The sequence below is a fragment of the Pan troglodytes genome, chromosome 12 (assembly GCF_028858775.2).
Source record: "Pan troglodytes isolate AG18354 chromosome 12, NHGRI_mPanTro3-v2.0_pri, whole genome shotgun sequence".
Taxonomy (NCBI): Eukaryota; Metazoa; Chordata; class Mammalia; order Primates; family Hominidae; genus Pan; species Pan troglodytes.
The window spans coordinates 104345965-104634322 of record NC_072410.2 but is presented as its reverse complement, the minus strand read 5'-3'; the positions used below and the strand labels follow the sequence as shown (position 1 = coordinate 104634322).

The following is a 288358-nucleotide window of genomic DNA, read 5'->3' as shown; positions in this document are numbered from 1 at the left end:
TCCCAAAGTGCTGGGATTACAGGCGTGAGCCACCACGCCCAGCCAGGTATCATGCTATTTTTTGATGTCTGCTATTAAGGAACTATTTCCAACTCAGTGTGAGGTGATGCTTGTCCCCTTCACTGCATTGCTCAATATTTTAAAAAAGAATTGGACTCATATCATTAATGTAAACCAGTGTCTCTGTTCTTTGCTCTAACCCTCACACTTCTCCGTTATGTATGACAATCCTTTTGTTACAGATAAGGAAAGGAGACTACAGTTTGACAAGTTTTCCCAGTGATATATCAGCCCAAGAGTAGTAGAAGAAGAATTTGGCCCTAAACTCCAGTTTTCCCAAGAAGCTCTATTGCGTCTCTTATAAAAATTCATCTTTTTTGTTTTGTTTTGTTTTAAGGAGATTGTCTGGCTTTCGGGTTTTGTTTTTTGTTTTTTGTTTTTTGTTTTAGAAGGAGTGTTGCTCTGTCGGAATGCAGTGGCGCAATCTTAACTCACTGCAACCTCTGCCTCCTGGGTTCAAGCGATTCTCCTGCCTCAGCCTCCCAAGTAGCTGGGACTACAGGCACATGCCACCACACCTGGCTAATTTTTTTTTTTTTTTCATTTTTAGTAGAGATGGGGTTTCACTGGATGTTAGCCAGGATGGTCTCCATCTCTTGACCTTGTGATCCACCCACTTCAGGCTCCCCAAGTGCTAGGATTACATCTGTTTCTTTTATTTGTAATTTTACTCTTCTTTCTTCTGATTTCTGAGTGTCCACTATCATAATTCAAAATTGACTTGTCCATAAGTGATAACACAGGACTCCAGTGTCTAGTCCAATTTTCTTTCTGTTTCCCATGCTGCTGATGGATTTAAAGTTCTCCTTTGAGTTTTAGCAAAGCTAAAGCTCTGAAGCATCCATCAAAGTGAAGGTTTACTTCATTCTCACTTTGTAAAATCCCTATGAACTAGTAAAACTAAGTTTTACTTCATTTTGACCTTGTAAAATTCTAGACACATAAATATATGAATCCATGGAAGGAAAGAGATGATCAAGGTTTTGTAGGTAGGTCATACTAAGCCCAAAGTGAAAGGAGCAAACAGATGCAAGGGAGTTTGACATTCTGCCAGAGCAAAGCCTATGGCATTGACACATACTATAGGCTTTCATTTCAGTATTGTATAATAAGCAATTACTGAAAGTAGCTATGTATTCATTAATAGTATTCATTTCTTCATTCATTTATACATTCTATAAACATTTTTTGAGTGCCAAACAAGTATCCAGTATTATTCTAGGCACAGGGGATATAGCAGTAACCTCCAAGGTTGAGATTCATATCTTTAAGGTATTAGCTGGTTAGTGATGAAAGACAGATAGTAAATAAGTGGACACATAAATAACATAATTCTTGGTAGTGATAAAAGCAATGAAGAAAATAAAACAGGTAATAAATTATGATTATTTGGGGGAGGGCTATGGTGGGTGACGTCTATCATGGCCCCTAATGCCCTATCTCAAGTCTGTATTTAAGGACTCAAGACCTTATGGGCTCTCCTAGCAACTTCTCATTAGTTGCTTCTCATCAATTGAAATTGGAAATTGGGAAAGATAATAGGATGTTACTTTCATGATCAGATTTTAAGAAATTTATAGCTTAGATCTTGGTAGCAGTCTCTCTATTGCTTTGATAAGTGAGCTGCCATGTTGGAGAGCTCAGTATGATAAGAAAATATGATGGCTCTTTAGCCAATAGCCAGTGAGGAACTCAGGACCTCAGTCCAACAACCCTCAAGGAGCAAATTCAGGCAGCAACTTGAGTGAGCACAGAAGCAGTTCCTTTCTGACTTGAACTTTCAGATGAAACCCAGCCCTGACCAAGCTGATCTGAGAGAAAACCTGAAACAGAGGTCTCAGTTAAGCCTACCTGGATTCTCGACTCACAGAAACTGAAATAATAAATATGTGTTGTTTTAAGCCTCTAAGTCTATCATAATATTGTCATGCAGTGGTCACATTTGTGTATCATGCATATATATCACATATATATGCTTAAAACTTACAGGAATCTCTTTTAAGTTGCTTATGACAGTGGAAGGCTTATTTGTTATCTATGTTGTACTGTTATATAACTGGGTTTTTAGCCTCTTTGTGACAAACATTGATCTCTATCTTCTGATATGGTTTGGATTTGCGTCTGCACCAAATCTTATGTCAAATTGTAATCCCCAGTGTTGGAGGTGGGGCCTGGTGATTGGATCATGGGGACAGATTTCTCATGAATGGTTTAGCACCATCCTCTTGGTACTGTCCTTTCGATAATGAGTGGGTTCTCATGAGATCTGGTTGTTTAACTGTGTGTGACACCTCCCTTGCATGCTCTCTCTTGCTCCTGCTCCTGTCATGTAAGATGCCTGCCCCCACTTTGCCTTCTGCCATGAGTAAAAGAGTAAAAGCTCCTCAAAGCCTTCCCAGAAGCAGATGCTGCCATGCTTCCTGTAAAGCTTACAGAACCATGAGCCAATTAATCCTCTTTTCTTGTGAATTATCCAATTATCCGCTTTTGAGTCTCTCTTCCCTCCTTCCTTCCTTCTTTCCTTCCTTCCTTCCTTCCTTCCTTCCTTCCTTTCTCTTTCTTTCTTTCTTTCTTTCTTTCTTTCTTTCTTTCTTTCTTTCTTTCTTTCTTTCTTTCTTTCTTTCTTTCTTTCTCTTTCTGAGTCTCTCTCTGTTGCCCAGGCTGGAGTGCAGTAGCACAATCTTGGCTCACTGTAACCTCCGCCTCCCAGGTTCCAGTGATTCTCCTGCCTCAGCCTCCTGAGTAACTGGGATTACAGGTACGCGCCAGCATGTCTGGCTAATTTTTTGTATCTTCAGTAGAGACAGGTTTTCACCATGTTGGTCAGGCTGGTCTCAGACTCCTGACCTCGTGATCTTCCCACCTCAGCCTCCCAAAGTGTTGGGATTACAGGCATGAGCCACCACGCCTGACCTCAGGTATTTCTTTATAGCAATGCAAGACTGGGCTAATACACCTTCTGAAGTGTCATTGGATTATTTGAATCCTTTATTTCAATATCAGTTATCTAATTTGTGCCAGGTTATGTGAGTTGCTAAAAGAATCAGCTTTAATGAGGTCTTTTTCACTTTCCACATATATCAACTTCTCTTTAAGATTTTACAGGCTTATTCATGGACTATTACAATTAATAATGTTTAAGTGTGCTAAGTGGTAATACCTTGTCAAACACCATTTTTCTTTGAGACATTAGGACTTATTGAGGTTCTTGGTCTAGAGAAAATTCCAGGCTTACAGAAATAGCAATAGTGCTAATGTATTAAAAAAATCATATTGAGTCTATTCTGTTAGAGCTCCATGGGAGTCTGCATGAAGATCTGTGCATGCAGCCTGTGCCTGACAGCTAGTGGTTGGGTTTTAGATGCCACCATCTCCTAGAATGAGCTCAACATAACATGCTGCCCAGTAGCTTCTGGAATCAGCTCTTAACAGAAAATCTTCAGTGGAACAGCTGGGCCTGCATCTGTTCCATGACTTAAGCAGAGATTCATCCACAGGCTGGCCTGCAGGAGAATGAACAACAACAAAAAACTTTCAGGAGGATGACAGGGAGAGTGAACAAGAGCCACACAACCATACATGTCCTGAGAGAAGTGAAGGATGGAGAGACCGGCCACTCAAATTGTTGGATCAGCACCCTGGGTATGACAGAGGATACCATATTAAAGAAAGACTAATTTCAAACAGGGAAAATTTTCTAAAAATATGTGATAGATAAAGGGACAATGTGCATAACGTATAAAATCTACCTACAGATCAATTAAAAAATGGCCAAATAGAAAATGGGCAAAAGACACGAACATATATTTTATATTTAAAAACACACAGCTCAACAACAGCATTATCAGAGGAATGAATATTTAAAAGATAATGTCTTGCTTACCAAATAGCAAAATTTAAAGGCTGGTAATACTAAATTTTAGTCAGTAGGTATAAGAGAAAATAGGTATTCTCTACACTGACAGTAAGAATATAATTGATTAAATTTTCCTACAGGGCAGTATACATTAAAATTAAAAACCACTATGTTCTTTGATTCAACAAATACATTTTAGGGCATTTTTCTTACCAAAATATTTGTAAAAGTTGACAAAGATATTTGTATAGTAATAATGGTCACTGCAATATAGATTTTTAGTAACAGAAAATTACCATCATTCCACACTTATTTAATATTGGTTACACAGATGAGCTTTACTGAATGTAGAGGGAGAACAGGCAAGGCAATGAAGAGGTCCCTCTTTAAAAGAGCATTCTGTTCTTGCTTCTCATTGTAATAATGCAGCCTCTGGTTTCCTGGTCCTGATGGGGATGTGTGAGCTTGACATTCATTTGGGATGTGGGGGCCCACTGTGAGTCTAGAGCGATGGTTCTCTGTGCTGGCTTCACTTTAGAGTATTAATGTCATATGGGTAAATCAGTTGTTGGGAGACTGGCTCTCACATCAAGGCAATGCAGGGGACAGACAGCAGATGGCTTCCCTCCAATCTCTACTCCTCCTGCTGTGTCAAGAGGCTCCTTTTTCAGGCTTGCCGCTGTCGTGCCCTCTTCCTGCTTCCATGCACACACACCAGCTCATGAAAGCCTTTGGTCTCTTAAGGTTTTTATATTGGTTTAGCAGATAAAAATTTCCCTCTCCTGTGTTGTTTTTCTGGAGTTGATACTGGAGGAAAGAACTAGCAGCCTATGCTTGTTCATCATCTTAGCAAGAATTACAAGTAGCCTTTATATTTTAAAAAATCAAATGAAACATATCAGAATTTTAAAATATTAATTTTCTTTTGTTTATTTGAGTTCATGATGTGGCTCTTTCTAAAAGTATTCTGAATTTAGTATTTTTTTCATATATTTATAGGGAACATATGTTTCTTTTAAAAAATATCAGGAAAGCTAGATCAATACATAATTAAGGAAAGGGTTTCCACAGCAGAGCTAGGAGATGACATATGAAGCTTTGTCATTTCCCCTGGGGAGTTGGCTGGAAGCAGCAGCTGCAGCTTTCTGAGCTCATCCCAAGGCAGGGTGACTGAGGGAGACTTTGCACATTGGGACCAACTCCACCTCCAAGAGTGAAGGGTCTGACGTGACTTGGCCAATGTAGAGCCAGCTCAGCAGTGGAGGTCACCGTGGGACTCTTTGAGGTCCCTTTGGGAAGGATGTTCTCTCTCTGGTTCTGGCTCTAATTCTGCAAGCACCTGTTTTTTTTTTCTTGTCCCAATGGGGACATGTGAGCCTTGGTATTTATTTGGAATTTTGGGGCCCACTGATGCTGCACAGCAATAGTTCTCAGAGTGGTTGGCTTCTCATTACAGTTACCTGGGTGCATATGTTGGTTCCTATGCCTCCCTCCTAATTGGTTTGGGGTTTAGCTTAAGCATTGCTTTTTGTTTTAAAGGTCCTCAGCTAGTGGAATGCCTCATCTCACAACACAACTTAAGCCAACCCTTGAGGCAGGAGGCACCTGCTATTATAGATATGGAAAATCATGCTTCCTTCCATCCTACTGCCATGTATAGAGCAACTAGGGTTACTCTCACACTCTCCAAATTCTTGCACCTCTCCAAAGGGGTCACATGCTGCCCATGTCCTTCATTACAAGCAGTCAAAGTCAAAAGGCTGATCCATCGGTGAACCCACTTGAGTGTGTTAACAGATGTATGTAAACCTCACAAGGTCAGAGCATTTTTGAAGAGACCCAGATCATTAATTAAGCATCTTCCAGGCGGACAACATTATCACAGAGGGAAATAAAGTAATTTATTTTGTATAGTTGTGTTGTCAACTTTTTAATCAGCATAAAAAATAATTAGACCAAATTCATAAATTGATTTGGCAGAAGCAAATGGTGTAGAAGACCAGAACAGAAATGCCAGGAGGCTTTAGTAGGGAAAAACAAACATGGAGTACAAAATAACCCACCCTCTAGGAAAGAAGTGACAACACTATTTTTTTTCTAACCATTTTCCAATGGTTCTGTTGGTAAAAGAAAACAGAATTCTAGTATTATGCTTCTAACATGTAGAATTCTGGTCTTAATCAAGACTTGCTATGTTTTTGAGCCTTTTTTCTCCCAAGTCACATTTAAACTAGGGATAAAGCAAACTAAGTATTTTCCCAAATCTGGTTCTATTTAACAACATATTCATGCAGCGTAGTGTTATTCCTGCAAAAGTGAAACTTAATTTGCATGTGAATTTAGGGTCCCAAGTTTTGCTGTGGACTGTTGTCTGCATTCTATGAAACTGGTACTTCCAAGCCTTCAGAAAGAAAAGACCTAGAGAATCAGGCTCCTCTGTGGGATATGGGGATGCTACCATGTGTTCAGGAGACCCAAGTTTAACACACACACACCAGAGTGTATAGGGTTTTTACTATTGACTTTAAAAGACTTGTTTGGGGTTAAGAGCTCAAGTGCAAGCAGTCACCCCGGATAAGATCAGTGGGCTCTAAAGATCTAGATGAAGCCTCCCCGACATTAACTAGCTAGAAAACAGATAAACACAATGAAGGTGGACTAGAAGGAGTTGAAGCATTGCTAAAACCAGTGCAGTTGAGTGACTCTTTCTAGCATTCCCCACCATCAGAGCTAAAAATAATTTTTATCATGACTGGAAAACCAGGCAGTGTTATCAGGTACTAAACCTCTTATTTCAGAACCCATTTAATCTCTTGGGCAGTGAAGTAGAAACAAAAAAAATAGCTTTACTATGGAATTGTGAATGAAAACTTACAGAACACACATACCTTCTGTTTTCCATAAATCCCTTAAGTGCCACTATAAAACCTCACCCTTTCCGGAAGCTGAGGCAAGAGAATGGCATGAACCCGTGAGGTGGAGCTTGCAGTGAGCCAAGATAATGACACTGTACCCCATCCTGGGCACAGAGCAAGACTCCGTCTAAATAAATAAATAAATAAATAAATAGAAAAGAAAAAAACCTCACTCTTTGTAGCTTCCCTGAGGCAGCCTGATTTTATCATTCAAAAACTGGAAACACTAGGACAGAAGGTCTATTAGATCTATGAACTTATCTGGGAGGTCTTAGCACAATGTCTAAAAATACCTGGAAGTTAATACTTTCAAAATAACCTGGCTGACAATTTGGCTATGGAAAAAAATATAAAGGACTTTGCGGTTTCTTTCCTGCTTTCCAACATTTCCCCATTGTTCCCTGCCACGCACTGCTGTGTTTGTTTATATCAGTACTGCATTATGGGTGACAATGCAGACTGAAAACAGACAGCTTATTTGAATTCCAACCTGCCACTTTCTTGCTGGGTAACTATAGACGGGTTACTTAAACACTCTGAACCTCACATTTAAATTATGTATGGGTAATAATAGTACCTACTTTATAGAATGTGGCTAGGATTAGATAAAAGGCCCTCTGGTTAATGCCTGACGCATAGCTAATGCTAAGTAAAAGTTAACCCTTGAAAGAGTGAAAAAGCTGTTCCAGATGAAAGAGTGAAAATTAATTCAGGCTGTTACTGGGGCTGGAAGGTCAGACATAGAAAAATCCAGCTAAAAAATTAACAAAAACCACTGTTCCTCCCCAGGTCAAACAGCAGCTGTAGAATTCATAATGACATCTTCTTTGAGTGGTTACAGCTTTCCTACCTATGACTCCCTGAGACCCATCTTGAAATTCCCTAATATTATTGGGGATATCCAATTGCTAGATGACTGTATTAGACTGTTTTCGCATTGCTCTAAAGGAATACCTGAGATTGGACAATTTATAGAGAAAAAAGTTTTAATTGGCTATCCGTTCTGCAGGCTATCCAGGATGCATGGTGCCAGCATCTGCTCATGGTAAAGGCCTCAGGAAGCATACAATCATGGTGGAAAATGAAAGGGGAGCAGGTGTGTCACATGGCGAAGGCAGGAGCAAGAGAAAGAGGAAGGCTCTTGTAAAAGAAAAGCACTGCCAGGCTTTTTTAAACAATCAGCTATTTTTTGAACTAATGGAGTAAGAACTCACTAATCACCAAGGGCGTGGTGCTAAACCACTCATGAGGGATCTGCCCCCACAATCCAATACCTCCCAGCAGGCCCCACCTTCAACACTGGAAGTCACATTTCAACATGAGATTTGGAGGTGACAAACATCCAAACAATATCATGTTACCTTTGCCTCATGACCTAATTCCTAGTCAATCTCTGTTTTTCTTAGTCCAGCCTCAGGATAAGCAACCAAGCCAGAATTAATTCCTGCTTCCTTTAGATCTCCCTTAAAGCCTTTCATCAGGATCTCAAACCTTAAAAAAGACATTTTCCTCCCCCCTCATGGTATCTGGATTGCCCTCCCTCACTGTTGAATCAATTAATCTGATCTGCCAGACTGCAGATTTGTGGCTGGTAGTCTCTGGCTGATAAGGTTTGGCACTATGGCTGTTGTTATTGTTGGAGTGACAGCAGTAATAGCAGGTGCAAGGTGTTCAGGGACCTAGAGATGCATTGCATATATTCTAGAGACATTTTATTCATTTATTACTTACTTAAGATAGATTTTGTATATGTGTGGGTAGGGTAGGGGGTCATAAATTTTTGTTAAATCTTTGAGTAAGAGCCCTGTTCTCTACTACAGGAGTCTCATTGGATGGCAATGAGAAAAGCCCATGTCACAGAAAACTTCAGGGAATCTTAGAAATCTGGGCATCCAAATACCAAGATGTAGGTCAACAGGACCTTTGTATGTGGATTTTTGGTGCCTTCTCCCCAAAAGTAACATTGACAGTTTACCCAAACAAATAAATGCTCCCATATTGATGGAAAAGTTTACATATCAATCTAAAGAGATAGGAAAGTAGTGTGGGGATGAAGAGGCAGTATACAATTCACTATTAGTGAGTCCTACCACCTTTTGAAGAAACACAGTATACTGCATTTTCTAGGTATAAGTGCCATAGTGCATTGGCAGAGAGAATGCAACGGGGTGCCCATTGGTTGGGGAAGGCTTTGGGAAGCAATTGGTCCTAAAATGATGTTTGAAACCTGGGCAGACTGGGAAGGGCATTCTCACCTGGAAAAAGAGTATGAAGGAAGAATGGTATGAGTCTGGCAAGGAACAATGCCTTCTCTCTAACCAGTGATTATCCATTATTGAATAGAATGGGGAAACATATCACATGAAGCTGGGCCAATTTTTAAAACTCACAGTGCCCATAGGAGGGAAAACAATAGTTCATCATTAGTGGTGAAGAAATTAGAAACTACTAATCCCTGCCAGGTTCTTGTGTGTGTTCACTGTACCATCAGCTTAGTGGTTCAGGGACAAAGCCAGATGTCAGATAAGTGAGTAAGATCCTGGGACATCAAAGATCTTGAGCATCCAGGCAAGCCCAGGCCTACTTTTATTTCTGCATCTACAATAGAGCTTCAGTGGAATTTTCTTTTATAATGAAAATGTTTTATATCAGTACTGTCTAATATGGTAGCTGTGTGGCTATTGAACAGTTAAGGTGTGGCTAATGTGACTAAGAAACAGAATTTTGACTTTAAATTTGACTAAAGCTATTTAGATTAATTCAAATTTAAATTTGTATGGCTAGTGGTTATCATATTGGACAACACCGAAAGAATTGATTGACTCCTGAATTCCATGGCAGAATGCTGGTTTGACATATTAACAGTGCTCCGCTCATTGATGGCAGTTTCCAGAAACAGGTCATCTTTATAAATCATGCTTACTCTTTTCTTTAGGAATTAAGGACAACACAAGCTACCAAGTTCAGAGCTCCTTAGAACTGAATGTTTCCAATTTCTAGTCTCTGGCTACACCTGAAGGGAATTCTTGGGTAAAGCAAATAAACAAACTAAAAACGAAAACCAAACAAATACACTTTAGAAATGGTGACCAAGTTGCTTAGATGTTATCAGTTGATACAGGTGATCATCTGGGGCACTTATTTCTGTTTTTAATTCTCAGGATCTAAATCCCTATTAGCAATGGAATGAGTTATAACATGTTTTATTTTCATGCTGTTCATTAATTTAGCCATGGAAATGATGTTTATTCATTAAAGTATTCAAGATATGTATATGAAGAATCGCAATCCCCTCACAAGCTTGACTAAGTTCTGATGTTCTGTTCTAAGGTTGGGAACACTTGCTTTTCCCACACTGTTGAGCTGCCTAGTTTTTGAGGGGAGTAAGTTGAATCAGGACCTATGTTTGGGGGACCATTCCAGGGTCCAGCCTGACACAGGTGTTAACAGAGGTCTTATGACTTGGTAAGCCAACAGTCGAGATTGGCCTGGTTTGGAACCCATCTTTCCACTTTCCTCTAAGAGTACAGGCTGATGTTTTGCAATCTTGCTCTTTTCTTTGTAAAGGTTAGACTGGATTTTAATTTTAACCTAATACACCTCAATAAAAGTATGATTAGGAGGCCCTATCATTTGATTTTCCACTAGGTCTAGTGTTTCAAGACAGGTTACAATATATTACCACTGGGATTGAAAATACTTGTTTCATACCTGCTGAATAACTTGCTTCTGATTGTATTTCTTCTGAAAAGCTCTTCTTTAGTAACTATAAATGATGCATTATGCAAAAAAACTGATCCATTATTAATCATAATCTATATCCCCTGAGAAGAACAAGGCAGAGTCTCAGCTTGCCAAATAAGGCAGTCAGCAGATGATACTCTTCAGGACTCAACAGAATTGATAACTGTAGGAAACCAAAAGATTTCCCAATTGCTAAGTGTATTTAAAAAGCTAAGAAATACCTTTGTTGTTAGCAAAAAAAAAAAAGATATTGGTAAACATTTCTGTTTTGTGTTCTAACAAAAGGGAGGCCATGTGAAAAACGGATTTGTATTTGTTTTATTTTTAAATCTATTCAGTGTTATGTGGTGTTTTAGTTCATTTTCACGCTATAAAGAACTACCTGTGAATGAGTAATTTATGAAGAGGTTTATTTGACTAACATTTCCACATGGCTAAGGAGGCCTCAGGAGACTTAAAATCATGGCAGATGGTGAAGGGGAAGCAGGCACCTTCACAAGGCAGCAGGAGAGAGGGGGGAGGGGAAAGAGAGAAACAGTGTGAGCAAGCATGAGGGGGGATGTGCCACACTCTAAAACTATCAGCTGTTGTGGCAACTCACTCACTATCATGAGAACCACATGGAGGAAACTGTCCCCATGATTCAGTCACCTCCCACCAGGTCACTCCCTCGACACATAGGGATTATAATTCGAGATGAGGTTTGGGTGGGGACACAGAGCCAAACCGTATCATGTGGAGAGCTAAGAAATAGATTAGAAAGGGTTTTCCCATAAGAGCCCATAATCCGCATGGATATGCAGCTTATGTCACAGCGCCTCATTTCACTTCCACATTTTGCTCTGTGACTTTCATCAAATTTTATCTTAATGAACATTTTTTTCCTGAATTAAATTTGCCAGAGCTGTAGTTCTACTTTTGTTATTTACTCAAAGTAAAAAATGTTGCAGCTTTTTCACTCCTGTTGTTTGGCAAGTAGGAGGGAGTATTACAGCTCTTTTACTCCCACCACTAGTAAGCTCCAGGTTCTTGTTCCATAACCAAGAAGAATAGGCCACGCAGACATTGGAGAGTGAGTAAGGCAGATTTGGATGTATTAGGCGACAGGAAAGCTCTCAGCAAGAAGAGGGGACTCGACAGAGGGTTGCTGACTGCAGGGCTTTTGGGGGGCTTCCAATGGGCTGGAAAGAGGGAGGAGTGTGCTGTCTGGTCTGCAGGCCAATTTGGAGAAAGTACCACTCAGAGAGGGACGTGATAGTAGAAAGAATCAGTTGGAGGCAGAGGTGAAGGCTTGGTCCAGGACCTTGGCCCAGGACCAGTCAGGGGCTGAAGTGAAGGCTTGGCCTGCCACAGTCAGGGGCTAGAGTGATGTTCCACTTTATGTAAACAAAGTCACGGAAAGATAGGTATATATCAAATAGGTGAAAGGTATCAGGAGGAAACGAGTCCAATGAGACAAAGGTGTGCCAAGGAGAGAGAAATGTGTCCAAAAGAGGAGTGGAATTTGTTCACCTGGGTTCACAGAGTAGGCATTTACCATTCAGGGACACAGGCTCTTTTTTTATCCGGGACCTGCAGCTTGATTTTCAGGCAGTTCTGGGTTTGGAGTTTTGCTGAGGACGCACCCTAACTCCCTGCCTGATGGATTTCTTTCTTCCTCCTCTCTCACAAGCTCTTGAGTTTTAAAAATAAACTATATTATTTTAAATGTATTAATTTTAACTTATTTTTATTTTTCACCTCTATTTTTCTTAGGACTTCACCTATGTAGTTATTTAACTTAGTGGTGGCAGTGGTCTTGATTACGACTTCTGAAGTTTAACATCTAGCCTCTTTCTTTCCATTTTCTTCCCTTCTCTCTTTCCCTCCTGATATGGTTTGGCTGTGTCCCCACTCATATCTCATCTTGAATTGTAACTCCCACAATTCCTACGTGTTGTGAGAGGAACCCAGTGAGAAATGATTGAATTATGGGGGCGATTCATTCCTGCACTGTTCTCATGATAGTGAATGAGTCTCCCAAGATCTGATGGTTTTAAAAAGAGGTGTTTCCCTGCACCAGCTCTGTTCTCTTGTCTGCTGCCATGTGAGACTGCCTTTCACCTTTCACCATGATTTTGAGGCCTTCCCAGCCACATGGAAATGTAAGTCCATTAAACTTCTTTATTTTGTAAATTGACAGTCCCATGTACGTCTTTATTAGCAGCATGAAAATGGACTAATACAATAAATTGGTACCAGTAGAGTGGGGCGCTGCTGAAAAGATATCCAAAAATGTGGAAGTGACTTTGGAAATGGATAACAGGCCAAGGTTGGAACAGACTGGAGGGCTCAGAAGACAGGAAAATGTGGGAAAGTTTGGAACTCCCTAGAGACTTGTTGAATGGCTTTGGCCAAAATCCTAATAATGATATGGACAATGAAATCCAGGCTGAGGCGGTCTCAGATGGAGATGAGGAACTTGTTGGGAACTGGAGCAAAGGTGACTCTTGTTATGTTTTAGCAAAGAGACTGGTGGCATTTTGCCCCTGTCCTAGAGATTTGTGGAACTTTGAAATTGAGAGAGATGATTTAGGGTATCTAACGGAAGAAATTTCTAAGCAGCAAAGCATTCAAGAGATGACTTGGGTGCTGTTAAAGGCATTCAATTTTATAAGGGAAGCAGAGCGTAAGAGTTTGAAAAATGTGCAGCCTGACATTGCAATAGAAAAGAAAATTCCATTTCCTGAGGAGAAATTCAAGCTGGCTGCAGATATTTACATAAGTAACAAGAAGCTGAATGTTATTCCCCAATACAATGGGGAAAATGTCTCCAGGGCATGTCAGAGGTCTTCATGGCAGCCCCTTTTATCACAGGCCCAAAGGCCTAAAAGGAAAAAGTGGTTTTGCCGAGGCCCAGGGTCCCTGTGCGGTGTGCAGCCTAGGGACTTGATGCTCTACGTCCCAGCTGCTCCAGGCCTGGCTGAAAGGGGCCGATGTAGAGCTCAGGCCATAGCTTCAGAGAGTGCAAGCACCAAGCCTGGGCAGCTTCCACATGGTGTTGAGCCTGCGAGTGCCCAAAAGTTAAGAATTGGGGCTTGGGAACCTCCCCCTAGATTTCAGAAGATGTATGAAATTTGCTGCAGGGTTGGGGCCCTCATGGAGAACCTCTGTTAGGGCAGTGTAGAAGGCAAATGTGGGGGCAGAGCCCCCACACAGAGTCCCAAATGGGACACCACCTAGTGGAGGTGTGAGAAGAGGGGCCACTGTCCTCCAGATCCCAGAGTGGTAGATCCACCAGCAGCTTGCACTGTGAGACTGGAAAAGCCACAGATACTCAATGCTAGCCAGTGAGGCAGCCAGGAGGGAGGCTGTACCCTGCAAAGCCACGGGGGTGGAGCTGCCCAAGACCATGGGAACCCACCTCTTGCATCAGTGTGACCTGGATGTGAGACATGGAGTCACAGGAGATGATTTTGGAGCTTTAAGATTTGACTGCCCTGCTGGGTATAAGACTTGCATGGGGCCTGTAGCCTCTTTGCTTTGGCCAATTTCTCCCATTTGGAATGGCTGTATTTACCCAATACCTGTACCCCCATTGTACCTGGGAAGTAATGAACTTGCTTTGATTTTACAGGATCATAGAAGGAAGGGACTTGCCTTGTCTTGGATGAGACTTTGGACTTTAGACTGGACTTCTGAGTTAATGCTGAAATGAGTTAAGACTTTAGGGGACTTTTGGGAAGGAATGATTGGTTTTGAAACGTGAGGACATGAAATTTGGGAGGGGCCAGAGTGGAATGATATGGTTTGGCTGTGTCCCCACCCAAATATTATTTTGAATTCTAACTCCCACAATTCCCATATGTCATGGGAGGAACCCAGTGGGAGGTGATTGAATTATGGAGACAGATCTTTCTGGCGCTGTTCTCATGATAGTGAATGAATCTCATGAGAGCTGATGGTTTTAGAAAGGGGAGTTTCCCTGCATAAGTTCTCTTCTCTTGTCTGCTGCCATGTGAGACTTGCCTTTCACCTTCTGCCATCATTGTGAGGCCTTCCCAGCCATATGGAACTCTAAGTTTATTAAACCTCTTTCTTTTGTAAATTGCCCACTCAGATATGTTTTTATCAGTTGTGTGAAAACAGACTAGTACACCTCCCTTCCTCTTCTCACTTCTCTCTTTCACTCTTTCTAATATGTTTGCTTCTGAGTATAGCTTAAGTTCCAGTCTATAAAATTAGAAAATTAGCATTCCTTTTGTTTTCTAAATTATTTTACACTGATTTTCCTCTTTTGCCTAATAATAATTTATAGGAATATTTTAGTATTCCTCAGCACTTGGACTTTTTATTTAAAATTTGTTTGACCACATTGTTAGAATGTATTCTCTACAATATCTGTCTTTCAGAGTTTATTGATAATTGAATTGCTTTGTTTTATTCCAGCTAGTGTTCAATCAATTTTTATAAATATTTCATGGACACTTGGATGCATATTTTTTGTAAAGCACAGCATCCAGTAGGTACCTATTGATTACATCTTATTATGTACTTCAAATTATTGATAGCCAAGGGATGGACTATGAGTAGCATGCAAAAATCTTCCTCAATATGTGTGGGGGAATTTTGATTAGTTTTTATCTTTTAAACTTAGGAAGGTACCTTATTTCAAAACTATGCTATTTCTCACATAGAAGCTTATGACTCATGTTTTAGTTGTGAACAGAGCTACTAATTAGTATTAACTAACTCTCTGCTCTATTGCTTAATATCTTAAATGTATTGAATGTTGTTTAATATTATCACTACTGTTGTGTTTATATTTGCTTTTGCCTATTTATACTTTTACTTTAGCTTTCTCTTATGAAGTGTATCTCGTAAGTAATGTGTATTTTTTAATTTGATGTAAGATATTTGATTTTTAAAATAGAGCTTAAACTATTTAAATTATTGTAATTGCTGACATGTTTGGTCTTGTTTCAATCATCTTGCCCTGGCTTTCTGATTTTTAGGTTTTTTTTGTAATTCTTGTTTTTCTTGATAATTTTTTGCTTTGTTCTTTTCACTTTAATGATTTGAATGACAGAATAGTATTTCAAACTCAAAAAATTTAGGCTGGATATGGTGGCTCACGCCTGTAATGCCAGCACTTTGGGAGGCTGAGGTGGGTGGGTTGCTTGAGCTCAGATGTTCAGGATCAGCCTGGGCAACATGGCAAAACCCTGTCTCTATTAATAAAAAAATTGTGATTTTTTTTTTTTACGTTTCTAAAATGTAATTGGATAAGCCATTTTTGATACTCAAGTTATTGATGAATCTGGAAAGTAACTAACTTTGTAACCAGGGAAATGAATGCCACTTTTACATTCTGCTCTGCTTCTCCCCTCTTTTTTTAATTGATTCCAGAATTTTATAATTTTGCATCCAGATATTGTTCATGAAAATTTTAAAAAGTAAAAATTTGTGACTTCATAATAAACACACTAAAACATACCACACACACCACATGTCACACTTTCCGTACACACATACAGGCAGTTTTTCATGTTAATATGGGACTGTAAAAAATTACTATCCACCTAAAACCCTACAAGATGATCTTATGATTCTTCCATGACCCTTTTTGGCAAGACATATATAACTCTCTCATTGTTAGCTATATAATGTACAGGGAAATGAAAGAAACAGTAGAACTAATATTTATTACACGATTTTTTTAAAAAAGGCTTTATTGATATATAATTCATATATTATAAAATTTAGCCTTTTAAAATGTATAATGGAGTGTTTTTTAGTATATTGAGAGAGCTGTGCGACTACCACCACGGCTTAACTTCAGAACATCTCTTCACTGCAGAAAGAAACCCCATTCCCAGTGGCAGTCACTCCTTATTCCTCCCTGACTCCAAAGGATGGCAACCACTAATCTAATTTTTCTCTATGTATTTTCTTATTATGAACACTTTATGTAAATGGAATCATACAGTATGTGATCTTTTGTAACTGACTTCTTTCACTTAGCATAAGTTTTCAGGGTTTATCCATATTGGAGCATATATCAGTATTTATTCCTTTTTGTGGCCAAATAATGTTCCATTGTATGGATATACCACATGTGGTTCATCTATTCATCAGTTGATGGACAAACTTTAAGCAACCAAATAATAAGTGACCAAATAAATAAATGGCTAAGTCTCTCCTCTAATAACCATGTTGATCTTATTTTTCCAAGTTCCAACACTAAATTCAGAAAAAAAATCAAAGATGTCTTTTACAACTGAACCATCTTCCATGTTTCCCAGAGAGCCCGTGGAAAACACAGAAACTTGTTGTTTTACCTTATAATTATGTTTGTTATATATGCTTCATGTTTTTAAGATGGCTCAACATTATGGAAATGCTGCAGGGTGAATGTCAAGTGAAAAAGTGAAGATTCTCTTTCCATATGTAATTGCTGGTTAATTTTGTTCAGATAAAAGTTAATTAATGTAAATATATTAGAGACTGTACCATTTTCAGGAAGAATCAAAAGGTCCTGGAGATTTGTCAAGCCATCCAGGGTTCATATATGTCTTCTCCCACAGGATAAATATTAATCAAATTCTTATGGAATAGTTGTGTATGGTATACTCTGAAAGATAATTTTACTCTCATTCTGATCCTTTTGGTTACTGTGCTATTTATTCTTATCATCAACTAGTTGTACTTTCCCATCATGCTTGTCTGAGGCTCTCTTATAAGCTATAGAATAGAAGTGAAATCTTCAGTTGTCCAAAGATGGACAGTTTTAGAGTCTTGTGGTAAGGACCATGTCAAATACTCTTAACTATTTATACTTCAAAGAATAGATGTGGATATAGGTTCAAAACTAACATTGCTTAGACAATTGTTCCAAGCACCAGGAGACATGCCGTATTCTCAGGCCTCTTTATAGTCTAAAGCAGATTACTTTATAAGAGCAGACTGCAAAGATCCAGCAAAACAAGAATTAATTACACAGAACTAAATTAATTTATGACAGCAAACAAATTGTGGTTATTTGTCCTGGAATATCATCAACATTGTTTTTAACATTCATATTTTAATGGGAATATGAGGAGGCCCTTTATCTTTCTTTTTGATTTATCTTGAACCCTGCATTGAGTAGACAACAGAAATAAAAACTTTAAAAAATAAAATTGTATTCTTCCTGATTACTAAGAATTCACAAACAAATAGTTTTACTGGGTCTCTTTACTTGTAAAATGGCAATATAGTAATTTTTGAAGGTTCAATAAAAACCTTATTTTACCATAGAGGCTATATCTGGCCAGTCATATTTGAAAATGAATCTAATTTGATTAGTTATGACAAACTCACCATTAAGAAATAAGTAAGACCAGCATCTTACCTACATCTCTATAGGACAAAAATCTATAATGTGAGCTATAATTTCATAATACTGTGGCCCTAATCAATCATGTATAAGAAGTGTGGGAGCAGGGCTCATGAAGTCCTTTCTGGAATCTCTCCTGGTGCCTGTTCTATGGCTGATAGCATTCCAGCCTTACAGGTAAAAAGGAAGGTCACTTCCTGGCAGGCCAAACATTGTAGATGATTTTGGGGACCTCAGGAAAAGAGGAATTCACCTACATTTGTAGGTGATGCAGGTGAAATAGGATAAAGATAAATTTTGGGGGTTTGGTTTCTTAGCCTCAGAATAGAAGTCGGAATAATAGAGGCTTTAAAAAGTCTACTGTTATCATTATGAAGCCTCCAGTCAGAAGTTAATCTTCTGTCCTTAGCAGTTACTCAACACATTATGATGCTGGATTTATGACATGGATACTAATGCGTTGCCACATTTTTTGTTGGTAAATTAATCAGGCCAAAACACAAGAAAGCTAGCCTTTTTGGGATCAACAAGAACCTTTAGAGATTATTTATAATCACTAGGGTTAAGAAAATTTATCCAAAACTTGGAAATAAGTGAAAAAGGTGACTGCATGTCCTTTCAAAATACTAGAGCATTGTTTAACAGACCTACCCAAGGACCGTTTCATCTTTTGGGGTATAATCATTTGTTTGACTTCTTACATATGATTGATTAGGGTCACAGTATCATGAAATTACAGCTCACATTGTGGATTTTTGTCCTACAGAGATGAAAACATTCCTGTGCATTAGAAAAGATAAACCCAAATGTTGAAGCTTTATTGTTCTGTCAATTATTAAGTACTTATATTTCTAACCCAGCAGTTATTGTCCAGCATTTATTTTTCAGAGATTCTATATATTCATTTTCTTGAATTCTCCTGTGAACCAGATTTATTATCTTGCCAAGTCCCTTATTAGTTAGTTGACATATGTTTATCCTATAATATTATGAATCATGTTTTTAGCTTTTTCAATATGACATTTTGACACTATTATGTCCATTTACCCTCATTACCACACAAAGTCTAAGAGTAAGGATCTTTTCCCTTCTTTTGCTCTCTACAAGGAAGATTCCTTTCAAGAGAAAGTGGTTTTTTTCAGATAAAGGAATACTTTCTCCTATTATGTTTTTTTCTTTTATATATTTTTAGTTTCCAATAAACCTATTACAAACTTTGATCTCAGTGTACTCTATTTGCTATTTATCCTCTCTTCTTTCATCATCATCATCTTTGCTCTTTGATCTGCATCTTGGACCAAAGACCTATAAAACTTTCCTTCCACATGTTTTCAACTTTAGGGAATGTAGATTCTGCTTTGCCCAATTTTCAAAAAAAATTTCAATTTTGTACATGTGCTTTCAGTTATTTTTAATCTAATTTTCCTTGGTCCCATTTTAACTCAACTTTCAGTTTAACAACTCAACCCCTTATGACTTTCTATCTATGTTTTATGGAAGTCATGTTTCCTTATATTCTATTGAGTCAAAGCCTATATTTTATGACATATTCTGTTTATTACGGAAAAGTTTTGTTTTTCTGAGGTTGAGTTTTCCTCTCCACTTTCAGGGTATTTCTCTCCTTATGTGGCAGAATGTGTGTGTGTGTACCCACATGCACGTGCGTGTGCGCTCTAAGTTGGCGATGATTCTTTGTTTTCTCATCTGTCAATGAGGAGAAATCTCTCAAGACCTGGTGTCTGTCAATTTAAAAAAGACATAGATTTCCCTTGACCTTCTCCATCCACTTGCATACTTATAGATCCCAGAATAGCTTTAAGTCTTGTGTCTGAATTACCGTACTAAGTCCCTAGCCAAGTTTTACTTTCTTACCGTTCCTCATTTTGTGCAGCCCTGATAGACTGCCGACATGACCTCGTTTCCTTACTTGAGTAAAGAATGTCCATCTCCAGGGCAACACTTTCCAAATCAGACTGTTCCTCAGAATCCCTTGAAGAACCTAAGAAGTAAGTAATTTCCCAGATCCCATCTCATCTTGACTGAATTTTAATCTCTGGAGGTAAGACTTGGATTGCATTTCTTAAAGGTTTCCCAAGTAATTGTGATGCAGCTGGTGAACAATACCATATTTAAGAATAACTGGGCCGAGCACGGGAGCTCACACCTGTAATCCCAGCACTTTGGGAGGCTGATGTGGGTGGATCACGAGGTCAGAAGATCGAGATCATCCTGGTTAACACGGTGAAACCCCGTCTCTACTAAAAATACAAAAATTAGCCGGGAGTGGTGGCAGGTGCCTGTAGTCCCAGCTACTTGGGAGGCTGAGGCAGGAGAATGGCGTGAACCCGGGAGGCAGAGGTTGCAGTGAGTGAGCTGAGATCGCGCCACTGCACTCCAGACTGGGTGACAGAGCGAGACTCAGTCTCAAAAGAATAACTAAATGTATCTGCGACAATTTATAGCTCTGATTTCACCTATAATCTTAGCTGTTCTTACATCCAGAGTTCACCTGTAGCACTCTATTAGCACTCTATTGGCCATGACCACACCTGATAATATTTCTTCTACCCCAAACATTGTTACACAGCAGAACTGCAATCTATAAGTGGATGTAGATGGTGATGGATTGAGAGGAGAAAGAATAAACCCTACTTATAAAAAAAGAATCTTCATAATAAGGGAATAGTTTCTTGATTTCCAGTTTTACATAGAGCTAGGCCAATGGAGTGGATTGGAATTATATTCACAGCTAATTCCTGGCTGGCATAATTCGGCTGTTTCAGAACATGGGTTTCTCTCAAACAGTTGTCTTATAGCTTCATTTAATGGACCTTCCCCCAAGGCACCAGAGTTTGCTGTCCTTTCCTAGATGGCAGCTGCCTGAGGGCAGCAACTATGTCTCCCCAACTCTGTATTCCCATCATCTCCATGGTGCCTGACACATAGCCGACTTTCACAAATATGTGCTAATGCCTGAATTAATGGTTTTGGTGATTGCTTACCTACACTCCTCAGTATTCAAAGTTATAACTTTGTCTATAATGTCTACAGAGTCTCACTCTGTTGCCCAGCCTGGAGTACAGTGGAGCAAACTCAGCTCACTGCAACCTCTGCCTCCCAAGTTCAAGTGATTTTTGTGCCTCAGCCTCCCAAGTAGCTGGGATTGCAGGCGGTGCACCACCATGCCTGGCTAATATTTGCATTTTTTAGTAGAGACAGGGTTTTGCCATATTGGCCATGACCAGGCTGGTCTTGGACTCCTAGGCTCAAGTGATCCGCCTGCCTCAGTCTCCCAAAGTGTGGAATTACAGGTGGAGCTACCGCACCCGGCCTACAATGGGCATTTTAATAGGAAAGTGGGAAAGGTGCTATATCAGGGCCTGTAACATGATAGACCACTTCCACCCATAAGCTCTGTTTTTAATTATCTCATCAGAAAAATGAGAACACTATCTTGGAATGTGTACTTGAGTGAGAGCAGATAGAGGAAGAAACATTCAGAAAACTGCATTTTTATATGCCTTAGAGATTGCATATTACCTTGTTTTAGTAACATATTAAATTTCAAACATCAGCAACATTGCTGTTTTTATAAACTTGATATTACAGCTTTTGTATTTATGCCATGTTATAAAGACACAAAAACGTAACACCAAATTGATTCTAACCTCCAACGTACTTTTTATGAAAATTTAAATTTGGATTAACAGCAAAGAGTGAGTTTTTTTTTCTTTAGGATCAGATTGAATAATTAGTTTAGTAATAAACTTAAAGCAGAAAAACAAAGAGAGCACTTTCCTTATGTTGGCAATTCAGTTTCCTCAAAACTGTTTTACTAAAAATTATGCCATTTATTTTAATTTTTTTAAAGAGTGAAGATTGCTGATTTAGAGTGAAAGTTATTGTTTGTTTTGTTTTTGGCCAATCTCTTCTCTTTATTAAGTGAGCTATTCAGAAGTTATTTTTTAAATAGAAATTTGTATGTCATCTAAATTTGAGTGCAAATTTGGTATGTAGAAATTCTGATTAAATTAGGGGCCAGGTGTGGTGGCTCACACCTATAATCCCAGCACTCTGGGAGGCTGAGGCATGAGGATTGCTTGAAGCCAGGAGTTCAGGACCAGCCTGAGCAACAAAGCAAGACTCCCATCTCTACAAAAATTTGAAAAAATCACTAAATAGACTGAGAATATAAAATACCTCTGCTCTTGATTTTATGAGCTATGTGACATTTGATGTTGTCATGCCTGTGTTTCATATATTGTCATGGGCCATGTTTGGATATCTGGAATTTTGTTGTTTTGCCTTTTGCCTTTAGTTTGGTAACTTTTGAGGACTGAATAGGGAAATGTGTAAATAATTTCAAAATGATTTTAAAGTATTGTGTTTTTCTCAGTCAATTGGAATTCATAAAGTATATCCTGTTAGAAATGGTGTAGATGATGTGTGGATTTCCAGGATGATGTACACAGATCTCTGTAGCCCACAGTATGTTACTGAACTTTTCTCATAGTTGGGGTATCCTAAGACCTAGGTCCTGGAGGTTGGAGCCATGTCGTATATATAGGCTTACAGTGTAGTAGGAGGCATAAATATGTAAGTGGAAGGAAGGAAGAATCCTCCTTCTTTTTCAGGTCTACTTTTCAGTAGAAAATGTGTAATTTTAACCTCTTCTCATTCCAACTATTTGAATTCTCACCCATTTCCTGGTGCACACAGAGTGCTATACCCTGTACTGTGCTATGCCGTGTCCCGGCTTGTCTCTTTACCTCCAACCACTTCATGCTTTCAAATTTCTATCTTCTCATCTTCCCAAATTAAAATTCTCATCTCTTCAGTATGGTCAACTCTTGTTGGATAGTAATAAGATGACTATTTCACCTTTATGTATTAAAACCAAATATGCTTTCAGAGGACTAACCATTTTTAAAAGAGAAGGTAATTACCATCAGTATATTTTTGTTGTAGCATAGGACAAGGTGACAAAAAGTAGATAAGGAAGGACTGATATGTCTGTGAATGGGGTGGCCAGGGGGTGCCCATTGAAGTAAATACCATATAGGTAAATTATATCTAGCAGGGAGGTCTGTAAGCATTAGCTCCATTTATGTTTGTTTTTAAGAATGGCAAAAGCAGAAAAGTATCATTAAGTCAGTCATTTGTGTACATGAGGAATTTATGTTCTCATATGCTAACTGTGCTATGCATGGTAAAGCCGGTCTACTGAGATGGAAGAGGCTGTAATGAAAGAGTCAGAAAAATGGAGCTGGGTGGGTCTGAAAAAGTGAAAAAATATCCAACTTTATTTTGAAAAATACATGCAACTGCCAAGGAAAATTTATGCACATTCCAAATTCTAACTGGATTTCAGCCAGATTATCTTAAGATATTGAGTCCCAATGGCTTTTTCTTTTGTGCTTATTAAAAAAATATTTACATTGAATTGTTACATTTTTTTTCAAGTAAGCCTATTCTGTGGCAGCTTCCAAATATGGCCAATCTGAAGATTAAAAACACAGCCTGTGGAACCTTAACTATCCATATACTGGCAGGTGAGGACACAAGTGTATCTTGTCAGGGTTAAAGTTAACATTGTGTGAAATTGTGGGAACTGGGGAATGACTTGCTCTCACAGTGAAGAATACCATAAAGGGTGTGTCTTATAGCTGTGGCTGGCAGGATGAACTGCACTGTCTTCCATCTAAGTCATCACCAATTTTATATCTAATAAGCTTTGTCTGAGATGGAAGACTGTGCAGGTGGAAACAAGACATGTATAGTCTAGGATGAACCCCACTCACAGGAGAACATTCCCTGCTTCCTTTGGTGCCCACTTCTTGCTGGAAGCCAGACTAACAGCACTCATCTGCCAGCCACAGCTATAAGGAGTGCCAAGATGAAGCCAAATGGATTAAGGCAGCAGGATTATTATCTGCAACTTCTGTCCCCAAGTTATGGGTGATTTGGTCGGAGTGTAGAATAAATACCCCAAATTTGGAAGACTAGGTGCGCTTTGCTTTCTGGAGCTGTCTGGTGCTGGCCAAGCATCTCTCTCTGTTCAGTTCATCTCAGAGTCTCCCCAACTGTGGTCTAAGTTGGACTTCACAGCATGGTAGTTTCAGGTCAATTGGATTTCTTACATGGAGGCTGAAGTCTTTCAAAATGATTATCCTATCTAGCAAGATGGAAGCTACATTGCCTTTTATGATCCAGCTTCACAAGTCACTCAGTATCATTTCTGGTGCATTTGACTGGTTATAAGCAAGGCATGAACACACTCATTGAAAGAAAGGAGTATGAAACTCTACCTGTTGATAGATGAGAAGGAAATATTCTAGGAAAATATACAGGGTTGGAGGTACTGTGGAAAATATTTTTGGAAGGTTACAATCTGCCACAGTCATCACCACGCCACTTGTGGCATGGTCAATCACCAGTCACCTCTGCCTCTGGCTGTGCTTGTTATGTTCTCTCCTCACAAGGAACTTGTCCTCTGAGATGCAGCTTTCACATGAGATCTAGAGATCATCCCTTATTATAACTATTTCAGGAACAGGGACTCAGATAAGTCTTTCCTAGTGTCCTAAAATCACACTAGGCTGCATTCTCCTAAATCCAAGCTAACATGCCTTCATGAACATGTATCTGGTGGCGCACATTGTGGCTTTTCTTCTCTGGAAGTGTGCCTGCATCTGTGGGCCTATGTGCAGAGTGGGGCAGGAGGACAGAGAAAAGCAGAAGGAAGAGAAAAAAAGCACAAGTATGACAAAGCAGAATTTGAGATCTCTCTCATCTTTTCTGAGCCTCCTGATGATGGTATTGGGCCTGTGGGTTTTGGAGAGACAGCTAGATTTGTTATCTAATTATCTAGTCACACGCCGGAATATTTAATTCCCTTTTTTAAATTCCAAAGCATTTAGTAGAGGGTTACTTAATTGTTCCTGGCTGATCTCAGCTGTGCTGCAGAGAATTAAACATTGACCAGAATTTCTTCTGGGGTAAAAGTTTAAAGGAGGGGGTCAGCACCCCTGGAGGCCAGCAGGGTAGTTGCAGCCACGATCTGTAGGACTCCTAGGGAGAAAGCGAGTCTCCTTCATTTGCTCAATTATTCAGTCCACAAATATTCATTAAGTGCCAACTACACTGCCAGATTCTTTTCTAGGACTGAGACAATAATGGAGAGCAACACAAAACAAAGAACCTGCCCTCATGGAGCTTCCATTTTAGTGAGTGTATTAGTCAGTGTTCCCTAGAGGGACAGCTAATATGATAGATGTATATATAAAGGCGAGTTTATTAAGGAGTATTGAGGCCAGGATCACAAGGTAAAGTCCCACAATGGGCCATCTGCCAGATGAGGAGCAAGGAAGCCAGTCCGAGTCCCAAAACCTCAAAAGCTGGGAAGCTGAGAGTGCAGGCTTCAGTCTGCGGTCGAAGACCTGAGAGCCCGTGCCAAATCGTTGGTGTTAAGTCCAAGAGTCCAAAAGCTGAAGAACTTGGCATCTGATGTTTGAGGGCAGGAAGCATCCAGCATGGGAGAAAGATGAAAGCCAGAAAACTTGGCAAGTCTAGTCCTTCCACGTTCTTCTGCCTGCTTCATTCTAGCCGCGCTGGCAGCTGCCCACCCAGATTGAGGGTGGGTCTGCCTCTTCCAGTCCACTGACTCAAATGTTAATCTCCTTTGGCAACATCCTCACAGACACACCCAGAAACAATACTTTGCATCCTTCAATCCAATCAAGTTGACACTCAATATTAACCATCACAGACAGACAAATAAACACATAGATACCTATACAGATGCACACTCTGGAGAAGAATAGTAGGTAATGCAATGCAGCATAATGAGGGTATTTAGACGGTGACTCTGAAGAGGTGACGTTTGAAGAGAGACTTGAATTAATGTAGTTTATTCAAGTCTAGATCCCCTGACTTCCTCATCATTTAAAAGAATTGTTTAAGTGAGTGCATGTTCTGGATTTTTCTTTCAGACTATAAATGTTTGTTATATGCAATGATTTTTCTCTGTGTGTGTGTGTGTGTGTGCGTGTGTGTGTGTGTGTGTGTCAGAGTCTCACTCTGTTGCCCAGGCTGGAGTGCAGTGGTACAATCACGACTTATGCAATCTCAATATTCTAGGCTCTAGCTATCCTCCCACCTCAAGCTCCCAAGTAGCTGGGACCACAGACATGCACCACCATGCCTGGCTAATTTTTAAAAATTTTTGTAGAGATAGGTTCCTGCTATTTTGCCCAAGTTGGTCTTAAACTCCTGGACTCAAGCGATCATCCTGTCTTGGCCTCCCAAAGTGTTGGGATTACAGGCATGAGTCACTGCACCCAGTGTAATTTGTGTGTTTTAAATACTGTAGTCACTTTCTTACATATTAACAGAGACTCAACAATAATTACCGGCCAGGAGTGGCGGCTCATGCTTCTAATCCAACTTGGTAGGCTGAAGTGGGAGGATTGCTTGGGCTCAGGAGTTCAAGATCAGCCTGGGCAACATAAAGAGGCCTCATGTCTACCAAAAAAAAAAAGAGAGAGAAAAAATTATTTGGGCATGGTGGTGCGTGCCTTTAGTCCTAGCTACTCTGGAGGGGAAGCAGGAAGATCGCTTGAGCTCAGAAGGTGGAGGCTGCAGTGAGCTGTGATTGCACCATTGTACTGCAGCCTGGATGATAGAGCAAGACTCTGCCTAAAAAATAATAATAATGAAAATTGTTGTTATAATTACTAATTCAATGATTAGTTCCCTTACTTTACAAGTGCAATTTTCTTACTACATTTATTTAACTCTGTATTCCTTTGGCCAGAAGGTGAATTAATTTTTTCCCAAGGATGATGAGTGATTTTTGTGGTACTGATTGGGCCTTAGCGGAAAGAGGCAGTATGATACTCAGAAAATAATGTGGTCACTCTAGTTTGTAATTTACTCTTCGTCTGCCACTTGCCAGCAGAGTAGTCTTGAAAAAGTCATTTAAATTCTTTTGGCACAATTTTTCTTATCTGTAAAATGGGGGATAATAGCTAATTTCTAAACATGTTGCTCAGTAATGTTCATCCTCTTCATCCTACTCCACAATCAGAAATTCCTATAGACAAACAGTTGCGTTTTTTATTAGTGACCTTAGTCCCTAAGGTCCAGGACAAGCTGGCATACCTAGTAAAGACTGAGTCATCCCACATCAACAAGGCATTGAGGAAACTTCATTGCTGGGATTGTTTTTATTTCTCATGTTTCAGTTTAACCTGTGACTCTCGACTTCTCCAACAGCTCATATGTAACCAAAAACTATAGCATGTGTTACACTAAGAAGCTAAGGGATTAGTCCGGGTTACTCAGTCTGTGGATAGTAGAGGTGCAACCAGAATCACCTCTTCGTGACTGTGCTGAACATTGTCTTGAGAGATTAAGTGACTTTGACCAAGTCTTAGGACCTAGACTTAATCAAAACGCTGAAGTCCAAAAATGGCCTCTAAAAAATGGTGTAAGTTACCAAGTGATTAATTTTTGCTTTTAAATATTTGGTCAGTACCAAAATAAATATCTCTGATTTCTTAAGAAGGAAGGAAAATTATTTGATGAAGAGAAGCATGAAAGATAAAATTTGTCACTGACAGATCATAGAGAATTCAGCCTTGGCCGGGCAAGGAGGTTCACGCATATAATCCTAACACATTGGCAGGCCAAGGCAGGCAGATCCCTTGAACTCAGGAGTTTGAGACCAGGCTGGGCAACATAGTGAGACCCCCACCTCAATAAAAATAAATAAATAAATAAATAAATAAATAAGAGAATTAAGCCTTGATGAAATCATTAGCCTTTTCTTTTATTTTCCACTTCTGAACATGATATAACTGATCTAACTGTGGAATGTAAAAAAATGAGTAGTCAAAAAGCGATACTCAAGCTTTTTAAATCTGATTTTAGACACCAGTCTTCCCATTAGTATTCAGAAAGCTATCGACAGTCTCATAGAGAGGAAACTCAATGTTAGTTAAGTCTAAAGGAGAAAGCAGTAAATAATCTCTGTATTTAAATATTGTCACATTAACTCATTTTTGATTGTGAGAACCACTTTTTGTCTTCTCAGACAATACAACCTTCTGGAATTGCACCTCCTGTGACACTCACAGTGGCTGGAGTCCTCCTGTGGGGAACGTCTGGGGGCTCCATTTCTGGGCCATTTCTCAGCTCACTGCCAAAGTGTCCATCTGGATATCTATTACTGCACATTACAACCTGCCTTGCCATCGTCAGTTAGGGATATTTTTTGGCTCTGAGAGATCTGTGGAGAAAAAAAATGCCTATATTTCTTTTGTTTTTGCTATAAAAATATAAATGCTCTGGTAGGCATTTTCTCCTGATGTATCAAAAGGCACTTCCATCCATCGATTTTCAGAATGCCCTTATTGCTACTTTTCTTCATGGTCTGGAGAGATTGAGTGACTTGACCAGTGTTTCACGGTGATTTAGAGGAAGAGTTAAGATTGAATCCTGAGTTCCCTTATTTTTTCCTCTAGTGTACTAAATTACTACTTTATGCAACCTTTAGGTTCAAATGCCTCCTTTTAGCTCCTAGCTCACCACTTCATTTCTTAAGAATGTCAGAAGTTACACTTTTCTTCTGGAAAAGTATTCATAAATGACATGAAAAATTCTAATTATTACCCTTGGAATACTTCACATTTGTGTGAATATTTTAAACTTTGTTTTCAAAGCTGTTAAATGCTCTCAGGGTATAAAGTAATTAAATAATTATTGAATTTCTTTTTTGCCTGCTTGGATACTACCAGTAATCTTTTTAATTTCAAAGTATGACAAATTTACTTGCACCTTGGTAGGTTTCTACAGTGCCATCATTCCACTGAGATGATCTGCTGTGTGACTTTTTCATATTGTCCCCTTGTGGGCATGCTGACACTGAGGTGTCTCAAAGGCTGATGTTGCTGATCCTGGTGTACTATGGTGTGCCTTCTTACATATGCACTACCTTATTTGAGGCAAGAGAGGAATGAAAATCTTGAAAGTTGTATCAGTATGCTCTGAAATAATTATTATAAGGCAATTGAGAAACATGTCATATCAGTTGTGTTTGAGTATTGTCTTAGGGTTCTTCTCCCCATTAAAAAAATAGAACCAATTAGATACACACACACACACACACACACACACACGAGGCATCTTCAAAGAGTTCATGGAAAATGCATGTTATATGTAAAAAAAAACTGCATGGATGTCAACATTTTTTGGACTGCAATAAATTATACTAACATGTTATGTCTAAATAGGATCTAGTTTAAGGCACTAAGAAGGTTAAAGTATCAGTTTGAAAAGAGTCCCTATTAGAGCAAAATGATTTCTGCTAAAATTGAAGCAAGAACAAACATCAGATTTATGGTGAAGAGGGCTGGAAGAATGGTGAAATTACTGATGCTTTACAAAAAGTTAAAGGGAACCATCCCTTCCCCCCACCAAAATCAGCAGTTTCCAAATGGATAACTCATTTTCAGAAGGGACGAGATGATGTTGAAGATGTACACTATCCACATCAATTTGAGATGAATTAATCTTATTAATGTCCTAATTGAGGAGGACTAATGATTAACAGCAGAAACAGTAGTCAGCATTATAACATCTCAATTGATTCAGCTTATACAATTCTGAATGAAAAATTAAAGTTGAGCAAACTTTCCACTTGATGAATGCCAAAACAATGCACCCAGATCAGTGGCAGACAAGAGCACAGCTTTCAATGGAAACTTCAGTCAAGTGGGACTGTTATGGGATCTTTGGGGTGTTGCTTTTCTGGCCAGAAACTTATGTGGCTGGTGGCACCTTTGCCCAAGGTCTTGTCCTGTGTCCAGGAATGAGGTATGTAGACAAGTGGAAGGTGAACAAGATGAAGAGAAGCTTTGCTGAGTGTTACAACAGCTCAGAGGAGAAACGCAGTGGGTAGCTCCTCTCTAGTCATCTCATCCAGTGTTGGGCTCTCAGCAGAGAGGAGGCCCTTGAGAGGATAGCTCCTCTCTGCAACTGGTCCTCCCGATGTCTCTCCAGCCCTCCTCCGCCCTGCTCCCGCTGAGCCCAGGGCTTTTATGGACCACAGAGGTGGGGTAGAAGTGCATGCTGATTGGTCCATGGGCAGCTGCCCCGGACCTGCTGATTGGTTCATTGGTCACCTGCTCCAGGGGCCTGAAGGTGGGGCTTCGCTGGGGACCCACCCCCTTTTGCCCAGGAGCCTGTTTGCCTCCTGCAGTCATCCATGGCATTCAGGCTGCTGACACCAAGGGACAACTTCAGGCCAGCACCCAGCTACCTTCAGCCCCCCCATCAGCTTCCCCTCCAGTGCTCGTTGGTGCCCAAAGTTTGGAGGGGGCTGAGGCGGCAAGGGGCCGGCATGTCAGCACTGCCCCAAGTGTGTCCCCACCCAGCCAAACTGTCATATCACCTGGGGTTGGCCGGAACTGCACTCCGAAATTGGAGTGAGTGCCAGGAGTTGGAAGAGGCCAGGCAGTTGGAGCAGGCACCTCTGAGCCTGCAAGGGCAGGGGCGCCTTCCCAGGTCCCGCAAGAGTGCGGGAATGCCTGGGTCTGCAGTTCCACTTTGGGCGACTTCATCTGCCAGGGGTGTGGGCGGGGCTCCTGCCTGCTCCGTGTAGCAAGAGGCCGGGATCTGGTCTGCGGCCACTGACCTGGGGGCTTGGGCGGCTGCAGTTTCACCTGGGGAGCTCCCACCCTGCCAGCTTGGAAAAGGCAGGACTCCTGCTTGTCCCTGGCTCCCGGGGGCTCAAGGGAGCACAGCACCCGGCCACGCCCCATCACAGCCTGGGGCTGGGGCTCGGGCTCCAGGTCCTTGCATCCAGGGCAGGGGCGACGTTGCGGTGAGCTTCCCCTGTGGCCCTGGTGTTCAGGGGTGGCCTGGAGCTCCCCCTTACCTGGTATGTGACCTAGCCCAGTCCCATTGTGGCGGCCCTCTGGGTGGCTGGCTAGGGGATGGGGGTGGTGCTCTCTGCCTCCTCCATATGCCCTCCCTGCAGTGGCCGGTGTGATGGCAGTGGCTGAACCAAACAACCCGCGGCTGCCATCGGGATAAAGATTCTAAAGGTTTTCTTTGAAAAACTGTAACAAGAAATGAAACATGGCTTTACCAGTACAATCCTGAAGATAAAGCATAATCAAAACAATAACCACCAAGGGGTGGAAGTGGTCCAGTCAAAGCAAAAATGGACCAGTCGTGAGCAAATGCTATGACAACAGTTTTTTTGGGGGATGCACAAGGCATTTTTGCTTGTTGACTTTATGGAGGGCCAAAGAACAAGAACATTGACTTATTATGATAGTGCTTTGACAAAGTTAGCCAAAGTTTTAATAGAAAAATGCACCAAAAAGCTTCACCAGAGTGGCAATGCTCCTGCTCATTTTTCTCATCAAATAAAGTCATTTTTGCAAGAGTTTCAACAGGAAATTATTAGACATCCACCTTACAGTTCTGATATGGCTCCTTCTGACTTCCTTTTGTTTCCTAATCTTAAGAAATCTGTAAAGAGAACCCATTTTTCTTGACTTAATAACGTGAAAAAGACATCATTTACGTGATTAAAATCCCAGGACCCTAAGTTCTTTAGGTATGGACTAAATGTCTGGTCATTGTTTATGAAAATATCTTGACCTTGATGAAGTTTATGTTGAGAAATAAAGTTCATATACTATTTTTACCTTTTAACCTCATTTTTCTACAAACTTTTTGAAGCCCCTTCATATCTAGATATATAAGAAGAGATTGTTTTATGGGAATTGACTCAGGTAATTATGAAGGCCAAGAAGTCCCAGGATATGCTGTCTGCAAGCTGGAGAACTGGGAAAGCCAGTGATGTAATTGGTTGGGTGTGGCTGGAGGGAGATGCTAGTATAAGTCCTGGAATCCCAAGGCTGGAGAACTTGGAATTCTGACACCCCAGGGCAGGAGAAGATAGGTGACCAAGCTCCAGAAGACAGGAGAGTCAATTTTCCTTTCCTCTGAATTTGCATTCTGTCTCAGCCCTCATGAATTGGATGATGCCTGCCCACACTGGTGACGGCAGATCTTCTTTACTCAGTCTAGTGATTCAATTGCTAATCTTTTCTGGAAACACTCTCACAGACATACTCAGATATAACATTTTATTAGGTATCCAGGTTTCTCTTAACCCAGCCAAGTTGGCAAAATTAACCATCACAAATATCAAGTCAACCAATCAATTGTTTTTGAGTGGAGTGCTTTAATGTCTTATTTGAACAGCCAGAGCATTCAATCTTTATTTATTAGAGCAACTACCAATTGATGCAGCAGAGTATAAGTTGTTCAAGTTTTAATCTGAGTCCTTATTTGAAATAACAATTTTAGATACTCAGGCATACTCAGCTTGGTTCCAGAGAGATAATAGAAGGTAGACGTTAGAGCAAAGACTGGATTAGATTCGTGTGTGTTTGTTTTTAACCTGCCTTTATAATCTCCCCACTAAAGGCGCCTTCTCCTTTTAAGGGCCACTTCATATTTGCAGCTTTAATTTTTTTATTCTCTCTGCCAATTATTGTTTTTTAATTGGTGTATTTAGATTATGTACATTTAAATTTACTAGGGCTTAAATAAGCTGTTTTGTTATTTGTTTTCTTTGGTGGTTTCTGTTTTATTTATCATTTATTCCTGTGAGATACTTGAATATTTTAAGGAATTTATTTTGATTTATTTAACATATCTTTTAGTACATTGCTTGGTATAATTTTTTAATGGTTGCTCTTGGTATTACTATATATACAGATATACATATATTTTTCTGTATGTCTTATTCGATTGATATCAACATTTTATCACTTTGAGTGTAGCATGAAAGTCTCACTTCCATTTGGGTCACTTTACCATCCTCACTACTGAAATGCCATTGTCTTGAGTATCAGATGGTGTTATGGACTGAATGCTTGTGTTTCCCTCCTAATTCGTATGTTGAAGCCCTAACACCCAGTATGGCTATACAGTTGACCCTTGAAGAACATGAGTTTGAACCACCTGGGTCCATTTACATGCAGATTTTTTTCAATAAATATTTTTAAAGGTTTTTGGGAGATTTTCAAAAATTTGAAAAAAAAGCAGATAAATCCCATAGCTTAAAACTATTAAAAATTTAAGAAAAAAATGTGTCATGAATGTATAAAATCTATATAGATAGTAGTATATTTTATTATTTATTACCATAAAGTACCCCAAGACAGCAAGACCAACTCCTCCTCTTTCTCTTCTTTCTCAGCCTACTCAATGTGAAGATGACAAAAATGAATACTTTTATAATTCACTTCCACTTAATAAATAGTAAATATATTTGCACTTTCTTATATTTTTCTTCGTAACATTTTGTTTTCTCTAGCTTACTTTACTGTAACACATATAGTATATAATGTATATAACATACAAAATACAAATTAATCAATCTTTATGTTACTGGTAAGGATTTGGGCCAGTAGTAGGTTCTTAGGAGTTAACTTTTTGGGGAGCCAAAAGTTATACATGGATTTTCAACTACACCAGAGTTCTGGAAGCCCAGATATTATTCAAAGGTCACCTCTATTTGGAGATAGTGTCTATAATTAAGTTTATAATTGAGGTCATCAGGGCAGGGCCTCAATCTAAAAGGCTTAATGTCTTTACAAAGAAAGACACCAATGAGTGCTTCCTCTTCCTCTGCAAGTACACACCTTTGAAAGACAAAATGAGGACAGAGGGAGAAGTTGGCCATTGGCAAGCCAGGAAGAGAGTCCTCACCAAAAAACTGAACCTTGCCAGAAACTTAATCTTGGATTTTCCAGTCATCAGAACTGTGAGAAAATAAATTCTGGTTGTTTAAGTCATCTAGTCTATGGTATTTTTTATGGTAGCCTGAGCTGATGAATACAGATTCATTACGATTTTTGTTTAATTCCTCAAATAAGATTGAGAAAACTCATCAAGAGAATAATCTATTGTGACTGGCAATGTATTAGTCCATTTTCACACTGCTATAAAGAACTTCCTGAGACTGAGTAATTTATGAAGAAGAGAGGTTTAATTGACAGTTTTACATGTCTCGGGGAGCCTCAGGAAACTTACAATCATGACATAAGGCTAAGGGGAAGCAAGGCACATCTCACAAGGTGGCAGGAGAGAGAGAGAGAGCAAGGGGGGAAATGCCACACTTTAAAACCATCAGATCTCATGAGAACTCACTTATTATCATGAGAACAGCAAGGGAGATATCTGCCTCCATAATCCAGTCACCTCCTACCAGGCCCTTCCTCTGACATGCAGGGATTACAATTTGAGATGAGATTTGGGTGGGGACACAGAGCCAAACCATATCAAGCAATATTTTGGTTATTTTCATTACTATTTTTTCTCGTTTCTCATATTTGACTATTTTGACACTCTAAGATTTCTCTTTTTTATCATTTTAGTTTAAAGAATTTTCTTTAGTCTTTCTGTAAGGGTACGTCTGTTAAGTGACAAATTATTTTACCTTTTCTTCATATGAGAAAGCATTTATTCTCCCTTCATTCTTGAAAAATAGTTTTGCCAGTTATAGAATTTACAGTTGGCAGTTTTTTTCTTTCAGTACTTGAAAAACATTGTGTCATTTCCTTCTGTCCTTCATTGTTTCAGATGAAAAATCTACTGTCATTCTGATTTGTATTTCTCTATAGATAATGCTTTACTTCCGTCTGGCTGCTTTCAAGCTAATGTCTTTGATTTGTGTTCAGAAATTTAACTACAATGTGTCTTAGCATGGATTTTTTAAAGGCTTATCTTACTTAAGTTCCTCTCAGCTTATTAAATTCTTAGATATATATCTTTCTTCAAATTTGGGAAGTTTTTAGCCTTTATTCCTTCCAATATAGGACCTCTAATAATAGGATATTGGATTTTTAGTTATTGCATGGATTAAACAGATCTGCATTAAAATTCTGTCTAAGCCATTTAGTAGCTAGATTGTCTGAGTGAAGTTAATCTCCTTTAGCTATATTTTATTTTATTTTTTTCAATGAAATGGAATATGATGCCAGCCTATATTGGACTTTTGTTGTTTTGATTAGCAACTCTCCCATCTCTGATCCTATATGCATAGGCACAAATCATTTTCTTTGAAAATGCCAATAATGTTACTATTTATTCATCTCTGACTCTTGATTAATTTGAATTTTCTGTAGGATAATTGCTGTTAATAGAGAAAAAAATCTCGATCCCTAGTGTAAACATGGGTCTTTCATGGTTTTTATTAAAGTAAGGCTAAAGCCACCAACAGTGACTGTGACAAGCAGGCCTGATGACAGTAATGCTAATTAATCTCCATATGCCTGAGCATCTGGTTTTAGGAAACTGAACAGAAAACACTCAGCGCTAGCTCAGCATCCTGGGTGTTCATTGATTGATGAATATTGAATATGTGCGTTAGTCGTCAGAATGTCCAAATGGAAGAGCACATTGAAGCCAGTGATCTGGCAGTGTTGACAAACCTATTCTTTGACCCTTCATTCACCCCGTTCTTCAGACCTCAGTTGAGACCCTGTTGATAGACTGCTGCAGGGTCTGACTTCAGCAGAGAAGAGAGAGAGAAGAAACTTCTCCCTTGTCTCTGCCTGAAGGATAGCAGGTAACATGGTTTGCGTGTTCCTTGCAGTCACTCATATTGTGGCTCTGGCTGACCCCTTTTACTATTTTCCCTGTCTGTGTGTTACTTTCCCTGTGCTAACCTATTCCAAGTACTCAGTGCTCTGTTCTCTACATCACAGCCCAGGAGAAGATTTTTCTCTTATTGAGTTAATATTATAATCTCTCTCCCAAGAGGATTTTCAACCTTGAATATTGGATCTCACTGGGAATAAACAGATCTGTGCCCTGGGGCCCTGAGATACTTGATGCTCTCAATTTCTGCCCTGAATTCCACCCCCATTCCCTGACAATATATGCCCAGGACTTATAAACATTTAATTACTTTTCCTCCTTTGGTTATCCTATAAAAAATGAAATTACACAAGATCTTTCAAAATACTTAAGTGACATTTTGTTATTACACACTTAGGGTGAATACATTTACATCAATTAGATAATTATCAGGATAATTGGCCCCCAATCTAGCAACATTTTATTTTTTATTTTTAAAGGCTAATGTTTATAGGGAGAAGGTATTTTTTTCAATCAAAATGGATTCTTCTGGGACAGCTTATGACGCTAGATTACAGACTGAAAATGTACTTACATCCTTCTGCAATGAGGACAGAAAAACTGAGATCTACAGAATTAAACAATAATTTTATTACACAAAATCTGTGCTTGAGTTATTGACACTCGATTTCCCTGATTACTCAGTTAATGAAGTCAGTGAATGCACTGTGCTTTGCAGTAGCATCAGCAGCAACTAAATTAGCATTTTAGGGAGATGTTTACGGGTATTGTTGATTTCAGGAAAAAGAGTTGACTGATATGGGTAGCTGCTTAGGGGGAATAGTTTGCACCCAAATAGGAATGAAACGTAAGACTCAGCAGCTGTTATACCATCTTCTTAGTACCTGGAATGTGGTGTGATGTTGTCACCTGCTTTTCTACCAGGGAAGTCTAAACTATAGTCACAGCATTCTATAGCAACATGGCAGCATTTATTCTCAGGAAGGTGTTTAGTCATTGGTCTCTCATATGTCCTACTAATCAGTTAAAAATATACAATAAAATGGCCAATAAAAATAACTTTCTTATTATGGAATAATTAAAAAAATTGAAATCACTTTGTATGCATTTCACAATTATTCCAGCTAATTTTGATATTGGGGAAAGCAAAAAACAAGGATAACAAATAGGGTCTCTTATTTTTAGAGGGCAAATGTCCCAGCTGCAGTCTTTCTGGAAGACATCTACTCTCTGCCTTTTTCTACATTTTAATGTGGCTGAACTACAATAGGAAGCAGACAGAAGCAAATTCCAATTATGAGTGTCCCCACATAGCTTGTGTGCCTTTGGGTAAATTATCTCGGGTAAGTTATTGAAGCACAATGTATCTTGGTTTCTCTTTCTTTAGAATGAGGATACATATACCTGCTTCATAAAGTCAAATCAAAAACATATGCAATCATTTGGTTGTGTTTTCAACATTCTAAAGTACCATATTTTATATGACAGTCTCAGAATTTATTAATTTACAAGAGGATGGAGAAGGCAGAAAAAGGACTTTATATAGATAAACTTTATAGATTGACTATAAAGATACTTCTGATTTAAAAAACATGAAAATGTGAAAGGAAAATCTTATGCCTTAGGTTTGAGAAAATACCATAGTGGATGCTAGAGAAATAACTACTTTCCTACTCCTTGAATATTCAGAGAGCAGACAGAACAGTCCAACAAATATTCAAGGAGACTGGAATTTCTTGATATTTATTTAGAAGATACTTTATTTGTAGTATGAGTATATAAAATCCAACATACACAGATCAAAGAATCCTAACATGGCCTTTATTTCTTATGTTAAGCTTACAAATAAAACGAGACAGCCCGCAGGTTCTGTTTTGTAACCCAGACTCAATCAGTTTTGTTTTTTGGGGAAATAGAGGATGCTGCAAAAATTATCTTTATTTGACTATAAAAAGAACATTTCTAGCACAACAAAAAATGGTAGACCCAGAATAATTGATTATGTATAATCATTGTGAAGCCTATTTCTATTTTTATCAAAGTGAGGCGTGAGGTTTTGGATGTGTTTATGTTGTTTTTGGTTTTGGCAGGAGAAGAGGAAGTTGGGAGAGTTTTGAGAGAATAGTGTTGCTCTATAATTGTAAAATTATTTTTTTTTCATAATATAGCAATGCTAATTTACTTCGCTCACACCCACTGATTACAGCCAAAGAGCTCAGCCTGGTCAGTGCTGTGGAGAGTGGATTTAGAAACATGGGAGATAGGTAGAAATTTGGGCCTTTTGGAGATAGAGAGATGGGAAAATTATATATTTATATGAATAAATACTTTATATATTATATATAATAAATACTAATATATTTATATATAAGTTATACAGAAACATACTGCTAGAAATATAGATACAATGGTAGATAGATATCAGACAATACAAAAGCCTTTTTTCTTGGGAAGCTGTATTAGTCTATTCTCACACTGCTGTTAAAGACATACCTGAGACTGGGTAATTTGCAAAGGAAAGAAGTTTAATTGACTTACAGTTCCACATGGCTGGGGAGGCCTCATAATCATGGCAGAAGGCAAAGGAAGAACAAAGTCACATCTTACATGGCAGCAGGCAAGAGGGCATGTGCAGGGGAGCTCCCCTTTATAAAACCATCATATCTCCTGAGACTTATTCACTATCCAAGAACAGCACAGGAAAGACTCACCCCCATGATTCAATTACCTCCCACTGGTCCCACCTGTGACATGTGGGGATTATGGGAGCTACAATTCAAGATGAGATTTGGGTAGGGACACAGCCAAACCCTATCGGAAGCCTAAAAACTTGACCCTGTAGGGGGTTACTTTTAACCCCACCCTCCAGAACTTATAGTATCTCTAAGATACTTTGACCTCTAGCCTGAGACTTGTTTTATTAATCCAAGCCACACTGAACATCTTGCCTGGTCTAGGCCCACCCCTTAACAAAGCTGTCACTGCTTTTGGACTCCTCTTTTGTAGTCAAGCTCTTATATCTTCAATTTCCGAGTTCCTGGAAGGCTAAAGTACAACTTTTTTTTTGAGATGGAGTCTCGCTCTGTCGCCCAGGCTGGAGTGCAATGGCGCTACCTCAGCTCACTGCAAGCTCCACCTCCTGGGTTCACACCATTCTTCTGCCTCAGCCTCCCAAGTAGCTGGGACTACAGCTACGCTACAATGTCCAGCTAATTTTTTGTATTTTTAGTAGAGACAGGGTTTCACCATGATAGCCAGGATGGTCTTGATCTCCTAACCTCGTGATCCGCCTGCCTTGGCCTCCCAAAGTGCTGGGATTACAGGTGTGAGCCACCGCACCCAGCCAAAGTACAACTTTTTAATACAAGATTTTAGTTCTCTTTCTCATTAACAAATAAGTGCAAATAGTAAAAACCTATTATTGTATTGAACACCTGCTATGTTCTAGGCAAGCAGTTTAGTTAATTACCTAATGCAGTTTTTGCCCCAGTTTTAGGAGAAAGTTATTATTGTCTTTCAATTAAGCACACTAAGATTAATTGAATAATGTAATAGCAATAGTGTTGTATCATGGACATTAGTTTTTTGTTGGTGAGGGCTGAGGGAGCTGGTCAGGGGAGATCACTTCAGATGATTTAGTTCACTGATTCATTTTTACAGAGCAAGAAAATAAGTCTCAGAAACAGCAAGTGATTTGACCACAGTCTTGCTGCAATGTGTGTTGGAGCTGGGAACAGAACTCAGGTCTTCTGACTACCAGTCTGTGGTCCTTTGTGTGAAATCAGCCTCCTTCAGGAAATAGAATGACAAGTTGGTTGTAGAGTGGCCAGCTGTAACTGCTAATATTCCAATAATGTTACTGAGACTCCCTGCAAGCTGGACCAAAAAAGGGAGAAAGGCTTTGGGGAGCTGTGCTTATCCTTCCTGGATTTAGAGAGCCCATCTTTGTCTTGGCACTTGGGCCCCTTCTCTCCTTTCAGGCCCCGCTGTTAGACAGAGGCCTGATTACATCTCCCAGAAATAAGCAATGATTAGCTCAGCTACAGGATAAGAAATAGGGCATTTGTGAAAGCACATTAAATAAAGGACATACAGAGCAAAGTTAAAAATTAGGAAAATACTTTCCTCTTCAGTGCCAGTCTCACCTCTTACCTCCCATGACCTAGCATCAGCTTAGCCCGCATTAATTTTAAAACCCCAAATAAGAAGGTGCAAGTGCTAGATTCCGGGCACAATGTCCTCAAACACTCTCACTCCCACCCATTCCCAAGGCACTCAGGGCTCTCTTCTATGCTGCCTTCTTGATAGGGTCTGCAGGGTCTGCTCTCTGTCCCTGTGCTCAGTCTGGTGTCTGCACTTACTCCCTTCTACAAAACCTTCTCGTTCATGGAGCATGCATGAAAACCCAAGTTTGTTTTTTTCTTTCTTTTCAGCTCTTTAGTCTTCCAAGATTAGAGGTGGGTTTACAAGGGACAGGGTGAGAGCTGTGAAGGTGGTAAGGTAGAGAAGTCAGGTGGGAGTTGTCATATAAGTGGAGGGAAACAAAACACTTTAATCTTATTTCCTCTGTGACTCCGTGGCCTAACCTGGGTGCATTCATTAGCACACTTCTAATTCACTGATACTCTCTTTGTGTTCAGTCTAGAGTTCATCCCATTTACTGAGTTGTCTTTACATACATATTTTTATTTCCCTAATTTATCTGTATGTTCTTGTTTTATTTCTGCCTTTCATTCTTTCATACTTCTTACTCTGTTTCAGTGGATATTCTAAACCTATTTATTTTATAGTATTACTTAGATTGTTCCACAAAATGTACTATCTCTGGAGTAATCAATGTTCCAATTGTTGATATTTGCCTATCTTTTATACATTTAAATTTTTTTACATTGTTTTAGAATTTTGATTTGTGAGCTAATTTTGGTAGGAATATATATATATATTCTCCTTTTTTTAGTGCTCAATTCTCACTTCCTAGCAATTTTACATTTGCTTCTACTGAGTCTTTAGTCCTGTAGTCCAGTCTGAGCTGCCATTTTAGTGACATAGAGGATATCACAGATGGTCATGTGTAAGAGGCTTGGTTCACTTCCTGATCACCAGGTAGCTTGCATAAAGGTATATCCTTGCCTGTAGTTGGCAGCAGTTTTCTCAGCCTCCTTCTGTGAGTGGGGAAGCCTCAGTGGAATCTCTGGTCTCAAGCAGTAGGGCTGGCTCATGTTCCCCTTCTGAGTGGAGCACCTGAGGGCATTCATGTTATAGAATTTTTTTAACCCATCCCAGACTCTGTGGCCTGGCCTAGCTCTCAGGTTATGTAAACCACAAAATTAACTTTTTACATAAAATAGAGATAATATCTACCTTCAGAATCACAATGAGTCAATGAAACATGTAAAGCAGCACATACAGAGTGGGACAAGTAGCAAACCCTCTACATAAGCTTGCTGTCATTGGGAGAAATTATCCAGAGGATTCCTTACTCCTTATTCAAAAGAGTAAGTGCATGGGAGATAAGATTAGCTGGCTTTTTTTGGTGACAAGATGTCACAACACATTTACCCACATGTAAATGGAGAAACCAACAGAAGTGGAATCTTCAGCATATAAAGTAAGAGAAAAAAATCAACTTTCTGTGTCACTCAAGATTCTCAGACCTCAGATTGGTAAAAAAGAAAAAACAAAAAAAGAAAGAAGATGTGCTCATTAAGTATATGGTAAAAACCAAGAGAAGATCTCTTTGCTAGAGTGATATACTGGTAGCCCAAGACCACCGTACATGCAACATTTTGACAGCCCTGACCAGTGTCTTCTGGTGGCCACTTTAGATACTGCAATGTAGCACAGAGATAATGTGAATGTAGTTTTATGGGCACAGGCAAATCACAGAAACAAAGAGATGTATAGCTAACACAGGAAATGAATTATATGGCCAACACACAGAAAGTGTTAGATTTTGTTCATGCAAGGGACAAATCTTAATTTTGCCAAAATTGTATTTTGATTCCTGGCTTTCCTATTACTCCACCTAAAATACTTCCTATTCAGTTCTATCCCAGCACTTTGGGAGGCTGAGGCAGGTGGATCACGAGGTAAGGAGTTAGAGACCATCCTGGCTAACACGGTGAAACCCCATCTCCACTAAAAATACAAAAAAAATTAGCTGGGCGTGGTGGCGGGCGCCTGTAGTCCCAGCTACTCGGGAGGCTGAGGCAGGAGAATGGTGTGAACTCGGGAGGCAGAGCTTGCAGTGAGCCGAGATCGCGCCACTGCACTCCAGCCTGGGAAGCTGAGCAAGACTCCCTCTCGAAAAAAAAAAATACTTTCTATTCAGTTCTAACACCAAACTTTGCTATGGCTATGTTCCTGGCCTGGAGCGTATTTTACTTTCTATTCCTCACTATAAAACGCTTTCTATTCTTAAAGGCCAGCTAAAGAAAATTTCTTTTGGGAACTCTTTCTCATTAATATCATCCATAAAGAACTGTCCTCCTCTGAGCTACTGGATGCAGGAGTCTGTTGGTGTTCTCCAGCTTGCAGAGTCTGATAATCTTGATATTAATGAAGTTTATGCTTCAAGTCCCCTCACATGCAGAGGTCCCTCTCCTGGTTCCAGGAGGGGTGCTAGCAATGAATTAATGTAGTTCTATTTTTGTAAAACGTATAAATATAAGAAACGTTGGCCGGGCACGGTGGCTCACACCTGTAATCCCAGCATTTTGGGATGCCAAGGTGGGCAGATCACCTGAGGTCAGGCGTTCGAGACCAACCTGGCCAACATGGTGAAACCCCATCTCTACTAAAAATACAATTAGTCTGGCATGGTGGCGGGTGCCTGTAACCCCAGTTACTCAGGAGGGTGAGACATGAGAATCGCTTGAACCTGGGAGGCAGAGGTTTCAATGAGTCGAGATTGCACCGCTGCACTCCATCCAGGGTAGCAGAGTGAGACTCTATCTCAAAAAAAAAAAAAAAAAAGAAAAGAAAAAGAAATCCTAGTGCCTCTATTATTTTCTGGCTACATGTGTTTTTATCACATCTTTGTGTAGAGTTTGTAAAATAATTTTACATGAGGAGAATAGCATATAATCCTCTCATTTTGTATGACTGAACAACATTTTTTTATTAGTTGATAACTGAATTGTATAAACCCAACTTCATATATACATGTATTTGCTGTTTGTAGGAATGCAATCAGGTAAAGCCATGAATTCTTTTCACTCTGACATCTCCTCTATCCTGGGTGGCATTGGAAGTGTTGGCTGAACGTCACCGGATTTTGGCTGATGAAAAGTTGGGGATATGTTTAGTTTGGATTTAGTGGGACATGTTTACATGGCTTACAGTATATTGGTGGTCATCCAGTGTAGCAACAGTTTCTAGAAACTCTCCCCCTAATCAGTATGCTGAGTTACTTAGTTTCCTGGCACACTAGGCAGAGCCAGGCTTGCATTGTGACATGAGCTTGTCTGGAGGTGCCCGACATTGGTAGACAATAAAGAAAATTGCAAATGATGAAACCAGAAGTGAGTCAGTGGAAAATTTTTCCTTTAACCAGATATATGAAATTTCAAGTAAAGTTATAAGTTTACTTTGATGCCTTAGTCAAATGGGAATTCTCTTCTGTCAAGAATGTTCCCAATAATGTAACATATACAATTATAAATGGAAGATAAGGGATGTGAAGGACCTCTTCAAGGAGAACTACAAACCACTGCTCAAGGAAATAAGAGAGGACACAAACAAATGGAAAAACATTCCATGCTCATAGATAGGAAGAATCAATATCGTGAAAATGGCCATACTGCCCAAAGTAATTTATAGATTCAATGCTATCCCAATCAAGCTACCATTGACTTTCTTCACAGAATTGGAAAAGACTACTTTATATTTCATATGAAACCAAAAAAAGAGCCCACATAGCCAAAACAATCCTAAGCAAAAAGAACAAAGCTGGAGGCATCACACTACCTGATTTCAGACTATACTACAAGGCTACAGTAACAAAAACAGCACGGTACTGGTACCAAAATAGATACATAGACCAATGGAACAGAACAGAGGCCTCAGAAATAATGCCATACATCTACAACCATCTGATCTTTGACAAACCTGACAAAAACAAGCAATGGGGAAAGGATTCCCTATTTAATAAATGGTGTTGGGAAAACTGGCTGGCCATATGCAGAAAGCTGAAACTGGATCCCTTCCTTACACCTTATACAAAAATTAACTCAACATGGATTAAAGACTTAAGACCTAAAACCATAAAATCCTTAGAGGAAAACTTGGGCAATATCATTCAGGACATAGGCATGGGCAAAGACTTCATGACTAAAATACCAAAAGCAATGGCAACAAAAGCCAAAATAGACCATTGGGATCTGATTAAACTAAAGAGCTTCTGCACAGCAAAAGAAACTATCAGAGTGAACAGGCAACCTACAGAATGTGAGAATATTTTTGCAATCTGTCCATCTGACAAAGGGCTAATATCCAGAATCTACAAAAAACTTAAATAGATTTACAAGAAAAAAACAACCCCATCAAAAAGTGGGCAAAGGATATGAACAGACAATTCTCAAAAGAAGATATTTATGCAGCCAACAAACATATGAAAGAAAGCTCATCATCACTGGTCATTAGAGAAATGCAAATCAAAGCCACAATGAGATACCATCTCATGCCAATGAGAATGGCGATCATTGAAAAGTCAGAAAACAACAGATGCTGGAGAGGATGTGGAGAAATAGGAACACTTTTACACTGTTTGTGGGAGTGTTACTTAGTTCAACCATTGTGGAAGACAGTGTGGCGATTCCTCAAGGATCTAGAACCAGAAATACCATTTGACCCAACAATCCCATTACTGGATATATACCCAAAGGATTATAAATCATGCTACTATAAAGACACATGCACAGATATGTTTATTGTGGCACTGTTCACAATAGCAAAGACTTGGAACCAATCCAAGTGCCCATCAATGATAGACTGGATAAAGAAAATGTGGCACATATTCACCATGGAATACTATGCAGCCATAAAAAAGGATGCATTCATGCCCTTTGCAGGGACGTGAATGAAGCTGGAAACCGTCATTCTCAGCAAACTAACACAAGGACAGAAAACCAAACACTGTATGTTCTCACTCATAAATGAGTTGAACGATGAGAACACATGGACACAGAGACGGGAACATCACACACTGGGGCCTGTTGTGAGGTGGGGGGCTAGGGGAGGGATAGCATTAGGAGAAATACTTAATGTAGATAACGGGTTGATGGGTGCAGCAAACCACCATGGCATGTGTATACCTATGTAACAAACCTGCACATTCTGCACATGTACCCCAGAACTTAAAGTATAATTTAAAAAATAATAAAAAAGGAAGATAAATTGCTTTTTTAATAGGAATTGTGTAAATTTATCAGAATATACTAGAATTTCTGTGTTTGTATGGCACAAACCTGTTGCCGTCCTACAAACAGCAAATACATGTATATATGAAGTTGTGTTTATACAATTCAGTTAACTAATTAAACAATTTTTGTTTAATCATACAAAATGAAAGAATTATATTCTATTCTCTTCATGTAAAATTATTTTACAAACTCTGCACAAAGCGGTGATAAAAACACATGTAGCCAGAAAATGCAAGGAAAAATATCATAGAGGCACTAGGCAGTTATTTAATAAAACTAGTTTGTTGACATTTCTGAATGGTATGATATTTATAGTATTTGTCAGTTCTTTTAAAATTCATAATTTGTTTTTCTTATCTCAAAAAATATTCATTCTTATATTTAGTTTTTTACTCTTATTTTTTAAAAGAATCCTCAAAATAGAATATGCTGCAGTCTCACATCACCTGGATTGGCCTCTGCCTGTCTAAGGTTTCAACCCCCCTTGTGGAGTGAGTTCCTGAATAACAGGGGTGATTCTTTGTGCTGTTTGTGAATCTGTTGTTTCCACCCAGTGCTGTACATAGCTCAGGTGTTCTTCCACTACTTGAGTAGTTATTAATAATATGCAAGAGAGCTCTCCTTCCATGTGGTACTTGGCACTGCTCTTGGAGTTAAATAGAATGATTCTGAAGGGTTTCTCTAGTTTTCAAGATTGATACCTGTTTATTTTAAGCAATGCTGCCTAATCCTGTCATGAGACTATGTCAATATTGACTAGTTTATTAAATAAGATTAGAAGATGCTCAAATCTTGAACTTATCTATACACAGTGCAGATTGATACCACTTCTCCCTCCACCCACAGAAAGAATCTTAGATAACTATATATATAAAATACTTTTCTGTAATCTTTATAATTGTAATATCTGAGGAAGTTTAACTCTTCAATATATTAGAATTGTTTTGAACAATTTATTGTGCTAAAGGAGTAATTTCATGAACTTCCTGTTACTGTGAATCTTTTGCTCAATATGTCTCTAAAATGGCTATCAGAGAGTAGTTATGTTAGGGTCTTTGAGGGAGGTTTGCTCAAAGTAAAATATTTTTCCATAGATAAACAATTCTGTTGAGCAAGAGATTGCCTTGCAAGAGTACAACAAATCTGCTTAGAAAAAAACTCTCTTTAATCTTCCGTTTGCGATATAATAGGTCCTTGGATTTAGTTAACAGTGGTTGAAGAAACATTGTTGGCAAAAGATATGTGCTCAGAAAGATCAAAACATTAATTTTCACTATGTTCTCTTGAGCACAGAAATTCACATACAATTGTGTTGCGTTTTGTGTTTTAATATCCTGATGTTCTTTTCGGGTCTTTTTTAAAACGTGTAATCTGTGCTGGAGCAAGTAATGTATGTGAGGTTTTCTAGACTAATATGCAAACAATGCCAAACATCCCAATTACCTTTGGGAGATCCCAAAACCTTGTCTTTCAAGACCTTGATCCTAGGGTTGCTGGGCTCAATGCTAGGGACTGCGCTGATGAGGACCTGGGTCAGAAAGCCCTAGAGAACACCAATGGGGCAGAAAAGCTGTTGCTGTCTTCTCCCATAGTGAATGGCAGGGGTCAGGGCTTTAACCTAGAGAAGATGTTAAAGAAAAAAGATTATTTATGACACTTGTTAAAACATTAAAGCAAGCTTTTTATTCAGGATTATCGCAATAGATATAGGGATTGCAGCAATGGAGTTTTGCAATAGGAGAGAGAGATTGGGGTCAACTCTGAATACAAGAAAAAATGAGAATTTATAGACAAGGAGCAGAGTGGGGTCAGTGCATGGAAAATTCTTAAGAAGAAACATCAGGGGTAAGAAGAGATTCTGGCTGAACTGACCAACAGGAGTCTTGCTAAAATTAAGTGATAAAAAGAAGGACACAGAAGTCCAAAAGTTAGGACTCAGTTGGAAAGAGGATTCAGAGAAGCCCAACTAAAATTTGGTCAAGGAGAGACTCCATCAGTGACACACCAACAATATTGCAATCAGCAATTCCAAGAGTTAAAGGGGAAAAGAGTATTTCAGAGTATCAGGTAGCAGTGTCAGAAGCTGGGATAGAACCTTCCCTCCATGTGGGCTAGGCTAGTCTTAGCATATCGGGAAGTTGAAGTTGTCAACGGTGTTCATTGAGGAGCTGTATGCAACCACTTCGACTGTGTTCAGAAGCTCAGTGAAGGTAGAAATGCTTTGAGGAGACTGAGAGGGAAAGACCAAATGCAGTTGTGGTTTATAATGTTCCTATCATTTAGAAAATTAAACATGTTGGGTTTCATGTTTCTCTTTCTCAGTGACTCCCAAAATGAAGATTTAATCTTCTCTACAAGAGTAGTGAGTTAAGCTTTGAGATATGGCCACGTGGTGCTGCTGATATCTGGGAAGCCTTTGTGCAGTTTGTGTTTGGGACTTTTAATTCCTGGGCCAGTAGAAGGACTTTTTTTTACTTGATATTTCTCATTTCTTTTGTCACACTGTGTACTTTTTGGCTTAGTGGCTTTATCTCTATCTCATCTTCTATTCTCTTGGATTTAGGAGAGGGAAATATTTATGCATTTCCACAACTGAGAGTGGAGGAGGGGAGAGGGGGAGAAAGAGAGAGAGAGGGAGAGAGAGAAAGATCCATCTGCTGCATATATTGGACCTTGTCATGGTGACCCATTGCCTTGTTAGCCTGTGATCCTAGGATTCCTTCCTCACTGTGGCCATTTCACAGTAGGACATTTTTCCTCTTATATGTAGCTCTTGCTCAACCTAATTTCCTTTCAGAAAACTGACCTTATTGGTATATTTAATTTTCAGATTGACACGTATACTAAAATAATACTTTTGTCAATAGTTGCCTAATGTGTATTCAACATTTTCTCCTTTTATAGATTATATTATCTGGATTCTTAAATCATTTGTATGAAATTACAAGTGTAGCAAGAGAGACGCAATAGCTTAGGTTCCATGTCTTTTTGAACTTTTCCTGACTTGAAATGCATAGATTTTAAGAACAAATGTTACTTATTAACAAATAAGTACAAATATATTATTAATTTTTAGTAAAACAGAGACTATGTGTGGGATTTACGATGCATTCGATTTACTGTGCAATTCTACAGACTATGATATAGTATTTCCAGAAGGCTGATACCTATCAAGGAGTTGGGATCTGACCACTGTGAAGCAGTCAGTCATTCTAAGGAGCTGCAGCCTTGTCAACGGTGGGAGACCAGTAATTCCCAGGCTTTAGATGAGCTACTGGTGTGTTTGGACTTATGCAAGAGTCCATGGTCACATAGGAAACTAGAGGGAGGTAAGAATAAGGCAGAGAGATGCTGGAAGGTGTTTCAGGTAGGCTCCTGGAGTTTATATTTCCAGCAGTTAAGTATAAATAATCTCACCACTGAAGATCTCACTTAACTCACACTCATTCTTTAAAAAATCTCTTAGGAAGACTATATAATCATAACTAAGCTACTCCTATAGAAATCTAGATCAGTACATTTAAAATGGGTCATTCATTCTGACTTTCTGGACTTAATGTCATTTTTCCTTTTAAAAAAGAATATGAACAAGAATTTTCTATTTCCTATCACTATCTGTTACCATAAGCTCATAGAGAAAATATATCTACAAATCATAGTTTCTAAAAATTTACTCTTCTTATCTCATGGGATGTAATTATGAGTGTGTGTATGTGTACATTTATAGATTCACATTATCTTTACTTTATGTGTGTTTCCTCCAGATAAGGAGCAAAGTAACCTTCTTAGTAGACATTATTATAAGCCCCAAATGTAGAGAAGAGTGACTTTGAGCTTCTAACCTAGCCAATGATCTTTAACCAGCATTGGTCAGTTTTGATCAATTTCTGTGTGGGTTAGATAAAAATTGATTCTTTTACAAGGCTTTGCTTTTCTCTTTTTAGTAGCAGACATTGGTCATTACAGACTGGACTTTAAGTTGGGTCCAATTCTGTACACCCAAGTCTGTGTGGTGACTCTGCTGAGGAACTCATGTGCCTGCAGATTTGGATTGTTAGCACATAAACATCTTGCTGTGATCTCTGCATAATGCTTTTGACCACATGCTTGTGAAAGAGATACAAGAACAACCAACATGTTTTTCCTATTCTCACACACAGTTAAACAATATTCAACACAACATCCCACTTCTGGTCAACAAAATGTGTATAGAGATTTCTTCCAATTCTCCAGTGGACACCCACTCAGTGTCTTATAATTTAATTATATTCTGGCACTGTCTACATGGACATAGTGTCAGATCCCACAGGCTAAAGGCTCAGCTCCACAAGGCTTTCACCCAATTCGGATGCCAAATGCAAGTAGTAGGTTGTCACCTATACTTCTGACTGACCAGCTATAAACTGGGGCTCCAATTGCCTTCTCCTTGGGTTCAATTAATTTGCTGGGAAAGCTCACAGAATTCACAGGGAAACACTTAGGTTTGTTTCCTAGTTTATTATATAGGACATTACAGTGTATACAGATGGTCATCCAGATGAAGAGATACACAGGGCAAGGTATGGGATGGGGTGTGCAAAGCTTCCATACCCTCTCTGGGTGCACCACTCTCCAGGAACTTCCACATGTTCAGCTATCTGGAAGCTCTCCAAATCTAGTTATTTAGGTTTTTATGAAGCATTCATTTCTTAGGCATGATGGAGTAAATCATTGGTCATTGGTGATTAATTTAAACCTCAGCTCCTTTCTCTTCCCTGGAGGCTGGAGAGTGGAGGTGGAAGTCTCAACTCCCAAATCATGCCTTGGTTTTTCTGACTATGAGCCCCATCCTGAAGCTACCAGCCATAAACCATCTCACTAGCATAAAAGAGGCACTCACACTTTAGAGATTTCAAGGGTTTTAGGGATCTGTGCCAGGAAACATGGAGAAGACCATACATACATGTACATACATACATATATCTTATTATAAATCACAGTGTCACTGTTTGCAATATGTTGTGTAACTCAAAAGCAAAAACAAATGAACAGCAATGGGAAAAAAATTCAGGACTGTTTTCTTAAGGAAAATAACTTTTACTCTTTGAATAAAATATTATATAGAAATAAAAAAATAAACTCTACAAACTTATAATACCTTGAACCCTGACCAATAACTTAAGAAACAAAAGAGGATAATTCATCTGTGCTTCAAAATGATTTATATGGTAGCTGCTAATTACCTTTAGTCTCTTTCTACTCTGATTATCAGCAACAGTACTGTGTGCTAGATTGCGATAACTATGTAATTCAGCATGAATAATAACTGTACTTTACATGGTGTGGAGGGGTGATAATCCTCCCTCAATTTTCCACTGAACTATTTGGTCATTTTCTTCTGAATTCTGCAGGGTAAAGGAATTATTTTTTTCTTACACCTACAACTTTCTGCTGTCACCTTAGCTGCACCATGGTATTAAAAAATTTAAATTACTCTGGTGAATATCCAATTGTGACCTTTCTTTTTATGGAAGATGTATTCTATTTCCAGTTTTGCTTGGGCTGAAGCAGCTTCTAATGCAAATGGTTAAATGTCTTATAAAATGTCACTAATAAACACACTGTCATTTGACATTACAGTAAGCTGTCTAATAAGAAATCATCTTTATGTTTCAACAAAAAAAGAACCTAGGTAAAATAACTAATTTCTTTTATTATCTTCTGATATTAGAGTAAAATGTGTGTGTTTGTGTGCCTGTGCATGGTGATTTATTGTTGTGAATTAAACTACTGTGTACATAGCCACTTTATTTTCAGATCAGGTAAGATGGTCATTATACTTAATCTTTGTTTTTATGCATATAGGCAAAAACAAGAAAAGTAGACATCAGGCAACAAAAGCTAGACGTCTTAATGTGAATAAATAAATGCTATATCAGAGTCCAGAGATTTCAATGTTAGCCCCATCCTGGCCTTTTGCTACTCATGTGACCTTGAACAAATCAATCTGAGCCATTATTTACTTGTCTATAATCTGGAGCTATAATTACCTATTCTATCTTATTGGGTTGTCATGTGAGATAATATTCTTGGCATTTGTGAAGTACTACACAAATATGAGGTAAAATTATTTTTAAAATTGAGCTAAATTATTTTTGGCTGAAAGGCAAGTCAATAGTCAAGTAACTGTTTATGTCAGAGTATCCCTTTTTCAGTGGAAAATTTATCAGTGAAATCTACCATAGGTGGATACTTTTATTAATCATTGCGTTTAAATAATAACACATAATTATTTGCTGACTTTGAGGCACATATTGTGCTGACTTTGAGGTTGCTGGTAATAAGTGATAGTATGAGCATCTATCATTGCCAGTAAAGTGCCAAGCACTGTGGCTGGGGCTTCACACATATTATTTCTGCTTCTTACCAAATCTCTGCAAACCACTGATACGAAGCATTAACAATGAGTCAATGACTTGTTCAGGCCCTAGAATTCTCCTACACAGGGTCAGGATTCATATTTGGCCAGGACATATACTGGGAATAATTTGGAACTCATATATTGTTATGAGGAATTGGAAGGCATCTTGGGGACCAGCAAGAAGCCCAGAGAGAGGAAGTGACTTGCCTATGGTCACACAGCCAGTTGATAAAGGTTCCAGGGGTACCCAGATCTTTTAACAAACTATCTTCTTATTTTCTTAGGTTCTTATTTCCTTTGCTTTAACAGAATCTTCCTGTATAGCAGCAGCTGTTTTTCTTACCAAAGTGAGAAATAAGTTGGCTCTAATCCTCATCTTCCATTGTTTGTGAATTCGGGGCCCTACACTAACATCTCTCCCAAAATACAAACGTTTTTAATTCCTAGAGGACCATGGAAGGTCCCTCATGGTCTTTTTGTGCTCTTGATAAGTATTTTGCTGACTAATTTTAAGCTGATCCTGCCCCCTCACAACTAGTTTAAGGCCAGTTGGCTGTGCTCCTGAAGAGTGGGCTTTGGTGAAAATCTCAAAGCCTTGAGATGGCAATGCAAGTCCGTAGAAAGCAGAATTCGATTTACACAAAACATTTTAGTACCCTCATATATATTAAACATACTGTTCTTACTCCAAAATGTTGTGCTTTTTACAACATTTCTACCATATGTAGAAAAGGAATGACATATAAGGACAGGATTCCTGTGTGTTACTTAAGAAATTATTCATATATGAGAAAAAATTAAGAATGTATGTAATTTTGTTTTGCTTTTGTGTCTGCCTCACCAGAATTACTACCCCCGATGTATATACCATTTTCTCAAACTATCATATTGAACAGTTTCTCCTGAAATGTGATTATAAAGATAAGTGTCTGTGTGACACACAACATAGAAATGTCGCAATTGGCGGTGGTCTATTCATAAATGTAAGCAGAGTGGAGTGTCATGCTTGGAATAGAAAAAAAGTTAATATGTAGGTCCTGGTCCTTCTACAATATAATTTATTGCTCAGATGTGCCCTTTTTCATTTAAAAGTGGAATTATTATAATTTGCACTTTGCTTCCATTATTGCCACTCGAGTGACTCATTATAATCTTTAATTAATTCTATTTATCTTTTCTTGAATAAAATAGTAAGATTTGAAAAATACTAATATATTAAAACATTATTGTTTTCATTCTATTTGGTGTTTTAGGTTTGGATAGGTATGTTGTATGTATGTATGTATATATGCATATGCGTCACCATATTACCATATATACCCATAATATATATTTTATATATATATAAGGATATATGTGTGTATAACAGTATACTATATGATACATGCTATAGTGTATATAGTATACTAATATATAATGTATGTATGTGTATACATATACACATATAATATATGCATATATAATATATAGTATGATATAATAGATAATGTATAATATATAATATAAAATGCATAGTATACTATATATTTATATATAGTACATAGTATGCATAGTATATATATACTATATATGTAGTACACTATAGTGTATATATAGTATACCATATATAGTATATATAGTATACATATATAGTATATATAGAGTATATATAGCATGTATAGTATATATAGTATACATACTATATATAGTATATATATACTCTATAGTATACTATAGAGTAGAGTATACTCTATAGTATACTATATATACTATATATGTATACTATAGATACACACTATATAGAGTATACTATAAATACTATATATACTGTATACTATATATAGCATATATAGTGTATATATAGTATACTATATATTATATATATTATATATACACTATTATATATTGTATATATAGTATACTATATATTATATATTGTATATAGTATATATAGTATACTATATAATATATAGTATATATAATATATGGTGTACTATATACTATATATAGTACACTATATAGTATATATCGTATACTATATATATACTATATATATAGTATACGATATATATACTATATAGTATAGTATACTATATATAGTGTATATATAGTATATTATATATAATATATAGTATAAATAGTATACATATATAGTATATACACAGTATATATAGTATATTATATATACTATATAGTATACATAGTATATGTATAGTATACTATATATAGTATACATGTATAGTATATGTATAGTATACTATATATAGTATACATGTATAGTATACTATATATACTATATAGTATATATATAGTATACTATATATAGCATACATGTATAGTATACTATATATACTATATATACTATATATACTATACATATACCATATATGTATACTATATATAGTATACATATATGGTATATGTATAGTATATATAGTATACTATAGTATACATATAGTATATATATAGTATATGTATACTATATATATATATGTATATATATATATATATATGTATATGTATATATATAGTATACATATAGTATATATATAGTATACATATATGGTATATGTATAGTATATATAGTATACTATAGTATACTATACATATACCATATATGTATACTATATATAGTATACATATATGGTATATGTATAGTATATATAGTATATATAGTATATATAGTATACTATACATGTATGCTATATATAGTATACTATATATACTTGTATAGTATACTAAATATAGTATATATAGTATACTATATATACTATATATACTGTGTATATACTATATATGTATACTATATATAGTATATATATACTATATATAGTATGTATATTATATATAGTATACTATACATACTATATATAGTATACTATACATATATACTATATATAGTATACATGTATACTATATATACTATATAGTATATATACTATACTATATATGTATACATATATAGTATACATAGTATACTATATTAGTATACATACATGGTATACATAGTATACTGTATGTATATACATATATGGTATACATAGTATACTGTATGTAGTATACATATATGGTATACATAGTATACTGTATGTGGTATACATATATGGTATACATAGTATACTGTATGTGGTATACATATATGGTATACATAGTATACTGTATGTGGTATACATATATGGTATACATAGTATACTGTATATATACTATATATGGTATATATAGTGTACTATATATACTGTATATATACTATATATGGTATATATGGTGTACTATATATACTGTATATATACTATATATGGTATATACAGTGTACTATATTTACTGTATATATACTATATATACTACAGTATGTATAGTATAGTATACTATATATACTACAGTATGTATAGTATAGTATACTATATATACTACAGTATGTATAGTATAGTATACTATATATACTACAGTATGTATAGTATAGTATACTATATATACTACAGTATGTATAGTATAGTATACTATATATACTACAGTATGTATAGTATAGTATACTATATATACTACATATAGTATAGTATACTATATATACTACATATAGTATAGTATACTATATATACTACATATAGTATAGTATACTATATATACTACATATAGTATAGTATACTATATATACTACATATAGTATACTATACTATATATACTACATATAGTATACTATACTATATATACTACATATAGTATACTATATATACTACATATAGTATACTATATATACTACATATAGTATAGTATACTATATATACTACATATAGTATAGTATACTATATATACTACATATAGTATAGTATACTATATATACTACATATAGTATAGTATACTATATATACTACATATAGTATAGTATACTATATATACTACATATAGTATAGTATACTATATATACTACATATAGTATAGTATACTATATATACTACATATAGTATAGTATACTATATATACTACATATGGTGTATATAGTGTATATATATACTATATAGTATATATACTATATATAGTATAGTATATGTATATATACACGTATACATCATATATGTATACTAATATATACTAATATATGTATAAATATATATGCATATATACACATAATATATTTGATATATAATGGATATATATTATATAATAATTGGTATATTTGTGTGTTTATATGTACACATAATATATACACATGCACACTTCAGTGTGTCAAAAGTAAAAAACTAAGCAGAGACTTCTTGCAAACACAGAGATTTTGAGACAAATATTCAAAGAGAAGAAAATATATATAACCAAGGTATCTGTTAACAATGAGAAATTATTTCAGTACCGATACTGTTAACCTAGAAAGAATAATAGAAAAACTGAAGAGTGTATTCTACTACCACAGAGAAATTATAGTGTTAAACAGGCAAATGTAGCTAAATCCAGAGAAGAGAAAAATGTATATTTTCCTGGGTCCTGATCTTTCTGCAATAGAATTTCTTGCTTAAATGTACATCCTTTCCATTTCATAAAATAAAATTGTCATAGTATTTATTGAGGAATTCAAATAGAAACACTTGGTGATTATAATAGTATCCTCTTCCTGAGCATATCAGAATCAAAAGGGCCAGAGAAGGCATGCATTCATTCTCCCTCTTTAGATGTAACCCCGCCCAACACATCCAGCATGTGGAATATATATGATTATGCAGAAGCACCTCCCTCCCTGTACTGATAGTTTCCTCCCTGGATGTCGAATTTACTCATTCAATCAACAGTGAGTTCCTAAAAAGGGAAAAATAAGAACCTGTCTCTGTCCTGGAGCCTGGCACAGTCCAGTGAGATGAAAGAAATAGAAACAGCTTATTAGTACGCTAGGCAATAAGCCTATAGCAGGAAAAACTAGAAAATTCCAGATGAAATCAGAGACAGAGTGATGGACTCTGAAGTATTGTGAGAAGATCGGACTAAAGAGTTGACATCTGAAATCAGTTTTGATACATTACAGGTACCTTATTAAATTCTCCTATTTTGCCTTCTCCATCTCTCACTCTCTTTTTCTTTTGCTCTGTAATACATGTGGTAAAATTATGTAGCCCTTTTAAAATGCTTCGTAGTCATAATTTTATTTTTAATCTTTCTGCATCTGCTTTGCTTATGTTCTTATCAATAATCTTATTAATAAATTTTGCCAAAGCTATCATATCTAGATGAACCTGTGAAGCATGAATTGAGCTAATGTGCCCCCAAAAGGCATAGCACAGGTTTACAGTAAGGTTATAGGACTCAGTGAACATAAATATTTTTGTAATAATAATAATAGATATTCAACAGTGTAACAGGCTGCTGTGGAGAGTAGTAAGTTCTCTATCTTCATAACAATTTGAGTAATGCTATACTTCTATTAATGTGGGATCATGTTATATTGACTTTAGGTTAATATAGCTACAAAGTTGTGGGTTGGGTCTATGAGAAAATCTTTACATATATTTACTTAATCATCTTGACCATTTTTATTCTCTCTTTGGACATAATTCTACAAGTCATGACTTTGATGATAATATTTCAGGACCAATGACAGTGATTTTCATCCATGGTAACATGGATGTTGATTTGGTACTAAATAGCAGCAACAACAAAAAGATTATCTGCAGAGATATTATATAATATGTCCAATTGATCAGTCTAAGTTTCAGAGTTGAGAAGGAGAAAGACTAACGTATATTAAGCAACCCACTGTACTATCTCATTCCATCCTCCCCCCCAAAATGTGTGGTAAATATTTTGTTCATACATATATGATATATGTGTGTATATATATGTGTGTATACATACAAGTGAACACACAGATAATACTTTTACAAGCTGTCGATTATATGTTTACGAGTGAGGAAGTGAAGGCTTAAAATAACTTTTTCATGGTCACATTATTAGTATTCAGTCCCACTTATGATTTCAAATCTCATTGCCTTTCTACTCATAGAAGATAAAATAAACAAAAAAAAGAGGAAAGGTTGTATCTGCATAGGCAAAAATAAGCATGCAATTTAACCAAATTGAAAAAGGAGAAATGTGCACTTTTATAGAGAATGGAGGAAAGACATTACTGAGAAAGTAACTTATTACCAGCTATATTTGGTTGTTTAAAAACACTTTGCCTTGTAATAAAAATTATATTTATACGTACATTGAATCTTTTTTTCTTTTTTTGAAGACAGGGTTTTACTCTGTCACCCAGGCTGGAGTGCAGTGGAATGATCATAGCCCACTGCAGTCTGAAACTCTGGGGCTAAAGTGATCCTTCTGCCTCAGCTTCCCAAGTAGCCGGGAGTACAGGTGCACACCATCACATTCAGCTAATTTTTTCAAAATATTTTGGAAAGATAGGGTCTTTTTATGTTGCCCAGGCTGATCTCAAACTCCTGGCCTTAAGCCATCTTCCCACATTGGCCTCCCAAAGTTCTGGGATTACAGGCTTGAGTCACCATGCCCAGCCTACACATTGAAACATTGAATCTTTATTTTCTCAAAATGAGCCTGACCCAGTTTGGGTTACCTCCTGAGGTCAAACAGTTATGAGCCAGGACAAGTGGAAGTCTGTCTGCTTCTGTCAATGTGTAATCAGCCTGCAGAAATTTCTGGAATGCTGGTGGCTGAGATGCCTTTGTTGTTACTCAAGGAGTGTCTTATCTGTAAGACTACTTTTCTAAAGGAAAGGGAAAATAATTCAACCTAAACTTTCTGAATTCACAAAGATTAAATGAGGACAATGTTGTGGGGTGAATGAAAAATGAGTACAATAGTAAAATAATATAAAGGGAACTAACTCTAGGGTAAGTCCATCAAAATAATTATGCACAGAAGCTCACGAAACAAATACAGGCTTTGTAGGAATAAACGCTGTTAGAACGCCTGAACAATACCTTTGAAATAGTTGCATAATCGTTGTAAGGAAATTAGGCGATGGCTTATGCATATTTCATGAAGCCTGTACGTCGCCCTGTCTAGGCATGTGCACACACTTACGAATGAACAGCAGCCAAAGCACTCACTTTTGCATTTAATAGCTGTGTAAATCTGATCTGCAAATGTATCCCCACACTTTCTCAATATGCTTTTCCCTAATTTTTTTTTTCCTGTAGAAAATTCTACTCATCCTTTAAAGCCTCAGACATAGCCTTGTTGGTAGCTGGTAATACATGGATTACTGATTTAAATAAAAACAGACTGAATTTTGCATGTTTCTAGTACTATTGATAAACACGTTTTGGATTATCCAATTTTATGAACTACAATAGGTCTTTTCTGTTGTAAAAGAACATCTCTTCTGAATGTAGAAAAAAAAAAAAGCTGCAGAGCCATCTGTTAAAGGTATACTGAACATGAACTCTATGTGAAGTAGTGACAAGAACACTAGCCTGATGGTTAGGAGATATTGGTCCTTATCCTAACTCATCATCGATTCCGTGTGCAACTTTTAACAGACATCTTTCCTGTTGTTTCTGTTTGTACGACCTAGTCAGGAAAGATACCTTGTTAAAAGTTGCACAGAGAGTGCAGCTTAACTTACAGAGTAAGTTGCTTACTATACAGCACATTTAGCTTCTTGCCTTTTCAGATAGACTGTGGTCAACAGGCATTGTTGTGCATCTTTTATGTCCAGTAACACTCAGCAGTGTGAGGTACCTAGAAGATACTAAGATATTTCACTTTAATTGATTTAAATTAATTGGATTTTATTGTTCTCCTGTGTGGACTAGAAAAAATCATCCTTGCTCTGCATACTGCACACTTTGATCTGTGGCAAATCATTGCATATGAGGTTATGTTAGGGGAAACAACACATAAGGCATTATGTAAACAGACAGGTCGGGGCCAGCATCTTCATCTCAAGAGAAGCAGATCTGACTTATATGGCCTAACATGTGAATTCAGTAAAGGGAAATAAATCCTTTGTAGGTTGAATAACAGCAACCAAAATACCAGCTCTAGAATCTGCATGTTGAAACCTCACTATGCTGCAGCATTTTTTTCTGCAGGAATATTGCATCTGAGCTTCTCATCTATTTTTCCGCCTTCATGTATGGGTGTCTCTGATTGATTCATAAATATGGAAAGTCGTTGTCCTTATTTAGAATCAGGACCATGTCATCTTTCCCTGTTATACAATGCTGTCTCACAGGGGCACAACACTTTCACCCACAGTGTTGCTGGAGCTTCACAAAAACGGTGATTCAAGTAAGGAGATTCTCCATATTTTTGGAAGACAAACTCAATAAAATGAATTGATTTGCCAATATCAAAAGGCTGCTTAGTATCAGAGCCAAGATAAAAATAAAGGATGCTTGATTCCCAGACCTCGTCATGGTTCTTTCCCACCATAGTACCTTGAACTTGAAAGGAAAAACTGGTTCATGTGACATAGATCCTTGAGATCAATTACAGCCCATCTCCAGTGTCCATGTTTGACTTCACATTAGTGACCTATAACTATTTAGTTACATTCTCAGTCTCCTGAGTTTCAGTTTGATGCCTTGGTTTACTTCCAGAAAAACCCACAAGGTAGATGATAAGCCATTAGGGAATTATGTTCTTACCACTCTAACAGCAGCTGTTCAACATGAGGCTATACCATCTCTCAGCAGGGACATTGACATATGATTACCACTCTAAAGACTTCCAAGGATCTTTTTTCTCAGGACCATCCTTACATTGGAATATTTGGCATTCTGTATCTTCTAGAAATGTAGATACATAAAATTTTTGTTAGGTTGGGATCTTTAAGAAAGCTATGTTTATAATATCTTCTTAGAGAGGGCTCCAGCCATTGTAGTCTCTATTCTGACAGCTCATCTTTTCGTATTTTCAAAAATCCCCAAATTATTTTGCTAGTATCAGCCATTAAATTTCTTTCCTGTCCATCCTCATAAAATAACAGATGTGATTAAGTCAATATTTTGGATACTTTAACATTATCTGATTCATCTTCAGACCAAGTGAAGCTTTATCCAGATGTTCATGACTTTGATCTAGAATGGATGGCAAGTATATTTATCAAGACATTCACTGTCTTCTAACCACCAGCTCTTGCATATAACCACGTCATGAATAAAAACTTTAAAAATCAAGTTATTGCCAGTCTAGAAATATGCAAAATATTTTGTTTCCTTACATTGATTATAGACTCTGGTTAATGTTTGATCTAGAATGAATAGGTGATATCTTGCATATCACTGGTTTTCCAGAATCTTTGAAATATATATTTTTATTTCTAAATAGACTTATTCAGAAACATACTTATACATTTAAAGAATGTATAAAATAAAACAATCTGCTTTGTAGCAGCCTTGGTTGCAACACTTTTGTGATAATATATGTAATAAATTTATTAAGGTAAGACTATTATTTTTCTTACTCCTTCCTATTTCTTTGTGTTATGTGCACAAAATGGATTCTGATGATTTTAACAAATAAATATGTACCACTAATATGTGTAAGCAAGTATTCTAGGTTCCTCATGAACAAGTATCAGTGCTATATAATTTATTTAATTGTATAGATAATTCAGTATGTAGATGTAATTATGACCAATGTTTATAATGTGTTGTGTGCTTCAGTTACTGTCATTTTACTTTAACCAACTACAAAATCTTAAAAAGTGTGAGTCAGAAGCTGAGTGCTAATTGGTATTCTAGGTTTTCAGAATGGCATAAGAGTAGAATAAATGTCATTGCCTACTTTTAAGGTACTTATCACCTATATAGGGTGAAAAACCAAGAACAGGTCAATGCCCTTTGGAGCTCCAGGCCTTACCTTGGGAGGAACATTAAGCACGGGGGATTTCATCTTTTAGGCCTCCATGACATTGTTCCTGGCACAGAAAATTCTCTTTATCATTTGCTGATAGACAGGGAAGGTTGAGGGACAGAACAGTCCCGTTCAAAAGCAGGGTCAGCTAAGAGGGAGGCCAATAATATGGCCTGGAGTTTTTGGCCACCAGCCTCCATCGATCCTTCTGGAAGGCCAAGACTATTGGCTATATTAAACTAATCTAAAACAAGCCCTATGATCCCAATTACATGTCCATGAAACATGAAACTATAATATGATATAATATATATTTTCTATATTTTTTCTATATATTTTCTATATTTTCTATAATATATAATTTCTCATTAAGCTTTTTGTCAGGAACACTCACACTAGTGTTTCCTTTTCTAAGTATTAGGGTTCCTTCCATGTCCAAGTCAGCCTCCCTATGCTCAGGCCTGGGAAGCCTCTCCTTCATTTCCATTGACTGCTCCAACTTCTTCTCTTCTCTATGAGAGGTTTTATAACTAAGATGAGCCTACAGAGTGAGATGTGATCCTCTACACATGTTCTTTCTTGCTGCCCTACATTATAAGCTTTGTAGGAGAACATATGGTAAAGGAATATAAACATGCAAAAGTGTGCTCCCAAGTTCTTACCAAGGACTTACCAATTTCTCTTGGTGTCTCTCTCCAGCCTGACTCCTTCTAAGAGGTTAAAGTTTGTTTTGATTCTCTTGAGGGTGGTATTGACTGCTCTCTTCCCCAAACCCTTGAGCCTCTTTCATCCTAATTTTGAGGAGTTTATGTGAATTATTTATGCCTTATTGTCCTTTTATATAAGCCTGAAGTTGATGTACAGACAGAACAATGTCTATGAACCTAATTTTATGAACGATAAAATCACAGGAGATGGACCTGGTTACTGAAAGGAAACAAAGCTATTTGTCTGAATATCATTTACGGAAAGTATTCTGGGTGCCAGAAACTGGTTTGGTGATAGCTGGATGAATAGGACAACGCCTTTGCTCTCTAAAAATTTTAGGTTTTTGGGAAATAAGTGAAAAGTAAATTACATGTTGGAAATAAGAAATTGAAGTGTTTTGGCCTGGAGAATAGAAGCCTGGGAGCAGAGGAGGGAAGGGAAGCATGGTAGCTGTCTTCAAATAATGGCTGAATAGTCTTAGACAAAGGAGCTAGGAATGGTGATTAATAGGAGCAGATAATTTTGATACTGCTTAATGTACTGAAGGCCTTTCTAATAATCAGAGCTGCTTGACTTTGAAATTAGCTCCAGTGAGATGTGATGAGCTTCATCTCTGCAGAAGAGGTGATCTCTCATTGAGACATTATGGGAATCTCAGGGGTGTTAGGGGGGCCCCAAGATGCTATTAATCTACTTAGGCTGTGTTTTGTATAACTTTCTGACCTGGGCTCTCAGAACTACAGGGACTGAGTGGGAAACTCTTGAGCCTCAAAGCTAATTTCTCACTTATGATTTCTATCCCAGTTTATTCACCTCGATGTCGGCCTTTCCAAAGTAGCATTTCTATTAAGCATTGTAAAAACATTTCCAGAAATGAATTTTCTTCTTAAATCTATTTTTCTAGCCTCCCTTTGGTGAAAAACCTTGTTTCTTTTGGTTCTTTAATATTCAGCCTTTGTTTTGACTCAGTGTATTTTGCAATGTTCTAATCATTATTTCTTTGCTACTGTTAAATTACCCCGAATCCCCAGACTTTGCTAGATAAAAGATTGATAAATATTTTTATTGGAATGCTATAGTCTCTAAACTTCAGTGACTTTGTAAAGTTTCATCAGAAGTGAGGCTTCTGAGTTTTTAGTAAATATAAATACTCATTCTCACTGCTGCTTAGAATTTCACTGATTACACTTTGGAACTGCATAATTGTGTAATTAATCTTGACAGCGTCAGAATGCATATTTTTAAAAGTAATTTCCTTAGGGAAATAATACATATCTCATTGTTTTTTACTGTAATTGATATTCATGGGCTCTTAGTTTATAGGTATAAAACCTGACAGACACGGCCAATATCAGTGCCATATATTATTAAAATGGATTAATTTTTCAAACACATCTTCCATTCAATTTCTCATTAAACGAGGCATTGTAAATTCTGCTGTCAAGGGATACAAATAACATGATTATGCAATACTTGCATTATTCAAATTTTTCTTGGCTAGGATGGTTATCTGCCATAAACACTGCATTCATTCTTCATGGAAGAGAATTTCAGGACACAGTTGTCAAACCTAATCAAGAACAAGCTGAAGCTCAAATCTTGAATATTCTCATTGCTTTCACAAGTAAAGAGCATGTGATCATTTATTTACAAATCGCATCCTGGGAGAAACCTAAAGAAAGAGTAAAATTTACTTTACCTGTAGTTTCTGAAGAAAAAAAAAAGTATGCCTCATTCAAGGACCACCATTTCTAACACAAATATGAACAGATGGATGGATGAATAAATGAATCATGATGGTTAAAGGAAGAGTGATACATACCAGCATTGACATGGGTAAATTGAAGTAAAAACACATATGTCTGTCAATAAGGGTATCTTATACTGTGCATTCACTCACAATCACATGGACACCAGTTTGCCACCTACACATAACGATGCTGCCCTGTGCGATGGCTTTCAATTTCTCAGTAATAAAAAGTTTAGTGGAAATCTTGAAGCATTAGGCCTATATGAATGCCAGGCACTGGGCTATATGAAGTTGAATAAGACAGGGTTATGCTGGTGAAGATCATCATGTCATTGGACAGGCACATAACTGAGCACAATAATTCGAACATGATGTTTTTGCAAGTGCCAGCAAAATACTATGTGCGCCCAAAGAAGACATCATCTCACACTGCAGGGGGTTAGAGGCTAGTAGGGGAAGCTTCTCAGAGGAGGAGAGATCTGAGTATTGGCTTGAAGGATAGCGAGGGCTATGCCTGTGGGAGGAAGGAAAAGAACTCAGAACTGAGAGACCAGCAGGTACAGAGGTAGAAGGTAGGACTGGGCCTGGCATTGGCAAGAATCACTATTAAGCTCCTCAGAGATGGAACAAAGGGTTGGTGGCAGTTGTAGGCCTACCCTGGTCCTATTCTGTGGGTAGTGGAGTGGGTCTGGAGGTTATGATGCAGGGAGGAAGCTAATCATACTGCTTTCTGGAAGGCCACTCTGAAGACAAGGTGGAGGGCAGATTGGAAGATAGCAGAGCTAGAGTGAAGAATTGTTTTTAGTACAGTGCCAGGAAAATGAAAAGAGAAAGTTTGATCTGAAAGATATATACAAGATTGAATTCAACAGGATATTGTGACTGACAGATTCAAGGCACAGAATGAGAGGAGTGGAGAATTAATTTTGAGCCCTGGGTAGATTATTAGGCCATTAATGCAAATCAGAAATTGAAGAGCGGTTGAGACATATTAGATGATGAGTTCAGTTTGGGGCATTCTGCATTTGACTTGCTTATGGCATTCAGGCACACATATAAGATTTGCGATATCTAGGAAGTAGGGTTTTTTTTTTTTAACTTTAATTTTTGGAGCATATTTAGGTTCATAGCAAAAATGAGCTGCAAGTACAGAGAGTTCTCATATATCCCCTGTACCCTCCTGATATGGTTTGGCTGTGTCCCCACACAAATCTCATCTTGAATTTTCACATGTTATGGGAGGGACCCAGTGGGAGGTGATTGAATCATGAGGGCAAGTCTTTCCTCTGCTGTTCTCATAATAGTGAATAAGTCTCACAAGATCTGATGGTTTTAAAAAGAGGAGTTCTCCTGCACAAGCTCATTCTCTCTTTGCCTGCCACCATCCACACAAGATGTGACTTGCTCCATCTTGCTTTCTCCCATGATTGTGAAGCCTCCTCAGCCACGTGAAACTGTGAGTCCAATTAAGCCTCTTTCTTTTGTAAATTGCCCAGTCTCCGGTATGTCTTTATCAGCAGCATGAAAACAGATTAATATACCTCCTTCTCACCCATACAGCCTCCCCAACTACCAACATCCCCCACAGTTGATGGACCTACATTGGCACATCATTGTCATCCAAAGTCCATAGTTTACATTATGGTTCACTCTTGGTGTTATACATCCTATGGGTTTCAACAAAGGTATAATGACATGCATCCACCATCATAGTATCATACTGAATCACTTCACGGCATAAGTAGTCCTCTGTGCTCTATGCATCCCTTTCTACCCCCAATCTCTGGCAACCACTAATCTTTTTATTGTTACAAGTTTTGCCTTCTCCAGAATGTTACAGAATCATAATCATACAGTATGTAGCCTTTTCAAGCTGGCTTCCTTTCCTTAATAATATGCATTTTAAGTTCCTCCATGTCTTCATGGCTTGATAGCTCATTTCTTTTCAGGGCTGGATAATGTTTCATTGTCTGGAGGTGCCACAGTTTATTTATCTATTCATCTACTGAAAGACATATTGGTTGCTTCCAAGTCTTGAAAATTGTGAATAAAGCTGCTGTCAACACCTGTGTGCAGTTTTTCTATGGATTTGTTTTCAACTCATTTGGATAAATACCAAGAAGCACAATTGCTTGATTATATGGTTGAAATGTGGTTAGTATTGTAAGAAACTGCCAAAGTGCTGTATCATTTTGCATTTCCAATAGCAATAAATGAGAGTTCCTGTTGCTTCACATTCTCACCAGCATTTGATGTCAGCGTTCTAAATACAGGCCATTCTAATTGGTGTGCTGTTGTATCTCATTGTTGCTTTAATTTACAATTATATGATGTGGAACATGTTTTCATATTCCTATTTTCCATCTGTGTCTTTATTGGTAAAGCATCTGTCACATCCTTAACCTATTTTCATTTTTTAATCAGATTTTTTGGTTTTCATTGTTGAGTTTTAAGAGTTGTTTGTATATTTTGGATAATAGTCCATTATCAGATAAGTATTTTGCAAATATTTTCTCCCAATCTGTGGCTTGTTTTTTTCATTGTCTTGAGCAAGCAGTTTTTTATATTTATAAAATGGAGAAAATAATTATAATTACTCACTGTGACTTATTTAAACTTTTAATTTTAAAATAATTTTAGATTTACAGAAGAGTTGTAAAGATAGGACAGAGTTCCTATACACTCTACTCAGCTTCATTTAATGTTACCATCTTATAAAACAAAGGTGCATTCATAAAATCGAATAAACAGTAGCATAACAATATTAACTAAATTATAAACCTTATTCAATATCATTAGTATTTATTTGATGTCATTAGTATTTCCACTAATGTCCTATTTCTCTTCCAGGATCCATTCAAGGCTACCATGTTGCGTTTAGTTATTATGTCTCTGCAGTCTACCCCAGTTTAATTGTTTCTTAGCCTTGTTTTTCATGACCTTATTACTTTTGAAGGGTGCTAGTTTAGTATTTTGTAGAATGCTTCTCAGTTGTGTTTGTCTGTTGCTTACTCATTATTTACTGGGGTTTATAGCTTTTGGAAAGAATACCACAGTGGTAAGGTACACTTCTCATCATATCATATCAAAGAATACATGATATCAACATGACTTATCACTGGAAATGGCAACTTTTCTTAGTTAAGGTGGTATCTACCAGATTTCTCGGTAACTGTAACTACAGTAACTGTAAAGTTACTATTTTTCCCTTTCTGTACTCTATTCATTACGTACAAGTCACTAAGTCCTGCTCCCACAAGGGAAAGGAAATGAGCTCTACTCATCATAATTTTTTGAGTCTCCAAAAAGTAAGGATCAGTACAGTTATTCATAATAACATTAGTAATAATAATTCTGCTTTTTTTTCTATGAACATCTAACAGAAGTTATTAGTCACTAAGAAGGAACCATAAAGAAGAAACATCATGAAGATTTCAGCAACTCAGCTCCAGATATACTTTTCTTTCGGTTACTTGAAGCTTCCCAGAGAAAAACATCCCTTAAGTATTTGGTGGTATTGTACAGACTGACCATCAATTAGGGGATGATATAGATTGAATATTTGTCCCCACCCATATCTCATGTTGAATTGTAATCCCCAGTACTGGAGCTGGGGCCTGGTGGGAGGTGTTTGGATCACATGGGCAGATCCTTCATGGGTTGATGCTGTTGTCCCAATAGTGAGTTCTTGTGAGATCTGGTCATTTAAAAGTTTGTGGCAACTCCTGCCCTGACTCTCTCTGTCTTGCTCCTGCTCTGCCATGTGAGACATCTGCACCTTCTTCACCTTCTAACATGATTAGAATCTTCCTGAGACCTCCCCAGGAGCAGATGCCACTATGCTTCCTGTAGAGCCTGCAGAACTGTGAGGCAATTAAACTTCTTTTCTTATAAATTACCCAGTCTCAAGTATTTCTTTAGAGCAGTGCAAGAATGGCCAAATATAAGGGACATTCTACAAAACAATGATTCTATACTCAGCAAGAAGACTCAATCCAAAGCTAGCCATCTGGGCTGTGCCAACTTTATTTCAAAATCACCAGAGGTTGAAATGTTGGCCAAGGGACTAAGCTGAATTATGTACCTGAAGCAGCACCTTAGCTGGGAGATGTGAAAACTCAATAATAAACAAATGGCAAACAAAACCAACTCTCTGGCGGAGGCTGCTTAGATTAGCTGAATTCTGAACTGAATGTTTATTCATTTCTACAACAGTACTATGTGTTCATAGAACAAATATTTATGAGCCATGGCACATGTTTAGACCAAGAATTGGGGTAATAAAAACTGAATTTCAAGTTGAATGTAAATACAACTATGCACAAGTTTCTGAACTGAATAATAAACATCCATATAGCTTTTAGGTACCATATGTGATTTATAGTATTTAAATATCTAAAATATCTTTTCTCTGTTTATAAGTGCTGATATTTTCTTCCTAGTCTCTTTTTCCCTTTCTTCTTTCACAATATTTGGCCTATTGTGACATGCTGGAATTCCCCTGAAGGAGCAGCCATACCTTTCCAAACAAACCCAGCCATGCTGTGTTCAGTGATAAGGGACAAATTTCACCCAAGAGTTCACTTGACCAAAGGACTAATCTGAATTATGTACCTGAAGCAGCACCTTAGCTGGGAGATATGAAAACTCAATAATAAACAAATGGCAAACAAAACCAACTCTCTGGCGGAGGCTGCGTAGATTCACTGAATTCTGATCTGAATGTTAATGGAAGACAATGGAAGACACAACAGGAAGAAGGCTTATGAAGCTGGAACCATGTTTGGGTACTCTTTGTATCTCCTGCTGGGCTCACGTTTCTTTGAGGACAAGAATAAGGAGTGATTTTTTTGGAGAGTCATGTGCCCAGTAAAGAATCTGGCTAAGCCATCCATTCTTTCCTCCCACAGCATCCATGGCTGGCAACTTCTATTATAAAAGTGAATGATCACATTTGAATTGAAAAGCCACAATCTGAAGGCAAATCCATCTTGGCTAGAATTCCTTGATTCTTGACTACGTAAAACAGCATATTGCTACTTACACCTTTTAAGTAAATAATAACAAATTCTTCCCTCCAAACACAAGAATTTGATCCTAATATGGCATGTGTTAATCTGACCAACACTTTTTTTTTTTGCAATAAATCTATCTTTAGAAGGAAGTGAATTTCTTTACTAAGGTCCACACTTTATCAAAGTCACTGCTCAGAGATAATTGTAGAATAGTACAAAGAATACAGGATTTGAAATTAAATGATTTGGTTCAGATACTAGCTCAATTTGAAAACTGCATGAAGATTAAAAATGATACAAAATAAGAGATGATATTTGACCTAGGCCTAGAAGGCTGAGTTGGTTTATCATCTGGGGAAGGGGAAGAGCACATGAAGGTGTGAAGCATGAAGATGCTGGTGTGTGCCTATGGAGGGAAGTGGTGGGAAGTAAAAAAAAAAAAAATTAGATTAAGCCTAGGTTTAAAAGTGACAGATGCAATGTTGAGAAGTTTAAGACAGCTGTAGGGCGTAGGAAAGCATTAGAGTTTCCTGAGTAGTTTTAAAAGGGTGATTTTGGGGGTGATGTGAGGTGCGATCAGAGGAGGTAAGACTAATGGCAGACAGATGTGTCTGAGGGATGTTTCAAGAGTCCACAGGAGGGAGGATATATGAGGGAATGTAAAGGAATACTGGATGGGATATTTGTGAAGTCAAATCTCCAGACCCTCCCATCACTTCATGGATGTAGCAGAAAGACAGCAGATTCCAGAGCAAGGGAAGATACAAGAGACAATGAAGAAGGACGGACAGGACTGGATGATGAAGTGGGTAGGAAGGAGAAGAGGAAAGATTCTAAGAAAACTTCCCTGTCTCCAATTGGGGTAATAAGAGTGTGGTGTAAGTGGAAAATGTGATTTGAAAACGGAAAAAGTTGCAGGTTTGGAGTGAACAATGAAAAACAAAAGCCAGTTGCAAACAGAGGGCTTGAAATCTTGCCATTTATAAGAGGGTTTGGAAGGCTGCTTCCCTTTTCTTTATTCCTCACCTGTGGGAGGGGTTGGTCCAAATGGTCTCCGGGGGCTTTCTGGGTTTAGCTATAGATCCCGTGTTTTTCAGCAAGGGTTCTGTAATCTTCCTGGCTCCCTGAGGCTCTCGGGGCTGTAAGAGCTTTCTGCTGCTGTTGGATGATCTCAGACTCAATTATGGGTTCCCACAAGTGTGCTTTGAGGCCAGAGATTTTCACACACTGGAAAAATGCTACATGAGAGGAAAACAACCTCCCACTTTGGGGAATGTAATGAGGAAACATGAATGTTTCCAGCTAACTGCTTTTTATGGGCTATGAATAAGTAAATACAGAGTGAAATGGGAGAGCAAACATGTGCTTCAATGGAGAAATATTTGTTTAGTGAGCTAATCGGTACTAGCCCAATTTATCCTTCAGAAGGGCAAAGCTTGGTGTGCTCAATGTGGGACCCGAGTCTGAGGCAGACCTGCTCTGGTCCAAATGGCATCACTGGTTCTTTCGTTCATTTGTGCTTTCATATATCAAACACTTATTTGGCATCCACATCATGCCAGACTTAGTGCTAGGCCCTAGGACACAGATATGCACAGCTTATAACTTTAAAGAACTCCCAGTTCACTGAGTGAAGGAGGCTTGCATGCAATTAATTACAATGTCATTTGGCAGATCTGAGATGAGAGATACATGTATGCACTTTATTTCCTTATCTCTTGTCTTACAGGCATTAGCATGTAAGAGTAATTGCACATTTCTATTCCATGGAGCTTTTCTGGGACTGGGAAACAATATAAAACATCTGAAGCATGTTGTGTACCTACAGTGTGTTTCTCTTTGCAACAATCCTGCCAATAATTGTTTTCATAGTTGAATAGCTAAGACAGAGTGAGGTTAGGTGATGTTCCTCAGATCACAATAGTAAGCATACAAACCTAGATAGAAGCAAATGTTTAGCTCCAGAGCACATGTATTTTTCTCCTTTATTGCATGGTTTGGAAATGTGATCTGAGAGCCCTGCAATACCCAGCCCCTGTAGCAGGTGTGGGTTCAGGACCCCAACATAGCTGAAGATCTGCTAAGATGTCTCCTGTTTACCCCTTGGCCTTTCCCATACCCTTTCATGTCCACATTGGTAGACCAGTCATCATAGCAATAGAAGTGCCATTCCTTGCAACCTGGTCCTAACTGGGTAGTATGCTGCTCTCAGGACTGTTTCAGAGTCCTTTAAGACTGAAGACAAGTATTTGAAGCAAATTTAACCTGAAGACATCACCGGGCAAATAGGATAGACACTCAGAATCAGCCTCCTGCTTTTGCTGACAATGCCTGTCAATCTGGGCCTTTGTGATGAAGCAGGGTATCTTTTCCTGTGCCCTAGTGTGAGATGCTTCCTTGGCTCAGGCTTACATAGTAACCACATATGGGAAAAGAGCCTGGATGTAGGATACCTCCAGAGTGAGACACTAAACTTAGCACAACTTGGAGATAAAGTCCCAACTCACGTGTGTGAGTTTTCTTCCTCCACTGCCAGAAGTATTCCTCCTCATCTTCCATGGCTTCTTATGGATTGGTGGCCTCATGTTTTCTTCTCCCTTCTCACAGACGCCTTTCCAGAGCATCTTGCAGCATGGTGTAGTGAAAAGAGCATAGGATTTTGAGGTGGATAGGTTTGGACTTGCAGTGTGACTCAGGCAAGAAGCTAAGTCTTTCTGAGATTCATTTCCTCACCTGTAAATGGGTCATAGCACCTATCTTGAGGAATATGGTGCAATTAAATAACATTCAGTTGGTAAATTGGCACCTTCTTGTGCTATTATAATTGGCCTGTAGTTGACAATTTTTTTCCAAGAGACCTTGCTATTTACTATGAATTAGTAAGCAATTGAATTCCCTTTCACATGATATATTAAGCTTTACTTTTCATCTTTGTAAGAAATGTTTTGTTCTCAGTTAGGGTTATTTTCATGACCATAGGAATGCCCCAGAAGTAATTGTTCAGGGGCAGAGTGACCTTCCTCTTGCTCCTGAAGGACACAGATACTCAAGGAAATGCATGGTTGTTCTTTCACCAAGTACCCCTCCAGTGAAACTCTTGACATCTGTCTCCTGAGTGGCCTAAGAACAGTGCTGGTTTTCTACCTTTCCTCAGGAGCAAGGACATTTCTTGCTTCTTGGCTCTCTCCTAATGGGCAGTACACATTGGACGGAGAGTTGGGGGATTAGAGAAGGCATCCTTTAAGGACTTCATCACAACCATGTAATGATTAAAGAGGAACATTGAGAAATTTGAAGGCAAATATACAAAGAACATTTAGTTGATTCACACAGCAAGCATTTCTTTGGAGCCTTTTAGTGCCAGACATCAAGCTAGAAACTAAGATAGAGAAACTAGTCAGACACAGTCCCTGCCCCAGAGAAGCTCATAGTCTTCTGTAAGAGGTAGATAAGTAAAAAGACATTTGCAAACTTTCTAGAAGGTGTTAGGGTAGAGTTAGGTACAGCATGACAGTGGGTGTGCAGGAGATGGCATTCTAACCCAGGCTTCCTTCAAAGACATAAAATCAACTGAGTGAGAGATGGTCAGGATGTCACAAGGGCATCCCGGTAATAGAATTAACCTGCTTTGCCAAGTCAATCCTAAGCCAAAAGAACAAAGCTGGAGGCATCAAGCTACCTGACTTCAAACTATACTACAAGGCTACAGTAACCGAAACAGCATGGTACTAGTACCAAAACAGAGATATAGACCAATGAAACAGAACAGAGCCCTCAGAAATAATATCACACATCTACAACTATCTGATCTTTGACAAACCTGACAAAAACAAGAAATGGGGAAAGGATTCCCTATTTAATAAATGGTGCTGGGAAAACTGGCTAGCCATATGTAGAAAGCTGAAACTGGATCCCTTCCTTACACCTTATGCAAAAATTAATTCAAGATGGATTAAAGACTTAAATGTTAGACCTAAAACCATAAAAACCCTAGAAGAAAACCTAGGCAATATCATTCAGGACATAGGCATGGGCAAGGACTTCATGTCTAAAACAGCAAAAGCAATGGCAACAAAAGCCAAAATTGACAAATGGGATCTAATTAAACTAAAGAGCTTCTGCACAGCAAAAGAAACTACCATCAGAGTGAACAGGCAACCTACAGAATGGGAGAAAATTTTTGCAATCTACTCATCTGACAAAGGGCTAATATCCAGAATCTACAATGAACTCAAATTTACAAGAAAAAAACAACCCCATCAACAAGTGGGCAAAGGATATGAACAGACACTTCTCAAAAGAAGACATTTATGCAGCCAACAGATACATGAAAAAATGCTCATCATCACTGGCCATCAAAGAAATGCAAATCAAAACCGCAATGAGATACCATCTCACACCAGTTAGAATGGCAATCATTAAAAAGTCAGGAAACAACAGGTGCTGGAGAGGATGTGGAGAAATAGGAACAGTTTTACACTGTTGGTGGGACTGTAAACTGGTTCAACCATTGTGGAAGACAGTGTGGCGATTCCTCAGGGATCTAGAACTAGAAATAGCATTTGACCCAGCAATCCCATTACTGGGTATAAACCCGAAGGATTATAAATCATGCTGCTATAAAGACACATGCACACGTATGTTTATTGCGGCACTATTCACAATAGCAAAGACTTGGAACCAAGCCAAATGTCTAACAATGATAGACTGGATTAAGAAAATGTGGCACATATACACCATGGAATACTATGCAGCCATAAAAAATGATGAGTTCATGTCCTTTGTAGGGACATGGATGAAGCTGGAAACCATCATTCTCAGCAAACTATCGCAAGGACAAAAAACCAAACACTGCATGTTCTCACTCATAGGTGGGAATTGAAGAATGAGAACACTTGGACACAGGAAGGGGGCCTGTTTTGGGGTTAGGGGAGGGGGGAGGGATAGCATTCGGAGATATACCTAATGTAAATGACGAGTTAATGGGTGCAGCACACCAGCATGGCACATGTATACATATGTAACAAACCTGCACATCGTGCACATGTACCCTAGAACTTAAAGTATAATAATAAATAAAAGAAAAATTCATAGAGGCAAGATGTATATAACTGTCTGGGGCTCAAGATCCATGTTAATGAGTGGCAAGAACTGAGATTGGAGAATGAGCGAGGCAAGATTTCACAGAATTGTATTTGCCATGATAGTGGTTCATTTATCCTGAATATAATAAGATGCTATTGGAGGTTTTTAATTAATTCATTTATTTCCTTCTTCATTCCTCCCTTTACCAATATTTGTTGAGCATGGGTCCTTCCTTTGAACCCCTACTCTGCATTTGACAAAGAGTAGAGGTTAGGAGGAAGAACCTGTATCCAAACCACTTGGGCTCAAATCCCTTTTCTGCTACCTGCAAGCTCTGCAACCAACAGAACAGTTTTTTAACCTCTCATTGCTCCAGTTTTCTCATTTGTAAATTGGACATAAGAATAGCACTCACATTAAAATATTGTAAGATTAATTTAAGATACTATATATAAAGCATTTAGAATAGTTCCAGACTTGTGAACATCCATACATTGTTAGCTATAAACCTTGTGTCTGACAGGTTCTGGTGACAAGCAGAAAAAGGCACCATCTCTGCCCACCACAAGCATGGAGTCCATGGAAGCTGGACTTTCTCCATGCTGTGAAAATGAACATACCCAATATTGTGGGTTGTGTGCCTTGAATGGGATACTGTGGAAGCACTCAGGAGAGACTTAGACTTGGGAGACCAGAAGGGGCTTTTGGAAAGAAGTGTTGTCTCAGCTTGAACCTAAGAAATGAGTAGAAATTAGCTAGACAAACGAAACAGAAAAAAGTCAAGAGCAAGTCACAGTAAATGTGCATTTCAAAATGCTTCCTCTGGCAGCAAGTGTAGGGTGGACCAGAAGGGGAGGAATCTACAGTCATGGAGGACCATTAAGAGGCTTTCTGTAAGAGTTGCCTACAGCTCACGGAGCAGGTGGGCCAGAGGTTGTTATCCCTTTTAGATAAAAGAGACAAATTCCAGTGGCTTCTCATGCTGTCTACCTGGTGACTGAGGCAGGGTTAGACTCTGCCTCTCCTCATTATTATCCCACCAGTTCTCAAATCCTCTAAAGGGATTTCATTCCTACATATCCTGTAGTTGACTCTCACAGACAATGTATGAGCATTGGTAATTTTGCACAGGAGGATCCTGCCGCTTGCATAACTTTCTCCGTATGAAGCATGTGGCTATGGTTACCATTTCACAGAACATCTCAGATGAACATACATACTGTGTACAAGTCCTAAAATCTCACAGCCAAAAATGAGAATAAGATCCATTTGTGGCCAAAGGACTATATCATTTTAGAAATGCACTTCTTATTGTTGCCTTTGAATATTCTTCTCACTAGCCAAGAAGTTTTCTGCTTGCCTTTCCCTAATGTCATTTTGGGTATTGAAGTTTTGATGGTTGGGTGGGGCAGACAATGAGGATGACATGACATAAGTGTTCAATAAAATCCAGCCAGGTTAGTGAGTTCCACTGCAAACATGTCCCTGGAGCTGGTAAGGCAATGCCACTCAGATACACACTGTCTACATGTTTACAAGTCTTTACAGAAATAGTAAATAGACCCCTAATCGCAGGACTCCTAATCTGGTTTCCTTTCCACCACAGTTTGTTGTAGCCTTTATGTACAAACTATCACAGGAGGACTCCTCCACTGTCAGCCCCTTGGAGGGTGGGTGTGACATTTCTGTGTCTTTCTTATTGTTAAGTGCAGCTGATATTCAGAACATCCTTGGTTAATTCGTTTAACGCAGAGAAACTGCAAAGATGAGGAAAACATATTTGTTTTGACTCATCAGGAAATGTTTATTTCCTTACATTTATGTTTCCCTTAAAGGTATGAGCTACTCAGGGGTAAAGTGAGTAAATTTAAATTTGCATTCCAATGTCTTAAACTATTTAATCGATTCTTCCAAGAACATTGAAATAATTTTTTTCCTTAATTCTGCTAGTTTGCTGTGGATTATAAATTGCTAATGCTCCTAAGAAATCAATAACCTCCCAAAGGAGATGGAAGTCAGGCTTTGAAATGTTACTACTAAAAAAAAATTTCCCACCAACATCTAGACAATAGGCCGGTGAAGTAGGTGAACTACCTGTGTCACTTTCACAGTGTGAGTACAAATTGTGGAAGAAGATGGAAAAAATTATACCTGAAAGCTCGGGCTGATGTGTTTTGTGTGTTGTGGCTCTTGCATAGGCCAATTTGCTATTGGACAGGTCGTTAGCAGAGTCATCAGTAAGAACTACCACATACCAGCTAGCTTTGGTTTTTAGAGTTATCAGAAGCAAGGGGTTGGGGTAGGAGAGGGTTTTGGCTAAGACTGCAGCCTCTCTTGTTAAAAATCCTGTGGTCGGCTGGGCTCAGTGTCTCACACCTGTAATCCCAGCACTTTGGGAGGCTGAGATGGGTGGATCACGAGGTCAGGAGATCGAGACCATCCTGGCTAACACGGTGAAACCACATTTCTACTAAAAATGCAAAAAATTAGCTGGGCATGGTGGCACGTGCCTGTAGTCCCACCTACTCGGGAGACTGAGGCAGAAGAATCACTTGAACCCAGGAGGCAGAAGTTGCAGTGAGCGGAGATCACGCCACTGCACCCAGCCTGGGTGACAGAGGGAGACTGTCTCAAAAAATAAAATACAATAAGAAACTTATGTGGTCAAAGCCCCGCCTAGCCACTTAATAGTTGGGACAACATATGTAATATATTTTCTCTCTGCCTCAGTTTACTCATCTGTGAAATTATGATAATAGCTATTATAGGGATTAATTGAAATAATGCATTTGAACACTTAAAACGTTTCTGGTACAAAGGACACACTTAATGAAATAAATCCTTGCTATTATAATCAAGTTTGCTTTAAATGTATAAACATAAGCTTAGTGTCAGTGTAAGAGTTACTGTAGCTCAGGCTTTTCATGTCATAAATGAGGAAATATTAATGTTGAGTGAGCAGTCTGCTGGTGTCCATTACAGAGCTAGTTTTATTTTGCAATATTTTATTCAGAATTTGAAAAAAAATAGAATAAAGGAAGAAAGAAGTTAATACGTGTCCATAATCTTTAAATTTAGTGAGTTTAAAAAACAAATTTAATTGCTTTTTAAATTTACCATCTGTTTTTCCATATAGGTGAGTTTTTTTTTTTTAATGAATTGTCATAATTTACTGTTTCGGAACTTCTTAAAAACGTGTTTTAATTAATTTTGCTGTATTTAAGGCCCTGGAGCAAGCTTTTTATGATGCTTCTATGGCACCATCTGCCAACTGGAAAAATGACCCTGCTCTGCACACAGACCTGTGTTCCTGTGGGCAGAGACCCCTCTGTCAGGTGAGATGTAACCTATGCCATTCTGGGGCACTGGGCAACATGCTGCCTGGTCAGGGACACCAGCTAACCACCCCTTTGTCAGCAATATATCAAAATCAACAGCTTTTACACCCTTGGGCTTGAATGACATTCATGTTGGGAACTGGCCTCCTTACCTATCAGCAATCAGTATGTGGCACTTCTGGCTTGAGGTCAGGAGATTCAGGCTTTTGAAAGTTACTATTTATATTGTATATTCCTCTCTATGTACAAATTTCCTGGTGTTTACATTGTTTGAGCTTTTGGAAACTCCTCTCGATTCTGTCTTGTAACTGTCAGCTATTAGTATTTCAAGTGGATGTGGGTATTTATCTTAGAAATTTTCCCAAGCTGGTGGTGGTGGGAGAACTAGGTACCCTGAAGAATAGAACAAAAAATGTTGGCCTGGGATTGAAGAGACAAACTTTAGTTTTCATCTTTGAACATTCTCTGTAAACGGGAATACAAACATGAATGTCAAATAGTCCTTGACTTAGGGAGTTCGCCACTTAGTGGGCAAGACAGGTGTGAAGATAAAAGCCATAATGGAGCCCAAGGTTCCATGGGAACCTGAAGGAGAACCCGACTCAGAGTGGAGGGAAACACAGGGAAGATTCCTGAGAGAGGAGAAGCCTGAGTTGAGCTCTGAAGGGAGAGTAGAAGTTTCTTGAGCAAACCGTAGGTGAGGAAGGCATAGAAGAAACAGTGTGATAAAAGGGAGAGAGAAAATAAAAGTAAAGTAGGAATATTAGAAAAGCTGTTTCTAAAGCCTGGAATATGTGCAGCCTGAGGAAAGATGAGGCCAGAGAATGAGGACCTTATTTGCCACCCCAGGAAGCTTAGGCTTTGTCTGGTAACTGAGATCTCTCAATCAGTTGTAAACAGAAGAGTGCCATGATTGCATTGCATTTCGGGAATATCTCTGGTATTGGTGTGGGAAATTGATTATAGAGTGACCATGATGGGCTAGGAAGGACATTTAAGATATTGTTCTCTTTGAGGCCTAAAGTTAAGCAGGAATGATAGGGATGAAGGATAATGACTCAGAATATTTAGTTGGTAGAATAAATGGGACTTGATCACCTATTTCATAAGAGGTGAGAGAGAAGGAAATGACCCAGAGGTCTCCCAGGGCCCGACATGCAACAAGGTGGATGGTGATTCTAGTTTCTGGATAGGAAACAGAAAGAGAACAAGAGGAGGAGGCGAGAAGAAGCAGAAGCGTGGGGAGGTGGTGGAGCAGGAAGAAGAGGAGGAAGAGGAGGGGAAGGAGTGAGTTTGGGGAAAAATGATGAGTTCAGTTTTAGACATGATGAATTAAATACATCTGAAAGGATTTCTAGCAGGCCTTTGGGGTATGAGAGAGCTATGGTAGAGATAAATATTTGCAAGTCATAGTTAGTGATAAATAAGTCATATGCATGAAATCACCCTGGGAGAGAGTATAGAGTGAGTGAGAAGAAAGATACCAATAAACCACAGCTACCCACAGTCAGGTGTCTAGGATGATGAAGTCCCTGGAAACTACTTATCACAGGAAATTTAAAAATGGCTGGGGCTGTTCAGCTTAAGAAGAGAAGAATCAAGTGATTATAAAAATATCTGACTGATTATAAGAAATGTATGAATACTTTCATGAAGTAAATAACAGGCTTATTTCACAGACCTAAAATGAAGCTGCTAGGTAAAAGTTGCAAAATTTGGTGGTGTACATAGGAAACTCTTTGATGTATTTGAAATGGTCAGCACTAATACCTTGTGCCATAGTGAACACTCCATTAATAGAAGTGCTTAAACAAAGGTGGAGGCTTATCTACTCAAGAAGAGATAGAGCAGTGGCTCCTAAACTTTGCTAAATCCAAACAACCTCAGGATTGTTGATAAAAAACACAAACTCCAAAGCACTACTCTACAGCTCTACAGCATTTGGACCAGGAATATTCAGGAATATACTATATATTTCCCCAGTGATATTTATATAGCCAGATTGGCACAGGTCATGGAACAGTTTTGGAAATCACTACTTAGAAAGTTTTAGATTTTGGATGTGTACCTGTAAATTGTGTGTGTATGTATATGTGTGTGTGTGTGTGTGCACACATATGTTTACATACGAGTGAGTCATGAAATAGAAATTATTCCAAGTTTTCTTCTAATCCTTCCAAAGGGAAACAATTTTATGCATCTAAGGTTTAAACCATGCTTCTTTTGTGTTCTCTCACAGTGCCAAATTGCCTTAGGTTGAGGAGTGGCATATCCTTACTACACCAAAGTGGGCACATCATACTGCTGAAGGCTGTTTGTGAGGATGACAAACTTCTTTGAGCAGTGTTTACATGTCTCAGAGCTTCTGCTCTGTCTCCTGTGGTTTACAGAGGATTAAAGATCTGTTCCACATAAACTGTCTCTACCCTGGAGGACCAGGTGGCACAAAAATGACCCTTCTGAAGCCATCACCTCTCAATCTGGTTTCTCTATCCAAGACCTTCTTATATCACAGCATCTTCTTTAACAAGATCATCTCTCATTACAGACCATTTTTTGGGCTCCTAAAGTAGTGTTTACTATACTCAGGATTCAGATCTTAGCCTGCATCTTCTCATTTAAAGCTCAGGCTCCTGCAGGGATCCATATTATCTTTTTTTTTTTTTCCTGCAGTATGTACAACACCTGGCAAGGAACTAAATGCAGAGTAACTGCTAAAAAATATTTATTTGCTGATTCTTAAAAGTTATTGTACCCAGGGAGATAACATTGAAACAGATTCCTTTCTCTTTTAAAATTGATAGAACTTACTATTACTCATTGATTTTGAAAACTTAAGGTAGTTTGCTTGCATTTCCAATAGGAGATTGGATCCAACAAAACAAATTGAAAACCACATATAAAAATGAGTCATCTATTTTTTATTGAATACACATTTTCACGTTAAACATCTTTAATAGTTAACATGCATTCCTGCTAGCTTTAGAAATCAAACATGGTTTATGGATTCAATTTAAAACCTTTCATTGAAAGGAAATCCATTTTTAATTTTTATTTTAATCATTTAAATATTTAAAGATGTTGCCTGTGTTCTCCAAATTTCTTTTAATCATACTGGGTAGGTCTACACAGGGGCTTTTGAGACAATGTGCAGTTTTATTAACAGGCTGTTGTAAAGCAAAAGCATTTTTCAACATGGGAAATGCATTTTTCAGCTTCTAGTTTTGCTTTTGAATTTAATAAAAGGTACAAATGAATCCTGCTTTGATGTGCTCATGAGGAGGCTCTGTTACTACTGGGTTGGACACAGAAGGATACAAATGCCTTAATATTTAGCATTCAGTGAAATCATGTTTCAGCTTCGTGCTTTGGCTCAACCCACCTCCGTTGTCTGGCATTTGCCATTCTCTCAAGCGATAAAATTAATCTGCAGTAATTCATTGGAGTATATCGGGCTCTGAAGATCTATCAGTGGATAGGATCTATCAAGTATCATTGCTTCCAGTCAGATGAGGGATCCAGGTTGACCTGGCATGGGCTTCAAACAGGCTTGTGTTCCAAATTCAGCTCTCCCATTTATTATTTATTTGTGACTTGAGTAGTTACTTCTTTGAGATTCCATTTCCTCATCTAAAATAAGGTTTACTCTGCAGAGTTGGTGTGTGGCTCAGAGATAATACATGTTTGGCTTATACAAGTTCCTTGGTAAAGTGTCACACTTGAAAAAGTCAATTTCTCCTGAGAATGAGAGCCCCAAAATAAGGAGATGCTGTGTGGACTGAAGGGAATCTCAGTTTATCCTTCATCTATTTCATGTCCTTGTTTTAATGTCTAAATGCCCATTATGTATGTAAGAGGACAGCTCTGTAGCCATCTCAGTTCTTAAAGTACAGATATTTGGGGATTCTGAAAGAGGAAGAGGCTGATTTGCCTGTGAACAATAAGTGAGATAACTGTACTCTGTACTATTAAAGTGGACTCACCTTCCCTTTCAAGAGCAGATTCGGACAGAGATATTCTGGGACACGGATGTTGCTGTGGCCCCTCTGCAGCCCCTAACTGGACTGGACATTGCACATGCTGTTTGCACACTCCAATCAGAAGACCAGTCTTACTTTTGTGATGAGGTAGAGATGAGATGTATAGGTAAATGGTGAAGTCAAGAGTGCTGGTAAAGGTCCTCTGTCACCGTTAACACTATCCTATCTCCTCTGCCTATCACCTTTAATATTGCCTTTTTACCTTTAAAAGGGAGAGCAGGGTTTTTCTTTCTTAGTTAGAAGCAAGGATGTAAATAATTTCATCCAGTTAAAAATTTAAATTCTACTCCAACTTCTCCTTTTTATGCCCATTGTTCTTCAAAGGAATAAGGTCATCATTCAGAAGACATGACTCCCAGCGTCTGTGACAGCATTTCTTCTGGTGCAACCCATCTTTAATAGCCTTCTGATTTTATAAATTGACCCAGTTTAGGGAATGAACCCTTATTACATGTCCACTATACCTGGCATTACATTAGGCATGATGCATTTCTGATCTCATTCAATATCCACCACAATCTTTTAAGAGAAGGGGCATAAACTTCATTTTTATATCAGAGAAAACTGAATCTATGAGTTTGCAAGAAGCATGACTAAGCTATGAAATGAGAGAAGGAAAAAGTTGACATTTAAAACCAAGTCTGTGGTTCCTTCCATTACATAACCCTGCCATTCGCTTTTAGGAAGAATTAAGGTACCCTGCATGTTCACTGCTTCACCCCAACTCTAGAGTGCTTGCACTTTCAAAACTTGGCCAAGTGACCCAAACATCTCAAAATGCATTTTTTAATTGTTGTGGTTTTTAAAGTGCTGAAGCATTGGTGTCATTATTATTATTTTTTTCCCAAGACAGAGTCTTGCTCCGTCGCCCAGGCTGGAGTGCAGTGGCATGATCTCGGCTCACTGCAACTTCTGCCTCCCAGGTTCAAGTGATTCTCCTGCCTCAGCCTCCCGAGTAGCTGGGATTACAGGCATACGCCACCAAGCCTGGCTAATTTTTGTGTTCTTAGAAGAGACGGGGTTTCACCATGTTGGCCATGCTGGTCTCGAACTCTTGACTTCGTGATCCACCTGCCTCAGCCTCCCAAAGTGCTGGGATTACAGGTGTGAGCCACTGCGCCCAGCCCTGGTGTCACTATTTTTGACCATAGGCACAGTCTGTATCTTTTATTTATCAATATCTATGGGAAGATTAGAAATATAGCATTAAGAAAAGAGATCTCAGAAGCATAGTGCAGTGGAAATATTCAGACTTTGGAATTAGACATGCATTGGTTCCAGTCATTATCTATTTGACCATGAGCATGTTGCTTGATCCACCTAAGTCTCAAGTTCTTCATATATAAAATGGGAGAAGTGGTAAATGTCTTACATGACTATTATAAGAATTAGACAAGATAATAAACATAACATCACAGAATCTGACACATAGAGACATGCTTTAAGTAACAGACCTTATATTAGGACTATTACCTTCTTGTTATCAACATAGTAGCTTTAAATATATGTATAATGTGTACAGATAAATAGTATTCAAATACAATTCAAATTGTTCCTATTTCATACTAGGCTGTAAGCACCTGGACACAGAGTCAAAGCTGTGTTGTCTGCCACTGTATTCTCAGCCCTTAGCAAGTACTCAGCATATAATAGGTCCTGAGTAAATATTGGATGAATTGTGGATGAACAGTAATTTATGACACCTAGGTTCACGACCTAGGACTTTATTAGGCACTCATCAATTTCACAATGTATAAAATATAAACCTGGGGCTAGAAAATCTACAAAGTTCTTAACATATAAGATGGAACATTTGAAAGTTGTTCAAATGAAACTCATGAGGTATTGTGAGCATCAACTAAGAACATTAAAGCCAAACAAGAGACAGAACATCACATACAACCAACTCTCTTTCCTTTGATTATCTATTTAATGGCAAGAGAAAACATAATGACTTTTCAAGAGTGAATTTGAGGTCATCAACTATATTAATTGAAAAAAAAAACCCCGTCCATCTGATGGATGTAAAATGAAATGTAGATAATGTATACTTCTGAAAGAAATGATCCAAGATGCTGAGAAAGGGTATTCTGACTTATTAGCCACCTTTGATGAGATGTGGAGAGGAAGAATGAGTTGGTCAGCATTACTGAACAGAGTGCAGACACGTGTTTGCCTGATAGGTCTGAGCTGAAGTTTTGCTGACTCAAGAGCAAACAAAGATGTACAAAATATTCATAGTTATTGTCCTACTATTACGTTTATGGTCCAGAATTTTCTTATTGATTGTACTTTTTAGATATCCTATGTACACATATCATCTTTACCTTATTATATATTATATTCTTTGAGATCGGGGATGATGTGAGCAGTTTTATGTATTCTTTACCGTTTTAGTGTAGTCACAATGAGACTGAAAACTTTAAAGCAGATATAATTATTTCCACCTTGTAGAATATTTCAGAGGTATGAATGACCCTGAAATGTAATCACTTACCTTGGTGCTCAGCAGTTCAGTGAATAAATTTACTGTTATTATTGTTGTTAGTATAATTATTGGCATGCCAACAGCATATTGAAGGTTTGCCCCCTTGATTTAGTCATCCCTCTTAAAGACCTTTTAATAGAATAGCAGAAATTAGGGAGGCATAAGTGGAGGAGAACCATAAAACAAATATTTCCACTGATGATGTTCTCATATTTTCTCCACTCCCTAGTATTTTAAGCCCTGGTGTGTTATGTCAGCGTCAAATAAATTGGCTAATTAAAAGCCCTTAATTTGCTTCCTCCTAAAGAAGGATTTTTCCCCTCTCTGATTTGAGTCACTGACATATTTGGGCCTTGATACTTCACTTCTTGATGAAGAAGATGTTTTCTAGTGCATGATGCTTCCCTTAAGCAGAAGTTTAAGTACTGCTCTCCCATCTTACCCTCCGCCCTCACTGGGAATGAGACTTAGCAATGTTCTGTTTCTGACCAGGATATGTTCTCTGGAATCTATTACTGGATTGCTTTTCCTCTGTGTATTTGAAACTTAGGTGTATATCAAAATAACTTTGCCATGAAAAGCAGCATATTTAGTACTTGTAACTCACTCTAATTCAACTTTACCTCAACTCTTTTGGAGAATATGATAATGCAATTTCATGGATCTTATTGCTTTAGAGTGTACATATTTAAGTACTTAGAACTATTTAAAAGAGATGCACATAAAAAGCGATAGATAAAAACATACCACACAATGACATTTTGTTGAAAAAAATTATAAGAAATTAGTTATGGGAAGAGAATCCTTTTTGATTTATTATTTTTTCTCCTCTTATTATAACTTGATGCTCAAGTTGCACAAATAATTTTGAGATATTTGTTTGACATGCAGGTGTTGTATCCATCACAAAATACTTCTTTCTTTCTTTCACTAGTGTTTTTGAAACCATGGCAACAGAGTATATTATTGCCTAGTCCAGACTGTCACAGGAGAATGCATTGCTCTTTTCATATAGTGAAATTCTGTTTAGGGAATGATGCAATCTCAAGAAAACCAATCTATGTTTCACCCAGACAGCCTTTGTGTTACAGCAGAGCACTCAGCTGTTGAATACTCCCCACCCTACATATTTTCCCTGCATATGCCTGGGGAGCAAGGACATTTCCAAATAACTCTTCCCTGGGGTGAGTGTCTGTAAATGGAAAGGCAAAAGAGGTAAAGGACATGTTGAGTACTAAGGTTTCCCCTTACAGAACTTAGAGTAAGAAACATGGCATAAAAATGATTCAGCTGAAGTTAATAACCTAAGGCATTGGTGCCTTTTGGAGTTAGAGTCCGTTTGGAGTAAGTCTGCTCCTGCCCTTCCACAATGTCACCCTCTGAATGATTTCAGTTTGTTCTTTTGGCACAGGCTCAAGCTTAACGTGCATCCAGGAAAACTCCACTGAAAAGTGGAATTTGAAGTTCTATGGACATTCAGGATGTTTGGTGTTTTTGAATTACTCATGGGATAATATCCTCCAGACCCTGATTATTGAATTTTTTAAAGGTCCATTTTCTGCTTTATAGAGAGTCTGGTATACATTTCCCAGGTTAAGATCTGGTAGAATTTTTTATGAACATCAAGGACATCTCATTACATAGAAAAACTAAAGGCAGTATTTGGACAGTTGTGGAAGCTCACAAGTTACTTGCTTGGCTCTCTTTCCTGGCTGCTTTAAGACCCCCTACTTCATACCTGCATACTTAGCCCACAGAAGGCTCTGCTACTAATACTATTCCCTGTGATAGCTACTGGTGGATGGGGGTGGGCGGAGTTCCAACTAACTTTGAAGTGAAATGTTTATTAATGTCACTATGATTTGCTTTTCCTGTTCCCAATGTTCCATCTCATCGCTGAGAATTCTAACCAAGTTTGTTTAGTTATAAGAAATAGTGATCTCCTTCAAACACCTCAAATTGTAAAAATAAAAGTGAATTATTCAAAACCAACAGTCATCAGAAACCACAGCAGCTTCAGCAGCCAGCTATTCTTCTGTGCTCCCTCAGGGCCGCCTGCTTTCTGTTTGTAATGGCATCTCTGCTGTCTGTGAACCTATTTCATTCTCTACTCTCTGCTGACTAGTGAGTGTCCTCTAGTTATTCATATTTTTTGCTTCCTTATAATTCCTCCCTGCAAGGGAGGCTTGCCTTGGTCTTAACTTTACCTCTGGGCATCCTTTCTGCTTCCGACACTACCAATAGCTAAATGCTTTTCAGCTATTTGCTTCTGTAAATTTCTGATAAAGGCCCTGTTACATTTTTGTGCAAGGCTGCAAGTTTCTATGTAGTTGCTAACTTTTCATCCTTGAATCAGGTGTCCATCCTTGATTCAATCATGGTTGGATGATGGAACGAAGGTCTTGTGATACTAGCCATGGTGATTCCGTCCATTTCTGTCACTTGGCAGGGATGTGGGTAGCCAGTTCCCTTAGAAAGACCAATATGTTGTCAGCAACAAGAAGCACACTGCGCCATTCAACACAGGTTCAAAATACCATTGTGAATTTGGCCTATTGGGTGCAACTTTCCTCATCTGTAAGTAGGCCAGTGACAGTATCTCAGGGCTTTTGTAAAGATTGCAGATGTAAGTGAGTAGCGCAACGTTTTCCATTTTCAATCAAGAATTCTATGATTAGTTGAAGTAGAAGTGTTATTAGTAATAATAGTTATATAATTTTAGTAGTAATAGTTGTAGTGATAAGAGTAGTATTTTAGTAGTAATAGTTATAGCATTTGTAATAGGAAGTAGTAGGAATAGTGGGAACAGCTAAAAAGAACGAGTTTAGTGGAGTTCTGGCCAGGAGGAGAAGCTGTGTCTTTTTGCTCTTGCTACGTTTCTACCTCAAAGGCCTGGCCAGAACTCCAGCTTTTCAGACCAGATCAGCAAGTGATGAAAATAGAGCTCAAGCAACATTAATAGGGGAGAGAGAATTGATGTGTTTGCTTTTATAATTGAAGAGTCAAGGCATAGTCTGGCTTCAGGTAGTGGGTCTAGAGGATGAACCAATGTCATAAGTATTCTGTAGAGACCTTTTATCTTTCGGCTAAACTTTCCTGTGGGTTGATTTTACTCTTAGGTAGACTTTCCAGACATAGCAGGAAAGATGGCCATTGGCATATATAGTTTTATCTTTTTAGCTATTCATCCTAGAGGAATAGTGCATACCTTCTACTCACCAGGCAAGCACAACACCTATAAAAGACTTCATTCTGGCTGGATGCTCTGACCATTCATGAATCTGTTACTATGGCCATGATCAGTGGGGATTGGGTACTCTTGCGTGATATGGGTTTCTAGGTCTGAAAGTGGGTTGTGGGAAGACTTAGTTCCACTTAAATCACATGGAGTTAAAAATGGAATTAAAATGGCTAGCAGATCCTCAATAGCAAGTGAAAAATAGGAGCAGAAAAAGAGCAGGTGTCTACCTCACATGACTTACAAGTTGCTGTAAGGTTTCCAGGAGGTGATGCATACAAATTGCTGTATCAAGTAGCTACCTTATAAGTAGATATACGATTAACAGTTATCCTTACATTTTTCTTCCATCACATTTCTTGCTGTTATGTCACATTTGGCCTCAGCCCCACTTTTTAAAAAAATCATATTCCTTGGTATAAATTAGATGACTACTTGGCATTGATTTTAAATATCAGATAACAGTGGGTTGAAGCCTTAAAGGTTTCTTTTTTTCAACCCAAAAACTCTGACCTGAGGCCTTGTTAAAGGCTGAGACATTGATCCATATTCTGAGTTACACAGCCCCAAGCCCCAAAGTCAACTCTAGCGTCTCTGTCTTGCCTGCTTCTGCCCGTCTGTCAAACAACTTCTTGAACATTTTCTTGTTTCTACCCCTACCCTATATATTTTATGCATTTCCTCCACGTGTTCCTATGGCTAATACCCAAGTTCAAGCCTTCATTGCTGCTGCTGCTTTTTTTTTTCATTTTTGTTGGTTTCTTTTTGAAAAAGGAGGTAAAATTTATGTAACTTAATCCACTTAAAGGAATACAATTCAGCGGCATTCAGTACATTCACAATGTTGTATAGTTATCATCTCTATCTACTTAAAAACATGGTCATCCCAAAAGGAAGCTCCATACCTATTAAGCAGCCACTCCCCTTACCTTCTTTCCCACAGCCCCAGGTAACAACTAATCCACCTTCTGTCTCTGTGGGTTTGTTTATTCCAGATATTTCATATAAATGGACTAATACAATCTGCGATTTGTGTGTTTGGCTTCTTTCACTTAGCATGCTGTTTTCAAGGTTCATCCATATAGTAGCTTGTATCAGTACTTCTTTCCTTTTTATGGATGAATTGTATGGATATAGCACATTTATAAAAATTCATTCATTCGTTGATTTTCCATTTTTTTAACCCTTACCTTGGCTATTGGTAGAGCCTCCTGTCAGGGTGTCTCTATTGCTTAACCACAAGGAACAATGTTCACTTTGTATTCTGGATGAATAGCGCTTCCTGGGGATGTCCAACACAGGGACTCTATTCCTACCAGAAGCTTTGTCACACCTTATCTCAAATGCATGGCAACTATGCTGTCTTTCTACCTTCCTAAATCTCATTTTTGATCATATCACCCCTTACTCTAAATCTGTTGATGATTTTCTATTACTTATTTGTCAATTACAATAATATTAATAGCTATAATCTATTCAAAGTTTGCACCATTTTTCATACTGTTTACATGAATACACATTTAATTATCATATATATGTATACATATTTTTCTCATTCTATAAGTGAGGAAACTGAGTCACAGTATAATTAAGAACTTTTTCAAGTTCACACAGAAGGAAAGTGTTGGAGCCACGATAGGAACTCTACCAGTAGCAAACAGATCCTAAAATGACTCCCAGTAATCTCTACCTCCTGGTGTTCATGCCTTTCCATAATCCTCTCTTCTTGAGTCCTGAATGTACCTGTGATTTGTTTCTAACCAGTAGAAAATGACAGAGGAAATATTAGGATGGGATGGGATGTCACTCTGGTGATTGCATTATGTTGTATGAGTCTGTATTTAGCAGGCTAGAGCTAGAGACTCCCCTTCCAATCTTGATGAAGTAATTGGTCATGTTGGAGAGGCACACATGGCAAAGAATTGTAGACAGCCTCTAGGACTTAAAGGTGGCCTCTACCCTCCAGTCAGCAAAAAGCCAGGACCCTTAGTCAGGGAGTTACAAGGAACTGAATTCTGCCAAACCCTTAAATGATTTGGGAAGCAGATACTTCCTCAGTCAAGCCTCTAGATGAGAATGCAGCTTGATGAATGTCATGATTACAACTTTGTTGTGGGACCCAGTTAAGTCATGCCCAGAGTCCAGATGCATGGAAAGTGTGTGATAATTAATGTATGTTTTAAGCTATTCAGTTTATGGCAATATATTACACAGCAATAGAAAATGAATGTAGATTCTGGTAGCTGAAAGTGGAATACTGCTGTAACAAATACATAAAAATAAGACATATTGAGGAATGTGAAAAAGATTAAAGCGTTTGAACAGACTGTTAGTAGAAATCTAGATTTGGAGGACACTGCTGATGAGGACTCAGAAAGAAATGAGGAACAAGTTATTGGAAACTGGAGAAAGAAGTATACTTGTTATGTAGTGACAGAAGCATAGCAAAATTGACTCCTGCAGTTAGACAGAAACAGGGTTTGTAAATGATGAGTCTGGATCTATAGCTATGGGGGATTTCTCATTTATTTATTAGAGACAAGGTCTTTCTCTGTCACCCAGGCTGAAGTGCAGTGATGTAAACCTGGCTCACTGTAACCTCAAACTGTTGTACTCAAGCAATCCTCCCACCTCAGCCTCCTGAGTAGTAGAGACTACAGGAGCATGCCCCCACACCTGGCTAATTTTTAAATGTTTTGTAGAGACAAGGATCTTGCTATGTTGCCTAGTCTGGTCTCGAACTTCTGACCTCAAGTGACCCTCCCACCTCAGGGTACCAAAGTGCTAAGATTACAGGCGTGAGCCACCATGCCCAGCTGCTAGGGCCACAGCTCTTCTCTCCTCCTGTTTGCCTGCAATGTGGTGAGCAGGGGGCATGTTTCAGCCCTGTTTGTGTTACAGTAGCTTTTTTAGTCTAGATTAACCTAATGTGGCAATAAAGCTCCTCTTCATCTTGCTCACCCTTCACTTGTTTGCATACCTTATTCTTCCTGGTCACAGGACAAGGACTCAGATGAAGAGGAGCTTTATTGAGCAATAGAACAACTCAGAGAAGACCAGCAGTGGGCAGCTCCTCTCCATAGCCAGGGTGTCCCGATGAGCGTTCAGCTCCTAGCAGAGAGGGTAGTTCCTCTCTGCAGGCAGGTCCTCCCAACAAGTGTTCAGTTCTCAGCAGAGAGAGCTCCTCTCTCCAGCTAGTTGTCTTATCATCTACAGCTCTCAGCAGAGAGGAGGCCCTAGAGTGGTTGGCTCCTCTTTGCAGGCAGGTCATTCCATCATCTCTGCAGCTCTCAGCAGAGAGGAGGCCCTAGAGTGTTTGGCTCCTCTCTACGGCTGGTCATCCCATCATCTCTCCATCCTCTGCTCTGCTCTGGCTGAGCCCAGGACTTCTGTGGGCCTCAGAGGGGAGGAAGTGCATGCCAATTGGTCCATGGGTGGCCATGGGCAGGCCAGAAAAGGCACCACAAGTCCCCAATCTGGTCCATGGGACTGGCAGCCCAGCTTCCATCCTTCAGGCCCTCCCTGGCTTGAATTGGGGCCTCAGAGGGGACCTGTCCCCTTCCACCTAGGAGCCCGTCTGCCTTCTGCCATCATTCATAGTGCCCAGGCTGCTCGTACCAAGGGACACCTTCAGGCCAGGGCCAAGCCGCCCTCACCCCCCTCCTTGGCTTCCCTCACCCTCGCATTTGTTGGTGCCCAAAGTCTGGAGGGGGCTGTGGCAGCAGGGCCCAAGCATGCACACACCCAGCCGGGCTGTGACAGCACCTGAGCTTGGCCCCAGCCCCACTCAGAGATGGAAGCAGGTGCTGAAAGTTGGGAGAGACCAGTCAGTGGGAGCAGGCACATCCTAGCTTGGGGGGGTCAGGGCTCCTGCCCACGCTACTGGCTGGTTTCCTGAAGTGGGTACAGCTCCTCAATCTTGGCCCCAGCTCCAAGCCCTGGGTCTGGGCCCTGTGCTCTGTGTGCAAGTGCAGCCCCACCTGGGGCCTAGCTCCACCTCAGGGCCCCTCTCTGCCCAACCACATTGCTCTCCTGGCAGGCTGCCCCCCTACCAGCAGGTGATGTGGCCTGTTCCCATTGCAGTGGCCCCAGGGGGCTGTGTGCCTCCTCCTCAAGCCCTCCCTGCAGTGGCCAGTGTGATGGCAGCAGCCTCTTGAGGCAGTGCCCAGCTGCCATCAGTACTGGTACAAAAACAGACACATAGATTAATGGAACAGAATAGAGAACCCAGAAACAGAGCCACACACCTACAATCATATGATCTTTGACAAAACTGACAAAAGCCAGCAATGGGGAAAGGATTCTCTTCAATAAATGGTGCTGGGATAACTGGCTAGCCATATGGAGAAGAATGAAACTGAGTCCCTTCCTTTCAACATACAAAAATTAACTCAAGATAGATTAAAGACTTAAATGTAAGACCTCAAACTGTAAAATTCCTAGAAGAAAAGCTAGACAATACCCTTCTTGACATTGACCTTGGCAAAGAATTTTTGGCTAAATCTCCAAAAGCAATTGCAACAAAAACAAAAATTGATAAGTGGGACCTAATTAAACTCAAGAGCTTCTGTGAAGCAAAATGAACTATCAACAGAGTGAACAGACAGCCTACAGATTGGGGGAAAATCTTCACAAACTGTGCATCTGACAATGGTGAAATATTCAGAATCTATAAGGAATATTTCCGTATTTTTAAAACTGAGTTGTTTGCTTTATTATTAGTGAATTTTCAAATTTTTTGAATAGAAGTCTTTCATCAGATAAACTCTTTGCAAATGTTTTCTCCCAACCTGTGGCTTGTCTATAATATTCTTAACAGCCTCCTTGCAAAAGCAGAAGTTTTTCATTTTGATGAAGCCAAAAAAATTGCAGATTTCTGGATTTGTCTCTTTGTGAAGCTCTATTTGTCTGGTCCTGTGTCCTGCAATTCTAGTTGACTTGGTCTCCCCTGGATCTTAGCTTTATTCTCTCTACTCAAGGAGTCTAATGGACTCTGCTTTGTTCCTCACTCCCTGCAGTGTGGCCTGGAAACTATCCTAACACAGTGTGCTGAGGAAGTGGTAGGGATTACTTCCCCTATTTCCCAAAAAATCAGTGTCCTTCGTTAGTTTAGGAACAATGTTCAGAAATTGGTTCACATGTGATTTTGGTCTTCAGATTGTTTCAGGCAAGAATGTGACTCCAGCCCATGTGGCTCCATCTTAATCAGAAGTAGTAGTTCTCAATCATAAAGTTCCTGAATGTAGGGAACAGGTCTTTCATATGTAGTAAAATACCTTGCATATGCTAAATATTTGTAGAGTAATTGAAATTTGCTTAAAAAGTGTAAACTAAAATAGTGTCACAGCTTCTTTGTGTATCCATAGCATCTTTCTCTTAAAAGTAGAGTACAATGAAATGAAAATTCAGGTTAGTTCAAATCCTGGACTACTAGGAATTTAGTTACTGACGCTTTGGCCATTCACCCTCAAGGCAGATCTTTATAGCTACAGAACATTTTACATTTTTTGTAATTAATGAATAAACATTATTATTTTACTGTACTAAAATCAATAACAAACTTAATAGCCTTTATGCAAAATTGTTTTAATGATAAGAAAATGGTTCTTAGATAAGTTAGAGTATTCTTTTCAACTTTCTTCTGTCAGTAGTTTTCTTTATCTAATTTATTAACTCTTCAGCACGAGAAATACAAGAGTTTCAATGTTTTTTCCTTTTTAAAATTCATAAAGATTCAACCATACTGACCTATTTAATAAATTGAATGACACATAGTTAACATCCTAAAAAGCATATTCTTAACCAATGTTTTATTATTGGGATAAAAGGCAGAAACTGTAACTCGGGTTTTTCTTTTTGTCATTTTATTTGAAGGATGGGATGCGTATAAGGCAATACTTAAACTACATGTTGTTTTTCAGTTAAGTTTGTGCAATAAATGGTATGTATTTCCATTACCTAACATAAGGTCTAGTATATAGTAGGTATACAAAATTGATAGTACTATTTATTATTATCAACATGATAATCATTATGAGTATTAGTGTCATTGGCTATACTGATGAGTTGTAGTGATTCTATTTAATTTTTAATATACATTTTGCCTTCATTTTGTGCCGTGGCAGGGCTGGCTACCAGGGCTTTAACTCCTAGAACTGTTCACCTCGTCTCTCAACACATAGCTCTCACACAAGCTGTTTTCTCTGTCTGAAAAACCTGTCTCCCTCTTCTGGTTACTCCTATTCCTCCTTCAGCTCTCAGATTAAGTGTTACTTCTAGAGGGTAACTTTTCAGAGCACCTAGTCTAAGTCATATTTCTTTACTTATACACTCAAGGAATTGTTTTGTTTAATCTTAATTTGGAAAAATAGATTCATTCATGGGACTATCTGGTTAATAGCTGTCTTCTCGACTTAACTGCAAGCTCCATGAGAGTACAAGTCTGGGTTTTGTGCACCACAGTGCTTAGCACATAGTAGGTCATCATTAAAGTATTTTCTGATATGCAAGAAATAAAGATGAAGGATAAAAAGATTTTTGATGTAATTCCACACCTCCCAAAAGCTACTCATGCACAAGAAGGCTTGTATTTGTCAGTTTTCTGTAGCTTCTGTAGAAGGACTTGGTGGGTAGGGCTTACTTCTCAGGGGAGCTTTGCAGTCAAGCATGGGGTGCATGTGCTGCCTCTCTTACATCTGGGTTCTTCTGTAAATCCTCCTTATTTGTGTTCTATGATATCTTTCATTTGTTTCCTTATACCTTCGCTACCAGTAGTATTTCTTCTCTCTTTGATGCTTACTGGGCTTGGATATTTGTTTGGATCAATGGGATGTTGGATGTCCAGCAAAACTGGTTTGCCTCATTTGGGACAAGGAAGCTACAGAAAATAACTGCCAAATACTAGCCTTCTTGTATTGCTCCCTGGCTGACACTGACTGTGTCTCAGTCTCCCTATTCACTGCCTCTCAGTTGCACTGTGCTGAGCACTAAAACCAACTCCCAGGCTCCCTTGCCTTTCATCTCTTCTAATTGAAGACCTTGGGTTTGTAATTAAAATTCCCTTCATGTACTCATGTTGTGATTACATAGCATAGACTGATATCTTTTAAAATAATATTGTGCATAATAAAGTGACATGCACATTTTGAAATCTGTTTTAACTCCATAGTATCATCATGATGGCAGTATTTTGTCACAATAGCACTTAGTAAGATTTTGCTCTTTTAAATCTCAGAAAATGTAGGCACTTTGAAATAGTTGCCCAATTTTTTACTAATCTCTTCCTTCTATTAGTTTGTTTGTCATATGGCTTATGTTGAAAACCCTGGAGAGCACATTCTAAACTCAATTCTTGCTTTTTATAAAAGGGTTAGGGTAGGAGATCTTTACTCTGATTGCATTTCATTTTTTATCATTTATTTTGGAGGAAATAGAGTAGAGCACAGGGTAAGACTTGAACAGCATTGGTAAGTACCAGAAGTTCAAACAATGTTCCTCAAATTGAAATGTGTCAGGCAATAGAAGCTAGTGAATTACTTGCACTTTATTTTGCTTGTGCACTATTTGTTTGAAGGATATTACTTTAACTCTTACTCTGAGTCAAACATGGTAGTGGATGATTAGAGTTTAAAAAGTTAATTCTACCTTTTCTTTTTAAAGCTCACAGCCTAGTTTGGGTGTGGTTAACATGAATTAAGGAGGTGTTTCAGAGTTATCAGTGAACTTTCTAAAGTGCTTTTGTATGCTTTTTAGGGGATGGGCTCTAAAGGGAAGAGAGAACGAGAGGAATTTGGCTTCTTTTATTACATACAAAGGAAATCTTCAACCCCTTCCTCCCCTCCCTGCCAAGGATTAAGAACTGTTGGTCTAAGATAATATAGACAATGCAAATAAAAAAACGAAGGAATCCTACGATAAGTTCTTAAAAGGTGGTTTGTACAAGATGTCCTTTGTGCAGAGAGGAAAGGGACCTTGAAACTTTCTGGGTGAGTCAGGGAAGACATCAGAAAGGAAGGGGAGCAAATCTATCTGTGCCACTTCGTGAAGGGAGCAGTCACCTCTCCCATCCCTGTCCTCTCTTCAGTCCATGGAGAGGAGAACTTCACAGAGATGACAGTTCCATCAGGGAAGATCTGAGGACTAATAGTTCACTCCTTTGCTGACTTACTAATGCTTCCCCATGGTAGAAACCTCTTATTCTTACTGGTTTCATGGTAAATGCCTGACACATACTGAAACATGCTTGCTTATAGGCAGAACAGCTTTGCTTCAAATGCAAAGGAAACAGGCTGAAACATGCCTCTTGATGATTCATGGGTTATTGCAGTAGGGCAGTGGGCTATCTTCTGTTTCCTGCCCCCATGCAGTGAGCACCCCTGGGCCAGAGCTCAGGGCCTGAAGTCAAAAGCAGAACAGAAGCCTGCTGTTCTCCTGTAGGTTTCATTCTGGTGGCAACTGGGTTCAAGAAGCAGGCTTTCCATGTTCCAGGTTGATGACTGGGTAAGTGTTCTTAACAGTGGAGGACTGAGCAGTGCACATTCCATATTTCACGTCCCACATGTGGGGATAGAGGGAGGAGGCCCAAAGCCTTCCCTTATTTAGTCATTACCATAGTTCCGTGGGTAAACCTGATAATTTTCTTTGGTCTTCATTTAGTTGTGTCTGTTCAACTGATTTTTGCCCAATGGGTAGAAGGTAGGGAGAGATGAGTGATTAGAATCCTAAGCATTGAATAGTTACTTGCTTACATAAAATTTATCACTTATTTCATTGTCCACAGTAAAAATTTATGACTTAAACCTAGTCCCTTGAGATCTGGGCTGTGCTTTCCCCCTCATCAACTGCTCACATCCTCTATTGAGATTCTTTCATGCACCTAATGTTTATGCTTTTATAATTTTGCTGACTTAGACCTCTCTGCTTGGAATATTTTCCATCGCTTATACTTGCCCCACAAAATCCTTTCTAAGATATGTCTGTGGAAATCTTTACAAAAGAAATATTATGTTTATGATAATAACTACTGCTATCCAAAAGGCATCTCTCCCATAAAGAGTTTTTCTGGCTTTCTGCCCACCCCACCAAGTCCAATGACCACTCCAACATTGGTGAATCCATTGCTCCAAGAGCAGACTTCCAATGCATCAATTGTGCACTTTACTGTACTCACCAATTTACACATCTGCCTTCTCCTTCTTCACTTTACAACTCTACTGTCCCACATAGTAATAGAACAAATACATTATTGAGAGAAAACCGCAAGGCTGGGTATGAATTTGCCATAAGAAAAAGAGGACAGTTTGGGTAAAATAGGAGTATGTATATGAGGGAGAATGATTTGTGTTCAGGAAATGACAGTGATATGTAGCAAATGAAGCTAGAGGTACACAGTGAAAATGTGTTATTAAAGACAAGATAGGTCAGGCTAAGAGGCGTGAAGTCTAATTTATCTTGTAGATGGTGAAGAGTAAATTTTAGGGTGATCAGAATAAGAATCTTATATATTAAAAAAACATGATGATGACAACGATGATGGTGATGATAGCTAAGATTTAGTATTCACTTACTAGGTGCTAAACTCTGTGCTAGATTTACTTGCATATCTTCTGTAATCTATCACTATCCCTATGTCCATATAAAACTAGTTTTTATAATCATCCACATTTTGAAAAGAAGAAAACAAGGTTTCGGAATATTAAGTAATTTTTTTAAACCACATAGCCAGTTAACAGCAGAACCATGGCTTAATGCAGTGTTTCACACTCCAAAAACTGATTACTTTAACCACTTCACTTTACAAAACAATGTGAGAAAAGATAAAGAACACATTTATTTGCATTCTGATAATCTCAATAACTTGGAACTTCCAGGCTGGCCATGTACGTTAACTGTCTTGATTTTATTTTTATTTTTTGTAAGAGAGTACAGATGAAAACTTCCATGAGATATGTGACAAACTTTCACAAAATCAAGGAAAACAATTATGTAATAAATGTTTATGCAAAGTTAATAAAAAAATTTTGATCATTCAGTGGTTAAGATATCAGAACTGGTTGTAAACAAATAAACAAGAGCAGATATTAGACTTTGTGTTTCCTTGCCTACTTGTGCAGCACAATTAGCCATAATTTGTAAAAATCAAAATATGGGGTCAGCATTCATTGTAGTAATAACAATATCTGGAAACTATCCAAATGTTCACCTAAATTAATTAAATAAGTCACAATATTACTGTTAAGCAGAATAATTTAAACCCATTAAAAGATTGCTATAAACCTATAAATGCTGACTTTTAAAAGTTGAGCATGTATTATTAAGTGAAAAAAGAAAATCATGCAATGCATGAAAACATGTTTATATTTTGTTATTTTATACAAAGTGTCAGGACAGTGGCTGCCTCTAGTGACACTACAGTTAGAGGCAGGAAATTACTCAGTTTGTTTTATACCATCCTGTACCACTTGATTTTTAAAAATAATAAAGTGTATTCTTTTTGTAATAACAGTTTAAAACTTTAGTTTTCCTCTAAGAGAAAAACAAGTTCCTTTGGCATTTTCTGCATTTTAAGACAAAGTATAGAAAGAGGCTGAGAGATCTCTTTAACATCCTGTCCAAGTGTTTCCAGATATTACTGGAGACAAAAGTAATATAAATATTTACAAGCAAAACTCTTATCTTCATGGAGAAAAAGACTACTTTTTGTATGACTCATTTTGAATTATCCAAAGCATAAGCTAAATGTGCAGGCCTTCCATATAACTCACAAAGACATTTTAAAAAGCCATGGGAATGTGTCTTTATTATGATTTTGGAAAAGTGGTATTATTGTGGGAAATCAGAGAATATTCTACAGTAGAAATTTAATTTAGTTTTTTTGAAGTAGTAATAAAGTTCTCTGAGAAACTTGGCAGATGGTTTCAAGTTTAAATTTCATATTGAATTTACTGATATATTGAGGTAGACATAAGATTCATACAAAATGAGAGAAACACTTTTCTTACATTTTTATGGCAATTCATTCTTGCAATTACTGAAGCAGAGTTTGTGAATACCCACTTTCTTCAATTAAAAAGAATTATCCTAAATTTGAACTTGGCTAATTAACTAAAACGTTGGAAGCTGTTTAGGAGGAAAATTTGACTCAGTGCTCTCAATTTCTGACATAGCACCTCCCCTGATTCTCAATTTATGACAATGCTGAAGAGATTCAGTTTTCTCAGACTTCAAATGGAACATATGGTGGTTCCTTTCAAGGATCAAATTAAAATTTCGTGCTCAATGATGACCCCAGAAAATGATGATGTTTAATTTTTGAATCACTCAATTTATTTTAAGAATATGAAAAAACATCACATTGCTTCTTGGCCACAATTGTTTAGTTATTTCTTGAGATTCATCTGACTTTCTGATATGGAGGAAGCATAAATTGATTCTGCAGTTTACCCATAATCTCCTACTATTGTCAGATGGCAGAAATTTCTGGAAGCTCAGAGAATAATGAAACAGTGAACACTTATTTAGTCTTCTTAAAAAAATGCTAAGATTTTTTTATTTTCTCATTAAATTCATACAACAAATCTACCAAATGCTGTTATCCTCAATGCACATTGTTGTAGACTCTATTTCCTTCTCCAAAGTGTGGCCAACAATTGGAACTTAAGGCATATCTGTTGAATGAATGAGTGTATGAATCAATGAGTGAATTTTTATTATAGCCTTTTGAGTAAAATAAAAGTATCATAACTTCTCTTATCTGATAGGCAAGAAAAGAGCAAAAGTTAAATAATCTGCCCAGAGGGATCCAGTGGTGATGGAGATGGAACTTGAGATCAGATCTCCACATTCTAAGGTTGGGCTCTTTCTGATGTAGCAATCATTCATTATTTATTCATTCTATCAATCACTTACTTATTTATATGCATAAATTGGGGGCCTTCTACCTATCAAGCATTATTCTAGAAGCTAAAGATACACAAAGGTTATAATGACAAAAACATCCCCCCATGATCTCAGCCACTCATGCTGTATTTATGACAGAGACACTTAGGCCTTGCAAATATTCCATATGCTCCCCTACATTCTCAACTTCCTTCATAATTTGGTGAGTGGCTCATGACTAGTTATGGCCAGTAGGCCAAGAGTGGAGGCGATGTGTGTCCAAGCCAAGGCAATTAAAAGCTGGTGCATGTTCTTCAACTGAGTTGTCTCCAACTCAGTCTTCACCTATGTAACAATGTCCATATTCAGGTATTGAGATAGCATGTCACAGGAATGGAAAGCCTTTATCACTATCTTTGATGAAGGAGAGTCCTCATTGACCCACAGTGGACTTGCATGAGCAAGTTCTAAGTCAATAATATTTAATAATTCATTTGTTAGTATAGTATAACCTAGATTATCTAATTAAACACACATATTTAAAAGTTTTCTATGTTTTCTTCAAAAAGTTATTTTCTTATTGTTGTACTTCTAGATAATGCTAGCAAAGGAATAACTTAGTAGACTTTTTGTTCTGTTCATTGGTTATTTTTAAAACTATTGCTTTATTTATAGGTGTACGCCTAACTAGGAGGTACTAAAAGACAATTTAAGAGAATTTAAGAAATGGGGAAGCAAAGGAAAAACAGAATAAATTGTACAGAATATGATGGAATATATGTTATCACAATAAAGATAAATGGACTATACTTAACCAGTTAAAAGACAGTGATTACCAATTAGTAATAAAAGAATTACCTATATGTTGTTTAAAAGAGACACATATAAAACATAAAAACAGAGAATGTAAAAAAAAGTTGTAAGAATGAATAAGCTAATAAAAATATATACTAGGACAATACTAACCCAACCAAACCATACCCATACAATTTCACTATTAATGGCATATAATAGATGGAACAGGTAAAAGTTTAATTAGGGCTATACAGTCATGAAACCTATAATGACATTTCAGTCAATGATAAACCACATATATAATGGTAGTTCATAACATTATAATGGAACCTATGTGGAGGTAGAATACACTGAAATTGATTATTCTGACCCTGTGGAGGCTTAGGCCAATGTATATGTTGATGTTCCAAATTTTCACAAAAAAGTTTAAAAAAAATAAAAAATTTAAAGTATAAAAAAGCCTATATGATAAGAATATAAACAAAAGTATTTTTGCAGCTTTACAATGTGTGTTTTAAGCTAAGTGTTATTACAAGAGTCAAAAAGCTAAAGAAATGAAAAGTTTATAAAGTAAAAATGTCACCATCAGCTAAGGTTAATTTTTTAATGAGGAATTGTTTCTAAACAAATTTAGTGTAGCTTAAGTAAGTGTGCAGTGTTTACAAAGTCTACAGTAGTGTACGGTAATGTCCTAGGGTCTTCACATTTACTCACCACTCACTCACTGACTTTACCCAGAACAACTTCCAACCACCAGCCCTGCCTGCTCTATTCATAGTAAGTGCCCTACAGATGTAGCATTTTTCATCTTTTATACCATATTTGTACTGTATCTTTTCTATGGTTAGATATATTTAGATACACAAATATCATCATGTTATAATTGCTTACAGTATTCAGTACAGTAATATGCTGTATAAGTTTGTAACCTAGAAGCAATAGGCTATAGCATATAGTTTGGGTATGTAGTGGGCTATACCACCTTGGCTTGTGTAAATGCACTCTATGATGTTCACACAATAAAAATCTCCAAAGGACACACTTCTCAGAATGTATCCTCATTGTTAAGTAACACATGACTCTAGATGATCCCAGCTTAATGTTAAAAGGAACAATTCACAAAAAATTTAAATTTTAAACCTGTAAAACACGCCACTATATCTAAAGAAATTTGATAAATTAACTACCATCATGGGAGATTTTTAACTCTTCTATCTAATAAAGCAGACAGAAAAATAGGAAGGATACAAACAAAATTTAAACCACAAGATTAATAAGCTGTACTCAACAGAGTTATCAAAATCTGTATTCTACAATTTGTAGAACATACATTCTTCTCAAGTCCACATGAGGATTAACAAAAATTGACCAGATTTTCATTCTCTAAGAAAAACGCAGCAAATTAATACAAATTAAGATCTATTACCATATTCTCTGAATGCGTCAGAGGCATGTGAACCAGAGCAACTCCATCTTAAACAGGAGCTGGGTAAAATGAGGCTCAGACCTGCTGGGCTTCATTCCCAGACAGTGAAGGCATTCTAAGTCACAGGATGAGATAGGAGGTCAGCATGAAATACGGGTCCAAAGGCCTGGCTGATAAAACAGGTTGCAGTAAAGAAACTGGTTAAAACCCGCCAAAACCAAGATGGCGATGAGAGTGACCTCTGGTTGTCCTCACTGCTGTACTCCCATCAGCGCCATGACAGTTTACAAATGCCATGGCAATGTCAAGAACTTACCCTATATGTTCTACAAAGGGGAGGCATGAATAATCCACCCCTTGTTTACCATGTCATCAAGAAATAACCATAAAAAAGGGCAACCAGCAGCCCTCGGGGCTGGTCTATGGAGTAGCCATTCTCTTATTCCTTTACTTTCTTAATAAACTTGCTTTCACTTTACTCTATGGACTTGCCCTGAATTCTTTCTTACATAAGATCCAAGAATCCTCTCTTGGGGTCTGGATTGGACTCCTTACTTGTAACAAATGCAATCACATTAAATTTTAAATATTCAACCAACAATTATTAATATTAAAAATTACGTAAACATCAAAACAGACTCTGAAATTATATGTAGGTCAAATAAGAAATCATAATGGCAATTAGAAAATGCTTAAGACAATGAAAATGAAAACACTAAATAGCTTGTAGGATACAACTAAAGCAGTATTTAGATGAAAATTTATAGCTATAAATGCTGATGTAAAAAAAGAATGGCTGAAAAGTAAATATTCAATTTAAAATTTTGAATAATAAAAATAGAGAAAACCTAAAAACAAAAAAATAGAACATAAAGGTGCAAAAATTAATAGAAAACAAAAAATGATGGAACAAACAACAAAGACAAAAGATATGTTTTAAGAAGACAAATAATAGGCAAAATGCTGGCAAGATTGGTTATGAAACAGAAAGCACAAATGAACAAAATTAGATTTAAAAAGGAGAATATAACCTTGGATAGAACAAAGATTTACTTTTGAAAAATTAGAGATTATTAACAACTTAATGCCATTAAATTTCTTTTTTAATTTCCAACTTTTTTTTATTATTAGTATACTTTAAGTTCTAGGGTACATGTGCACAACATGCAGGTTTGTTACATATGTATACATGCGTCATGTTGGTGTGCTGCACCATTAACTCGTCATTTACATTACATATATCTCCTAATGATGTCCCTTCCTGCTCCCCCCACCCCATGACAGGCCCCGGTGTGTGATGTTCCCCTTCCCGTGTCCAAGTGTTCTTATTGTTCAATTCCCACCTATGAGTGAGAACATGCAGTGTTTGGTTTTTTGTCCTTGCGATAGTTTGCTGAGAATGATGGTTTCCAGCTTCATCCATGTCCCTGCAAAGGACATGAACTCATCTTTTTTCATGACTGCATAGTATTCCATGGTGTATATGTGCCACATTTTCTTAATTTAATTTCCAACTTTTATTTTAAGTTTGGGGGCATATATGCAGGATGGGCAGTTTTGTTACATATGTAAACATGTAGTGCTATTAAAATTTCAAATCATAGGTGAAACAATTTTTTCAGAAAACTGTAACTTTAAACAAATTCAAAGGAAAATTGAAAATATGAATAAGCCTGTGTATATTAAGGTAAATTGCACTCACTATTACAAATACACAAACATTTCTATATCCAGATAAGAGAATTATATCAAACATTCGAGGGACAAAAAATACTTACCTTGCCTTGTACAGTTGTAGAAAATAGAGATAGATAAAATAGCTTCTATCTTATTTAAAATGATTGATATGATCTTGATTTTAAAACCAGAGAATGTACAAGGAAAGAAAATAATAGGCAGTGTTGCTTAAAGAGTAGCAACATAAAAATTTGAAAAAAAAATTAACCAACATTCAACAGCACATTGAAATATATCTTATGATTTATTCATATTTATCCTATGAGTACGAGAAAGGTTTATCATTAGACACACTATTAATGTAAATATAATTGACCAGTTTAATGAATTGAGAGATAAAACATAAATTATTTAAGAGATATAAAAGTCTATCACAATACAATATCAATAGTGCTTCTTAGGACTAAGGACAGGATGCTATGGAAGCACAGAGAGAACATGATATATCTAGTCTCCTAAGATTTAGAAAATATTTTCTAGAACAAGTAGTATTAATTCTGAGACTTAAAGGATTTTAATAAGATTTAGCTGGGCTTTAGGTTCTCAGGTTGCACTGGAGGCAAAAGGATGGCTTAAGGAATAGAGATGGAGGGAGATGTGGGAAGCAAAGGGCACCAAGTTTAAGGACAAAGTCTGAAAGGCAAAAGAAATTTTGATACATTAAACAAGTAGGTAAATACCAGAAATGGTTGAGCATGGTCAGAGATAGGAACAAAATGAAGTAAGTAATGAAAGATGAGGTTGGTAAACAGTAGAGACCAGAACAGAAGGGATCTTCCAAGCTATGTTAAGAAGTATAGATTTCACTCTTCCAGAAAAGAATTAAGGAATTAAGTAGTGTGTGTATGATCAAATCATTACTCTGACAGTGCAGACAGTGGATTACAAGCAGAGAAAATTACAGATGAGAAGATAAAGGCAGCAGCTATCATCCAGGTGAGGGATTAGGATGACATAAATATGGAAGTAATAGCAAGGATGGAGAGAATGAATATATCCCACTGACACTTGGAGGATGGTTGATGGCGTAGACCATGAGTGTGCAGAATGTCATTTGAAAGTGCTCTTGGGATCAATGTCTGAGGGGAAAGAGAAGGAAGCAGAACTATGGAGAGGGAGAAATGGGGCTGTAATGAAGACATAAGGCATTCACTGGGAGCTCTGGAACTAGGACGGTCTGGTAGAGTTGTCTAGAGTTGGGCCTTTAAATTCTCCAAGAACTACTCACTGGGCATGCGCTGTACTCTTGGATGAGGTAGTGCTCTAGGGTTGGGGAAATCCCGGAGAGGGCAGATGGCTGCAAGCTCTCAGCTGGCAGCATTCTTACCACTTGGAGAAATATGCGCTTAAGTCCTGAAGGGCAGTCTGGACAGTACAGACAGCAGAGTGTTTGCTGTTATTCAATATTGACAGTAAGGGAGTGGGAGCGGTGAAATGTAGCTTTAAATTTCTGGCTGAGGCATTTGGTGGATATTAATTCTATCCAGAGAGATAGGGGACATGGATGAAACTGTAAAGTTGGGTGAAGAAGGAACTGGCTCAGTTTAGGTCATGTGGAGTTTGATTCATACAGATGGAGATTCACACTGGCAGTTAAATTTGTAAAGCTTGATGTAAGTATAAAGATTTGCACTGTGCGTATGTGTATGTGTGTGTGTGCATGCATGAATTTGTAAGTGTCATTTAGAAAAGGGCAGTTGCTCACATATGGAATAATTTTGTATAAATTAGAAAAAGCCCTCCTCTAGGTAAATACTGGCCCTGGAGTACACATCCTGGCAAGCAGAACACAGACTGAATCTCTGCCAGCACTCTCTCTCTCTTGGCCTAGCACTTTCGGGCAGTGTACAGACTGCACAGCCTTACTCAGCGGCCATGACTTAAATGACAAGTGAAGTCATAGGAACGAAATACGTTGTCTAAAAAGATTAGTGAGGTGAGAAGGGATGTCTTCTGAAAGATGCCTAAGGAAAACCAATATTTAAGAAGCAAAAAAAAAAGCAGGTGTTGCCCACAAAAATATTTGGAAAGACCAGTTAGGGAGGTTGGGGAAAATGTGTTATTCATACTAAAATTTTAAAACCCTAATATTCAAGAAAGAGTTTGAACAGTGTCAAAAGCTGCAGAGAAGGCCAGTAAAATAAGACTGTGAGATGTTCCCACTGAATTTATCAATGTGATGCTAATAAAAACTGATTAAATACATTAGCGCTAAAACCCTTTTGATCACCATTTATTATTTGTGGATTAAGAATCCCTTAGGGACTTAACAGGCTAGCCTCAGAGTCATCAATATGAATATCACTTGTCAGGCACTGGCCATGTTGAAATGCACAGTCAAATAAAGATATATTAACATAGACTATGCAATTATCGGATGACTGAGTCTGAATAGTAGCTATCATTTATCTGGCTTTCTTTGTATGTTAGACACTCTACATAGCACCTTAATTAAGCCTCGAAATCACCCTATGAGTTAGATATCATTATACTGATTTTACAGATGAGAAATATGAGATTTCAGAGTTGTGAGTTACTTGTCAAAGATGCATAGTGATAAGTCAATGAATTAAGATTCTGCTCCACATCTGAATATTCCATGGCCCTTGTCTCTTCCTCTGTCATTGTGCCTGCAGAATCCTAAGATTGTGTTTAAAGCACACCTTACCCTATAATATTCAATTCCTGAATTCCTCAAGCAGTACTAGCAAATATCTGCAGGGGCTTTTTAATTTAATTTAATTTTTTAATTTTTTAAATTATATGGCCTCCTGCCATGGAAGCCTGAAGTGACCCCTGGCAGATGAATGCCACATTCCCCATCAATCCAAATGCAATATAAACACAACTCAGGCTTGTTTTACAATGCAGACCCTGCCAGGCAGTCTAAGTAGTGGTGTTTATTTTCACAACTGCAGTGATTATTGTCCTTAAATCAAGAATGTGTTATTGGTCTATATATCAAAGGTTGAATTTTAAATTACTGATCTACCAAGTTAGAAATCAAGAAGAACAAACAGCACCTTAAAATGCTGTAAATTTTTCACTACAACCAAATTCTTCATGAACACTCGACCTTAACTTTTCTCTCCAACCTATTATCTGTACTAGGGACAGGTCCTAAATTTATTAATATGATGTATGGGGAGACTATTTAAGTCTCCAGCTCCTGTTATCCTGGAGAAAGATTCTAGCATTGACCTATCAGACAATTACATGAGTAGATAAATGCCCTTTTATTCCTTAAACTAGTTCAAAACAGATAATTACTTTTTTCATTTTAAATGTGCATTCTTTTAAAAAGTCAGTTATTCTTATGTCACTGACTATTGTATATTTCAATAGTATTTCATAGTTTAGAATTATGCTTCTATATGCAATTATTTGTTTTAATATTTACCATAACCTTAACTATGTACTTTTCTTATATTTAAATTAAACATGGTTAGTCCCAAAAAACACAGAGAGTTCAATGAAGTAATATACCACAGTCACAGATTTCTTAAAGTTATTTAAATAAATCTTTTCCTAGGAAGACTGAATATTAAAAACTATCTTCTTGTATAGAAAAGGGTATACAAGATGCTACATTTTATATAAGAAACGATAAAATGTAAGTATAGTTATATGTATTTGATTATTTTGCAAAAGAAACACTGGAAAAAATAAGCCAGAAACCAATAAAAACCATTACTTTTGTGAGCAAAGTGGTGATGGTAGTGGTGGTATGGGAAAAAAAATGGATGGAGAGGTTAGGTTTGAAAAAAGGACATCTCAATGCATGCACCTTTTTGTATAATTTTTAGTTTTGAGCCACGTAAATGTTTTAAAATAAACATTTAATGATATAAATATCCCTCTAAGAACTGCTTTAGCTGCATGCCACAAATTTTGATATGTTTTTAAATTTCATTTATAATATTTAAAAATTTCCCTGTTAACTTCTTTTTGAACCTATGAATTATTTAGAATTGTCTTATTTAATTTCTAAATATTTTGGAATTTCCCAGCTATGTTTCTGTTTTTATTTCCAGTTTAATTTCATTGTGACTCAAGAAAATATATAGTCTCTATTCTTTTACACTTGTTGAATTGTTTTATGATTCAGATTAAGTCTTTCTTGGAGAAGATTTCATGCACGCTTGAGAAGAATGTATATTCTACTATTGTTGGATTGGAGTGTTCTATAAATATCAGTTAGGTCAAATTGATTGATAGTTTGTCTATAACCTTACTTTATTTCTACTTGTTCTATAAATTATTGAGAGAGCAAGTTTGAACTCTGATTTTAGAGATCTATACTTCTTTTTAAAATCAGTTTTTGAAGTTCAGCTATTAGAAGTATACACATTTAGGATTATGTCTTCTTGAAAAATTGACGCATTTGTGGTTATGTAATGAGTTTTTTATCTCTAATATTTCTTATTGTGGATTCTATGTTTTCTGAAATTAATAGAATTATACCAGCTTTCCTTTGATTAATATTTTCATGGCATATCTTTCTTCATTTGCAAAAGTAGTAGAGATAGGTGATTTAAAAATTAACAACTTAGGCTATTGAAATATAAATCACTCTTGTAACTCTGGAATCATCTGAAGTTTTCAGAATTAAACTGATTAGGAATGTTTTTAAGTATGTGAGCTTTTAAGAAGACTGCCATCCTCCTGGGTGTATATAATGTAAATGAACATGGGATGACAGATAACATTGATAAAATCGCCAGATTTGCTGGGACAGAGAAAGAGTGTCACAGAGAATGTACAGATATCTCATAAGCCTTCATTCAGAGAATCACTGTTCAGTCAGTGGTATTTGAAATCTACTGTGTGCCAGGCACCATTCTAAATGATGCAGATACAGCAGTGAATAACACAAACACAAATTCCTTTCCTCACGAAACTAGCAGTACATTCAAACAGGCTAGCCTCAGAGTAATCAGTATAAATACCACTTGTCAGGCACTGACCATGTTGAAATGCAAAGTCCAATAAAGATATATTAACAGAGACTATGCAATTGTTGGATGATTGGGTCTGAATAGTAGCTATCATTTATCTGGTTTCCTCTGTATGTTAGACAGTCTACATAGCACCATAATTAAATCTCAAAACCACCTATGAGGTAGCTATTATTATGCTGATTTCACAGATGAAAAATTTGAGATTTCAGAGTTGTTGAGTTACTTGTCAAAGATGGTAAGTGGATGAATTAAAATTCTGCTCCAAATCTCAGCACACCAAACACGACATTCAAACAGGAAGTCTAGCTATGTTGTGATGCAGGACTGGAGTCTTCACTCTTCTACTCTGTCTGGGTACCAGGTACCAGTCTTGATAGAGTCAATGGGGGCCATTCATAGGTAAGTGGATCCAATTAGGTTATTTAAATGGATTATTTGACTTGGGGCATTTGGATGCAACACCGGGATTTTTAGAGTCCTGCTTTGGAAAAGAAACTACAGTTCACAAAAATGTAACTATATGCCATACAAACTGTTGGTATATGGTGGAACTCTGATGTTAATTTTCAGTCCATCTTAGCTCGAGACCTTTAAGCTGCTCAGGTGATGGGTGCACCAAAATCTCACAAATCATCACTAAAGAACCTACTCATGTCACTGAACACCATATGTACCCCAATAACCTATGGAAAAATGATTTTTAATAAAAGAATCTTGCTGCGTGTGACTGCTATAATCCAGCTAAGGTTTATTTCTAGTGTCATCTGGTATTTGCTAATCTTCCTCATGCTGTTTTTGTTTTGCATCATTCTATATTAAGTTGTTTCCTGATTGCATGAGGGGCGTTATTACTGATTTTTAAAAACTTTAATCCTTCATCTGTAATAGCCCGAAGTTAATGTGTTAGATAAATGCTCCCTGTCAACTGTTTTTAAAGGAGGCTTTTATTCACTCCAATGTGCTCTGAAAAGATGTCTTCTGCTAGTTACTTTTATTTTATAAATATTAGCTTTGTCTTTTACTGACTGTTTTCCTTTTTCTTTTTAACTTTTAAGTTCAGGGGTAAAAGTGTGGGTTTGTTACGTAGGTAAACTTGTGTCTTGGGAATTGTACAGATTATTTCCTCACCCAGGTATTAAGCTTAGTACCCATTAGTTATTTTTCCTGATCCTCTCCCTCCTCCCACCATCCACCCTCTGAAAGGCCCCTGTGTGTGGAGTTCCCCTCTATGGGTTCATGTGTTCTCATCATTTAGCTTCTATTTATAAGTGAGAATATGTGGTATTTGGTTTTCTGTTTCTGTGTTAGTTTGCTAAGGTTAGTGGCCTCCAGCTCCATCCATTTTCCTGCAAAGGACATGATCATGTTCTTTTTTATGGCTGCATAGTATTCTATGGTATAAATGTACCACATTTTCTTTATTCATTACTGACTGCTCTTCACCCTACTGTCTCTTCTTAGTCTTTATTGCATATGTTTTCCTGTTTCCTCCTGATGACCTGTAAAAGTACTTACATCACATATGTTTTGGGTCTCATTGGGAGATAAACTGGTTTTGGAATAGATTTGTGTATGCATATATGCATTAGTGTTTTTCCCCATGCTTTTCATTTGCTTGTAGTGGGCAAATATATTAATATTTATGGGAAACAAAAGAGAGAAAAAACTCATTACAACCCCAGTCTCATCAAATTAAACTATTTTCACATTTCCATGTCCTCTTTCAGTCAGTGTTCTTTCTCCATGTCTATATTATTCTATCCTTCCTTTATTTTATTGAGCACTAGCTCTGTGCTGGGCACCAGGGTGCCACAGCTGAACATACTTGGTCTTGCCTTGATGAGCTCAAAGTCTATTATGAGAGACAAATAGTTAAACAAGCAATTTAAATACATTGTTTGTCAGGATACCTAAAACAGTCTTGATTGGCTAGGCATGGCTTTCAATATGATATAGTGTCTGTCTCAAGACCTGAAGGGGAAATAGACATTATTCCAGAAGAAGGGGTGAAAGAGGAGAGACCTCTATGAGGCTTAAATGACTCAGAATAATTGGTTTTTAAAATGTGTTTGTGGAGTCCAGATAAGGTGAAAGGAATGGTGCAGCACATAGTGAGAATGAAGCTCTCTAGGTAGGCCAGGTTTCTTGGGAGCATCTAAGATTTCTTTCTCTAGTGTTTTGTTTTGGTTTTTTCTTCACTGTTTAATAATTTTTTTAAATTATACTTTAAGTTCTGGGATATAGGTACAGAATGTGCATGTTTGTTACATAGGCACATATGTGCCATGGTGGTTTGCTGCACCCATCAACCCATCGTCTACATTAGGTATTTCTCCTGATGTGTTTTACACATTATTCTTGAATCTATTTCTAAATATTTTAATTTTTGCAACCAACAGAAAAAACTGGGATTTTTTCTGACATTTTCTGTTTTGCTGTTTATATAAAAGGCTGCCAATTCCTCTATATTAATTTTGTATCTGGTCAATTACTGAATTATTTTGTTTGTAGTAGTTTTCAATTGATTCTCTCAGAGTTTTAAGATACCTAATCATGATATCTGTAAATAAGAATAATTTTACCACCTCCTCTTCAATTTTTATATTTTTAATGTATTTATCTTGTCTGATCATGTTGGGTAAAACCCCTAGGACAATGTTAAATAATAATGAACAAATTAAATAGTAGTAAACATCCTTTGTTTCTGACTTTCTGCCTTCTCTCTTCCACCCCACAATATGAGTATCTTATCACCCCAGTGTTCACTTTTATACTATTAGCTATACTTAGACTCCAATTGCTTGATTCTTGGCTTACATTCTATTTTTATATTTTTTCCTATTCATCTATTAGTTAAATTAAGCTAGTCATCTAGGATTTTCTGGGATAACTAATGGAAATAATTCTCTGATGCGTTTCATGTTTAAAAACAGTTGTGTGGGGCAGGGCGCAGTGGCTCATGCCTGTAATCCCAGCAATTTGGGAGGCCGAGGCAGGTGAATCACTTGAGGTCAGGAGTTTGAGATCAGCCTGGCCAACATGGTGAAACCCTGTCTCTACTAAAAATACAAAAATTAGCTGGGTGTGGTGGTGCGTGCCTTCAGTCCCAGCTACTCGGGAGGCTAAGGCAGGAGAATCACTTGAACCCAGGAGGCGGAGGTTGCAGAGAGCCGAGATTGCGCCACTGCACTCCAGCCTAGAAGACGCAGCGACACTCTGTCTCAAAAAACAAAAACAAAAACAAAAACATTTGTATTTTGCTTTTATACTTGAATACAGTTTGGCTGGATATAACATTTTTATGTTGTACATCTTTTTCTTGAATATTTTAAACGTATTGCTTCTTCTAGTGATGAATGATGACTAATATTTTAAAGAGAAACTGATCTATATCACTAAAGAGAGAGAGAAAGATAAAAGAACAAAAGAGCCGTAAAAAACAGACAATAAGTCTTCAACATAGACCCTAAATGGTTATACAGGTTAGGACTTTACAATGCGTAACTAGACATATTTCCCTACATGGTTATACAGGTTAGGACTTTACAATGTGTAACTAGAGCCTCTTAAGAAGAAAACTCAAATGAATAAGCAGAACAGGTTTTTAAAATTACAGTTCAAAACATGTCAATGTCTAGAGATTTAAAAGATGTATAAGTTCAAGGAAAGACTGACTCAATAGTCAACACCAAGAAATATATATATATATATATATATATATACTTATGTATTTAAATTTATATTAAATTTTTCCTTCATTTATGTTTTTCACTCCTCCTTCTTGATGTGTGCAGCTCATGTTTTATCTCTTTTTGTTGTATCATTATCTATTCCCCAATGTGTACTTTGTTTTGTACATTTTTAAAATAGCTTCATTAAATTTTCTCTTTTTTAAAATTTGTGAATATTTATCAGTGTCTTTAACTACAGAAAATAATTTATACTAGATGATTAAAGCAAAAGGGGTTTGTTAAAGAGTATTTGGTAACTCACAAACTCTCCTAAGGAGCTAGTGAACTAGGCTTGAACACTACACATTGCCAGGGGCAATGCAGCTGGGACAATGCCCAAACACATATCCCCAGTGTCCTAGCAGGAATGGTTTGCTGCTATCACCCATACTCAGCACCCAGGGCAATGAAGACTATGAACTAGAATCTCCACTCCAGTGCCCCAGAACCAGTGCCCTCCATCCACGTGCTTGCCAGAAGACCAGCGCTCCATATGTGGATTCCACTGTTTCTTTTTTTTTCCAAATCTCAGGTGGTGATTTTCCTCAGTGGATCTTTGTCATAGGCAAAACGTGAGCTAGAAGTCTGAGAAATTATACTGTGTGGTTTCTCAGCCAGCTAGAAAAGCTAGAAGTGAATAAGAGTGAATACTGATTTAGCCAATTTATGATATCAGCCACATTCTAATAAAATGTTTGATCACAAATTTTATCTCTGTGGCTATATTTTTCTGGTGGATGTTTTCTATATATCATGTGCTTTCTCTGTTTCTTTCATCTTTTTGTTGTTTTATTTATCTATAGCACTTATTATGGTTCCATATCTATCTTAAGCAGTTGACTCTTTACTGGACCAGCTACTTGGACAACCTGCTTATGGTGAAGAAACAGAGAAGTACTCCAGGTTAACCAAAATTTTCTTAGGGCCCACTGTTTGTGAGTTCTTTTAGCTTTTATTTCCTTCCACTCGTTAGAGACAGGCATCTGTAGAACTCTTCAAAATGTAAAGTTCCTCTTTTACCTTGTGCCTCTTGTGTGATTTCTCGTTTAGTTCTACCACCTGTTTCTTGATGAAGCAGCACCAGCAGCACTCCCGTTGCTGGATTTGCACCTGGGGACCAGGCTATGCATCCCAGCAAAGTGTCCTGTGATGGCTCTTTCCAAGATGTGCTATCAAGGGTTTCACCTTTCTGCTTTCTCCCATAGCCCCGTTCAATACTCGATTGCTTTTGGCACAGTTTTGCCTATTTTGTTGTTATAACTATCTGCTAGTTCCATTAAATATGTGCTTTATGGCTTTCTTTTCATTCTCCATTTTTGATTTTATGTGACGTATGGAAAGTAAGGGAAAAGGCTGATTTTACACCAACATTTTCCAAACCTACTCCCTTCCTAACACACTTTCTTCCCTCTCCTCTGTGTCTTCACTTGCTGCTGGCTGCTGCTTCTCAGTCACTTTTGATAGATTTTATGTATTTTTCTAAACTCTAACTGCTGTGATAGTCCCGGATTCAGTCCTTGGAATTTTTCTTCATCTTTGTTCACATGGGGTTCTGGGGTTTGATATGTGCTGATAACTCCCAAATTTGCATCTGCTTTCTCAGCCTCTTCATTGAGCCCCCGATTCACACACCCATCTACCTATTCAACATTGTCAATTATTTATCATGTCCAAAGGTAAGCTGAACCCTACCCAACTTAGAGCAATTTTACCTTGTTGCTCAGGCTCAACCTTAGAATCATCCTTGAATCCTCTATCTTTTTTTCCCCATTCCATGTCAATGGTATTAGCCAATTTTGTCAGTTCCATCTTCAACATAGATCTGGAATTCTACCACTTCTCACTATTTCCACACATAAATGTAGTTTGTGTCAATCTAACATAATTTCTCCTTTGGCCACTATAATAATCTCCTCTGTGAGTTCCCTTTTTCAATTCTGCTCTGCTATGGTCTATTTTCCACACAGCAGGCAAAGCAATTCATTAACATACATCAAAATATATGATTTTTTTTGCTATAATGGCTTCCCATCACATGTAGAAAATAAATCCAAGCCACTGGCCTCTAATGCCCTTCACAACCTGTCATCTCTTTCGTTGAGTCATATTCTGCTACTCTCTACAGCTCATGCTGGCCTCCTTGCTATTGCTTAAAGAACCACACGTATTCCTGTCTCAGGTCTTTTGCACTTGCTGTTCCTTCAGCCTGGAGCACTTTTCTCCCAAGCATTAGCCTTGCTGTCTCCTCCACTTCCATCAATATCAAATTTATTATATTTATAGGGAACTTCTCTATCCATTCTATATAAACATGTACCCTGATCAGGCTCTAACCCTTAAATTACCTTTTTTTTTTTTCTAGTGCCTGCCAAAAAGTTGGGTTTCAGTACAATATTGAAACCATAAATGAATAAATATGCAGGCCTTGTGTTTCTTACCTATGAAATCTGATGATAGAGTGTTGTGCAGATCTTGGATTCTTTTTATCTTTATTTTAAAGAGTTGGCCACCTGGACCAAAAGCCTTTTTTGAATGCTAAGATATTTGGCTAAAAGTGTAGGACATTGGCAGTTGCCCTTTCTTTTGGCATCTGTGAATGGCTGCACCAGAATTAGAACCCAGTGATTTAGTGGCGCTTACATGTCTATCCACTGTTCCATCCTGCCGGCATCCTTGAAGCATCAACATCTCTTGCTTGGACTGTTTTAGTAGCATACCTTAACACCTTATGTCCATCTGGCCTCCTGAATCCCATCCTACACCCTGATATAGTGATCTAACATGCAAATCTTGTCATGTTCACCTTATTCCTTAAAACCCCAATTTAGAACTCATCCCATCAAGAAGAGAATCCAACCATAGCATAGAAAGCCTGAATTCCCGTGACCTGAGTTTCAAAATCTACCTCTCCTGCCAATCCCACTACACCTTTGGGGTGTTGACAACTTTACTAAACTTGGTACGTTTTGCCATGCATGCATACACTTTCCCTCTCATTCTTTCTTCTCAGGGGCCTCACATTTGATGTTCCTTCTGACTCTTTCTTTCTTTCCATTTGTATCCCACCCGCTCCTCCACTTATTATCTAAATCCCACCCTGCCTGGAAGACTTGGCTTAGACACTGTCCCTTCTAGGAAGCCTTCCCTGAATGTTCTTCTACTCCCACATACAGCACATATTGAAAGAGAGAAAGGGAGAGAGAGAAAGAGAGGGAAAAAACCACAATAAACAGAAAAATAAGGAATGGTAAGAGAAGAAAAGAGAGGAGGGAAAACTAGAAAGTAAAATGAAAAGTGGGAAAAGGAAACAGAATGAAGAAAAAAAGACAGGAAAAACTAAACATGGCTAGTGTGGTCTCAGAGACTGCCCCTGGATTTTATACAGCTTGAGAAATGACTCATCTCTGAGCAAGGAACCTTTGTGCCTGTGATGTCTTCCTAGGTTGTGAGCTCCGTGGAGACTGTGCCTTCCTCATTGACAACTCTATGGCAGCAGCGCTTGCGCACACTCAGCTATGTTAATATTTCCTGACTGAAAGGATAAGTAAACTACCATTGGAGGGATCAGAGAGAGGAAAGCATGACTTCTTTTGGGGAAGAAGCAGGGGATAGTTGTGAGAGGGTTTTTAGAGGAAGGGGCATTTTAGCTGAGACTTGAAATATTTGCAGGAGTTTGCTAAGTGTGCATGAGGAACATTTTTGAATGGAAAGGAGGATGTAATTATGATAAATGTTAGCATTTTATAGCACTACCATGGTACAGGTACTCTCCAAAGTACTTTTTGATGAATTCTCTGATTAAATCCTTACAATAAACCAGGAAGATATGCTTCATTACAGTTAGCATTTTGCAGATTAAGGAACAGAGGCAAGGAGAGGTTCCCTAATGTGCTCAAGGTCACAGAGCTAGGAAGTGGTGATGGAGACTTCTAACCCTGATGGCTGTCCCAGGGCCACACTTTATTTCATGTCTCTGTTATGCCTTTTCTGAGAGTGAAGCACTTTATGCAGAGTGCTGACCCAAAGGTGTGGTAGTGAATGGAAAGTTTGGGGTCTATTGTTGAGGAAATCAGACTTCTAACCTTAAATTTATTTTTAGGCCAGTGTTACTTCCACTCCTCTATGCTGCCTCCAGCATAAAAATAATATTTGGAAATTAAAGAAAAGACCCAAGCCAATAACGATTATATGAACAATGTGATTGATATTATTTATTCTAGCTAGATTAAAATGTTCCCTAGGGAAAAAAAAATCTACAAAGACAATATGAGCCATTATATAAAGATATGTAGAGCCATCCAGGTAGTAAAATTGATGCTATAAATTATTTCTGCCTCTGTGGAGAGGGTAAGTCTCCTTGTCAATTTAGCAAGTTTAGAAAACAATGGAATTACAGGGCTCATCGTATCAGATAAAATTCACCTGTTTCCAGAACTTCATGCCCCTCCCAACACCCTTCCTAAGTGCTTTCCTTTCAGGGGCCACCAAACCAAGCCTAAATTGGAGATCTTCAGGGAAATGTGTGGTAAAGAGAAGTAAAGCTACTTTCTCTAACTCTTATAGAACGCTTGATGTTAAACAAAAACAAAACAAAACCACAAAACACTGGAGGAATCTGACCTCAGTCACCAGCCTTTCCCTGGGATCATAACTGTCAAGTTCTTGAGGGGCCTGTGCACATTTATTTATCATTGTATAACCTGCTGCAACTGTCCCTGTATCCTCCATCCTAGTGGTCCATTTACCTTCATTTCCTTCACCAATTACCAACCCACCATATGCAAGCCTTTATTTTTTCCACTGAGGCATAATCTCAATGATTTCCCTAGGCCTCAGAATGCATATCTTATCTTCCTGCTCTGCCTCCCATGAGACGTGTGTTTGGAGATGCAGCACCAAGGTATCCATTCATTCACTGGGGCAAGGAAAAGGGCAAGGTCTTTCCAAGTGACAGACCTTGCTTCCAAGCCTGAATTTGCCCCAAACTTGTGCGGCCTTGGACAAGTTAACTCACTTCTCTGAGCCTCCGTTCTCCTATCTACAAAAAGGAGGTAGCAGTTTTTTCCCCTTCTACATGATTATTATAAAGATTAGATGAGGCTTCATTGATGCACCAACATGTGTAGACATGCAGTCTATATATATATATATATATATATTTTTTTTTTTTGGAGACAAAGTCTCACCCTGTGGCCCAGGCTGGAGTGCAGTGGCATGATCTCGGCTCACTGCAACCTTCATCTCCTGGGTTCAAGCAATTATCCTGTCTCAGCCTCCCAAGTAGCTGAGACTACAGGTGCATGCCACCACCCTCAGCTAATTTTTGTATTTTTAGTAGAGACGGAATTTCACCATATTGGTCAGGCTGGTCCCGAATTCCTGACCTCAGGTGACCCACCTGCCTTGGCCTCCCAAAGTGCTGGGATTACAGGCGTGAGCCATCATGCCCAGCCAACATGCAGTCGACATTGATTGTCTTCATTACTTTAAGATATGTGCGTCTTGCATTCACCTAACACATCCCGTAGTTAGTGTTGTTTTACTGAAGAAAAAGATAAAATAGGATATGGTGAAATTTTGTGCAAACCTGAGAAATTACTGCTATAACCTGGGTTCTTTCCTTGAGATTTATTCAAAGTATCCAAAAAGAAGAAAATACATACATTGGGAGGAACTTTATTATCCATCGATAAGGCAAAAAAGGCTTATACTCTTTGCCAGTAACTGCAACAATTATTCCCCAAATCATTAAGTTATATTGCTGAAAGTCACAGTGAAATGATCCTTAGCTCTGAAGCATAAAAATTCATAAAATTATCACAAAAATTAAAAGGAATCCTTCTTTTCTAGGAAAAAAACTCGTAACTACAAAGTGAGAATATTCCTATCTGGAAGGTATGGTTGTCCTTGCTGTGGGAAGAAAGTTTAATCAGTCTTACTTGGGTTGAAACCATTCAAGGGCACTCCTAGGTGGGTGGGTGATGAGGTGAGGTTGAGAATACAACAGATAAATGGCATCTTGCCCCAAACTCCATCTCCCTTGTCTTCTCTGAGACAGGGCCAACCCAGGTTACCAGGTGGTTGGGACAATGTTCTACTCTGGAATGCTTTTTTTCCCAGATTCAATACTACCTGCAGAGAAAGTCATACAAGAACTTCTGTGATGTTTGTATCCAGTGATGTTAGGACATTTCTGAAGTCCCAAGCATGGGTCAGGGCCATGAAAGCTATGTGGCTTGGCTTGTCATCGGTGTTCCTTAATTAGACAGATTTGCTAGAAGATTCTTTGGAGATGAGTTCTCTTGCCCATGCGGTGGGTTGTCTAATTCCAAGTTTAAGTTGGACCATTAATCAATCTATGGCTGGAGACTGTTGTCCATCTCTCTATCTTGTAATTCTTTTTTCATTCCTCTTTCTATACTCTGAGTTTTTCATACCTTAAAAGACAGCTTAGCAAGCAACCATCAAAATGATGAGTATGCAGTGGCTCTATTTAAGTTCACAAGCTATAATTGCAGATATAGGTGGATATGGGGGAGGTTTGGCCTTTAGGCTTAAATGCCTCAGAGGATGAGGGCAGTAGACTGACACCTCAGTAAGAGAGAAACATATTGCTCTTGGGCAGATGTAAGCTGTAATCTCAGAATTCTGAGTTACTTCTCTATCCTTTTCATTAAGTACTCGGGAAACCTGAAGACCACAGAAGCAAAGGAAATTGCTAGAGATCCCAGAGTTGGTGGTTGACGTAGCCACTGTTTATTATGTGCCTGCCATATTCATTTTCTGTAATGATCACAAAAATCCTATAGCATGTGGGTAATGGGCCCATTTTTGATAGAGGAAAACTGAGAGACTGTTGGTAAAGAGTACAAGCCCTATAGTCAAGCTGCCTGGCTTTGAATCCCAGCTCTGCTTCTTACTGGCTCTTTGATTTCTGGAATAGTGATTAAGCTCTCAATGTCTCAGTTACTTTTTATGTTTAGAGTCTGTGTACCTACATGTATTCCATAATGTCATGCTGTAATTCTCAAATATTTAATATTCTCAAATAAACAATAAAGTTTATTTGAAGAAAAATAAGTACAATAAAAAAATTAGCCCCCCACCTCCCTGCTTAGTGTTTTTAACACTGCACGAGAGGATGAAAAATGATCAATAAGGTTGGCTATTATCATTGCCCAGTGCCCACAGCCAGTTCGTTTGGGATTTGGGATTCACTTGCACTGGCCAACAGCCATGCTCTTACCTTCCTGCCAGCCTCCCTGAGATCCACCACATGGCCAGCACCTCCCGCTGCCCAAAGGCTGCACTCTCCTGTCTTCCAAACCATCTCAGCTAATGAGTAGTATAGAAAGTGAAGCTGTTGTCTGTTTTGTATTTTTCTCCATCCTCCCCCCTTTTTACAGGGGAGCGAGAGAGAATGTGGAGGTACTTGCGGAATAAGTTTGAGGAAGGTTTACAATGGGATATTTGGGAAGAGGAGTGACTTGAGAGTTCAGAAAACCAAAACTTTGAAAAGCAGTGTTACCTTTAGTGATTTCACCAGCACACATGATTGCATCCTCAGCCCTTCAAGTTCAATACTCCCAGAGTTGAACTGGCTTGGAGAGACTGACTCCCTAACAGATCTTATAAGAGACTAATATACAAAAGCAAAAATGACCATTTAGTGGCGTTTAGAAAAGTATGGTTGTTAGTTGTACAAGATGATTTTCTTTTTGGTTTATTTGTTTTGTTTTGTTTTGCTTTTGGTCCTGGCAAGGTTAAATTGCCCCTACTAATCAAGAGACATGAGAAATCAAATAAAAATCAGATGGTTACATGGAATGTATGAAACTAATTTTCTTATTTAACAAATATTTATTGAGACTTCTTTTTGCCATGCACTGTACAGTATTCTAAAGTTATAGCAGGAAAAGAAGTATAATAGTAATAATAACTATATGCAAAAGTATGAGTTTATATTCTCTGTACGTGATTTCTTATGTTATATATAAATAAGCACTCGGATAGTTATTCTCTGTCAGAAACTAAGTGTTTTGTGATCATTAGCTTTTTTGATTCTCATCACAGTTCTACGAACTCACTGCTGTCCTCATTCCTAGTTCTCAGATGGGGAACCTGGAGCATAGAGGGGGAAGCCACAGTTTCTTCATTTACAAGGATTACAGTCACCTTGCCAATGAGTCACCAAAGCAAGCAAGCAGTCCCATCTGATGTGCAAAAGGCAGACGTGAAGGCAGGTGCTGGAGCTGAGAGCACATAGAAGGGGCACCCAGCCCAGGAAAGCGATATTCACAGGAAGAATTAAGGACGGTGTAACAGATCACCTGAGAAGCAGGGAAGGTGAGTACACCATAAAGGAGGCAGGCCTTTGTGCAGTGTGGCAGGAGATTATATCCAGAGGGGAAAGCAGGTTGGAATAGATACTGCAGAGTGTGGCAGAGCCAGCCTATTAAGCCCTTTAACCACGTCAGGGTATTCAGATTGCATACTGAACATAATAGGAAACCTATCTGAAGGGATTTAGCAGGAAAGTAACAAGAAATTCATGATTTAGAACGATCTGTCTGGCTGTGGTGCATGGAATTATTGGAAGGGAGATGGGCGGGGGGTGGGCCTGGAAGTACAGACAGAAGTGAGGAAGCTGGTGCGGTGAGAAACACTGGTGGCGTGAAATATGGTGGGGGCAAAGGCGAAGGTAGAAGTGGATACATTTGAGGAATGTAGAAGGCAGAATTGATAAAAGATCAGATAAGTGAACTCATAATGTGGAAACTCAGGCAAATTATCAGGAAATGCAATAGCATCAAGCTCTGAAGTGGCCACCTCTGTGTTGGGGGTTTTCCTCCCCGGCAGAGTGGAGATGGCCACAACCATGTTATCTATCTCAAGTCCTTTCTCCTAAGGGCAGTCCCTGGGCGACCTTACTTTTGTTATGCTTTGGAGGCTTACCAGCACCTTCTGATAAAACGTTGGTACCTTTGGAAGTTTTACACCTGGGAGGTATTCTATTTTCTTAAGGTGGCCCTGCATGACTGTGCATGACCCATTGTGTATTGGTTTTGCAGTGTAAGTACCAGAGGTAATCATAATTTTCTCATTACCAAGCTCTTGGGGTCCGCCACATGCCAGTGTCTATGGCACATACTCTCTACATTGTCTTAGTTTCATGGACATCTTGAGGAGCCACAGAATCATCACTGTTCCATGACTATTGCTTGAAATGTCCCTCTGCAAATTACACCCCACCCATTGCCTTCGCAATAACCCTACAATAGGATAGATAAGTGTGGAAGTTGGACGGGGTGGGGGAAATCTAAAAAGTTAAATAATCCCGCTAATGATGTGAACAGTTAGTGGCAAGGGTCACATTTCAAAGCCCCTGCTCATTCCATCACAGTGTATTATGTTGCTTGGCTGAAATCTTTGGGCTGGTCTCCCAACACATCATTTGGTTGAAAGCTATGCACTTACTAAGCTCACATTTATGCATGTAAACATATATATGTATGAGTGTACACACACATATGCACATACTCATACTTGCTTATCTAAGTAAATTCTGTGAGAGCGAAGAACATATCTGAATCTATCTCAACCATTGTTGCTCCCTAACACTTAACACAAAGCCTGAAACTAATATTTTGTAATGAGTTATGATATGACAGATGACATCATCCACCTTCCTTACAGAGTTCAAGGTCAATTTTACATGAACGATAGATAGTCCCTATCCTAAAGGAAATCACATGACAAATGTATGAACAACCAGTGCCATGGCTGAGTCTATAGAAATGCTGATGCCACTTTTCTGGGACAGTCAGCTCTTCACGGAAACGCACATGTCTTCCCATCTCATCCCCCTTATGATGCCCAGCATGTGGTGGGCCTAAAATTGCTGTCCTGTGCATGCACCCATCTTTATTCATCTCCCTCTGCAAGTCCATAGACTCCTAGTCCTGACCTCCCTGCTCTGAATCACAATCTGATATGCTCCACACAACATTTTCATTTCTGTCTCCCTATTATGACAGGAAAAGGTTACAGGCCCTCAGCTGTCATTCATCCTGTGACAACGCGCTGCCAGGCTCCTGCCTGTCAGTCACCTCCCAAAGCCAGGGACATTTATCAGTCTGGATTCTTGAAAGGTTATGGAGACCAATAATAGGAAATGTCTGTTTGCTTTTTACCATAGTGAGAACTATGTCTGGTACAGTTAAAATTTGCAGCCATGACACAGCTCAGCTCACAGAAATCCTAAGGAATCTCAAGAAGTACTTTGAACTAGAAGAAGCTGAATGAAAGGGGGTCATTCCTATGGGTTCGGGGCCTATTGGGAGAGTCCCTGGATGAGGTTCATAGTCCTGAGTTCATGGTCACTTGGTCCTGTAAATGTCAGGGAGCGCGGACATAGCATCAGCCCACAGATCAGGGATCACTGGTTCTAGGCTGACATTCATTCACCTTCAGGTACATTCAGCAAGGTCCCTAACCCTTATTCTAATTCCATTTGTAAAATGAGGTGAAGAAGGGTGTGTTTGCAGGATGAGAGAGGCTGGTTAGTGGTTACAAATATACAGTTCGATAGCAGGAATAAGACCTAATTTTTGGTAGCAGAGTTGGGTGACTATAGTTAACAACAATGTATTTTATATTTCAAAATAGCTCAAATATTTGGAATTTAAAATGTTCCAAACACACGGAAATGATAAATGCACTCAGTGATAGATAGCCTAAATACCCTGACTTGGTCACTACACATTCTATGCATGTAACAAAATATTATATGTGAAACGGGAAAAGTTCCCTTATCCCCCTCACAGGGTGTGTGATGGGGGTGTGGCTCGCTTCTTTGGTGCCCCGCTGCTCAAACCTCTAAGGGGAGCATGCAGATGGGCAGGTTGTGAGGCATGTGGTCTCCGACCTCATGGCAGCATCTGGAAGTGAATGCTTGCAGTTCCCGGGGCGTGTGCACTTTTAGTTTTGCTGTCTGTGGGCAGCTTTGTTAATCAGCTCAGTTTAGACCCTCTGCCTTATCACAAGGACAGAGGGCTGTCCGTATCCCTGGGTTCTTGCCTTAGTGTACTGGAAAAATCGGATCACACGTGGGCTTGGAGAATGAGTTCAAGCTTTTATTGAGTGGTGGAAGTAGCTCTCAGCAGATGGATGGGAGCCAGAGGTGGGGTGGTCTTCCCCTGGAGTCGGGGTGGTCTTTCCCTGGAGTCGGGATGCTCAGCAGCGGCTCTTCTCCAACCGTCTTCATCCAAACTTTGCATTGTCCCACCATAGGTGGCCTGCCGGCATCTGCTGGTGACTGCCAGTGTCTCCTGGTGTTTGCCAGTGTGTTCTTCTGCCCCTCTGCTTCTCTTGACATCCAACCACTTATGTGTTCTTCCACTGGTCTGTTCTTCTTGATGTCCAGCTGCTCATGTCTGTGCCTGCTAGGGCCCCAGGATTTTCATAGGCATAGGATGGGGGTGTGGCAGGCCAGGGTGGTCATAGAAAATGCAACATTTGGGCACAAAAACAGCAGTGCCTGTCCAAACCTAGGTCTATGGGCACAGGCCCGGGGGTGGAGCCCTAGCGAGGGAGGGCACCTTTCTCTACTCAGCACTTCCCTGCCCCCCTTCCATATCACAGGTACCCCATCAGTATGTACAAATATTATGTTGCAATAAAAAAAAAAGGGGGTAACACTAGATCTCTAAAGCCCCAGCCAGGGATAACATTCTGCTTTTGATTTCAAAGAACTCACAGGCATGATAAAAAAGAAAGTAGTCCCCCTGTGGTGGGAGTATCAGACCCCGATGTGGTGAATGTGGGGAGGCCTAGAATACAGGTTTAGTTTCATATCAGGGCCTGCTTTAGGTACAAGCTCTGGATAAATGATTTAATCACACACAATTCTATGCACTAAAATATCTGGATAAAAGATTCTATTTCTCCACAGCCCAAATCTTGCAAGGGAATCAGATGAAAGCCATGTGTGATAGCCTGTCACCTAGAGAATGTGGAGGCAGCCATTGCCTTCAGTGCAAGCTGCCAGCAGGACAGATGAATTGCTGCTCTCCTGTCTGTGGTTCTGGGGAAAGTCAATAACTCATGCTCCCAAAGTAAAGGCCAGAGCAGGAGGAGGACGTGTGAAGCATTCATGAGCAGATCTATTAGATGCGTGTTATGAACTGAATGTTGGTGCCCACTTGAAATCCTTTTGTTGAAATTTTAACCCCTAGTGTAATGGTATTTGGAGGTATGGCTTTTAGGAGAAGGTTAAGTCATGAAGACAGAGCCCTCATGAATGGAATGAGTGCCCTTATATTATAACAAAAGACCCTGGAGAGCTCGGTCATGCCCTCCACCATGTGAGGATGCAGTGAAAAGATGTCCAGCTATGAACCAGGAAGTAGGCCCTCATCAGACACTGAATCTGCCAACCCATTGATCTAGGATTTCCCAGACTCTAGAACTGTGAGCAATAAATTTCTACTATTGTTAAGACACCCAGTCTCTGGTATTTTTGTTATAGCACCATGAATGGGCTAATGCACTATCTTTAATTTACAGCTACCTTCCAGTGGTAGTATACCACTTACCTTTTAGTATAAGACCTATGACATCATGCCTCCATTTCTCCCTTCTTGCTTTTTTATGCTATTAGTGTCATATGTTTTACTTATACATCGATCAAGTAAAAATTCCGAATTACTGTTATTCCTTATGCTTTAAGTGGTCAATTATCTTTTGAATATATTTAAGTAATAAGAAAAATAGTATTTATATTTATTCATGTAGTTATTTCTGGTACTTTTTACTCCTTTGTGCAGAACCAAATTTCCATTTGATATTATTTTCCTTCTGCTTGAAAGACTTAGTTTAATATTTATTATATTATATATATGCTGGTGATTAGTTCTTTCAGCCTTTGTGTTTTTGAAGGCTTTCTTTTGCCTCCGTTTTTGAAAGTATTTTCATTAGGTAAAGGAGTCTAGGTTTTTCTTTTTAGAATGTTAATGATGTTGTTCAACTGTCCTCTAATTTGCAATTTTTCCAACATGAAATCTGATGTCATATTTATTTTGCTTCTGTGAGATGGTTTTCTTTAAGCATCATTAAAGTTAGTTCCCTGGCTAGGGCTCTCACCTGGATTGGAGTTACAACTAGGATCTCAAGGTAGAACATGTTAATGATTATGCTAACCATGGGTTGAGAGGGCTGAAATCTGGCCATTCTACATCAGAAAGTAAAAGGTTTTAGTCTAGGTTCTGTACAGTTATGGTAGAAGAATTAGATTATTCAAAGAATTCCATTTGATTTTGTTAGAAATATCCACCTCATGTATTACCTTTTGCTAGATATTGGCTGCCTGTTTTCTATGGGCTGGAGGGGGTGTGTGTTGTGGAGGAGTGGGGCAGGAAAAGCCACATCACATTTTGTTCAACTGTCCAATATACTGACCTTCAGTTGCCCCTTCTGTCTTCTACTCAACTTTTAATTCCTGCCTCTGTCCTCCCCCAAGCAACACATATGCTGACTCTGAATGCAGTGCCTTTCTGAGGTCCTTTGGGTAGGTGGGCTTCTACTGCCCTGGCGGCTCTCGTGGTATATTATCTGCTGGACATATTCCTTCCATTTTATTTGTCACCTCATTTTATATCCAATTTTCTTTAGAATTCTTACAACTATATATAAATAACATTTCTATCCTCCAGTTCTTTCTCCTCATCACTATTGTTTTATTCCTTTTTGTTCTTTTATTTTACTTATTTTTTTTATTTCAGTGGGATCTCAGGAAAAAGGAGGCACACTCACTTGCCTTGTCTTTGACCTTAAGCTATCTCTGTAGCCTCTTTAAAATTTTTTCTTCTTCAAATAAGTAAACATGTTTCAAAGGAATTATAAGACAAGTCTAAGAATTCATAGTTTGCTGTTGATGGAATTTAGGCCAGATCCTTTGGCCACATCATTGGCCATCAGTGTGCAGCGTTATATAGGTTAGATCCATGCATTGCTCCTTCCATAACACTGCCCTGATCATTGAAGGTAGGGATAATTTCTGCTTCATCCCAATATCTCTGATTCTTGCAAGATGCCTGGCACAGGTTAACATCCTATTGATAAATTAATGAATCCTCATGGACTCAATGACCTCAGAGACTTGCTGCAGCAGTAAGGATCTGTGATCTGTCAATTCTACTTTAGAATTACATTAGTTCTGTTATAGAAAATATTGTCTGCCTTCTCAATCTGCCTCTATGGCAAACTGTTTCTGTGTTTGTTTAGCATGCCCACCTTAGAAAAATCTACTCCTAAAGCAGCATATTTCTCCAACTTTGGCTTTTTCCACAAATAATGGGCCTGTGCTTCTTAGTGGCTAACTTTCCATCTTTACAGTGAGATTTAGGGAGGCCAAAATGTAGATAAATTAATTGATTAATTACATAGGCAGAAAAGTCTCCACAATAGTCTGAATTTATTTCTGGGCACTAGAAATATAAAACAGTATAAGATATATTTTCTGTCCCAAAGGAGTTGTTAGTTGAGATACATAAAATGATTCTTACTAATATAAGTTCCTAAAAAATTAAACTTCAATTTGAATCAGAAAATTTAGAAGGCAAACAATATAGATAAGTAGTTCTCACAGATGACCAGTTCCCCTGGAATCATCAAAACCAACAAGAAACCTCATGCACACCTGACATCTATAGCTTCAGAAATGAGTCAGATTTGGCACCTGTTTTCGCCAGCTGCTTTCTCAGAATGGATTTCCAGAGTGCAGGCCAACTGAAGAAAAGGAGCTGAAAGACTCCAGAGTGGTTGATCAGTGACAATAGGTATTGCTGCCTTTGTTCAATATCTGCTTAACTTTTAAACTAAGGTGAAATAAGCATACCCATTTCTAAATTATCTTTCTTTTTTTTCACAGATTAGATTTTAAATGATGATGGAAGAACACTCAGCATATTCTGGATATTAGAGGTAAAGTTAAGCTATCTCTCTCTATCTCTATCTCTATCTCTCTCTATGTATCTAAAGGACCATAAATGCAATGCAGCAATGTGATAAGTAGGACCATAGGGTCCAAGGACCCCATGGAATTGCAGTTAGAAGAATCATATTTTACTACCCTATCCGTGTTGTTTAACAGGCAGGGAATAAATTTTCAGCTCACTCAGGGAAATTTTTCTCTTAGCTTTAATTTACCATAATGAATCAATTACAAGAAAGTATTTGTTAAGGCGGGCAGAAGAAAACTTTTGGAAGTGATAGATACGTTTACAGCATAGCTTGTGAAGATGGTTTCATGGTGTATACTTAATCTCCAAACTCATCAAGTTGTATACTTAAATAGGTATGGCTTTTTGTATGTCAATCATACCTCAACAAATTGTTTTTTTTTAAGAATGCATTATAATTGACCACACTAAACTGATTTCATTTTACCCTCCATATCTAATCAGTAAGTTTCTATACTTGTGGAAAAAAAGAACCTATTCCTCTGGAATGTGCTCTTAATTGCACTATGCTGAGGGTATTGCTACTGGTTGTGTGAAATATTGCATTACATAGAAGTGTACATTTTTTTATAATGAATTTCACAAACATTTGCATTTTAATATGCACAATGAATCTCAAATCTCTCTTGAGTCTGCTTAAAGACCATTTTTTTCTCACATTTCAGTCTCTTTGGAAATATCAATGTTACAGCAGTGATAACCTTGAAAAGGCTGCTGGTGGGTAATCATGTTGACTTAATTACAGAAAAAGGCAAATTACCCCAGAGGAACTCAGAGCTACAGACTTGAGAGGAACAAGAAGTGTCCTGAGTCCCACTTTGCTACATTGATGGGAGAGGAAAATAAGGAAATTGAAGAATTTGATTTCTTTTTTAAAAGAATTTTGGAAGGCTTTACTTTTTGTCCAGCAAGTGTGACAAAGTAATCATACACTTACAAAAATTCCACTGTCCAGCACATAGACATGAAATTGAAAGAAAACCTCAGCTATGCTGAAACTAGGAAAGTTCCCTAATCTTATACTACAATTTCTGAAAAATACCTGTCAGATGAGGTCTTACTTTATCTTTAACATCAAATTGAGACTGACCTGAAGGTAACAACGAACAACTCTCCTTAAACTCAAAATTGAAGTAAGTGTGAAGAAAAAATATTTCTACAGGCTACTACTAATATCTCTATGCTCCTATGCTTGCAGGTAACAAGCCTAGAGCTTAGGTAGACCACATAAAGGGCGGGGGGAAAAACAAAAAATAGTAATATGGAGTGCATTTCAACTTCTGTAGATGAGCAGAGACGGTCAGTGAGAGAAGAGATTAAATGACCATTCTTTACTATTGTTTTCTCTGTTCCAACTTCCAAACAGAACTGAGGAAATAAAGACATGAGTCAACTTCCCAGCAATGGGCCCATCCAGGGTAAACTAGACATCTATTCATCAGAGAGAAGAGGTGATGATGCATTGCTGCCCCCACTTCTCAACAAACTCGGCAACTGATTCATGGCTATGGGATGAAATCCAAAAACCTAGGGGATTCTCATTCTTGAAAGAATAAGGTATGTTCTGAAAACAGTAAAGATGTTCTTTTATTTACAGGGAAACTCAGTAACAGAATTCCCTGGTTCAGTATTTTCCATACACCAGTAATTCTCCCCTCAGCTTAAATTAACAGCCTCAGAGAAATAAAAGAATAGTGAATATCCAGCTTTTTACCCAGTGTCTAACGCAGGAGCCACTAATGACCTCTTGATTAAATAGGGAGGAATGTTAAGAGTATTCACCCTATTCTATTTTAGGGAAAATAACAGGCTGGTTGGTAACTGCTGCAGTCAAAGATAATTGAGCAAAAACACATCAGTATGTATTTAGAAAGGGACACAATAGTACCATGCAGTAATGCACTAACTGGGAACAGATGTACCTTCTGCCATAAACAACACATTTTGAAAATTGAGCTAGTCATTGACTTTTGATGGTTCCATTTATGATTATTTTTCAATTTTACGATAGTGCAAAAGTGATATGCGTTCAATGAAAACTGTATTTTTTGAATTTTGATCTTTTCCAGGCTAGATATATGCAATGTGACAGCCTCTCATGATGTAGGGCAGTGGCAGGCAGCAACAACTCCCAGTCAGCCATGTGATCACGAGGGCAAATGACTCCTGCTCTGCAGTGTACTGTCTTTCCATCTGATTTTGCTCAACTGTAAGCTGATGTAAGTTTTCTGAGCATGTTTTAGGAAGGCCAAGCTAAACTGTGATTATTTGTATCCACAGATCCAACCAACCACGGTTTCAAAATATTAGGGAAAAAATAAAAGAGAATAAAAACTACAGCAACAAAAAAATACAAATAAAACAATATCTTATAACAACCATTTTAACAGCCTTTGTATTGTATTAGGTATTGTAAGTCACTTAAGGATGAGTTGAAGTATACAGGAGGATGAACATAGGTTGTAGACAAATGCTGTCCCATTTTATATAAGGGACTTGGGTATTGGTGGATTTTGATATTTGCAGGAAATCCCAGAACCAAATCTCTACAGATACTGAGGAATTACTATATATTAAGTGAATTTTCAATGTATAATATTTTCAACTTTTGATGGCCTTTTCAGGACATAACCCCATGGTAAGTCAGAGCTTCTGTAGTCAAATTGCTAAAAACAGGTAGCAATAAGGAGAAAATATTAAAAGTTACTAGAAGAAAGACACATAAAGAGGAACAAAACTGAAAATAATCACAGTCCTCTCACCGGAAACTATAAAATCTAGAAGACAATAGAATAACATATTTCTGCTGAAAGAAAAAAAATATTTTCAACATAGAACTCAATACCTAGTGAATAATATTCTTCAAACATAATGGTGAAAAATTATTTTCAGGAAAGGAAAAGGTTAGCAAATTCAACTTTAGCAGATACTATGGAAATATATAAGAAAATTTTTAGGAAGAAGAAATATGATGTCAAAGGGAACTCTAATTTATATAAAAGAATAAAGAGTGCTAAAGATATTGAGTAGACTGATAAATATAAGAAATATTTTTCTCATTTAAAATTATTTAAAAGATAATTTCTTAAAAATAATAACAGTGTATTACAGGGTTTAAAATATATGTAAAAGTAAACTAAATGACAATAATAGCACGGAAGATAAGGAAAGGGGAAAATGGAACTATATTGTGGTAATGCTCTTACATGGTAAGTGAAGTGGTAAAATATTATAAGCTAGCATGTGATAAATTTTATATCAATACTGTAATCCCTAGAGCAATCACTAAATAATAAACAATAAGATATAGTTCATAAACCAAGACAGAGATATAATTGATTACAAAAATAATTTATTCAAAGAAGTCAGAAAAGGGGGAAAAGGAGCAAAGAAGACATGGTTTAAATTTTAAAAATTTATACATGATATATTTAAACCCAACCACATGGATAAGCACGTTAAATATAAATGGTCTGAACACTCCAATTAAATGACAGAGATTGTCAGATTGAATAGGAAAAGTATGACCTCTGATTTCAACTTCAGCATGTAAACACTTTGGAAGTCACCACTCTAGTCATCACAAGAAGAAGAAAAGCCAAGCAAACTAAAAATCCATGTCATTTCTGTGATCCATCAGAGGATTAAGATCATAGGGCAAACTACTACCCTGACATTTGGAGAGACTGGCACATATGAAGAACCACAGCCAAGATTAGCCCAAGAGTGGAAGGAACTGCACTCAGTAACTGGTAGGACCACCTAAACAATAATTTTCATGAATTGCTAAAGGTAGAGAGTATACTAGCTTGATACTTGAATGCTCCTAAAGAACCCAGTGTTAGGTGGTCCCCAACACCTAACAAGTGGTTGGGTGGTTGGGTGGTTGGTTTGCCACCAGAACACCCACCAGGTTCTCAAAGTGAGGATCAGAGAAATATCCCCTATGTTGCAGGCAGGAGGAGTGGGTAAAAATACATTCTGAAATACATCCAACAAAAAAGAAGCCATTTTGAAATATTATCAGAGAATTCTGTGTAACAATAGCCTGTCCTCTAGGGCAATATACTGCTTCACATCTTGGGGAAAGGCAATTAGACATTTTCCGACCTCTCTAGCCTTCTTATCTCATGCAAGGGAGGGAAAAAAAAGCCCAAGAAATGCTTCTAAAGCTCACAGCCTGGAAACTCAGGCCCACTAAAAAACTGAGATTTAATCATAAGAATATACAATGCTTCTCTTTCTCAGCAGCTTACCATAACATAAACAGGACTCCAGTATAATAAAAATGAATTACAACAGAGAACAGCAAGCCATGGACTGTATTTATGAAGAAGTTCTTAGGGAAACCCAAACAACAGAGGAGAAAAAAAACAAAATATACAAGGAAGCTGGAGGATACCAAAACCTCTGGAGCCTGAAACTACAACAAATAAATACATTGCAGCTCCTTGCCAAATTAACATAAAACCTTACACTAAAAACCTAATTAACCTCATTTCCTATTACCCAATATGTCATGCCCACTTTCAATTAAAAATTGCAAGGCATGCTGAAAGACAAGGAAAAACACAAGAAGAGGGAAAGCAAGCAGCAGACTTAGAGATGAGACAGCTTTTGGAATCATTATATAGGGAAATTATGATAACTATGTTTAATATGAGGGGACTTCAAAAAGCTCACAAAAAATGCATATTATGAGAAAACTATGCATGGATTCCAAAAATTGTCTGTACCAAAATAAACTCATAATGGCTTTTTACAACATGTCAGAACAGGATCTAGCCTGAGGCACTTGAAGAAGGATAAGAATCAGTTTGAAAGGAGCCCCTATCAGAGCAACATGAATTCTACTAAAATTGAAGCAAGAATAAACATCAAATCTATGGTGAAGCTTTGGTGGAAGAATGGTGAAGTCACTAGTGCTTTACAAAAAGTTTATGGGGACAATACTCCAAAGAAAACAGTTTACAAATGGACAACTCATTTTAAAAAGGGATGAGACAATGTTGAGGATGAAGCCCACAGCAGATCATCCACATCAATTTGAGAGGAAACAATTAATCTTATTCATACCCTAATTGAAGAGGCCCGACAATTAACAGCAGAAACAATAGCTGACACCATAGACATCTCAATTGGTTCAGCTTACACAATTGGGATTGAAAAATTAAAGTTCTGCAAGGTTTCTATTTGATGGTTGCCAAAACCACTGCACCCAAATTAGCTGCAGATAAGAGCAGAGCATTCAATGGATTTTTAAAAATGAGATCAAGATCCTGAAGCATTTTTTGATGAACTGTAACAGGAGAAGAAACATGGCTTTACCAGTATGATCTTGAAGACCAGGGACTATCAAAGCAATAGCTACCAAGAGGTAGAAATGGTCCAGTCAAAACAAAGGTGGGCCAGTCAAGAGCAGAGGTTGTGGCAACAATTTTTTGAGATACTAAAGACATTTTGCTTGCTTACTTTCTGGAGGGCCAAATAATGATAACATCTACTTATTATGAGAATGTTTTGAGAAAGTTAGCCAAAGCTTTAAGAAAAAAAAAAAAAAAGTTTGGGAAAGCTTCACCAGAGAGTCCTTCTCCACCATGACAATGCTACTGTCCGCAGTGCTACTCCACAGTAACAATGCTCATTCCTCTCATCAAATAAGGGCAGTTTTGCAAGGGTTTTGATGGGAAATTTGTAGGCACCCAGCTTATAGTTCTATTTGGCTCCTTCTGACATATTTTTGCTTCCTACTCTTAAAATACCTATAAAGGGCACCCATTTCTCTTCAATTAAAAAAGTAAATAGACTACATTGGCATGGTTAAATTCCCAGGGCCCTTAGTTTTTTAGTGATAGACTAAGTGGCTGGTATCATTGCTTACAAAAGTGTCTGGACCTTGATGGAGTTTATGTTAGAAAACAAAGCTTATATTTTTTATTTTTATTGTCGAATTCAAATTTTCCATAAACTTTTGAAGTCCCCTCATATGCTAAGGGCTTTAATGGAAAAGCAGACAATATGCAAGAACAGATGGTTAATCTAAGAAGCAAGATTGACACTTTAAGAAAGAATCAGAAGGAAATGCTAGAAATAAACACCGTAACAGAAGACTTTTAAAAATTTATTTGCTAGGCTAATCAGTAGGCTAGACATGGCTGAAGAAAGTCAGTGAGCTTGAAAAGATGTCAAACTGAAATGCAAAGAGAAAAAAGAAATGAAAAATGGAACAGAATGTCCAATAACTGTGGGATAATTACAAAAGATATCACATGAATATAATGGGAATACCAGAAAGAGAAAAAGAAACAGAAGAAATATTTGAGTTAATAATGCCCGAGAATTTTCCAAAATTAATGCCAGACACCCAACCCCTAATCTAGAAAGTTCACAGACCACCAAGCAAGATAAATGCTGAAAGATCTATAGCTAGGTATACCATATACAAATTACAGAAAACCAAAGACAGAGAAAATCATGAAAGTGGCCATAAAATAAAAACACCTTATTTAAAAGAAACAAGGATACAAATCGCATAAGACTTCTATTCAAGAAGCATTCAAGGACGAAAAATGTGGAGTGAAAATTTTTTTTTTTTTTTTTTTTTTGAGACAGAGTCTTGGACTGTTGCCCAGGTTGGAGTGCGGCGGCGCGATCTCGGCTCACTGCAACCTCTGCCTCCTGGGTTCACGCCATTCTCCTGCCTCAGCCTCCCAAGTAGCTAGGACTACAGGCGCCTGCCACCACGCCCGGCTCATGTTTTTGTATTTTTTAGTAGAGACAGGGTTTCACCGTGTTAGCCAGGATGGTCTCGATCTCCTGGCCTTCTGATCTGCCCACCTTGGCCTCCCAAAGGGCTGGGATTGCAGGCGTGAGCCACCGCGCCCGGCCTGGAGTGAAATATTTAAAGTGTGACAATAACCCACCAAGCTACAATTATTATCCATAGAAATTATCCTTCAAAAGTAAAGGAAAAATAAAGACTTTCTCAGACAAACAGCAGCTGAGAGAATTTGTGAGCAATAGACTTGCCTTGAAAGGAATGTTAAAAGAAGTTCTTCAGAAAGAAGGGAAATTATGGAAGTTAGAAACCTGGGTCCACATAAAGAATAAAAAAAAATCAGAGAAGGAATAAATGAAGGTAAAATAAAATATTTTATTTTCCTTACTCTTAATTAATGTAACAGATAATTCCTTAGAGTATTAATAGCTAGCAATGTGTTGCATCATTATAGCATATGAATACATGAGAAAAATGACAGCAAGGGTATTGGGGATGAAAGAGAGACACTAAGAATACTCTGTTACAAGGCACTGGCACTACCCAGGAAGTACTATAGTGATGCTTGTAATGGACTAAGATTGGTTGTGAGCGTATCCTGGAAACTCTAGGGCAAACATGGAAGAAACAACTTAGGGCTCTACCCATCGCAAAGCTACTATACCAGTCCTGGAGAGTTTATGTTTATGTGAAGGAGAAATTAATTTCTATTTTATTTAAGCCTTATTTTTTTTGATCATGACAAGAACATTTAAGATGAGATTTACTCTATTAACAAATGTTTATGTGCACAATGCCATGTTGTTAATTGTAGGCACAATATTGTGAGCAGAGCTCTAGAATTTATTTATCTTGTGTAAGTGAAACTACATACATTGAAGGGCAGGGGCCTTTTTTTAAAGTTGTTTTGTTTTGTCGTATACAGCCAAATAAAATGAATACTAATAATAAATAATAAAAACTGGCTTATGAATATATAGAAAAACTGCAGGGTTTTATAACTATTAAAAAATTAAATCAGCGCTTAAGGTCTTCCTACAAGGATCAAACAGGGTGCAAATGAATAAACAGGTTAATTCTACAAAGCTTTGATAGAAGAAAGAATTGCAGTCCCACAGCAACAATTTTAGGATGTGTAACACAGAACACTCCCTAACGCTGAGATCAGGATAGCTTTGATAGAAACGTCTGAAAAGAACAGTATAAGGAAAGAAAGTGCCAGGCCACTTCTAAAGATAGAGGAAAATCCAAAACAAACTCTTGGCAAACTGAATTGGACAATGTATAACAAATTGATAATTAATACTTTATGATAAGCTGTCTTTATTCCAAGAATGTTAGGTTGGTTCAAAATAGAAAATCTTTTCATGTGATTTGCCATGTGTATTGGTTTTCCATTACTGATGTAATAAATCCTGAAAATTTATCATATTATAGTTCTGAAGCTCAGAAGTCAGATGGAGGCCTCACTGCACTAAAATGAGGGTGCCAACGAGGCTGAATTCTTTTCTGGAGGCTGCAGTGGACAATTTGTTTCCTTGGTCATTTGGATTGTTGGCAAAATCCAGTACCCTGTGGTTGTAGCACCGAGGTCTCTGTTCTCTTACTGGCCATAAACTGTGTGCTGATTGCAGCTTTGGGAGGGCATGGCATTCCTTGGCTCAAGGTTTCCTTTCTCCTTCTTCCCAGCCAACAATGGTGGGTTAGTCCAATACTGCATCTCTCTGACCCACTCTTTCCCCTCCTCTTCCATTTTTAAGGATCATGTAATTAGACGGGGCTCACCTCTATCACCCAGGATGATATCCCCACCTCAACATCTTTAAACGATCCCTTTTGCAGAGTTCCTTTTGCCATGTGGGCTAACAAACTCACAGGTGCCAGGGATGAGATCATGGACGATGTGCCTACTGCATCACACTAAGAGACAGAGGGAAGAAAACTGTGGAATCATCACAATGAATTTTAAAGTAATATTTGAAGACATTAAAATTTTTATAATTATTAATGTCTCTTACGAATGGATAAATGATGTATTTTAAAGAATTCCTTCAGAAAATATCATGCTCAATGATAAAATACTAAAAGTATTCCCCCAAAGGTATGAGGAAAGACAAGGATACCAGCTATCCACTCTTATTTTAACCATTTTCTGGTTGTTCTAGCCAATAAACTAGTATAAGACAAAATAGGAGTACGAGGTTTGGAAAGGAGAAAGTAAACTCTCATTAATTTCAAGTAATATAATTGTTTTCACAGAAAAGCCAAAAACACCTATAAAAATTACTTAAATTAATAATTTATATTATTATTTTTCTAATATTAATAAAAGACAATTGTATTTTATACACCAGCCATAGTTTTAAAACATGCAGTTTCAATAAAATACATAGTTTGCAAGTGAAGTAAGGAAATACAAGGTATTCAAATCTGTGAAAATATGTGCAAAGCAAATATGGGAAAGTTATAAAATATTTTTCAAATACTTTTTTAAAAATGCTAAATAAGCTGGGAGACATATGTTTATGAATAGGAACACTTTCCTTCTTTCCTGAGGTCATTTGGAGCCATGACTGTGATTTGTCACATTTGCTTCCTAGCGGCGTTTGTCCAATCAGTTGGGCAGGAGCACAAATGGACTGAATGGGAGGAGGATGGAAAGCTGATGGAGCTGCAGCCTCACCTCAAATTCCTTTCACTCCTGGGTTCAGAGATTTCAGATGAGGCCCTGAGGTTATTGGATATCTTGGGTTTGACTTACCCTTGTGCTTTCGGGTTTATTCCAGGATACAATATACTTAATATATGCAAATTTTGTTTTTTACTAATTCTGTGTAATCTTCACTCCAGAGTGATAATTTAATTAACTTTAGTCTTCAGTAACAAAGTTCTTTGAAATTATTTGCCATGAGAATGAAAATCCCTGTCAAAGAAATCTCTGTTGTCAGAATATAGGCTTTGCTGCCCTCTGCTGTTGGATAGGGGTAACTCTTCACCGAAGAAGACTGGAGCCAGGAGACCCTCAAAGGGAGGCAAAGGCCGAGGATGAGGAGTCAGGAGGAGAATGGCTCTGATTCTGGACACTGGCATAGGTGATACAGCCATGCACATCTCTTCCATGGAATTAGGAGGAATTTCTGCAAACCTTCAAGGACTTCATGGATGTTTGATAAGAAATTTTGCAAAAGAATATATTTCCAACTAGAAAGTGCAACATGATTTTAAAATATGTAATACCAGTATGCTTATGGATAGTTGTGTTTTTTCTGTATCACAAACTACCAGATGCTCCATCCATTTCTCTTTGGTCCACATCTTAGATCCACCGCTGACATCAACTGGATTGATTGGATTATCTGGAGATCGTTATGAAACAAAGAGTAGCATATAGATGGTTTATGGGTGATTACTCTCAGAAGATGCACCTATGAAGAAGTTACACAGACAGAATTGTGCAGAAAGAGAAGCTGAACAACAACAAAGTTAGAGCTGCTGCCTCAGCCAGTCTCATGGGGAGCTCTGGAGCTGAGATGGCCTTTTGGAATTGTCCCAAATTAAGGGAGACTGGGCCTTTGTGTCCCTGCATTGGCCAATTGTTGGCCATGGGCGAGCTCCTGTGAGGTGTACAACCTTGGACAAACCAGTTCCCTAAAGTCAAGTGCAATTTTCTGTCAGGGTCACATTATAAATTAGCAGCTGATATTTCCAGACGCTGAGACCAGGCTATGTTGGCCCTGAAGTGGGGATCTGGACTGTGTAACACAGTATCTATTCAGTGAGTCTTGTTAGGAAACTATGGAATCTAAAAATTAATGAAATCGCTAGTTGAAGGGTGTCTACATTCCAGTGTTAGGTTTCATTTGGTGTTACTTGAGCTGAGCTTGGAGAAATGGAAGTCTTTGCACAAGAGGATGCATTAGAGAAGGTCAGACATATGCTGTAAATGATGTAAAGGGTTAGAGGAAGAACATTACAGAAGTCTCTGCAACAGCAATATTCTGAATAAACAGGTAACTATTGTGAAGAGGAACAGGAAGGCGTAAGGTTGGTAAGATTCAGCCAAATCAAAGATATAAAATAAGTTTTAGAGATTGTTCATAGCTGACTAGAGACCACCGCCTCATCTCACCACAGTATGACTAGTATTAGGCAAGTTACTCAATCTCTGAGAGCTTCAGTTTGCTCATCAGTGTCAACAGAGAATAATAATAGTACCTTCCTCAGACAGTTTCAGTGAAAATTCGAGACCTACATGAAGCTGGAACCCCAAAGGCTACAACCTTAGTGTTAGGGATGAACAGCAAGTAAATCTTACGTGTTTGTGTGTGTGTGTGTGTGTGTGCAGGCACGTGCACACCTGTGCATGTTATATGTGCACATATTTACATATGCATATCTACATCTATGTAATGTCCATCCGTATCTGTATATCGGTGGTTTTCAATTGGGAGTGATTTTTCTTCCATGGAGATATTTGGCAATGTCTTGAGACATATTTGGTTGTCGTGGAGTGGGAGTGTTGCTGGCATCCAGTGGGTGGAGACCACAGAGGATGCTGCTAAATACCCTGTGGTCTTGACAGGACAGTCCCTGTCAAGAAAAAAAATGACCTGACCCAAAATGTCAGTAGGGCTAATGTTGAGAGATTCTGATCTATCTCTATATCATCTGTCTATTTTTCACATCAGGAGCCTCTAACCCCCAGGTCATGGACCAGTACCAGTGCGTGGCCTGTTAGGAACCAGGCTGCACAGCAGGAGGTAAGCTGCAGGCGAGGGAGGGAAGCATAATCTGTATTTACAGCCACTCCCCATCGTTCACATGACCGCCTAGAGCTCCGCCTCCTGTCAGATCAGTGGAGGCATTAGTTTCTCAGGAGCCTGAACCCTATTGCAAACTGCACATGAGAGGGATCTAGGTTACGTGCTCCTTATGAGAATCTAACTAATAATGCCTGATGATCTGAGGTGGAACAGTTTCATCCAGAAACCACTCACCCCCCAATCTGTGGAAAAACTGTCTTCCACAAAACCAGTCCCTGGTGCCGAAAAGGGTGGGGACCACTGTTTTACATCATAGCTCATTTGTCACTGTGTATAACCCAGAGTAAAAAAAAAAAAAAAAAAAAACTTTAATTATTATTCTGATGATTCCAGGGAACAGAAGACATTTCCAGGTTCCTACTGCAATATCTATTCCCTAGTTCTTCCTTATTAACAGAGCCCATTTTTCATAATGCAGCATGTCCGGCTCATTTCTCAGTTTTCTTGCACCAAGGGTGGTCATGTTGCACAATTCTGGTGAATGAACTGTCAGTTGAAGTCTTCTAGAAAAGCTAATATTTTCCTGACAAAAAGGAAGATACTAAAATAATACACTTTGTTTTCTTTCCATTGTCATTTCCATGCCTTCCTGCCTGCAATGCCGAAAAGACTGTTAGAGGTATAGCAGCCACCTAAAAATCATGCAGGTAAAAGCCAAACATAGGACCAGTAGAGCAGAAAGAGAAAAAGGAACCATGTGGGGTGGGCGGGAGGTCGGGGGTGGATTCTGTTTCCTGCAATATTATGCACTAGGTATCCCGAAGGCATCACCCCAAGAAGAAATGACTTTTAAAAATCCATGTAATATGTTGGAAACAAAGATTTCTTCCTTTAGCTCATTCTGCAAGAAAGTAACGATTCCTTAGAAACCCAAAAAGAAGTGAGATAAGTGAATGCTGATCCTAGCTTTTATTTCAGGGAAGCTGTCAAGCCCTGTTGCCTTTAAACTTCCATTTTTATGGTTGCATGTGGTTCATAAAATAGGAAATAAACCCAAAGTCCGTTCAAGGTGGTGAGTCAACTAGGAATTGCCCACATGAAGTTGAGACCCCAAATAAACACATTTTTTTTGTGGTAAACAAAAACAAACCTACAGCACCGAAAAAGATGGCAAGAAAACACACATATTTCAATGTTAGCATTGCAGGAAAAAAGGTTTAACCTAAGAATTTATAATCATAAACCATTTCTCACAATCAGATAATTTGCATTAAAGTTAGCCTTGATTGATAGTGTTCCAGGAAACTGGAAGAAACAAACAGAAATTCTCTCTGGAAAAATGCAGCTTCAACCTAAGCCTTAAAGTATTCCCAAAGATGAAGTTATAAAGAATGTGAACTCATGGTGAAAATAAAATAATTTACCATGAATAACAGCCAGCAGCCACAGATAATAGTGTTAGATCCACAAGAATTCCAGAAGCCTGTTTACATTTGTTTAACAAAAATCTTTGGAACTAGATATGGTTCAAAATTCAAATCTTTTTGGGATTACAGAAATGTAATAGAGTTTATTTATGGTAGTTCCAGAAGAGCTTGCATGGGGTCTGTAGCAATACTACATAATGAAAAACATCAGAGCAGAATATACAAAGTGGTTAGAAACACAGCCTTTAAACAGCCTAGGGCAATGCAGCTAGAATTTTGCTCATGAACAGATATTGTCTACCCTCCTGATGAAAATGAAATTGTATTTTCAGAACTTTTTAATGGAAGAATCTCACATAAAGGATTGTGAAACTGAATTGGAATATCCAATGCAGGATGTAAAATAAGTATATTTAATATGTTTTGGTAATAAAAAAGACTTGAAAATATGAGCAAGTAACAAGAGAATATTAAAGCAAATTTGTAAAATAACCAAGTAGAACATCTAGAAAAAATATAGATGAAACTTAAAATATAATAGATTAAACCGGAAGATTAGTCAAGGCTAGTCAAAGAAAAAACTAGTAAACTGGTTTTACTCAGGAGGAAGGTCAGCTAATTAATTAAGAGTTTGTTAATTATGCATATGAAATTATCTAAAAATAGCTACAAAAACATAACTACTAAATTAGCTTAGGGAGTAAAAGTATAATTAGAAAAAGCACAAACTAAATACAAAAGAAGGAAAAAATGCTTTCCAAACAAAACTGAAAACGTCAAAGAACAATATTAATTACCACAAATGTAAATGGATCTTACTTTCATTAAAAGAAAATGACTTTCAGCCTGTATTTTGAAAACCTCAACTCTGTGCTGTTTAAATAAAATACCCCTGAAATATAAGGACAGAGAAAGGTTTAAATTAAAAATTTAAAAAAATGAATGTACTAAACAATATTAACCTAAGTAAAACTGGTGATCCTATATTAATATCGGGCAACTGGGAACTTCAGCTTTTGGCTATGAGGGAATGCCTGGTTCCAGACTTTCCCTCCACTGCAAACAACCAGACAACTGAGCTTTTAAATATATAAAATAACTACATTCACACATTAGACAACCGGCAGAATAAAACTGGGACCACAGAGACAAGGGAAATCGGCAAAGTAAGCCCTGATGGCGCCGCCTTTCTGTATGGAGGCACTTTCTGGGCAGCAGCACAAGGTGAGAATGATTACAGGAGCACGGCGGACTCGCTCAGATGACGAGACACGTATTTGAAGTCTGGGAGGCTGAGTTGGTGGTAATTTCCAGGGCAGAATACAGGACAGAAGGAAGCTATGCAGAGAAAGAAGTCCAGATATCTGCAAAGGGGCTTCCTTGAGTTTTTGCTAAACATTAAGCTATAAACACATAGGTTCACACTTCATGAGGATAGGCAAAGAAGGAATACCAAGTTGTAAGCTGAGTAAGTTACTCCACACAGAACTGCTGGTAAATGTTCAAGGTGCCACCTCTCAGTAACTGATAGAACAAGTAGACAAAAAATTGATGAGGTTCTCAAACACCTGAAGATCAGTATCAAACAGTCTTTATCAACATTCAGAGGGTGATGAACCAACAATAAGATACACGTTCTTTTTGAGAACATATAAAACAATTATGAGAACGATCATATGCGAGTAACTATAAATTTTAAATGGTTAAAATCAAAGGGAGTATTTTCTATGACTTCAATGGAACCTAATTAGAAACCAGTAACAAGATATCCAGAAAATCCCCAAATATTATTTTAAAAAGCACAATATACTTTTAAACAATCTATGGATCAAAATGAAAATTATAAGGGAAACTAGAAACTTTTGATTTGAATACTAATGAAAACACACATATCAAAATTTGTGGGATAGAAAAAATGGTGTCTAGAGGAAATTTGTACCATTAAATATTCACATTAGAAAAAAAAGAAAGGTCTATAATCATTGATCTAAACTTCTACCTTAAGAAGCCAGTAACAGATGAGTAAATTAAACCCAAAATAATTAAAAAGAAATAAATGATACAGATTATAGGAAAATCAATGCAATCGAGTACAGAAATTTAATAGAGAAAAAAACAATGAAACCAAAACCTGGGCTGATCAGGAAAAAAGAGAGAAGATAGAAATTACCAATATTAGGAATAAAAGAGCATGACTACAGACCCTAAAGAGATTACTCAGATAACCAGACAATAGTATGAGCAAATACATTGTGTCACAAACAAATTTGCCAACTTAGATGAATTTGACGAATTCCTTAAAAGATACACATTTTAGAAACTGGTATAAGGATAAATAGAAAATTTGATTCACTTTATACCTATTAAAAAACTTAATCTATAAATGTTCTCCTGCGGATGAATATTTTGTTTCAGTTTTTGTAATAAATATTCAATGAATCTTTTTGTGCAACATCGGTGCAGTTTGGCAAGTTATCTCTGAACATTCTAGAATTGTCAAGGTGATTAACATTGCACATATTGATATATACTATCAAATGCTCCTCTAGAAAGCTGTACCAACTTACACTCCCACCAACACCTATTGGAAGAGGCAATTTCCAATGTTTTAAATTTTTCCCAGCAGATGATAAAGTATGTCTTTTGTGTTTAATTACATATCTTGGATTCATAGTGAGACTTAACATTTTTATTATATGTATCATATATTTACTTTTTATCATAATTCTTTTTAGTATAGACTGAGTTGTCTACTTTTCTTTTGGGTGTTATTTTCTGAAAGGTCTTTGATTAGGAATATAACTCTTTTTTCATATATGCTGCAATTATTTTTTTAAAAATTATTATTTAAATGTCAACCTCACAGGTGTGTGTGTGTGTGTGTGTATGTATGTGTGTATGCTACCATGCAAAAGTTAAAAAAATATGTAGACAAGTTTATCAGCCTTTTTATTTATGATTCTGGTTTTCCTAATTTTGAGTCACTTTTGAAAAATGCCAGATTCTTGGACAAAAATCAGGCCTGTCTTCCATATGTGCCGATAGTGTTATAGTATTTATTTTTATGTGTCTACTTTCATCTGATAACTTTCAGTTATTTTTCAAATCAGTTTTATTTAATCTCAGTGTGGTAGATAAAAGGCCCAATTTTTCTTGTTAACAACTTCTTTTTTGTGCTTACCTCTTCTTTGATACCTAGATAAACAAGAGAGAAAAAAAAAAAACTTAAAAACTGGGTCCTTGATCCCTCCCAAACTGATTCTGTGGTCTTTTTAGGCAATATTTTTTGAGTACTGCTTATTATGTGTTAGTCCATATGTTAAGCATCATACTGGTGTAAGCATGAATGAGACATTTTCCCAAGCAATTACCTTATACTAGGAAGGTGTGCTGTGTTCTGTTCTGTTCTCTATGTGGGGAGCGAGGCTCCAGCTCCAATGTGTCACTTCCTGCAGGAAGCCAAATCTAAGACTCTAATACCCACTGCTTGTGTTTATTACTCTATTATTTCTTAAGATAACCTTTTGCAATTGTCTGTATCCCCCATGAGGCTACAAGAGTATAGAAAGCTTGTGTAATTTACGATTATATCTCCTGTACCTCATGAGCTCCTTCCACACAATTGGCCTCAGTATGTGTTGAATGAATTAATGAATAAGTAGGTGCAGAGCCTCCGGCTGATTCACAGATGGATGAAGGATCAGCTTCTCCACAAATGCACAAACAACTGTGACGGTTGAATCACATCCGCCCCCACCAACTTCATCTGTGGAAGCCCTAACGCGGTACCTCAGAATGTGACTATATTTGTACACAGAGCCTTTAACAAGGTGATTCAGTGAAAATGAGGCCAATAGAATCCCTAATCCATATGCCTGGTATCCTTATAAGAGGACATTTGGACACACAGGGAAAGGACCAGGTGAGGACACAGCAAGCCGGCAGCCAGGCCTTAATCTTAAACCCTCAGACTCCAGAATTATGAGAATATCAACTTCTGTTGTTTAAGCCACCCAACCTGTGGTGTTGTGTTATGGCAACCCTAGCAAACTAACACCCAAACCCAGCTGAGATCAGCCCAGCCTCAGCCTTCTGTCCCATGAGTAAATAAAGGCAGATCATTGTAGGCCAGTAAAGTTCTGTGGCTGTTATCCCACATTGTTGTGGCCACAATTAGCTGATAGCTACTTTATCTCTAGGAGCCTCAGCTTTCTTAACTATAAAGTGGGTCTTTTATGCGTGTTCTATTGGGTTTGGGGGAATATATTTAAGAAGCCATTAAGTAAGCCATGTTTTGCTTAACACTTGGCACACAATAAGCATGAATATATTCTTATTATGGCAATGTTCTTTTTCCTAATATTAATCATATTCTGCCCAGTGTTTTCCTGAATTTTATGTTAGGGTTAGTCCCCACTCAGAACAGTTGACTCCTTCATAGTCTTCCTATTTCCTCCAGCCAACCACTGGAAAGCCATAAAGAGTAGACTTTGCTTGGATTGGAAAAGAAAATGTGATACATATGCACCATGGAATACTATGCAGCCATAAAGAAGAATGAAATAATGTCCATTGCAGCCACATGGATGCAGCTGGAGGCCACTATTGTAAGCGAATGAATGCAGGAACAGTAAACCAAATACCACGTGTTTTCACTTATAACTGCGAGCTAGCCACTGAGTACTCATGGACATAAAGATAGCAGCAATAGAAACTGGAGGGAGTGGGAAGGAGGGGGCAAAGGTCAAAAAACTATTGGGTACTAAGTACCTGGGTGACAGGAATTCATACCTCAAATCTTAGCATCATGCAGTATACCCAGGTAACCTGCAGGTGCACCCCTTTAACCTAAAATAAAATTTAAAAAGAAATAAGAGTAAAGAGTAGAATTAGCCATAGCAACAATAGCAGCAGTAGTGGTAATAAAGTGACAATTGTTCTAAAGAAAGTCTCAGAACAAATAGGGAGATGGGAGGAGGGAAATATCTCAGGATGAAGCCTTAGGGAATAATGACAGTTTTGTGGACCAGGAAGCATTTTAGTTGAACTTTGATGAATGATTAGAAGTTTGGGAAATTAAGAGGGTTCAAGTAGACAGGGTGGTGGGTGTCAGTGAAGTGGGAAGCAGTGATTGGCTCCTTTGGGCTGGAGTTCTTGGAGTAAGTGCTGATAGTTTTGGGAAGATTTATCTGGAAGTGTAGCCCAGGGTCATACTGCAGAGGCGATGAGTTTCAGAGAAACACAATTCTCCTCTTCTATTTCCTGTAGGATCCCAGGGTACGGCTGCAAAAGGAGTCTCAGAAGATGACTTACTGAAATCAAGGTACTTTCTTAGTCATTGTGATAGTTAAATGTAGGTGTCAGCTTGACTGTATTCAGGGACACCTAGCTAGCTGGTAGAGCTTTATTTCTGAGTGTGTCTCTGAGGATGTTTCTAGGAGAGACTGGCATTTGCATCAATGGACTGAATAAGGGAGAGCCATCCTCACCTAATGTGGGGGCACCATTCACTCCACTGAGGGCTCCGATGGAAAAAAAAAAAAAAAAAGGCAACGTAATGGTGAATTTGTTCTCTCTCTCTTCCAGAGCTTGGATGCCCTTCTCCTTCTGCCCTTGGATGTCAGAATTCCAGTTCCTCTGGCTTTTGGACTGTAGGACTCACACCAGCATTCCCTGTCCCTACCACCTCCACCACCCACCAGCTTTCAGGCCTTTGGCCTGAGACTGAGAGTTACACCATCGGCTTCCTTGGTTCTGAGGCCTTCATATCCGGACTGAACCATGCAACTGCCTTTCCTGGTTCTCCAGCTTGCAGTCGGCCTGTTGTGACACCTCTCAGCCTTCCTTACAAAGTGAGCCAATCTCCTTAATTAATCATTTCTCCTCTCTCTCTGTCTCTTTCTAGCTTATTGGTTCTATCTCTCTGAAAAACCTTGACTGATTCAGTCATCTTCCTAAAAGAGTTCAGCATTTAATAAAATCCCTCTAACCCACAGGCCTAGTCCTCTCTAGGCTGGTTGCATTAAGGGATAGAAAGTCTGGAGAAGACTTTCCAATCCGGTTTTGGGGGCGAGTCAATTGCATGCGTGAAACTGAAGTTAGCAGGAGAGGGCGCTGTACCCAAAGCTTCAGGGTCTGCAGATGCTCAGAAAGAGCTGTCCGCCTGGTCCAGGCACAGGAGAGAAGAACCAGTGTCCTGGATGAGGGGACCCGGAAGTCTGGAAAGCAGCCAGTATACCTTGGGAAGGGTGGGCGGGAGGCGCAAAGGCAGTCCAGCAAGCACAGAGGGACTGTTGAGGAATAACAGGGTGGGGCAGTTACTGGGGGTAGGAGGTGAGGGAGAATTGTTTGTGACCCACATTGCACAGTCACCTTAGAGTTTTCCAGAAGTGAGTCCTGAGAGGAGGCACATGCAATGACCAGCCATAGCCACTAGGGGGAAGCATTTGCTTGTGAAACCAACGACCTAACCGACCAGTAGCCGACTCAGATTCCTGTCACTATACCCTTGAACTATCCCAAGAAGTGGGGATTGACATTTTCTAATGAATTATAAACTAAGAGACACTACTGCTGACTCTCCCCAGGCTAGGATTCTAGTTTAGCCGCAGGATGACCACAACAGACAAACCTCGCATGCTATTTGCCCATGAGTGGTCACACCCTGGTGATTTGAGGTGCATCCCGTGCACGGTCTCAGAGGTCAAGGTCTCTGAGTCGTCTTCTTTACTTATTGGAGAAGGGACTGTCTTCCTCCTTTTCATCCCTTGGGGCAGCAACATCCAGTTGCTGTTTGAGAAATCTGAAAGGAGACAGACATAGGCCCAACTACTATTGGGACAGCTGTTTTTGTTTGTTTGTTTTTTGTTGTTTGTTTGTTTTGGATAGCTGTTTAATGAATCTCAGTGACAAACTTCAACTCTTCGATTTAGTCCATATCTTGGCTCTTAGGGAGTAGGGTTCACATTTCAGCTTTGCTATTTACTAGCTACATGAACTTGGATCCATCTCTTAACTCTCAGGCCTTTGGTGTACTCATTTAAAATATAATCACAGAGCTGCTGTAAAGGTTAAATTAGAACCATATATGTAAAGCATCAGCACATAAAAAGAGCTCCAATGTGAGTACCCTTTATTCTTTGAATGATTTTCTTAACCAATCAGCCTTCCCTTAACAGGCCCAGCCTGTTGCTGTTGCTTCCAGTTATCGAAAGGATTATTAGGTGCTTGTGCACATTTCAAGTTTCCTTGTGGATGAAGATCCCATAATTTTCATTAGAGTATCACCTCTCAAACTTCAGACATTTTGATACCAACTTTATAGTTGTTGCTATGTCTGCTATCCATTTGCACTATTATTTATTAAATATTTTTTAAATCAACTCTTTTTTAAAAAACTTAATTTTAAGAGGAAACTTTATGTCATTTTTATAACTGGAAAACTAGTATCACATGCAATAAATAAAAAGGTTAACATAAAAATAACCATTAAAAGAAACCAAGTGATTAAATAGTGCATTACATAAATAATAGATACACCAATCAATATATTAAAATATTCCTGAGGATCTGCAGTAAGCTGTACCAGCCCTAGGTAATTTTAATAAGTCATTTAATACACAGATACAATGATTAGTGCATTTCAATAATCATAACAAGCCACAAACATATTTAGAGTTGTAAATAAATAAATAAATTCAAATAAAATATATATCTACTGTTCTTTGATAACTGATTTCATCTTTTGTATATGCCCCTCTCTGGTCAATTCTGTTCATTTGCATAATTAAAGCTGCCTCTTCAAATGACTCTCTTTCTGGTCAATAATCCAAATAAACTCTCAGCTTTTGGGTGTTTTCTTTCTTCCTCTGTTTTTCTCCAAGCTGGTAGCTGAGTTTATGGCAGAGGGCTGTGTCTTTGTGATTTTGTGTTGATGGCTATGGGAGCAGGGTATCTGTGAGGTGTGATATCAACCCTCTGCTCTTCCTGATTGTAAAGTAGTTGCTCGGCTGGAGTCTGGGTCCACACTGCTTGGCTCAAGCCTCAAAGGCCTGACCCTGGCCTTTGCTCTGATCCCATACCTTTGCTGGCACACCAGCCCTTTCTTGATATGTCTATGTTCCTTCTTCAGAACATCCAGTGCTTGATCACTCTGCTCTCCTTTCTCCCTTTTTTGCCCAATAATCACCACAAAGGGCAGGTTCTCACCTCTTCTTCTTCTAGGCCAATCAGTCTTCCTTATGTAAAACCCTACATTGGTTGGATGCAGTGGTTCACACCTATAATCCCAGCACTTTGGGAGGCCAAGGTGGGCAGATCACTTGAGGATCAGGTGTTTGAGACCAGCGTGGCCAACACAGCGAAACCCTGTCTCTACTAAAAATACAAAACTAACCAGATGTGGTTGCATGCACCTGTAGCCCCAGCTACTTGGGAGGCTGAGGCAGGACAATTGCTTGAACCCAGAGGCGGAGGTTGCAATGAGCCAAGATTGGGCCACTGTACTACTGCCCGCATGACAAAGTGAGACCCTGTCTTAAAAACAACAAAAACAAAAAACAAAACAAAACAAACAAAAAACTCTATATTTAAGTCACCCAGGCCATGTTAAAGATGGGGTTTGCCATTAAATTATAGTTTTGAGATAGAATCAGAAGTTACCTTTTCCTTTCACTTCACATTTTTGCTATAATGGTTATAAATATCTTTGAGGCAAATGGAGATCCTTGGCAGATTGAAGGTTGATCAGTTCAAGAAACTGTTACCCAAGTGAGATTGGAGAAAAGACCACTTTTATTAATTATACATCAAGAGCTGTCCAACTTTTAAGGAGCATATCTCAAAGATCCAAATAGAAGAATATACTAAATTATATGCACATTAAGACTTACATGTGTTGCTGGGTTTCTTTTGTTGTTGTTTTTACTTGTCTTGTGTGTTTGGGGTGATTCAGGACACTGGACGTTCATCAACATATTAAAAGGCGTAGAACTTTTTCTGCTTATCCTGTGACACACGACTGTAAAAGATCTTTGCAAAGAGTTTTGAAAATGGGTAAATGAAGAAACAAACCTATGATCATGAGAGAAGAACCAGAAGATTTCAATACTCAGCCACGAATCAGCAGAACTGTACAGAAGCAGGGGAGCTTCTCTCTGGAGGCCCCACTTCATGTCAGTCAGACTTGTAGGAAGGGACTTTATTTCATGTAGTTATATGGGAAAGATTTGGTTTTCAATCCATCTTAATTTAATCAAAAAAGGGCCTTTTAGGAAAAGCCATAACTCAGTTTGTGCTAAAACCAACTAAATAGTTGAATCTGAGTAGAAAATAGAAGCCATATAGAATGTGTTACCCTAAATCAAAATTCATTCTTCATCTGAAGCCTGCAGGTTGTAAATCAGGAATTAAACTCATGTCAGTAAATCCAAGCAAATGCACACAAACCTGAGAGTTAGCACATCTGAAACAGAAGCTTGAAAGGCAAACCTGCATAAATCAAATCTGTAAATCAAAGTGGGAAACAATGATTTTTCTTGTCCTACAGAGCAGGAGAAACGAACTCTCTAAACCCCTGTATGCAGATAAAAAGTTCTGGTTTTTATATAGCTTGATGTATTTATATATGGAGGAAGCACAGCCTGAAATTAAGCAAGAAGAATGAAATATTGTAATGACCACTCCAGAGCAGCAGCCCAGCAAGTAATTCCACAGTCAAGTCATTAACAAGCACTTTGAGAAAATATGCCTTTAGCATTCAGCTGTTCTTTGCCAAGAGATGGCAGGGGGTGAAATGTTCTCAGAATCCCTAAAAGGTGTTTGTCAAAGAAGCTGCCCAGTGGTCAAGAAGGGAAAGGGCTCCTGCAGATTTGGCATGAAGCTACTATTCCTGACAGGTTTGACCGTCCACATCTTAAGAGTGATCTAAGTATTTGCTGTGCTCTGTATAGATCCCTACCTAGCTCAGGGACTCTGCAGTCTCAAGGAGGTTCTGGTGCCTTGGAATGTTAATGTCATATTTATAATGTAATTTTCTCTCATTTTAGAAATTTTCTTAAATCTAATTTACTGCCCAGGGTTTCCACAATCCCCTTATTAAGGGAGCCAGATGCTCAGATCACTGTAGTTTATTGATTAAATGTTAAAAAAAAAACTATGTGCACAGAGAACTCTGTTTTGGTAAAAGGGCAGTGGAATAAGCCAATAACATTGCATAATTTATTTGCTTTAATTAAATTGACATTAAAGAAAAGTCTTACTATTTTCATGTAATACATGTTTGGAAGCTGGGTCCCCACCAGTGCTTCCCATGTTGCATTTAATTTCTGATTTTGAGCTGATCTATGCACACAAGTGTTTCTAACTTAAAATAAGAAACCATGTGTAACAGAGTATGAGTGAACACATAAACCACAGAGAGCATCTCTGTGGACACAGTTTGCTTATATAACTATGAAAAGGAGAGAGTTGAACATGGGCCTCTTGCTTACCCATCACAGACAAAAATCCTTTGCAGTACATGAAAACCAACTGCAGCTTGTTAATGATTCTTCTTTGTGAAGTGGCTTGTTTTGAAGCAAAGTATTCATCAAGTGCTGCAGGAACCTGCCCCAATTGCTACACTTAACACCCCTCCTAGAGACCTCTAAGTTACCTAGAGTATATGAAGAAAATGTTTGTTTAATTCAATAATTTAGTCAAAAAATATTTAATGAATACCTTCTGGTGACAGCCACTTTTCCAGGAGCTGGAGATATACCAATGGAAAAAAACTGGACAATTTTAACACCAGATCAACTTGATTTCCTGACTGAATCATTTTGGGCTAAATATCTTCTTCCTATGCAGATCAATAAATGTGATCATCACATAACAGAACTAAAGACAAAATCCACATGATCATCTCAATAGATACAAAAAAGGATTTCGATAAAATTCAATCTCTTCATGTTAAATACTCTCAACAAACTAGTGTTGAAGGAACAAACCTCAAAATAATAAGAACTATTTATGACAAATCCACAGCCAACACCATATGGAATGGGCAAAAGCTGGAAACATTCCCCTTGAAAATCAGCACAAGACAAGGATGCCATCTCTTACCACTCCTATTCCACATAGTATTGGAAATCCTGGCCAGATCAATCAGGATAGGGAAAGAAAGAAAATGCATCCAAATAGGAACAGAGGAAGTCAAACTGTCTCTGTTTGCAGATAACATGATTCTGTATCTAGAAAATACTATAGCCACAGCCCCAAAGCTCCTTAAGCGGAGAAGCAACTTCAGCAAGGTTTCAGGATACAAAATCAACATACAAAAGTCACCACCGTTCCTATATACCAACAACTGCCAAGCTGAGAGCCAAATTAGGAACACAAACCCATTCACAATTGCCACAAAAAGAACAAAATACCTAGGAATACAGCTAACTAGGGAGGTGAAAGATCTTTACAATGAGAATTATAAACCACTGCTCAAAGAAATCAGAGATGATACAAACACAAATGGAAAAACATTCCATGCTTATAGATAGGACGAATCAATATCGTTAAAATGGCCATACTGCCCAAAGCAACTTATAGATTCAATGCTATTCCTATCAAACTACCAGTGATATTCTTCACAGAATTAGAAAAAAGCTACTTCAAAATTCATATGAAACAAAAAAGAGCCCAAATAACCCAGGCAATCCTAAGCAAAAATAACAAAGTAGGAGGCATTATGCTACCCAATTTCAAACTATACTACAGGGCTATAGTAACCAAAGCAGCATGGTACTGGTACAAAAACAAACACATAAACCAATGGAACAGAATAGAGATCCCAAAAATAAAGCCACACAACTACACCAATCTGATCTTAGATGAAACTGACAAAAACAAGCAACGGGGAAAGGACTCCCTATTGAATAAATGGTGCTGGGTTAACTGGCTAGCCATGTGCAGAAGACTGAAACTGGACCTCTTCCTTACACCATATACAACATCAACTCAAGAAGGATTAAAGACTTAAACGTAAAACCAAAAGCTACAAAAACCCTGGAAGACTAGGCAATATCATTGTAGACATAGGACCTAGCAAAGATTTCATGGCAAAGATGCCAAAAGCAATTGCAACAAAAGCAAAAATTGACAAATGGAGATCTAATTAAACTAAAGAGTTTCTGCACAGCAAAAGAAGCTAACAAAAGAGTAAACAGAAAACCTACAGAATGGGAGAAAATTTTCACAAACTATGCATCTGACAAAGGTCTAGTATCCAGTATCTATAAGGAAATTAAACAAATTTACAAGGGAAATAACAACCCCATCAAAAAGTGGGCAAAGGACATGAACAGACACTTCTCAAAAGAAGACATATATGTGGCCAAAAATCATATGAATAAAAGCTCAACATCACTGATCGTTAGAGAAATACAAATCAAAACCACAATGAGATATCATCTCACATCAGTCAGAATGATTATTATTAAAAAGTCAAAAAATAACAAGCTGGAGAGGCTGTGCAGAAAACAGAACACTTACACACTGTTGGTGGAATTGCAAATTAGTTCAACCATTCTGGAAAGCAGTGTTTTGATTCCTTAAAGAGCTAAAAACAGAACTACCATTCAACTCAGCATTCTTATTACTGGGTATATACCCAGATAATATAAAACATTCTACTATAAAGATGCATGCATGCATATGTTCATTGCGGCACTATTCACAATAGCAAAGATATGGGATCAACCTAAATGCCCATCAATGACAGATTGGATAAAGCAAGCATGGTTCATATACACCATGGAATATGATGCAGTCATAAAAAAGAATGAGATCATGTCTTTGCAGAAACGTGGATGGTACTAGAGGCCGTTATTCTTAGCAAACTAATGCAGGAACAGAAAACCAAATACTGCATGTTCTCATAAGTGGGAGGTAAATGATGAGGACACATGGACACATAGAGGGGAACAACAGACACTGGTGCCTACCAGAAGATGAAGGGTGGGAGGAGAGAAAGGAGAAGAAAAAAAATAACTATTAGATACTAGGCTTAGTGTTTGGGTGACAAAATAATCTGTACATCAAACCTCCATTACACAAGTTTACCTATATAACAAAACCTGCACATGTACCCCTCCCTGAACCTAAAAGTTAAAAAAAAAATCTTCTTAATAATACTCCACCTTGTAGAAGAGTTAAGTAATTCTTATTGTGCCTCTTGGGACATCTTATCCCCAAACTCCAACAGGTCCCTTTATTTGGTGACAGGGGGAAGACTCTTTATAATTCAGAAAAAAATTAAAATGCACAAATTTCATATACTAGGATAATAACTATGGAAAATAACATGCAGACAAGTGCTTGGGAAAAAATTTTTGAAGTAAAAGTGTTAGGATAGGGCAGTGATTTTCAAAGTGTAAGCAGCAGCATCCTCATTGCCTGGAGACTCTTTAGAAATACAAATTATCAGGCCCCATCTCAGAAATGCTGAGTCCAAAACTGGAGTGGCGGGTGCACACCAGTGCTTTAACAAGTCTCCAGGTGATTCAGATTCACCCTGGAGTTTGAAAGCTGCTGTTGTGAAGAAATGCTGAAAATTCTTTAACTTTTTAAAATTATATACTTATAAGTTGAGGTTTTTAAACAATGCTTGCACAGTTACAGACATAAAAAAAGACGCCTCTATTATTTAAGGAAGATCTATACAGGCAAAATAGAATTGGTGGCAAAGCCAGTAATCTGAGATGTTTTTGGCTTAGAAAGTTGCTCTTTGTGCATCAGAAATGCCTGACTCAGGGAGTTATTGATCAGCATTGAACTAGGAGTTCAGACACAGGTGTTCCTATATCACGTTCTTGGGGCTGGTAAAACATAGTCTCATCTTAGGCTGATCAAGGCTCAAACCATGAAACCTGGTCCTCTGCCAGCTTGCTGATGGAATTAGAGAGAACCACTGAAAGAATCAATCAGCTAATGAGATTTTATACAACAACTTCCATGTGCTGGGCACCCGGCCTGGTGCGGTTGGCTGGGAGGGGATGGATAGGATACGGTTCCTCTGACCCAGAAGTCACAGACAATTTAAGACTTTCATCTATGAAAAAAAGCACTCTGCACCCCAGGCTTTGTGCAGCTGGTGCAGGGTGACCCCTCAAAGGACACATCACAGTGGCCTGGGGCAGTCAGAGACAGCTTCCCAGAGAAGGTCTCATAGTTCGGCAAGGGGTTGGTAGGAATAAACCATTTGAATATGGTGTGAACGTAGAAAAATCCATGGCATGTTTGGGAGATAGAGTTCTGCCTGCACAATTTAGTAGTGGGAGAGAAGGCTGGAATTGTCTAAGCCAGATGGAAGTGAATATTAGATCATAGCCCAAGCACAAGAAAGAATCATTGTAGATTTTTTCACAGGGGCATGGTAAGATGAAGATGGAGGTTTAAGATGTCAAGTTAAAAATAATTGTCTTCATTTTCCTCCTATGCCACACTAGGTTAATCTAGACTTCCTAAAGCAGTCATGAGTCACTAAGGCTGTGAAATGGGTCCATTTGTCAGGAAAGAGGGAAGGTGACAACAGCTAAGAAAACGTGGAACTGCAGGCATCCCAGCCAGAACCTGGCCCCAGAGTGAAAATGCACACGTGTGCTGCTTGAGGATGAAAAATGCTTTCCTTGGCCCATCCATCATCATCATCAGCCTCGGAGACAGTTCCCCTGTCCAGGAAACATTTCTCTTGAAGGGAGAGGCTGGGCCCTGGGGAGGCTGTGGTGCCCAGCCCTAGCCTCTGGGTGATGGATGGTCCTGGGCTTCCCTAGGACGAGTGTGCAGAATGGCTGGAGGAGCGGAGGGCAGAGAGTCTTTGCTTCTCAGCCAGCAGCAGAGAAATGCAGGCACAGCCTCCAAATCACAATGAACATGTTTGCCTCATTCCACTGGGAGCTTCTGGAAGGTGGAATCAGCTTCCTAACCTTGTTAACGGTACTGTCTACAAGCCCAGCACACATTTGGCTCTTGGTTAATGTTTGTTGGATGAATGTATGAGTCTAATAGTTGGAACACAGAATGATCCCCCCTCTCCACCCCTGTGCTTAAACCGGAAACTTTAAGAGCCAGAAGTGTCCTCAGACATCATCTAGTCCAAACATTTATGCGAAGATGGGGAAACTATCAGAGAATGCATACAGTCCCCAGCAAACTAGTGAAATTGCAAATTAGTATCATATAAGTAATACCTCGTTTTCTATAACACCGGGACTTCTAAAAGACTTTTGTTTTTAAACTGAGGCGCCAGTAAGAATTGCCTCTTCCAGATCTCTGTGTAAATTATCACCTTATCAGTGAGGCCTTCTATGACTGTGCTATTTAAATAACACAGCCCTCCTATACTCCTAACTCCTGCCTCTCAACATGGCATTTCTTAGTTCCCTTCCTGATCTGCCCTCCTCCATTTTTCTCCATAGCACTTATCACTCTTATATTCTGAATATTTTCTGTGTTCACCCTTCTATTGTCTGCTCTAGACTCCAAGAATGTGAGCTCCATGAGGGCAGAGGTTTTGGCCATTTTTATCACTGTTCTGTCTCACTTACAACATGCCTGGTATATAGCTGGCATTCCATACACATTTACTGAGTGAATGAAGTAAGTAAATTAATTTTCCAGAATGCAAACCATCCCCTGAGAATCATGGTTAATGACGGTTTATTTATTTAATGTGGTGATTGTACCATTACATTGATTCCTAGAGGCTCTGGCTAAGAGCCCTAACCTGCAGGGTGTTCTCATGATAATGAGAGAGTTCTCGTGAGACCTGGTGGTTTAAAAGTGTGTAACACCCTTCCTCTTCACCCTCTTCCTCCTTCTCCAGCCATGTAGGACATGTCTGCTTCCTCTTCACCTTCTGCCATGATTGTAAGTTTCCTGAGGCCCCCCAGCGATGCTTCCGGTACAGTCTGTGTAACTGTGAGTCAATTAAACCTCTTTTCTTTATAAATTATGCAGTCTCAGATAGTTCCTTATAGCAATGTGAGAATGGACTAATACAGTCTTGTGTATTCTTCTGAATTATGATTCTAATGAGTGCTGAGTATCGCACTTTAAAAATATATCACATTTATTTAATCATGTCATTGCACGTTGTTAGGTGTATATGTTGATTTCAGGGATTTTTTGCTAATAAAAATAAGAGTGCCCTTTTATGTACTCTTTGTGTACACCTCTGGTTTATTATTTGGGCTTAAATAATACAAGTGTAGCAAAGGATATGAATGTTATTAAGCTTTCAAAAATTCACAACATCCTCTCCAACTTTCCTTGAAGAAATTATAAAACAAGGTTTTCATGGAGTGCCTTTAATTGCTGGTTCCTGTGTTTATTGGCTCTTTAAGGTCCTTGCAGGAACCCCTCTTACTACTGTCCCTTCAGGATTTGCAGATGCTCTTTCTCCTGTGCCTGGGTTGGAATGGATGAGAGGATAAGTTAGAATACAGACAAGGAACACAAAGTTTCAAGAAAAAGTTATTAGAAAATCTAAAACTACAGGGATTTAAATAAAAGAGAAGGATGTTTCCCTTTCATGTAAAAACTTGAAAATAAAAAGGAGGCATTGCCATTCTGTAAATGTGGCTTCTAAGATTGCCTTAACTGCTACAAAATTGTAGATAGTAGAAAGGGCTAGAGAACCCAGGATAGAAATCCTTGAGAAGATGATTTGAAAGTTGTACACATTGTTTCTGCTTTCTTTTCACTGGCCTGAAATTAATTCATGGCTGCATCTGGAAACAAGGAAAAATTATCAAGTCCTATTAATCAGATGTACTGAGTATGGTTATATCTCAAATCTGTCCACTTACCTCTATTTCTAATGCCATTTCTCCCTTCACGCCCTCTTATCTCTTGCTTAGATCAGAATAACTACTTTCTAGTTGGCCCCCTCATTGTCAATCTTATCTTCCTCCAATCCATCCTCCACAAATATAGGCAGAGTAATACTGTTGAAATATAGACCTGGTCACATCTCTTCTGCTTTAAATTTTAAATGGCAGACTGCTGACTTCACAGAAAAGAAATTCAAAATGCCAAACACCTTCTTTTGACATTCAAGGCTTTTCTTTTTGACCCTAACTCTCCAGCCTTATATTGCTCAAATGTCTGGGATGCAGCCAGGGTGCACATGTTTGGTCTTTTAAGGTGGAAGAAATGGAAACTAAAAGCTAAGTCTTAGCCAACTTCCCTGGGACATGAAGCAAGACAACACATGTGTTTTCGATCACTCTGACAAAGTTCAGCATTTGTCCTCTCTTGACATAAATGTGGAATCTACCCATTTTGAGACCTATGGTTGCCCAGGGCTTCCAGAAGCCTAGCTTTTTATTGTTTAGGCCTTTTTGGAATTTTAGAGATTACCTATTAGGAGACATGCCTCCCATCAGAGTTCATTGCTGAGACCAGGATGTAGACCTGACCTGTCCCATGAGGCACTTTCACAGAAAATGGAAAAGGGTTTGTGTGTATTGTTGTTTTACATGCAGGGCTCTGGTATTATTTCAAATAAAGAGGATTCTAATGGCATCAACTGGAAAGAGCCTTCATACTGCCAGCAAATGATTCTGAGTAAACAACTATTCCTCTTTAGGCCTCAGTTTCCTCATCTGTAAAATGAGGTTATGGGGCTGAGTTGATCTCAGAGGTCCATTCTAGCACAAAAAGAAGTTCGTTGGCTCATTCAATACTTATTTCTGAGTCCCCACTATGTGCTCAGAACTGTTCTATGTGTTGAAGATTCATAGTTGTAAAAAGATGGACAAAAAACCTAGGTGAGAGTTGGGTGGTCAGATAAACATAAATACGGGCAAATAACATGAGGCTGCCATGTAGAGAACTGTTAGAGGATGGTGTGATCAACACAATGGGCTGTCTTTGAGTGACATTTGGCTAAGAGGTAGCCCTGTCAAGGTCCAGGCATGTGGAAAAACCACGAGGAACACTGAGCTTTGTGTGTTTCATGAAATGAAAGAGACTTAGAGTATGAGGTAAGGTTACAAGTAGTCCTAAAGGAGGAAAGAAGTTGGTCCAGGGCCAGATGAAGTAGGATATTTACACCAGGGTACGAGATTGATCCTAAGTGCTATCAAATGTCTCTAAAGAACTTTACGGTTGGGACAGACAACGCTTATTTAAGTTTTGAAAATATCACTCTTGGAATTGTATGGAGTATGGATTATGAGGAAGTGGAAGTAGATGGGGGTGCTATTTAGGAGGTTATTACAGTGGTCCAGGAGAGAGATGGAGGGACATGAATTAGAATGGCATCTTTGGATGGAGAAAGTAATGAACAAATATGGAACCTGCTCATGGAATGTTTGCACAGATGAGTAAAAGAATGGTCAAGGATACCAATTAGATATGGAGGAGTCATTTACTGAGATAATAAGGACTGGGTTTAAGAGAATGAATAAAGAGTTCTTTCTTTTTTAACATGCAAATTTTGAGATACCCATTACACCTCTAAGTACAAAAGTCAAGTAGGCAATTGAGAGATTTCATTGCTGGAGAGGTAAGTGTAGAAGCCATCAGCAAAGGGATAGTTTTGCAAACTGCTGACTGGATGAGATTACCTAGAATTTATATACAACTATAGGCTCTATATAATCACCAAAACTCAAATAGAGAAGAGAACCAGTCAGTTAGCATTGGGTATTCTTTCATTTTAAGATTTGGTGGAGGAGAATAATTCAGCAAAGGTCACTGACAAGGAGCAAGGTATGGGGTGGGGGCAAAATCAGCAAAGAGTGGCTTTACGAAATTAAGAACAGAAAAAAGAGTTTCAAAAATTTATGTATTCTGAATGCTTCTGAGAGGTCAAGGCAAAAACTAAAGAAGCTGTTGGATTTGACAGCTCAGAGGGCATTGATGATTGAAAAACGCAGCTTCAGTGGTATGGCAAGACAGGATCCCAGTTAGAAGAGATGAAGGACAGAAAGTGAGGTGAGAAGGAATGAGGAGAAAGAAGTTAAGAAAATCTTTCAAGAATGACAGCAGATATGAGGTGTTAGCCCCATGGGGATTTGAAGACAAAAGACAGTTTTTTTTTTTTGTTTTTGAAGATGGAGATATTATAGTGTGATTGTAGGATGATGGAAATGATGCTGTAGAGAAAGAAAAGTTGATGGTGCAGGAAAAAGATTAATTACAGGACTGTCAAGTAGTCAATGGAGATGAGATCCAGTGCACAAGTCAGGGTGTTGCCCTCAGACAGAGACAAGCACACTTCATCCCAGGTGACGGGATGAAGACAGGGAGTATGGGCACTGATATAGGAGGTTGGGTGGTTTGGACTGTGGGAAGATAAATGAGTTCTGCTGTAATAACTTTCATATTTTAATAAATCAGGAAACAAGTCATTAGCTGTGGAGAAGTAGATGGGAAAGCAGGGCTACTAGAGGAAGAGAGTCAAGGAGAGCCTATTTCAGAAACTGGCAGATGAAAGGGATTGATCATCTCTTCTCATTGTTTATTTATAAATAAAATCAACAATGTATTCAGGATCTAAAAACCTGCCTTGTCGTTTTCATATATTACATCTAATTATCCAGTCACAATCCAAAAAGGAAGATGTTACCTTCACTTCAGCAGGATCAAATAACAGCCAGATCTTATCTCTTTTCAAGGTCCCTGCTTTTCTGAAGCCTCATTATCAAGTGAGAATGCTGGTGAGAGTTATCAATTCACTTCAGCAGGCATTTCCAAACACCTATTATGTGCACAGCCTACCTCTATTCCTCCTGTGACTTCCACTTCTCCTATCACTAATTACTCTTGAAGACTCTAAGCTCCAGAAACAAAGCAGCCACTACAACACAGTTCCTCCTTTCAAATAGTTCAACTTAAATGAACAGGCAGACGTGTGTGCTATAATCATAATGAGCTCCAGGAATGGTGGACAGAGCCTTCAGGGAGAATCAGTGGGAGTGGCCAGAGGAAAATACTGCAAAGCTCTAAGTCCTATGGATGCTTGGGCCTCACTAACTTTCTGCTAACTTTGTAGCCCATATGTAGAGGCTCAGCACCAACCTTCCCTGGTCTTCCCCACTGATGTTCTTACCCCACCCTTTAGGGAGAGACTTTCCTGAAAGCTAATTCAATCAACATACTCCCCTGCCAAAGACCTTCCAATACAATTTCAAACCCAAATTCTTTAACTGATTATGACATTCAAGGCCCTGTATGGGATTTCACCCCTTCCCATCTGTCTCTTCTATTTACTTTATCTTCACACCTTTTCTCTCATCTGTTGCCCCCACCATCACCCCTTCCCACATACTAAAACCTCCAACCAGGACTACTTGTAATTTTTGCATCCCACCAATTTTCTCTAGCTTTGGGTCATTTCCTTATATTGATCCTCTACCTGGAAGACTCTTTCCTTCCAATTTCCACATAGCTACATTTTCTTTGTTCTTCAGGACACAGTTCAGGTGCTACATTTTCCTGGGAAGTCTTTTCTTGCTGATACCACCCCTTTCCCCCTCTCCTTTCTCTTTTCTCCACCACTGAGAAAAGGACTAATTCTTTTCTCCATCTAAATCTTAACCCACTATATTCAAATTATTTGTATGTCCATCTCTTCCACTGTATTCACAATTGCTTGATGCCAGTTATGTATTGTATCAGTTACCTGGTGTGGTACCCAGCATGTAGTAGGAGCTCAGTATATGCGTGAAGAATAAAGAATAAGTGAACAAATAAATAAATTAATTAATGATTATAGTTCTTCCAAAATAGCTCTGTGTTCGGAGCCTCCATGTCTTTGAATATGCTAGTCCATCTAATAAAGTCCTCTTTTCCCTTCTCCACCTTTTTCCAAGTTCACCTGGCAAACTCCTGTACTTCTTGAGACCCGAAAAATTTGTGTTACACCAAAACAAAGCCTGCTCAAAAAAAAAAAAAAAAAAAAACAGGTCTCTTAAAAAAATATTGCCTTATTATAAACTAATTATCCCTGGATCGTTTGGTTTGGGATCCTTGGAGAAACCTGGCTTTGTTAAAAGTGGTTTTGGACACTGAGTTTCAGTCCTTTTGGGCTACTGTTGCAGAAGTTTAGATGTGCATTCCAGAAGGTCAAGGATCTTTTAAGTGTCAGTACATACTTCCCTCCCCCAAACCAATCGCTCCCTTGAGAATATTCTATTTTACAAAGCATTTTTTTAAAGCAAACCTACACTTCTGGACCAATTCATCTGCAATTTGCTATACTTCATAGGGCTCAAAGCCCCCACATGCCTAAACTACTAGGAAAGATTTCTGGACACGTCAATAAAAGTATCCTAATGAACAACAGCTGTAAAGAACATGTCTTTAAATAAATTGATTCCAAATTTTCCTGAATGTTTCTGTGATTTTGCTTCTTAAATGGGCATCACTGACTTTAAACTTGGCTATCTAAAAAAGCTGAAGGAAAATAATTATCCATTGTTGCAAAAAAAAATATTCATTGTCTTGCATTTCTTCACCATTCTTTGAGGAAACCAATGTACATTCACACCAGTTACTTCACCTCTGCTTGTAATGGCTCTTTGGAGCAAACTTAATATATCTTTCCTATTTTGCATTTGTGGAATTGCATGGGGTACAGAAAGTTACAGATTCATCCAGATTTGGGATTGGGATTAGAACTCAGGCCTCCTAATTTTGAGGATTACATTTAGAGTGTGGGCTCTCTTCTCTTTGAAAACAAAACCAAAAGTCTCTTTCACCAGCAGAGAACATTTATAAAGAGAATGTCTGTGTTATACCATGTTTAGTCTCCATCAACTTTGTGTTTAAGATATATTAATAGTATTTGGTTCAAAGTTTGTGTTCAATTACAAAATGAAATGAGATCTGAATTTTTTTCTCTAAGAAGTACAAAGTCACCAATTTATTTTAATATGTCAAAATTTTATATAAATCAAATTGAAACTTTCAGTGATATGTAAAGTTTATAAGGAATAAACTTGTTTTACTAGTCATCAGAAAATAAGGAAGTAGCACTTGGAAGAGGATTGTGAGAGATGCTCCCATATTGGGTTTTAATAACCTCACAGATGGTCATTTTTTTTTTTTTTTACTTACACAGGAGGCTAGAAATCAAAATTTGGCTCTACAGGCCCATGATATTCCCTCTCTGATCTACTTCTCTGGACATCTGGGTTTCCTGTGGATTGCGTTCAATCAGCAATGTTGAGGTAATAAATATTTCACCTTCCAGTTCCCCTTTTTTATTCTTAGTATATAAAAGGAGAGAGAGCATGGTAGATTCCTGTCTCCAAAATCTTCCTCCTGTCACCTCGCACATATTGTCCTTGCTGTTAGAAGCAGCAGCTTGTGACATTGTTTTGCTAGTACAAATTCATGGTAGTGGGAGGTAGGATGGAGGGAGGGAAGGGTTGAATTAGGACCCAGAAATTGTTGAACAGAACAAAATGAAAAGCTGTTCTCAATTTGAAGAGTGAGTTGACGTCTGCTACTCTGGTATGCAGTAAAACATGTTTCCCATCTAAGACATCATAAAAGCTGCAAGCATTTCACACTGCACATTAAGAACAGCATCTTTAAGGGAACATCTTTTCATATAGAGCACGTACAGAGTTCTCTATCTGATGATCCTTTTGAACATTTTATCATTACAGTAGAAGAAATACACCACAATCATGGCAAGTCCCAAATGAACTGACAAAGCACCTTTATAGAAATGACTGTTAGGGGTATATTGATATTTCATTTTTCAACTGTTTCCATAAATATAGCATTTCTGTACAAACTGTAGGCAGAACTGGGCTGCATCATTGGGAAAGCATTAATAGAGTAGTTGGCTTCCATGATATGCAGAGGACCTAAAGAAACCTCTTTAAAGTGGATGAAGAGGTTGAGGTGATAGTGGGAGGGAAGTGGGAGCGGAAAGCTTGTTCTTAATGTCCGTAAATTAAGACAAATGCTTGTTCATGAGCATGAAGTGGAATGGTAAAGGGGTTGGGGAAAACATACCGTCATAGAGCTGCCAGCTCCCTGAAGGGGCCATTTACATTGCATCCTATGTAAATGGCACCCCCTAGAGGTGTACAAATGTAGTGTCCCTGTTGAGAAGAATGCAAACAATTTTAAACATCCATTGAGTGGAATAAGAAAGATGAATGTCGAGGAAGACATCTTTTTCCTGCTTTTGCCACTATTTGTTTTTAAAGTTCCTACTTAGTTTCTTTCTCTGACAATTCTTTCTTTACCTGTTCCTTAAGTATTCGTGTTCTCTTGAGTCCCTTACCAGACTCACTTTTCTTTGGTCCTTCATACTCGTTCTGTGCAATCTCATCCACCTGTAGAGTTTTAACTGCTAACTATATATTGATGACTTCAAACCTTTATTTCAGGCTTGCCACTCCAAAGAAGTTCAGCTCTACAATTATCAAGACTATTTAGGTCTATTTGGATATTCCTTGGGTCCTATCCTCAGTATTTCCTAAATTAAACTAATGGTCAATCCCATTAGCCCTGCTTTTTACGTGTACTTCATCATCACTTTAGTTTAGTCTGGAGACCCAGACTACAAACTTGGGGGTTTTCCTAAGCTGTTTTCTGCCCTGTACTCTGACTATCTGATCGGTTATTAGGCCTAGGAAATTCTTCATGTTTATGCTTTCTTCTCCACCCTCCCGCACACTGCCTTAGTTAAGGCCTGCATTGTGTTTTGCCTAGCTTGTATAACTGCCTGGAATTCTCCAATCCTCTTATGACTTATACATAGCAGCATCTATGCTTAATGGCTGGCACATCACTGGAATTCAATTATTGTTATGAACCAGTGACTAAATTAATGCTGTATGCATTGACTCTTGTGCCCTTGATGATTTCATAACCCAGAATATTCACCAATAATTAGATAATATTCATTCAACATTTGTTTTTTGAGCACCTGAGTAAATACAATCCCTCTCGGCACCCCCATGTTATATGCTTCCTTGTAGAAGATGTAGAACATTTCGTACAGTGACCAGTCCTGCACACATTTAAATATACAATCCACGTTAAGAATTCAAAATGGAAAAAAATAGAATAATGACTAATATAAGCAATAATTTGAATGACAAATTAAATTTTGGGTAAAATAAAACCAAGGCAGTCCAGAGACAAAAGTTTCTTGTAGTTTAATGTATTCAAGGAAGGTTCTGTGGAGGAGGCAGGATGTAAAGGAAAGATGGGCCTTGGTGAAGATCGGTAGAAACTCTTTTCTACCACTCTTGTTTTGAGGAGATTGGCTTCAGCCAGAGTATGAAGACAGAGGGTTTATTGCTGGCACCATTACTAAAACGGGGCAGTGGAAATATGTATGTTGCGTGTTGGAATAGAAAGATTAAGGAAAGAAGAGGCAAGAAGGCAGATCTATAGTTGAGACAGGTTTATTGACAGTAAATCTGAGAAGGGCTTCTGGCTGGCAGGGTCAGGAGCAAACTTTTCTTACAGCCTGAGGCTTTTTTAAAGGGCCAGGTGGAGAAGTGTGCTTTGAAGCAAGATTCTGTTAGGGAGGGGTTGGGAAAGTGCTGGCTGTTCTGTTACAGTTAGGGCCCTTATGTTCTGTTGAAGCTATGGTCAGCGTTGACATTTGCAGTTTGGCCAAGTGTCAACAGACAGTTCTGAGAAATGGAAACTTGATACTTTAAGATGGTGCAGTCTCGTTAAGATGGTGATATTCTTGTTCTATCATTGAGAATATTATAAAAATAATGATGATGCTGTTGTGTTTGGGAAGTGCACTATGGTAAAGCTAAAGGGCTCTGGTATTGGATTAATTTGGCTTCTAATCCAAGCCCAGTACTTATTAACTGTGTGACTGAAAAACCTCCCTAAACTCTCTGAATTTTCATTTTCTTATCTGTTTTTACAATTGATCATAAATGGCATTTAAAACTGCCTATTAGTTTGCACTCTTCAAGTTAATGAAGTGATTTTATGCACAAGGATGCATATGTAAAGGGTGTTCATTAAAACTTCACTAATTAAAGTTGTGCCAACAATAATGTTTTCAACACGCTAACAGATTTGGTTATTTAAAGAAAACCTGAGTATGCTATAAAGCTAAGAATCTGTTTTAAAATTAAATAATTTGATCAGAATTTTGGTGTTTTTTTAAATTTAAATGTTTTGTTGTTTCTCTAAATTACCTATTAAGGAAAAACTCTCTGCATATTAAAGTATACTTCCACCTACACTATACTTTACATGGAAATATGTAACTTATTTTTCTCACAATTGCTTGGTCAAAGGAAATTTTGCATCTCTTTTCTTTGGAATTCATTTTTTAATTGAGATTTTTTAGCTTTAGAGAATGTAAGAGTGGTATGGTATAAAGAGAATGGGCCTTAGATCTAACAAAATTGCATTGAAATCCCTGCTCAATACTTTTAAGTTCTGCGACCATGGGATGTATTATTTTTTTCTCATCTCAGTCTTTCATTTATAAGGTAGCAATAATACTATCATTTGCATAAGACAGTTATGAGAAATGATTGAGGCTGCACATGGGATGGTGCCTGCTGCAGACGCTCCTTTAAGTGCTCATCCTCTCCTCTTCTAAACACTTGTGGACTCTGTGGACACCCAGATGCAGAGAAGAACCTCAGTGGGGCTCATCCCAAAACAGTCTGGATGTTCACTTAACATTCACACACCCCTTCTGGAGAACCCAGTGACAGCCTGTGCGAATGATGTGATGTTGGTGGAAAAGAGAGTAGATCCCTTTAATATTCTATGTTTGTAGGTTTGTTTATTTTCTTAAATACAAGGCAAATCACAAACTTTACTGGATGACAAGCGATTTTTATTCAACAACTATACAAAAAAAATTATACAGTTTTCTCTTTAGGATTGTCTTTGGCTCCCTAAAAAATAAAATAAAGTACACCAATGCAGGTCATTTCCAACATAAAAGTGCAAATAGATAAGAGTGTTCTGTTTAACATAACAATACCAGCATTTGAACATTTTGAAAACCGTATTTTATAAAAAAAAAATTAATTCAAACAGATCATTTCCTATGTTAAACCCATGAAAAGATAAATTTGTAAGGAGATCTACTACCTGACCAGGGCCTGTGCACCAACAGAGAGGATATAATGCCTTATGGATGAAGCTTATTTATCCTTGATGAATTTTTAATTCCAGAAGGAAGGGTAAACAAAAGAAGAAATTCTAAAGGCTAATCCAGAAGGACAGCAAAGTATAGGCTAATTGTTTCCTTGTTGTCTCAAGACTTTAGAGTCTTCATTTATTTGATTTGCCTTGTTAGGTAATTTTTGGCATATTTTCAGGAGAAATATACATGAAATATATATATGAGAAAACTACCTTCCATGTGTTCTGTGGCGCCAGAATATATTGGTCAGAATTTGAATTCTTTCTTTCACTTTCTTTTATGCTATTAGTACTTATATGGAAAAACAAGCAAGCAAACATAAAACAACAGCAACAGGCCGAAGTAGGAATTCAGGTTACAAGACAAAGACTTCAATTTACGGTCAGTAAGTACAAAAATCCCTATATTCCATCAGTTATTACTGGCTTAAGATTTATTTTAAAGTTTAACTTACATAACAACTCTGCAACAAGCATTGCTATTTATTGAGTGCAATATTAGTCACGAAATGATTACTTTGAGTATGGTGTCCTGGAGCTGGTGCTCACTAGCTCATGAGGACTAATTATGCACATCTTTTTGCAACTCCACATTCAGTAATGTCACACTGGTAACTTGAAATTGGCCATGGTGGGAGTATTTACACCATGGAAATTGGCAAACACTACAAATCAGGAATCATTTTTCAGAGTGCTGATTCTTAAACATTTTCCAGAAAGTCATTGATTATTGCTCTAAGAAAGAAGCCCAAAACCTAAGTAGCTTAATACAGTAGAGTTCTATGTACTCACTCAAATGATTTTCAATGTGGGGATTTGGCAGGCAGCCTTCATGCAGTGCTTCAGAACCCAGCATCTTTCCATCTGTGTGTCTACCAATCCCAGGGCCTTGGCGTCCTCTGCTGGATGTCTACATCCAGCTAGCAGATGGAGGAAGAGAATGGAAAATAACACAAGAGGTTTTCACAAGTCAGTGCTGGATGTGCTATATGTTACTTCTGTCCATTTTGAATTTTCAGTCCTTGGCCACACATAAAGGAAGTTTGGAATGGTAGTTTAGATTTATATTCCAGAGGAGAAAAATAGTTTGTAAAATAACTAGCTGGCCTGTATCATGAGTACTTTACAGTGGTCTAGGCACAGTTGCAAATATCTGTGAATGTAAATAGTTTATAAATCTTTGTCCACAAAACCCTTTAAGGTAGTTACTATTATTATTCATATATTATAAACAAATGAGCCTCAGAGTGATTAAGTAACCCTTTTGGCTAGATACCTGCTAAGTGGCAGAGATAGGACACATCTCTATGAGTTGATACACTGAACCTAGAGCTTCAATAGTAACAAGATTTACTGGAACCAGCCATTTTGAAAGCTGATCATATTGACCTTACAGGATAATTCCTGCCAAAGGCAGATCTGAGGATTATGCTTAACCTTCCTGCCAATAATAAACTGCCAAACTAGAAACCTCAACTTATTTGTTGTATAGGGTAAGAAAGAAAGAAGGAGACAGATATGGCCAAAGGTTTGAACTGTCCCATTGTTACTGGAAAGGCAGTGGGCTTCTCAGAACATCTTTTATTTACTATAGGTTTTAATCTCACTGTTCCTGGATCCAAGATAAGATTATAAGCTTGGCTCTTACCAGGCATGAGACCCACAGCCTAACAAGAGCCTGAGAGCTGGTTTAAAGATGGAGAGCATGTATTGGAGATGAGAGGAGAGAATAGGGATATATTAGAATACAAACTTCATTGACATGACAATTTCTTATGATGTCTATTTCTGAAATGCTTATCCTAGTAGAGTTAACGCAGGTTTCTCGTAACATCCATCCACTGAGTCCTTTATGTGCTTCAGACCTCTAGAATTAGAGCTACACTCTGTAGAAACTGATTGTGTAAAAAAGGAAAAAATGGTTAGCAGTAATGCATGAGAAAAGGATCATGAGCTTCAGAGGTCTGTAGATCTGGGCCTGAAAACTACTGCAACTTATATCACCACCACCACTAATACTATACTTCCTTATGTTTACTGAGCTCATATAATGTGCAATGCATAGTTTTGAGAACTTTGGACCATTATCTAATTTAATCCTTGCAACAACTGTATGAGGTCAATATTACCCTTATCTCTACTATACAAACAAGGAAACTGAGGCGTCAAAGGCTTAATTAACTTTCCAAAATTTACATAGTTTATAAGTGGATAATTAAATTCACATAAAACATTAAGCATATAGTTAATAGCTGATTAATCTGAACCATGTTAATGAACCTCTATTAAATGGAGTTGAAATACCTACATTCTTTAAAGATAAAACAAGACAGAGAAGTACCTTTGAGAGTGCCTGACACATAATAGGCGCATGATACATGTACACTGTTTCTCACTTGATTGAAATAAATCCAGACAGAATAGAGTTTTTTTGTTTTGTTTTGTTTTTACAGTGGCAGACATTGAACACATTATTCCTGATAGAGGTTCGAGCATTTTTGTAAAAGGAGGAAAGGAGAAGCCTAGGAACATAAGAATAACTCAGTGGCACATGGGGAAGAGGGCAGTCACAGAGCATCAACTACTGAGGCTTCAGCCAGGATACAGAAAGGGTCTCACACCCATGGTGACAGTGACCTGGCTCTCAGCATAACATTAGAAGGTGCTTCGTCTCTGAGGTTCTTTGTCAGTTATCAATTTATTACCTGTCAGCTTCAGATTTACCCTTTGTTATCTGCTTTGCAAAAATATAAATAGGCCTTTTAAATAATTATTCCCCCTGCTGTCTGGCATGATGTTAAGTTTTTGTCAGTAGGAGACATGGAAAAGTCCTTCTAGGAGGAAGCAATAGTCTTTTCTAGTTCTAGTGTGCTCTCTCAGCAGACTCCTGCAGCATGCCTAGGTCATGCAGGACACACATTTTCCTTAGTGCCTGGCTTCTGCAGTGCATGTATTCTCCAGCAACAGGCTCCTGAGTATGCACAGTTTCCCCAGCACCAGGCTCCTGCAGTGCACAGCGTCCCCAGCACCAGGCTCCTTGAGTATGACAACTTCCCCAGCACTTGCACAGCTATCCTCAGTACTCAGCAGCAAGTGATTTTGTAGCACAGTGTCTCAGGCAAACCACCTTTGCCCAGCACCCTAGAGGATAGATGAGTATGCGTGGCAGAACTTCTCTGCCATCCATAACCATGCCCTCCACCAAGGTCTGGATCTCAGCCCTGGGGCAATGAGTGAGAAGCTCTTGGTAGGGTTCTCTCTTTCAGCCCTGAGGATAGTGGTTGCTCCTTAGCTCTTCTACACCTGTGTTCTGTAGCGCACTCTTTACCTCTTATTAGCCAATCCCTTACTACTTTAACGCTCTGTTATAGCTAGTAATTTTTATATTAAACTTTCTCTGTTCAAATTTCCACATAGTTCCTGTCTTGTGATTGGACCCTGACTGATGCAGGTGCTCACTGTTGTCCTTACCCAGGTGGTGGCTAAAGGGGCTCAGGACTGATTCCTAGGCCAGTAGCAAAGACTTTAGGCTCAAAGCAAAGCCACAAAGCAAGTTAATCCATGATATCACTGGAAGCTTCTATAACTTCCTGAGTTCAAACACTGACATTTTATCTTCCCCAGGAGAAGGGGTGAATTTAGTTCTATTTCTCAGGGTGATTGGAATGTTCTTTGTCTAATGTATGTTTCAATACTAACTTAGATTCATCTATTTCTTTATTAGAAGGAAGGTCCTGAGAAAGCTAGCTTTGTAGATGAGGAAACTTTCTAAACAAAATTTCTGTGGTCGAATGGTATTAAAGTGTCCTCTATGGGCTCTATAATTCCAGCTGGCCATGTCTTTTGGCCAGTGAGAAAATCTGGCTTTGTATTTCAGTAAAATGTTGAAATTAAGTTGCTTTTAACTAAGCTTGAAGTTGGAAAATATGATCATACTGAGTAAGTAAATCACTCTAAATAATGGTCTGAATACCTTCTAGTTTTTCATTTCTATGGCACTGAGATAATCCATATAGGATTTCTTGGCTTTTGCAGTAGTGAATATGCCAATGTACTCTGATTAAATCACTGGAAAATGTAGAGAAAATTTCTCCTTTTGGAAATAATTGTATTAGGTCAGATTCTCATCATAAGAAATTTCTTGGTAAGAAATTTAGAAAAGCAAAACAGAAAAATCAAAAAGTTTTTTTGCTCTGTCTTTAAACTCTAAGTACATCATTCTATGTAATCTTAAGGAATGGTTGCGTAGAAAATGTGAGAAAATATTTTTCAGATAGAAACTTGATAGGGCTAAATAGAATAAGAACTTAGTGTATTGTTTATAAACATGCACATTAATGTAAAATATTGTCATTGTTGGAGGAATATTTATGGTAACTCAATTAGAGAAATTACCATTTGCTTATAATCTTTCTCTTTAAATTGAAATATTGGAGTGTAATTTAAACTTTGGAAACTTTAAATTCTAGCTGTTCTGTCATTACATACAGAACAGCTTTCCCCCAAAATATTTTCAATTGGAACATTTTTAAATTTCATCATATAGTAATATCTAGGCTTTTCCCTATGCCCATTTCATTCTCTCAGTGAAAGATTGTCTGCTTTAGGAATAAAAATAGCTCTTTCAGGTCTCATTACTACTAATAACAATTTTTTAAAATAATGTTAAACACAATGCTACATCTCAATGTACTGTTACTTAGTGCAAGGGCAACGCCTTGCAAACCTCAGAAGAGCCTAGAAAATAGCAGAATCTAAAATTTTAAGTTATTAAGAAAATACTAGATTATAATGAATGAGATTATTCTAATGAAGGGACAAAATATAAAAGCAATTTTAGAAAGATTTATATTTGAAATAATGATTTTTTAAAAGTTTGAACCCTATAACACAACTCATTCCCTAATGGCTTTCTGATACCTGAGATTTTTCCAATTAGCTTAAAACATGACATTTTTAACTATCAGTATAAGTCAATATAGTTACTGTTTGTTACGTATTTGCTTTAAAATAAGTTCTTTATACATATTATCTCACTAAATATAATTTCTAGTTTCTTGGTTTGGAAGTTGAAGCAGAGAGGTTAAAAAATTTCCCCAAAACACATAGTCGGTAAGTGGTAGAAATGGAATTTGACATAGAAATATATGAAAATATGCACATTTTCACTATCCTACATTGCTTTTTCCTGATTCTAGGGTTAATATGAGTCATCATGGAACATAGTGAGTAATTTGGTACTATAAAGGAATTTGCTTGTTTTTTTTTTAAAAAAAAGGTATTTACATTTCAAAGCAACCAAATTAGAATAGAAAGAATTTTTAAGCTTCTTTTTTAAAGGAGAATTTTCAGTTCATTATTTAAGAAACTTAATGCATGTTTTCATTTTAAGTCAAAAAATATTCCGATTTAAAAATGTATCGCCTTGTCTAATGTAGCTATGAGCCCTTCTCAAAACAGTCAGTCTGGAAGCCTGAAGAAATCGTAATGCAACTTCCAAAAGTCTCTAACCCTACTAGGGAGTAGCTTTGGCAGTAGGAGAATTTGGCTCTGCAGATTTCAGCCAAGACCCAGCCCAAGAAGTCAATTAGCTAGGAAAGATTAAACATCTGAAAATGTAAATTATTAGTTCAGTTGCAACTCTATGTGTTACATGTGTAGAAATGCAAAAACACATTTGTTCAAAGGATTTATCATTAACTGCCACATTGGACAGTGCGAATACTTAGATATGCTTGCATAAACACATGAGTCACCTTTCATAAAATACAATTTTCCATGTAAGCAAACTATTGATGAATGTGGAGTCTAAGACATTTTCTCTTTGGCTGTTGTAAAATTTTCTATGAACGATAAGAAAGAACATCTTTGAATGCAGTAAGTTCAAGAGGATAGCTTGTCACTGAGGGGAAGGGAAGCCAAGGGATCCCAACATCTCTCACTCCCATGTTCTAATGCAAGCATGCTTGCCAGGAAGCTTTCACTGTCTGAGATGAGTCATGGGTCTTGTGAGTTTCCTCCAGTTTAGGAAAAGAGAGACACACAGCTTCCTCCTGATGTCTTCTGAAGTTGACACTGTTTAAATGTGGCTTATCATAGAATTTTGAGGTCTTTCTTTCTTTCTTTCTTTCTTTCTTTTTTTTCTAAGTTAGAACAGAGAAAGAAATGCAAAGGGGCATTGAGGGTATGTCCACTCTGTGGATCCTATTCCAGGTGACTCATGTTTCTGTATCTCTTTCAAAATAAGTGCTTAGCCATATTAGTGGAATTAAGAAAGATGAGAAAATTCTGTTGTTTTTCAAACTCTTTTTTTATTTTGAGGTCTAGTTCTGGAAATAATGACTGTCCAGCAAATACCACCCAAACACTGATATCAATTGCAGCTTTAACAAAAAGCAACTTCCAGTCCCACCCTAACTGCAGCCCCCTGAAAGTAATTATTTAATAGCTCTTCTTCTCCCCTCAAAATTTCCCTGCACTCTCTTTGTTGCCTCTCTAGTTAGGATATATTTGTGTTTGATCATACTAGGTGGTAATCATTTTTCAATTTGTCTGTCCCTCTCCTCTGAGCTATGAGACTCCTAAAGATGTAGGCTATTTTATAAATATTTTTAAAAGGCTAATCCTTAGTACTACTGGAACTGCCATAGAGACAGTACTTCACATTGGAGCAACATTAAAAATTTGAATTTATTAACAGGACATTGATTAATAAAGATAGGATAATTTATTATATTAGTTTGATTCTAGACTTCTAGTGTTAAATTCTAAATTTTGTTAGCATAGAAAATTTCTTATAAACATTATCTTTGGGTTAAGTGCTATTTACCTTTTAGAATACTATCATTTTTCTATTCTAATAAAATATGACTTGTTATAAATGCTATGGCAACATACAATAAGATTTTTTAAATAGAGAAAACACACATAATTCAACATCTTAATAGCATTTCTACCACTATTCTTATGGGGTATTTTCCTGCAATTTTTGTAAAACTATTTATATTGAATTGCTACAGACACAAACAATTGTAACCATAGTTAAACTAATGGTGAGAAAATTGCTTAGCAGTAGTTTATAACATTGCAAAAAACATTCTGTACCACATGGAAAGCAACAGTGAAATGTCCAACTTAACTTGTGTGTGTGCACACATGATACATATTATTTAGATCTTAGATTATTTTAACTATTAAATTTTTTAATTATAAAAGAAATTCATTATTAAAAATGTGAAATGTGAAAAACTAGTTTAATAGAAACAAAAACAAAACCCAAATAGAAATGAATAAGCATATAGACATAGAAAAAATTACTATTATTATTGAATATATTTTCTTCCATACTTTGTTTTACATGTTAAGTTAAAATTAGTGTTATAGGGTATGTAAAACTCCATCCTGGGCCAGGCGCAGTGGCTCACATCTGTAATCCCAGCACTTTGGGAGGCCCAGGCGGGTGGATCACGAGGTCAGGAGTTTGAGACCAGCCTGGCCCAACATGGTGAAACCCCGTCTCTACTAAAGATACAAAAAATTAGTTGGGTGTGGTGACATGCACCTGTAATCCCAGCAACTCGGGATGCTGAAGCAGGAGAATCTGGCAGGCGGAGGTTGCAGTTAGCCAGGATCACGCCATTGCACTCCAGCCTGGGTGACAGGGCGACACTCTGTCTGAAAAAAAAAAAAATACGAAAACCTCCATGCTGGATATTTTGTCAGTTAGCATTAAATACTGAATGTTTTACCATGTCCTTAAAGGGTCTTAGAAAAAGCTATAATTTCATACTGTGTTATTATTTAGAGATAGCATTGGTAGTTTAACCACCTTCTTAGTTTAAACTTTTTGGTCATATCTGCCATTTATTATATGTAAATAGCTTTAAAATGTATATTTCATTTGACATAGTATTTATATGAATTTATGACTATTTCCATTAATTAGATGCTCAGGAACACTGTTAATGTTCTTACTACACATCATAAATTGGACTTCAGGGAAGTGGATAAAAGTCTTTATTTCCACCAGCAGAGACAGCACCTCTACCAACATTAAATATTATAATATATGAGTTATTAAAACATTTTTTAAGCTTAAAGGTAGGAAAATATACAATACTTTCTTGTAATTAGAAGAAAACCTTCATAACTATGGTTATAGACTTTTGGTTCCCATGTTGTTTATTTGTATTTTTTCTATTTTTTCTTAAAAATTAGTTTAGTTAAAATGCAAAATATAGCATCAAACAAAATTTATGCACACTAGAAAATGTATACATAAAAAGAAAATATCTCCCTTTTATCATTTCCTCGTCACTATTTCTTCATCCCCATAGTAATCACTGTTAACAGTTTCTTAAATATCCTTCAGAAAAAAAAGAACATATCTGCATATATATGGAGATCCCTTTTCAAAATTTATACAAGTATGTTCTTATGATACAAACTTCTCTGTACTTCGCTCAGTTCATGTAATATCTTGGGCATCTTATATCATTATGTAAGTCTTCCCCACTGTTTTTGATAACCACTAGGAATGTTATAGCTTTCGAAAATGTATTAGCTTTATAGACAAAGTAGTATTTCATTGCTTAAAATTTATATTACTTATAATACTTGTATCACTTTTTTTAGTATTTTTTTAGATATTTATTTCTCCTTTGTATTTTATTACTTCATGATGTTTATTCATTATACCTGGTGTAAATGACTTTAAAAGCCATTTTAGACAAATTATTATATTTCAGAGATTCTGGAAGGATGCCTTGCCTCTATTCTAATCCCAAATCCAGCCCAATCTTTTCTTCTTTACTAAATCGATCTTCAATTGGTAACCAGGAAGATAAACAGCTCTAGCAATGTTTCTGTGCGGCCCACAGGTTAAAGCACTCCGATAACATCTATGAGCACTTCTTTTGGAGTTAAAACTCAATGTACACATCCACCTGTATCCTAGTGAATGAAAATAAACAAATACACAGATGCCTTATATTCAACATGGAACAAGACAAACCAAAGCTACCAATGAAACTATTAAAATTTTCAAATACAAAAATGAAATAACTATGTATAAAATATTAACAAGTGATGGAGTCATAAAAAATGGTAGCTATCAAAAAACTGATAAAATATTAGATATATCTGGAAATGAACTAATTAGAATTTGAAAATATACTTAGGAATATACATTACATGATATATATGGCTATATATGTAATATAATAAATATATGCAATGAATATCTACCTCTACCTATTTATCTATGATTAAAGTTAAAAACTTGGTGAGTTAATCAAAGTAAAGATGAGAAATAAAGAAATAATTAGTGAAATGAAGACAATCTGATAATATTAATCCGATGTAGTTAGATTAGGAATTGAAAAATATAAACAGATATTTTAAAAAATCTAAAATATACCCACTGTGAGTCCCAGAAAGACAGACTAGAGATATCAAAAATAGCCAATATTTGAATGTTTAAAAGCCAAGAATTATCCATAAGTGATTAAGTATATGAGTCCATAGATGTAGGAAATATATGGCAAGCAACATAAATTTTAAAATTTACATAAGACACATTTTGGTAAAACTTCAAAACCTAAAAGACAAGGAGAAGATCTTGAAACCAGTGACAAAGATAAAAAAAATCAATTACAACTCTCAGCAATGAAAACATCATACTCAATGCTGAAAGATTGAAAGCTTTACTCTAAGATCAGAAACAAGGCACATAGGCCCACTTTTGCTACCTCTGTTCAACATAGCACTGGAAGTCCTAGCCAGAGCAATTAGGCCATAAAAAGAAATAAAATATATCTAGCTTGGCAAGAAGGCAATAAAATTATTTTCCTTTACAGATAATATAAACTTGTATGTGAAAAATCCTAGAGATCACACACACACCATATACATACACATGCATACACAATAATGTTAAGACTAACAAGTGAATTCGGCAATGTGCAGTATACAAAGCTAACAGACAAAAGTTAATTTCTTTCTATACAATAATACTGAAAAATCCAAAAAGAAAATGAAGAAAGCAATTCCATTTACAAAAGCATCAAAAAGTATAAAATACTTAGTAATTAAATTAACCAAGGAAGTGAGTAACTTTTACAATGAAGACGACAAAACATTTTGGAAAGAAATTAGAGTAAACATAAGTAAATGGAAAGAAAGCCGATGGTCATGGATTGAAAGACATAATTAGTATTGGCAAGATGTCAATACTACCCAAAGTAATCTACAGGTTTAGTGCAATTTCTATCAAAATTCCAATGATTTTTTTTTTCGGAAATAGAATAACCCATTTTAAATGGGATGAAACAGTATCTCACTATAGTTTTGATTTGCAGTTCTCTGACGACTACTGATGTTAAGCATTTTTTCATGTACCTTATGGTCTTTGTATGTCTTCTTTTAAGAAATATTTGTTCAGATTGTTTGCCCATTTTTAAATTAGATTATTTTTTCCTATCAAGTTGTTTAGCTTCCTTATATATCCTGGTTAATAATCCCTTGTCAGAAGGGTAGTTTGCAAATCTTTTCTCCCATTCTGTGGGTTGTCTCTTCATTTTGTTGATTATTCCCTTTGCTGTGCAGAAGCTTTTTAGCTTGATGTGATCCCATTTGTCCATATGTGCTTTGGTTGCTGTGAAGTCTTAGTAAAAGAAATTGTTGCCCATACAAATGTCCTAGAGAGTTTTGCCAATGTTTTCTCCTAGTGGTTTTATGTCTAGTTTTATAGTTTCTGGTTTTAAATTTAAGTCTTTAGTCCATTTTGATTTTATTTGTTTGTATACAGTGAGAGATGGGGTCTAGTTTTATTCTGCGTATGAGTATCCAGTTTCTCCAGCAGCATTTATTAAAGAGATTACCTTTTCCCCAATGTATGTTATCGGTGCCTTTGTCAAAAATGAGATGACTGTAAAAGCATGAGTTTATTTCTGGATTATCTATTCTGTTCCCTTGGTGTGTGTGTGTGTGTGTGTGTGTGTGTGTGTGTGTTTGCCAGTACATGCTGTGTTGGTTACTCTAGCTTTGTAGTATAATTTGAAGTCTGGTAATATAATACCTACAGCTTTGTTCAGTTTTCTCAGGATTGTTTGTTCAGCCATTATAAAGAATAGTTTAGGGGTTCCTCAAAAGCTAAAAATATAACTACCATATGATCCAGCCATCCCAGTGCTGGGCATGTATTCAAAAGAAAGGAAATCTATATTGAAGAGACATTTGCACTCCCATGTTTATTGCAGCACTATTCACAATAGCCAAAATGTGGAATCAATCTTAAGAGTCCATCATAAAGAAAATGTGGTACATATACACAGGAATATTATTCAACCTGAAAAAGAATGAAATCCTGTCATTTTCAACAACATATATGGAACCGAAGGACATTACGTTAAGTGAAATAAGCCAGGCACAGGAAGACAAATATTGCATGTTCTCACCCATATGTGATAGCTAAATAAAGAACACATGGAAATAGAGAGTGAAATAATGTTTACCAACAGTTGGGAAGAGTAGTGGGGGGTGGGATATAGAATGGATGGTTAATTGGTACAAAAACACAGTTAGATAGAAGGAATAAGATTTAGTGCTTGGTAGCACAATAGGGCAACTATGATTAACAATAATTTATTGTATATTTCAAAATAACTAAAAGGATGGAACTGGAATGATCCTAACACAAAGAAATTATAAATGCTTGAGGTGATAGATATCCCAATTAACCTGATTTGATCATTACACATTATATGCTTGTCTCAAAATATCACATGTAACACGAGTATATACAACTATCATGTATTCATGATAATTAAAAATTTTAAATATTTAAAAATAGCTAATAGTAAATTTAATGTTGTATATATTTTACCACAATAAAAAATAGAAATGAAATAAACAAAATACCCAGCATGGATATGATACCATTTATATAAAATGTAAGTGTAAGTATAAAACTTTAGAAAAAAGTCACAGTTTCCTGATACAAACTTATAGGAATATCTATGATATATTTCCAAGTATAAAAAGTAATTTGTAGGCTAATATGTATGGTATTATATTTTAATAAAAAGCAACTGGGAATATTTCAATATATCTGTAAATGTGAAGGTGGTAGAAGGGATAATTTGTGTTGAATATGCTTATATATTATAGCAATTGTTTCAACAACCATACATTACTATCATAATTTTTAAAATTAAATACAGAAAATATAAAAGAAATCATTTTGGTAAGGTTATATTGTATAGTAAGCTTTGTAAACCATTGTCTTTCGCATTTGGTGAATGTATATTCCAAGTCTGAAAGTACGCCTTTTACTTGTGTAACAGCACATAAGGTATTCTCTGTCATCTATTTATTCAACCCTGTTTACAGAAATTTTGCCATGGTACATCAAGAGTATAAATATGGCAGACAAGCTTTGCATAATCAGGATCAGCAGCTTTGAGTAAGAAATTATATATATATATATATATGGCACAAACTAATTCATATAATCTATGATATTCAGGGTTGGGGCTTTTTTGGTTTTCTAAAAAGAAACAAGAAATTAAAGACACTTGTTAAGTCACTCAAGTGAAGAACTACTTGGTTGTCCTTTTTTGGTGGGCAGGTTGTAGTTGTTACCCAAATTGTTCTCATTTCTCAATATTCATGCCTTTTGGTAGTCCTCTCTCATACTGACAACAGGCCTATATCATATGATTTTCTTTGGTTAATGGTGCAATTAGCTGCAAACATCATATTGATAGGCTTGAAATGCGCTAGTGGATTAGGGCTTGCATTCTTGCTATTAGAACTCTGAAACCTCTCGTGTGAAAACTTGGGCTAGCCTGTGGAGGATAAAAGATCATGTTGAGAGAGACCATATGATCTCAGCCAACCCACTAGCTTTTTGTAGACATATTAGCAAGCCCGCCCACCTAAGATCAGCCAAATCTGACCCAGAAAGAATTGCTGTTTAGCACAACCCAAATTACTGATTTGCAGAATAATCAAGAAAATAAATTGCTATTGTTTTAAGCCATAACTATTTTTGTTGGTTAGTTACTCAGCAAAAGAGAACTGATACATCTTCCCTGCACCCACAATCTTTTGTATTTGTATTGCTCCTACTCCATTTAACTGAAATTTATTTTTAGTAGCTTGCCTTTATCTAGTTTTCATTTAAACAATAATTCTTTTTCTTCATATTTTATCACTTAGATAACTTTCAATCTTACTATATAAATATAATGGCAAATAAAACTATCACAAGCAGGTTTGAGAATAAAAACAACTGATTCCAGGTAATCTTAGAACTCATTAATGGAGAACAGAAGTGCATGGGTGACCTACAGAGTGACCTACAATCATGAGCATTTATCACGTTGTTGACATCAGTAAGAGGATGTAGCATGGGCTACGACAACACTTTAGGAGCTCTATTACACTAAGATCACATTTCCTGTCTGACTTTACTATACTACTAAAGTTAAAAAATCCTAATATCCCTGCATCTCCTGGTCCAGCCAGTAAATGAGTTATCTTAATAATTTAAAAATAATCAGGATACCATGCATACTTAATCTAAAATTGCATATATAGTTATAAACATAAAAAATATTTAAAATATTAAATTTTTGAAAGTACATAATTTTATTACATTCCAAGACATTTATTATGTTACTATTATTCATGATAGGAAGACATGTGCATTGGAACTTCCAATTGATTTTTAATACAGACTGAAATAAAAAGATATATAATTCCTGACATTAAATTGAATCAACCTAAGCAATTCTGTTAAGGCCATTGTATTAGTAAAAACAAGTATCAGAAAACTGACATAACAAATAATACCAAAATATCAGAGACTTAAAATAATTTGTTTTCTTGCTGGTGTGTCATAGTCCAAGGCTTGTAGGCTGTAATTTCTGTTCCCTCAAATTGGGACCCAAACCTATTCTATCTGATAGAACTAACATCATTGTCACTTGGCCTCTATGATCCCCATAGAAAAAGAAGTGAGAGAGAGAATATAGTGAAGCTCTTGTGTTAGTTGAGAAGTTACACCTGACATCTCTAATCATATTCTTTGCTCCGAAACTATCATATGACCTAATTATCTTTAGACTACAGCTAGAAAATCTGATCTAGCTGTGTGCCCAGAAAAGGGAAACAGGGTTGGCAACCACCTATCTAGTCTCTGCCACAGTCATTAAACCTACTTTTTCATACCACAAATCTGAGTACATCAAAAGTGTATCTAAATATAAGAGGGGTTTAAATGAACAACAATTGAAGTTAGTAGCAACTAAGTGATTCTCATAGAAGTTAAAGTGGCCGAGTGATATGGATACAGTCAAGAAGTCAGTCATGTGTTTTTGTGTTCATGGTGTTTTAAGATATATGAACATAATGATGTCCTTCTCTAGAGTTCAGATTCCTTTTTTATACTAGAAATAAGGAATTAATCAATTTCCAATTTCAAAGAGAGATTGGCAAATTGTTCCAGGAACATTCTGAGATGATGCTGGTGACTAGGAAAGGGCTGAGACAGGCTCCCTGACCTTCCAGATCACTTCCTCACTCCACATCTACTGACACTCTGGGAAAAAATTCAATATTGTGGTTTATTAAGAACAGATTTTTCCTTTCTGTACGTATTTCTTTCTAACTTCAAAGCCTAAAAGGAAGAGACTTATAAGCATGCCATATATGTGTATGTGTGTGTGTGTATGTATATAAAACATCTTCATTTCATTCATTCATCATTCAGGCAGTGTTTTTAGTGACTTCATTTAATTTATTTTGCTTTTATTGAGAACTTACTATGTGACAGGTTTTATGTTGGGAAATGGGAGTACAAAGATAAATAAGCTATAAATATGCCTTTGAGGAACTTAGAGCCCAATCCAGGAAAACCCATTTAGTCATTCAACAAAGATTCAGTGAGCTGCTACATAGGAGTCAGGCACTGCTCTTATGAAACTGTTCAGGGGAAACAGTAAAGCAAATAGACACATCAATCACATTGGCAGGTGACAAGTGCTAGGAAGGAAGTCAAGCATAAAACAGTGGTGGGAGGGTGACTGAGGATGGGCAGCAAGACCCTCCAGTACTTGAGTTAAAAGAGAAAGACACCCGTGCCAAGCTGTGTAGCCAGAGTGACCATCCAGTGAAAAGACAGGCAGGAATGGATTAAGTTCAAGAAAAGAATGTAGGCCAGGAAGGCAGGACATTCATGGCTGAGGGAAGGGCTGTGTCAGGGAGGGTTCTCATCCTCATGATTGCTCCCCACCCACTTAGACCAGGTCTCCATGGAGATCTGAGTGCTCCTGGTAGAAGCCGAGTTAACAGTTTTTAACACTATATTAGTTTGCAAGGGCTGCCATAAAAAAATACCACAGATGAGGTGGCTTAAACAATAGAAGTTTATTTTCTCACAGTTCTGGAGACTAGAAGAAGTTCAACATTGGAGTGTCAGCAGGGTTGGTTTCTTCTGAGGCCTCTCTCCTTGGTTTGCAGATGGCTCCCTTCTCCCTGTGTCATCACACAGCCATTCCTCTGTCTATGTTTTCTGTATCCTCATTTCCTCTTCTTATAAGAAAACCAGCCGTATTGGACTAGGGAATACCAACATGGTGTCATTTTGCCTTAATTACCCCATTAAAAGCCTTATGTCCAAATAGTGTCACATGCTAAAGTATTGAGGGTTAGGACTTCAACATGGATTTTAAGGAGGCACAATTCAGCCCATAACATATCCCTTAAGTTAAATGTGCAGGCTGAGAGCAGGAGGATTGTTTACTATTATAATATGATACATTTAGCCAAGGGCTGAATCATAAGGACATGATAGGCTATGAGAAAATATACATTTTAAGAGAAATGGGAAACTCTTGGGTTTTTGTCATGGTATGCTTCTTTAAAGATCAGTTTGGTTGCTGTGTGGAGAATGAATTCTCTGAATAATCAAGAAATGTAGGTGATTTGAATTAGGGTGTTAGAGAAGATGGCAAGAATTGCTCAGATGCAGGATCTATTTTGAGGTAGAGTCAGCAGAATTAGCTGATGAAGTAGATGTAGAGATTAGTAGGAATAAAGGAATTAAGAAGGATAAAAGTGGTTTTAGCTACTGAGTGTAGTCAGTGGATTCCAGCATTTACTCTTTCTAGCTATGATCTCCAGCAAGTAACTAAATCACTATGAGTCTCTGTTTTCTCACATGTAAGATGGAGCTAATAATATTTTCTTCCCAAGTTAGTTGTAAGGATCAACTGAAATAATGCCTGTAAAATGCCTTGCAGAGTGTTTGGCAAAATAAGTTGTCAGTGGACATATTAAGTGCCAGTCATATCTAGTTAAAGCTATGTTCATGAAGCAGCTAGGTAGTATCTGATTATATATTCAAATGAGAGGTGCCCACCTCATGTTAGAAAGAAGGGAAAGCAACGTGGACCAGGAGGAGAAACTCCCTCAGTGGGATGAATGTTGGAGTGATTGTGGAATATTATAATAGGACTTCATTTCATTGAAGAACAAGAAGCCCTGAAGTTTCAACTGACTTATCCAAGTAAGAAAGTAGTTTGTCCTAAATTTAAAAATCCCAACTCTGCTACCCCCAGCAGAGCATGGACTTGTGAAGTAACCACTCTCAGCTACAGTTTCTTCTAAGTAAAATAGATCTGTAACCTGGAGCTGTCTGTTCAATTTATTTTTAAAATCTTAGAAAAATTCAATCTTACTTCATAAGGTTAAAAAATGTAGATTAATGATCCTAAGTGGAATCACACTTTTAAAATATATATTTATTTCTTAGAACATTATTAATTATTCATTTACATTTTTAAAAAATATTAAACATGATCTAGAGAAAGATTGCCATATTAATACCCCCCAAATATCATATCATTGTATCTGATGGACTTTGTATTTTTAGCTCTTGTATAATTATCTACTCACCTGGAAACCACTGTTGGGAAATGGTGTAATATTGATCACAAATATCTAAAAAAATGAAATCATTGAATGAGGATCCAGAATTACTAAAGATGAAAAATTTACCTACTGCATATATCAGTCAGCCAGCTCTTTTGTTACTTTGTCCTTTTGAAAAATAATGTAATTCTAGCTTCTCCAATGCTGTCAAAGATGGGGATCTGTGAGTGCCGGTCTACTGCCTCCGAGGACTAATCCTGACCAGGTCCCCCGGTCCTTGCTGGCCCATGGTCTGGTGATAATATCAACCTCTAGAGGGAGAACTGCAGATTTCTAAATTCCAAGTCCACAGAGAAACTGCCCCTCCGCTCAGTTCCCCCTGGTTCCAGGCCAAGTGTGAGCTGAAACTTCTGGGCACCAGGGTGAGGCAGAAACAAGCACTATGAGCAAGACTGGAGGTCAAGTATTGTTTTCCTTTGACTACGTGCTTGCTGCTCCCCTGGAAACTGCTGCAGGGAGTGTTCTCTCCCTCACCTAATCATTGCCCTCCACCTCCTTAGCCCATATCCCCATGGAGACCTGAATGCTCTTGGCTGAAGCTGGGAAAGCATTTTTCACACCTTAAATAAAATGTGCAGATTGAGGGTAGAAAGATTATTTTCCATTACAATATGAAACATCCTGGCCCTTTTCCCAGAGCTTATAATAACCCCTGGAAAAGCTTTTTCCCCTGAAGTATAGTCCTAGAAACCAGCTAGAAATAAACTGGGAAGCCTGGACCACAGATTTGCTAGTGAGGGAGAGCCCATGCTGTTGGAAAGATTGGAGCACTGGCCTTGCTACTTGCCTGGATCAAGATGATAAATAGCTAAGTCCCTCCATACCTTTGTCCCCACTCTCAGAGTCATACAGAAGTAAATATGTTAACTGAGGTTTAACTGTAGGATACTGGAAATCTCAAAGATAGCTAAACACAATGAAAAGTCTTTATCCATTGATCCCATCCCTTTAATTATCTTTGATACTAGTTGAAATTAACTGATATCCCCTACTGAATAACTGCTGTAGAAAACAACTCAAATCCCAGTAGATTAATGCTATAAATGTTTATTTCTTGCTCATACTATAGTGAGATGATTCTATGATGGGCATGCTTCCACAAAGAGGTTTAGGAACCCAGGGTCCTTCCATTTCCAGGGCCATGAAGTCTTCTACCACATCCTCTACATTTGGTGTGAAAGACCCTGTATGAGAGTTGAGGAGCCAGGCACAAATATAGTGCATTTTACTATACCAAAATAATATTGTCTGGAACTCAATCACATGGCACCACCCAACTTAAGAAAGTCCACAAAATGTACTATACTGAATGCCAAAGGATAGGAAACTCACAGAGGTTGATGAGCACATTCTCTGCTGTATCTCACAAAGAATAAAAGGTCAGTTTGAGTCAGTCATGGCCTATCAGTGGGAATGAAGAATTTAAGAGAAAGTTGAGATAAAAAGAAAGGAGACTTCGGGGGCTAGAGAGAGAAGGAAGTACTGGTAGAAAACTTTCTTACATCATCTTTCCTGTCCACTGTCACAAACTTTTATACAAAAGCTTATAGAATTTATTTCTGTGCATTGTAACTATGTAATGTTTACCTATTTATCTCTTCTGCCCCTACCTTGAGGGTAAAGGAAATCTGCTACTGATTTTTGAATCTCCAGCACCCACCCCAGGACCTGCGTTATAATAGATGTTGTTATTTTTCTATGCTGAGTTAACAAGTTACCATATACGTAGCATCTTAGAACAATGCCCATTCACTCTCTCACAATTGCTGTGCGTCAAGTCAAGACACAGCTTAACTGGGTTCTCTGCTACAGGCTTAATTTAATATGTAGGTCAGGCTGTGTTGCCATGTGAAGGCTCAACTGGAGAAGAATCTGCTTTTCAGCTCACTCAGGTTGTTAGCAGCATTCATCTTGTATGGTTGTGGGAGTATGGTCTTGGCCTCTTGCTGGCTGTCACCCAGGGGCCACTCTCAGCCCTAAGAAGCCACCTGCAGTTTCCTGTCATGTGGCCTTCTTCACAGACCCTCTGCAACATGACAGTTTACGTCTTTAAAGTCAGTAAGGGAGAAAGTTTCTAGAGCCAGTCTTCTAGCAAGACAGTCATACAATGTGACATAATCACATCACATGATTGAGTGATATCCCATCACTTTGACCATATTCTACTGTTTACAAGCAAGTCACAGATCCCACCCATACTCAGTGAAGGGAACTATGCAAGGAGTGAATATCAGAGGGCAGGAATCATAAAGTTTGTCTTCTACACAAGATGTTTTAATTTAATGAATAGATGAACAGATGAGGAAAGGACCACATATAGGGGGCTGGAAATGAAGCAAGATAATACTTTGCAAAGATAATACTTTGCAAGATTTCCAAACCTGGAATCTTATTATTGAATATCACCTATAACATGACAATAATTATACTCACTTCACAAGACTATCAGGAGATTTAAATAAAAAATGCAGATAACATATCGAATAAAATGCTAGCAAAAGGAGGTGTGCAACAAGTCTTCCTTTTCTCTGATTTTCTGATGACCTTGAGAGGTCTTTTCTTCATGCTGGGGCTCAGCTGGCTCATCTGTAAATGAGTGTGTTAGCTCCAGAAGATATCCTGTTGCTCACTACCAACTTGAAGTCTCACATCACTGGACAGCAATGACTTAACCCAACAGTGACTTGTACACAGTCTCCTCATGAAAAAAAAAGAACTTGAAAAAATAAACTGAAGACAAAAGATAAGGGTCTTCCCTTCTGCCACATAATCATGGACTTAAGGGCAAAAAAATGTAATTCTCCTTGGTCAGCCAGTTGCAGACATTTTGAAAGTTGGATGTGAAAGATTAGCCATATAAAACTTTGTATGGAACACTTAGAGATTAGATCATCTGGCTCATTTTATATATTGCTGTCTTCCTAACTGGTTGGAATCTTCAGGGAGAGAAGTTTGGCTTTCTTTTTCCTTTGAGTAGCTGTTTACAAAACATAACTTTGATTTAAACAACAACTCTAGCTCCATTACAACTGAGAGAGAGGAATTTCTAACATTTTAAAATCTAGAAATGGAAACTTACATTTCTGGTTAATTGGCTTAAAATGGGAGTCAGTTACTCTATGTCATCAAGGAGCAGATAGGGGAGAAAAACAAAGGAGGATCAAGTCACCACTTGGATTGATAACCATGCTGGCTGAGGATGCTGTTAACTTCCTGGGCTCCATCTATGATTTTTCTCTTTATGCAACTCTTTTCTGGGTTTCTATTTGTCACATTCAGAAATCCCTGCTTTCTCTCCAACTCTCTTCCTTGCCATGTATGTCTGGCACACCCAGAAGAATTAGGGGGTAATAGTAACAGAATTATTATTCAGGCTGAGACTGTTTCCTTTTTCTTCTTCTCAAAATGAGGTGTCCGAGTGTTTGAAAAATTTGGCCAACTGTTTGGATAGACACTCTTGCAGTTTATTGTCCCTCATGAGGCCACCATGAACATTTCTGGGGCATTCTGAGGTACTCTGACTGCAATCAGAATGTCTTACGTCTATCAGCTTGAAAGTAGACCTGTAGATGTAACTTGAACTTAGAATTCAAGACAAAGTTACACCCGTATTTTCTTTGTCTTGATTTCTTAAAGCCTGCATATGTAATCACGGATACTGCAGGAGTAGGAGACATGCCTGTGCTTGAGTGCCTCCTGAGATGTTTCACCCCAGGTGCCTCACCCATTTTGCCCCCGTTCTCTTCCTGCTAAATAGGGCAGGAAGCTCCTCACTGAGATCTAAAATGAGCTGGGCATGAAGATTGTATATTAGCTTCCTAGGGCCGCCATAACAAATTCCTACAAATTTGGGGGCTTCAACAACAGAAATTCATCGTCCAATTGTTCTGAAGGCTAGAAGTTCAAAATCAAGGTGTTGGCAGGGCCATGCTTCCTCAAAAGACTCTAGGACAGAATTTTTCCTTGTCCATTTCAGCATCTGGTGGTCCCAGGTGTTCTTTGGTTTGTGGCAATGTAAGTCCAACATCTGCCTCAGACTTTAAATGACCTTCTCTCTCTGTGTCTTCTCCTCTTCTCATAAGGACAACATTGTATTAGATTGGTACAAAATAATTGCAGTTTTTGCCATTGCTTTCAATGGAAAAGACCACAATTACTTTTGCACCAACACAATATTTAGGGCCCACCCAGGTAATCCAGGATGATCTCATCTCAAGATCTTTAATTTAATTACATCTGCAAGGCCCTTTTTACAAAGCAGATCACACAGACTTCAGGTGAACACAGCTTTTGGGGACTCACCATTCACCTCAAGACAGATTGGAATCAAGAGATTGAAATCCAGAACTTCAGACCATGAGATGATGATTTGTGAAGGATTATTTATTCAACATGTCTTTGCTCAGTGCTAGCTCTGTCCCCAATACTATGGTCTTGTTACAGTAGGTAACTAGACAGACATGAGCAGAGCAGGAGAGGGCTCCCCTCGTCCCCACCACCACACACACCAGGAATATCAGGTGACCATCAGGTGATGGTCAGGTGGTTGTTACTGCCTCTCTAAAATAATAATTGGTTGCAGTTGGTGCCAGGGAAAGGCAATGTCTTAATAGATAGGAAAAACCTGAAACTGGCAACCAGTAGCTTCCCAGTAAGATCTCAGGAGCTGGGTGAGTGGGCTCACACATGTTTGCTAAGAGGCAAAATGACAGAATTTAACTGGTATATCACCTCCTAGAAACATTTGACTTGTCAGGAAAGAATGCCTCTATGGAGCATGTGTACAACTCCAATAAACACACCAACTGAGCTTGCTCCCCTCCCAAGTGCTAGTAGGCCACTGTGCATGCAGACAGCCCACCCCAACAAAAGACCCCGGAAGTGTGCCAACGTATAAAACCCCAAGTCAAAGGTCAAATAGAGCACTTGATCTCTCAAGTTGCCCGCTTGGCCCTCTTCCAAGCATACTTTACTTCCTTTCCTTCCTGATCTAAAGCTTTTTAATAAACTTCCATTCCTGCTCTGAAACTTGCCTCAGACTCTCTTTTTGCCTTATCCCCCTCTGTCCAATTCTTTCTTCTGAGGAGGCAAGAACTCAGATTCCTGCAGGCCCCTATGGATCCACTGCCACTAACAGCCTCCAAGTGAGACAAGGTTGAAGATGGCAGTAATGAAACTGACATGATTTTGTCTCACATCTCCTTAAAACAATACCAAAACAAAAATATTTTAGCTACACTCTCTCAAGGGACTTAAAATCTACTGGGAGAGAAAGACAAAGACAAGTCAACAGAACGTTTGATTCAGGGTGGTGAGTGCTAACGAAGGCACACAGCATTGGTTTTAAGAATAGGGTGGCTGATAGCGTTTAACTCAGTGCAGTGTTCAAGGAGCTCCAGCCCAATCGGTGCCTTGGTATGATGTGTATTTTAAAAAATATTTAAGAACAAAAAGAAGAGGCTTCAATTTTTAAAAATATGTTCAGTAAAAGTACATTTGATGTGGCCAAATAAATCACTAATGACTGAAGTTGGTGAAGTAATGAAGCAATGAATTTTAGTCACTCTAAAATCAATCTCAGCAACACATCGCTAAGTATTCAAATTCTACCCATCCTGACAGGTCAAACTCAGGTTTACCTTCTAGAAACTCTTCCAGACGACCAGAACCAGTAAGAGTCACACAATTCTGATTTCATAAGACTCCCAAAACTATGTTGGCATTTCTAAGCCAGCTCCTGCCTGGGCCTCTTGTCTCAGTATAAGGCACCACTGTTCAATTCCACAGCAAGTTCTGTAGGCCCGACTGCCAAACATATCTGGATTCTCTCCACATCACTAGTAGCACCTTGTCCAAAACAACATGATTTATTGCTTGAAGAATTGTGTTATCTCTTAACTAGTCCCCCTCCTTCTATCCCATTCCTTCCACCATCTATTTTCAGCAGAGCAGTAATTATGATCTCTTGCAAACATGAACAATGTTAATCATCTGCCTAAAACTCTCCAATGTCTTCCCATTGCACTTGAAATGAAATTGAGGCACCTTACCTTGACCTAAAAGGCTTTATATGACCATGTCCCTATAGACCTCTCTGAAAATTTCTTCCATCCTTCTCCTCCTTGCAATATAAGCCCCAACCACAATGGCTTTCTTTGTGTTTTCTGAACAAATAAGGTTATTGTTAGCCTTAGGGCTCCTGCATATGGTTTTCCTGCCTATAAACACTCTCGTTTATCTTAACAGGTCTATCTTTGCAGTCTTAGCTCAAGCATCACTTTCTCAGTGAGAATTCCTCCAATCCTTTAGTCTAAATTACTCCATCCTCACTCATCCTCTATCATTCACCCACAATCATGCCACTCTTCTCCATTTTCTTTATTGCTCTTAACGACTAAAATCATCTTCATTTATTGTTACTTGTTTATTATGTATCTCTTCCCCACACAGACACTAGAATATAAATGTCATGAGAACTGGGACCTTGTCCGTGTTTTCACCATTGTGTCCCAGTGTCTAGATCAATACGAAGCACACAATAGATGCTTAACAAATATTTATTCAATGACTGAATAACAAATGCAGTGTTGTCTCTCTCTCTCTCTCTTTGGAAACAGCATCTCACTCTCTGTCACCCAGTCTAGAGTGTAGTGGTGTGATCGTAGCTCACTACAGCTTTTTTGAACTCCTGGATTCAAGTGATCCTCCAGCCTCAGCCTCTTGAGTAGCTAGGACTACAGGCACATGCCATCATGCCTGGCTAATTTTCATATATATATATATGTATAGGTATATGGGTATGTATGTATTTGTAGAGACAGGGTCTCAATTTCTTGCCCAACTTGGCCTCAAACTCCAGCTTCAAGCGGTCTTCCTGCCTTGGTCTCCTAAAGTGCTGGGATTACAGGTGTGAGCCACCATGCCCAGATGCAGTGTTGTCTCTTGTTCTCAATTGCTTAAATATATTAATTGTGGTCTTTCAACTCCATAAGCTCCATGAAAGAAGACATCATTTTATTGTTCTCCACACATGTTGTTGCCTTCAGCAAATACACATTTAGCTGTTTTGGAAAGGGGAATAAGGAATGAATGTTCTAGGATTTCTGCTGAATACCTTTTGGGTCCCTCTTGTGTTTTAGAGTCTCTGTCCTTGGTCAGCTTTCCTTCGTTGTTTATTTGAAGAGATTAAGGCCATTTCTTGTGAGTGGTTTCTATTTCTCCTTTGGTAAACTCATACTGGGCCATCTAAGAAATCTAGTATGAGCAGGTCTCCCCCTTCTTTTGGCTCTCTGGTCCTGTGACTCTATTTCCACTTCTAAGTGTCTTACATACCACAGGAAACTCTATCTCACAACAGCTTCCAGGCTCTTATCTGTAGAAATAAGAAACAAACAAGTAAAAATAAAAAAAGTAGCAGCAATGACTAGCATCTGCAAGACTATACTGTGCTTTACCAAAACTTCAACTTTGAACTTCTAGAAATACTTACCAACTTGCCTTAATAGCCATCATCATTGCATTTATGGCACTTTGGTCCTGTCTCCTTATGGCCAAAGGAAGTTCTCTCTGTATCTCTTTTACTGTCAGTGTATCCCTGAAACCAGCAAGATTTGTGAATGATGTGCCTCAGGAGATTGCATTAGGGTAGCCTGGGTCAGACAGACTCTGCTCTCTGTGTGAAGTAATCCTATCTGTGTGTGCTCTGGTTTTAAAGTTGACCCTCATTAATCATGGCCTTGGTTCCCTTAGACATTCCAGAGCTGATCTATTCTCATTTTCCCGTGAGCAACAATCTATATAGACCCCCAAATACGTTATTTATTCCTGAAATGGCTTGGTCTGGCATCACCCAGCCCTTCTATAACCTCCTGTGTATGAAAGAGAAATGAATGACTTGGGCAACATCAAAGTGTTGTTTTACTTTCCATATAGTCATTAACTTTAAATGTTCCCAAACTAATAGTCCAAGACATTGTAAAGAGGTAATAAGTTCAAAGGAATATGAAACATAAAGCAGAACTCCAGAGTCATTTGAAAGTATTTTCTCTAAATGTGTGCAAGCTTTCAAGGCTGCTCGGCAAAGGAGCCTGGGTCGGCATGTTGGCTAGTGCTGAAAAGAATTTTCCCCAAGTGGAGTGTGTAAATGAGTTGCCAGGCCAACCTCCTTGAGAGCGGAGCCACGTCCTTAGAGGATCTGCTGTTCCAGAGAATGCGGCACTGAGCTGGCTCATTCCTCCTCCTATTAAAGGCTAATTTGTCTCTTTCTTTAAATCTCTTTCCTTGTTTGGATCTGGATGCCCTGGGTCACTTAGGGAGGGTTTGTCCATTGCTCTCCAAAATAGGGTGTCTCTGTATAAGAGAAAATTACAAAGGGATTAAGTTATATAAACTGAAGATCCAAGTTCCTGCTATAAAATCTCTAGTCATTGAATCAATTCGGGTGTAGAATAAAGGTTAGAGCCCTATATATTGTTCTGTGACATCAGAGTTAAAAAATAGTTTGTTTGAGCAGACAAATCTCATCCTTTGAAAAACCCACCAGAGAATGGAGTTTTTCCTTGAGCAGACTTGTTTAGGAAGCTGTCGTGGACACGAGGTGTTTGTGCTGTTGCTCGAACCTTCAGATTCTCATAATTTTTCATGGCACTGGGCAACTGTGGATTTTCATTCTAGCCACTCATTTGAGGCAGGGATTTAGTACCTAAAAACAGCGTAGCTGACTTTCATTTCAAGAAAAAAAAATGAAATGCAAGACAATTTTGATTGTTATGTCTTCTCTTTACATATTTTCATCTCCTCTTTCTTTGCATGCAGACTTATTTTTACGTACTCATAATCAGAGGAAGCCAACTGCATTTTGTTCTACTTATTTTCACTTAACATTATGCCATGGGCATATATCATCCTGCTATGTCATTTCCATAAGAGTTATTTTAATTAGTACTTCAGTTTCCATTGGATCTACTTAACCATTTACCTATTACTGGATATTTAGATTGTTTCCAAATTTTTCATTATTAATGATAACTCAGCAATAAGTATTTTTGAGCATGGATATTTGCCTTCTTTCAAGGTAATTATGTCAGAATGGAATTCCCTTATAATGGAATTATCAGGTGCAAACACGTAACTATTTTTCTGGCTCTTTATACAAGCGTGTATGTTGCTTTGCAGAAGGCTTTGTTCAGTTACAGGGTTTACTTGCTATTGTTCAGGTACCATTTCACCACACCCACACCCACATTGGATGTAGTGAAGAAGGAAATATTAGGTATCCCAGAGACTTTGAGCTGTGGTAGGCACTGACCAAAACCAAAAATCATGACAAGCGGAATTCAGTTAAATTGAATATTATATACAGATACCACTTAATAGACATCTTGCTTTTATTGGGTTTTTATTATCATTTTCTTTCTTAAAACTAGTATGATTATAAAAGAAATATATGATTTATTATAATACATTTTAAAATTTGAGAAAGAATAAAACTAAAATAATTTATACTGCTGCCACCTGAATAAGACACCACTGATCTTGTGTAGTAATTCTGATTATCGTTCTATGCACGCATTTTAAAAAACAAAAATAGAATCAGACAGAATACATTGGATTTTAATCTGTTTTTCATTTAATAGCATAATATGAACAATAGACATGTAATAGACACTTTTGCCATAACAGTTTTAATGACTATTTACATTTATTATATGAATATATTAAATCTCCTATGGTTAGCCGTGCAACTTATTTCAACGTTTTCTCTATAATAATTAATGTTGCAGTGATAATTACCATTCCAGTAGATATTTCTTAGTATAAAACTGTGATAATATCCTAAAGTAAAGTTTTAAAAGAGAATTTCAGGATTATAATGTAAGGACAGTTCTCAGCTTGTGCTGAATATTTGCAGACTGCCCTCCAGCAATGCTGCCTTGCAGAAGTTGATGAGGTTGCCTATTTCCTGGGCCCTTACCAACACGGCATCACCATCAGTGTGAAAAGAATCTTTACAAGTTTGATGGACAAACATAATATTGCTTGACTTTACCATGCATTTTTGATCATCTGTGAATTTAGCCATCTGTTTCCTTATATTTATTTTTATTATGTACATTTTTTGTGTGTACTTATGTCCTTTAATCTGTTTTATCTATGGCTAACTTTGCTTCTATTTAAACCTCTAAATAGCCACAGAGAAGAGCTGTCTTGTTGTGAGCACTGAGTGACCTGCATAATGTAGGTATGGGGACATCCCATACCTGCTAGCCATTTTCGAACTGAGACTCTGACCCTGAATCCCCTAAACTGCTTTATGTTTCTCTCTGGCTTAACTGCATTGAATTAACGCTAGGTTTGAACATTAGAATGCAGACAATTCTGAATTTATTCTGGCGAGTGGCACAGATTACCCATGTAGAGTGTCAGTAGATGAGACCTGAACATAAACTTGTGCTAGATTATAAAAGGCCTTGAATGCTGAAGATTTTAGACTCTTCTGTCAACAATAGGGAGCCATTGAGGAATTCTGAGTGGGAGAAAAATATGAAGAAAATATGTGTTTTGGACAGTATCCAGAAGGTGGCGCCATTGTAACATATCTTCTGCCTAGAGTTTCAAGAATTTGAAGTTTGTAGGTAAAGCCCATGTGTGAAAACGTATCTATTTACAAGTATTCACTGTGGACTGGACTGGGATGTTTCCTCCTCAAAGCTAAAAGAACTCTAACACAGCAGCTCTGTCCTTTGTTATATTATTCACTTCTCCCCATAGCCTGTTTTTTATTTATGTATATCTCTTGTGCCTCCTTGAAGACCTGGCATTTAGAGGGGAAGTTTGCACAAATGCTCACACCAGGGCTGAAATCTATAGATCCTGGAATAAGAACAAGTTTTCTGAGTTCCAGTTTAGTGCTTTCATATATGTTAGGCTATTTCTACTTATATTAAAAACTGTTTCTAGCAAATTATTTTGGGCCTATTTAATGAAGACTAGAGTAGTAACTTTCAACTCTGCAAAGTTGTGGAACTATCAGTGCAGGAGGAGAACTGGGTAGTGCACAACACACTAAAGTATGGTTGACTTCTTCCTTATTACCATAAGTAATAGTGATAAGTTCAAATGATTAATCATTTTCTTAACAATTAACGTCTTCTCACCAATTAAATGATGACAGAATATTAACTATTGGGTATCTTAGGATACATGAGCAAATTCAAGAATCCCTGCATTATTCTAAAAGGTACTTAAAATTTTTATTATGTTTTGTAGTTTGACTTAATTTGTTTGAAACTTCTCCATGGACATAAAAATGAAGATTCAGGACAAAATATGAGTTCAAAATGTTTTTCACGGAAACCCTCGATAGATCCACTCTGAAAGGCAGAGAGGCACATGTTTGTAGTTGGGAATCTGGCAGGAAGGAGCTTGAGTTTTGATGGTCAAGATGTTTTGGTTCAGAAGTTAGAAAATAAATAATTCCTGAGAGGAAGGATTCTTCAGCTCTGGGCAGCTGATACGGCAGTAAAATAAATAGGCAGTAAAGCACACTTCCTGTTTTGAGAGTTCACATTTCATATTGGCAAAGAGCATCTCTTAAATTCAATCTCATGCTTCCATAAATAAACCTGGCACCTTTTTAAACGCTTTTCCATCTGCTTCAGAATGAGGAGTGCATTATTGAATACACCTCAGGGAGTCCAAGAAATGGGAAAAGACTACTTGTGAGGAACACACCATTGCGGTTGGCCTTGGCCCAGAGAAGCCATCGTGAGATTGCTTGAGTTCAAACCGTTGTAACAAGACCCTGACGGTGTTTCCCCACCCCCCTTTTCTTCTACTTGAAGTTGTCATAGTTGGAGCTTTGCACCAGAAGCTAGGAATGATCTTGGGTTGAGTCAGAGTTAGGCATCTTTGCAGATTCTTTGCTGTATTACCTGGGTAGTTCTCATCCAGCTTCTGAGATTTTGCTCCAGTATATTAATCCAGTTTCCTAGGCTGGATAGAAAAGTCCGTTATCCACACACAGTAGAGCCCAGAGGAAGAGGTCTGCTATACTGACTATAGAATAATTCCTGGAGTTTTCAGGGCTTGCAGTAATCAACTTGTACTCATCTAGTTGATAGTGAAAAGCATGAATTTGGTGTCATGAAGAAACAATTCAAGATGGAGTGTTCCTATTAACTGTGTGATCTTAGACAGGTAAGCAGATAATAGAATCCTAAGAGGTTTGTGAAGAGAAAGTGGAATAAAGCTCATAAAGTCAATTAGCACACTGTCTGGCAACAAATAAGCAATTGTGAATAGTCGCTATTTTTATTATTCTACTTTCCCAGGTAATCCTTGTGAGCCAAGAACTGGGGACAATCCTGCCTGGGTCAGGTGGCCAAGAGGGGGAGTTATTTAATATCTACATTTACCATTTGAGGCAATTCTTATATATCTGATACTTTTCTAAGTTTTTAAAAATGTTATCTAATTTAACCTTTGCAGTAAATTTCTGAGCAGGTTTCTATATGTCCATCTAAACAAAATATCATAAATACCAATAATGTTGCCAAACCTAAATTGCCATTGGTTGTGTTAATAGAAAACATTTAGCAAATGAAATTCATTTATGTTCCTTTGAGACAAGGTTTTACTCTATCGCCCAGGATGGAATTTGGTGCCATGATGATGGCTTACTGCAGCTTCCACCCCCCGGGCTCAAGCAATCCTCCCCACGTGTCACTACACCTGGCTAATTCTTATATTTTTTGTAGAGATGGGGCCTCCCTGTGTTGCCCAGGCTGCTCTCAAACTCCTGGCCTCAAGTAATCCTCTCGCCTCAGCCTCCCAAAGTGTTAGGATTACAGGTGTGAACCACTGCACTCAGCTAGCAAATTAAATTTAGCAGTGTTTTGTTTGAGCAAAGAATGATTTATGAATCGTGCAGCACTCAGAACCAGAAGAGGTTGAGGGACCTCTGCCCAGCAATGTGAACAGGAGCTTTTGTAGGGTACACAGAGAAGCCAAGTAGAGAAATCACTTGATTGGTTACTACTAGGTATCTGCCTTATTTGGGCATGGTGTGATGAGTTGGCTGCCTGTGATTGGCTGAAACTGAGCTGTTTGTTTTACTCCTAAATAACATTGCAGTTTGTTATATAGGGACCAAGTTATGGAGGCAGCCTCAGGCTAAACTTAAATGGATTTGACAGTTGTAAGGCATGTGCTATGGACTGAATGTTTGTTTTCCCCAAAAATTCATATGTTGAAATTCCAATCCCAATCTGGTGGGAGGTGGGAATCTCCAGCAGGTAATTAGGTCAAAAGGGTGTAGCCCTGATGAATGGTATTAGTGCCCTTATAAGAAGAGGCTGGAGAGCTAGCTAGTGCTCTTTCTGTCATGTAAGGATACAAGCAGAAGTCAGCTGTGTGCAATCTGGAGTAGAGCCCTCACAAGAACCCAACCATGTGGACACCCTGATCTCAGATTCCAGCCCTCAGAACTGTGAAAAGTAAATTCCTACTGTTTATAAGCCTTTCAGTTTATGACATTTTGTTATAGTAACTTGAGTTGACTAAGATGGTACTGCCATCTAAGGAAATTAAAAAAAAAAAAGCCTGCCAATTATAACTGTAAGATGCTACTACTGTTAATAAGGCATATCAGAATTTCAGAGATTTTAAAATATAGGGAAAAGAATGTGGCTTTAAAGTAAATGAAATAGAGTAAGGAGTTTCCTTGACCTCATATGGAGTTAGTGGCAGAACCAGAATTTTAATTCAGGGAACTCTGTTTCAAAGTCAATGCACATTAGTTATATCAGCCTCTGTCAAACACCAAGTTCCAGTCTCTGGAGCAGCTCTGACCTCCTCTGAAAGTCCTGCTGTGCTAACTGAGGCAGCCCTTATAGTCTTCTAATTTGTATCACAGCCCACCCCACTCCCATCACCTCCAGCTCTGAGCTCCTAGAATATGGAAAGCCAGACAGATTCAAGCCTAACTCACCAGCACTTGTGCCCAGCACTAGTTCTTGCACGTAGTCTCTGGTCATTTCAGAGAAGAGTAGAAGGCAGAGGCTGCTGAGTGTTAGAGCTGACTGGAGTCCTCGAGAAATGGTGAGTATTCAACAAATGCCATCATGATAACATTGGTGGTATCATCAGGTCACATGCCTGCAATTAGATTGGATTTTGATTTAAGTTGGTTTTCAGCATGGTAAGATCCCCTTTCCTCTCACAGACATAGGCCTGCCTTTCTCTTTTTTCCTTGAGTATCTGGAGTTTTCAGTATTCTCAAATTCAACTTGACTCTCAGTCGTCTGTCTCAGATAGTGGTTTTCTTTCTTGACTTTTGTTCTTCTCTGAAATAAGTTGCTCAACTCTCTCTTTGCTTTTGATAAAATGACACAAAGACAGTTAGAACTTGGGTTGCAAGTTCCAAAATAGCATGTCTGAAGGTAAAAAATATATAGATTTTCTTACTCCAAAATCATGTGCTCACAGTAGCAGAACAAGTTGTACAGTTGCATTTCGTCTAACATGTGCACATTTTACTGAAGTTGAAAAGTATAAAATTATACTGCCTCTCAGAAAAAATAAAACTAGATTATATCTAACTTCCCATTTTACCATTGGCCAGCACCAGGATCTTGGTAAGCTGGTTCTCCTTGCTGAGTCTCAATTTGTAATCAAGAGAGTTGAATTGGCTATTCTTCCTAATCTTTCTTTGCCAGACATTCTGATTCTCAGACATTTTAAACCTTACTGGTGTGGATATAGTTGTTACTTATTGTACACATTTTAACCATGAGGTTTGCCTAGCACTCTTGGCTCCAGGTTTCTATGAGTCCACGTAGTGACCACTCTAGAATTTATTACCCTTTGTGGTATTTATGTTGCTATTCAGTATTTGCCTGTTATTTTACTAAGTATCGACATCATTTCCTGGGGAAGAATTACGACTCTCTTTGAGAAGCTGCAGCAATGGTTCCTTTATTTGTACCCCATGGATTCCCTTTTATTGCCCTTCAATGTGCTTATGAAATGAAGCTCCAGTTATCCTAGTATCTCTCTCAGCCCTCTGAACTTGCCTTTGCTTAATTTTCATTTTAGATTTTTTCTGAGGATAAGGAAACACCTCACTTTTTAGTTATGTTCTTTAGAAGACTTTTCTTGATGAACTTGGTTATTTCAGTATTTGAGTCATCTTGGGAATTTCACCAGCTAACCATGTTGCAAGTCCCTTTGATTTATTATGAGGCTTCATCAGGCACATTTTCCCTTGCTCCCTACCTCAGTAGATTAATCCAAACTCATCTGCAAGGCTTGTTCGAGAGGCCAAATCATTCCCACTTTTTTGCTCCTCTTCAGGGCTGTAGAGATAAAGCACTGGTAGGGTGCCAGCCACGTCTAACAGGGTCAATCGGCCTATTTTAGCCTTTCTCAAAAGTCCACCCTGCCAGATGTGAGATTTGGGAGGGGTGGAAAAAGTGAGTCTCCTGGAGAGCATTCGTCTTCTCCTAGGACCTGAGTTTGGGCAAGTCTGTGGGGGTCAGAGGCACATCTCAGGCCATTGGATGCAACGCATGTATTAGGAAAGCATCTGCCCCATTTTTGAAGCAACCTCTGCCTGCAGCCTGTAACACACAGGAGCATCAGTCCTTTTGATCCAAGAACTGCATCAAATCATTTTGACCCTTTGAGAAGATATGTAACCTGGGCCGAGTGGAGCCAGATGACTTTTTTTTTTATTACCACAGCATAAAGTAATATTAAGTGATTTCATGAGTTGTAGCCAGAACATCTGTTATTAAACATCAGAAATCTGATTTATTCAATTTATTCAGAAACTGGCAGTCAGCCCTCTCTAAAGTAATGCCTCGCCTTTGGGGCAAGAAGGTGTTACTGACCAGTTTTCCTTTGAGCTTACAGTCCTTTCCATGTGTCACGTGACTATGCTTCTGCTCTTTGAGAGATGTTCTCCTTATAGCAGGCAAGGAAGGACTTCCCTGGACAGAGAGCCGGCTGGAATGTGCCACATACTCTGCTGTCTCCAGGGCAGTCCGTTGACCCAGAGCCACATTCCTCTGGAAAGGTAGCTGGAGTGTCATGAGTGGGGAGCAGGACATCAAGGATGAAAGGTTTATATGTAGACCTCTGAGGGCAGGTGGGTCCATATTTTTATGATCAACTCCCCGCAATTGGCCTGTTTTATCCTTAAGCTACCACTTCTGCAGCTGTATGTGGCATGTGTTCTATCCCATATGCAACTTTAAGAAAAATTTTCCCTTTTCAGATCCTTTATTTATCACAGATGACAGAGCATTTCTTTCAGAAAAGTAGGCCATTGATCCTTGCGACATCAACATTTTGCAAAAATTAAAGTAATAAATGGAAACTATGACATTCTACTGGTGGGACTTCAGGCTTTGATCTCCTTCTGGGTGTGTGTTGGTGGTATTGGAATAAGCAACAGAGATAAAATCATAAAATCTTTTGGAAAATGGACGCTTCCCCAAAGAATCAAGTTAGCCACTCATTTTATTTTTTTGTTCCATCATTTTTTAACTTACACATTTATTCACTAATTACTTTATTTTTCAGATATTTACTTGTGCCAGTCATTGTTCTAAGCATTGAGAAATGGGAGATAAAAAAATAAAGAAGCAGCAATCCATTAACTCAAGAAGTTGACAGTTTGATAAGGAAAGTAAGACACTGGCACCAACTATAAAGTAGAAAGTTATGAGTCATAAAACAGTCACAGAGAAAGGTCTGTGGAAAGTTAAAGGGGAAAAGGAATAAAATGTTCACTGGAAGTTTCCAGGGAGGGTGTAATGAAGGATGTAGAATTAGGGCTGTGTCTTTAGGGTAGGATGTTGGAAGAAAGAAAGGAGAGGCAGTGGTGATTGTAAAAGGAAGCAGTGGCTGGAAACAAGGCATGGCTATAGAATAGCAAGGGGCATGCTTGAGTGTTGGCAAATCTTCGGCTTCCCTAAAAGGCACAGTTCATGTAGAGGAATAACGGGAGAAGGTGAAAGACATGCTGAAGCCACATCCTGAATGTTCCCAGTGCAAGGCAAGACCCTCAGATTCAGGAGGCTGAAGGATTCTGAGTAGGTGAACATAACTATAATTTAGGAGGATTAGTCTGAGACCATGAGTAGGATAAACTGACAGTGTAGAATCCCGAAAAAAAAAATGCAGCTGAGCAATGATAAAACTTCAACTGGAGTAGTTGGTTTGGAGAAGAAGGGGTGCATAGAGTAGATGTACAACAGAGGAATTGATCGGGCTTCAGAAGTTATGTGTTGTTATAAGAGGAGTATGGCTTTTGGCGTCAGAGAGACTCTAAAATGAGCTTTATTTTTTTCCTCACTCTTAGAGCTACCTGGAGTAACTCACAATTTGTCTAGACCTCCCTCTCAACCCTGTTGCCAAGGTTTGTGTACGTGTGATATTGAAAGTATGGTAGGAGGGGAGGGTTGTGATAATATATGTGAAAACACTTCATAAACTCTGAAAAATCCTAGGAAGTTCATTGCAGTTAAGTTACTACCTGGATCTGTGGGACAAATGGAAGGAAAGGATCTTAGATGGACCTTAGGTTTTGAGCTGACATGACTCTGAAGGTGGAGAATCACAGTGCCTGAAAATGAAAGGAAGGAAAAAAGGAAAAGAGAGTCAGCACTCACCCATTGCCTCAGATTAAACTCCAGATGGATCAAAGACTTAACCATAAACTTGAAACCATAGGAACACTGAAGATATTTTATAATGTAGCAGTGGAGAAATTATAAGAATTCCAAGAAAGTTAGAAACCAAAAAGGGAAATATTGATCAATTTGGCTGCATTAGAAGTTACAATTTTTATATAACAAATGATAGTAAGTTTGAAAGAAAAATGACAGAGAGGGGAATGTTTGCCAGTCATATGATTGCCATAGTTAATTTCTGAGTACATTAAGACTTTCACATGACAATTAAAAATACAAACAGTCTAATAGAAAAATAATGTGAATTAGTAATTTATAAAATAAGAAATAGAAATGATCAATATACAAAATAAAACATATTAAAACTTAACTAAGAAATTCAAATAAAATGAGATGTTTTTTAACCAACTGTATTTGGTAACTTAATTAAGAAGATTGAAAATGCTATTTTTATGAAGGGTTGGGAAGCGATTACTTGAATGAACTATTGAAGTGGACATGAAATACAAAATACAATAGTCTTTCTGGTGTTCAGTTTTAGGATACATATCAGTATATAAAAGGAATATACCCTTTGACCTGTCAAATTCACTTTTGGGAATTTACTCTAAGAAGATAAATATACACATGTGAAAATATGAATGAATGAATATGTTTATTGCATTATTGCTTAAATTAATTTAAAAAAATAAAATATAGAATAATTTAGGTAAGTACATTTTGTTACACCTAAAATCTTTAGCTTCTAAAACTAGTGAAGTAGACCTTAATTTATTGAAATGTAAAGCTATGAACCACATGTTTTTGAGAGACGTGTGGCATTATCCCATTTATTAGAAATTTATACATATATACATACATATATACAGTGTATATATATTTCTATACAAAAGAGAGGTCTAGAGGGATGTTTACCAGAATATTATCAGTGTATTTCTCTGGAGCATAAATCTTCTGGTGCATTTAAAAATATTATTCTATTTTCTATATTATTTCCATTTTGAAATAAAATTTTAAATGTTTGTTTTTTGCAAAAGCAATCACATTTTCAAATGAAATATATAAAATAAATTAAGAGAAAGAACCAAAGAGGGTGAGAGAAAAGAAGAGAGAGAAGGAGAAAGAGAGGGAGACAAGAGGGAGGGAGGGGTGTTAAGATGCACCCACAAGGCTTTAGCCTATGGAGACGACTGAGTGATGACACAGAGAGGTCATTGCTACTAAAAGAAAAGTTTGTTACTTATGGTTTTCAAGAGAAGGAAGCAGGCCACACCATATAGGGCCGCGGTTCCCACACCAGGTTTGGTCAGGAAGCAAAGGCAGGACTGTCAGGGAAAGCTTGGCTCGGTGCTTTTATTGTGTTTTCTGTGGGAATGGCGAGCAGAGCAGGGAAACAGCTTAGGACTGGCTCTTGAATAATGTCGGCAGGCTCTGGGCTATAGGATGGTTGGTTCCTGGGTCGATTTAGGGCAGGGAAAATATTGGTTTGGTATGGGAAAGCTAGACAAAGAAGGAGGTTAAGGGCCTGGCCTCTAAGGACTGGTTGGTTTGCATGGGAGAGGTGTGTTGGCAGGCAAGTTGCTTATTGTCTCTGGGGATTAGCTATCCCTGGGAGGGGCAGTCTCTCCCTGTCCAGTTAGGCCCCCCAGAATGTCAAAGCAGCATAAATATGTTTAGAAATTTGGATTAATATAGGATAGAGGAAAAAGGAGAAAGCGGGGGAATAGTTGTTGGGGTAAGGCCCCTGAGAAAGTGGAAATGAGGGGATTCTGAGGATAAGTGAGGTTGTGTCACCATGGTTTGGAGGGGCAGTACTTTCTCTAAGGTTGAAGGGAAGGTGCGAGACGGCAGAAAGACTTCTTCTCTTCTGCTATGTGGAGAGAAAAGGACCTCATCCTCAGATGGCCTCAATCTTAGCAAAGAAGGCAATCTAAAATACTTCTGGGAAATGATCAAGACAGAGTTTGGTAAAGGATTTGGAAAGAATGGAGACACTTTTAAATAGCTGTTGGGGAAAATTCAGTGAGTAATTTTCTAGGTGTGAGTAAAAAACAGCTATTAGGGTCCAGCTGAGGTTATATTCAGACACAAAGACAGGAATAAATTTGACTCAGGGTTAAGCTTGTATAGTTGCTAATGATGGACATAGTCCTTTAGAGTTTTGCAGCCTTGTTCTTAAACTTCAAGTCCTTAGACAAACAAGTCTCTGCACCAAGAATTGCCAAGATGATACAACAATTGATGTTGGCTGCCATTCAGATCCCCATTGCGCTTGGCTCTTGACTTACGTGGGAAGCATCCTGGGATGCTCCTTCCTCCTCTTTTGTTAGCTAGAAGACCTATCCATCTACCCGCCAAACCCTCATCCTTACATATTCACATTAGGAGATGGTTAACAACAGCTCCCCTCCCAATCCCTGCCATGACATGAGAAAGGGGTAAAAGAAAAATTCTATCATCATTTTCCCCAATATGTGATATCCTGAAAATTTTCACAGATCTGCTTAAGTCCTTGTCTTTAATGAAATTAGGAACAACCTCTGCAACGAGCCCTCAGATGAGACTCAAACTGACAGGAAATGAATTTGCTAATGAATTCATTAATTATTCCATTATTTATTTTAATAGAGCCTTACCATGTGTACTGCACTATAGAGGATGACCTAATTAGCATTGCTTTCTTCATGCTTGGTTTAGTAACTGATGTCTCCAAATACTTGAGTGAGGGCAGATGAAGAAGAGAAACATGAAACAGCCCCCAGATGTCAACTGATTCCACATGACAAAGGCTGGCTGTGTGAGGCAATAAATGTGTTCTGCCGACATCGGGCTGAGCAGTGCCAATATGGACATCTTCAGAAAAATAATGAGCCAACGTGGCCATTTCTCTGGGCCTTGTCTTCTCTCCTTCCAACTGAGCTGCATTTTTTACTCCCGATTTGGAAGCTATTTACAGTACATCTCAACGAGCCAGCCCGTGGTGCTGGCTCCACTTTCTTTTGGAAATATTAGAATTTGTCCCCTGGGGGAGTCAGAACAATTGTTTGTTAGTTTAAAATAAATCATACATTTGATCATGATTGTGCAAGACTCTCTCCTTCTCCCTGAAGTCTCCATCTCAGGGCTAGTGGAAAGGGAGATGTCCACTGGGAGGCTAAAAGCAGCACCATTGTCTGTGGGGACGTACTGTCTCTTATCTGGAGATAAAAGAGCCAAGAAAAGAAGCAAAATAACACTACAGGGATTGCCTGAAGTGTAACTGATGGCTTTTACCAAGAAATGAAATCAAAGGGGGAAATAACTAACCATCAGTGGGAGGGGCTGGGGGAGTAATACCCAAGCCAACTTTTCCCATAGCTCTCTCCAGTGGATCCTGTGAAGTAACTAAGGGCAGGCAAAGCAGGCAGGAGTTGTGCAAAACCCACAGACACCCCAAACAGAGATTTCAACAGCTCCAGCCCAGCTCAGTGAGTGTTGCATTGTGTCCCTTTGTCTGGCCATCAGCCTGGACCTTTTCTCTGATCATATGAAAAACATTTCTTGTCTGAATCACACAAATGGTTCCTATTTCTTCACCAGTCACACATTCTCTCTGGACAATCTCATTCATCTTTGAAGCCCAATACCACATGCAGGAGGATGAAACCTCATTTGTACACTGTAGATTCAACCTTCTTTCTGGGCACTAATTATTTCTGTAAAGCCATGCCTGATTATCTCAAAGATACCTTAAACACAATGGATTCCAAACCAGCTCCATCATTTCACCCAAAGCCTGTATCTCCTCCTTCCTGATATCTTGGTCAATGGTCACCATATGCGCAGCCTTTCAAACTCAAAATATGTCCATGTTACTACATAATTATTGTTCTAAAGCTTTGATCATAGCAGGCCTCTTTGAAAAAGGACAAAATACACATCTCAGCCTGGAATGATCAGCTTCCTGAAGTCTCAGAGCTGTGCAGATTGTCTTTATTATCTTATTTGCGCTCTCTGAGGCATTCAATGCCTTTGACAACTACCCCCTTCTTGGAATGTCTTCCTTAATTCTTGTAACCTTCTATTTCTTTATCTATTCTCTTTGCAAGTTTCTTGCTTTGGCTCTTTCTCCTCATTCTCTTTAGTAATATTATTCCCCAATAAAGATGTTATCTAATCTCCCTTGTCACTCTACATTAGCATGCCTAAGAAACATGCTGGGAGCTTCTTATTTAGTTGCTGTCCATGTTGCTGCAAAGGACATGATTTCATTTCTTTTTATGGCTGCATGTTATTCCATAATGTATATGTACCACATTTTCTTCATCCACTCCACTGTTGATGATTAACACCTAGGTTAATTCTGTGTCTTTGCTACTGTGAGTAGTGTTGTGATAAACATACACATGCATGTGTTTTTTTTTTTTTGGTAGAACTATTTATATTCCTTTGGATATATACTCAGTAATGGAATTGCTGGGTCAAGTGGTAGTTCTGTTTTAAGTTCTTTGAGAAATCTCCACTACTGGATTTCAAGTTATACTACAAGGCTACAGTAAGCAAAATGGCATGATACTGGTACAAAAACAGACATATAGACCAATAGAACAAGTTAGAGAACCCAGATATAAAGTTGCACACCTACAGCCATCTGATCTGTGACAAAGTCAATAATAACAAGCAAGAGAAAAGAACTCTCTATTCAATAAATGGTGTTGGGATAACTGGTTGGCCACAGACAGAAGAATGAAACTAGACCCCTACCTTTCACCATACACAAAAATCCACTCAAGATAGATTAAAGACTTAGATGTAAGACCTAAAACTCTAAAAATCCTAAAAGACCTAGGACATACCATTCCAGATATAGGCCTTGGCACAGATTTCATGAGGAAGTCTCCAAATGCAATTGCAACAAAAACAAAATAGACAAGTGGGACCAAATCAAATGAAGAGCTTCTGCAGAGCAAAAGAGACTATCAACAGAGTAAACAGACAACCTATAGGATAAGAGAAAATATTTGCAAGCTATGCACCCGACAAGAGTCTAATATCCGGAATCTATCAGGAACTTAAACAAATCAACAAGCAAAAAATCAAACAGCCCCGTTAAAAAATGGGCAAAGGACATGGACAATTCTAAAAAGAAGACATATGCATGACTATCAATACGAAAAAATGCTTAACATTACTAATCATTAGAGAAATGCAAATCAAAACCACAGTGAGATACTATCTCACACAAGTCAGAATAGCTATTATTAAAATGTCCGAAAATAATAGATGCAGGCAAGGCTGTAGAGAAAAGGGAATGCTTATATATGGTTTGTGGTAATACAAATTAGTTCAGCCACTGTGGAAAGCAGTTTAGAGATTTTGCAAAGAGTTTGACAGTTTTAGGTATCTCATATAACTGGAGTCATGCAATATTTATCCTTCTGTGACTGGCTTATTTCATGTCACATAATGTCCTCTGGGTTCATATGTGTGTCCCAAGTAGTAGGGTTTTCTTATTTTTTAAGCTGGAGTATATTAAATTTTGTTTATATACCACATTTTCTTTGTTCATTCATCTTTCTATGGGTAGTTTGGTTGTTTTCTTATCTTGACTAGTGTGAATAATGCTGCAATGAACATGGGAGTGCAAAGGTATCTTTGAGATCCTGATTCTAATGCTTTCGGGTATATACCTACAAGTGGGATTGGAGGATAGATCCCATGTTGTATTCTCACCACAAGCCAAAAACAACACAAGGAAATTTTTGGAAATGATGGATATGTTTAATACCTGGATTGTGGTTATGGCATCACAGGTGTAAAAATATGCCTAAACTCATCAAAATATATACGTAAGACATGTGCAATTTTTGTATATCAATTATATCTCAATAAAGCTAAAATATTTTGAAATATCTGCAACAATTGTAATGCAATAGGGTAATATCTCCTATTGGTGAGAAGTCACAAGTTCTGCTAATACTCCCATGGTTTATTGTCTACATTTATAAGGAGAGAAAATGCGAAATTTTAGTTAAAACTATAGAAAATAAAGGTATTGTTTCTCTCCCAAGTCCAAGAACCTACTGAATTTTATTCATGGATCCCTTGGGCAGAAGTATGGGCTTATGATAGAAACCTTTGCTCTAGCCCTTGAAATAGCATTGTGCTGAGATGAAAAGCTCTTCTTGCCCATGCTGCAGGCTGTGCATGGGATGTGGCTTTTATCTGCCAGGCATGTGTCCTGAAATGCGGAAACAATTCACTCTTCCTCTCCTTCTAGCTCAAATGGCCTCTTCTACTTTTTTCCGTGATGTTTACTCTATGGCAGAAGTCCCTACCAAAGGAATAAACTGCTAGGACCCACGCTCCAGGCCAGGCCACATACACTCCAGTCTTGCCAGTGTCAGGCTTTCTCTTTCTCACTGTCTGCTCAGTGGTGTGACTGGAGACCCCCTTCAAGTTGCTTGCTATCCCATTTCTTCCTTGAACGTCTTTTTTTTTCTTAAATTTTATTTGAATGCTATAGAAAATAAACAGTGCTATATAAAATGAAGTGGGATTAACTTATACAGACACAAAAATGCAAACAAGTACAATTGTTTACCCTGTGTGTCCTTCCTTAGAAAAAATAGTTAACCTAAGAATTAGTTTTAGTGCACACACACACACACACACACACACACACTCTTAGGCAGAAAAACTTGGCATTGTCAGCAAATCAGATTTCTCACGTGAGACACTCACAAGATCATGAGCTACAAGAAGAGTAGAATTGAGTCTTACATGTCTCTGGATCCCTGGTACCAGGCTCAATGATTGACACAAAGCATGTACTCAGTAAATGTTTGTTAAAGTGAACTACAGCCTGTTAGGTTAGGAATGATTTCAAAATATCTTGGTCTGACAAATATCTAAAATAACTGGCACAATTAATTTGTAACTGAAGTAAGATTAGTTGAATATAATAGAGTCTTTCAGTAATCCTGTAGCCTTGGAAAATTAGTTAAGCCATCTGTGCCTCACTTACCCCATTGGTAAAATGGGGATGATAATGCCTGACCCTTAGAATTGTGAGGATTAAATGAGGTAGCACATGGAATGTTCAGAGAATGATACTTGTCACATAGAAGGCACTCTGCCCACTTTAGCTATTGTAATTATCACTAGAAGTAGTGGTTCTCATAGTAGGTATTTCAGAGTATTCATTTCATCACTATAAGAAGTGCCAAGGAGTATTACAATGCTCAGGACTCTTTGTTCTACAATAAATTCTATTTATTGTAGATAAATTTAATAAGTTTATTGTTCTATATAAATAGATCTGAGTGCTTCTTAAACTCTTGTGTATGAGTTTGAGTTCACCTTGTCTTCCACCTTCTTTGCCTGCCAGCCAGCTATCACTGAGTACTCTAAGGTGTTCTGTTCCTAAAGGTCCCCTTTAAATGGAAATTTCTAATTTGACCATTAACTTGGAATCAACGTAATGCAAGAGGGCCAGGCATGGTGGTTCACGCCTATAATCCCAGGACTTTGGGAGGCAAGGAGGGAGGGTCACTTGAGACCAGGAGTTCAAGATAAGCCTGGGCAGCATTTGTAGAGCCAATCTCTACAAATAAAAAATAAAAGTAAGAAAAACCATCCACATGTGGTGGTATGCATCTGTAGTACAGCTACACAGGAGGCTGAGGCAGGAGGATCACTTGGGCCCAGGATCCAGGGTTACAGTGAGCTGTGATTGTGCCACAGCAGGCCAGCCTGGGCAACAGAGTGACATCCTGTTTTTGTTGTTGTTGTTGTTGTTGTCGTTTTTGTTTTTTAAAGCATCTATTTTTCTGGACATCTGGGTATCTGGAAATAATTGTTTTCTGGATCACTGATGAATATCCCTGTAATATTTGTGTTATAGCTATATGTTTGTGTGTGTACTAGCATCACTTTCTTTTTACTCTCTTTATCATGATAGCATTTCCCATCCTCACCCTTGGTCATCAGGCAACAAACTAGCTCAAAGCACCACAAGGCCATGGTTGGAAAACAGAGAACTGAAGTGATTTCAGGGATCAGGAGCTACTTCAGTAGTCTATGATTTATGTACATGAACAATTCTAGATCTCGGGTATATTTAGAGATGAGGGACACTGGCCAGACACTATGGTAGCATTTCTTCTTATAATTTGAATTCCAACTCATATGACAAAGAATGATGTTTTTCCTTGTCAGTGCATTGCCATGCTCAGTGTGACAGCTGGCTCCTGCTAGTGGGCAGAGGCAGGGCTATGGCTCAGCCCCACTGGTGGGTGTGACTACTGCTACACAGTCCCACCTGGTTCAGTGAAGGGGCAAATACCAGGATGTTTCGCTCTACAGGTGCTTGTGTCATTCTTCATGTATTTCCTGCTGTCTAACCAGTTGGTAATTTAAAGTTTATAAATCTAACTCCAAGGTGGAGACAAGTTGGATGGAAGATTGTGTGTTTAGGAAGAATATGCCTAAGGGACTTTTAAACAGAACAGAATTGAGTTGTTTGTGTCACTGTTTTATGGCTCTGGATAGTCTGTTCTAGCTGGACAAGATTTCAGGATTTATGGTGACGTCCAGCTAAAGAATGGTATATTTTTAACATGCTCACATGTCACTTTCCAGCTAAGGGAGGCTTCTCATGGTTCCTGCTGCTTTGGCTGGACCAGTTTCCCTTCTGGCCTCCTGAACAGGCTGTATCTTGAGAATGTGAGCCTTCCTAGGATGAGACTTGCTCTTTTTCCTGCATATAAGCAGCATGGCCAGACAAAAAGAAGATCCCGTGGAAACAGGAGCATCTGCTTTGGGGAAGTATGGCACAGTGGAAAGTTTGTGGGACTAGAAACTATAAGTTCTGGCTTCAGGACTCAGCTCCATCACTGACCTAACCATGTGATGTGCCTTAAGCATATGCCTGGACCTCTTTGGGGATCAGTGTGGTAACCATGGAAGCATGCCACTCAGATCTTCCTTAAGGAGGAAATTTGTGGTAAGAATTGATAAGCTGATATCTCCAAGCTGCCGCACCCCCATGCCCACCGTGGCATGCTTGCCAAGGCCACATCCTTTCTGAGATGCTCCCAGTGACTGAGCACAGCAGAGCTAAAGAGCCAAGCCCAGCAGTCCTGCCCGACACAGGGCTTCTCTAATGAGTAGAATGTGCTCTCAGGCTCCCTGTCGTCTGGCTGGCACTCCAGCACTGCACTGGAGTCTTCAATTCTTCCTATACCACACTTCCTCCTCCTCCCTACTCTCCCTTTTCAGGTATCAGATTTGCATCCCACTCCGCAGACTCCCCCTGCCTGTTCCTGCTCCTTTTCCCTTTTTTCTTCACAGGAGTTTTCCCCCATAAATCTTATGCACACAAAGCTCCATTTTGGTATCTGCTTCTCAGAGCACCTGAACTGACACAAAGAGTGAATGTACGTTATTTTTTGCCTACCTCGTACATTTCCCCCCTTCTTATTCTTACTGGATCCCCTTAGAGATCCAACCACCTTATTGCTCTTCTCCATCTGCAAACATGAGCTAATGGTGAGACTCACATATACATCCTGCCACCTCATTCTGTTGCTATATGGGTGGGCATGGGCACCGGGTCAGACTAATTACTGTGCTCATCTTCCTGGTCAAAGTGGCTCAGGTGGGCGTGGGACTGAAACCAGTCCATCAGAGTCCTTCCTTGGGGCATGGGACACTGACATTTAAAGACACAGTTCTCTCCTTCCTGTTGAATGTGGGCTCAGAGTGTGAACTGAAAACTGCTGGAAACCAGAATTCTTACCATAGAGAAGAGACTGAGACAAGGAAGCCAATGGTCAGAGAAGAGGAGAAGCAATGGCTGGGGTCCAGAGTCCCGGCCAGGGGCTCACTGAGCTTCCCAGATTCCAGTAGTTTTTCCTTTGAGTCTAAAATCTACTCCAGAATTCTCCCACTATATACCCTGCCTTTAATTATTTTTTTTAACTTAAGTTGGTTGAATTAGGTTTCTGTTGCTTCCACCTGAAATAATTTTCAGTAATAGAATCTGTTTCTAATAGACTGATTCCATAAATTAGTTCCGTAAACTGAGGTTGATTTTACCTTAGACATGGAATGAAATGTAGGGTGATATGAAACAATAACAAACCCAGGCATGAAACAGGCAGTCAATCAATACTTTTTTAATGAAACTGTAGAAACAAAGTGAGAGAGCCCAGGTCCAGAAATAAGCGTATAGTTTTCAAAAAGGCATAATAGTGCCTGGAACATTATAAAAATGCAGTAAATAATTTGTTGACCACAACTAAGAATATAAAAATCACTAGTTTCACTACAAGGTTGTTTCACCAGATTACCTGTGCTTCTTAATGACAGGTCAAGGTGGCTGAGAATGGCAACCCTTCTGAAACTGGGAGCCACCATCTGCTTTCAAGTCAGAATCCACCAGCTGGAGAAGAAGAGAGGGGAGAAAGGCAGCAAGGGGAGGGGTCTGGAGGCAGTCAGAGGGAGTGAGAAGAGGCAAGAGAAATAACTGTATGAGGGGTAGAGAACAGGGCATCGAGGAGCAGTCAGCCACTTGTGGCCTTTTGGATGCTTTCAATCAAAGGAGCCTTGATCCAGGGCCAGATCAAGATGCATGGGTTCTCCAGACCAACCAATAGTTTGGCTCCCCATCAGACCAATATCTTTTCCATGTTTGTTCAACACTCATTGCGGGCGTGGCCTGGGTGAGTTGGTGTCAGCAGGGAATGTTGTTGCTATTGATGACTTTCATGCCAGGCCACTGCTTGGTTTGACAAACAGAGTTGATTTACTCATGATCTGCATGTCAGGAGTCCCATGGGGAGGGCAGGGTAAATTGACAGCACATTGTGACTTGGTTGGTGTCAGCCTATCTTCTAGGTAGGAAATATGAGAATAATCTGTGGGTTATTCTCACCAAGGAGGAATACCAAGCAGGAATAATTGGAGAGGAGACTTGGAGGAAACTTTCCTCTGATTGCCTGCTAGGAGACAGCCCAGGGCAGCAGACAGGATGGTTTGGGGAGGGCATGGCCAGGAGGACTAGCTTCTTCATACATATTATCCAGCTGCCTGTGTTTCTATCTCTACTCATCACTTATCCTTCAGTCTCTCATGCACTTTACATTGAAATGGTCACAGTGAACTGCCTTGATTTCTAATGGAGGAGTAAACGGGTGCCATATAAAACTTAGCCCTGGACCCTATGCATTTTTTTAAGTTTATGGAAGGATGTAATTAAAATCTTTGGGTGGTCAACTTACCATCATAAATCATAACCAGGTATGAATGACAGCAGGGCACCACAAGAAGGTGTGCATATGCAGAGAGATCAAGCAGAGTATGCAGACCTAGAAAAGCACGTGCATGAAGGGCCCTGTGTACCAGGTGCAGTCAGGGGAGGCTCCACTTCACAGGCAGTAGGGAGCATCTCCTGGTGACAGCCCAGGGTGGCAACAGTGCACTGAACACATCAAATGAGCTCTGATTAATACCATTTAGACACAGCAGTGATAGAAACATGGACCCCAGAGAGTGCTCTCCAAAGAAGCTCACATTCTAATGAAGTTAGAGGTACATAAAACAAGTAAAAAGCAGAAGGAGGGAAGGAAAAGGGTCAGATAGTTCTGACTAGGAAAATGAAGGCAACTGTCATAGAAGAGGTGGCATTGAGTGGGACAATGAATGACAGGTGAGGATTCAATACAGAGAATGGGGGGAAGGCAATTCATACTTAGATACTAACACGTCCAGAATCAGGAGACATGAAATTAAAGCAAAGAAACTGATATCAACAGGCTGTGGCTTCGGAAATATGAGTTGTACTAGCAAACTTCTCACTTACGCTACTCTATTTTCCCATGGTCCCTGAAGGTTGTATGTCTACTTAGAACTCTTCTCCTCATTTGCCCCATGGAGCAAGAAGTTGGTGTCCTTCTCTACAACCTGGAGCAGAGATGGGCCCTTAGCTGGTGCTCAGTAAGGGCTGATGTGTGGGTGGATATTCAGAGTCTGCAGAAGAAAAAGTAGAAATGACTTCAGCCAGCGTGGGACTGCTCTAAGCAAGATGTTTTCCTAGGATGGTATCCCAGTCTCAAAAGGGATGGGCCACAATGTGGTACAAAACTCTAGGGAACAGCATCACAGCTGCCCTGCGTCTGTTATAATATTAGTCCATTGACGTTGATGCAGCGAGCCTCTACTTTTCAGTTTACTTTGGGTCTTGGACATGGAAGCAGAGCTTGAAGTCAGCACACTTTCACACGGACTTTTGCCAGTTGGATGGTTACTGAGTAAAGCAAGTCCAGACCTTTGCTAATATATTTACAATGCAAGCATTGAACCCCATTCTTTTGTTCTTTTTTCCTCTAATAGGTTCTTGAAGTCACCTTTAGAACGTTTGGGCTGTGTGAGCTGTGAGCTTGGAAGGGAACTATCTCATTTCTTTTCCCTAGAGAAATTTGCCATTCTTTGAATAAATAATCAAGGAGGTCTTTGCAGACGATTCTGTCCTCTGGTTGAAAATGGACTGTGATTCAGTCTGAAAACATCCTTACAACTTTACATCATGTTTTCCTGTCCACTGATATTGCTAACGCTGACACATAACAGGTAATAAATACATGCCCATTAAGTGATTGCTCAACTGATGGGCTGATGGAGTTGTCCCAGAGTTTGTTTTCCTTTATTTTCAAAATCACTCCTTCATTCTAAGTGCCCCAGTCACCCACCTTGCTGACAGGGCCACCTCACTGCACTCTGAGGCCCCCTGCCTGCCATCCATGTCACCTCTATTGCCAGGGAGCAAATACGTGGTATTTGTTGTCCGCTCTGATTAGAGTGGTATTTACTTTGTTCCTGCCAAAGAATTATGTTTCAGTCGGCCCAGTTTTCTCAGTTTTGGCAAATCCTGGTTGATATATCTCAATTACAACCTAATGACTCATATTGCAGCATCTCTTGATTTAAAATTAGCACAACAGATTGGATTTGTTAAATCGAAGAGAGCTGGGAAAGTAAAGCCAATCCTTCATGCTCAGTGGCAGTCTCTGTAGCCTGTGGTGCCACAAGCAAATCTGAAAGGCGGAGGGACCTAGAAGAAAAGAGTATAATCTATTAGGAGTTTTGATAGCTTAGCCTGAGTTGGGTGAGTAATTACACTTTGTAAGATTCTGTGGAGTGGTCATTGTGCTTATGAAAATCATATTAAATTGTGCAGTAGTAACAAACTAATCCCAGAAGTCTCAGGAATTAATATGTTTATCTGCTTGCACATCATGTCCAACACAAGTCAGAGATGGATTCTAACCAGCTCAAGGACCCGGGCAGAACGAGGCTCCCTTCTCTGGTCTTTGTGGCAGCAAAGGAGAGAGATTAAATAGTTTCACAAGGGCTTTTCACTGTTTCGGCCAAGAAATGACACTTGTTATTTCTGCTCATATTTCTTTGGTCAGAACCAGTCGCATGGCCCTGCTCAGTTGTGAGAGTATAAATGCAATTCCTTGTGCACTTGAAAGGAAAAAAAAAATGGTGAATACTAGCATTGTCAACAACATCTGCCCTTTTGGTCATTGAATGATTGCCTCACTTTTTTTCCCCACACATTAAACACCTATTGTTCACAATAGAAATCACAATAGAAAATGCAAAGTCTCCTCCATTCATCACAAGTAGGTCAACATCCAGGATATTGGGGGCATGAATGGTAGCCCATGCATCAGGTTTGGGAATTTTTTCCTCTCATTCCAAAGATTCATATCCTAAAAAGGAAACATGCAAGAATGAAACAGGGGCATATACTATAATGAAATAAGATCATCATAATAAATACACCATGCAGGTGAAGGGAAAATGAGACCACTCATCAGTAACAGAAAGGACAATTCTGAAATCTGGGAGATACTCTGGGTTCCCCTAACCCGAGGAAGGAGACTGTTCCTTTATTAGACCCTGATTTTGCTCTCTGGAAGCAGCTTCCTAATTTATTCTTTTAGGCCCATGGATCTGCCCTCTGGCTAGTTCTTTGTTTTCCCGTTATTATCCTTCTTAGCTACTTCTGATATAAGCATGGGGTGGCATACCCTCTTTGGGAGCTGAGGGTCTTTCTCAGACTTTTCTTCCCATTATTCTTTCATTTCAATCAGCCAATTATTTCCTGAGCTCATCTCTTTATTAAAATACTTTGCTAAATGCCACAACTATCAGCACACTATTAACATCCTCATTTCTCACCCCATCTCCTAGAGTCATAACTTCATTAAATTTCTGATCTCCCTCCCACACCACTATTGGTAATTATTTTACCAAACATTTTTGCACTGCATGCTGTGAATCTCCATTTTCCTTCACCTTGAATATTATCCTCAGGAGCCTCTGCCTACCATCTGACATGTAAGCCAGTGCTACATAATTTACTATTTTTTTTTTTTTGGCTGATCCTCACTCTTGGTAGCAATTTTGTGCTAACATATCAGATTAAGCTATGCTGCAATGACAAATTAACCCTATAATCTTAGTAGCTTGTTACACCAAATGCTTGTTTATCTGCTCATAGTAAATACTATTAACTAACTGCTAAACATTGTGTAGACCATATAATCCAAGGCCCAATGGATTAGTGTTCCTAGATTTAAGTGAGAATGAGGAAAAACAAAGCTAACATTAACTAAGCACCTGGTATGCTCCAGAAATTGGTTAATGTTAATTTATATCAAAGAGGCTCAGTAACTTACTCAAAGCCACTGAGCGAGGATTTGAACCTAGTTCTTCCCAATTCCAAATCTCAAACCTTTTATGTTTCCTTTCATTCTTTTGAATCTCTACATTGCAGTTTTGTAGTATTTGACACAAGAGAGAAGGTGCTGTAAAGAAGTGGTTGTAGAATTTTCATGTGCATATATGTCATCCAGGGATCTTATTAAAATGCAGATTTTGATTTCTGGAGATAAGCCTGGGATTCTATATTTCTAACAAGACATCAAATGATGCTGATGCTCCTGGTCTTTAAGCCATTTTTCGAGTAGCAAGTTTCTAGAGCATTTTATTATAATCAAAGACAATCTTGTGCAAAAGTTTGCAGATGTAAAGTTATCTAAAGCAATGTCTTTACTGATCTAGAAAGAAATTGTTTTAAATAACACATTGAATAAAAAAATTTAAAAATTAGATTCACAATTACCACTGGTAAGAGATTAAATATGTATTAGTTCTCAATGTTAAGTGCACTTTGCATTAAAAATAACTAGATAGAAAGACACTAATGAGCCTGTTTTTATGATTCATTCAATAAGGATATGCTTTGAATCAAAGAAAACAGAGGGTCTTGACTAAAGTGTGCTGAGCTTTTGATAATTCATTGGACCAAAACACATGTTATTGTAAGATACCTCTTAATTTTTGTTTCATATAAAATTGGAAAATATGAGAGGAATACACTTCTTAAAAATACACTTCTCAGAGCATATTTTTTATAAAATTTTTAAATTTTTTTCTTTTACTTCAAGTTCTGGGATACATGTGCATAACGTGCAGGTTTGTTACATAGGTATACATGTGCCATGGTGGTTTGCTGCACCCATCAACCCATCATCTACATTAGGTATTTCTCCTAATGCTATCCCTCCCCTAGCCCCCAACCCATGACAGGCCTCAGCGTGTGATGTTCCCCTCCCTGCGTCCATGTGTTCTCATTGTTCAACTCCCACTTATCAGTTAGAACATGTAGTGTTTGGTTTTCTATTCTTGTGTTAGTTTGCTGAGAATGATGGTTTCCAGCTTCGTCGATGTCCTTGCAAAGGACATGAACTCATCCTTTTTTATGGCTGCATAGTACTCCATGGTATATATGGGCCACATTTTATTTATCCAGTCTATCATTGATGAGCGTTTGGGTTGGTTCCAAGTCTTTGCTATTGTGAACAGTGACACAATAAACATACGTGTGCATGTGTCTTTATAGTAGAATGATTTATAATCCTTTGGGTATATACTCGTTAATGGGATTGCTGGGTCAAATGGCATTTCTGGTTCTAGATCCTTGAGGAATTGCCACACTGTCTTCCACAATGGTTGAACTAATTTCTACTCCCACCAACAATGTAAAAGTATTCCTATTTCTCCACATCCTCTCCAGCATCTGTTGTTTCCTGACTTTTTAATGATCATCTTTCTAACTGGCATGAGATGGTATCTCATTGTGGTTTTGATTTGCATTTCTCTAATGACTCTGTAATCTAATCTAGTGATGATGAGCTTTTTTCATATGTTTGTTGGCTGCATAAATGTATTCTTTTGAGAAGTGTCTGTTCATATCCTTCCCCCACTTTTTGATGGGGTTGTTTGTTTTTTTCTTGTTACTTTGCTCAAGTTCTTTGTAGCTTCTGGATATTAGCCCTTTGTCAGATGGATAGATTACAAAAATTTCCTCCCATTCTGGAGGTTGCCTGTTCACTCTGATAGTCTCTTTTGCTGTGCAGAAGCTCTTTAGTTTAATTAGATCCCATTTGTCAATTTTGGGTTTTGTTGCCACTGCTTTTTGTTTTAGTCATGAAGTCTTTGCCCATGCCTATGTCCTGAATGGTATTGCCTAGGTTTTCTTCTAGGGTTTTAGGTCTTACATCTCAGTCTTTAATCCACCTTGAGTTAATTTTTGTATAAGGTGTAAGGAAGGGGTCCAGTTTCAGTTTTCTGCATATGGCTAGCCAGTTTTCCCAACACCATTTGTTAAATAGGGAATCCTTTCCCCATTGCTTGTTTTTGTCAGGTTTGTCAAAGATCAGATGGTTGTAGATGTGTGGTGTTGTTTCTGAGGCCTCTGTTCTGTTCCATTGGTCTATATATCTGTTTTGGTACAAGTACCCCGTGCTGTTTTTGTTACTGTAGCCTTGTAGTATAGTTTGAAGTCAGGTAGCATGATGCCTCCAGCTTTGTTCTTTTTGCTTAGGATTGTCTTGGCTACGCGGGCTCTTTGTTTGGTTCCATATGAAATTTAAAGTAGTTTTTTCTGATTCTGTGAAGAAAGTCATTGATAGCTTGATGAGGGTAGCATTGAATCTATAAATTATTTTGGGCAGTATGGCCATTTTCATGATATTGATTCTTCCTATGCATGAGCATGGAATATTCTTCCATTTGTTTGTGTCCTCTCTTATTTCCTTGAGCAGTGGTTTGTAATTCTCCTTGAGGAGGTCCTTCACAATCCTTGTAAGTTGTATACCTAGGTATTTAATTCTCTTCGTGGCAATTGTGAATGGGAGTTCACTTATGATTTGACTCTCTGTTTGTCTATTACTGGGGTAGAGGAATGCTTGTGATTTTTTCACATTGATTTTGTATCCTGAGGCCTTGCTGAAGTTGCTTATCAGCTTAAGGAGATTTTGGGCTGAGATGATGGGGTTTTCTAAATATACAATGATGTCATCTACAAACAGGGACAATTTGACTTCCTCTTTTCCTAATTGAATACTCTTTATTTCTTTCTCCTGCCTGATTGCCCTGGGCAGAAATTCCAGTACTATATTGAATAGGAGTGGTGAGAGAGGGCATCCTTGTTTTGTGCCAGTTTTCAAAGGGAATGCTTCCAGCTCTTGCCTATTTAGTATGATATTGGCTGTGGGTTTGTCATAAATAGCCCTTGTTATTTTGAGATACATTCCATCAATACTTAGTTTATTGAGAGTTTTTAGTATGAAGGGATGTTGACTTTTGTTGAAGGACTTTTCTGCATCTATTGAGAAAATCATGTGTTTTTTGTCATTGGTTCTGTTTATGTGATGGATTACATTGATTGATTTGCATATATTGAACCAGCCTTGCATCCCAGGGATGAAGCTGACTTGATAGTGGTGGATAAGCTTTTTAATGTGCTGCTGGATTCAGTTTGCCAGTATTTTATTGAGGATTTTTGCATCAATGTTCATCAGGGATATTGGCCTGAAATTTTCTTTTTTTGTTGAGTCTCTGCCAGGTTTTGGTATCAGGATGGTGCTAGCCTCATAAAATGAGTTAGGGAGGATTCTCTCTTTTTCTGTTGTTTGGAATAGTTTCAGAAGGTATGCTACCAGCTCCTCTTCGTACCTCTGGTAGAATTCGGCTGTGAATCCATCTGGTCCTGGAGTTTTTTTTGGTTGGTAGGCTATTAATTACTGCCTCAATTTGAGAACTTGTTGCTGGTCTATTCAGGGATTCGACTTCTCCCTGGTTTAGACTTGGGAAGGCGTATGTGTCCAGGAATTTATCCATTTCTTCTACTATTCTAGTTTATTTGCATAGAGGTGTTTATAGTATTATCTGATGGTAGTTTGTATTTCTGCGGAATCAGTGGTGATATTCCCTTTATCATTTTTTTATTGTGTCTATTTGATTCTTCTCTCTTTTCTTCTTTATTAGTCTTGCTAGTGGTCTATCAATTTTGTTGATCTTTTCAAAAAACCAGCTCCTGGATTCATTGATTTTTTGAAGGGTTTTTCATATCTCTATCTCCTTCAGTTCTGCTCTGATCTTAGTTATTTCTTGTCTTCTGCTAGCTTTTGAATCTGTTTGCTCTTGCTTCTCCAGTTCTTTTAATCGTGATGTTAGGGTGTCGATTTTGGATGTTTCCTGCTTTCTTTTGTGGGCATTTAGTGATATAAATTTCCCTTTAAACACTGCTTTAGCTGTGTCCCAGAGATTCTGTTACATTGTGTCTCTGTTCTCATTGGTTTCAAATAACTTATATATTTCTGCCTTAATTTCATTATTTACCCAGTAGTCATTCAGGAGCAGGTTGTTCAATTTCCATGTAGTGGTATGGTTTTGAGTGAGTTTCTTAATCATAAATTCTAATTTGATTGCACTGTGATTTGAGAGACTGTTTGTTATGATTTCTTTTCTTTTGCCTTTGCTGAGGAGCATTTTACTTCCAATTATGTGGTCAATTTTAGAATAAGTGCCATGTGGTGCTGAGAAGAATGTATATTCTGTTGATTTGAGGTGGAGAGTTCTGTAGAAAAAAGAATTAAAGAGGTCTGTTTGGTCCAGAGCTGAGTTCAAGTCCTGAATATCCTTGTTACTTTTCTGTCTCGTTGATCTAATATTGACAGCATGGTGTTAAACTCTCCCACTATTATTGTGTTGGAGTCTAAGTCTCTTTGTAGGTCTCTAAGAACTTGCTTTATGAATCTGGGTTCTCCTGTATTGGGTGCATATATATTTAGGATAGTTAGCTCTTCTTGTTGCATTGATCTCTTTACCATTATTTAATGCCCTTCTTTGTCTCTTTTGATCTTTGTTGGTTTAAAGTCTGTTTTATCAGAGATTAGGAATGCAACCCCTGCATTTTTTTGCTTTCTATTTCCTTGGTAAATATTCCTCCATCCCTTTATTTTGAGCCTATATGTGTTTTTGCACATGAGATGGTTCTGCTGAATACAGCACACCAATGGGTCTTGAATCTTTATCCAATTCGCCAGTCTGTGTCTTTTAATTGGGGCATTTATCCCATTTACATTTAAGGTTAATATTGTTATGTATAAATTTGATCCTGTCATTATGATGCTATTTGGTTATTTTGCCCATTAGTTGATGCACTTTCTTCATAGGGATGATGGTCTTTACAATTTGGTATGTTTTTGCAGTTGCTGGTACCAGTTGTTCCTTTCCATATTTAGTGCTTTCTTCAGGAGCTCTTGTAAGGCAGGCCTGGTGGTGACAAAATCTCTCAGCATTTGCTTGTCTGTAAAGGGTTTTATTTCTCCTTCACTTATGATGCTTAGTTTGGCTGGATATGAAATTCTGGATTGAAAATTCTTTTTTTAAAGAATGTTGAATGTTGGCCCCCACTCTCTTCTGGCTTGTAGGGTTTCTGCAGAGAGACCTGCTGTTAGTCTGATGGGATTCACTTTGTGGGTAATCCAACCTTTCTCTCTGGCTGCCCTTAACATTTTCTCCTTCATTTCAACCTTGGTGAATCTGATGATTATCTGTCTTGGGGTTGCTCTTCTCGAGGAGTATCTTTGTGGTGTTTTCTGTATTTTCTGTATTTGAATATTGGCCTGTCTTGCTACATTGGGGAAGTCCTCCTGGATAATATCCTGAAAAGTGTTTTCCAACTTGGTTCCATTCTCCCCATCACTTTCAGGTACACCCATCAAACATAGGTTTGGTCTTTCCATATAGTCCCATATTTCTTGGAGGCTTCGTTGATTCCTTTTCATTCTTTTTTCTCTGATCTTGTCTTCACGCTTTATTTCATTAAGTTGATCTTCAATCTCTGATATCCTTTCTTACGCTTGGTCGATTTGGCTATTGATACTTGTGTATGCTTCACGAAGTTCTCATGATGTGTTTTTCAGCTTTATCAGGTCATTTGTGTTCTTCTCTAAACTGGTTATTTTAGTTAGCAATTTGTCTAACCTTTTTTCAAGGTTGTTAGCTTCCTTGCATTGGGTTAGAACATTCTCCTTTATGTTGGAGGAGTTCATTATTACCTACCTTCTGAAGCCCACTTCTATCAATTCATTAAACTCATTCTCCTTCCAGTTTTGTTCCCTTGCTGGGGAGGAGTTGTAATCCTTTGAAGGAGAAGAGGCATTCTGGTTTTTGCAGTTTTCAGCCTTTTTGCGCTGATTTCTCCCCATCTTCATGTGTTTACCTACCTTTGGTCTTTGATGTTGGTGACCTTCGGATGGGGTTTTGGTGTGGATGTCCGTTTTATTGATGCTGATACTATTCTTTTCTGTTTGTTAGTTTTCCTTCTGACAGTCCCCTCTGATGCAGGTCTGCTGGAGTTTGCTGGAGGTCCACTCCAGACCCTGTTTGCCTGGGTATTACCAGTAGAGGCTGCAGAACAGCAGAGATTGCTGACTGTTCCTTCCTCTGGAAGCTTCATCCCAGAGGGGCACCCACCAGATGCCAGTCGGAGCTCTCCTGTATGAGGTGCCTGTTGACCCCTGCTGGGAGGTGTCTCCCAGTCAGGAGGCATGGGGGTCAGGTACCCACTTGAGGAGGCAGTCTGTCCCTTAGCAGAGTTTGAGCGCTGTGCTGGGAGATCCACTGCACTCTTCACAGCCGGCAGGCAGAAATGTTTAAGTCTGCTGAAGCTGTACCCTGTTCCCCCAGGTGCTCTGTCCCAGGGAGATGGGAGTTTTATCTATAAGCCCCTGACTGGGGCTGCTGCCTTTGTTTCAGAGATGCCCTGCCCAGAGAGGAGGAATCTAGAGAGGCAGTCTGGCTACAGCGGCTTTCCCAAACTGTGGTCCAGTTTCGTGCTTGAAACCCAGGGCCCTGGTGGTGTAGGTACCAGAGGGAATCTCCTTTCCTGTGGGTTGTGAAGACCATGGGAAAAGCACAGTATCTGGGCCGGAATGCACTGTTCCTCACGGCATAGTCCGTCATGGCTTCCCTTGACTAAGGGAGGAAGTTTCCCGACCCTTTGCGCTTCCCAGGTGAGGTGATGCCCCACCCTGCTTCTGCTTGCCCTCTGTGGGCTGCACCCACTGTCTAACCAGTCCCAGTGAGATGAGCCAGTTACCTCAGTTAGAAATGCAGAAATCACCTGCTTTCAGCATTGATCTCGCTGGGAGCTCCAGACTGGAGCTGTTCCTATTTGGCCACCTTGCCAGCCAGCCTTGCATATTGTTTATAAATTAAAGGACAATAATGAAATCCATGCCCAGATAAAAAGGGCATTTTAACCTATGAGGCAGAGCTGTGAAATGCTTCCAATTATTTGGCCTTCAAAAATGTTCCGGGCCAAGTGCAATGGCTCACACACCTGTAATACCAGAGCTTTGGGAGGTCAAGGCTGGAGGATTTCTTGAGGCCAGGAGCTCAAGACTGGCCTGGGAAACATTGTGAGACCCGATCTCTACATAAGTGTGTTAAAAATTAGCCTGTTGTGGTGGCACACGCCTGCAATCCCAACTACTCAGAAAGCTGAGGCAGAAGGATGGCTTTAGCCCAGGAGTTCCAGGCTGCTGTGAGCTATGATCATACCACTACTACACTCCAGCATGGGGAAACAGAGTGAAAGCCTGTCTCTAACAAAACAAAGAATTTTCAGATGTGCGATTGTCGTCTAGTCAGGGAGGCTGTACTTCTACATTTACATAAAAGAGAGGAGAAATTTTAGATAAATAAATGTCATCCTTAATGTGTGAACAAAAGGACGTTAATCACAAGTAAATGTAAAATATTTGCTCCAGAAAGCTTGAAGATCAATTGAGTCCATGGAAGTAAATTACTCAATGATCTCTTGAAGATACAAGAATAGAAAGAGAAGATTATTTAATTACAAAGAAGGTCTCTGTGGAGAACATGCCATTCACAATCCATCAATATGAATTCAGAACATCGGCCAAGCTTTCTGTTCTAACCTCATGACACAAGCTTTCTGTTCTAACCTCATGACACCGAAGCCTGGATATCTCCCAGACATTCTAGGAAAGATTACTTAGGGGTGTTCATTGTTCTCTAGAGTCCTTAGCTGGTCTGAGGTCATAATATAGACACTAATTTTTGTTCTGTTAAATCAGCAATCTACCTTCCATGTATTTGCTTAAAGTATCTTTTACCAAGACCACTATATTTCCTTTAATAATTCAATAATAACACAGTCATACTACTGAAAACTGTGATGTGAATTAGATCACATTATACAAAACCCTCTTGCTATCCTAAGGGGGTGGTCTGTAAGGAAAGAGTGCCGTATACTGCTAGGAGTCAGTGTGCAAGGTCTTCTTCCTATAAGAACAATGTTCCTATAGGGAATATCCAAACATTTTCTAAGGTATTCTCTAAATAACTTACTGCTTTCAAGGGAGAAGCATGGTCATACCACTTGGAAACTGCCATTGTCCTAAATGGCTTGAAAGCTAAATACGACTTTTTCTCTAAGCGCTTCTATGATTATTGTCTTTAGTAATATAAAAAGAAAAATTGCTGGATAAAGTAAAAATAAACAAATACATAAGTGTATTAGTCCATTTTCACGTTGCTGATAAAGACATACCAGAGACTGGGTAATTTGTAAAGAAAGAGAGGTTTAATGGACTCATAGTTTCACATGGCTCATCAGGCCTTACAATCATGGCAGGAGGCAAGAGGCACATCTTACATCACAGTAGACAAGACAGAATGAGAGTCAAGTGAAAGGGGTTTCCCCGTATAAAACCATCAGATCTCGTGAGACTTATTCACTACCATGAGAATAGTATTGGGGAAATCGTCCCCATGGTTCAATTATCTCCCACTGGGTCCCTCCCACAACAGGTGGGAATTATGAGAGCTACAACTCAAGATGAGATTTGGGTGGGGACACAGCTGAACCATATCAATAACTATAAAATTATTTATAATTTAATAAAAAAGTTATTAAAACAGATTTTAATAACTTAGTTAAAGCCTCTGGATCCAGCGGTGCCTTCAGCCCCATCTCCGAATTTTCCATTTATGGGGTGAGTTAGAGTTTTGGCATTTGCTGAAAGAAGGATCATGACTCACATACCCTTCTTTACTTTCTAATAGCATGGCTGATATTCAAGATTTAAACAAGAATGTGCTAAGCATACAGAATAACAGTAGAAAAATTAAAAAGAGGCAACATCCAATTTGCCTGGTTTATATGTTATAATTCCCTCATATTTATTGTACAAGCAACTACATCTTCTTGGCCAGGATCCATACAACAGAGGATACCAGGTAGGCTGCATCCTACCATGCCCCCAAAAGTCTTCCAAAAGCCAAACCTGAACTACCTCTGTGGCCCCACTGCTGTCCCAGCTGACCTCTGTCCCATGCACCCATCACCTCATTGCCCTGGATTACATCAAATCCTCCACGTTTCCTGTGAACTCTGTACCTCAGCTCATGCTGTTCCTTGAGCTGGAAATATCTTCCTTCCTACCACATCTTTCCTAACTTTAACACCCCACTCAACCTACAAACACAGCTGAGAAATTTTACATTACTTTCCCTACGACTCCAGCCTATGTCTTTCTCTGTATTCCTGCAGAATATAGCTTATACCTCCATCTCCACCTTTACTCACCTCCTGCGTTTTACTAGAGCTCGTTTTGTCTGCTCCACTGGTCAGTAAGTTCTCTAGGAGCAGGGACAATGTGTGATTATCTCTGAGTCCAAAAGCATAGCTTAGATCTGTCTTTGTATTGTTACTGCCTGAATTTGCCTTTAGTGCCATTGTATACAGCTTTAAAACAAAATAATTGGGTCAGATCACTAGGCTCCTGCTTCTGGTTTCTGATTTTAGCAGAAATATAAAATCATTTATACTGTAGTGTGGGATAAAGCTAGGATGTCCTTCCTACCAAAGTTGATTGTTTCCCAAATAGTCTTTCAACAAAGGTAGGCTGTCTCCTGAGAAGGCATATATGGTGGTGGTGTCGGGGGGAGTGGGGTCCTTCTCTCAAACACTGGGCTGCCTTTTAAGTCCACTGGGTAGAGCTTGGTGACATGGAAGATTCTGCCACATTTCTGTTCAGCTTAGCTAAGGCCCCTCCATATAAAACATACATATCCACACGGAACACGTCACATTGCTGCATCCTACCATGCCCTCAAATACACATCACACACCAGACCCTTGCCACCTGCTCACGGATACACACAATGTATGTTGCACATGCATACACACTGGAAGTAGAATAAATTCTGATATTTTTGAGATAGATTCTCAATAATTACGAATAAAGATATAGACTGCTACTGTCAATGAATTTTTAAAACAGAAACATTGAAGCAGAATAAAATTAGCAAACCTACCCTTTCACCCTTAATTCCTACTGACCTACTCTAAATCTTTACCATCAAACCCATGCTGTCTCCTTTTTATGCTTAAAAATGACTTCAACTCTCCCACCTGTTTTTTCCTTCGTATTGTTTATTCTAATGCTTTCCTTAATTCTGTTCTAGATTCCTAACAAACAAATCCAATCTTCAGCATCCTGCCCAAAATACCCTGCCTAAATCCAGATCTTTCTGAGGCTCTCAGCCTCCTGAGAACTGAATTCTTATGGTGTGAATTAAATACTAATTTAAATGGACATGATGTTCTCATGTTATAGCAATTTTATTATAAGGCCTTAAGATTAGGACCTCTGTCTCGTATGCCTACACTTAGTACTTAACATGGGGCTGCACACAAGCTGGTTGCTCAGGCCATCTGTAAGGGCAAGCCCTCTCTCTATGAGAGAGGAACCGGCGGCCTCCTCCTCCATCATGGTGTGTAATTTGCTGGCCCTCAGCCATAGGGCTTTCCTTCTTCAGACACCCTCTTGGAGAATCAGTTATTAAAGCCATAAACCCAAGATCATAAATAACTTTCCCAAGTCCCAGTGAATCTGTATTTCATATGAAGCATGTTATTTTTGAGAAGAGGCCCAATTCCTTTGGAAATCACGTAGTAAGAAATAAGAGAGGTATCTTCCATGGAATCACATGATGGTTTTACATACGGCTCTCGTCAGGCCTCACTCAAAACATAACACACTGGCCAATCAGATATCACAATCTTGGTGGCTTCAGCCCTCACAGTTCTTCCTCTCTTGGGACCTGAATTTCCACTGCCTAGAAGTCATTTTTCTTGAAGATTTCATTTCTAACATCAGTGTAGGAATAGTAATTTTTAAAAAGCCATTTCGTTCCTGAACAAGATTGAGATAAATCAGGCTCTCGTGTGTGTGTGTGTGTGTGTGTGTGTGTGTGTGTGTGTGTGTGTGTGTGTGTGTGTGTATGCTTGTTTTTTGCTTCCTTGGACTTCCCTGATCTTCCCTGATGACCCTGGGGTAGTGGCCATGGAGGGAGGACAGCTATCAAAAGATGCCAGGTTTCCCATGACTAAGGAGTATAGATACATTTAATGAATGTGTCTAGGATACAAGAACATTGATGTCCAAAGCCCAGAGAATTTAGCTAACACTGACAGAGTGCATGACTTTCTGAACAGACCAATTGGTATCAATGTTATCATTAACTCTGGGAGCAATTCACCAAACTGAGTCTAATTAGTGGAATGAGTTTTGTACAGATTTTCTTTGGAAAATGACTCTTAAATTATGCCAATTTCACAATAAGGAAAATACCAGAATCATCCTTCAATTTATTTTGAAGTGTTCACAGACCATTTAACCATTTATTAATTGATTTAACAAGTATTTACTGAACAGTCACTTGGTGCATGTGGGTTGGAGATGCCCTTAGGTCTGTAGGCCTCTGGGCAAGTAATTTTCTATAAAAACTACTTAAGTCACCAAAAATCGGTATGTCAGAAGCATCTGGAAACTAATTTCATGCCATTCCATGAAAGAAACGTTATGCTGGCCAGCAGGAACTATCCTCTTTCCAAACCCCCTCCTAGAATCCTAAAACCAAGTTCAGGCCACATGACCCCAGAACTCCATTAACCCAAATGAAACTGCTGCCCCAGAGTGATCATTGGCAACAGAAGGGAACTTAGAAAATTCCCAGGGATCTTCTGCAAAGTGTGAGGATGCCTGATGTTTAGGGCCTGGGGAAGGCAACCCTTGCCTGGATCTGAGGGTGGTGTGGATATCGGTGACTAAATCATAATCTCTGCTCTCAAGGAAATCTCCTATTGTGTGGTATGTTCTTCTAACTCTGCCTGCCATGTAATATAATGTGCTCAAGTGTTATAGATGCCATGATAAAGATGCATGTATGGTGTAATAAAAAGTCAAACGAAAAAGTGGTCAGTATTTGATCAATCTAAGGATAAATAAAAAATATGCTTACATGATTTTGAAGCTGGACATTTATGGTCCCTGGTTGTCACTTAAAAATGATCCGGGAACTTCTTTTGTCTGATTTGTCATGTGAACCAGGTGTCTATAGAAACATCAGCACTCCAAACTGACAATCAGACATGGATCACACTAGAAATAACAAGGGATTTGGATGAACACAAACTTGCATTTCTATCCCAGTTCCATCTAACACTAGATTGCCATATGGTGCTGGAGAAAATAACTCCTCTAAGCCTCAGGTTTCTCATCTGTAAAATGAGGATCATAATACTTATTTCACTGGGTAGTTTTGAGGTTTAAGTTACAGGTTTGTCTACAAACCTATGCTCATTTCATATCAGGTTTATTTGTTCTCGAAGTAGGAAAAATTGCAAAAAAAAGAAAGAAAAAATTATGTTCTATAAAGTAAGATTGTCAGCTCACTCTAGTATAGGAGCCATTCCTGTGAACGTATTGCTCACAGGCATGGAACCCAAAATGTTAGATTCCAAAGCCTGGAATTCCAAAACCTGGAATCTAACATTTTGGGTTCCATGTCTATAAGCAATAATTGAAGGTCAGGCTACACCAACCAGTATGTGTAGGCTTCTATGCCAAGACTTGCATTCCACATGCCTTCCCTAAAAGCAACTTGGGGTAAATATATGTATCAGCCTTTAGGCTTCCTCAGTATCTTAACCAGCTGGGGCTGCTATCACAAAATGCCATAGACTGGGTGGCTTAAACAAGAGACGTTTATTTCTCACAGTTCTGAAGGCTGGGAAGTCCAAGGACAAGGTGCCTTGGAATTAGTGTCTGGTGAGGGCCCTCTTCCTTGTTTGCAGATGGCACCTTCTCACTGTATCTTTACATGGTAGAGAGAGAAGGGGTTCTGGCCTCTTCCTCTTCTTAGGAGAGAATCATTCCTATCATGGAGGCTCCACCCTCATGACCTCATCTAAACCGAATTACCTTCCAAATGCCCCACCTATAAATGTCCTCATATTGGTGATTACAGCTTCATCCTAAGAATCTGGGGAGGACACAAACATTTAGTTTCTAACACTCAGTTTCTAAGTAGAGGTTCGGACCTGTAGGAATGGAGGCTCCTGGAAACCAGAGGGTTCAGAAGAAAGCCAGACCCATCAGATTTCTTTTATCAGATGTCAACAAATCTTCCTCAGTACCCACCTGTGCCTGTGGAAAGCTCTTCCCCTCAGAGCAATGCTCAAGACTTCAGTCTGTCCAGATGATTCCATGACCCACCCTTCTATTATCCCCAGTTGTAGAGCATAGCACAGCCTAAGCTTGGAGATGGGGTGGGGAGTGAGGGGCAGGAGCTACAGATGGGAAGCAGGGCTTTGGGTGGGGGTTGAAGTTGGGATCCCTGTTGTACAGAGAGAGATTACTCTTGAAGGACCAAAAAAATAGTAGTTTACTTAAATGGTGGCCAAAGAGTATCTCAGCAGGAATTTCATTTACAAAGCTGATGTCATAGAAGCTCAAGACTTAACTCATATAACGTCTTCCCTCATAGAGGAAGAAGCAGAAACATAGGATAATCTATGAGTGCAAATCCATTCTCCCACCCAGGAATCTCTCTATGACTTCTCCTAACCCCAATGTGAGAAGCATCCAGCACATCAGCTATGGATATCAAGAACTCTGATACCAGGGAGCAAGTGACCCATGCCCTTTAGGAGGTCAAAGAAAGGGCTGTGGTGTCTTTGAGGTGTGGGAGTGTAATTAGGCAGTCGGGAAGTCAGAGAAATTCAGAAGAAGGCATTTGAATTGGATACAAGACTTCAATAAAGAATGATGGGAAGAAAGAGCAGAGAGATAAACCCAAACCACACAGATGGGAAAAGAGGCTACGTTTAGGGAACACGGAAGAAGCCAACCTGGCTCAAGCTGAGGATGTGCTCAGGGAAGGGTTGCTGGGATACTGGGGGACTTGAAAACTAAGGAAGGGGTCTGTGCATCACATTCGTACCCCAGGTTTGTCTCTCAGCCCTGCTCTCCCCAGGGGCTACCCCGCAGCAAATAAGTCAGGAAAAAGCCATCTTTTCAGCACTTCTTGATTTTGCAGTTGGAAGCCTCAGAGCAAAACACTAGGAAATTTAGAGAAATGTTTTGCACACTTGTATAGAAGGGGCCACTGTTTTGGAATAGAAACATCTCGTTATAATAAGTCTGCACACAGAAACAGATGGAAGTAGATAAGTATCAGGTCTTGCCTCCAATTCTGTCAGCCAAGAGAGAAGGAAATTTGAGCTGTTAGTTATGGAGTCTTCCTCAAATCCAGGTCGGCACAGAGTTTTTGTGGTTGAGTTACTTCCCTCTCCTTTTTTTTTTTAAAGAGACCCTAAATTTCCTAGGATTGCAAATATTTTGGAAAAGAAAACCCCTTTAAAGAAAAAGAGGCCGGGCGTGGTGGCTCATGCCTGTAATCCCAGCACTTTGGGAGGCTGAGGTGGGCGGATCACCTGAAGTCAGGAGTCTGAGACCAGCCTGGACAACATGGCAAAACCTCATCTCTACTAAAAACACAAAAATTAGGCGGGAGTGATCCAGGTGCCTGTAGTTCCAGCTACTCGGGAGGCTGAGACAGGAGAATTGCTTGAACGTGGGAGGTAGAGGTTGCAGTCAGCCGAGCCACTGCACTCCAGCATGGGTGACAGAGAGACTCTGCCTAAAAAAAAAAAAAAAGAAAGAAAGAAAGAAAGAAAGGAAACTATTATTTTTATTGAATGACTTGTCAGACTTACTTGCATCTAATGTTCATAAAAATCTTCAGGCAGATATTATTGCCATCTCTGATTTTACGAGAAACAGGTTCAACATTGAAATGGCTTATCTCATATTACACAACTTTCTAAGGGCCCTGCTCCAAGTTCACTGGACTCTTGGAGCCATGTTCAGTGCTTCCATAACACCACCTTCCAGGCTGTGGGCTGCGTACTCTTTCTAAGTAGAAAGACGCAGTGGCAGGAAAATGAGAAAGGATATAACTCTGTAGCTACAGCCTCAAATGGAACCAGGTCATCAAGGACCATGACTGCAATCAGGTGTGGTGTCAACTCATCAGAGGTGGAAGGTGCCAGGTGCCCCAACCCCAGTCCCTTCACCTCCTTAGAAGTAACTTCATACCCCACCAACACATGGGAAGGATGGATTTTTCACATACTACTGGTTGCAAATGAATGATGGTTAAAAAATAAGCATGAAAGAAGACACTTCTTAATTCCTAGGACTATCAAGTAGTATGCGATCCATTGAGTTTGTTTTTCATGCTTATGTTATGATGTGGAGTGGTAATGGCTGGGGCTCTATTAGCCATCTAGAGCCATGAGGACAAAGGCCACTTTCTGGATACTAAAGGGTGGCCTTTGGGATGGAGTCTGGTTCCTACAGGATTGTGGCACCTCTAGGGTCCCCTGTTAGATTGCCCAGGCTCTCCTCCCACCCACTACCCAGCCTCCAACTTGGCTCAGTACAGCTCCACCAGCACTTGCTTCTCTCAGGTCTTCCCCAGCACCTACATTGAAATTGTCACCTGACTTGCCTGGATTTCTCACCAGGCTGTGATCTCCAAAAAGGCTGGGACCTTCAAGGCTAGACACCTCTCATTTCTAGCAAGGTGCCTGCTGCACAATAATGTTTGTTGAATATGTGAAGGAATATGTAAATATGTTTATTGCACGAGTGAATAACTGGCTGAAATAATGAACATTTTCTTACGAAAACATTAAAGATGCAATAGCATAGGTGGTGTTCTAGCTAATAAAATCCTGTGGGTGCAGAAAGCTGCAAAGAGCAGAGCATTTTGGGTGCTAACTAGGCCAAATTCATGCTTTCGGAGGACTGCTATGCTCAAGTCATCTTTCCTCCCCTCCAATCCCGTGAATTCACAGCAGGAATCAATAATGACACTGAATCATTCAGGAATGTGAGTCTCAGGGGTGGCCAAGCAGGGATCTGAGGACGAAGGATTGATGAGAAAAAGACACCTGCCACACTGCTTACTCTTTCCTTGTTCTTATGCCACTTCTGCACAGAGGCTGGCACATTCCAGCCTGTCTCCTACCCTCTCTGGCCCCGACTGATGGTCTCATAGGCACCTTCCTCCCCTCTTACCCCTGGAAGGCCTGGGTGAGAATCTGTTTGTGGCTCCCCTCCATGCTGCTGCTGTCTCAGAGGACTTAGTCAGTCTGCGTGGGTGTTGTTTATCTTTTCATCCATTCCCCAGTCCAGGACACAGTCTGTTAAGTGAAACACGATGATGCAGAGGCTGTGGCTACAGATGGAGTGTTTTCTTTCCTTCACACCTCTCTCCCCTTAACCTCTTGTCTCTTTGGCCTTTTTGTCCAAATTTCTTGCTGCAGACCTCTCGCCATGTGTCTCTCTTTTCCTGGCTGCTCCCTGAAAGTCCTGAGCCATGAAACGACTGTGGTGAATCTCTAGATAAATGACTGTTGCCTCCCCTCCTTTCATTGTGACAACTGAGGTGCAATACCCGTCTTTCCTCTTATTAGCTATGTGACTCCAGGGACTCCTAAACATTTCTGAGCCTCAACATACTAATTTATAAAATGAGATTGCAAAGGCTGCCTTTATTGCCTGCTCATTGTGGGGAACATGAGAAAGTACATTAAAAGCTCTTAGAAACTGCATCACAAGGAGAAGGTAATTAAGGTATTATCGTTATTTATAGGTACAGAAGAGAAAAGGCAGAGAGCTGTGAGGCATGCAGAAGACTCTTCTCTCCACTCATCACTTTAGACACTAGTCTCTGCTCTTCTGCCTTTTCTCCCTCCATTCTTCTCTGTATTTGTCTACTCCTTTCCATTTCTAGCCTTCCTCCAGGCATTCTTTGAGGATCTACCACTGCATGCTCTGAACTGGGTACACTGTCCTCTCCTGTTCTCTTGTGTAAGCCAGGCTGGCCCGCAGTGGCCAGTGAGATCCAGAGACCTGGTGCAGCTGCTCACCCCCACTTCTCCTCCTCTTTTCCCCTACACACTGCAGTTACCCTAAGGATCAAAGTCACTCCTCCATGTATGGAAACAAACAAGAGGTGGTGGAATGAACTACTAACCTCATAACTCTTCTAGCTACAGTAATTTGATCGTCCCATATTTCTTCCTAGATAGTTCTCCCATCCTTTTTTCTCCCTTTCCTTTGGTGCCTCAAAGAGGGGTCTCCTGATTTGCACTCCTTAGGGATTGAGGAAATGCCTGCATACTCCACCCTGTGCTTCACACAGTTATGCCTCCTAGGACAGAGTGGATTTTGCAGCCTTTTCCAAATGGCAGACTCTGTGACCCCACAGGACATCAGGGGATCCTATATCATCAGATAATAGGGTAGGAAGCAGGAGGGGAACAAATCCACTGTGAACCAAGCATGAACCTCAATCATGTGCTTTATCTTTCCCAGCCTGGATCCAGATCTCAAGAATATCCAAGTACTCCACAAAGAAACATGTTTCTCTGTTACTCAGATAGGCCACACACTTGGAAAATTCATCAACATTGCCTTTTAAGGACATTTCAAGTCAGGATGAAACTTTGTCTGCAACTTTCCTTTCCTCACTTTTCCACCAATACGAAGGTAACCTAGTGCTGGAAATACATCTAAGATATTCTGAAGCCAAGCCCCAGGGCCTCTGTTTTCTGCAGCCCCTAAGGCCCAGTCCCCTGCCATCTCAGCCTAAAATGGTGGGAGATGGGGAGAGAAGACCTCTTTGGTTGGGAAGTTTCTGGCATATAGCCCATAAAATTCCAGAAGTATCCTTTATGTGGGATATCTTTTTTTTTTCTGCTTGGCATGTTTCCAATTCCTCAAGGTATTTTGTTCAAACAATTTGTGGGAAAAAATCACTTTGCAAATTTTAACAAATACATATTGAATCCTTAGTGTGCTTAAAAACAAGTGTTTTAAATCAACACTTTGAGAGGATAATGGTTTATAGACTCACCTTTTCCCCACTTGTCTTTCACAAAACCATCTTCAATTTCCTATGTAAAGCTGGGAAACTAAACATCAGCATATTCATTTAATTTCTCTTTGGCTCACCAGGCCTCGTTTTGAGAAATACTTTGATTCCCTCTGACAACCCTCTATCTTTCTATTTCCCTAATCCTGACATCATTCTTGAACATTCCCTCTTAGTCTTCTCTGCTTAAATCATTACATTTCCAATTTGTCTCTACCAGTATCTTAACTCCTCTTCTAATAGCTTGTATGATGATGATGATGGTGGTGGTGGCGGTGGTGGTGATGATGGTGGGGGAGAGAGAGAGAGAGAAAGAGAGAGGAAAGGAGAGGAGAAGAGAGGAGAAAAGAGAAGAGAGGAGAGGGGAGGGGAGAGGAGAGGAGAAAAGAGGGAAGAGAAGAGAAGACGAGAAGGGGAGAAGAGGAGGGGAGGGGAAGGGAAGAGGGAGAGGAGGAGAAAGGGGAGAGGAGGGGACATGGGGAGAGAAGGGGAGGTAAGAGGAGGGAAGGCGGGGGAAGGGAAGGGAAGGAAAGTTTCATCTTTTTAATACTCTGCCTTTAGCCCAGGAGTACATGTGGACCTGTTCATTCACTTGGCATACTCACTCACTACTATATGAATTTACATGACTCATAAGTAATTCTGTGAGTTGCTGTTTTTTGGACATCTGTACAAGCTCCAGATTTTTATTCAAGATCCTCTTCCTCCTCCTTCATTTATCTTCTCAGAAAGTAGAGGTTTCTCACATTCCTGTAAAAGCAAGCCTGTCTTCTAGAAGGCTGTGTCATTTCTTGGAGCCAACTCTTCTCTTAGATGGTCATTTGTAAGTTGAGTGGCTAGACATTGTGGTCTCTGAAGTCCCTTGTATAAACCTGTGAAACATTAATTGAAAATGTACCACATTGACTGAACTAATGTGAGGGAGGACTAAGGAAAAATCAAGCTCTGACAGGCATGTTTCAGAGTTGTGGAAGGCTTGGGAAGGAGGCATCAGAGAACAGGGAAAGAGAGTTAGAATTTTGAGCAAGGCATTAAAATATTTCTCAAGATATTGCTGTCCCTCAATTTCTCAATGCCCTTGAATGTGTCATTGGAACTTATGACAAGCACAGTCTAGTTTGGTTGTGTCCTTTGTTCTTTTATATAAATTGTGCAGTGTGAGCAGCTATAGCACCACTACTGTGGATTATCGCATACACTGACAGCAGCCTTTGTTGCTGGCCATGGTGGCAATTCCACTGAACTTGGCTTCCATGGCTTTTGAGGATCTGGCCTCTCTGAGGAGGATAGATAATTATTGGTAAGTGGCAGGATGCTGATTTTGCAACGTGAGCAAGTGTCCACCTGGGTGCAAGGAAAAAATGCACTCCCCTCTGCTAATACCAACCTGCCTTCATCAGAAGAAGGTTTGGATTGCAGAACTTCAACATAAGATTCTAAATACTTACGTTGGACCTACTGTAAGCAAACAGTGACCTTTCTATACTTGGTCATTAGTTAAGGAATGGAATAAATGCCACTGCTTGGATCATTGGGTTTATATGTACTCCAGGCATAAGCCAACACATTATCTTATAGCTTTTAGGTATCATGAAGCCATGGATTTTTTCATCCTCTATGAATGTGAAAACTTAAAATATTAACCACATGTAGAATATAGTAAATTTAGGACTATGCTTTAGTCATTTCTGTGCGCCCACGGCAACTGACACAGAACTTTGCAGGAAGCAGAGTCAGGAAATCATATGTTGGTTTGATCATGATGGTAATTATCATCATGATACAAATGATACAAAATAGTAAGGTGTTTTGTATCAAATAGGTTCTATATTTAGAAAGTTATATAAAGCTAGCTATCTTGCTGCTGCATTTGAATCTCAAAACCATAGAATAATAAAACATTTCAATGCCAGACTATGAACCTATGGAGAGTGGAGGCTGTGTTTTATTCTTCTCTATATTCCTTGCCCTTATCACAAAACCTGGCCTGCAATATATGTTTAATGTTATTGTGCACTTTGTGCACATAAAGACCAATTAAGCATCCATTGTGAAACAGCAGGGCTGCCACTTATATGGCTGGAAAGACTGAGCATTGCACAATATCAGGGGTGCTATAAACATTCAATGCAATGTGGATTGTGCCCCCAAATTGGTACCTAACTATATTCTAGTGTCCTTTAGAGTCAAGTTTTTCCTCACTTAAGACCTGCAGTTTTGAGAAAAAAGATGAATAATAAACTCAATAACAAACAAATCACATAGATTTAGACAGGAAAAACTTCAAAAAAGAAAATAGCATGGTGGCATCAAGAGTAATGGACAATGAGGGAGAGGAGATTCAGCTTCTGAAGTTTGGAAAAGCCTCCCTTGACAGGGTAAACTTGGAGCTGAGACCCAAATTACCAGGCAGAGACAAGGCTAGATTAGCTTATTTCATCCTCACAATAGCCTGATTAGGTCGATATTAGCTCTATTTTATATGTGAAGAGATCAAGGCCTTAAAGTAACAGAACTAGTAAGTGGCCTGAATCGGTTCAACTCTAAAATTTTGTGTGTAAACATTGTGTCACACTGATTCTTGTAGGAGAAAGTGAAGAGAAGAAGTATTTATGCATATCATCATTTTTAATAAATATCTTTCTGGATGTAGGTGTACTGATCTATATACTGGGTACTTTGATACATTTTTATGAGATGTCTAGGCTGATATTCTTGACAGTACTGATGTCTGTCACAAAATTGTCTTAAGCAATTTAGATATTCTAAGTTTTTACATTTTCAAATAAGATGATCACTAAAAGCATAAGGCATATATAGATCTGATGAAGAGTCAGAAAATTCTGTTCCAGAAAATTCTGATCTGGTGCCACAGGTATCTATGAGACCTCAGGCAAATTGCTTTCTATCTGAACTTCAGTTTCTCAATCTGTAGATGGGTATGATAATTGTCCTTCTTATTTTAGGACAATTGTAACACTGTAATGTCATAATAAATGTAATAATGTTTAAAAATATAAATATAAGTAATTTATACTGTATTAATTATTTTGATAATCATTAAATGTGGTACATATGTGCCATGGAATACTATGCAGCCATAAAAAGAATGAGATCGTGTCCTTTGCAGGCATGGATGGAGCTGAAAGCCATTATCCTTCGCAAACTAATGCAGGAACAGAAAAACCAAACACTACATTTTCTCACTTGTAAGTGGGAGTTGAATGATGAGAACACATGTACACATGGTGGGGGAACAACATACACTGAGGCTTTTCAGCTGGGGATGTTGGGGGAGGGAGAGCATCAGGAAGAATGGCTGATGGATGCTGGGCTTAATACCTAGGTGATGAGATGATCTGTGCAGCAAACCACCATGGCACACGTTTACCTATGTAACAAACCTGCACAGCCTGCACATGTACCCCTGACCTTAAAAAAACTGTATTAAAGGTATTCTTCCTGTGATTAAAAAAAATGCCAGACTTCATATTCCTTTTCTTACTGAGACCAAGACCTTTTTGGGGTGGAAACTAAAAAAGTCGGAATGATAACAGCATAGCTAGGTCTACCTTCCAAAATTATGCAAAGTAACTTTGTAATTAAACTATCATTCACACACAAGTAACACTGTTGTCTTAATTATCCAAGTAATTGATCCTGGAATAGTTATTTGGTTCATAATTTTCCCATTTATGGGCCCGGTACAGATATGTTATGGGCCTTGCCTTGGAGATAAATATCTTATCTCCATCAAGATATTGTCCTAGAAGAGAGTTTTGTATTGGATTTGTTGAGACCCTAGGGTTTGCTTTTCTCATGCTTCTCCTCCAGAACTTCCTGCTATATGAATGACTACCATTTTTCATGCTCCTTAGAAAATACTGTATTATTAATGATACAAATCATAATAATTGTATTCTTTATGTTCATAGTGATTTCTCAGCATAAGAACAGCCTCCACAAGCCATTTTCTTCATTAATCTTTATCACAAATCAATGGCATAGATTTCAATCCTTAGTTTAGAGATTAAAAAAAGAGGCTCAGAGAGGCAAAATGAGGTAGTTCAGGTAGCATGGGTAGGATGGGTAGGGCAAAGCCTCAGACCCAAGGCTATTGTGTCCTTTGAATCCAGCACTCCTGCTGCCACACATATTAACGTTGAAAGAGTTGGATTTTAAACAAACATTATTACATTAATATCTTTAAGTATCTTAATTAGATCTTACAGGAAGGAAAATAAATTGTTTGGTCACCAAAACAGCCTGAGTACTCCAATTTGAAAGAGTGAGTCTGTTTCAGATCATAGATAGGGTGGTGACTCTGTTTGGCCAGAAAACATCAATATAGACGGTGAACCACGAGTAGCAGGGGGATGCTTGGATAAAGCCCCTGGCCTGTGAGGAAATGTGACTGTACATGGTATGTGCACCCAACACCTACGGCAAATACTCCCACGGCCACCAGTGTTGGATTCAATTAAACATTAGATTCATCATCTTTAGCAAGGAAAGAGAACAGCAAACAGTTGCTCTCTCATGGCTAAACACCCCTCGGATTTGCTGGCCTTTGATTTATTGGAAGAAACCTGCTGGGAAGAACATACTGTGTAGCTGATTAATGTCAGCTTCTGTCATCAGTTTTCACTTAGATTCTTGGCCAGCCCTGACATCTCCTCCCTAAAGGATCCAGAAGAATTTGAGGGCTGATCCAAGAGCTTTACTGGCATGGGATTTGCAGAATGCGGTGTTTGCAAAATAAGGAAGATGAATGGAAGTGGAATCCCATGTTCTCCACTGGACTTGTTTCTTTAATTCATTTCTCCAGAGGCCCAGCTCCATGCCAGGACCACACCAGCAAGGGGACTGGGGAAAGTGTTCCCAGGCTCCAGTACAGATGTCTTGCATTTCCTGTGCTGCTTTATGTGCTGCTTCCTTAGAGCTCATCATACTGGAAAGGGGTCCAAGGAGGAATGCAGCACGCAATCACCATCAGAGCCTTCATTGGGATCCTTGCCCAAAGCTTGTGGAAAAGCGGGCACCACGAGCATCAAGCCCAATCCACTGCCTGGCTGAGAACGAGAAGAGTCACTGCTCCCCAGGTTGGGAATACAAGCTTTGTGTTTCACAGGGTCACACAGCACAACTTTTTCCCCCATGCTCCACTATGACACAATGGCATTCGATTTAAAGCAAGCATAATTTTGTGTATGTATTCTCCTTGTTTTTCTGGGAGAGGGAAAGTCCACTATTTGATTTCTTACAAGATAAAATGACCTTTTTCCCTCCCACTAATGTACAAAGGACCTGGGAAGAGGTGGCCATTTTAACCAGACTGAAACTTCTCCTGAATTCTCTCCTGGAGGGAGAAATAAAAGAAAGAAATATTTCAATTGAGAAATAAAAATCTGTTCTGGTTATCTATTGATGTTTAACAAATCATCACAAAACCTAGTGATGTAAAATAATAGCACTCATTTTGTTATATCTCACAATTTCTGAGTCATATCTCACAGTTCTGAGGAATTTGAGAAAAGAGGGACTAGACGGTTCTGGCATAGGGTCTCTCCTGCCGTTGCGGTCAGGATCTAGAAAAGAAGGGTCTGTAGGAATGTCAGTTGAGGTTTGCTAGGCCTCTGTCCCTCTCTCTCTTCACATAGTTTCAGGGCCTTTACATATGGTCTCTCCACCAGGACTAATTTGGGCCTTCTCAGAGAATGGCGGCCTCTGGAAAGTCTAACTGCTTATATGGTGACCAAAGGTTTCAAGAGTGAGTATTCTCGCGAGTCCAATTATTGTGCTCCTTTTAATATGCTGGTATTTAAAGATCCACAAAGGCCTTTAAGATTATTTTTAAAGGCTTAGGTTTATTTCCTTATTCTTTTACCAATCAATTCTAAGGATCAGATAGGAGATTGTATCATATTACTTCTAAATTCCCATTTACATCTATTTGTTTAGAATTCTACGGGGTGTTGTTGAGCGATGTCTTATCCTTAAGCACGAGACTGTAATGATAACTTTATTGATGCTCACTGAAGTTTCAGGCACTGTTCTATCTTAGGTTGAATAATTTAATTATTGCAAATATGCTAGGAGTCAGTACTATTGTCATTTCCCTTTCACAGATGAGAAAACTGAGGCACAGTAAGGTTAACTGGCTTACTAAAAGTCATATAGTTGCAAGATTTGAACCCAGGCAGTCTAACTCAAGAGATCACTCTTTTAAGCACTGTGTTAGTCTGCCTCCTCCAAAGAAGCCACAGTCTAGTGGCTTTACACTTAAGTCAAAGAGAATTTTTTGCATGCGTTTTTTCTCCAATATGAACAAGGGATAAGACCCCTTAGACAAGCATCTGGCAATCTGACTAAAGAAACAAGCAGCATATCTCTATGGGGACCACAGGCAAAGGCTATAGAAGTTCATAAGAGGAGAGAGCTGGGAGAAAGCTGGGTGTCAGGAAAGGGGGCCTGGTGGAGTGAGAAACATAACTGGGCTCTTAAGAACAGATAGGGGTTAGAGCACCAGAAAGACTGAGTTGATATTTTAGGTGATGGGAGGAGCTTACCTTACCACATGGTCAATGATATTGTCAATTCCAGCACTGAAAGAAGGGATTCCTTTTCTAACACTAACTGTACTGGCTTTCCTTGGGTCCTGGTGATTAGATAGATTGTCGCCTTGAGGAGAAGAAGAGGACAGGGTGTCTCATACATTTATAAGTCTGCCACTGATTTTCTGCCCTTATCCACACCTTCCAAAGACAGATGACCCTCTTTGCCAAACTTAGAGCCCAGCACTGGTTTGGAGATCAGAATAGGGCTAGAAATTATGAAAATGGAGACAGGAAACAAGAAGATCCTCTTTGCCCTCAGATCCACAGGAGAGTCCTGGGGCTTAATGCTGCTGGTGCACGATAAGCACCAGGAGGCAGGGAGCACATCTACCTTGCTCATCAAAGTGTTCCCAAGGTGGCACGTGGCCATGTTCAGTAAGTACTTGTTAAATAAGGAAATGAATAAATGAATTGCCAAATAACCAAACAAATGAATTTGCATAGAGTGCACTTAAAAACTAACAACAGGTTTCTGGAGTATTTAGGGTGGAAATGGGATGCCCCCATCCTAAAAGGCAGTCTGAGGTGAGAAAGAGTCCTGTGTCCAGAGATAGGGCTTTTTCCTGGCTAGAAAAATCCATGCTTCCTTCTAGAGGAATTGAGTAAATTGTGTTGGGACATATACAAGATCAACCATTATAAAATTTACTACACTTAATTCTAAAACTTTCTTTTCCAGGCACTAGGATCTCAGGGGCAAATCTCTTTTGTGGTAAGCTGACCTCTAGAATTGTCACAATCATATAGCTACAGACACTTATATTTGAAGCATTCTTACACTGCATGAAGATCCACTAGATATAATGTCATCTTTGCCAGCAGGTGGCTACACTTGAATGACTCAATACACAAAACCTCATTACCCTTTGTAATAAATTGCTGTCTCCTCATAAAGTGCTTTCTGTATGGAAAGATTTCAGAAAAAGGAAACAAGTGACCTCCTGCTAAGAAGTATTAAAGCAAACTTTAGCCCCATGAAAATAACTATGTAAAGTGCATTTGGATCCTGGATAGGAAACTAGTTTACCCCATGTAAATACAGAAGAATAGCCACTAGGGTGTTGATGGTGGTGCTTGCTAAAGTGATAGAATAGTAATGATTCCATTTGTTTATTTTGACAGCTTCACTGACTGGGAAACCTGCTATTCTCCACACACCTCCATATTCCCATGATGAAGTTATGTCTCTGTCTTTTTTTACTGTACCTGGAATAATGTTGCCCATGCTATTCCTCCAGGCAGACAAAACCTTCCTTGCCCTTTCTACCATCCCATCCAAGGCCCATGAAGCCTTTCTAGATGCTCCCTGTCTGGATTAATCAGCCACCTGCATTGTTCCTGTGGTTCTTTGTCAAGCCACTTTCTGCCTCTATTTCACTCTCCCTAAGGTTACACTAGGTTGTTTGCAGAACTGTGATGTGGCAGAGAGCAAATGTGTTTGAATAAGGACTCCCAGATTTAAAGTCCAACCTGTACTCTCTCTTAACTGTTGAATTTTAGGGAAGTTACAGAGTCCTTATGGTGTCCATGTATTTCAGACACTTGTAATAATACCAATTCAGATGAGTTTATGGAGCTGCTGTAAGAAAATATATATGAAAAATGCTTTCAGACAGTAATGCTGACATGTGTGCATGTATGACAGACAGTCACTGCAAAATGTGCAACAAGAGCTGAAGTTTTATTCACACACTTATTGGATGACCTTGAACAAGCCTTCCCCTCTCTGAGCCTTGGTTTCTGAACCTAGACCAAGGGTTCCTAGCCTGGGATCCTCAGAGGGGCTTTAGGAGAGTCACGAAACCCCTGAGATTGCATCCACCGTTGTGCCTTCTGGTGCCTTTTTCTAGGTTCAGCAGTCACCGCTTTCATCAAATTCTCAAAGAGATCTGAGATTCAAGGGAAGTTAGGAAACTTGAGCCAGATGCTCATGAGGTCCCCCACCCCATCCAGGTCTGACAGTTTATGTCTCTGGAAACTTTAGTCCAACATGTTCTTGTAAAAGGCACAGAAACACATTTTGCAAGACCAGAAAGGGACTATCACAGATGAGGAAACTGAATCCTGGAAGAGTGAGGTCAGGTGCCAGATGTTAGGAGTTGGCAGAGACTCTGCAAACCTAACAGAGCTCCAGTGAGAGGGGTAATCACAGAGTCACGGGTCATTTCCTCCTTAGATTTTAAAATCAGGGTGGAGTGGTCAATAGAAAACCCAGAAAAAAAGTCCTGTTTTGTAAATAGAAATCATTTAATTAAAAAAAAACTGGATTTGGATTATAATTTTGTAATGTCCTGCCTACAGGCACTGTGCTAGAAGCCAAGGACTCAGGGACACAAAGGCTGTAAAGGGCCCCTATGCTTCACTAATAAGGGAGACACCCTTGCTGTTAACTGACTATAAAATCAGGTGGAATTTAGAGGCCCCAGAGTCAGATTTGGCTGGATATTCTATTTGATTATTAAGTGTTGAACTTAATGGATTGAGAAAGGCCTGCAGATGCCTTTTGCATATCATCATGGCATGCAGGTAGGGTCCATGATAGCAGGCCCCATGCTAGGTTGTATATATGATTCTGTTTAATTCTTATAATATTCTTGCAAAGTAGGTTTGTAATCCCTATTTAAAGTTGAGGAACTGGTGGCTCAGAGTAGAGTAACCTGCTTTTGATTACGCAAAGAGGGAAACATATCTCAATGGTTTTACTTCTCCTCTCTGGCCTGATGCCTCAAGGGCCTCCTTCCTTATCCATCCTGCTCTCTTCCTGTTGCCCAACACAACTGCCCTGTGATTCCATCCTGGGAAAGGCATTGGGGCTCAAGTCTCTCCAGCTCCTGATAACATTGGACAGTGATACTGCTCTAGAAATAGACTTCAGAAAAAAAAGGTGCCAGCCTAATCTGGGTGTGAGCCAGCCTGATAATGTCTGTACCTGGGCTCACATTTGCAGCTGATTTTTAGATGAGGAAAGAAAAATACCTTCAGAGCTACAGAAGCAAATGAAGGCAGGGATGTCCCATGGTCATCTCACCTGCTTCTTGGCTGGAGTAGCGATCTCGGTGCAAGTCCTTGCTCCCTAATGAAACTATGGAGCTCAGCTTACACTGCAGCACAGACCTGAGGCTGGGCTGTCCTACAGCAGCCCTATCTGAAAGCAAAAGAGTGGATTCTCCACCACCTGTCCACCTCAGCCTTGTCTGAGGCCTGGAGATGGGGGGGAAAGAACAGGCCTCTGACTTCAAAGATCCCACTCTATAGCTGAAGAGACAGAGGTGTCAACACGTAAATGTGAAGTCATATAAATGCCTTGACTGCCCGGCGAAGACAATGGAAAACCCAAACTCCTTCACTGGGCAGTCAACACTTTCTACAATCTGGCTTCCCAGATTTTTCAACCCACTTTTTTAACCCAGTCACTTGTTCTTTCCTCCACATACAATCTGCTACACCTGGTTGAACTGCTTGCCATCCCTCAGCAAACTTCGCCTTTGCTCATGTGCCATTCTCTCCTCTGTCATAGCTCTGTTCCCATTCCCTTCCATCTCTCATTTGTAAATCACTGCACAGAACAAGCTTAATGTGTGCCTTTTACAAGGGGTTGCCAGAGCCACGCAGAAAGCCTCAGCACTGAGCCCTCCTTCCCCAGGTTTCCCTGAGACAGACCGAGAGACAGCCCAAGGCTGCAGACCCATGTCCTCTTGCTGCCTCATGGATTGGCTGAGCATGAAGGCTTAGGCTCAGTGACACCTACAAAAGCCTGCTCATTGAACCATGACAGAACTGCACAGAGCAGATGGGAGAGGCATCCAGGTCAGCAGTAGAGCTGGGAAGAGGTGCCAACTGCCAGTGCAGGGTTCTGTCCCCTTCCGTTGATGCTCTGACCATCCCCATGTGCCTGGTAGTGGGGTAAACTTTGGGAATTAGATTGGTTTCTCTTGCTAATCAGTGATCTTGTTTGCCAGAACTGACAGAATATTCCATTTGGGTTGACTCAAATTGTTGTTAAAAGCTCTATGGAATGCCTCAAATGCTCTTTAGGTCTCTGGTTAGAAGTGATGCTAGGCCTAGCTGGAACTAGAGCACAGCCTCCGAGCTATCTCCCAGAGTCTGTCTTGAAGCAGCAGACAAAGCAGTATAGAGGCTGTCAAAGGGTATAGCTAAGAAGGTGCCATCTTTCTACCCCTCACATTAACCCTTTGTTCTGCTGCTCATGAGTAATTTTGCCTCAGTATCCCCAAATATCTGAATCAGGATACAGAATTGCATTAGACACATTGTAAATCCTGAAATACCCTTGTAACCTGAAATGGAAACTGTGAGAAGTAATTAATTATTCTGACATCAATATTCCAATGTCCAATTTTCTCATTAAAACCAGAGAATGGACAATTTTAAAGAGATTATTTCCCTCAAAAGATGGTAATCTGCAGTTTAATATTACACTATCATTTCTTGAAGTCAGTGGTTACAACAGCTGCTCGGAGAAGTTATTAATTTCCTGCAGTAGGCTGTGATTGGGAACTCACTGTCCAGAATGTCATTATTTTTTTAAGATGTACATTCTGCACAGACCTATTGGCTAGAAATTCAAGCGCGTTGTAAATGGTAGTGCTTTGTGACAGGTGATGTTGAAGAGGAGTGATTTAGTAGAGCTAGATTTTCTCGTGTTGCAGAAACACATGGAAATTGATCAGAGGTCAAGTTGAAGTGCACACAGTAAAATGCATAATGTATTCTAGGTCCAGTATTAGCCTGGTCTCCTTCTTTGCTAACTTTGTTCTATTATACCTGGAAGGTGATAGACATGAGAGTTAGGGGCATATTGAGTGTCTGCATCCTACTAATCTACTCCAAGGGTAGCCCCTATTTTTTTGTCTCAGTGAGGCAGGATAATTTAGCCTTGGCAATGTTGACATTTGGGGCCAGACTATATTTTATTATGGAGGGCTGTTCTGTGTGGTCACATGCTTAGCAGCATCCCTGGCCTCTATTTGCTAAATGACACTAGCACATTCTGATTGTGACAACCAAAAATATCTCCAGACTTTACTGAATATTCCCTAGGGGCTGGGGGGTAGGGTCAAAATTGCCCCTCTTTGAGAACAGCTGCAGTACGGCAGACCTGTGTCTATTTAACCAGAGCTCCTTCCAGAGACAGGGGATGGGCCAGTGACTTCCCACCTGTGTTCCAGCTCTAACATCCAAAGTGACTAAAGTACATGCATTTCATTGTTTATTCATTTCAGTTCCAAGCTGATTTCCAAATAAAAAAATGAAAAATTGCTCTATGCCTTTCCTTTTGGCAATTCACACTGAGTAATGGACAATTTTTAAACTTCCTAATAACTTATGGGAACAAGAATATGTACAAAACTTCATTCCTACAGAGTGACTATTTGGCCTTAATAGGATAATGTTTAACAATCTGCCTGAAAGTGTGCTGTTAAGTAGTGAAACAGATACTGGGACACAATTACCTTTGACATGGCTATAAAATAAGCCATTGAAACCATTTTCTCTGGATACCTTTACCCTGATATTTAATTCTTCCATCCCTTCCAACTCCACACAGTACCCCTGAGCCTGAAAAGAAAAAGTTCAATCAAAAGCCATTCCCTCAACAGAAAAGCATCTAGGTATTCCCTCGCCATGACCTTAACCATGATTCTCTTTTGCCTCCCACTGAGCTCTAAATGAACTGTCTGAATATGAACTTCAGATTTGGACAGACCCGGTTTCTAGTTTAACAGCTCTGCCATTCACAAGGGGTGTGTCTTTCAGCAAGACACTTCTAGGTCTCAGTTTCCTTCTCTCTAAATTGGGTTGGCAATGCCTACTTCCCAGAGGAATGAATAAAACGATAAATGAAGGAACACCAAGCATGTGTCTGGTACACACATAGACACAGACACAGACACACACACACACACACACACACACACACACACACACACACACACGCTCAATGTTTGTCTTATTCAAGGGGTGGTCAGACCAGTATAGTATAGACCATGTCTATGGGGCCTTTCCTTCAGTGTGTCTAGCCAAGTTTTTTGGGATGCCAGTGCCCACCTTTTTACCACGCTACTTTACTTAGTCTGTGCTTAGACACTTTCACCCCAAGGCTTCATTTAGAAGAACAAGATTGTCTAGTTGGGTCCCCCTTGAGGTAATCCCAAATAGGTGGAGGAAGCGTTCTGGGCCATGTGAGGCCTTACCTGCCGGGTGGCCAGGTTAAGTGGACATTTAGAGGCTAGTGTTTATTTTGTGGACAATGGTAATGCTTAGGAAGCTAAGGCCAAAAGCTTCCCTGTGTGAAAATGGCCAAAATGTTGCTCACTTTTAGCCTCCTTTGCCATATAATGGCCTTTAACATCTCCATAAATATTTTCACAAGGTGATGCAGTTTAGGAGAAAGCCTACTGTGTTAGGAGCCTAAAGATTCTTTCCAGTCCCTTACCAGCTATGTGTCCCTGAGCGAGTGACTTAATCTCAATGATTCTAAGCTTCTCTATCATTCTGTTCTGATGATACCCACAGGGTGAGCAGGAAAGATAAATTATTTTCATTCCTGTTCACCCTGTGGGTATCATTGAAACAGAAATAGCTACTGCACAAAGAAAGTACTTTAAAAATTACAAATTAATAGATATAAGTGTAGTTGTTTTTATGAACATAACACATAGATAAACTGAATAAATTCAGTTGTTAAATGTGTTCAAAATTATATTGAATTTGAATTTTATAAATCTCCCAGAAAAGGATAAAAAGGCCTTAAATACCAATCTTCCAAGAATTCACGAAACAAAATATCCTATGCTTTTTCCAAAAATAGAAAAAATAAACTTCCCACCCTGTTTAATCTGTTTTTAAAAGCAGATTCAATAGAAAATGAAAAAAGTATATTTCCATCCATGCAGCCCTAGAGACAGAACAAGACTATAGGATCAAGGAGAAAATTTAAGTCTTTATCTCTATAGAGATGAAACTCACCATACCAATAGAATATCCAGTTTTAGTCCTTCCGTTCCTTCAAGGACCAAAATAATAATCTATCAGCATAGGAAGCTAAGGATTCTTCATAGAAATCTGTGTGCTCATTCCTGGGCTAGGCTATGCTGTAAGCCACACTCTGGACAAGACAACCAAGAGCCCAGTGTTCATAATATATGGGCTGATGGGCGCAGGGACTATTTCAAGTGCATCCCAAGATGCAACAATAGATGGCTACTTTGGCCAAATAAACCCTAACCAGAGGAAGAAAAAAACTGGGGAGACAAGTAACAAGCCAAAAATGAAAACGTTTAATAGGTGACCAAGATGTTCAGGTCTAGGGGTTGCAGGGCCTATAAAAGGTCCTTCCCCACATTCTAGTTGCTGGGAAAGGCTCAAGACATATCTGTCTTACAGCCTTCAGGAGATTTGAGAGAGACCACGTTCATAACGGCACTCTGTAAACTTCTCTAAAAATGTCATTTGTTATTATTCATATAAACTGCATTTTAAATGATTAATTAGGCAAAGTATATTTAGGCTTGAAAGTCATTCTCAACCACATAAGCATTTTTCAGGTGTTCTCCGTGCAGTATGTGGAGTATGCCCAGGAAGGCCGCGCCACACACTTCCTGTGCTCACTCCCATCTTAGCCTGTTTAGCCTGTAGTAACCCTGTACACAAAGATGCAGTCAGAAATCCACTGTTAGATCGGAGTGAATGGCCAAGTTGATTGGTTTATGGGCTGCATACGCTTGCTACCAGAACCTAACTGAATAGTTAACTAGCTTCCCTTGGCCTAGTATCCATCTAGAGGAGAACCAGCAGAGATTTTTTTTTTCTTTTTCTTTTTCTTTTTCTTTTTTTTTTTTTGAGACGGAGTCTTGCTCTGTCACCCAGGCTGGAGTGCAATGGCGCCATCTCGGCTCACTGCAAGCTCCGCCTCCCAGGTTCACGCCATTCTCCTGCCTCAGCCTCCCGGGTAGCTGGGACTGCAGGCGCCCACCACCACACCCGGCTATTTTTTGTTTTGTTTTGTATTTTTAGTAGAGACGGGGTTTCATCGTGTTAGCCAGGATGGTCTCGATCTCCTGACCTCGTGATCCACCTGCCTCAGCCTCCCAAAGTGCTGGGATTACAGGCATGAGCCACCGCACCCAGCCACCAGCAGAGACTTTTAACTTGGGACACTATGAAGACGACAAAAGCACTGAGAAGAACTGAGCCCTCGTCCTACGTGAGACTGGGCATAACTCAGAAATTTGAATGGTCGTGATATGCGCACTTGATTTCAAGTAAAACACCAGGAATTTTAATACAAGGTTTGAAATCCTGCTTATTTTAATTGTTGAGGGAGCCCCTAGCTAGAGTCGGAGGTACTAGAACATGTCTGTTTTGGATTTCCCTTACTTGTCTTAGGTTCTGTTCTCCATCTGCCATCTTACTTTATTATTTCCTTGTTATTATACACAGAAAATCTTAAGCTTTTACCCATGGAATTACCTTTCTCCCCTAAGAACTGTCTTTATAGATTGATTTACGTAGAGATGTGCTTCCTTCAAACAGTTCTATACAAAGTCACTGTTCTCTTTTGCCAGTTAGCCTCAGAATGGCTTCTTTTCATTTACATAGTTCTGCAACTTCCTCTCAAAGCTCAGCAGTTTGCCCCATAACTTGGGACTTTCTCTCTCTCTGTCTCTCTCTCTCTCTTCTATTCCTTACTCTCTCTCTCTCTCTCTCTTCCATTCCTTACTCTTTCTTTTTTAAATTTGGTGAACAGTTTTAAGATGCAGAAAATGTCAATCATCCAAGTATTCAGTAATCAGAATTAATCAGTGTTAATCCTATAATTGCTTTTGAGATTTTTTTAATAAAAGAAAAATAGTAAGTTACATGAAAACTTAAATTTATACCTTTCTAACCAACTCTAAAATTAATATCTCATTCTCTTCCCAAATAAGACAAGAACCTTGGAAAGCTTTAATTTCCCTCTCAATTTCCTCCTCTCATCCTCTGTGTTTTGATTGCCTTGTAATTAAATCACACTCTGACGTTAACTTCCCCAAATATTTTTGATATTTGTGGTCGATATGATTTTGACATACCACCATATTTTACCATCATCTTTTCTCATATTACTTCTTGTTGGATCTCATTCCTTCTGGGTTTATTTTTCTTCTTGTGTTAAGTACATGATTTAGTATTCCTTTCAGAAAGAATTTGTTAGTAGTAAACTTCGTCTTTATTTCAGGGGTTCCTGTTTAACCATTTAATTCCTTTTCACTTTCACGTGTGTGAGGTCAGCTCACACGCCTGGCCCCAGCACAGTCTAGGCACATTTCTGAGTACTTTTCTGTGAGCCCCAAAGTTGAAGTAGTGCTCATCAAAGACCATTGATGACTAACTATCCCTGTGGCTACTTCTTCAAGTTTTGTCTTAAGGATTTATTGCTTAATTAGAATTAGATCTCCTTTGATTCCAATAACAGGTTGGGCAATATATTTAAAAAGGAATAAAATCACATTATATTACTGAAAGAGCCCCAGTAAGTGTCGAAGTATCTCAGTGAGGTTCTCAGACCTCCCCTGGGTTTCTGCCCCTAAAAGGCTAGCCCAGGACATTCTGCTCCTCCTGCATCTCCACTGCCCTCGTCTCTCTCCCTCCTGTTACTGCTCGCTTCTGGACAACTCCCTGTCCCGAGGGATGCTGATCATTTGGGTTAGTTTGTCTCTTCCTTCTGCTGTCCTTGGAAAGCCTCTTCCCTCTGCTAGAAGTTGCAGGGATCAATTGTTCTTTGGCAGAGAAAGAGACTTGATGACAATGAAGAGAGTTTCCATTTCTTCTTCCTGCAGCTGCTGACCTGGGTGAGCAAGCCAGACTGTGCACTGACTTACAGGAGACGAAGGAGCCTGTAAGCCCTGGAAACTCAATAGAATAACTCTCCCAATCACCTGAGCCAAAAAAGACAGAGGCCAGGGATGCCTTCTTCCGAGCGGGTCCACCTGATGGAAAAAGACAAAGTGTCTTCCCACATGTATAGATGTTATACAGCACAATTCTATATGTCTAGATATGAGTGTGGAGATGTTAGCCCATTTACTAATAAGCCAATCAATCTGTAAATTTTTCAGGGAGAGCTGATGACATGTAGAGGAAAGTGTAACTCTTAATTAAAACTTCAGTAAATTTGAAAGGAAGAAAATATAAGCTGTTTATTAATTTTATTGCCAACAATTTTGTTTTCCTATTTATCAAAATTTTTCACGTTTCCCCCAAGCATTTAAGAAGAAATTGAAGAGTGTTGCAAGATGTCTTCTTTCCTAGGTACTTTGCTGATTGTTCTTTCTTTCAAACAGTAACTGTAGTCCCAGCTGAGGCGAATTAAAATGAAATTTTCCGGACATGTGCTGTGACAGACAAGAAATTCAGTTAGAGTGAGCCTCCTGTGAAGGGAGAGGTTGTCACGTCACCTCTTTCTTGATTCCCAAGTACTTCTTTCTGCCTCTTCTCTTCTCACTGTGTTTTTTTCCAGAACATTCTGGATAAAAGGTATGGGAGAGTATGTGACCCAGTGTACTTTCAATTAAGTGGTGAAGTACAAACAATGAGAGGTGCCTCCAGCAGCTCCCTGGACTCCTTCTCCCCAAGGGGAAAAGGTGGGTAAGACTAATACGGAAAACTGGAAAGGAAAGAAAATCTTAAACATAAGTATCACTTCTCAATTGCAGTTAATTTGCTTTTTCCCACTTCTCTCTCATAAACACATACATATTCAGTTAAAGCAGTCTTATATTTCAGAAGTGAAGATTTTTTTTTAAGAAGCAGAGCTTAAAAATGTAAAATTCAGTTACCTCTGTCCTGACTGTTGTGCAGCTATGGGTGAGTCATTGTTCTAAAAAATAAAAAAAAAAAGAGGGTGAGAATCTCAATGATTAATGAAATATTTCAAGACTGGCACGGGGCCTCACCCAGATGCTAATAAAATTTTCCACCTACGTCTTGGTTTTAGAATGAAAACAGTAGAGAAAGATGAAAAAATGCAAGTGCATGCAGATTTTTTAAAGCTCACTGCTTTTGAACATATTAAGGGTCTATGTAGTCATTATGGTGATTGCCATTATTCATTTGACTATTTTCCAATTATTAAATCAAACTTTTCTTTTTGAACTGGGATTTGACCTCCTTACTCACTTACTCATTTACTCCTAAATCACAAAACACCACTGCCCTTGGAAATATCCTGCCTCTGCAACTGGACCTCTCTCATGGGCTCCAGGCATGGCAAGGTTCTCTAGATTGTAGTTACAACTTCAATTTCTTATTGTGAGGGAGATACCAAATTACATAGACCTTATAGAGGAGGAGTTGCCTTCACTGTGTGGCAATAAGAATCCTAGAGACTATGCTTACTTCCCTGATCACTATGCTGGTGATCAGACATTTGAACGAGGTGGCAGAGATGGACTTTCCAACCATCTCACGTTCTCTTTTGGTCCTCTACTGCTGTCTTCCTACTACACCCATCCTAACCCCCAGACAACATGTTCCTGTTTCTTATTTTCCTGGGGAAACCAATGCTTCTCTACAAATCAACCAATTCTCTTTTGCCTTTAACAGAAATTTACTTTATCTGTACAATAAAAATCTACTCTTCCATTTTTCCTGAGCAGGGAACTAGTTCAATTACATCTCTCATATTCCCTTGTGTTAGAAATGACCATGTGACTAAGCCCCAGCCAATAAAAGTATGAGTGCCACTTCCAGCTGTGGCCCATTAAAACCTCTCATTTTTCTTCCTCCATGCCTTTTAATCTTTAAAGCTAACTGGAGTCACCACACCCGCCCCACCATGGTAACTTTGTAAGCACCACGTTGACGGTTGCAGAGCTGCTATCATCCTAAAGTTCTTGAAAGACCCCATGGAGCAGAGTCACTTTCCTCACCACTCACATACCTGAAACCATCCTGGCCATTAACTTATTTAGAAATAAACTCGTATCATATTGAACGATACACATATAAACTTTTTTTGTTACTTTAGCCTAGTCTACATAAAAAGATTTATGTATGCTTTAGAGCTTCCTTCAGATAAATGTGTTTATTATTATTATTTCATCTGAAAGCTTTTCAGATACACTAAAGCTAATACTAGCTATCTAGTGGTAGGCTCTGATAGTTGGTAAAAGGGACACCCTGGGCTTGACAGTTTGTGCCCATCAAGAAGCAAGTAAAATACCAACCACACAGATAGCACATCTAGTGTTCAATTCACAGCAACTCATAACTTCCATTCATGATTGAATCAGCTGAAAATTAGGAGAGTTCACTAATTTGCTTCAACTGAGCCATCGGAATGGCATATAGCAGTTGCTTTTCAATGGCTAGTTATTCAGCTTCAAGGGAATATTCCAGATAAGTATTAAGTGAAAGCTCAATATCCAAATCATTTATCATGGATCAGTTCTTGCTGAAGTATTGAGAGGAATTCTGCAGCTTTTCTAGGGCAAGTGTGCCTGACAACCCACCAAAACACCCTCAGAGAGACCTGGGGATGGAACCTTGTGGGAACAGCCTTGTCATTCAGAAGGAACCTAAGTTTTAAAGCCAGACAAATGTTGCTTCACTCATGCTATCAGTCAGTTAGTGAAGGCATCTTGATTAACCTTGGCATAAGCAGAAGGAGAATTCACTGACTTCTGCAAATGTAGATTGAATCCAGGGTCTGTGCTGGCTTCAGGTGTGGCTTGATATAGGAATGTACTGCCAGTGTTTTGTAGGTCTTGTCTGGTGATGGGGCCTTATTTGAAAACATCATTCTCTAATTCTCTTTCTGAGGGGCAGGGTTCATGGTTCTGGTGTCCAGGAACCTGGGCACAGCACCAGTGTGTGCCCTTATGCCCAGAGATATAAGAGAGGCACCTGTGATGGTGTTGGGAGCACTGTCCTGTGGGTTTCCTGCCAGGTTACAGACATATCCAGAACTGGGTCACCACATTCAAATGGGGACAATGAAATATAAGTGCCAATACACCAGGGCAAATAAGCAAGGAATTGAGGGGAGCTCATGAGGAGACCAAGAGAGTTGGGTGGGAAGGTAAAGTCAAGAAGGATGAGGTTCCTGAGGGTGCTAAGCCAGGTCCTGGGAAATTGCTGCAGAACTAGAGTTTGTTTTATGCTTTCTCATAGAGAGAGAACTTTTTTTAAGGTAGTAACCATTTGTCTGACAAACTTCATTGGATTGAAGAATTTCATTTTACTCTTGTTAGTCCAAGATCAAATTTAATCAAGCCACCTCTTCCTTTCTCCCTTTCCCCTTCCTGTTTCTCTCCTTTTCTCCTTTCCTTTCTTTTTGCCCCTCTTTTATTTCCTTCCTTCCTTCCACCCTCCCTCCCTCCCTTATTCCTTTCTTTCTTTCATTTTTAACCCCTTCCTTCCTTACATTCTCCTTCCCTCCCCCTCCCTTTTTTCCTTCCTCTCTTTTCTCCTTCCTCCCCTTCCTCCCTCCCTTCTTTCCTTCCTTCCTTCCTCCCTTCCCCTTGCCTCCTTTATTGAGCTCAAACTATATAATAGGCATTACATGCAAAGTGCTGTGGTTAAAGAATAAATAAGACTCTCTCCCTGTCCCCAAGGGGTTCACAGTCTCATGGGGAAGAGGACATGAAAGTAGACAGACAATAATACAGTACGGTAAGTTGCGAGGAACAGGGTGGGCAGGAAGGAAAGAGAAAAGATATCTAAATCCGACTTCAGGCAAGTCTTTCTATTCTTTACTCATGTCTCTCCATTTTCAACATCAGCCTCCCTCTGGTTCTGTGTGTTCTGTAACTCTGACATGGACCAGAAAAAAATGAGAATCCTGAAATTAATATAGCCCTTATGGAAACCTCCACTTAAAAAAAAAAAACTTTAAAGAATCCAGCCCCTGAAATGTTTTGCACTAGAATCCGAACCCCTGCTCAGCTCCTTGGAGGAGGGTGGCTCTCCCACTCAGAATCGTGTCTGTTTGATTTTGGTAACACAGAGCCAAGGTCAGTCTGGTGTTTCTCACTTTACAAATTCTCATCTGTCAAGAGATGCTGAAGGCACCACTCAAACTCAATTGTACCCTAAGGCCATCAACATTTAAAAGCTAGCCATTGTTTACCAAGTTCTGTCAACCAGAATGGGGTATTTCTTGCATTTATTTGTTTGGAGAAAAAGTTACTTTGCTCTCTCTGCCACCTACCCAGCAAAAAAAGGAGAAAGTGTTTAAACAAACACATTTAGCAAAATAGTCCTGTTCCTTTGGTTGAGGGAGGGCATGCTCTCTCCATCATGGTACATAAAATTGAGTTTGTCAATAGAAAGAATAAACTACAAACATGGATAGCTGCTTTAGCCTAACACATATGCTTTAAAACCCTCTTTGCAAATAGTCTATAACGACTTTAAGCTGTTTAAATGATGCTTTTTAAATTATAAAATAATTTCTCTAAGGTATTTTATCTTCCATAATCCTTACCACAACCCTGTGAGATGAATATAATTATTTGCATTTTGCTGGTAATAAATATGGTGTTCAGAGGTTCTTAAAAACTGTCCATGGTTACATACTGAGAAAATCAGTTGAATGAGATTGAATTTGAGGTAGTTTAACTCCATGCATTTTATGCTAATCCAGTCCTTTAGTTACAATCCCTTTTTCCCCAACGTTTAGACAGACAGGGACATCTGGAGAGGCAGTATGAGTGTAAGGACAAAAGGGTCAAATGCAGATGGGGGACACTTGGAGTCTCAACTTTCCTCCATGCTCACTCACGTGTGGCCTTTGTAACTGAGTTGTCCAAAAATAAGATACACTTTGATTAGAATTGCAGTGCACAGCATAGTCTGCATATAACTGTATTAGTCCCCTTTCACACTGCTATAAAGAACTACCTGAGAGTAGGTAATTTAGGAAGAAAAGAGGTTTAATTGACTCATAGTTCCCCAAGGCCGGGAGGCCTCAGGAAACTTACTTACAATCATGGCAGAAGGTGATGGGGAAGCAAGGCACATCTTTCGTGACAGCAGGAGAGAGAGAGAGAGCGCATGAAGGGGGAACTGCCAAACACTTTTAAACCATCAGATCTTCTGAGAACTCATGGTCATGAGAAAAGCAAGGGGGAAACTCCCCCCATGATCAGTTCACCTCTCACCAGGTCTCTCCTTCAACATGTGGGGATTACAATTCAATACGAAATTTGGGTGGGGACACAGAGCCAAACCTTATCAATAACCAATGCAAGTATCACCACAAAGAAGAAAACTGAACCATCAGAAAACACAGGAAGGACAGCACAGCAAAGACCAGCTTTGATTGCTAAAGATGATGAGGACACACTGTTAGGTGCCAGTTTCCAAAGGGCTCCAGCCAGCTTCTCCTACATATTCCATAGAACCCAGGAATATATATATATATATATTTTTTTTTTTTTACTATTTGGAATATAGACACCCTTCATGGAAGCCCCCAAACCTCCACCCTCCAACTCTCTGCATGCAGTTCTGCATCTTAAAGTAAAAACAAAAATGTTAAAACCTCAACAGATTATTTTAATTTGGGTTTCTGAAACTCAGCACTATTGACATTTGGGGACTGGATAATTCTTTGTTGTGGAGGCTGACTTGCTGACCTGTGCATTGTAGGATGTTTGGCATCCCTGGCTTCTACCCACTAGATTCCAGTAGTACCTCCAATTGTGACAACCAAAAATGTCTCCAGATATCACCAAATGTTCCCCTGGGTGAAAGTCTCCCCCCGTTGAGAACTACTGCTTTAATGATTCTCAAAAAGGACATTTCTTTGCTTCTCTTAATGATCTGGAAGATATTAAAAGCATCACCTACTTTAGCCTTTGTTCAGGAGGCAGGTTTTTTATTCTTTACAGCTTTCATGGGCTCCCTCTCCTCTTTTAGAATAATCAATAAATAGTTAAATGATTTAATGGTTAGAGAATGTCAAGGTTGTTTTCATCTGCAACCCTCGAGAAAATATGTTATGACCATAGACTATGAGGCAGACATATATGAATGTGAATCCTCATATTGTAATTGTGTGATCTTGAAATTAACCTCCCTAGATATCCATAACCTTATCTAACCCTATCAAGAGCTGTTGCAAGAATTAAATGAAGCCATATGCATATAGGCACATATAGGATTGCTAGATTTAGCAAATGAAAATATAGGAACTCCATTAAATTTGAATTTAAGATAAATAACATATATATGTATGTGTGTATATATATAATTATATCTCATGCAATATTTAGTAACCTTAGTCATATATTAGTATTCAGTATTAGCTATTATTACTGTGAACCTAAAACTAAAAAATGTCAGTTGAGAAAACCATAGGCCGTTCCTCTTTAAAACAAATGTATGTTTAAACCAACTAGGACAAAGGGCCATTTGAGATCTTCCTAAAGAGGCAGTAATAAATACTTCAAATATTTACAGGCTGTTATTCTTTGTTTGATTTTCTTCTCATTATTCAGAAGTTCTACTGTTCAACTAACATAGCTTTTACTTTATTTTGTCTCTTCATTATTGCACACCTCCATATGGATAAATAATCAGGAAACAACCTTTCAAATAATTTGAGATATTAATAAATTAAAGTTCAGGTAGGGAGTCAAAAAGAGTGGTGCTAAAATCCTCATCTGTCACTTACTGACAGGATGAGCTTACAAGAGTTTCATCACCTCTCTGATCTCAGTTTCCTCATCAGTGGAATAATATTACCTACTCAACACAGCTGCTGGAAGGGTAGAATAAGGTCATGCGTTTAAAAAGAAGTTAGTAAATAATACATGTGAGCTAGCTTCCTTTCCTTCTTTGCTTTCCTTTCCTTCCTTTCCCCACCCTAAGTTAAATAATTTTGATTTTGCTAACCTTTTTTTTTAAAGACATAGTTGGTTACAAATAAAGGATAGAATAAGTAGAAAATCATAACTTCCTAGTTAAAAAATAATTAGGGGGACTTGACAGCTTGTTAATCAATTTTCCAACAAAAGAATGTGGGCTTTGGAGTCTGTCAGATCTGGTTTAAATCTTGTTTCATCCACTTACTAACTGGTTAGGCTTTGGCAATTTGTTAAGCTTTTCTAAGCTTATTTTATTCTTTGATGATGTCCACAAAATATTTCCTTTTTTAACTTTTATTTTAAGTTCAGGGGTACATATGCAGGTTTGTTACACAGGTAAACTTGTGTCATGTGGGTTTTTTGTACAGGTAATTTCAACACCCAGGTATTAAGCCTAGTACCCATTAGTTATTTTTCCTGATCTTCTCTCTCACCCCACCCTCCACCCTCTGATAGGACCCATTTTGTGTTGTTCTCCTCTATGTGTCCATGTGTTCTCATCATTTACCTCCCACTTACAAAGGAGAACATGTAGTATTTTGTTTTCTGTTCCTGCGTTAGTTTGCTAAGGATAATGGCCTCCAGCTCCATCCATGTCCCTGCAGAAGACATGATCTTATTGTTTTTTATGGCTGCATAGTATTCAATGGTGTGTAAGTTATTACATTTTCTCTCTGCAGTCCATGATTGCTGTGAGAATCAAATAGCTCATATGTATGAAGATTCTTTACAAACTGTAAATCAGTATTAAATGTTTTTCAGGAATACAACTTTTTTTGTAAAAGTCAAAGAGATTTTATCTCTGACTTCAGGAAATCACATCAACCGGTGAAGTTCCAGTTTGAACGTTAGCTGGGAAGCACAATTGTAGAAGAGACTTAGTTGCCTACGTAATACCCATTCTCCCCTTCTGTTTTAAAAACACCCCCCTGACTTTATTCAGTGCAGCAAAGGGCAGAGATAAAATATGAAATTTCTCAGCCTCCTTTGCAGCTATTAGGGGTCAATGATCTATAAAACGCAAGTCAAGGCAGTAGAGGTGTGGGCAGAGCTTCCCCAAAAGCTCTAAGACTGACTCAACTGAACTCCTTCTTCCTTCCTGCTACCTGAAATGTGTATGGGGTGGTCAGGCCCCAGCTCATATCTTATGACATGGAGTAAACTTGAGGATGGAAGAAGCTATGTATGAAAGAAGTAGAAAATTTAAACAGAGTTAGACTAAATTTCTGATAACCTTGGAGCTATCATACCGACCCCAAACTAATTACTTTTTCTGTGTAATAGATAAACAAAATATGTATATCCTTAGAGCTTCTGAAACTTTGTTGTTAAGTGCGACCAAACATATTTTTAAACAATCCACTAAGAAAAGTATTGTTATATGCAATGTCAATCAAAGACCCTAGAAAGAAATACTTTGCTGCTTCAAAGCAGATGCTACAAACCAAAGCTTATACCTGACTTCATATGTCTCATATAGCAACTATTTTCCATCTTTCTGTTCATATTTGTTTCTCATCTCTGAATAACAGCTGTTCTTCATGTGAGTGCCAGGCCATACCTGAATCTGTTGCTTGTATCTAAAGAATGCATGAGGTAGATGAAACATTCTCCCTCACGGGCTATATATGACATGCCACTTGGAACACATCCCAGTGAGTGTGTAGCAATGGTTCACTGTGACGTTGTGAACTCCCAGATAGATTGTGGTTCACCACGCTTTCTGGGAACAACTTAAGTAATCCTTCCCCTCCATCTTTGGGTAGTTTGTCCAAAACTGATCATCATAAATTTGTGTCTATTAAATTTCTTGTGTTGTATGCATGTGGAATATTAATTCATATAGTCAAATTTTTAAATTTTTCTGAGTTTTGTAGAAAACCATTACCATAGTAGTGTTATCATCTATAAATCTTGTTTCATATTTCTAGCTTGTTAACAAGCATTTATTAATCCAAAGTGCTCTTTCTGTGCTTTTGTATAATCATAAAAGCATTTAGTGGTCAGCCTTAAAAAAAAAAACTAATTTTAGGAACTAGCCAAAATTAGATGAAATTGCTTATACAAATCTAATAGTCTCCTTTTGTTTTTCTCCCTATTCTAGGAAATGTTTTACTATCCCATTATTAGATAAAGCAGAGAACCATGGACTATAGCATAAAACTCTTTAATCATACTATTATAAGAAAATAGCCATCTCCACTGACTATCTATGAACCAAGCACTGTGTTACGTGCTTTGCAAATGTGAGCTCAATTAACTATCCACAGCACAACTCTTGATTTCTATCAATTTCCTCCATTTACAAAAGAAACTAAAACTTACAAAATTTAAATAACTTTCCCATGATTTCAGAGTAAGCTGTATGTGCTTAGGGGGTTGGGCATGGGACGGGGGTAAAAGTCAGAATTCAAACCCAGGCTTGATTCCAAAACCTATCATCTTTCTGTTAGATTCTACAACATCTCAACCTCTATTACCCTAATTTCATGGTGCATGCTGTAAAAACAAGCAAGAACATTGTTTGGCCTCAACTTCCTCCCCACAAAACCCTCAGCCATACTTTTTGTTCACATAGGAAACTGAATAAAGGAAAACATGGACAACCTGAAATGCAGAAACATGACATATTTTCTCATGAGGACAGTGTGGCCCAGGAGAAAGAGGTGAGTTAGGATTCAGAGCATGTTCAGATTCCCCTATGAGGGATCCCATTCTCTAAACTTGGAGAAGCCACTTTCCTTTACTGAGGCTTTGTTTCCTCATCAGAGAGGAGTCAAAGGTTAGACAAAGTAACATCTTTTGTTTCGGAAATCCATGGAGTTTGCAGCCAGGATATGGGGGAATGTTCTGGATGAGAGGTAACCATGAAGGCATGGATTCTTTTGCATGGTTTTCAATCTGTAGGATATTCCTTTTTCTTTCCATTCAACGCTTTGCAGAGTGTTAAAAAGCAAGGAGTTCTAAATTTGAGGCAAACACAGTATTTTTCTCTTATATTTTTATAATGCTTAACAATTAACAGAGTATTGTCATGTGTATTATCCTCATAGCAACTGCTGTAAATAGTGATATCATTATGTTCTAGTTTTGCAGAGGAGAAATTCATCCTCCAAGACAACACTCACTTTAAAATTACAAAAGCAACCTTTGGGGGTGCTAGATGTGGACCCAGTTGTGTTCTTTGAAAATTCTCCTTCCACACAACACTAACCTCATTATTTCTGTAATCTGAGAACAAGAAACACAAACCCACTACTGCTATTAGGACCAAAGTTTCATTTCTACACTCAGGTGGGTATTTGGAAACAGTGGTTCACAATAACAATTTCTGCAATGTGAAGAAACCAGCATTACTGCTCATCTGTAAAAATTTTTTAAAGTATATCTCTTCTGGAAATTAAACACTTTTTTCTCTCTCTCTCAATGTATGCATATATGTATGTAGATATGACATCAGTTGTAGGAGTGTGCAGTTTTGTTGTCTTTATTTATTCATATGATTTTTTTTCCCATTTATTCCTCTCACTGAGCACCTCCCAATGGCTAGACCCTGTGCTAGGTATGGGGCATACAGAGATAGATGAAGTATCTCTGACACCACTGCCTTGCCCACATGTGAGCAATATGGGGTATTCATGTGTGCACTGAATGCTAACACAAGGAAGGAGGTATCCGTTACAGAATAATAGAAGCAAAATGTGGTGGGAGCATAGAACACAGATTGATTTTTTAACTCTTTCTTTGGAATATAAAAGTCCCACCAACACAAGAGAGGCTAGTCTTACCAGTAGATGGTCAGGGTTGGGATATTTCCCTCCCCTCAAATATCGATTCCCACTTTGACATCATGGTGACTGAAATGATAGCATCCATTGCACATCACGAAGAAAGGATTTCTGAAGACATCCCAGAATAGAATAAAGAAGTAGTTAGTCTGGGCCCTCAATATCTTCTTTCTTTAGTTGTGGGGGTGCAAAAAGTCCCTCATCAGCTTCTTTGATGCTGGCCCATTACTGGCTGCTCTCTCAAGAATCTACTGGTGCTCCTGACTCTGTAGGTGGACAGAGAAAATTTTAGCTATTAAATGTTAAATAACTAACACTTACATAATTAAATATTACGAATATTACCAGTAAAAGCTTCTTCCCAGCATCCTTTATGAATGTGCACAGCCAAGTTCACTAAAGATATTGAGGCTGTGGCCCCTCTCTCAACACCCCCCTCTCTGCCTGCCCCATCATTCCCTCGATTCTAGCACATACTCCTCCCCCTTTACCCACATCTTCAGCCCCACTCTGAGACCTAACCCAAGACCCAGCTTCTTCATGTGATCTTTCCTATAGCAGTTCCAGAATCACCTTTTTCTCTCTCCCCTATTTATATTGCCATTTGCTAATTATCTTTTTAAAATTATGCCATAATTTCTCTTGTTTTAAAATGACTGGCTTCCTCGACTACATTTTTGTGTTCTTTGAAGGAAGTTATATGCTTTCAAGAACCGTGCATAATAGCAGTTTTATTTGGCTTTACTTAAGTGACACATACTTAGCAATTTTATCCATTTGAATGAAGGAATAACAAATTGCAATGTTTGCAAGCTGAGCAGGGCTTTTCAAAGACCATATTTTAAGAGGCCCATGCCACACTATATCAGACATACTAAAACATATTCACATCTCAATTAAATATTATTTACATATGCATATTTGTGGATTTCTCTACATATACACATACATATGCATATATGTATGTATACAAATATATATGTGTATATATCTATATGAAGTGAATTCTAATTTGCTAGTTAAAATAATGTTCTGTTTCATACCTGTTTGACCATATTGATGTCAATTTTCCAATTTTTCTTTTTTACTTTAGAGCCAATGCTTCTTTTGGGGCATCATTTTTATAGGATCTGGACAATGGAGAGGCATGTTGGGTTGTTGATGGGGGCAGGTGCTTCCTGATCATCACTGTGAAACAGAAATAAGCCATGGCTTTGACCTAGCAGCCCAGCCTCACTGCAGAGCGGACGTCTTTGAGCAACACTGGTTGTGTTGACACAGACATTAGGTTACATCCCTCACTGCTGTTTCCACTTGTCCTGATTTTTCCTAGCGTCCTCTTTTGCTCTGAGATTTTCCAGGATTTTTCACACCACTTAGGGGATTTGCAGATGGAAATTTTGAGTAAAATGTGTTCACTCGTTTTCATGTTATGCAAGAGTGAAAACAAAAAAGCCTCAAACTCAATTTAGGATGGAGTGGGATGGGGTGGAGTGGCGCCCATGCACGAAAAACTCAAAACTGCTAAATTGCAAGAAGCAAAACTTTCCTTGAGCTTAATTTTCAGTGTGGGAGATTCTCTGTAGGGGTTTTGGGGAAAAAATGACAGAATTTTTAAGCACCATTGACACGAATATTTGCTACATAGACTTTGAGTGATGTACCCATTTCCATGTTGTAAATTGATAAGCAAAGGGAGTTGCTGAGGCTGGAAGTTACTGTTAGTGGTTTCTGAAGGTATCATGCAATGATTTTAGGAATCTTATCTCCACACTTTCTACTCCCACCACCCGATCCTCTTTGATGCCCCCGTGACTTATGCAATCCTATCTCTTACATTTTCATTTTTGTTTAATGTTTCAGACTTAGTTAAAACTCTAAGACACAATTGTAAAATTTCCCGTTTGAGGGAAAAGAATCTTTTTTTTTATTATACTTTACGTTTTAGGGTACATGTGAACAACGTGCAGGTTTGTTACATATGTATACATGTGCCATGTTTGTGTGCTGCACCCATTAACTCGTCATTTAACATTAGGTATATCTCCTAATGCTATCCCTTCCTCCTCCCCCCACCCCACAACAGGCCCCAGTGTGTGATGTTCCCCTTCCTGTGTCCATGTGTTCTCATTGTTCAATTCCCACCTCTGAGTGAGAACATGCGGTGTTTGGTTTTTTGTCCTTGCGATAGTTTGCTGAGAATGATGGTTTCCAGGTTCATCCATATCCCTACAAAGGATATGAACTCATCATTTTTATGGCTGCATAGTATTCCATGGTGTATGTGCACCACATTTTCTTAATCCAGTCTATCATTGTTGGATATTTGGGTTGGTTCCAAGTCTTTGCTATTGTGAATAGTGCCGCAATAAACATATGTGTGCATGTGTCTTTATAACAGCATGATTTATAATCCTTTGGGTATATACCCAGTAATGAGATGGCTGGGTCAAATGGTATTTCTAGTTCTAGATCCCTGAGGAAAAGAATCTTTTAATGTTCACCCCATGGAGGAGTGTTCAGAATGCTTTTCTGACAGTTGCTAAGCATCCATGCATAAATTAGATGCAGATTGAACTATACAGAAACTTTTCCCATATGCACTATAAGCTCAGTTCACTTCAGTCTGCAAAGAAACAATACATACATGTAGAACTATTGAAGATTAAATTAAATAGTGTATAGCAAGCAACTATCATAGTACCTTATACATAACAGTGGCTTAATAATTAGTAGGTAGATTATCATTTTTATTTTAGCTAGAGCAGATCCTAAGAATGAAATATATCTATGTATAGATTGTAATATTCTTAAATTCTTTTTATATTTTATATGTGTTAGGAACATGAACACTTACCCACTCACTCTATTCACGTGGCCAATTGAGAGTTCCATATGAGTGGTTGGTTCACTAATTGTTGTCCCCTGGGAGGGACAGAAGAGCAAGAAACTATACCCACTTCAGTTTATTTCCAAATTGTATCAATGAGAAAGTGGTTGATTTTGAAGTTATGTTAATGTATAGAATTGTTTCAGTTCTCTGGAGCCTACTAAAAATACATCTGTCCCACAAAGTGAAGTTGTGAAAGATAATGGCATTTCTCTCCCTATCTTGATAATAAAGAAGTGATTAAAGAACTGACAGTTCTTCTCTGTGTCAAACCTCCCTGAACTGTATCACAAAGCAGGACAATCAGAAATGATGCAATGTTATGAAAGGGAGGAAGAGTAGGAGGGAAAAATTAAGAAATGAGGTGGAGAGAGGGGAAAAGAGGGAAAGGGAGAGGAAGATGAAGAGGGAGAGCGAGAGAGGTGACAGAGTATGTTCTTAATTAGCAGATTGCAGCAGGGGAGAGATCTTAACGGCTGGAACTGGACATTCTGAGACATGGTCAGGGGAAAGAAATCAGGTTTCCTCTTTGCCTGAGGGCAAAACATTGGCAGTTCCTCATAGAAGCAAAGTGCAGGCTTAAGTTCTTGAAATCCAAGGCGTTGTCAGCTTGAAGTTTATCTAGATCACAGGTGAAAGGTTAAAGTCAGTATGAAATTCAACATGTGATAATTTCATTGCACTGGCAACTTGGAGTGGTGGCTCCATCAGGTTCCAGAGGAAGGTATCCAGACCGGGTGTGGATGCAATCATCCAAACAATAAGCAAAGCCCAATGGCTTGGATACCAACCCTGGGGGAGGATGGATCTGGCATTTGCGTCAGTTAAGTCTGCCCAACTCCCTTCCTTCTTCCCTTCCTCTTTTCCCCTCTTTTTCCTTTTTCTCTCCCTTTCTTCCTTATTCAAAACATTTGCAGATAGCGAAAATTTATATTTAAACATATATAAAATATATATGTATAGCTCTATGAATGATTATAAAGAACTACTCTTGTGAAAACAGCACCCAGGTCAAGAAATGGGGCACCTACAGAACCCCAGAAGCCCTGTGTCTGCCTCTATGCAATTGTAATCCTCTTCTCATCCAAGAGGGGTAACCACTATGCTAACTATCATCATAATCATTTATTTGTTTTCCTGAGCTTTAATGCTGTTAAAATTTTTCCTCAAAAGCATTATTTAGTTTAGGCTATTTTTCAACTTCCTACAAAAAGAATCACTGTATACACACACACACACACACACACACACACACAGATGTATATATATACACACATGCATATATATAATATATATACACACATGCATATATATAATATATACACATATGCATATATATAATATATATGTACAGTCCCATGATTTGTTCATTATTGAACATTATGTTTAGAGATTTTTCTTATGTTATTGTACGCAGCTGCTGTTCATTTATCTTATTTTCTGTATAGCATACCCTGGTATAAGAAACTATCATGCAGGTAGCCATTCTACTGCTGGGGAACAGCTAGGTTACTTCCAGTTTCAGTTATTGCGAATATGCTCATACATGTCCTCTGGTGCGCATATACAAAGGCTTCTATAGTATATACAGCAAGTCTAGAAAGACTGGTCGTAAAGTACATGAATCTCCATCTTCAAGAGATCATGCCAACTGTTTCCTCAAGTGATTGTACCAATTTACCCTCGAACCAGCGACGAGTGAAACATCTTACCAAAGTTAATATTATGCAACTTTAAAATTTTTTGACATTCAATTTCACATTGTGGTTGCAATATTTATGTCTCTCATTGCCACTGAAGTTAAACCACTTTTCATAAGCTTATGGCCAATTTAGAAAGACCAGTTCATATCTTTTCATTATTTTTTTTGTATTCATTTGTTTCTTTTTTTCTTCAGGATGTATGTAGTTCTTTAAATGTTCTGGATGGCTGATATTTGTCAGTTGTATGTGCTGCAGATACTTTTCAATTCAGTGGTTTGTAGTTTTACTTTTAGTGTTATCTTTCTAACTTTGATATCTTTGATACACAGAAGTTTTTTTGTTTTGTTTTGTTTTTTTGTTTGTTTTTTTTTTGAGATGGAGTCTCGCTCTGTCACCTAGGCTGGAGTGCAGTGGCACGATCTCGGCCCACTGCAAGCTCCGCCTCCCGGGTTCACGCTATTCTCCTGCCACAGCCTCCCGCGTAGCTGGGACTACAGGCGCCCACCACCACGCCCGGCTAATATTTTTTGTATTTTTAGTAGAGACGGGGTTTCACCGTGTTAGCCAGGATGGTCTCGATCTCCTGACCTCATGATCCACCCGCCTCAGCCTCCCAAAGTGCTGGGATTACAGGTGTGAGCCACCGCGCCCAGCCCGAAGCTCTTATTTTTAATAACGTTAAATTACTAGTTGTTTCTTTTATGACTCATATAAATTTTTGTCTTCTTTATTCTAAGACCATGAAGATATTCTCTTATATTATTATAGAAAACATTTATATAATTTTATTTCATTTATATAGTTTCATCTCTCTTAGGTATTTAAATGACATGCAACAATTTTTGCATACAAAGTGAGATAACAGTCTGATTTCACTTTTCCATATTGTTGGTCAATATACTTATGCATCATTTATTGAAAATAATATGTTTCATTTAATGAAATAAAATGCAACTTCTATCACAGTTCAAGGGTTCATATGTACATAATTTTGTTTGAGTTGTACTGTTTGCTACTTCCTTGCCCTGAACCAATACCACAGTCTTAATTATTATAGCTTCACAGAAAGTATTTATTTCCTTTAAAGCAAATACTCTTCATTTGTTATTTTCTAGAATGTCTTTGTCACTCTTCTCCTTTTGCTTTTCCATATACATTTAAAAACTACTTGTCAGACTGGGCACCGTGGTTCACCTCTGTAATCCCAGTACATTGGGAGGCTGAGGTGGAAGGATCACATGAGGCCAGGAGTTTGAGGCCACAGCGAGTTATGACTGTGCCACTGCACTCCAGCCTGGGAGACAGAGCGAGATCCTGTCTCTGAAGAAAAAAAATTATAAACAACTTTTCAAGTTCCACGCACACACATCCCTCTTTTAGAATTTTGATTGACATTGCACTGAACCTATAAGCCAATTTGGGAAGAATCAACATTTTTAAAATATGAAGTCTTCCAGATATCATAAACACAGTATATTCTTCCAATTACTTAAGTCTTCTGCAATAACTCTTATCTAAGTTTCACAATATTTTCTGTAAAACTTTTGCATAACTTTTGCAAGATTTATGTTTAGATATTTTCTATTTCTTGATGTTATTATAAATTGTATAATTTAAAATTTCATTTTCTAGTGACTTACTGCAAATATATATACATATATAATGTATAAATATGGTAATGTATAATGTATATATGATAATGTATATATGCAATATATATTTTGTAAAAATCATATATTTGTTGACTAGCTAAATATATATATAATATGAGATCCCAGAAACTTTTCTTTCTTATAATTTGTCTACAGATTCTTTTGAATTTCCACATATGCAGCTGTTTCATCAGTAAATAATGACAATTTTGTTTCTGTCTAATTCTTAACATTTGTATGATGTCTTTCTGTTGCTTTATCCCACTGTTTATGATATTCAGTATAATCATTTTTTAAAAGGAGAGCAATAGCCCTCCTTGTCTCAGTACAAAACTCAGAAGGAAAACTTTCAACCATTAATTATATTTGTAGCAGGCTTTTTATTAATATAAACCCTCTTTAAATGATATTTTCTTTCAACTTTTGTTGCCAAGATCTTTTAAATAATAAACTGTTCTTTTAAAAATTGTGCTGAATAAATTGTAACACAATGGTATTTGTTTATCTAAACATAGAAAACATACAATAAAAATATAATATATATAATATAATGTTTAAAAAATTATGTCCAATATTTTTTAGGGTTTTTATTTTATTTTATTTTTTTTGAGAGAGAGGAGACTGAACTTTTATCAGCTACTGAGAGAGGTGTGGTAAGATTTCTGATTCTGAATTTACTTATTTCTTCTGGTAATTTTGTCAACTTTAGCAAACTATATTTGAAGCTATTATTAATGAACATTTATAAATTTAGAGTTGTTATATTTTCTCAGTAAATAAAAATATGTATTATTATAAAGTGATGCTATTTATATTTTATGCATATTGCCTTATAATCTATTTTGTTCGGTATTAGTATAGCTATAGCAGTTCCTGTGGGTGATCAGTATTTATTTTTCATCTTTCTACTTTGAATTATTTGTATCTTTATGGTTTATATATGTCTCTTGTAAAAAGCTTCCACGTGAATATTTTTAATCTGTCTAATAATCTTTATTTTTTAATTAGAACATTTATTCTATATTTATATTGTATGTTATATATGGATTTATCTTTTATATAGTTTTGTCCTTTCTATTTGTTCTTCTATATTGTTTTCTTCTTCTGTCTTAACTTTGATGGGAAGTGTTTTTATCATTCTATTTTTTTAACCTCTAGTAAATATGCACTCTGTTTCTGTTATTTTAGCAATTACCATAGAAATTAAGGCATAAACTCTAAACTCATAAAAGTCTGAAATTAATTAACATTTTTACCCTTTCTGCACAATGTAATAATTTTAGATTGCATTGGCTCTAGTTACCCGCTTTCTAACTTACATGTTTAGTTTTGTCTTGTATGCCCATAGACATTATCTTAATGTTTATATAGGCAGTACTTGCTATGGACTGAACGTTTGTGTCCCTCCCAAAATTAATATGTTGAAATCGAAAGCCCAACGTGATAGTGTTAGAAGGAGGTATTAGAAGTTCTTGGGAGGTGATTAGCTCATGAAACCTCTGCCTTCGTGAATGGGATTACTGCCGTTATAAAAAGATACCCCAGAGAGCTAGCTAGCCCCTTCTGCTATGTAAGGATACAGCAGGAAAGCACCAAGTATGAAATACAGAGTGAGCCCTCCCCAGACACCAAATTTGGTGCTGCCTTGATTTTGCACTTCCCACCCTCTAGAACTGTGAGAAATGAATTTCTATTGTTTACAAGCCACCTACTTTATGGTAATTTGTTACAGCAATCTGAATAGAGTCAGATGTTGTTAGATATTCACATATTCCCACTTTCTCTGTTTTTATTCCATCCTATGGCTCAGACCTTCAATCTGGCATCAGTTTTCTTCTGCCTGAAATTTTTTTTTTTCAGAATTTCTTTTAGTGAGAGTCAGCTGGTAAGAAATATATAGTTTAATTTACCTGAAAATGTTTTAGTTTTGCCCCCATTCTTGAGAGATGTGTTTTCTGGATAGAGAATTTGAGGACAGCAGTACCCCTCACAGCACCCATCACACACAAACACACAAAATAAAGATATCATTCCATTTCTTTGGATTCAATTGCTGCAGTTCAAAAGTCAGCTGTTCGTCTATCATTGCCTTAAAGACAACGCATCCCTTCAGTGCCCTGCCATTACCACCACCAGCACCACCAAGCTTCAGCTTTTTATCTCTGGGGTGTTCACCAGTTTTCTTATAATGTGTTTAACTTGGCTTTTCTTTAATTTTTTTCTGTTTCTGATTCATTGAATTCCTTGGGTCTCTAAATTAATGTCTTTTGCCATTTCTGGAAATTTCTAAACTGTTATATCTTCAGATATTTCTTTTTAAACATGTTATCTATGCCCTCCTTCTGGGAGTCTGAAAATATGCTAAGACCATTTCACTTAATGTTTTATGTCTCATACCTTCTCTATCACATTATAGGTCTCTTTGTTTATGTTATAATCTGGATGATTTATTCTGAATCTGTTTTACAATTTACCAATTATTTTTTAGCTGTCTCTAATCTATGGTTAAAACTGATCATTGAGTTTTTAATTTTAATCATCTCTTTATTTGAAAAATTTCTAATTTTTGTCAAATCTGCTGTCATTTTTTGTGGATTTCCACTCCACAGATTTTTAAAGCTTTCCTTTTAATGTATTTAAACACAATATAGTTAATTATTTATTAAACTGTGTCTGACAATTCTAGTATCTTAGGTCTTTGCAAAACTTTACCTGTTGCCTTTGTTTGTTTGTTTGCTGCTTCTTACTTATGGTTTATTGTCTCCTTGTTCTTTTTGGACTGTGAGCTGCTGCGTTTATTTGGAAAATTATTTCTGGGCCTTCTTCAAGGATAGAATGATAGTACATTCCTCCAGAGAGTACTGATATTTGCCTCTGCAATTTGAATCTGCGCAGTTTGAAGAGTTATTTTTTATTTTTTTATTTTTGTTTCCCCAAGACGGAGTCTTGCTCTGTCGCCCATGCTAGAGTGCAGTGGCATGATCTCAGCTCACTGCAACCTCTGCCTCTCGGGTTCAAGCAATTCTCCTGCCTCAGCCTCCCAAGTAGCTGGGATTACAGGCGCCTGCCACCATGCCTTCCTATTTTTTTGTATTTTTAGTAGAGACGGAGTTTCACCATGTTGGCCAGGCTGGTCTCGAACTCCTGACCTCCTGATCCACCCGCCTCAGCCTCCCAAAGTGCTGGGATTACAGGCATGAGCCACCGTGCCTGGTCTGAAGATTATTTTTAATAATTATTGTGAATTTGGACTCTCAGTATGTGTTAGGGATAATTTGTGGTGACAACTTCTCAGAGACTTTATTTTCTCAGTACCAAGGCAGATTTCTATGTGGCCCCTGCAGGAAAGGAGAGACACAGGTTTATTGTGGTGTATTAGGCAAAACAGATTTATTTTTGGTTGGATCCCAGCTTTACAGGCATATGTTGTTTAGCGGATTCTCCTCCTGGGAAAGCGTGGCCTTTGGTGTGTGGCTTCCACACTCTGTATTTTAATCTGATTTGCCCAATACTCTCAGGAAAATGCAGCCATGAGTGTCCCCTTACATCTCTGGTTTCCTGCCTTTACATAGATTTTGACCGGATAATTTCTTACTATATTATAAGCTCTTCTGTGTTTATTATATAAAAATATATTTTGGATAGCATTTCAGATATTTTCAGAAGGAGAATTTACTCAAATAACCTAACCAGCCACACTACTTAGGCTGAAATTGTCTTCTCTCTTGACATCTTAGATATGTTAGAGTAAGCTCAATATTGTGGCTCCAGTGACACGTGGGGTCTTGGAGGAAAGGATGGCTGTTTTACATAGATTTCAGGATTTCTAACAATCAGTATCAGAAAGAAGCTTATGTCATTCATTTGTGAGATAAGTTTTACTATTTATTATTTTTATTATTTTTAGAGAGAGCCTCAGTCTGTTGCCAGGCTGGAGTGCAGTGGTGTGATCTCAGCTCACTACAACCTCCGCCTCCTGGGTTCAAGCGATTCTCCTGCCTCAGCCTCCCAAGCAGCTGGGACTACAGGCACACACCACCATGCCCAGCTAATTTTTGTATTTTTAGTAGAGACAGGGTTTCACCATGTTGGCCAGGATGGTCTCCATCTCTTGACCTCGTGATTGGCCCACCTTGGCCTCCCAAAGTGATGGGATTACATGCTTTATAATTTTTATGATAATAAAAACTACAAATTTATTTGTGAATTTATAAAATTAAATGAATGAGAAAATTATTAAACACCCAATCATTATTTTACTAGTGTTGTTTTGGTATTTTATAGACACATGTTTGAATATATATGTGGGTTATATAAATACATATACACACATATGTGTATATAAATACACACATATATATACACAAATATGTTTATATTAGATTATATTAACTATGTGCCCTGCATCTATTTTTTTCCTGATATATACACATGATGCACTATTAATTGACTGTGACCATCAGTTGACCAATAATGCATTTTGTTAACTATAGTCACCATGCTGTACAATAGATCTGTAAACTTATTCTTCCTGTCTAACTGAAACTTGTACCCTCTGACCAATATCTCTGTTTTCCCAACCCACCCCTCCCCAGATTCTGCTAACCACCTTTCTACTCTCTACATCTGTGAATTTGATTTTTTTTTTAGATTTCACATATAAGTGAGGTCATGTGGTATTTTTCTTTCTGTGTCTGATTGTTGTTCTATTTTAGATATTCAGAGGGCTCTTGATACATTCTGGCCTGTTAAAATGGATTCCACAACTAAGTGACAATTATTTGTTATATGGGAATAATAATAAATACCTCCCTCACACACAGATGTGAGGCTATAAAAATTAAATGCGACGACCTAGATCAAATCCCAGGATCTGGTTCTTGCTAGGTACCAAAACCTGTGTCCCCATAGTATTGCTATTACTCCAATTTCTGTGAACGTGGCTATGCAATTGCAATCCAAAAAGTTCCAAGTGATAAGATTCCAGTGTCTAAATCACCTGCTTTTCCTGCCCCACCTTTTCCTACTCCTCCACCACCACCACCACCACCACCACCACCACCACTGGTCATTCTCATCCTCTCTAATCATTTATGCTATTAGTACAATTTTCTAAAGAATTAATTAGGAAATTTTTTTTTCCCTTAGCCTTAGCTTGAAGTTAAATAGCACTACTTGATTTATTTGGGATTCTTAATATGTAAAATATTGTATTGCAGAAGGCAAAGAATAATGGAGGAAACCAGACAAAAGGATTGTTTGTCCCAGCCCCACCACTAACCTGTGGGATGATTCTGGACCAGTCTTCCCATCTTGTTCTGTGAACTGTGGGAAACTCATCACACTGGTCATTGTGGTTACTTGGGGTTGTTGTGAGAATCAGACTCGATCTTGAGAACGTGCTCTAAATGCACACAGACAGACAGGGTGTGCATGTGTGAGGTGCAATCTACGGGAGCCAGTCTCAACTCCTGGGAACACATCTCCGGGCTGCATTTCCAGCTGCTTTTTCCTTCATTTGGTGATTGTGAGCAGAGCCCTTGGGGTTTGAGAAGCTCTTAGCCCATGAGTGCAAAAAGATGAGAGAGAAATAATAATATTTTTTTTCTCCATAGGGAACTTCCAGCATCTATGAGGAAACAGAATTTCTTTTGATCACAGAAGAAAAGAGAAGAATATTAACCATGGAGTGTCCACCAGTGAGAGAGTTTCTGTGCATTAGTTCTTGGAGGGACAGAGAACCTTGGTCAGAGAGAACAGACTGGAAGTAACTGGGTGTGGTTTTCCTGCTGCCCCAGCCTTGGGCTCAGCACCAGATCTCCTATCTGGTGGCTGCACCATAAGTCCCAGTCTTCCCAGAGGTAAAGAAAGAACAGACAGTTCTAGACCCTATAAAACAAAGCAGATGTCAGGGTGCTTACAAAGTCTAGTGCCCACAGGGCCAGGCAGGTCAATGTGTGTGAGTATGGCACACTGAAAGCATATATTATGCAAAAGGAGACTGCTCACACTCAGCTGCAACTCCTTGTTGCCATATCAAATAGTGAGAAAGTGTGTGCATGCGGGTGTGGTGTGTGCATGTGTGTGATACCTGTTAGGAGTTGCTGGCAGTGGGGCAATCAGGGCATGCGTGGGAGCAGGAGCAGAGGGAGCAGTGATAAATAACCCCCTGCCCTCAATTAGAGGTGACTGTCTGCACTGGATCCTTCCCAGGCCTGCTCAGTCTAGACAGTGCCACCACAGTGCCACCAAGAGTTAACATCCTTCCCAGGCTTCACTGTGTCTCCCTCTGGGTGTTAGAGGGCAAATCTGTAGAAATAATAAGTTTCTCAGAGCCAAACGCATGCCTCTGTTTCAAAGGGACTCCCCAGGCCAACCCTGATGGGGCCAAGCAAAATACTTCCGAGCTGGGTGTGCTCTGTAGCTGCCAGTTTGAGTCTTCTCCTCTTAAGGAAAGGAAATCTGTTCAAAATCAGTTTCTAAGGCAATGCTTTACCCTTATTTCAAACAGTTTTTTTTTTTTTTGCTTCCTTCTTTTCTTTCTTCTTCTTCTGAGAAAATAAGTTTTCCTTTCTTCTAATGTCTCCTAATCCTAAATCAGTAACTGTAGTCCCACTGAACTGGGTAGAAGAAACAGAAGCTTTTGCTCTTACAGCAAATGGGACAGGCTAATTTTTGGCATAGGCAGGAAAAGATGAAGCTGGCAATTATTTGTTCTGAGGAACTCAAGCTGTCAGTCTCTCACATACTTTGATACTTTAGAAATGATCACTAAACTCTTTTCAAATTTGCTTTTGTATCCTACACCCTGAAGTGATGGCTGCTGACAGCAGAGTTTAGAATCTTGGGACTACAGAGGATGCCTTTGTCTCTGTACCCTTGTCATTTCCTGGAAGAAGGGGAGTCATCCCCATGAGTCTCCTGCAGAGGTGGCCAGAGATAAACACTAGCTGAACACAACTGCACTGTCCCTGGCATTTGGGGCCTCTCAGAATGAGGTTTCTTGTCAACTGGGAGAGCCCTGGTACTCCATTCCCAGGATCAGCCATCAGGGTGCAGACATTGCAGGTCAAAACGTCATCTCAGACTTTACCCTCCAACCATTGAGAAAACATCTCTGCTTAGTGCCAGAGATAGCCCCACCTAACTTGGTGGAAGTAGCAGTAACGAAGTATAAACACACCTCCTTCTCCCAGACGCTCAGGGCTCTGTTTACAGATTAAATCTCAGGATGTGTATATTCGACGTTCTTATTCCAGGATATTAATGGCAAAATGAACTTGTCTGGTGATGGCTCCGTCACATTAATGTCTGATGGACGGTTCGGATGTGAAAGGTGCATTAAGGCCTGCTGAGGGCCCTGCGTGTGTGAGTCAGGAATGTGACTGCAAGGCTGGAATGTGAGCTTGTTTAGAGTGAACCCAAATGGAGTCGATTTAACCCTGCAGGAGTCGAGTCATCTGAAATACCACAGCCCCAGAAGGCAGAGTCTTGATAAATAGAAGGAAATGTGCAAAATATTTATCTTTCGATTCTTAATCTGCCTAATGTAGTCTAGCGGCATTTCTAGGAAGCTTTGTGGGTTTTAACCATTATCTCAAAATTTATAGTTAGCTCAGAGGTCAACTGGAAACATGGCTCTGCAGGTTCCTAAAGTCTGTTTAAATCTCCCAGAGGTATCCGGGTTGTCTCCTGCCTGGAGAAATCTGGAGAGAATTCTTACAGAAGGTGATGGGTGTGTCTGGGCTATGGAGCATCTCTTGGATTTATTGAATATTTAGCAAGCATCTATAATGTGCCCATCACTGAGCTAGGCAGAGAAAGGGAGAAACACATATTTTGGTTCTGGAGCTTGTGTGTAGTCTGATTGGGAGGTGAGATAGACCCCAGGAAACAAGTATAGAACGAAATAGAGCAATTAAGCCCAAGGTCTTGGGGTATGGGACAAGACAGCCAGACATTGAAGGAACCACTAAGATTTATCAATGTTCTTTCTCCTCCATCACAGGGTGTGTTGGCAGCTTCAAAATATGAGCCTTGAATGACTCTAGTTGAGAACATAGTGAAAGCCATCGTATAACATGCAAAAGCAAAAGTGTTTTGTGTCTCTTCACATGCCATGTTGAGCGTATGTGTGTTGGTATCCAGGGTGGCTGGGAAAAGAGAGTGAAAGTGGGTGGATTCCCTTCTCTCTTCCCCTCTGTCTCTTCTTCCATCTTTCATCCTTGCCTCACATCCTACCCACAGTCCTTTGTAGATGACAGAAGCCACAGAGCTGAGGAAGGAGGGACAGCTGGGGGTGCCACTATGATTTCTGCCACCTGATTCATCCTTAAACATCAAGAAGCTGACTTTCCTAGTGCCTTGGTGGAGGACATGGTAGCTCCTCCAGGTCCTACTGAGAATACTCCAAAGTCCAAAATTAACCAATCCTGATTCCTAAAACAGGTAAAAAAGAACAGTTCTGATGAAAAGGATTTGGGGTGTTTTCTTTTTCTTTTTCAACTTTGATTTTAGAATCAGGGGTACATGTGCAGGTTTATTACAAAGATCTGTTGTGTAATGCTGAGGTTTGGAGTATAATTGATCCTGTCACTCAGTACTGAGCACAGTACCCAACAGTTTGTTTCCACCCTCCCCACCCTGCTCCCCACTTTTGTATTCTCCAGTGTCTATTGTTCTTATCTTTATGTCCATGTGTGCCCAATGTTTAGCTTCCATTTATAAGTGAGCATATTTGGTTTTTCTGTTTCTGCGTTAGTTTGCTTAGAATAATGGCTTCCAGCTGTGTCCATGTTGCTGCAAAGGAAATGATTTCATTCTTTTTTATGGCTGTGTAGTACTCCATGGTGTATATGGACCACATTGACTTAATTGAATCCACCATTGATGGGCACCTGGGTTGATTCCATGTCTGAAAAGATTTAAGTTTTAAAAAATTGTTATAAAAAGCCACCTTCTTTTTTTGAATCTTGCTTTATAACTAGTACAAAGCAAACATCAGATACCTGTGTATATTTATACAATTTTAGTCATTTTCAGAATATTTAACTGAATATAAAACTGTTTTTAAAAGAACATTTTATTTTCTAAAAGTTAGTCTTTTTGTATCATGGACATATAAAAAATAACAAAACTATTTCAGCTCTTTAAAAGCTCATTTCAATAAAAACAAAAAAGGAAGCGCCAGCTTCATGTTCATTTCAGTGGCCACTAATCCAGCCAACACATACTGAATGCCCCTGAGTGCCTAACACAGTGTTAGATACTAATGGCAAAGGGGTGAATCAGATGTGGTCCCTGCCCTTTGAAACTAACTTGCTTTTCAAGAGGCTGTAACTGAGGAACACTCTCTATGGGCAGCTCTTTGGTAGCACAGAGTTCCCCAGGAAGCACTATATAACATCTCCCATCCCTGCTCCATCATGACTCATACGAAAAACTTCTAGGCTGAATTCTGTCAGGAAAAAAAAAAGAAAGAAAAGGAAAATGATAAGTAAATACATTTGACAATAAATTTGAGATCATAAACCTTGGGATTCTTTTTATAATACCACGCACTTCAAAATCAGGCAGTATTTTTCATTTGACGTGGATTTAAAGGTAGCTCAAAGAAAACACAGGATTAACCATAAGTAGTGGGATAGTAAGTGTGAGCCAAGCTTCCAAATAAACACATCAGAGACTTGGGCTAAAAAAAGACAGAACACAAATAACCTCCTCTTGATGTGCCTACAGTTTCATTTAACTGTTCCCAGGTCATGAACTAATTTACCAAAAAGAGGTTAACTCCAGTGCAACCAAACGGCATTTCAGGAAGCAGGTTTTGTGCATATCGCCTGTGGAAGCGGGGCCACTTGAACCCCATCTGTGAAATGCCTCTCGGATGAGCACTTTTTCAAACTCTTTAGTGTATTCTTTTTCAGTGAATGGGTAATGCGTTAGGACATTGGAGAATACAGGCCTTAAGAAACATGAGCTTGGCTTCTTCCCAAGTATTGATGTCTCCAAACCAAAGAATTAGCCTAAATAAATTTGTTTTGAGTGACTGTGTGACCTCGAACAGCCTACTTTCCCTTGGTCAGCTAGATGTGTTTCCTACAAACTGAAGAGCTTAGATGAGCTGCTCTTTCAAGTCCCTTCCAGGACACAGAGGCCCTTCCCAAGAACTCAACACAGGAAAGCTGGCCTCTGCCCCCAGAAGCTTCCAGGCGAAGGAGAACAGTCAAGGAGCCAAAGTCCTAGGTGCTCCGCTGGAGGGTGACTTCCACTCACACCAATCTTCCAAAACCTAGGGACTTGGGACCGAGCAGCGGCATTATATCATTTCCAGGCAAAGCCCAAGTTCTGTCTTCAGTACACACGGTCTCTTTTCGCATTTTGCGCAACATCATTTGCTGCTTCATCTGACCTAACTCAGTGAGTTTCTTGATTTTAATGTGTGTAGAAATTACTTATTGGAGAATTTTATTAAACATGCACATTCTTAAGCCTGGCGTCCAGTGATCCTCTTTTGGGAGGCCTGGGCAAGGGCCACGACGTAGGCACGCTTCACAGGCACCCAAAAGATTCCCATGCAGCAGTGACCCATGAAACATGCTTTGAGGAACACTCATCTGATGGTTCTGGAGTGGGGTTGGTCTCCCTCACAGACTCAGGCTCCTGGGAGCCAGGGACTCATTTGACATTGCAATGAAACAGAGAACATGGAAAGGGACATGCCATGTAGTCAATCCAAATTGGATGAGTAAGTGAATCAATGAATGACTAAGGCACATGCAATACGGAAGGTCATTGTCACCATGAACTGAGACTTTCCGGCAGTGTTGGAGAAGGTAAGGGGAGTGGGAGACGTGGTACAAGACAGGCTTCAAAGCTGGGTCTCTGATGGGTCACCAGAAACAGTAGGGTCCTTGTAAGGCAATGCTTCTTCTCTAGCAGACACATTTATCCAGAGGGAGTCTGTCAGCCTCCATGATATTTTAAGCTGCATCCCTCAAAATGTCATAAAGGAGGATTAAAGTATAAATGATTGTCAGTTCACTCCTGTCCTCCTGGTACTGCGCTGAGCATCTCAGGCTGTTTGGAAGACAGGGGCAGCAAGGGAGGGGAGGAGCAGGGGAGGGCCTTAAAATGTGACTGAACAGAGCCTGCAGAGAATGAGGAGCTCTGGTGTGTCTTGCGGGGCTAACGCAGTTCACAGGCTGCTACTTTTTTGTGACATAGCTTTTATGGGGGGAGAGCCAGAATATTAAGCTCATTGCTTCCAGATGGGAAGGTTGGACAAGACAGAGAGGCTTTGGCTCCGAAAGCTTGGACGCTGTGGTGCGATATGGATGTGACATATTGAAGTAATCGAGATAGAAGATCTGGCTTTAGCCAAGGCTGTCAGATAGATACTTTTTAAAACATTACATGGTTTGTAACAAGGTATTGTGTATCCTCACAGAAACCCTGCCGCCTAGGTCTCTGGGAAGGCAGTGGGGGGAAAAGTGTGCTTATTTTGCTTGAGTTACTAAAGCTCCTTTTATATATGAGGAATTTGGCATCTCCTGGCTGGGAACGGCTGAGCCAACAGTGTCCGATGCACTTGTAATGTAGATCATGCTAGTGACTTGCTAAGTGAGTCCAGGTGTTTGCATAAGAGGCAGGGTCCTAAGCACCTCCTTATTTGAGCCCCGAAGCAATCATGGCCCAGTGCCTCAAATGAGCCTCAAATCTGTTTAATAAATCATCCTTCTATTTATAGAGTTAATCCAGGGAGAAAGCCTCCGTGTTGTCTGGTGGGGCATGTGCCACCAGAGGGCGCCCGATGTCTGCCTCATTCCATCAGAGTGGCTCTCTTGCTGTATCAGGGGTTTTGCCTCCCCTGCAAGCTCCTTTATCCAGTCCTTTCCTTCCTAAGCTTTCAGGCCCTGGATGGCATACCTATGGATCAAAGCCAGGTGGGGCAGGGAGAACCCCCAGACCCTTTCACGAGGGACCCTTTCTCCTCCAGTGTCTTCAGTGAGAACTTCCCTCTGGGCCAGCCTGCCCATGCACGCTATGGAAAGGGAGAGAAGGCCCTGCCTCATTTGGAAATCCTGAGTTTGCAATGTGCTGGTTTACTTGCAATTCTCATGTTCAGAGAGAGTGGGCCCCTTCCCTGGCTAACTTCACACCTGAGAACATGTCGGGGCATCCCTGCGGACCCAGTGTCTGCTTCACATTTCAAAGGCTGGGAACTGTTAAGCTTGTATTTTGATTAAAATTTTGTATTAGCGCCCCCCCCCCTTCAATGTAATTTCAGGATATTTAATTTCAACCAATCATCTGAAGGAAAGTGGGGGGAGGAGGTATCTGATGTGAAACAGCACACGGGGAAAGCCAGCCAAGTTAGAAAATAGAGCAGCTCGGGGCTGTGTCGATGTGACAACTGAAGTCTCTTTTGTTCTCTCAGGCAGGGTCTGAAACCAAAGCCCCTCAAGGACAGGAGATCTACCTCTGGGCTTGGAATCAAGAGGACCAGTCCTTTTGGGAGGCCTCCCTGCTACCTTTGGGGCCTTTGGCAAGTCCCTGAAAGTTTCCAGGTTTCAGCCACCTATTTGGGCTCTGGGGAGAGGAATGCCTACCATTTGCCTCTGGCTCTGGGATTTTAAAAGGAAAAACAGCAGAGTCTTTGGAAAAACCAATCTCTGAAGACCCAGGGTGAACATTAGTTACAACACCCTAGCTTCAAGGTGATGTAAACTTCAGGTACGGAGGTTACACTCAGAGGAATAAAGGAGCATTCGTCAAACATGAGCTCCCCTCGATTGTGGTCTAGGGTGGAGACTAGTTATTCAAGTGTGTGTGGGCCCAGGCAGGCAATGAAAATGTAATTATGGGGGAACGCCCGGCTCAGAACAGGCGTAGAGTAAATAGTTGTTGTTGACTGACTGAAGGAATAAAAGTGGGTCTGATATAAGACAATAGGGAATGGTACAAACCTTGTCAAACTGGAAGGTACATGACTTGAATTTGATGTTCAAACTATTGCTTTTTAAAACACTAGTTTAAACATCTTCTGGCCCTAGAGCTACCAATTTGTATCTCTGTATCCACTTTTATATATTTTAGGCCCATTTAAAAGACCAGGAAAGGAGGAAAATAAATCTAGCAGTATAGGACGTTCTTAATCTTGTCAGTTAACCCTAATTTTAACACCCCATCTCTGTTTGTCATTCTACTTAACCACTTTGGATTAAGCAAATTCAGTCACTTTGGAAATAGTACATGTGGATGGTACCTTATAGGATGAAGGACCGTAACAATATTCTCTAGCGCCAGCCTCTACCTCCACAGGGGGACAGACTGATGAGCCAGATCAACTCCTGCATCTTCTTCCTCAAGGAAAGCCCCCATCAATAAAACCACAAGGTTACAGTGGAGCCAGAGGGAGAGCTGGCCTGAGTTGAGACCTCCTCATGGAACTCATGGCTTCAGTTTCCTAAAATGGGGATTGTACTCCCCTAGCTCTCCTTGCTTCACAGAGCTGTTTGTGACAACTCATGAGTAATGTTATGTGAAAGGGCTTCGCACACTGCAGTGTGCTGAATAAATATAAAGAGTCCATGCTATCCAATTTGGAGACAGAAATTAGAGGACTCCTCCTCACACTAGTTAAGTACATCTCTTAAATTGCTTGGACTGTTGGCGTGGTTCTCGCCAGAGTTGAATATAATTCCTCTGTTGATGGGTCAGCCTTTATTTCCCCCAGTGCTGTTTCTTACTTGAGTTAATGAGTCCAAAGCTCATGTTTGCATGCTACCTCTGACCCTCACTAAGTGCTCACCTGTAGCTCTGCCCTGTCCTCAGAATGATGTGACCCTCAGGGCCAAACACTCCACAGGCTGCACTCTGCCACCTCCAAATCCCCACTAGTGAATCCAATTCTCAGTCATCTGCTTGTTGTATTTCTGTTGTTTCTGTATTCATGTCAAGGATATTTGGCTGCAGAATTCCTGCAATATATTTTAGGTGAATGTGCGGCATGATCTTATTCTGGAGTCCAGGAGACTCCACCTAGGATTGCTCACAAGTAGGTCAAGTGGAGGGGGTGGCTAAGGCCAGTTTTTCTGCCATGACAAGAACTGCTTGCTATGCTGGTGCAGGCAGAGGCTTTAGAGTTATGTTTCCAATAAAAGGCATAGATTTTCACTGCCTGATGATCAAAGTCAAACTCCTAAGCCTGGAATTTGAGGCTCTCAAAATCTGGCAATATCATTTTTTCCTTCTTCTCTTCTAGTTTCTTCTGTGCACCACAGGCCTCATGCACCAGGGTGCACCCCCTTCCACGTACATATTCCACATTTTCACACATCAAGCATGCATATGTACAATTTATACATACAGTTTCCTCTGATTCTTTTTTGTCCTTAAATGTCTGCCTGCTATCATCATGACCATTTTTAGGGAGAAATGCTTACCCGTACCTCCTATTTCCACAGAGAGGAGAGGCAAAGTCGAGAGTTTCACCACTCTCTTTAGGAGGAGAAAAGATGGAGGAACATTCCCAGCCCCTGACTCCATCTTTGACTCACTCTTCCTAGGAGAAGAGGAGTAACTGGGATCAGAACCTGAGCATACCCAGCTCAGTTCCACCATTCCTCCGTCTTCAAGGCTCCTCCTGCCTGCAGATCAAGGGCTTGTGGCCTGGCTCCCACTTACTTTCTCCCTGTGGTTGCCGTCTAGAGGCAGTCATGAAGCCCCATGCTCAGGGCAAGTCCCTCCACGGGGGCAGGACTGGCATGAAGGAGTAATGCCCTCTGTAGTGGGAAGGGTGAGAACGTCTGCCTGGGACTGGCCCTGCCCTCATAAGGGTTTATACTGCAAAGGCAGGGGAAAGAGGCCTGTTCTCCAATCCAGAGTTACCAACTGATAGTTTGAGTTTCTTCCTTCTGACCCTAGTGCCCATACTGAATTGACTCTGAATCCTCAGAGGAAGAGAGAAATTATTTATGTCCTAAAACCTCAACAGCTAAATGTCACATCTTCAAAGACGTTTCAGACCTTCCTTGTCAGGTGTGATCATTCCTTCTCTTTTTCCTCTTTGCATGTTTCCTGTAGAACTTCAGTTGTGCTTCATTTGCTCATTCTTTAGTTCAACACATATTTACAGGTGAAGACCTGGGATTTCCTTGCATTTTGGATGTGACGAAAAATCACATTTTTTAAGTTGCATTTTTTTCAGAAAATCCAAGTCTTCACATTAGTATGGTATAATTAGAACAGAATTGGACAGAAGGCTTGGATTTAGGTCTCAGATTGAGACCTGAAAGATACTGAGAGCTTCTGAGATTACAGTAATGCTGCTAGGTGCTTTTTGATACAGAATCTTGATATTGTTGGTTTCCTGCATTATTTTCTTTTTGGAATGAAGACCACTAAAACTCTAAGACAAAGTGAACAAATGATAGCAAAAATAACAGTAAGGAAACCATGATCAGCTCGGGGTCATGTCACCAATAGTTGGCTGGGTCAGGGGTCAGACCCAAGACTCTTGACTCTGAATCCTCTATTCATTCTTTCTGCCTTCTCTCACACTCTCTGTGACTCTTGCAGTCCCTCTGCAGAGATAAGAGTAACCCATGAAACAGATCTGTAGCAACATAAGGCAATAAATGATAAATGCCAAAATAATTCCTCCTGGCTGTGAGTAAACTAAGGATTCCATGAAGGGCGAATCCCCATGGCCGTGGAGATTCATGGCAGCCTTCCTGGAAAAGGCAGGATTGAATTGAACCCTGGCAGGAGAATTCTTGGGTAGGGATAGAGGACTGGGAAGAACATTCTAGGCAGAGGATCTCATAGAAACAAAGGAGCACAGGCCAGATAGAGCAAGAGAAATCCAGGACACAGTGAATTTACCAGCCTGGCCTGACCCAAGGTTGGTATCTGGATAACATGGGAGGTAAGGCTAGAAAAGACGATTAGGTCTTTACTTGAGAGGATAGTGGTTTTCAATTTAGGAAGAACCACAGTCTCTCCATTTTGAAAATGCCTATACCAGTCCCCAGACCTGCTGAATCAGACAGGATTTGGGGGAATGAGTTGGAACAATTATTATTTTTCAGTCCTCTATATGTGATTCTAATGCTCAGTGAAGGCCGAAAATCACCAAGAAAGGAAGAAAGCCCATCAAGCATACACAGAGCCCTATATTTCCATCCAGTCGTCCTAGGGTTCCTCTCTGGCTTTCCATCTGTAACACTGAGTTGGGGCAAACTACTCTCTATACCCCATTTTTCTAATTTTTAAGATTGAAACAATAATAAGACTGCCTACCGCCCTCAAAAGCTCATCAGGATGAAAAAGCAAAGTGTTGTATTTGAAAATCCCAGACAGATGTGGCATAGGTAGCTGTGAGTTGATTCTTTGACTAGGGAGGTGCTGAAGGCTGCTGATAAAAGTATTGGGGCCGGAAGGGCACCCAGAGGGATAGATGAAGCACCGAGAGATTGGAGGGTACGGGGTAGCAGCTAAGGCAATGATTCAGTTGTGAGCTGACACAGCCCAGCCATGGTGAGGCCTTGAGGATAAGTGTGTGGCCACAGGCCAAAAAGATTCAGATTCTCTGTGGGGAACAGCAAGGCACTATCCACACCTAAAAATAAAACTGGCCTGTCTCAACCCTGGATTGGATACCTCAAATTGCTGAAGGGCAGCAGGACCAAATTCTAATTTTAAGAAAGTCTGCTCTTTGAATGCAGACTCAGAAACAGCTTTGCTGGGGAAAAATGTCAAATGGTTTGCCAGGATATTGACAGTGTTCCCAAAGACAGGAATAGAAGTACTGAAAAAGGGAATGTCAAGGCAGGAGTTCCTGGGGTCTCTAACTCTGGAATCTTCCAGCAGGAGAAGGAAAGGCAAGGAACCAAAACCCAGCAAGTTAAAAAATAATAATAATAACAATAGTAATAATAAGACCAAGCTGCAAATCCACGCTCCTGACACTCCCATCTTGCTCCCACCTGGGCCCCTGGAGCGATTCCCTGTGACCCTTAAAGAGCTACCACCCCTTGGGGTGGTGTCAGGGACTCCTGCTCCCCTTCCTCCTCCTCTGGCAGCTACAGGCGCCATTATCTCATGAACTTTCCCCATATCCCTTGGAGATAAGTATTTCCTTATGGTAATGATTGTTATTCTCATTTCACAGCTGGAGAGGTGGAGACAGAAGGATAGTCCTGAGAAGAGGGAGACATTTTCTTCCTTTCCTCTGGACTCTGTCATATTCAAATCATAAAACAGAAAGCACAGGAGAGGTCTCTGAGCATTGTTAAACTCAAGGTAGCAGGGATCAGCACTAAGGGAAGGAAAGGTTATTGTGGGTTTGGTGTGTTGTAAAATTTATGTTCAAATTTTTTGGGGGGAGATGGTGGATAGTCAATTTCTTTTTATTTTCATACGCCCATTAAAAGAAAGGTGGAATTTCAGAAATAATCTAATGCAAGCTTCATTTTGCATGTAAGGAAATTGAGGCCCAAAGTGAGAACTTGTTAAACAGGCTGTGACGGGGATGCTGAAGCCCCCTGCTCCTAGTGGCATTTAGGCCATGCTGTCTGCCACCCTTCAACCTGCTTCACATGCTCTGGGAACTGAGACTCCAGGCAAAGGCACATACAAGGGTGATGCTGCCTTGGGTTATCGTGAGAGTCTGGCTAGAGGCCGGACTTCTCTGCAAAGTTTGAGAAACATATTGAAATTATCAAGACTTGGAAGGCAGCCGTCATTTGCACTGAGCTTTCACCGCCTTACCGAGTTCCTAGACTTTAACTATTCAGGGTTTAGCCAGCCCATTGTATTAGTCTCATCAGAAGCCCTGCAATCTTAGGCCTGTCCCCTAGGCCCAGGGTGAGGTTTCTGGGAGGTATGGGAGCAATCCTGGCCCCACAGACCCCCAACAACTGCCCTAGGGGAGAGAGGATTGTGGGAAACCTCCCTGGCCCCTGCACTGGGAGGGCACAGGCTGGGGGAGTTGGATGCTGCTCTCAGGATGTCTTTAGTAGGAAGACGGGCCATCCACAGAGAACTATGGCCTACGAGAGCCTCTGTGGAGGTCAGTGCAAGACAGTCCCTTTCTACACAAATGTTTCATTGCTGGAAACTTCACATAATTACACATTTGAATAATTCAAAGCTAATTTTCTTACAGGCACAAATGTAAGGAAGGATAGATTTCACTTTTGAGACTTGTAAATCTGTAAGTACCATTAGAAAGTGTAACTTTTTTGTTTTTGCTTTTGAACTTACTTTTATAACAATAAATATAGGATATGTCAATAAGGATTTTCTGAAAATTTAGAGATGTCTGTTTAATAGAGCTTTTCATGTTCAATGAGGTTATCTGTAGTGTTTTCCTAAATCAACTGCTCGAGTTATCCTGGCAGATATTTGGTCCTCATCATAGTATTTTATCACATCTAATCCTGTTTCCTAATGTTTTTATTCTCAGAAATGTTTTTCAGCAAAAGCACTATTTCCACTACTTAATGCACCCTTGGGTGACATTGATATAAGATATAGAAAAAAATTTAATTATAAGAACACTGAGTAGTGACAAAAATAACCCCCTGCCAACTCCTTTTGGTAAACAACAGAATGGGCTGGTGACAGATTTGTGCGTGCTAACAAAGAGACCGTTGCCATGGGGCAGTAGTGAAAACAAAGCTTAAAATGAATTCAGCACTATTGATTATTATGCAATTCTCATTAATTTTATGCATTTTGAAAACTTAAGTAATTTCCAATTTTGAGCACTTTACAGACTCTTTTTAAATTCCTCTAACTTTCTACCATATGGTACAATATACAAAGTAACATAGAAGTTGTGGGGAGGAAATGGAACAAAAAAAGAAAGATTAGAATTGGGATTTCAACTCACAACTTTTACTTCTAGACAATTTCACATAGGATTTACCCAGCGATGCATCTCTTAAAGATGCACCATCCTGACATCCTTGGCTCATTCATCATGCCACCTTGCCTCCTGCAGGGAAAGTCATTGCCAAGAAGACATCACATTGGGCATATTCATTTTAATTAGTTCTCCCAATAGTACCATACTACAGATATCTCTATAATTAGATGCCCATCGACTATTGCATCATTTCCCTGAGTCTAGAGTCACCCTGGCATTGTGGCCCCTGGAGTCCTAGGTGCCTTGGCAGTTGCAGACTCCAATGTTTCTCTGCTCAGTGCCTTAAGATTTCTCAGCAACTGTCCTCTGCCAGGCTTCCCAGGCCCCTGCACAAAGAATTAGCCAATGCAGACATCAAAGTGGAGTTCAGAAAATTGTGCACGCAGCTTAACCTCCTGGCTGCCTCAGCAGCTCTCTGCTGCCTTCAAGACAATTAATTTTTTTTTAATGTTTTTCTTACTGTTCTCAGCTAGAACAGTGGTTTGCTACAGCTACTGCATCAGAACCAGAAGTGGACATCAACATGTTTTTGAGATTTGTATTATAGTTTGGGTCATTATTTTTAACAGCTGAATATAATTTATATATATAGTACATTGTATTTATTTATAGGTGGACGTTTGAATGTTTTCCAACTTTTCACTGTTAAAAACAATGCTGTAATGAATATTCTTGCACATGTCTTCTTGTACACATCTTTGAGAATTCCTCTAAAATATACATCTGGAAGTGGAATTGCAGACCATACAGGCTGCTAATTTTTAATGTAATTATATATTGCCAAATTGCTTTCTAAAGTAGATGAACCACTTTACATTTTCACCAGTAGTATGTGAGTGTTTGTGTTTATCACTAGCTTTGATAATGCTTGGTTGTGAAACCACTTAATTTTTGCTAGTCAATTGGAAATAAATTTATATCTTCTTTTTCTGATTACTAATGGGGCTCTCCAGCTCATTGCATTTCAGGATTCCTTTTCTGGAAATGCCTGTTCACATCTCTGGTTGATTTTCCATTGGATATTTGTCTCTTCCTTATGAATGTATTATTTATACAACCTAAATACCAATTAACCCTTAGTCTGCTATATATGTGGCAAATCAATCCACAAGTATCCATTGAGAGCCTTCTGCATGCAGTTCTAGGGGCATAAGGGTAAATAAAACAGACTAGGTCTGATTTCCGGGAGGCTTATGTTCCAGTGCAAGAAGACCGATCATCATCAATTTAACACAAAATTAGTAAAATGACATCAAATCAGAAGAAATGCTATAAAAATAAAACAAAAAAATAGAATAGAGAGGGATGGGTATGTCAGATGTTTTAGGTTGGAGAGGTTACAGAAAAACCTCAAGCAGAAGCTTGAATGAGAAGAGAGAGCCCCATGAAAATAAGGGGACAATGCTTCCCCACATGGATGAAAGTCCAAGACCCTGAGGTGGCACCAGCTAGGCACTCAGTGTTTTTTGGGTTTTTTTTTCTATGTCTCCATCCTCCAAAGGCCAAGATTTTCTCTAATGAATGCTTTACTCTGTGCTCCAGCAGGGCCACAATTATTGCTATCTGAATCTGAGTTGTGGCAGGCAAGATGTACAGATTATTCTCTGGCACAATAAATTGGGTTTAACTCAAGCCCCCCCAGCAGTGGTAATAGCTGAAGAAGAAAGCCTTTCTTCCACACAACACAGTTCATGCTATTTGGAGGGCATCCTGATGAAAGGCATTGGCACTCTGGATTCAGGTTACCCACATTCATATCCTCCTTCCAGTTTATTAGCTATGAGCCCCTAAAGCAAGTTCTCCAAACTCTCTGAGCTTCCATTTCTTCTTGTGTAAAATGGAGATCATATTTATGGTAGAAAGGCCTCTAAGGTGTCCCCCCAAAGATCCCAGCCTCTTGGTATTCATACTCTTGTGCAATTCCCTTCATGGAGTGGACCTAGTAACTTCCTTGTAATTAATGAGAATATCACATAAGTGACAGGATGTCACTTGTGAGATAAGGTTTTAAAAGACTCTGAAATCAATTTAAATCCATTTTGCTGTCTCCCTTCCTTGCTCTTTATGTGGAAGCAAGCTGCCATATTGAGAGGTCTATATGGCAAGAAACAAGGATATCCTCTGCCCAACAGCCAGCAAGGAACTAAGACCTACCAATAGCCACTGAGTGTGCTTGGAAATGAACCCTACCCTAGTTGAAATGAGGTGACTGTGAGCTGGCTGATATCTTGATTGCAGCTGTGTGAGAGACCTGGAGCTGAAGGAATCAGGCAAGACATACCTGGATTCCTGACCCACAGAAACTTTGCGATAATAGACGTGTGTTATTTTAAGTCACTAAAATTTGTGGTAATTCATTATATAGCAGTAAATAATTAATACAATAATAGGACCTTATCATGTCATTCCTGTGAATCTGAAATTACAGATGATTCCTGACTTAACAGTAATTCCACTTACTTTTTTTTTTTTTTTTTTACTTTACTGTGGTGCGAAAGTGATACACATTGATGGAGTTATGTCCTGACAAAACCATTGTACAGCGAAAATATTTGGTGGAAAATAAGCATTTTTGACTTAGGATATTTTCAATTTATGATGGTTTTATCCGAGTATAACCCCATTGTAAATGAAGGAGAACCTGTAACTAACACAAGTGTTAAGGGCACATGGTAAGGGCTTATAAATGTTAGGGGCTGTTCTCCTACTCATTGCCGAAGAGTTGGGCAGTGGGTGTTTTTACCAAAATTAAGGCTGACAACAAGTCCTGCCTCCTGCAAACCCCCACTGAAGCCCATTGGATCGCAGGTCTGACCAAAGCATTCTTGCAGTTTTAAATCTCAGGAGTGGCTCCTTCAGATGGGCTATCTTGAAAGCACCAGAGTAGTCTCGTCCCTTAGTCCTAAAA

General features: G+C 38.7%; 1 long non-coding RNA gene across 2 annotated transcripts; it reads left to right on the top strand.

Annotated features, from left to right (window-relative positions):
• Positions 1–104059: 104059 nt before the first annotated feature.
• LOC104004893 (uncharacterized) lies at positions 104060–276324 on the top strand. 2 transcript variants are annotated; one of them, XR_010149624.1, is made up of 12 exons: positions 104060–104338; positions 119523–119763; positions 126347–126399; positions 127804–127994; positions 137904–137975; positions 143865–144012; positions 144674–144728; positions 144992–145257; positions 155262–155356; positions 161511–161619; positions 259059–259146; positions 272129–276324. It is a non-coding gene; the product is annotated as an uncharacterized LOC104004893 (long non-coding RNA). The 2 variants fall into 2 exon arrangements; XR_677964.4 differs by lacking the exons at positions 259059–259146; positions 272129–276324 and adding an exon at positions 165847–167717.
• Positions 276325–288358: the final 12034 nt, after the last annotated feature.